We start from the raw sequence: 237,573 nt of genomic DNA, 5'->3' as shown, positions 1-237,573 counted from the left end.
TGCTGTCTTCTCTCTTACCACAGCTCTTAACGTAGCCTGACAAGACCTCCACCCACAGCATTTACTCTGCTGTGGACTCACTCTGGAAGCACATGAAAGTTTAAAATAGAGTGCTGTTAGTTATGGAGAAAGAGCAAGGAACTGCTGCAGCTTAGTTTTTCCAAGAGCATAAAATTATGTAAAGCTGTATTTTTGTGTGCTAAGTGCTTTCTACCTAAGGGTCTGACATCTACTTTCCATTTTTCCATTTAAGGAGAATGGGGTGAAACAGCTTTTTTTTTGTTGTTGTTTTACATTTCCCCTTTTCTTTGCTCATGTGACACAAACCTGAGCTCAAACGCTCCTTTAATGTGTCAAATAACACTACAAATCTTTCTGAACCCTCTTGATCGTGTCCTCTAGCAGAGTGATTGATCCTTTTATCAACAAAGGCTTAAGCTTTTGTCTCTAGTGACCTAGCTTTACATCCTTTGTACATGCAGCATGTAAGCCTTGCAGGCAAGTTCATGGTTTGAATACAAATTACCTGTTCAATAATGCAGCCTGCTTCAAGTGCATTAAGTAGACATCTATCAAATTTTGTTTCTCAACAGATGCAAAGACGGACTCAATTAGTTTTAGGCTGAATTGGAGAGTTTAGAGTCTGCCATCATTCCCACAATATCTCATGAGAATACCGAAGAGAGCAATGAACTTCAGACTGGAAGGACACAAATAAGACAAAGTACAAAAAAAGAAGAAGGAAATGAAAAGTGAGAGTGAGTGAGAGAAATGACAAGACCAACTAAAGGATGTCATGAGGTTCCAGCAATCTCAGAGGTAGATAGCTAATTAATCTCTCAGCAGGAGAGAAACGTCAAAATAACAAACAGACCCAAGACACATGGAGCAGGAAGAGGAGGAGGTGGGATGAAGCATTAACAGGAAAGGAGGGAAACTACAGAATATAATGACAGGAAGAAAACAAGTTCATGACAACAATGATAGAGATCACAGTGTTTAGGATGTAGGAGTATTGCTGCTGGGGCTGAGATGATGGGATGCAGGCAAAACCTGCATGTAACATGTCAAGTCAGCAAATAGTTTATGATGGAGAGAAGGATCACTGGATGTTTTAGGGATCAATCCAAAAACTGCCTGAAGTGATCTGCACCTGAAACAGTCCTCAAGTTGTGGTTTGAAGCATCAGATAAATAGTAAATTGTATTTATCAAATCAATCAGCTCAGCGGAGGACTCAGATTTAACAACAACAACAACAACTGTGTAATGAAAATACACGGGGAACTTTTAATTATTTGCCATCATATTTTCTTGAGAGGCACTCTAGAGGACACTTTATCACACTGTCCTGTCGATTGGGCCACCGTAGAGGCCACTTTATCACGTCTTATCTGACAGAAGGGCATCCAAGAGGTCATTTTGCTGCATTTCTTTGCAGCCGGTCCTCACCAGAAAAACGACCCATATTTATGTTTATTGCAGCACTCCAACCTCTAGTGGCTGTACTAATTATGATGGGATGGAAAGATGCAAAGGAGGAAGGTGATGAATAAAAAGCAAGAAAGTCAGCGTTGACTTATTTTATTGTACCTCAGTTACAGAAATCACAATCTCCTCCTGGAGTATTTCTGATGTCTGAATCTAACCAAAATTCCAAGCAAAGATAGGCACTCGAGAGAGGCGATGGCTCCCCCTGCCCACACTTTGGAGCACCGTGTTTTTCAAAGCTCCTTACTCCAAACATGTTGATAAGCTTAAACTGTTGATGTAAATTAAAGTTTAATGTATTCTGACTGCTTAAATGTTCTCAGTGTGATTAGTTAAACTGTTTGACTAGACATGACCCTCACTCTGTCGGGCTTGCTGAACTACAGAGCCCACATTAACTCGCCATATTCTATTACCTTTGGGCAAGTAACTTTAAGGGTCACTTTAACATGAACAGCTGAGGTTGGGAAACCGTTGGATGATGTCCTCCGAGTTTCTGGAGCTTTACATCTGAAAAATATAACCCCAGATACTACGTCACTTTTATCTAAGTGCAATATGAGATTGCTGGAGTGCTCTTAACGATCGTCATTTCAGATGGTCAAATAGTTGATCAGTATTGGCCAGGTACTTAAATGCTTGGCTCATTGCTCTCTTGGTAATCCTAACCTTAGCGAAACAATGGAGAAGAATATTAATAAATCATAGCATCAGACCTTAGTGATGTTTTACAGAGGTAAGGTTCATTACTGGGCTGATATGTTGAAAGGCTTTTATATGCTGTTGGTCTGAACTACTATAACAATCCAATACAGAGCAGGAAGCCTAAAAATAGAATCAGACTGAGCGAGACAGGAGGAAACACAGACAGTGTGAAAATCTTCTATCTCTCAGCACTAATCTTGCCGTCCATTGCATGTAATGATTTCAGGTGCTTTTCCACCCCGACTTGTCCTCTGTCCCTCATGCACTTGTGCTCTGTCCTCCTTCCTCACACACATCTATACAGTACACACACTCCCTGCCGCACACAAGCAGTGATGGGAGTATGAAGAGCCATCCATCTTGAGGGAGAGGGTGTAAACACAGGTAAGCAACAGTGAATGTGAAATCTATTTCTTTTTGAGGACGACAGCATGAGACACACACGGCGATGCGCACACAGTTGTGACAGAGCAGACAAATACATCAAGCCGTCTCGCTGTGACTGGGAGAAAAACACCCAGGTGCATCTTTCACTGGGCTGTTGACTGGTCCCCAGATAGTCTTTGTTGACACTGCACTCGGAGGAGGAAACAGTTGATACACTTGATGAATATCACACACTCAAACAGACACGTCTGCACAAACGCACACACGAGTCCCATTGAGATTGTGCAACCAAAGATTAAAGAGGGGGCCCTTGGTAGTAGATAATAATAGAACAGACACTGAGTCGTGTACACACAAACAAGTATTGTTTATTGTTACAGAGGAAGACAGAAAACAGTCAGGGCTATTAATGTTAATGCCGTGCATTTACATGCAAAGAGGTTTGCACTTTGATCACAGGAGAAACATTGACAAATTGATCTTGTAGGCAAATAGTGTGAAAGCATTTTTCTAATTACCCAAGGCCATCGCTGTAGATTGTGATCCATGCATAATGCACAAACACACAGACACACACACTCGTCAGCCGCTAAACCTGTGAGCAGGCTATCACTCTGGCCCATCAGCTGTAATTGGTTTTCACAAACATCATGAAACGAACACACACGCACACACACAAACGTACCTGAGGGGCTTCATTCTGCTTTTGCAAATTTTGTCCATGAATGAATCCCATCTTTCATAACTTGCATTATTCAGACAAAATCTTCTGATTGAGAGAGTGCCAATGAATGCTACTGGGTACCAGGATGTGCAAACGTTCTCTCTTCATCGTAGTCCACACACACACGCACATACACACACACACACACACACACACACACACAGAGCCATAGTCGAAGCTGTCCTCATGACAAATGAGGCTCTGAACCCAGAGCTATTCAAAAAGGTCTGCAGCCAGACTACAGAGAGGGAAACCCCATCGCTCCCCTTCACTCCTGCACCTGCTTCCCCACCTACCCACATACACACACACACACGCACGCACACACACTTACAATGATCAATTATACAGTTGTCATCCAGGTAGTATAATATGAAATCCATTTATCCTGATGCTTTTGCAACACTGAACTGTCATACACCACATAACACTGACAGAGAGAAAGAAAAGAAAAAGGAGAGGTAGAGAAAGTTTGTGTTTTTGTTTCTTATTGGGGACCTTTGCCAGTATAGACACAGACCTTGTCAGGACCATTAGTCCTCATAGGCACCAAAGGCAAAATGTAATTTCTAAGGTCCTGGTTGAGGTTAGGGGTGAAGTGTGAATTGAGGTTATGTTAAGGTTTGGCATGAACTGGTTACATTTAAGGTTTTGGGGTTGGAGTTTGGGTTTGGGTTTGGGTTGGGCTGTCCACACTGAATGAAAGTCAATGCAATGGCCTAACAAGGACTGCTGCACAAACTTATCAGTTAGGGGTCTCCAGGAAATAAATGTAAATATATATAATGTCCCCAAAAATGATGGAAACACGACCCTGTAAAGTCCGAGTTTGGCTGCTGAACTGCTGGCACTTTACCATAATGCAACCATTACTGCTGTAGATGTCACAGGAGAGGAGGACAAGTCGTGTTACTTCTCTTCATAAGAAACAATTCTTTCATGTAAAATCTGTATTTTTTCTGCTGTTTTTTTCTACCTTTTTTCAGTCGTCCATCTCATGAGAATGTGACAGAGCAGAGACGCTTCAGTTTTCATATTTCACAACCGTCAGACACGATGGACAGTGGACACTCACACAGATCTGACACACACAGTTTAATACACTCAGTGTCCAGACGTGTTCACACATGTTTATTGATGTGTTCGGGCTGTACACTCATACATGGGTGCATTGATTATGTAAAACATCATGAACTGCGTTGACTATGTATTGTGCTGTGAGTAACTGTTACTCTGCTTCCTTACGCTTTCGATGTCTAGTTTTGTCACTTGTTCTATTGTCAGAAAAGATAAACAAAGGTCTTACTTAGAAAATGTAAAACATGGGTCCGTGTCGGCTGTCTCTGTCTCCATCCTCATCATCATCACAGTCAGTCTGGGACACATACTGTTAGACCTAAAAGAACATTCACACAAATTCATCAGTATTTTACCTAAATGACTTTTGCTCTCAGACATGTCTAATCTAATGTAAACATGCTGAATTGACAGCATATCAGATTATGTCAAAGATAAACACTGTCCCATCTTTGGCTGCACTTCAGCATGACCTTTTTTCTTCTCTGGTAGAAGACAATATACATTCTCGAAAGATATTCTCCAACAAAATGTATTTCTCAGACTGCAAATGAAATGTGACATATCTAATTGAGCTTCTCATTGACAGGGTCTTACATAACGCATGTAGTTGCTCTCATTGCAGTAATGAGGCATTGGCTGTTGGCTCCTAAACTGACTCCAACATGTAAAGGATTTAGAAATGAAGCCTTTACATTGTTAAGAATGAACGGACCCGACACGTCCATGAGCAGCTCTCCCTCCGTGTTGCTTAACAAAAACTTAACATTATCAGACTCTGCTTCATGTTCCATTGTTTCTTACATAAGCCTATTTCACTGAGGACAGAGCTCCAGGGGCTTGCATTAAACGGAAGGCTTAAATGTCAGGTTACTAGATTGACTTCAGTAAAATTCATCAGTGGATGTCTTGAATGGGAATGGCAATGGGTGTTAATGGCCTAGAAATGTCACTCATACACAATCTATCCACGCACAGTGCCTTCCAGAGGGGCCATGGCGGTACGGCTGGGCGGAGATGAGGACTGCTGCTTTGAATGGAACCCATAGACACAAAGATCACATCTCAGCTGCTTCTGCGGCACTTATCTGCCTGAAGTGTCTTGGGGGGGATGGAATGGAAAAATGCCTACTTTATATTTATGTGCATTTGTTTGTTTGCAGAATGATGTTTCTGTGTGTGTATGTGTGTGTGTGTGTGTGTGTGTGTGTGTAGTGGTAACTGCTTCAGGGTAATTTACAGTGATTGCACTCCTTACTGTACTGCGTTTGCTCTTAATGAGCTTTCTAATTGTGTGTATGGCTGAAATTACATTCAGTTCATATTGTCCCCTTTTTATTCTGCTTTCATCCTATACACAGCAGAGCTGCAGTTATAGATTATGTTAATCGTTGATCAATGTGCAGATTATGTTGTGAATAATGCACATCACAGTTTCCCAGGGAACAAGGTCACATCTTCAAATTGCTTGTTTTGTCTGACCAACAGTCCAAAGATAATTGTTTATTATCACATAGGACTGAACAAACCACCAAATATTAACATTTTAGAGGCTTGTACCACTTAATTTTTTGCCATTCTTATTAAAATGTATTTATGCATTTATCAAAATTGTTGCCAATTAATTTCCTGTCGAAATATAAAATGTATTTACATATTACTGTTTGGAAATTGTGAGCAAATCTATTTGTTTTAACCATGACATGCAGAGATAGTAGTGTATGTTGCATCTGGTGTTGCAGCTGCTGTCACCAGAGCTGTCTCATTTCTTTCCGGATAGTTCAGCATTTGCTTGTTATCCATTATGTCTAATGGTGCAGCAGATCCAAAAGAAGCTGTCTGCACTGTGTACTTCTCTCACCCAATGCAACAAACGCCCATATCAGCACATTTCATATAGGACATATTATGAATGCTATTCTTGGCAAAACATTGTCTGAGGGAGCAGATTTTTGTTATAATTACGTTAAAATGAGCACAAATGAGAAAGTCCTGGCCTCCTATACGCACAAAACAAACACCTATGGGGGTTCACATCATGAGTTATATTCATACGTTTTGACCATTTAGACTATTTTAAAACATTTTCATTTAACCAAAGCCACCATCTACTTCAGTATCCTCCAAAACTGGTTTATAACTCATGCATGCACTCCGATCTCGATCCTTCCCGCAACTCACACACACATGCACACACACACACATGCACACACGCACACACACACACGCGCACACACACACACACACACACACACACTGCACCTTTCCTTTTCCCTTATGAAATATCCATGAAGGGAAAAAAAATGCCTTCAAATCAAGACTCGAAATAGGTCATGTTTTCTTTCTTCATCTTTTCTGATTGCTCATGACAGCAATTTCTGAAACAAGGCGAAGGGCTCCTTGCACGGCTCAGATTATTTGTGTGTAAGAGAGTGAGGGAATGCAGGAGACTGAGAAAGGTGCTGTGTGCAAGGGAGACAAAATAGAATAAAAAGAGTGGAATAGAACAAATCATAATGCACATTTTTCCAGCATCATCATTTGTTGCTTTAATGACTACATGACAGTAATACCATAAATTGTTTGGCAAGCTGTCCTGTCAGTTTCTGTGTTTACTCACATGTGCAATGTGCATGATCCTATGAGATCCTATGACAACGACGCATAGCGAATAAGAGATACACATCAGTGCTACTGTGTTATTGAAGGAAGGGTGAAACAAAAGATGAAAGAACCAAAAGAAAGAATGGGGAATCAGTGCACCAGGAGTGAGAAAGAGAAGCGCTGAAAATCTAGATGACAATAGACTTTCAGAGCAGACCGCCAACTGTGACTCAGCCATTTTCTGGCAGAACTCAAATCAAAGCGAGGAGGAAGAGGAGAGAGAGAGAGAATGGGGAGTCGTGCTCATGCTTAGGGCAGCAAAAGGGGTCAGGAGTTAAGGACAAGAAGGATGGAGAATACAAGTCACAGCAGGACAGGATGTGTCACAGAAGTGCTGGTGCCAGTTTGTAAAGATGTATCATTTGACTTTTCAGGCCTGCAGTTAACATAACCATCCATCTTTCAACAGGAAGTGAGTCAGAACTGAAGCTGAGCACAGGAACCTACTGTAAAAAAAAAAAAAAAAAAAAAACTTGATTTGATGTTAAACAGCATTAATTAAGAGATTTTTCTTTCTTGTCAACATTCGTTTGTTTAGCATCTCAGGGGAAAGTATTTTTTGGGCCACAGCAGATCTTTGTTCTTTTACTTGCAGTACCACAGTCGGCCACTAGAGCAAACTGGCTCTCTTGACTTTGCCACATCACATCAATCTCTCTAAAAAACCTGGCACAGGTATTATAGTCAAGAACACTTATGTCCTGATTTACTTCCACTTTTATCGTGTACAAATCCAGTTTTGCCACCCACTTTTGTCAGCTGTCTCTTGGCTGATTATGTTGCTTCTGCTGTCATTTCCCTGTCTTGTTTGCTTGCAGTTTTCAGTGCACCACCACGTCCCTGAACTATAGCACCAAGCCCCCGTGTCACCATCATTATCATCAAATCCTCACAATGGGATACAGTCCAGTCAGTCCATCGAACCTGTCAGTCAGCTGAAAAACAGCTCCAGATCAATGCATCCGCAGCCACTAGAAGCTAGAAGTAAAATTCACAAAGCGCTCTATCAGAAAATCTGCATTTGTCTGGATTCATTTCTAACACAAAATCAATAAACATAACAGTATTAATATTCTCATCATTCTTCTTTCAATTAGCTGCTCCGCTCTGATTGAAATTCCGTCCTCGTCCTCTATAGGATTTTGATTCAGAAAGATTACACCAAGCAAAGGCCACATCAGCATAATGGATTACATATAAACAGCACTGCACTCACTCACACACACACACACACACACACACACACACACACACACACACACACACACACACACACACACACGCACACATCGGTTTGCTCATGTCACTTCTGGGGACGTTACATTGTCTTACATTCATTTCCTGCAACTTGCACTGAATGTCTGTCCCCATGCAGACATATAACATATAACACACAAATATTTTCGATGTGAGTGGTGGAAATATTCCTCTCTCTATTTGTATTTATGAGTGAGAGAACAGAGCCTGTAAATTCACTGAGGCTGGAAGCAAAGTGAAATAAAAAGAGGCACATTTCGCTCGTCAGCCGTAATGCACCAGCCAGCTATCTTTGATCACACATCTCCCATTAAGACTCATTAATCTGCCATCCCATAAAATACACCTTGTCTTTTTTGCATAAAACACCTCCTACAGACGCCCCTCCAGCTCCATGCACTTTTAATGCCACACGCTGTGAACACACACGCATGCACACACCCCCCCACACACACACTGCTTTAACTTTATCTCATGAGTTGGGGACATTGTGTGTGTGTGTGGGTGTGTGTGGTCTTATGGGCACCTGAGGACCTCTTTCTGCCCATTACACCAGATTTACACCTCCTCCTCCACCCTCTGTCCTCAGGACATCCTGCTGTCCATTTTTTCCTTCTCATCTCATCCATGTCTTTCCTCATTGATGCTTTACTCCTCCCATCTGCCCTCCTAATCTGTTCTCTCATTTCTGCTCTCTACTCAAACTCTTTAAGGGCTGTTTTGCCTCCATTGTTGTTCTTCTGTTGGTGTTTTTGACGGTTCAGTTCAGCTTTCATTTCATATTTCAGTTTCAAAGCTGATCACAGAGCAACAAATCACTGTACAGCATTCACACAGTCTGCACAGGGGAAGAAAAGGAGGGAGGAAAGAAAAGAAAGAATCACCTCTGTCCAAGCAGATATGCTGGATCATGTATGTTAATGGACCACATGCTGATCCTCTAACAGCTCTCCCTTTCATTTCTATTCCCTCTCTCCATCTCTGTCGCTCGCTTACTGACTTTTCATGCATTAAACACAGAATTTAACCTCCACCTACAGACAGCAATCTCTTTCTCTACCTGGCAAGCTCTCACCCACATGCAGGTCCACCCATGCACTCTCTGACAAGAATCCAGCTCTATCAGCCACTTGAAAGAGTCCAGGAGCTAGAAGGTGGAGAGCTTACTTCACTGTGTTAAACTTGAAAAATATGCATGACATAAAGCACAGGCGAGGCAGAAGCTGTTGTCTGCCCTCTCAAGATTAGCTTTGGTGGCGTTGGTTTCATTTGCAAATGAAATTACTTTCATAAATAAGAGCTGTAGGTGTGTAGTCATAGCAACGTAACACTTTGCTGGGAGAGGATACTTTTTGTTTATCTGGCACCGGTATTTCTCTCCTTATTTTGTTCTGAAAGTGTTATTGCATATGACTCAAAAATTTTTATAGGTATATTTAGATTCAATCTGTCTCTTTTGTTTTAATCTCTACTGTAACTCAGCACGGCCGGCATGTACAGAATGCATGATCATGTATCGAGTAACCTCTGTCAAACTATGTGATGTTACAGATCTGCAGTTGTTGGTTTCATTGCTTGACCTTGTTTTCTTTAACCTTATGCCCCTTAGAGGGTGTCTTCAAGTGCAGCAGCTTGTGTGAGAGCGTAGCTGTGTGTAGGTGCGTTCATTAATTGCCACATTCAGAGCAATAAAAAGAGCGGCTGCAGTTGATACCCCGTTTAATATCACCTGGAATGGGGGGCTATGTTGACACACAAATTGATGAAGGCTTTAATTGAACCAAACCCTCCATCTGCCTGTGACACTGAAGACTTAATTTGCTTTTTAATTGCAATCAATAAAGCGTCATACAAGCCTATCTTCAAGCTGAAGTGTCCACAATTGTTCTGCAGCTGTACAGTTAATGGAAGCCATCGCCCACAAAAGGTTATAGTCATAAAGTCAACATAAATGATCTACGTTCATACTCATGGTGCTGTTCACGGTGGCATTCTGTGTGTGCTTCCCTTGGATGGCTGCATAAAAGAGCGGAATCTAGGTGGTTTAAGCACTTTTGCATATTTATATTTCATGCACAATATATTCAAAGCCAGGCATTGTTCAAAGGGAGGAGGAGGATGTCTCATATAAAGCATATTGCCTCTAAATCATTTACATAAAATCATGAGATTTTGTGCTCTTATCAGCAGACAGAGGAGGCAAATCATATAACTACCCTGCTAACTGAACAAATACAATGCTGATTGACCACATGGTCCTTCAGTGTGTATTGGGAAGATGTTGTAAACACACAACAATGGTGTATTTTCGGACAGTTGGCTGTTTATACATTCAGCAGACAAAGCATTGGCATTCATTTTGCATCATATTTCTTTGCATCTGACAAATGACCAAGTCAATGACAGTCTCCTTTAGCACCACCTCTTGAAGGAAATATCTGGTTCTTTAGCTGATTAATGCTCCACAATGTTCACCAGCTCATTGCTGGGCAGGTAGCGTACATTTGGTTTATCACAGCCTTTTCCCCAAAAACAGCTGCCTGCTGCAGCTGGAAACAAGATTAATGAGCGCAGCGGGAGTGAACCAAGTCAGTAAAGTTCGGCCATAAAACAAAACATTGAGCTGAAGGATGCAGAATGTTCTGGTGTTGGGTAATAATTCTCTGTGGGTTCATCACTATGAAATACTGCATTACATGTACTAATCTGATCCATTGTTGATAAAATATTGATCATTGCTGCCTTAAAAGTGCCTTGATTAGCACATGTTGTATATATATATATTCCATTTCTTTAGGGCAAGCTGATAATAAGCACATAATGAATTATTAACCTTTGAAGAAAATCTGATATGTGTTTATCTTCAGAGCCACATCGTGATGGTAAAGGGATGCACTCTGAATGTTAGCACACACACACACCCGCTCAATGCATGTGACAAAGAGGGAGGACAAGTCAGGTTAAAGTGCCAATTGAGCATTTTATTATAAAAGAGCATAACTATTTACAAAGGAAGGCGTAGCGGGTGGAGATGAATCACATCAATAGTGAGTGGAATGCATGGATGTGTAAAGGATGTGTGTGTTAGTGTTGGAGGCAGTGAAAATGTCAAGGCAAACCCAAAACATGGAGTTGTGGAGCGTAGGAGAGAGAGAGAGAGAGAGAGAGAGAGAGAGAGAGAGAGATGTAACAGTCTGGTAGTTACACTTCCTGGAGGAAGTGCCACCACATTAGCGATCCTCCCTGACTGCAGGCAGAAAGGTAAGAGTTTGAACTTTACTGTAAAATCCATGTGAAATAAAAATTATAATAATTGAGTCGGATGAAATGAGCGGCTCAAAGGCCACTCACGGATTAGATGAATAGACATAAAATGCTTGTTATTCAAAAGGGCACCATAAAGGATTTGATGTCAGACCATGAGATGAACAGATGATATATCTCTTTTTGTTTTGTTTGTTGGTCTTCTAGATGCTTTCGTTGGCACAGAAGAAGTCGAAGTCAGTCATTGGTGAATCACGTTGTGTGACTCAGTGGTTTTTGCGAACAGAGGCACACGAGGCATTTTGTTCTGTTGGCCATCTGCACCTCCATCAAGCTGGATAAACCCCACTGATACCCCCTGGCAGAGAGGAGCCGGGCAGCAGGTGCTGCGTGACGTCCAGCTCTGGTAATCACTCCATGTAGACCAGCACGATGGCCTACAGGGGTGAGAGAGACCCAGCATCAAGCCCCAAGCCAGCACACTAACCCTGCTGAAGCACCCTTGAGCAAGGCATTTAATCGAGATGCTGATGCAGTTTTCTCTCCAAATAATGAGGAATGGCACAATTAACTTGTCTCAGAGTTCCACAATATGCATCCCTCTATCTGACTGTAGGACCAAACTTACTTAACTTTGTTGTGCAGTACAATGAAATTAGCATCATAATTCACAGTCTGGGTGAAAATAAAAACATGGAAGTGTTGTGTAACATCAAAGAGGAGGGCTCAATCAGCACTGGACCATGCTAAGTGGAAACATATGCTCCACTGGAAATAGAGCTCGCTGTGGCTGACAGGGACAGATGCCACTGTACCTCTGATCAAAGTGTGTGTGTGTGTGTGTGTGTGTGTGTGTGTGTATGTGTGTGGGTGGGTGGGTGGGTGGGTGGGTGTGGGTGTGTGTGTGTGTGTGTGTGTGTGTGTGTGTGTGTGTGTGTGTGAGTACCCGTGAGTAAATGAGTTCATCTCCTTTGCTTTATTGAAAGGGGGATCCCAAGAGCACCTGTGTAGACATGTTGGATAGGTAATTAGGTATGACACACACACCCACACACACACACACACACACTCACACTCGTACCCATGCCTCTTTCAGTGGCAACAGTTTCATGTCAGACCTGATCACATCTTAAAAACTGTAAGCTCCCAATAACAAACCAGTGATCAAAAAGTCTGTGTATAAACAATGAATGACTCTCACTGAAGCATCTTCAACTTTCCAGTCCTTCAATTTATTATGATTTATAAAAATGAATAGGAAATCTCAAGGCACTCATTGGCTTTTTAAAAATATTGTTCCATTGACACACACTCTTGACCATCAGCTGAATTTTGAAACTTTACTTTTTTGTGTATCTGCCTCAAAGAAGGTCGACGGATGCTGAGGGTGTTGACCTGGACTCTCCTGACTGAGCTGATATTGACCTTGAGGTGACGTTAGTCTCTGGGGACAGTGAAAAGACACTTCCTTGAATAACTAATGCGTTAACTGTATTAAATTCAAAGAAACTTTCATCTACAAATGCAAACTGCAGAACTTAGTGTGCCAGGTGTTCACCCACAGAAAGTGTGTGCTTGCTAAGTTGTGAACATTTCTGTGCCAAACTACCTCACTAGCTCGGCACTTACATGTGTTGGCAGCCTGAACATTTGGCTAACGTGTGGCTGCGTGTCAAAGATGGTGGAGGTGCACCGTCACGCTTTCTAAGTAGCCGACTGGCTATAAGTCAGGATATCTTGTCCTCTGCTGCCGAATTTTACATTTTGGCCATTCTTGTTTTAATCCGTCTCTTGTGAGCCTCCTAACCTCATGGAAGTGCTACACTAAATCATGGTGTACCCCTGTGAGTACACTCCTACGTAATAAACAGCCACAGGCCATTGTTTCCTCAAGCCACCCTGGCCAGGCGCTATCATATCTTAAACTTTAATGTTTTCCCCTATTGTATTATTTTTTTCTGTATTGTATATGATGTTGTCTGGAGTGGTCTGTATTCTAAGTGTTGATATATCTTCAGTATAAACTCAACACTGTTTGTCTCTACATCTTCATCCTGGTCAATTTCCAGTGCCTCTGTTGTCGGCGGATCCCTTTATTAAAAAAAACAAAATTCAGCTATAAGTTAACTGGTTGGACAGAGGCTTCAGGCAATGGGCACACAATCCATAATCCACAATCCAGCATACATCACAGGTTCTGGTCATCATTGTTCACAGTACAGCGTTCATACAGCCCAGCATGGTGAAAGTTTTGTATTACAGCTTTCTGGGACATCTGTTTCTAAGCACTCAAAACCTGTTTATCTTCAATCAAGGTCTAAGATCTTGTTTGTTATATTGGACGATGTGTTCACCCAGACTTTGCATCTCACATTTCTTTGTCTCTTTAATCAGTTTTCTCTTCTCACCATATGTCCTGCTATGCAAAATATCCTCAGTCGTATGTATTGTGATGTCTTTGTGGCTAAAATACTGCGTGTACCATATGCTTCTGACACTATATAATGAAACCTCCAGGAGTTTAGTGACTCAAGAAGAAGAAGATAAGAAACAAGGAACTGCTAGTTCTTGTTCCTTTCCTCTTTATCCTGCTGTATATCTGCGCTCTTGGTGTAACCGGTGATAATCCAGCGATCGTGAGATAAAACACTACCTCTTTCATCTGTTTAGTTACCTTCCAAATGACCAGGGACTTTTAACTGGGCTATTTACTGTTAATTGACTGTTAATTGTCATTAAAAGCGCTGCCAAAATGACTGATGACTTGATGGTCCATGACTACAGCTCAATAAGTCCTCCTGTACGCCCTTTCACTTTGCTGAGTCAATCTTTGTGTGGGATGCGACATGGAATTTGTGTGTGGGATGTGCTGACCTCAGTCCACTAACTTTTATTTTTGTAGTCAATACATTCCTGATATTATATGGTGCTAGAGATCTATATATGGATCGCAGTCCCTGGAGAGGGGCAAATGAGAGGACACGCTGTCAGCAGCGAACGCATGCCAGGCTTTCTGTGGCCATTTCTAGGAGATTTGTGGTTTTCCACCTTGCCCGGCCAACACCTCACACCTTCCACCACCCTGTTTTCACCTTCCACGAGGATTGGAGGAGATTAAGTGTCTCAGCGGAACACTGTGCCAAATTAAACATCTTCTCTCTATCTGTATCACTTCCCTCTGCCGTTCTCCCAGACCCCTTTAAGTCTTTTTCCCCCTCCCTCCTCCCGCTCTCTCTGCCCACCCCCCTCCCCGACGTCTGGTGCTGATTGCTTTTTCTCTTCTCCCCAAATCCCCTCCTTCAGCACTAAACTGAGCTTGTTTTTGCGGGCTGCTACAGGTAAAGCGATGCAGGTCCACAACAGCCTGGGTTTAATAGCTACGAACAAAGATGTGGGATTTCACCACTTAGACACAAAACTTAACCCTGGGAATGCAGCAAAATTATTTAGTTTATGTTTGTTCTATCTGTCACTCTGTGATGAAACACAGAGGCGATGAGATAAAATATATTAAAATGCTGTTTGGAACAAGGCCAATTAAACAACCAAGGCAATAAAAAAGCTACTGTCTCGACTCTCTGTCAATGTAGACTCACAGACAGTTTGAGCAATATAAGAATCTGTGGGAGAGAATAAGGAAGGAATAACTGACCGCCTCCTACTGTGAGATATCATCACATTCATCCACAGACAGATCAATGCAAACCCATTAATCAAACTGATCACGTGAGTACGAGTGTGTGAATGCATTTAATTGTGAAAACTTGCCCAGTAACATAAACCCTAAATCCCCATCTGTCCTCCCACAGCGCTCCTGCACTCTTGTGTGAGATGATCGATGACTGGAGGAGCTCCTGGTAGGATTTTAATTTCGAAGGAGATCTGAACGGTCGATAAGCTTCCGGTTGAAGGGGGGAGGAAGATGAAGATGATCTCTACAAAGTGTCATAAAACCATCAACGCCTGTGAGGCTGTGCTGCGGGTAACAAGTACTCAGAGAATTTTCCTGTTGCAACAAGTAATGTTTTTCGAATCAAGTACATTTTCAAATAAACAGTCTGTTATTCTTAAAATTTGACTGTATTTCCTTCGTTCCGTTCCTTGACTCATTCACACTGTTTCTGTTTCTTTCCTGCTTCTTCTGGGCATAGCTGCGTACCAGTGGGAGGTATCCAATCCAACGGTGGTGCCAGCTCAGCTAGTGAGATGGCGGGGAGGACATACTTTACGTTGTTTTTGCATTATATCAATCTGTGGGTGAAAGGGACACATCACAGTGAAATGCAAATTGTGCCTGGATGATTCATGTTGAGGAGCTACACTTCAAATATGAAGAAGCACCTGCAAGCTAAGCACAACCACAACACTCAGGTAGCCTCTAGTCATTTTCAGGTACTTCAAATAATATTTTTTTTCATTGCAGTTGAACAGCAAAAAAAAAAAAACTTAAATGTTGTTAGGCTATATGCACTGAGCCTCTGCACCCTCTTGATTGCATGTTTACTTGTACTCTAACAAAATAAATTAATAAAGAGCTGTAATGGGAATATTGTTATTCCTGTTTTAGCCTGCTTCCTGTTTTAGAGCTACAATCCTACAATCTTAACATTATACTCTAACACTCATGTGTCCATTTACAGATAAACGCTTAACACTTTAGGATTACATAATTTTACTGAAAGTGATTGGAGCTAAATTAAACAAAGCTAGTTGTCCGCTGAGGGAAACTAGTGTAGTTGAATTACTTTTAATTTGAAGTTTAATAGATGAATGATTAAATATCTGATCTGTTATCATCAGTTCAATATTCACACTGTAGAAGCACAACAGGCCCATTGCCCTCGCTGTAAATTAGGCCATTATTATTCTCTTCACTAGCGAGCAGATTATCATGGAAAAACATGGATGAAGGCAAGGTTGTTTCCTGACATGGACTGAGGCAGCACAGGGACCGAGAACCAGTAGGATCAGTTAATAATGATAATAAAACTTAGCTTTTTTTAGTTATGTAGGTTGCATTCAAATTCATTCAAACAAGATACATGTTGATTGTATTGAAAAAGAGGCAGCACTGATGGCCATGTTGGCTTGGAAATCAGGACATTTATACATATATATATACATGGGTCAGTTTGTTTGGTCAGCTTTGCAGCTCAAAAATAAAAGCAATACAAAAAATATTAAAGCAAACAAACAAACAAAAATACTCCCACTGTCACTAAAGTACAGCATGAAGAATGTTGGGTTACAGGCTTCATGATGAAAAGCACCAGGATTAGTGGAGTTGATCAAAGAGTAACTCCCTCTCCTCGTTTGGGTGATGTGGGCACTGGGCAGATTAATTTTCTTACAGCAGCATTTAATTACTAAGGTGCATCCCACAGCACCAAACAGTAGCGCTCGCTCCCTCTACTTCCTCCTCCTCTGTATCTTGATATTAAGGTTGGTTCCATGGTGTTGCTCACTGTCCCAGAAGGAGGCGAGGAGACAAGAGAGGCTGCCATGCATGTCTTTCATCAGCGGACGCAGAGGAGCACAATCTCCAGGACGTCCACTCTGTTTTAGTGAGAGGGATCTCTGTACGGTCACCTCCATTGGCTGACATCTTTGATCGAACTTATCATGAATACAAAACATGAGTTTCTTTTACGGTGTGGTCACACAGATCTGGTCACTGGAGGTTTCTGGTTTGGAGGGTAAACAGAGAAGGATACGATATGGGACATTTGTACGACTCTTCTCTCATTCCCTGTCACAGCAGCTGCAGCTTACTGTCTACATAATGTTGCCATCATCAAAACTTGAATGGGTTTCAGCATTGAAGGGAAAAATGGTCAAACCGGAGCAGTTTTACTTTAATATAATAGAGTTTCATTTTACTTTGGGGCCACTGAAAGTTACTGGGCCCATAAGGAGCATTTAAACCTTCAATTCAAGCTAAATTATGAAATCACCAAAACATAGTCACCTGAAATTCATACAACAGCAGCAGTAAACAAGATGGAGTGCTCTGACTGCTGTTGTTCTGTGCTGGAATAGTGTGAACCTGAGTGTGCCCGGACGGACAGCGCGGAGGAATGAATACATCCATGCTCCTTGTGGCCTTGGGTCTGCCAAGAAGACTGAATGCAACGCAACACAAGCAAATAAACTGCCCTGGCAGGGCCCTAAATGGATGTGCATGCCGTGATACGCTTTGCTACCCGCAGGACACGTGGGTATTAACATGGATGTCACGTAGGATTCAACGCTGCCTCTCAAACACACACAAGCACATGCAGGAAAAAGTAGATATTCCTGGAGAGTGATGAGTCAATACAAGCCTACAGGTTTTCCTCCCACAACTCTTACATGTGTTCAGCGATAGACGGTCATATAGACAGACAAATGGATGGATGAATGGATGGATGGATGGATGGATGGATGGATGGATGGATTGAAGGGGTTCTAAAAGTTCTGAATTCAAAATTTTACTGAACGTACAAAAGCTGTGCCGAACAGTGTCTTTCACAGTGTAGTGTTATTCTAAAATACTGGAATATTCTGTTTTTATCACTAACGAATGCATATAAGAGCATTTTAATGTTGCAGCTTATCAGTGTGGAGCTAATTTCAGCTACTTTATATACAACTGGGCAGATTTGGGGAGACTCAGTGAGTGAAAAGAGTTTGTTTACAGAATGTCAAGCTACCCCTTTAAAAGATGTTTTTCGGAAAGGATGAGAAAAGGCGGAAACGAGGGTAAGGAAGGAAACATAATTTGAGCATTTTGGCGAGCTCATGAATTAATAATTGTTTAACTTTGTTAAAATCACCAAGGGTGGAGATTCTAATAGCATTTGCTGCTGTAAATTCTCATTTAGAAATAAACCCCAGGAGCAATGTTTAATTTTTTTCAGAACAGCGAGAGACAGAAATATTGCATTGAATTAGAGATGTTTGTGGAAAGAAATCAGTGATACTTGTCAATAGGCCTTGATTTTTGCCGTTGTATCAATTCCTGTAAAACTAATAGTAGTTTGATGAGATTTATCATATGATAAATTTATGGGAGTGGGTTTTTTTGCATTTTGTATCTGGTTTAACTCACCCTCCCTTCCATCAGTGGTACGGCTGATTAAAAGTTCTACAAGCAATGAAAGCCATTCTAGATATTAAATATGCATTGGTGAAGTGAGATAGGTGTGAGCGCACGCGCGTGTGTGTGTGTGTGTGTGTGTGTGTGTAACTCTGTCTCCCTTCATGCATGTGCACCACAGGACACTGTGTGGGTTCGTGACTGCACTCTCTGGAACGTCGCCTAATCTCTGAAACACAAAAGAGGAAAGAGGGTCGAGCTGCTACATTATTGAACACACACGTCTGTAGCCTCCGCTGACACGTGCACAGCTTTTTGTGCACTTGTTTGTGTTTGCGACTTAGAAACTTACCCAGGAGGCTTAGGGCTCCGCGGTTTAAACACTGGCTTCCCTCCTTCTTGTCTTAAATTCATAAGAATATTACTTTCAAATCTGTCCCTTGGCTTATCTCCTTCACTCCTTTCATACATACACACCACGCCACATAAACTCACATGAACCCACTTACTCCCTCACACACGCACACTCAGAGGTCGCTCACGGTGCCAAACTCTCAGACTTATGACATCTCTTGCATAATTCATGAGTCCAAATAAGAGTACATGAAATAATCATGAACAGGGGCCATATTCACAAAGGCATCTGAAGCTAAAAGGTGGCCCTAATTGGCCAATTTAGGAACAAATTCTAAAAGTAATGTGCTTTTCAGTCATGATTTTAAAAGCCTCTCTAAGCACTGAAGCAGCAAAAAAGATTTCCCAGAAGAGGCGAAGGGGGGTTTGGCGAGGATGAAACAATGCTTTATCGTGACATATAAAATGTTACCCGCACTTGCTGAGCAATAAATGTCTTAATCCATCACGAAGCCTGTAACTCTTCAGCAATTATGAAATCGCTTTTTAAAATCATTACATCAATCTGACAAACTGATGGTAAAAATGACCATTCTTCCCCATGTGTTGTCTGCATGTTGCATCTCATGTGAAGCTTGACTGGCAGCAGTAATTACTGCAACAAAAGCTTCTTCAGCAGCCGCTTAAAATCACCTACCAATCATCATTTTTAAAGAGGGTCTGCTTCCCCTAAAAATACCTGCGTGTAAAAGCTTTCCTGTGAGTAGTTTCTTCGAGGAAACTCCTGCTGACTCCTTGGAACTTTTCTGCAGCTGTTTTGAGAAAGCAGGGAGGAAGTATTTTTAGGGGAAAGATAAAACGCCATGCGAATAGGGACCTCAAGTACATTAGACGGTTGTTGTTTCGCTGTGGATTCTGCAAATAGGCTTAATGTCACAGGGAGGTGCTTTACAAGCTGGCGTCCGGATCAAATTCCATGTTACAGAAACACTAAGTCGGTGGTTCAGTCACTGGGAAATGTTCTGCTTTGTAATGTTTCGGGGGCTGGCGTGGAGAAATTCCTTGAAAAGGCAATGGCTCTGTGTGTGTTTATATACAGTATGTGAATTTAAATCTATGTACATGTGCAAATTAATATGCACATGCTTTTTACTTGAAATTTGTGTGCATATATTATATATATGTATGTATTTACAGTCTGTATAATTGTTATTATGTATGTGCATTTAGGTATATCTCTTTTTCTTCTCTTGTCTTTCTAATATATATTTTGCTTTCACTATGCAAAGAAAAAATCAGGAAATTATTCACAAAATAAGACGCTGGGTCTGGTTCAGGTGCAGATTGAGGGAAATTCATAGAAAAGAGTTAACAATCAAAACCATTTTTAAAATTAGGGCGGTCAAAAACATTTTTAGAATCTGATTAAAATCTCCATTGAGGAACAAATCTTTCCTCACTGACAATCCAGACTTTCCTTTAGGTTGGCCAAACGATGGCCATCAGCACAGACGAGAGCAGCTGTTTCTACCAAATCCACTGTCTATAATTTCCTCCCATGGAAACACTGGGACTTGTGTGCTGAATTCTAAAAGTGTTTATTTGCATATCATTTTGCACTAATTGAAGTTTATTGCCTCATCAAACCCATTAACACTGTGCCGCATTCTGTCGCTCCGTACCAAGGTTCTCCAACTGTTCTATTATTCTTTATACATCGGACTCCTTCTGTCTGTGTGTCTTTGTGTCTGTGCGTTCCTCCTGTCTGAATCTCTGAATCTCCTGGTTTTATTATTCTCTGTGAATAAAAGTACAAAATACCACAGTTTCCTCCCAATAGTGTTTATCGTGGAACATGAAACATCCACAGGGATTTGATTACAGCGAATTACATTCATAATAACCCCAGACATTTTAATAATGGAACTGATTAGCGAATATTAGAGAGCGCTGGGGAATGTTGCTGATGACACACTGAGAGGAGGGTGGTATGAAGCAGGATGCAGAGGATGGACATGACAACCAGCCATGCAGATGTATGCTAATATATTCTTCAAAGGGTGCAATACCGACTGAGGTACAACTGTTTCCAGGGGCAATTTGTTGCATAAAATTGTCCCTTAGACAAAAAATGAAAGAAAGAAATCAAGAACATACATTGGTCAAACTGGAATAAAATATGAATGAACTGGATTTTAAACAGTCTTTCAGTTTGACCCCAAATCTTCTAGATTATGAGCAGTGCAATCTCCCTGAAATTGAAAAAAGACAGACCACCTACTCCCCTTTTAAAAATAAAAGTCTTTGCCATTTCAGATCTAGTCCGTGCATTTATTATGCCCACCCAAACCTTCGCACACATTCCCAAATGCTCTCACTCTGCCACATTCTGCAGCACTTTAACCTGCGGCTGAGAAGCCCTTCATACATTATTCTGTGTCCATTCTCTATGCCTGCTTGCTGGAACACTGAACTCTAATAGCAGCCAGGAGCTCGCGCAGCTCCCCATGGTGGCAGCTCCACCCCACCCCGTCCACTGCAGCCAACTGAAGGGCACAGGCTGCACCCAGAGAGACAAACACAACATGGTTTTTAGAGCAGTGGGCAAGCTTGGGGCCGCATGCTAAACAAGCTCCGGGACATGCCCGAAGCCAGCTGAAGAAGCAGTTTGATTTTGTCACCTCGCTGCAGCTGAATGGATGGATTCAATTGAAGAATATTCTGCCTTTATGGAGATATAAATTGTTTCAGTCCTTAGGATACTGTTAGAAAGCCCATTATTTCTCTCTTTGCTAATATTTCTGCTGAAAGATGTCTCCTTTCCCCTGCGCACATTTCAGTGTGTATCAGTGTCAGTGCGAGTGTGCGCATCGGTGTCTGTGCATGAGTGTATGTTGTATTTTGATTAATCTGTGAAGTGCGTGAAAATAATGGGGGGAAATTGTGAGTTGAAGTAGATTATTACAATTCACTTTCTTTGGCACACACTGAAAAATAACCCAATTATTTTCCAAGGTTAGAACTGGTGTTGGCTCTCTTTTTAATCACAGCCCGGGAGTGAAGGCAGCCCAGCCCCAGAGTAGCAATATAAACCCAAAGCAGCGCAGAGATAAGCTATCAGGAGGAGAGAGGCAGGAGTTAAATAATTCAAAGTCCTCTAATGAAAGGCAAATCTTGATTTACAGTTGTCTTGAATATTCATGCATTGCATAAACCTCCCTGACATTTGGTAGTGTTTATCATGTAGTCTTTCTCTCGTTTGCTCCAGAATGCAGGCATTTTAATAGCCCAAATAGTCCTGTAGAATAGCAAAAAGTATATCAATTTTATTGATTTTTCATAACTGTATGTAGTCAGTAAAACCTGACATAGAGGTAATGCCAATTCAGCAGTGGCCTTGCAGGACTGATCACTCCCTATAGATCTGAACAGCACTGTGATGTCAATTTGGAGCTTGCCTTTTCACTCATTTGCAACTAATAATCATTCTGTTAAATGGCTGAATTGCCACCGAATGAGCGACATTTTGAGGCCTTTTTCAGAGGAGACATGTTGGCATATATCTTAAAAGGCGATCAATTATGGCTGAATTCCATTTAGCTGATTTGGTTTCAGGGTCCTGGTATTGTGCATGCTGTAATCACACTGCCGTGGCTTACTGGGACACATGAACAGATCGGAGCCGTTGTTATTAGTGACACCTGTGTTTTTATTGCTATGACAAGTCAAGAGGTCTGTGGTTAAAAAGGCTCTTTGACCCCACGCCAAGGAGTCAATCAACATTTTCACAGGTCAGTCCACTGACCTGTAAAAAATATTTCAGCTGTGGACGAAGGCCTGAAGACACTCATCTGAGTGTACCAACCAGTCGATACAACCCACACAGGCCTCTGTGAATACCCAAAAAAATACTATTTTTTATACCCATTTCACAGCAAAAACACATCTACCATGTGTGCAGTTCTTTTTGGGTTAGGGAGATGGCCTTTTCCCAAAGAAAACTACCTTTTGTGCATAACAGGACAGCCTGACTTCAGCACCATGGACAGAGGTCAACAGAGTCCGGGTGGTACAACTAACCTGTCAAACTATGAGGCTCATTAGTGCCCTACAACAAAGGACAAAAACCTAATGTACTTTGTTGGGTTTGGAAGAGAAGTGGATGCTTCTTGGCAGTAAATGCTTCCAGGAAGGAAGAGAAGTGAGACAAATGTCTGACATGAATGTGTTTCAATATAAATAAAACAAAATGTTGGACTGTAAAGAGACATTTTAATTTGGCTGTTATTCCATTAAGTATGCAAGCAATAGAACATATAGAAAATGTATTAAGCTTGCACGGCTGTGTGCATAACACAAGAGTTTTTGTGTTTGTGTGTTTGTGCTCTTGTTTTGGGAGACAAGCCAAGCCTGAGAACCTCCTACGTTAACTCAGAGTGACACTAATTAATGGCTGCTCTAATAGCTCCTTCTGCAAAAACACTTGGACAGTAAACAAGCTTTCAAGGTGAAACGATGACACTAATGTAATTTTTACCAAGCAGGGTGCAGGAAGACAGCCCCATGATGTCCCAACATTAAGAAACACTGTAACTGTCAGTCTAAATACTGTCCCCATCTGTTAAGTATGTTCTCCATTTGCATGAAACACCCTTTGCCCCCTGAGCATCATGAAATGAGCCTGAACCACAGCGCAGCTCATGTCATGTGGGAACAGGTGCGACAAAAAGCCAAGCCCTGCTTCCTTATTAAACTGAGAAAGGTTCCGTGGCACTTTGGGTCTGACCCAAGTCAGTGGGAAGAAAAATAAACCCCAATAAAGCTTAAGTGAACCTCAGAGAGTCTTCATGTTGGTGTATTTGCGGTCACAAGCATGGGGACATTATCTGTGTACAGCAGGACATAAGGCTGCACTATCGCTGAAACAATCATGACCATTACTTTATCTCCACCACTGTGGCTCAAACAGCTCCTCTGAGGCCGGTGAGAGTGGGTCTAAATGCAAAGCAAACAAGGCGTCATGGAGGTATGGAGAGAGCTCTAGAGCAGAGACGACCAGCACTACTTTTGCCCCGTGCCTCTCAGCAGTGGAGGTGCGTCGTGTCCCTCAAACAAGACATACGTATGAATCCATCATCAGTCCACTTATTTTCGGCTTTTAGAGAGTCATTTGCCACCCACACATGCACATAAATGCACGTTTCACATAATCCCACGTTGAAACGTTAAAACTAAAGCACATTTGTACACTCAAGCTTGCAGCCACACGCACCTGTCAGCCTGTGATTGAAATCACAGATGCCTTAACTGCCAGATTTAAGACCTTCAACTGCAACAGAGTACTTGACAAAATCTGTTTCTTTCAAGGCACAGTGTAACTAAGGGTTGTTAAATTATAAATCATCTTCATTAAATGGAGAATATTACTGCTTTAATATAATTATACTGCAATTAAAAAATATTCTGGTTTACTGCAACTGTGTGTGCACAGCCGCAGCAAACTGTAAAGGCTGTTATGGGCAGTTTAAGTAATAATCTTAACGTTTGCTTTTGTCTTCTATTCCAGACATGGCTGGAAAACCTGACTGCTCTGACTCCTGGTCTGTTTTTAGTGCCACTCACAGCTCAGCAATTAATTTGATATTATTATTTAGGCGAGAATGATGGCCAAAACTACAAAAATGTAGAAGCAGGATGTAACTGGAAACTGACAATATCTAGGTGCACCTGCTGCTCCTCAGCTGACAGTTTTGTGAGTCTGGGTGTTTGTCAAGTGGACGTGATCGAGCACTGCAAGGTTCCCAGGGCTCTGTATATGATAGTAGCAGCCAAACCTGGAGCAGAGGACAAAGCGGCTGACATGAAAAACAGCTCTGTGAGACATAAATGGGATCCGGGATTCATTCATTTTAACAATAAACTATGGGAGAATGAGTTGTGACAGAAAGTGGAGGTTCAGTAGCATAACCGGAGAGGAGCGCGAGGACTTAAAAAACATGAATTATTCCTTAAATTCATGAAGGATCGGCTTTTTGTGTCCATGTTTTACGTTTGGCCTAACGCAGCAAGGATGTGGATGCAGGTGTGTGCCTGTGTAGTTTTATATACAGAGGATGGTAGATATCATCTGTGAAACTGTTCCTTTTGGCAGCATCTGCCTCCATCTCACATACAAACACAACAGAGAAGCCCTCCCTCACTGCACTGCTAATCAGAGGCAGTATTAATGGAGCATCTCCCTGGGCTTTTTCCTAGCATCAGCTTCTTATCACAGCACAGTGACAGGCAGATACGCACACGCACTGCTCCACTCAGTGGCAGGATTTCGCTCCAGCTGTGTGGTGGAAGGCTGAAGATTGAGAGATATGATACGATGCCTGGGTTTATTTTTCTTGTAAAACTGGACAAACTGGAGCAGGATGATACATGAGAGCCATTGTTGATCTCACGACTAGATAGCATGTTGGTACCAAGACCTCCCCCCGACTTGTGACAACTCCAAAGCTGGCTTACTGTCTTCCACCGAATCCAAGTCAGACAAAACTTCATTTCTCTCCGTGGAGAAGAAAAGCTCATTCCCTCTTCCTTTACCTCTCGCCTCTCTCTCCATCTCTCCGCGGGGATCTGTTACAGCTGACTGGTTCTCTAATGATCTCGGAGTGAGAGGCAGAAAGTCATCCATAAGCATGCACATGGTCACAGTCACACACACACAAACACACACACACACACTTATCTCGGTATCCTCAGGGATAATTGGGGCAGAGTTCCCCTAGCACACTGACTTCCAGCATCCTGCCACCATTAAAGCATGGAGCTGTGTCTGCGCAGCTACATTCCGTGAACTGGTACGCTTGCTGCACGTGTGTGTGTATGTGTGTCTCAGAGAGAGAGAGATAGAGGGAGAGAGGGTAAGTTTGGGTGTTTTTTAAGGATGAAGTGCGGCAGACAGCTTGTCAGTTGGATGGAAAGCCTTTTGTGTGTGCGCGTGTGTGTTTGTTGGGCGGGTGGGTGTGTGTGTGTGTGTGTGTGTGTGTGACATGTAAAGTGAAGTGTTCCTGCTTGGTTGAGCATGTCGAGGGCCTGTACATGAAACTCTCCACAGCCTGCAGAAGGGGAGACAGACAGACGGGAAGCTGCGGACAGGAAATCTGAGTGAAAGAGGAACAGGGTAAATTTTATTCTCCGTATGTCATTGTTAATCAGTTTCCAGCTACCTGAAAAATGAACTGCACAAGGGAACTAGACTTTTGGGGTTTTAAATAAAAATTGCTCCAGGATAGCAAAAGTTATGAGCAACCATGAAGCAAAGTTCATTAATTGGCTAAAGCACTCAAAACATTTCCTAAAACTCTCCTAATTGGCTCATACCCTCATTCCTTAGAAATAATAACATTGGTGCACTGTGAAATTTACAGTAAAGTGTAAGAGGCCTTACATGAGGACCAATGTGGAATATATACTGTGAGTTTAGCCACACAGCCAACGCTGCCACAGCTACAAATCAGGAGGTAACTCAGCATAGTTAATCCATAGCTGTATTGACCAAGTGGCAATTCTTTGATCATATATTCCGTTTTAAATTGAATCAGTGAAATACAGTATATCTTAACCATTGACTTACTGACAGAACTTCAGTGGCTTATTAGCCATTAAACACAGCTCCACACCAGCTCTCATTTTCCTTTGTAAAAGTGGAGCTTTGATTAAAGCAATTTCACTTCATCTAGTCAGTAAGACAAAGGATTCTGCCTCCTCCTCATCTCCCTATAATCTTTATCTTATTATTTCGAACACTATTCAGATTTTTATTCATATAATGTATATGCATTCAATAACTGCCACTGTTACTGGCGGAGTCTGCCTGTCCCGTGCTTGTTTCAGATTGCACACGCACAGGAAACAATGAATACACGAACTGGACACAATGCAAAAGGTCATATCGCCTGTCTTCTGTCATCTTCATTAAAACTTAACACAATGAATCCTGTCAGCCTGTGGTTTATTAGGGAGTGCTGCAAACAGATAAAGGAACGGTCAATAAACATGATATTTTGAATTTAAGTCAGGGATTTTTATAAAAGCACACTTGCCCAAACATCAGTCACAATAGCTGTCTCTACATATCGACCAGTACTGAAATGTTAATGTAACTTTAAGGCATTCAGACTTCCTCTTATTCTTATTTTCTGCCTTTGTTCAGTGGACATAAAGCTTTCCTCCCCATCTATAAAAGAAAAGTTTGCCCAGGCCAAATCTTTATTACCACAGTATAAAAAAAAAAAAAAGACATGCGATCAACGTCAAAGAATCAGACACTGACTTGGGTCTGCTGCTGCTCTGAGACACACCTGAAAACGCACATGTACACACACGCATATGTATCTACACAGCGTATACACACAGAAACACACACACTTTGATCACCTTGCCTCATGTCTTAAATTGGGCTGTGTTTGATCTCTGTAAAGCACTCTGTGTGAACCTGCTTTATGAATGAATAAATGAATGAGACTTAATTTCCTTAAAAATTTTCTTCTACTCCAAAACACCCCCCCGCCCAACACCACCACCACCACCACCACCAAGCATACACATGCCAACTAACCCTAATGACGTCCCACCAGATGTTTTTGCACTCAGACAGTCAGCATGGCTGACTGAGACTGAGACCACTGAATATAATCCTAGAAAAACACAGCTTGTCAACATACGTATAGTATATGATGTATGGTGTATGATATATATGGAGGAAACATCGGAGCGGCTATTATCAGTGTCAGCTAATTGAGATTGTTTACATGTAGTGACTCATAGTTGCATAACACTGTGATGGATGTGACGGACAGCTGTGCTTTCACTGTCTCTACTTTTTTAATTATGTAATTGTGTGGATGTTATCAAGTCATCGGCTCAATGGAAAGGGATCCATAAATACTTCCAGAGCAAGGGTAGGCTTGTACAAATATTCAGCACTTTTAATTGCAGTTGCATCAGGATTGTCATTGCTGTTTTAAAAACGAGCCTCATTTCCACTAAAATACAATTAACATGGAAAGAACTGCTGCTGTTGTTATGAAGTTATAATAAGTTATAATTATAATGGGAATTTGCAGATAATAACATCAATTTGAGTCTATAATGTCTCTAATGTCATGTTTATGTCAAACAGGGACAGTGGTGGAATGAACTAAAAGGGAATATTTTTATAGATATTTGCTTCTCACAGGACAGTAATGCAATCATACGGCAAGTAGTTGAGTATTTTCACAGTGTGGTATTAGTACTTTGAGGTATAGTAGTCTAACTTTGTACTGGTTGGACACCACTGACACTTGAAGCTAATGAAACCTGATAATCTGCATAGAATGCGTGTTTCGAAGAAATAAAATCCGACAAAATCAACATTTTCTCTTTATTTTAAACTGAAGGAATAAGATCCAGCTGGCGGGTGATGACGGGGGACCAAACATGGACTGAATGAGCTCTGGAAAACCCCTCTTCAATTAGTCACACAGCATTTGAAATCAGTCTAGCCAATAACTTGTTATCTCCCCAGATATTAGCTTAGTGGTTTATCAAATCCTTCAGCCCCAGTTTCAGCAGCTAATGCCAAGGTATTAGACTGCAGCCCATGTTTACCCCACTCTGCCAATGGCGTCATTGGCAGCTCACAGTCAAACACTTCCCAGCACACACCAGTGAAAACCCTGCTACAGCATCAGGGGAAACAGCAACACCTACTTGTGTAAATCCCTTCAAAGCCACCACATTATCTCTGCTGCACAGCTATAGATTGCTGAATCATGAAATGCTTTAAAAGAATTACGGGCAGGACACCGTGATCGAGCGTCTGCCTCTTAGTCATATCAGTGTACCGTGATGCAACACAAGCCATGTGCTGAACCAAGAAGGACCGTCATTCACGGTGAAACCTCTCATCTTAATAAGCTCAAGTGTTTGAATATTTAGTGGGTACGCACGTGCAAAATATAATCACATTACTGTCTGTACTGTGACTGTGAGGATGATTTAATTAGCTCATTTAAAATTTAATGAAAAAAGAAAGTTCTACTTCATCTGAAAGTTTGATTAGTCTTCCTGTTTTGTGTACTCATGCGATCTTACACACTTCAGTTATTCACCGGGTTGCTACTTATTACATTAATCATTTAGATCAAGAAAAAAGTATTTTTGTCACCCCAGAGCAATTTCCCAGCACGATATCCAATTCTAACACAGACGCCTGAGTAATAAAACAAAGGATTTAAACTGTGAACATTAACAAATCCAAGATTTGAGTAATTGTTACAATTAAAACTTTACATTACTTGTAACAATTCAAAAAAGCCAATACTCACTATTATTTCTGTCTGTCTATCTGCCTGAGAGACTCCAAGTAACTCCTTGCATGGTTTCCAATTAAGTAAAGATAATAATTTTAACTTTATTAGACAAACTGAGTATATGATGATACTAACACTGCTGTGAAACAAATGTTGCACACTTTATACATCAGTTCTGATTATTTTTTTCTTTTTTATCATACACACAGTATCACTTTATAGACTGAGCATCTGTCAAACACTTGGGGAAAAAAAAACACATCATTGTTGAAAGTTTTTAATCTGTGTAAACATATGTTCGGTATAACCGTGTGTGTGTGTTAGTCCCATTGTGGGGATATTAATCTGCTTATATAGATCCACTGTGGAGGCTCACCTTCCTCAAAGAGACAAAACCCAAGTCCCTGTAAAGTAAATCATTAAATTTTAGGGTTAAGATTTGGGTTAGGGTTAGTCTGCAGGAATGAATGGAAGTCCATGTAAAGTCCTCTGAAGTGATGGAAACACGACTGTGTTTGTTTGTTTGCGTGTGTCTGTGTTTGCGCGTGTGTGTGACAATGTCTGCTTAATCACAGCATCTGTTGCTGTCATCGCTCTTGGATATAAACATCATCAATCACCAGAGGAAGTGGCATTATTTATTACGGCCCCGTTCGTTAGATTATTGAAAAGACTATCGCGCAACCAAACCAAGTGCAACGTGTCATGAAAGGAGGCTTTCTGGTTAATGACTGCATTAAAAAAAAATAATAATACAACGAATTTCAATTAAGAGAAGACCTTTATCAGGAGAGGGCCCTATGATTTACGCCAATATGATGAATGGGTCCGTTTGATTAAAGCCTCAGATTGATGTAATAACGTGGCTGTTTTTAGAAGCCACGCACTGCTGCGTGTTGTCTCTTCATCTTTCAGTTATCTAAGACACTGGCTGAGTCATAGTTACAGCTCGATGGGGATTTAGAAAGTGATGGATATTAAGTGTAGAGGAGGTAAAAACAGCAATCTCAAATCTGTCCAACACCCCCTCTCATCCTTTCTCTCACACCCTTTGTCACCGTAACTCCTGACTGTTTTGTGTCGTCTGAGAGTTCAGAGCAACGTGGCGTCTGAGACCTCTACATTTCCTGTACAGAGAAAATATTGGCGAATATATTAATGGCAATCAATGTGACAATGTCTCGTTCTAATAATTTTAATGATTTGTCAATAATAGTGCTGACTATGTTAAATATCCCCTGCAAAGGTTCAGTGCTTCTTTCCAATGATGAGACATGACCACAAATGCAGCCTGGATCATGGATTGTGTTATTCATACTCACTGAGGTTTTCCTGACGATAGGTTTTTTCCATCTTGACATTGAAAACAATGTGAGGTTTCAACAGAATATGCAGACCATAAAAAGCTCCCGCTGTTCTGACTTGGGAAAGTTCAAATACTTTCTATGACGCCCACTGGTAGGCATGTGGTCTCACCAGGTAGCCTAGCCCAAATTAGTTTCTTGTGTTACAAGTAGGAGCAACAAGTGAAACCAGACAGAGCGTAGGTCTACACCTCCTGATTCTGTTAGGTCCACAATTGGATTTTATGTAAATGTACCTGCCAGCAATGGTGGCTTTGCAGCTGTGTTGATACTACAAATGGGAAATATCATAACTGTCAGAAATCATGGAGGGTCAACGCTTTTTCCCTTTCGGTTGCTCGTTTCAGACGAATGATATGACGTGAGCATGGCATTACACCAGGAAGTGCAGCATGTGAGGACAAACATGGCTGTGATGGGTAACTTGGAACATGTTCCTCTAATTACCAACAGCAATGTCAAGATATTGGACAATGAACACCGCTGAATGGTCTTGACAGCTAACACTGGCTAACATTAGCTTGTTAGCAACTTGCATCTGTCTGGCTATATTCAAACTATTATTATAAAGATGATATTTTCACAACTATGGCATTGGCGAGTGGAAAGTAGCTGGCTGAGCATCTTGATTGCCTTTTAGCCCTGCAGGGTTATGTAATGTTTTTAACTATGATTGAGACGTCAAAGCAAAGTGAATTGTTGAATCTTTGTTTGCTTTTGGAATTAAGTAGTGGTATATATTTTTTCTGTAATGGGACAGAACTTGATTAAAGGTTTAATTTGCCTCCACAAAAACATCCTTTAATGAAAGCTCTATATTAAGGCTTTAATTGGATTATTTAAGTAAAACTGTAACTTTCCAGATGCCACCTTTTGTATTCACTTTGAGTTTCTCCTGTCTGTAGCTGCTTGGCGTCGAACAGCATTCGTGTGCATGTTTGTCTGCATATGCGTGTGCATGTGCACGCACCTGTCTGTCTTCTGGCCCTCCGTGTGTGCATGCTGGTTTATTTGCCATATGCCAAGGGCTCTTTGGAACAGAGGCACAATTATCCATTCATCAGGCCTGCAGCATCAGTGTTTGTCGGTTTCCCTGATCTACAGTCTAATTTACACCTCGGATACCGGCTCTCCTCCCTCTCAAGACCCTTGTTGACATAAAACAGGAACCACAGCTATAAATCAAACACTGCACTGTTGCAGAGTCCCACTGGTCAATACATTCCTGTTTCTAAAAGGCAAAACTTTTGCTATGATGCACTAAAAGACAGACAGATGGGAGGGAGGTGGAAAACGAAGTGAACCTGTAATCACACAGTTGACAGTATAAAAATTAAGCGTTTAGCTCACGTTCTTATCTTGAGGCTTAAAATCTGATCAATAACAGTAGTGACAGTGATAGACAATTAAGAGTAAAAGCTTCATAAATAACAGCTACGCTGACAGACACCACCACAAGTCTTGTCCATGTCCATGTCACCTTGTCATTTTTGCCCACACTTCCTTGTTTCCTTCCTTCCTTCTTTAAGGTGGCAGAGCTGTATGCCCCAAGCAGAGCCTATCGATTGTATGCCGAGGACTGATGGGCATGTCAGAGGCAGAGTTGGGAGACAAGGAGGAGAAGGAGGAGAAAATAAGAGGGAGAGGAGATTAAAGAAGAGGTAAATGAGAAAGACTTACATAAGAGTGGCAAGTCTGTTGCACCAGAGGGAGGAATTTTGTTTTTTTTATCAACATTTTATAACATGTAATGAGGGGAGAGAGGAAGGACAACTCAAATCAGACATGCTGTAACCACATGGCCAGTACCCCACACCCCCAGGCCCCTCATTTGAAATGTATTGATGCTTTTTGCAATAAGATAAAATATGAGTTTCAGTGCAGTTTTTTTGTTTTGTTTTTTGTTTAAATAGAAGAAGCCAAACATCTCAAATGTTAAATGTTTTAACACAAAAAGCCATTTTTAATTTAAAAATCAGGGACAATTACATTAACGTAGTGTTATTGTTAAACATAGCTAGTAATTCCCCTATGTGATTAAAATGCGAATGAACTCTCTTAAATAAGTCTCAGCCTGGCTGATATGAAACATTATGGACCCAGAAAGTTAACTCTAGCAGACATTTCATTACAAATTTCTTTAATGACAGCTCAGTTCTATCAAGTGTAATCGGCCATGACAGTGAGCCAGCATGCACAATAACAGGACCCAGGAACTGGCTCACCTAAATGGAATGCTGTCATTTCTAATGTTATTAATTACAGCTCTGCTTTTCCTGCAATTAGAAGTCAAAATGTCTGTTGTGGGAAAGCTTGTTAGACTATATGTAGTATTAAAGTCTCAGATTTCACTTGGTCAATGTGTAGCCTGTGAAAATCAGAACTAAAACAATGTTAAGGTTCATACCCAGGCCTAGGGAGGAAGGGTTTGAATTGCATACTCTAGAAATGAGGAAGAATAAAATCACAAAGCAAAGCATCAAGAATGCAAGAAAGACTCCTGGAAAGACAGAGGAACAGATGTCCTGTCCTCGCCTAAAGCTCCTCAGGCTAAAAGTTTATAAGAATAACTAAAGAGGCATGCAAACACGCTGACAGAGCGGGGCAGGAGGGGCAAGAAATCAGACATTGATCCACGTCCGTGGCGTCTCTTTCTCTCAAAACAGAGCTGCTACACAAATGAGTCTCAAGATAGCTGCCTTTCTCATCCTCTGATCCCTTTTACCTCCCCCTTCGACCCCTACCTGATCAGACCTGCTCCTGGCTCCTCTCAGGAAATCATTACAGCCATTGTGAAACTCTCCACCAATCTCCTCTGTCCCCTGAGCTCCACCTTCTTCCAATTAGGAGGCGTACTGGCTGACTGTTCGCCAGTGCATCTCTCAAGCCTTTCCTCTTTAGTCCCAAGGTCTTTAGATTTTGCGGTGTTTAATGACGGAAGCCGATTAAGACTACACAGCCTGTGTACCTAAAGCCTGTACAGTACATCAAGCATATGAATATCAACTCTGATGATAAATACTGAAATGATAGTGTTGGGTGCTGGTGACAGGTGTAACACTTTTTTAATGCTGGAGGGAAGCTTGTGACTCACAATGTTTCTGATAATGCCCAGCTAATGTGTGGTGATACAGAACTTTCCCTGCCATATGGCCTGTGGTTAGCTCATAATGAATGTGCAGTGTAATGTTGGATGCCTACCCAGGGACCTAATTTATCAAGCAAAGGCCAAAAGTGTCAAAGCCATTTCCTCGTGAGATGCAGCCACACAGCGAATGAATCAATGAAGCTGTAATGTGCAAGGTGTAGCCATACGTATTCATATTCCCTCCACCATCCACGCGTGGGAGAGCTAAGGTCAAATAAATGTGTACGGGCCTGCCGGGAAGATAATGCAAGATGGCAGGTCTGCTATGACTGGAAAATGCTGATTTATCTCAATCTCAATGCTGATGCTGAAGGTGTATGTTGGTGTGTCCAAATGAAGTGTGAAATGGGCTTTTCTTCAGGGCTACAGTATGACAGCAATTTCCCATTTTAGTATTTCCACTTCTCTTCTGCTTGTTGACGGTGATGGTGATCATAAATGTGAAGCTGCTGCTTCATTTTTAAATCTAGAAACCTTAAATGGCAGAAGAGCATTGCATTGGAAACATAATATGAATGATTAAAGGGTCTGAGAAGGGTCAACTTGGAAGCACGCATGCATCCAATGTGCAACCAAGTAGCACAACCAGTAAATGTATTTCACCAGCATTCCACTCTTGTTAATTCTGAGATCATTCCCTGAGTGTGCTAACAGAAGTGTTATAATGTCAAGCTTATATCACTCCTCAATACAGCACACACACTCCCACAGAAAAGCTCCTTTTTACAGCTTCGCATAGAAAAAAAAGGTTGGGGGGGGGTTGGCAACATTTTTTTCTCTATTTGTATCCTCCTAGGAGGTCCAAGGGATGAATATGAGCTAAACAAAAATGGACAGCACTAGCTCCACTGCAGCTATTCCCTGATGCCCACGTTGGCCAAGCAAATGCCACGGTCCGAGCCAAAATTCTAAGACGAAGCAGACACCAGATGTTCTGCGCGGTCGGACGAGGTGGCCAGAATGACAACAACAATCCCTCCAGCGAGACGATAAGCAACTGGACTGGAAGCAAACCCCCTGCCTCTTCACCACTTTTCCACGTCCCTGCCGGTCAAAGGGAAAACTGGGGGGCTGTCGCTCACAGACTGCGGTTTGGATGAAGTGTGATTATCTTTTTAGGATGCTTTCATGCACAGTCAGAGGGGCGAATGGGGAGCGCTGTGATAAATAGAATGAATGAGAACTCTCCGCAGGAAGCCACAGGACAGCACACTGGAAGCTGGTAATGGCACATGGACACTTCTGCAGGGCCAGATTATTACAACACGAGTCTGATTGTTGAAGTTTGACCAACTATTTCTATCCGCTATGGTAACATGCACTCATGAAGGTAACTGCTGAGATCTGAAAACATGGAAACACCACTATGACAAAGTCAGGCCATTAAATTTAACCAGGTCAAGTAGTGTAATGGATGTTTACATTCACTTTTCTTTTCTCTGTCTGTTGCGGTTTCTGGTGTAGTTGTCACATCCCCAAATCTTAGCAATTCACTTGGTGAATGGTGATGGGTAGATGAATCCTCTACCTGATCTTTAGAAAGGTGTAACTAATTACAGAAAGCTTGCTGTAGTGTCTGCTTCATTTACATATCAAGACTGATCCAATGGCAGCTGACTGTTGGTGTTTATAATAAGCTGTCTCCAGTATAATATTTGCTTGACGGATCAGGCAAAATCCTGCACCATATGCAGGCATCCTACAGCAGAATATACCGTTCAATTAACATAAGCAGCAGCAAGGGGGGGCGGGGGGGGGGGGGGGGAGGAGGGGAAGAGAAAGGAGACAGTGCTTGTCTGTGTGTGCAAGAGGACGTGAGACAGATGTTGTTGTTAATGCATCTCTATCTGAGCCATCGTTACCACCTATAAAAGATTACAGGCACATAAAGCCAATAGCTGAAAGCACACACGGACCGTTTCAAATGGCACCGAGTTCTAATGATGTGGATAATTTCACAGCTCATCGTCATCTGAGGTCCCCATCACGCGCAGGTTCGTCGCAGGTTTCACCGCCTCTCTTGTCATGAAAGTGGGGCAAACAGGAGGAAACCACCAGAAATATGGCCTTGCACACACAAATAAACACACATGTGTACGCACATATGCCTCTTGCATTTAGAGGGTCTGATCATGCTGAGATGCTGTCAAATTCCACTCAGAATACAACTACGGTGGAGGACTTTTAAGTGACAGCATCAAGGTTTTGCGGCTACATAACCAGTTAAATTAGGCCATGGCTGGGGAGAGGATGCTCTGCATGATCAAAGTCTACACTGATACCGCTTTGACTGCTCCATGTTGTCGAGGCGAGGCGGATGTTTTCAGAGACAAAAAAGGAGAAATTGCATCGGAGGGTTTATCTCAACAGCAATTATACCTGATCCTGGGACAGAGAGATGGGAGCGTGAGGAGAGACAAGCAGAAGCTGAGCCTGAAAGAGGGAGGATGAATACCAAAGGTGGAGGGAAACCTTGATACAATTCCAGGCTGATTAATGAAGAGGCAGTGAGGTGAAATGAAGAGGAAATCGAGGAGGAAGCTGAGGCTGAATCCTGTTCTTTGATCTTTTGCACCATCGAGACTTTGTACGCTCAAAGCTGCAGCAGGCACAGTGACTCACACCTGTTTCCATAGCTATAAAACACAGAGGAGCTGGAGCTGTGTTATTGGCTGCTAAGCCCCCTTTGTCACAGTCACAGAGGACGGGAGGATTTGATGTCAGAGTATATATATAATACTGTAAACTATCTGGATTCGGTTAAACAGTCCAGCCAGCATGCTCTGTTTAAGAGCAGTGATGGCACAACCCTCTGTTATCCTCACACGACCAACCAAGTGTATCATCAAAACCAATGCACATGCTGCCAGCATGTGGACACAAACAGTACTGCACTTCAGTAGCCACGCGAGTGCCTTCCCGTGCCTTTTTTGAGGACAGGACAGAATAACAGATGCAGAGATAACAGCAGAGAGAGGCAAAGGCCTCCCAAAACATTAGCACGTCCCGCAATAAGCCAAGGGCCATGAATCTGATTAATAGTGTGATGTGAGAGCTAATGCTATTTATGCTCAGAGTTGGGGTATGGATCATTGAGATAAGAGCCTAGTGCTAAATGTGGAGGGACAGCCAGTTGCAAATGGCCTGTTATCTAATCAGCTCACGAGGCGAGGTAGCTGTTATGCATTACTTTGGGGTTCATCTAAGGAACAGTTTCATTTCAAGGATTTCGCTCATTCTGGGATGTTCTCTCTTCTCTCTCTTTGTCTGTCAGACGTTAACTTTCTTCATTATACCAAATTAATGGCTGATAGCACTTCCAAAATGGCTGTCTCTCCCAGCTTGTTATTGTTCAGTCATCTCAGCTGAAGATGTAGTCAGTCACAGCTCATTCCTCTACAAGTCTGTTTGTCTTCCTAATGAACCGCTAAGCTTCCTCCTCTTCTCTCTGCATCATGTCTCCTTTCTGCACCCCAGGACCGACAGTCTATCATGAATTGCCGCTCCATGTTCCCGAACGCATTCGTTATGCAGCCAATGTTGCAGAGATGCTGCTGAGATGGAGAATGTGCTTGGATGTTGAAAATTATTTACCTCTTAACGGACTCCATCAGTGTCGGATATGAAGCTCTGCAGAGAAATAAATGGAACTTTTAAGCCATTTGAGTACTCTCAACAATTAAGAAATCCAGATAAAAAACATTTCTCGTATAGATTTCTGCAGAGAAGCACGTAATGCAGTTTCCATATTGTTTTGCCATATTTCACTGGAGTTTCAGATTCCACTGGCAAACGCTCTGCGGTCTGTTGCTCTCTGTTTTCTGTCTTGCACAAACATATTGACAGTCTGACAATTTAACTGTGTCTAGTTTTAAAACAATGCCACTCAAAGAGATATTAATATTCAAACAGAATATTAGAAAAACATATTTCCACTCTTTTTTTGGAATGCGATTAAATTATTAAAATGAAATAAAAGCCTCTGTAATATTGAGTAATGTTCTTATTCATCTCCATCTTTCCTCCGTTCCTCCACTTCTAATCTGTTTATTCATGCTTTTCTCTGATAACAGAATAAAAGATGTGTGTCAGAAAATAAAAAAAAATGATGGATGACTTCACCTCCCACAATGCCTCACTGTATGTCAGCACAGAGGAGTGTCGATGAAAGACTCAAAATGCTCCAGTGAAGTGACTTCCCAGAGCAAAGGGAGATGTGCTGAGAGAGAAGCTGCACACATGACGGCTTTACAACAGCGAGAGCAAACTGACAGTAATATCTGCCTGTTCTCGCAGGAGACAGGAGGCTGACAGGCAGCTGCAACTTTCATTTGACACACAGATACAGAGAAGCAGCATCTCACTCAAACCCCAAAGAACTGAAAAATATCCTTCTTTTCTCACACATGCACACGCTTCTGCACACTGACATTTCTTCTAAATGTTGCTCAAATTAAAATTATTCTATCTCGGAGGGACGCAAAGCTGACAGCCTACCCATCTTCTTTACCCTGCACAGCAAAATCTTGCAGCCATTGGTTTTCTTTTCTACACCACATAACTCAAAAAGGAAATCTCCCCTGCCTCCAACCCCCTCTAGTCTCCAGACAAGCACTTTATCTTCCTGTCTGGCACAGCAGACTAAACACACTCTCTAATAGAGGGTCCAAGGCAAGGCTGTCTGGAGGTGGCGGAGCTTGAATATACTGTTTGAATAACATACCGCATCCATACTTTATCAGCAATGACACAGAGACATAATAGGTCATAAATACATAGACACACACAAGTGAATTGGTAACCTGCCTCTCTGAGAGTGCATTCTGGCGCAATAATAACAGACGGCCTACAAAAATATATGAGAGCTGAGAGCATGAAAAGCAGCTTTGAAAGTGAAACCTCATGGAAGCTTATTCAAGTTATTGCTCAGGTGGTTCAGAGAAAGTTTAAATGAAGTAAAAGCAAGGCAGTCTGAAGGCCTGCTTTCAGCCAACAAGCAGGTAGATGAAGAATATGTGAATCTGGGTAGAAAGGGTTAAGCATGCAGCTCTTACAAAACCTTTGGATCCTGGGAAACTGTACTTGGAAAAGTGATTGAAAAATCTCTCAGAATCTATTCAAGGCACTTCCGCTCTCAGCGGACACCCACAGCCAGCAACACAGGGCGACTGTGGGTGTTACTGAGCAGCTTGAGCTATCCAGGAGCAGTGAAGTAAAACGGAAACAGTAAAAGTCACAAGATTTAATAGACAAGTTTAGTTAACTGTGGGTGAGAGAAGACAGCAGCCTTGTGATGCTGGGTCTGTATGGCCATGTGATATTGATTGAAAAACCACAGTGAGTGTTGTCTGTAATGCGTCAAAGTATGATTCGATGCGTTTGTGCACTCAGAGCAACAGATGAAAGAAGAAACAATGAAGAACAATGTCATTCGTCCATTAAAATCTACCTGAGTGAGCACTTTCCAGATATTTTTACTCATTTTCATGCATTGAGCCCTAACGTCGCCCTCATAGAGGAAGTGAAGATCAACACTGCCCCCTTCTGGATGTGAAGTGAACTTACAAACATGGCGCAGCAGCCAAACGTTCAAGTGCTTCTTTTCACTGATCCAGTGACCTAAATATAGCCGAGAATTTTGAAGAAGGTATGAAAACATTAGAAATGTAAAAGAAAATCATGTGATAAACAAAAGGCTTGTGCTCTGGCAGTCAGACACAGACAGCGGGACTTTCACAGTGATTTGATTAGGTTATTGGTATCACAAGTTTGTCTGCTAATTCATTTAATATCATTAAACACAAACTCATCCTTAACTTTATCACTGTGGCCTCATTCAATTGTGGACATGTATAAAATAACCAGAAAGCAGTTTTCTTGGAGTAACTGTGCAGATAAGAAGACTCACAGCATTTTCCCATCAAAGTTTGTTAAAGTAATAAACAGGGACTTCACAGTGGACACACATTGACTTACACTGTGACTCACCGCCACTGAGGATTTCATTTCCGTTGTAATAAATGTTATTTTCCTTCAAAGGCAAAACAGTCTTTTACCTCTGCGTGCTGTGTTAGCCTACCAGCCTGTCCTCTGTCCAAGCCTGACCAGCATCACTTGTCAAATCCTCCTGCAACCACATCTGTGGTGTGAAGCAGGATGGATCTGATGTCCACAGCTGATTGAACTGAGTCAGTTTCTCAGGTTGGTATCAACACAGCTGACTTTGTTCCTGACCAGCCGCTCTTTTCATAGCTTCCCAAAGCAAACCAGGATGTGCTGACATGGTTGCTCAGTTTCTAAGTTGGATTCTTGCCTCCAGATCTGTGGAGGTAAAACTGGTTTCATTAGTTCCACTGTGTTTAAGTTAAAGAGCTTGTTTTAAAGTATACAGACAGCAGGCAAGGAAATTAGCACAGTGCTTATCTAGATATTGTTTTCATCTCATCTACTGCGACTTTGAGGCTGTTCTTTGGCAAACAGTAACAGCACTACTACATATATTCTTGCTCTGATACTGTTGAATCAACTGAAAACTAAAACAAACTGTAATGTCATTGAATCCCAAAGTGGCACGCTCTTTTTGTTTGCACTGTCTGTTCAAAGGTCAGAGGTCGATGGTCAGCTACTGAAGCTGGATCTGAGAGCAGTTCAGTATCTTTTGATCAAGATAGACACACCTGAATGGTGTATTGACTAATCATTTAGCAGTCAAAGCAAGGTACAAATTACTCAAGACTCACAACAGAAGCACACAACATAATGAACTGACTGAAAATCTAATTCATAAGCACACAGCTCAAGACCCCATTTTGACATGAAACATGTCATCAAAGCAGGCAGTTAGATAGTGGTGCAACAGCTGTGTTTCAGATTGACTAGAAGCTTTCAGGGCTGCAGGTGCTGCTAAACAGGCTGCGAAACATGCTGCTGAATCACAACAGCCAGAGAGACAATAACAATAAAGTGAAATGAAATGAAAAATGCTAACACGTAATAGAGAACAAACATGTAGAAATGTTGTTACTGGTGTCTTTTTCTTCTGCTTCTTCTAAAAATACTTTGTTTTCTTCTGCTTCTTCTGTGACAAAATTACTAGTCATGACAAATTGTCTATAAATAACTGTGGATTCACTTCCCTGTAACATTTCAGCAGCAGATAGCAAAACTGAGTGAGTCTGATATTTTGATTGTCGTTTTTCCAGGTCAAATTACACGGACACAATACTAATGAGAATTCAAACATGACAAAATTTCATCATGATTTCAGCAAGAGTTTGCGATTCATCGATGAGTACTTGAGTGGTTACGGTGGCCTCCTGCGGTCAAACAGATTTTTCACATAGCTGCTGTTTGCTCAAGATAAAATGTTATTTTTCTTTTCAACACAAAGATGTCAAGATGGTTAACTCTGCTTAGCCTCACACTACACTTAGCAGTTGGACTAAACGGCTGACTGAAGGCCGATGCACGGCGGTGGGTTACTCTTCTCTCCGCCTCTTCAAAATCTTTGTTAGCCTTCGTGTCATCGTGCGGCTCCTCCTCTTATGCAAAGCGTCCTCGGTATCCGGAAATGAACAATCCCGTGATGTAAGGGGAGTACTAGCATAGCATCGGGATGACTGAAGTGCCTTTCTGCTCTGGGCTTTAAAACTTTTTCAGTGGTTGCTGTCAGCTAACAGTTTAGCTCCGTTGTCGTCTACCGACATGGGGTTAGCGGGGTCGAAGGGTGTCGGACGATGTATCCTTCCGCACCAGCGTTAACAACGGCATGAAGCCTCCAGTCGGACCTGACGGGATGCAGTTAGTTTAGCCTCTCCGGCGAAGCCAGGTCAGATTTATGTGCCAGTTAAGCTAGCAGGCTAGTTCATACGTCTTGGCGAGTTAATTGTACAAGTTACATTCCGCTGCCTAGGCTGGGAACATGGCGCGGTTGGTGTTGGAGCAGCTGTCAGATTTCGGGGACTATACTGGCGGTAAAGAGCTGCCTGAGATCTTTAAACTGACCAATAACGAGCTCAAAAACAGTCTGTCAAATGTTCGCCTGAGCCCAGATGGACGTCACATCCATGTTATCCTCCGCAAGCCTAAGGTCGGTCTTGTGACTTTTGACAAGTATGAAAGAACCCAGCTGGCCCAGAACCAGAAGAAGCCGGATTTGTGGCTGACACGAACTGTGCCTATTGTGGATATCTTCTATTTGGACCATAATAACAGCAGCAGCAGCAGCAGCAGAGACGCAGTGGTGGCAGTGGTTTATGAGGATGGAAAAGCTGAGTTTTGGAAATTCCGGGAGTGCAAACCTGGCTGGCATCTCCTGCAAACATCAGACTTGTGCAACAGCCCCCGAGCAAGAGTGGTGTCTGTCTGTGCCTGCTCCAATCTTATCATCTGGTGTGAGGAGAGGCCGCCTTCAGAAAGCTCCCCTGCCCTGAGCTCCACCAGGAATAAGCTGAGATACTGTGTTTGCAGACGTGACTTCGAGGTGGAGGAGGGGGCTGTCAGCCTGGGGGGAGTGAAAATCACTCTCCACAACAATCCTAAATTCACTGTGGTCGGCTCGGCCGAGAATGTGCATCTTATCCCTGATCTGAAAGCAAAGCCGCTGTTGAGCATCTCCAGTTTTTTTCTCTCCTGGTCCCCTCGCCACGACTCCTTCACAGTTAGCACCACATGTAAAAACACTCCCCTAAAAAGGCTTTCGGCTAAAGAGTCTGACTTTAAGAGGCTGGTGACAGACTGTTTGGGATATTTATCAACTCTAGAACCACCTGAGATCTTTGACTTCTCCCTGACAGCCTGTGGAGGCCTGCTGCTGCTGCTCAGCTCGGGCTGGGTGTGTCTCCTGCAGAAAGATGGGGTGCTGCGGCAGGTGTTCAAACTGGCAGACAACTGCTTGGTAAAATGTGGCACTCACACTAGCCTCTGCTTGTACAAGGACACCCTCGCGCTGCTGATAGGGCAAAGCCTGCATCTGATCGACGTGAACTGTGGCAGAGAGCTGGACAAGATCATGCTGAAGAGAGAGGCAGTATTGTATGTGAACCGGGCGGAAAGATTCGCACCTCACCTGCTCTCAGAAACTGGACTTTTTGTGGTTGTGAACAAGGAGACTGACTCCAGAGAGTGCAACTCTAAGACAAAGCCTGGCTTCAGCACAGTGGAGAGCATTCATCCTGGAGCTCTCCTGGTGGAGGCTGTCTTTGAGGAGGCCTGTAAATACTACCAGCAGAGGAGCCTGAGCAGCACCCAGCTCACTGTGGACACGCTGAAGAAAGGAGGTAGGTTTCAGGCTCCCATCTCTTTAGCCTCCATCCTCAGGAACTACCTCAGCATCGGGTCAAGACAGAAAGGTGCAGAGCTGTCCAAGAATGGAGGTGTTGGATGCACAGCGGGGCAAGATAAACTAATGGGCTCTCTGGAGGCTGAGCTCAAAGCTCTGGTCTCTCTGGAGGAGGTGAAGGGCAGTTTAGTGAGAGGGAGTGTGAAAGAGGTGGAGGCAGTGTGTGAGAGTCTAGTTGAGAAAGAGGTAGGGAGGCTGCTGTCATCCTCAGAGCTGGATAGAGATGCTCTGCTTTACCTCAACTCCATCTTCAACATCTTCCCCCGCCAGGTGTGGAGGGCGGTGCAGGCCGCCCTTCAGCTGCACTACAACGGGGAGGGCTGTCTGTCCAGCAGGGCTCCTCCAGACGTGTGGAAAACTGTCCTGAGTCCCGCTGTGATGACCAGCAGCCCGGCCTCCCTCCCATTCACAAACGGCAGGCCAAAACACAATCATAGCATCAAAGGCGATCACGTTGCCAACTGCAAAGCCAAACCTACAAGCGCCACCCCCCATGCTGCCCTCCCCGTGTTTGAGCTCCTCTGCCGCTCAGTTTTCCACTTCCAGCCCAGCTGGTTGCCCAGATTCCTGGAGCTCGCCCAGCAGCAGCAGGGCTCAGCTGGCCTGGGCCTGAGCCTGGCCTCTTCCTCCTGGAGCTTCTCTGGTGTGCGGGGAGGGGAGGGCGGGGAGAACAACGTGCCACTCTACAAACGAGCCCTGTGCGTCTTGTCCAGCCTGAGCCCAGACAGAGACCAGCACCAGGACTTGGAGGTGGAGCTGCTGCTGGTCAGTGGGCGGCCCAACGCCATCCTCCAGGCTCTGAGGATCCTCATGGCCAAGCAGCAGTGGGAGAGGGTCATGCAGGTGGCCCAGAAGTTCTGCAAGCAGAGTCCACTGCTCAACAAGGAGATTTTTACTACTCTGCTATGTGAGGTGGCCCAGCACAGAGACCTGGACCCGTATCTGGACCTGCTGTGGGTGCTGTGCCCGGAGGACCTCACTGTCACCACTATCCTCAACTTGGTGCTGAAAAATCTCCCGCCTCCTCACACCACCACTTCATCCTCCTCCTTCTCCATGTCCAGCGCCAGCTCTTCATCCCCCGCCCCCTTTGTGGACCCCCAGAGCAGCCAGTTGACCATCGGGCTGCTGAAACCTCTGCTGAGAAAAGTCCTTCAGAGAGAGACAAAGCCTAGCCAGCGCTACGTAGACATCCTCCAATCGCCATCGTTCCCCCCTCCTGCACCTCCTCGCCAGCCTGCAGAGCAGCCCACGGCTGTCACAGAGTCCACAGACTCAGCTCTGGGCGGCGACATCGCCCCACCTCTGCTCACACAAACACCTGAACAGCAGTCGTCCACGCACACACCTGTCTCAACGGCTGGGGTGGCAGTACCTGCTAATCCAGTGTGATTGACACAAAAATGGACAAACACTCAATATAGAGAACAACTCGTAACACATTCCACACATAATCTGAATAAACCGTGAAGCTGTGTGTGTGTTGACAATCAGTATAAAGTAATACCAGTATCCTACAGGTACCATCAGTATAATGCAGTCAATTGTGATATTTGATGGTGTTTTTTTAAAACGATTGGTAATGTCAGATGAAGCATGACTACTAGAAACTATGAAATGACTACTGAAGGTCTTACCAGTGTAAATACTGCAGGTAATTTTAAGCCTTAATGTGTACATACTGTGTCTGCATTGTTATTTATCTCTTAAGCCTTAACTGCACGTGGATGAGAATGTTATTGCATAGACTTGCATTGAATAAGCCTTTATCAGAATGCCATCAACAGATGATAATATATTGTGCTCAGACAGTATAGCCTATGTTTATCTGCTCAGTGAAAAACAAAGCCACTAACTCCCATATTTGGGGTTTATCGTATCCGTAGAATGTTCTTTTACTTTGCCTGTAAAGTAGCTGATGTCCTCTAACTTGGCTACAAAGCCAAGCATTTCTGCCTTTAACTTGTTGATTTCAAAGTGTGCTCATGCGATGGGTAATCTACTGACTGTTATCCAAACAAGCTGGCCTTTGTGTTCAAATGTTTGTTTTAAGTGCGGTATGATTTAGAAGGGGGGGGGGGGTTGGCAGGGTCCAAGGTTCCTTAACTGACTTCTGGTTTTGTCCTTAACATATTAGATATGCTGTTGGTTCAGCACCGTTGACCACCTTTAAACCAAACCGAAGCAGTCTGCCTGTCTGGCTTTTGCTTCCTTTTTTCCATTTGTCCCTCCAGACTCCATCTTGTCCACTCTGCTCCCTCACAGGACATTCCAGAGCCAATAGCCAGTCAAAGTGACTCACAGTTGGAGTTTAAATTGAATTGCCGAGCTAATTCTGTTAGGATTTGAGTGTGGGGGGGGCACATTGTGACTAACACAGGCACCCTGCTGCTTGCATAAGGTCATGTACGTGTTCCTTCACAGACCCGGTGAGGTTAATGTTATTAGAGATGTTAGGCCCTCTGTCTCCGTGTGCATGTACTTTTCGCCATGCTCTGAAACCGATTGCACTTTTAAACAGTATGTAACCCCAGTCAGTATCGTTTGTACCGTGCTTTTTGTGCATCTGTCGAGGTGAATGTTTTCTGATTAAGTGCTGGGAACAAAAAGCATATTTAAGTGCCTGTTGTCTTTGATGCCTCTGTTAATGCTTTCTGCTGCAGCAGTTTGTGTCGTGTGTTACAGTCAAAGTGTTTCTCTGTAACTGTGAAGCTCTCTAAAACAAAATGTCATCCGTTTTTTGCAATCTTTGGAAGACGACTAAAAGTAAGTGACAATCAGACTCCAAAATGCTGCGGAACAATCAGAGTGCCTTTCACAGTGCTGCTCCTCATTTACAGGCTAGTGTCACATTCCTGCTGCGTCTCCTCAGCTTTGCTCTCATTCAGGAGAAAGAGCTGGGGGTCGATCAGAGGATCCGTTCTCTGTATCGTAGAGTGCAGTGTGTCTGGGTTTTTTGATGAGGTCAAAGGTTGTTTTTATGATGTTTTCATTTCAGTACGCTCATTTCTTGCTCTGGTCTGATTGGTGTGTTAATAGTGTCATTTCAAGCTGTACATTGGAACTAGCACAACAACATCTGTGCGAAAGGTTTCAGTTCGGTGCTAGGAGTTTCACTGTGTGCCAGACGTGTTTGAGCCCATCTGAGAGTCACCGGGAACTCCCTGACTTCCCCACACAGGCCGCTCCGCCTGATGTTATGGCTGTTCGGATGTTAAACATTAATTTGCCTTAAAGTTTGCTTCTGGTTTCTGTTAATAAATAGGAATTCCTCCTGGGTTTGCGTGGCAAAGTTTCACATGTCGCTTCCTTGTTAACTTTCGGTGAGAAAAAAGAAAACGTTTAAAAGTATTTAAGAATGGATGCTGTACGTTATTAAACTGAAGATAAAACTTCTGTTTGCTGTCCCGAGTTTTACATGTTAAGTTACTTCAACAACACTGGACATCAGAAGCTTTGCAACAAATGCAAAGCTCCCAGTGTTCAGTGTTGAACCTGAGGTTTTGATTGCACTCGTGGCGTTATGGTAGATTGTGTTATGTTCCTGTGACATCCCTGATGCATGAGGAACTGAACAGGCGGCCAGTGAACAAAACATTTTGTGTGTCAGCTAGCTTCTTTTTAATGGTACCTCTAAACATGTCATTGTCGCCTACCTGCTAAGTCCCTGTTCCCACAGATAGCTGTAGGTCTGGGTTTTTCAGCTCTGTCAGCATACTCCATTCACACCGCCGCACAACAACAGGTCTAGCTGACAAATCACGCACTAATCAATCTGAAGCAGCTAAAATGCCAAAGATGCTCTTTTAGGCTTACAGTTAACCTGAAAAGCAGTCTTCTGATGTAAAAGCTTATGCCAGCATTTGAGGTCTTGTACACACAGTTCATTCATCCACTGGCCCCATTTCTGAGTTTCACCATATCCCTTCCATGGGTAAATCCACTTACAGCTGCAGTCCTATGCGTGTGTGTGTGTGTGTGTGCGTGTGTGCGTGTGTGTGTGTGTGTGTGTGTGTGTGTGTGTGTGTAGTAGTCAGATTTGAGTGTGTAAATGCACTCAAATGTTTCCATGGTCAGGGCTCATAAGAGGAATGTTCAGCTGTTCCATTAAGCTTCTGGATCAGAGGCCGCCTCTTTTAACTAACTCTGATAACAACAAACACACAGGTCGGACACTGAGTGCACTGCTGGTCCTCGCAGCAAATAGGCAGGTTCCACATGGGGATGTGAGGGTGTGATCACAGGAGGGGAGTAAGTGCAGAGATAGAAAGTGGAGGACAATAAGTGCGTCTTCAGTGTAAGAGGCAGAGGTTAAAGAGATGTTGAGTCTTCCCAAAGGGCAACAAAACGGCAGAGAGCTGCAGAAATTCATAACCTGATAGCTCCATTCTCCATCCCTCCTCCCTTTCTGTTTCACCTCATGTCACGTTTTTTTTTTCCTCTGCTTCCAGCCTCTCGTGTTACAAGGTTCTGAGTCACGCTGGGGCTGTAATGCCATCGATTACCTTGTTCTAATTATAGATGGCATCCTGTAAACAATAATTTCAAGCCTGTTGTCCTCTGCTTGTCTCTGAACAGCTGACTACGCAGAGGGATAACGGCATTAAGGGATATTTTTATCACTTATATTAAGAGGTTTCTCAGGGTAAAGTTAATTTATATTTCACACAAGAGGGAATTTCCAACAGAAAAGCAACACTGAAGCTTGTAGGAGCTGAAAATACATTTTAGTATACTACTTAATGGAGTTTACAGATTTAACAACCACACTGCTGCTTGTTGTCTCGCATGATTGGACTATAAAATAGTGTATGGATCATCAGCCTCATCTTAAATAGATGCTTTCCCCCACAGGCTGTGATTTAATTTGTATGCTGAAGGGTCGGATGCATCATTGATGCAAACAGTATGCAAGCGCCACAGAGAAAAGCTGGATTTGAATTGTTGAGAACCTCTGTGCTGTCGATTTAGACGATGACTGCTCCACTGTCACACATTAACTATGGGACAGTACAGAGACTTAAATATGCAGTCGCAGTGTGATGAAGGTTCGTGTAGGATCCAGAGGGACATACTGGCCTGAAAATGTGCACTGTGAAAAGTCCTTTCATGGGCAGCATGGAAAATGGACAACGTCTGATCTGTGAGATTCCTCTCATGTTACGGCTAAATGGTTGAAAAATGCACAGCAGACTCAGTGACAGTTTTTACTTACAGTAGTTTTCACAACAGCGGGCAGAAATGTTCCCAACCTTTTGATCACATTGAGCAAACAGACAATATAAAGTGCTGTATAACAGAGAAGTAAAACATAATCTACTATTAAGTACAAAGTGGTACAAAGTACAAAAACCATCATTTTCAGATCACGAATCACATCAGGCAAAATCAATATTTACATCAACATATTTGAGAACGGTATCAAAACACTTTATAGTTGCATTGTGTGGTTTGCAAACGGCAGTGATGTGGTGGCATCAGTTACACCAGTCACATCTGGCACGTAAAAAAAAAAAAAAGTAATCATTTCATGATTTATGTAGGAAATTGTGCTTTGATTTCCAATACTAGTGCAAGTGTAAGTAAGAATTTCATTAAAAAGTGTTTCCCACTGGACTTATGTTGCCAAACCTCTGTAGTGTACAAGCAGAGGCTGGCATGTCGCAAATGCCAGTTTGCACTGTGACAACACTGCTGCCTTCTCTGAGAGCACTGCACACCAACATGACTACATACAACCAAGTAAATGTGATCAACTGTCACCAAAAATCAGCTTGACAATTCAGAATCCAGCAGCAGCTCACAGTTCATCACATCAAATGCATCCAAATCACTGATGTGATACAATAAATGAAACAAAAATGATGCAAATAAAATCCCTGCAGATTCCCTTACGCCCTGTGTCCTCCTGAGCTCAATTCAAAGATACTGCATGTAGTGTATAAAATGTATTTTATGACCTCTGCCGTCCCTTAATAAGTGGCTTTGCTTCTCCATCTTATGGTGAAACACGGAATTAAAACAGTAGGTAACCCAACCCTTTTTTCAGCTTCAGTCTTTCCACCAGAGCGAGAACGTGCCACATCTGTGCAGGAGTGCGCCATGTGTTGTGATTTTGTCAAGCGATGCCGCAGTTGTGCCTGCAGTCTTTTAAAGATGCACATATGCTGTCTTCTCAGGTGAATTTCATCTGGGCCCGCGGGATGTGGTTCATGATTATGCGGTCGCTGGATAAAGAGACACAAACGTTAGTCAAAGGCAGGCTGGTACAGTCAAACGAATCAGTCATGCAATTCATGAATACAGCAGTGTGTATCAGATCCAGCACACGCTTGCTTGCAGTTTTTTTGTTTGTGTTACTTACTCATAGACGTCAGAGTACTTCATTTTCCTGTAGTATTTGGCTAGTTTGATAGAAAAGATGATGCTGGGGATGAAGAAGATCATGCACCAGCCCAGACTGAACCAGAACGCGTTCTACAGAGAGACAGAGACAATGGGTGAATACTATGCAGAAAAAAGGAAAGCAATTTTCTCAAACTACTGTATTTCCATGAATTAGGCTGTAGGTGTGGGTCTAAATGCATCTGATCCTCACCAGAGACTCCACCATGTTTGAGCAAAGGATAATCTCAACAGAGTCCACAGCTCCTGCCACCGGCCCACAGCGGCCCACCTGCTGTGTGATCTGAGAGAGAACGCACACGTCACTAACTGTGCAAAAAGGTCATTCGTTTACAAAATCACTGGACACATACTTAATCCTCTTTAAGTGCGTGCAAAGTATGTTAAAAGCGTAAAAAAAAATCTGAACAGACTTTACCGTGAGGTTGGCCCAGTCAGCGTAAACAACAAAGTAATGCAGCTGACAGTCCAGAAACTTTCTGCTTTCCTGAGAACGACAGAGAGAGAGCAGAGTGAATTCCACACATTCTCCCTGCTTTACAGTGGAGAGTCATGAGGAATCAATGGAATGCCTAGCCATCTCAGCAAGTGGAATTCTGGGTAAAATCCTCTGAAGTGACCCGTAAATAACGGCAATGGCATTATGATTAGGCAAGGCAAGAAAATTAGGAAAGTATATTCATATAGCGTTCAAAGTACTTTGCATAAAGCATTAAAATTGAAAGGATTCGTCGACAAAGATAGTGGATTTAAAGGTCATTGAAGTCAGTTGTTTCTCCATGTTTAGTTTGGATCCAGACCACCAGATGAGGCTTCACATGGTAGAACACACTAGAGGTTAGTGCAGACACTGAAGAACTGGTGTGATACGTTCAGTTTTCAGTCCTACGAGCTGGACCTAACAAATAAAATAGTCCCTAAAGGTCATCCCGGACCCTTCAGTACATCTGCTTCACTTCAAAGCATGCATGACTACAACTGACGACTAATACAATTGCACCCTAAATGTAATCCATGCCCTGTGGATGTGGAGCCAACAAACACATTGTTTCAACTACAAGCAGCACACCCATACTCACTGGGCCACAGCACCTCCCCCTCGCCCCCCTCTGGCTAAATGACTGACCGACCACAGGCATTAACAGACCACATGGCGCACTTTTTCCTCTACCTCATGTGACTCGTGGCTCTACTCACGGTCTCCACGATCTGTGTCGTATTTGTGTTGAGGAAGTCTTGTGCCACTTCCACGTTGCTCAGCACCTCCCCCACTGTTCCCTGGAAGAGCCAGAGAGGAGAGGAATAAGCCGCAGAAGGAGGGAGAGGAGAATGATCTTTATTCTTGGCAGTTCCAGGTGTTAGACGGTGTACTCACATTGATTTTCTCGGCGGTGGATCGAAGGCTCTTGATGGTCGAGTTGAGGTTTTCCTGAGGGCAAAAGCAGTAGATGTCTATGTTTAAATTCAGATGGATGACCAACATGGGGAAAAAGGAGAACCAGAATGAGGAGAGATTCCAGTCGAGATAGAGCGAGCTACTCACCAGCTGTGGGGTGATGGTTGTTTCTATGTCAGACTGGATCAGCCTCAGGTCCCTGGCCTCCTTCCGGAGCTCTTCTTTAATATTACTGTCCGTCTAGCAATAAGAAAATGGCTGGTTACGTAGATAGAATGTGGGCATCAAAAAACACTTACTGAGTTAGGAGTCATGTGATGTGTTTAGAGTGCAGAAAAGCAGAGTCAAATGTAAAATATTAACAGAGGATTGTGTTTTATGTTATTGTCTTGTGACTCACTTGATTACTGGCGAGCTTATCAAGTTCATCTGCTGTTGTATTCAGATTGATGCTGGAAATGTTGTTCATCTGAGAGAGACAAGCAACAACAAAGGATCACAATTACACAGTTCCACATGGAAACATGTAACAGTACGTCCACACAGAGATACATGGAAACCGATCAATAATGCATACCTGCTGTGTGATGGCCGTGGAGTCAAAATCTTGAGCCGTGGTGGAGAAGTTGATGAGCTGTTTTTTCACTTCAGGGCTCAGGAGAGTGATGGTGGACAAAGTGATGTCTGAATCCTCAAAGTACTGCTGGATCTGCTCTGTGTACTGTGTGACCGACAGAGAGGGGAATGAGAGAAGGAAACGAACAATGCAAGTGATGATACAGGTTAGATCAGACAAAGATGAAGAATTTCAACATATGTTTAAAGTTATTCCCGGTTTGACTTTCAGGAGACTCACTTTGGACACATTGAGCAGGTCTTCAAGGTTTACGATCTCGTACAAGTGGAGTGTTGTCCACAGAGGCTGGTTTTTCTCACAGTCTCTGTAAACATTAACATCAAGCCAGAATCAGGTTTACAAAGGCAAGCACCTGATTACAATTATGGATTTAATGTGCTTTTTGAATCCTGCTGACTTTAGACCAGCAGAGGAAAAAAAAGAAGAAGAAATGATGCATTTTTTTTATCTTCTGGGATGGACGGGTGTAGAACGGATGTGTGTATGCATTTGTTCCAGTGGGAGAGGCGAAGTGGCATCACATACCTATAGACATCAGGGAGACTGATGTTTGTTTTCAATCCCAAAGCTGGACCGATCTCCAAGCCTGGAATTAAATCTGGAGTTTCAATTAACTGTGGAGAGAAGAGGCAGTAATATTAACACTGAGACAGTGAGCACACATCTGCAGCGTTTTTGTATTTCTGATGCGTCCAAATATAGGTACGTGCATATGTTTTAGTACTGATACCTCTAGCAGCTGTCCGTTGTTCCAGGGCTGACAGAGCAGAGTGTAGATGTTCCCACCCAGCAGGAACAGCACCAGCACCACTATCATGAGCAGCCAGCAGAAGAGGAAACTAAAACCTGCACCCCTGCAATCACATCCAGGTCAGAGATCAAACCAGAGCTCAGGGGGCAAAGCAGTTCAAACAGATGGGCTATGTGTCGGAAAACAATGTGACAACCCAGCGCTCACATCATGAAGAAGGTGCCTCCACAATCCGCCGTGCAGGAGCGCTTTGTAGGGTCTGTTTTGGATGTCAGACCCAGAGGGCCCAGGACAAGACCCAGGAGGTTACACACCACCACCAGGAGGACCACGCAGCACAGGAGCACACCCACTCCCCATCTGGAGAAGCACACACACACAATGACTGATTTTTGGCTTTTTCTTGTATTGATCACAGGCATAAGACTTGAACATCCAGGCTTTTTACCTAATTTGCTCGACTTTCTCGATCTCTGGCGTGACCTTGACGATTTCTCTCTGCACCTGGTCCAGAGTATCGGACACGTTGGTCAGAGCAGATAAAGGGATGTCATTGGTAACCTGCGATATCTGTTTTTCAATGTCACCCAGCAGCTGCTTGCTGTCTGCAAAACACACAAATACACACAAAAACACATGTTTTCAAAGTGATCTTATATGTTTGTTAAGAAAGTATTGTGAGAGTAACTGTGCCCACTCACTTTGAACTGCATCCTTGGTTTCATTGGTCACCCTCTGGGGGATGCTGTTGAAATAGTCCTCCACCTGAAATGAAGATAAGCAGAACATTCATTTTCATCACGTGAATACTTTTGAAATGTCGCATTTGTGTGTCCACATTATAGATTTGTTAAAAAGACAGGCATTACATTGTGAAGACTGATAATATGAGCATGTTTCTGATTGTCAGAAGTCACTGACCTCCTTGATTTTGGACTTGAGGTTTGTTTTATTGACTTCATCCACTGCAGACTTGAGCTCGTTCAAGCTGGGACTCTGTGGAGAGCAAAAAGAGTCACACACGTGCGACCATTGTGACCAACAGTCACATGTAAGCACGTGTTATGCTTTAAACTAACAGCAGGGGGCAGCAGACTTCAGCAAAAACAAGCACAGAAGTTTTCATTTAGGTTATCAAAGAGCTACAATTCAATAAGCTGGTACAAACGAATTTGGTCAATGTCTTATTGCTGTTGTCATAATGAAGATCATATTTTAAACAGCTCATTCTCTTAACTACTGATGAGGAGAGGAGAGGAAAGGGGGAGTCTGCATGTGTCACAGGAGCGTAGGAGGAATACAGCAGAACAGATGGGAGGAGAACAAATCAGCTGTTCTGACAAAGCCAAAAATGAAGCGCTATTATCATGTGTGTCATGTCAGCCTGCGTCAGAGGGGGTTTGATTGCATAAATGATACTTCCTGTTGCCTCAGGATGATGCCTAACAGGGCTGATTCTTAGTCTGCGCGTCAGCACATTCGTAATCTCAGCAGTGGAACCTAACTCCTCCTTTGCATAAAACCAGTGAGCTGACAGGAGTGGATGTGCAAACCAACCTCATTTTAATTTGCCTTTGGTCCTTTAATTCATCCATCCAAGAAAAAAAAACACAGGAATATCACATTGTGTTATGCAAAACCAGTATACTTACAGAGATGGAGGTACCCAGTGTTAGCTTCTGTAGCTCTGGATGCAGGGCGTTACAGCCTGTACAGTTTGTATTGGATAAAGTCTGATTGATCTGATTTTTAACAGCAGTGACATTGGCCTGGAGGCGGTCCATGCTGGACTGCAGCTGGGCCAAAGATGAGTTCAGCTTGTCCAGGTTAACACTGATGTTGACAGCCTCTGCTCACACAAATAGAAAACAGACAACTGTTACTCAGCATATGCACAGGTTCAAAAAATAAAAATCACTTTAAGACATTCATCTGTGGCCTTTTTGGAAGATGGCTGCTTTGAATTCACAAGCAAGTTAAAAAGCTGAAATGAAAGGAAGTTCTGAAACAAAACATGAACACTATGAGAAAACAGCAGGAACTTGATTATTAAGATAAATATCATCCAGCTGCTTTGAGTGAAGCATTAAAAATATTTTCCGTACTGCTCCACCGAGCCTGCTCTGTGTTAGAGCAGACGTGCAGTGTTAAGAAACGCGTCAAGTACATTATGAATCAGCACTTAATTTGTCGAGGTGGAAAATGAGGAATTACAGCAGCTTAAATAAAAACTTGAAATGAAACTACTTGAATTGAAGAGAAATGTGTGTTGTTATTATTTGATTACATTTTTATCTGATGTGGCCTCAGTTTGTAGTTGGATTCTGAGAGAAGGGTCCTTGGGCACAGAAAAAAAGACCCCTTTCATATAACTGCATTTCATTTCAGCTTTAGAATTTCTGTACTTGTATGTTTCTGTTTATGTCTTTTCTATTCTTTCCTTTTCTATTAAAGCATTCATTAACTGAAGACATAAGCAGTGAAATGCAGTGAAACTGCACAGTGCACTGATGAGCAGATTACTGATCTCCAGTCAAATTTGTACACAAACATTTACATGCTCGGACTGAAGCAGCACAGAGCGTGCAGGTACACTATACCTTGATCCAGAAGTCTAACTGAGCGCAGCGCTGGGTCCAGGGTTCCTCTCAACCGCTCCTGGATCTCTGTTCCCAACTGAGATCCGATGCCTTAATTATTCAGACAAACAGGAGTGAGATGGTTAATCGTGCGATGAGAGCAGAAGCTGTATCACAGCGGTTAGAAAGAGGAAAATTGATTCCTCCATTTTTACATTACTAGTTCCCTGTTCTCACCATCTAAGTTTCTGGTAACCTCTTGTACGGTTTTGGAGCTCTCATTCACAACGTAGTCCACTTGCTGGAGATAGGCAGAGGAAAAACAAACTATTTCAAACTGTGCACACAAGATATGGCTTGAATTACAAACTAGAATATGTCAAGGACTGATTCCATGAGCTAATCATGCAAAACAGCTTTTGCAAATGGGCAAGAACAAACAGAACATGACCCTGTCTTTCCCTCCAACCTTTTCCCAGTCTCTTGTATCTTGAGATAAGCCTATTGACACTGCAGAGCGCAGCGCTGGCCATTAATCAGTGGACTGACTGGAGACATGGGGGTCTGTTCTCACAGCACATTGATGGCAGAGGGGCAGGACATCATGAGACAACAAAGTCATTCATGGTTTTAACATCATCACTGATAAAGAATAAGACCTTCCCAGACCTTTAACCTTTGTATATTTCCACACTCATACATGCACTTCAATCCGCAAGAGGGTTTCTCTCACCTGAGGCACCACAATGAGGAAGTTGTTGATGTTGTCTATAGTTTTATTGAGCTCCACTGGACTCTGGTCCACGCTCACATTGAGGGCTTCATTACTTTTGAACATGCATATGTTCCCGGCACTACAAACACACACACACACACATATTCACAGACACAATTAAACTGTGTCTTGAACACAAAGTCAATCCAAGGGAGATTCACACAGGCAGTGAGGCATGCATATTCAAGCTGTCTTTTTTCGATGCTAATTTCAGATAACTCATCATTATGCTGTTCAAAAACACACATGAGAGCACACACACGCGCACACTCACAGGATAATGACTGTGGTGATGAATGCGCTCCAGTAGAGGGTTCTTCTGCGACAGTGAATAGAGGACGTCTGCTTCTGGTACATCTTCCCACCACAGTTGCCACAGCAGCGACAGCATGCCAAGAAGAAACCAACTATGGGCATCAGAACGATGTACAGGACGCCAATGGCTGCGCACACCAGGAAACCCACTTCGTACACCAGGGTCTGTACACAAAAAACAGATGATATTAGAGCTAATATGGCACAAATATCAATTTCAAGGCCTTGATGGCAGAACAGAGGCAGGTCATTGTGGTGTGTCGTGACGTCAAACGCAGTGACACATCACCAAACGATAGTTTTACTTTACTGTGGTGACAGTCCACAATCAGAGTGGATGAAAGAGTCTCAGTAACTTCAGTCATATGCACAAAGCTGCTTTAACATTAAATCTTCTCAGATTACCAGCTCCGGGGATTTCTAAGGAGGGTGTGTCAGAAGTTTATTCCAACATCCTGGAATATGTGAAAAACATGCACAGCCACTCACTTCTTTGATGAGCTCTTGATTTGAATGCACCTGGTCAATGTCCTTGACTATTTTCAGGATCAGATCTAGAAAGAAAACAGAGAGAAAAGGTTTTTTTGTGCATCTGTTTTTGAGTAACTTTGAGTGTAGCCTAATTCTATCCTGCGCTGCCGGTCCCTGTCCCAGTTATCCACGTACAAAAGACAGGCTGGTGGGGATAATGTGTCCTGTGTTCCATACAAACATTTTAATCTCTCTCATTGTAAAAGTGGAAATCTGACACCCCCAACTTGTGGTTACTTGGAAACCAGGACAGCTTTTGGGAGAGATTGTGTTTTTACACACCAAAAAAGTAATAATACAAAACCTGCTGTTTATGGTCCCACAGACCCCTGATCACAAAACACAGGTAAGGTAACTGAGAAGGAAGGAAAAAGTTCAGGTGTCCTTTACACAAACTATTTGTGCAGTTCTCACTGTTTGCCTGTCACATCAGACTGCAGTCTGCCATGTCCTGGAAATTTGCATTGTACCTCACTGCTTTGCATTGCCCTTTCTTTACCCTCCCGTGTATTATGTTGAAGTGCTTTACATTTAATATCAATCTCTGCTGGAGTCTCTGAATTACAGTGAGGTGTGAACAAATACTACATATGTAACATTACTGTGAGCTGCTTGAGGGTTTCAAAAGCTTTGCATTTCTCTACATGTTGATGCAGTCTCCATGAAGCTCTGAGATAAGATTCAGTATGTCAAGAATTTGGAGGGTGGTGTGTTTTTTGGTTTTTTTTTTCCGCGCCTTTCAAAAACCTAAAACACAAGAGCAAAGATCTGAGGAAAAGATCAAACTCTGTCAGCTCTATCATGAGCTGTAACTGTTAGCATGTCTGCCAGTTTACTGCCAGTAATCAAGTGTTATGTCCAAAGGCAATGGGCTTGTTATGGGCTTTCTGCACTTTCCAGTTTTATCCCAGTCTATATTCTCAAGGGTTTTACAGAATTCATACATCATTCACAGCCCGATTTCTATCACATTTTCCTCCCTTTTTTATGTCTGTTGACAGTAATTTCTGATTTATGAAGTGATAAAAAGAGACATCCCAAATTCCCTCTGTAGAAACCTTCAACCAACTCCAACATGTCAAAGAAATGACTTTTGACCCTAGTTTTATCCAATGTTCAGATTTCTGTTCTGGAAATGTATGCAAACTAGCTCGTATTTAATTAAATGCAAAAATTTTAGAAAACTTGCAATTTCAACTCTATCTATTAGTTACATTTTTATCCTTTTCACCTGTCGTGTCTCCTCTTAATTCATCAAGAATGAGTCCCAATGATTGACCTTTAGCCATCTGGAAGAACTCCACAGAGTTAGAATTTAGCTTAGTGGCTTATTGTGAAGCAAAAATCCACCGTTTATAAGGAGCCATCAAACCATTTGCCTCATTATAGAGCAATTGCAGACAGTGTCCAAGTAACTGTCAGCACTTACTGCTGACATGGACGGAAATAAAGGTCTTTTTATGAGCCATTAAGCAGCTGCTGGTTGAAATCCATTCACAATATCAACATAAAAACCACCATATCCAACGTGATGAGCACAATGACTACAGACAAAGCTTGTTTGACGTGTTCTTGTGTCCATCTGTTTTACATTTTGAAATCAATACCGAGCAGGAAGTAATACACGAACAGAGAAGGGTTTATGGAGCAATTACAACACATCACGGGGACAGACAAAAGACCACAGGTGTGACACAAGTCTGAGTCGCAAAGAAACATCATGCTGAAAGAACAGGGCATAAAGGTTAAAGATTGACTGGCCAAATACAAGAATTTCCATTAGCTTACTGGTTAACTAATCCTGTCGCCTTTTTTGTATGAGCATTGTTAGCTCGGGGGCAGATGTGAAGGTTAAGTGTGATGTGTCGCATTTGTCCAGTGTGATTGAAGTAGCACCTGGTTGCCCTGTGAGCTACATGACCTCAAACAGAGTCTATGAGTAAGCAGACGGAGTTCTGTGCATCAAAGGTTCAGGATGTTTACTTAGTGAGTAATAGTGATGACACTGACCTTTAGGGAAGGGGTTAGGCTGAACTGTGTGCAGGAAGGACTGGACCAGAGCTGCCATGAAACCCACAATGGTGCCCTCCCCTTCTGTGTCCTGGTAGTGGGGCTGGGTGAGGCTCTGTGGGGCAGCAGCCGCTGGGCAAGTTGCGTGCGGAGGGACAGACTGGGCCAGGCTGAGCCCCAGCAGCAGCACTCCTACTCCGGCCCTGAACACTGCGGCACTACCCTGCCACCGCCAACCCCTCATACTCTCACATAGCCCCATGTCTACAGGTGAGACGGGAGGGGAAAGACTTGGTCGGACAAAACAGGTTTTGTAGAGTGATCACCTCATGGCACAGGCTTCATCCGCGTCTGAAGGGAAGAAAAGAAAATACAGAATACAATGACACACTCATACGAGGCGGGAGAGTTACAGATTGGAGAAGAAACCCACAGACTGAGTCACAGAGACAGAGGTCGCCGCGCAATTCGTTACAAAATGGCAACAACAGAAAAAAACTGTTTTGCAGAAGAGACGGAACAATGATATTTTGTATTTCATGTCTGAGAACAACAGCGTCCTTTAAGCTTCTCTTTTATGCTTCTGTGTTTTCTGTCATGGAGCACAGGGGGTGCTGACTTTTAAAAGTTACAGGAAAAGTCTTGGGAAAAATTGACAGATGAAGCATGTCTGGCTGGGGTGTCACCTCTGTGTGCACAGTGTAAACACAGAAAAGCTGCCTCAGATACCTCCATCACCTCTGTTTATCCAAACCCATGCTTGTTTCTCAGAGTTGTAAAACACTTATTAGAACATTAGAACAAGAGGGGAAACATCTTCTGCCTGCACGAAACTCCAGCACGATATATGAATATCACGTATTTATAAAAACATGCTTATCAACTGGGTATCTTTTGTAGGTGTATCACTCGTAAGCAAATAACTTAACAAGGGTAAGGCCCTAAAGCAAATGAGCACATCTACTTCCTCTTATGGTTAAAGCAAGCTGTTGAAATCACAGAAATGCGTCTCTGTATGGACATGATCCTTAACCGAACACACAGCAGCCTGAGGATATTTACTGTACATACTGGGGCTCTGGAAACAAACTGTCTGAGTAGTTCATCCACATCTGATCTATTTAGCCAAGGTAAGAGCATGTGAGCAGCAGTGAGAGGGTAAAAAAGTGAAAAGAGGTCAAATAGGAAAGGAATAGATATGCAGAAGAAAACCAAATGTAGACGCAGGAGAGCCGAGGGAGCATTTAGCTGTTTTCTTTTCAGTCAACTCACCTTCTTTGGCCAGACAGTGAGGGGCAGTTCTGCTGCTCTGATCTCCTCTAATTCAGGCAGGGGTGTGTGAGTCCCACAGTCCTGTAGAAATCTGATATGCTCTGCTCCAGCTGACAAGTTGTCGCTGACTGCGTGCTCGCCTGGAGAACACTGGCACTAAGAAGAGAGGGAGGGAGAGGAGGGAGAGAGGGAGGGTCTTACAGGGAGACACGGAGAGAGGGAGGCAGTAACGTGGGGAAGGGTGAGAGTGGCGAGAAGGAAGCAAATAAATGTTTCTTTCCAGGATTCTGAATTGTGTAGGCTTGTTAAATCCCCCCCCCCCCCCATGGTAGGAACAATTAGGCCAATAGCAGCTATATTGCAGCATGGGTTTAGTTCATGGAGTGGGGGAAACAAGGAAGAGCAAAATGAATTTCCAGAACAATCTGGTCTATTCCCTGTGATAAAAGGTTTTTATGCTGGATATGAAAGGTAATTTTCGGTCATGCACTCGACAAGGAAATCAGTCCACATCTGGTGTGGTGTCAAAACAAGCAACAACACAGCCCAAATATGCAGGCCAAGATAGCTGGGAAAGACACACTTGGGAGAGGGAGTTGTGGGAGCACATAACATCTAAAGGTTGCCAAGAAATCCTCAGAAATATTTCAGTCACCATTATTTGCAACAGCTCAGAGACTCTATTTTCCCCATGTTATCGCCAGTGTCAGAAAGGAGGATACACAGTGTGACTGTGTGAGCAAACAAGCCGAGACAAGAGTCAAACCATTGTTCTCTCGAGACGGAGGCAGTGCTATTACTTACCTGTAACCTGCAGAGACACCACTTGGAAGCAGGAGAGAAGAAACTGTGATGACTATTCTTATGCTTTTCATCGCCGTTCAGTGTGTGAACTTCCACACCTCTGTTACAGGGATGAGAGAACATACATCTGCGTGAAAAAGAACAGGATTGTACAACCGGCAGAAATCTGATTTCCCTTTCTGAACTCGACTGATGCAAACCAAGAGGAAGGAGTTGCATAGTCTTCCTCTACTGTTGTTTCCCTCATCAGGTGACTTGGCGATCACTCATCCCCAGTTCACCTCCATCCAAACTCATTAATTACAGGATGATCCTTTAATCTGCCACTAAGAGAGCTCTTACCAAGTGGCTTTGGCATGTGAAGACTTATGGAGGCCTTGCAATGCTCTCACGCAGTGATTGTCCTCAATGATTCTGTGCTCCTGAAACAAAGGCACCTCCAGGTCATGTGAGATCACTGTGTTCACAAAGAGGAAGCCAGTGAGGGATCGTGCCCTAATCGCCACACGAACAACTCCTACTGGTTGGTCTGTTAGTGATTTGCAGGAAGTAAGTGGCTCCCCCAAGGCGCCCTGGTAGGTCTCCTAGTCGAGTGCGTGCCATGTATCACGTCTGAGTCAAGTTAGCGAGTGCACCATAAACTGGGGTCATTTTGTCTCATATATTGATGGTCAAGGATGAGCTCCTGTGCTCAAACACCAGGAACTACTTTATACCTTTTGTTGGATCAAAAGCCTGTTGTGTTGCTGTTCTTGTAATAAAGAGTTTGGCATTATGGCCGTCGCTATCTTATTTATTTGGAGCCAGAAGTGACCATATTTGGACGAGAAGGTGGAGCTGGGGAGGATATGCATTGCTATGCCTCTGTCCTGATTGGATCTCACTGAGAACCTGAAAACATGCTGTGGTAGCAACTTTGGTCGCCGCACCCTTAATCATACCCTGCTTTTTGGTCTGTTTTAATCAAAATGAGACCATAATCATGCCGTATTGAAGAAGACTTGAAACTAGTAACTGAGAACAAAGACCCTTTAGAGAACTGCTTACTGAGGTAATAAATCAAATGAAAAGTAGGGTCATTTTCTCATAGGCTCCACCAGGCACCACCAGTGGCCCCCTGCTGGCCAAAAGAAAGAAGGCAGGTCTACAGCACCTCCACATTGGCTTCACTTTTCAGACCTGGAAGATCCATCCACTTATTATACAGTCAATAGCCTGTTCTGGAACAGCTTTAAAGATTTACTTTTTAGTAAAAAAAACAAAACAAAACAAAACAAAACAAAACAAAAAAAACGCAGTTATCGCTCATCTGTCACCATTTTGCCGTTTTGTTGTGCAGTATGTCTAAGACGTGTCAGATTCACCAGCTTGGCAGAGAAAACAGACACCTCTATCTAACTATGGCTATCTATTACACACATGGCGGCTGTCACAATTAGTCAATAGCTATCATTCCTCTTTTCCTGACAACCAACATGGCTGCCGTGTTCTACATTACCTCTTCCCTGCCAAGAAAGAATGGATAACTTGAAACAAGTAAGACTGGCAGATAGAGATGGGTCACACTGTGAATTGCATCCTTGTTGTTTAATAGCTCAGAAACAATGGCTGCAGTGTCCTGCTCACATGTTCACTTCAGAGTTTGTTTGAATAAAGTTCTGGGCACAGCTCTTTGTCTTCTTGGGCCATGGTTCCTTTGCTTTGCTTTGCTTTGCTTTTGGTGACTAATTGTTTTCCCACAGTTACAGGAGAAAATGCCAGGGGATCTGTTGTATATTTTTTCTGTGTTTTGTGTGTTTCTGACAGTTCTGTGTGTTTAAAAGCATCATCACAGCTGAGTCCAATGAAAACAAAAAAAACATTTCAGTGAAAATTCATCTTTATTGATACCATACATGAATCATCAGACAGAAACCTGGCAAAAAATATAGATATAAAATCACCCCTATGGTGAGGTGCTACAGGAGCCAGCTATGGGTGCATTACCATTTCAGCTCTGTCTCACATATCACAAACCCTTACTCCCTAAATTATGTCAACTTAGGAAACACAGGGTGTTGAAAAGTTGCCCCTAAATTCAATTCTGTTGGCCTTCTGAGTCGATACACCACAAAAGTAGACTAGGGGTGCTAGAGACAATGAATAAGTACTTAAACACAACAGCCTGCAGCTCAGCGTGGATTAACACACAGCGGTTTTGCCAGATATAAAGATGGAGGAATTTCTGATGTCTGCCCAGTCTGTCCTGGTGCTGTGAGAGACCCCTGCTGGGAGAGTCTGCATATTACTATCCAATAAGTGTCAGCTAGGATTCAGGGTGGTGCTCGAGTCCAAGAGTTAGGCAACATTTTCCATTATATGTATGTAAACATGAAAGCCTGACACAGCAGCTTAAGGTCAAGCCCAGTGAGTCTTTTTTACCCCCGGATGTGACGTCAATGGTCAGATATATTTTGCCATTAATGAAATATCAACTATTTCAGTTATAGATTTGAAATGTATATGAAAACCATCCATCAAATACATTACAAAACCATAAAGATCATGATTGAGGGTTTAAGTAGATTTTATTTTATTTAAATTTCACTCAAGGTTGCGCCATTGTGGCACACTTCCAGCATTTGAGGAACTCGAGGCTCTTCATCAGATCAGAGAATGACAACTTCACAGAAAAAGGGATAACTAACGTTTTCTCTAAATGTGGTTATTTATTGGTTTTCAGCAGATCTGATGAGCAGGAACCTACAACAGAAGAAACTGGCTATTAAATATCTCTTTAATGCGAACACGTCGAACCATTGTAATAAACAGGCCAGAATAGCCTCGGAGCCGCATGTCAAAAAACACAAGTAATTAGCATTAACTGACTCAGCAGCCCCACAAACTCCTCCATATATTATCATGAGTATTGTACAGGTGGGCTGGACCTAAACAGGATGTCAGTACATAGAAAAATAAATACAGTTTGCTAAAATGAGGGCAAAATTCTTTTATCAGTGATTGTACCATTAAAAATCACGTTTAAAAAAACTTTTAAGAGGTTTTCATCTCTTTACATTAGATTGAGTTTCTCATAGTTCTAGGGAGGAATACATAGAATAACTTTTACAGAAATTACTACCTAAAAATATACAAGCACAGACACAAACATGAGGAGTAAAGCCAACAAAATGATTCTTCATAAAACATAAAACAGCACAGTGTAATCAATATCTAAAGAATCTTTACATGTAGCTCCTTGGTCTGCAGCTTTCTTAACTGTGATTAAAAACATTTCTGGGAAACTTAAGTTAATACAAAAGTCTTTTTTTTTTTTCTTATTTTACAATCCTGTCAAAACTTGTTTTTAAAATATTTTTGAGTAGCAAATTTGAGAAGTTTTCCGTAACTACGTTCTCTGAAGAGAGGACCCCCAGATAGAGATTTCAAGACGAAGCAAAACAGTTCTGCAATGACAAGTCAACAGATCCAAACCAGGCGCTTGATGGAAATTTAGTGGGGAAAGCAGTTTCCAGTGTGCTGCTTTGGACTCACATCAGACAAGATGTAGTACAGTATTTAAACACTAGCCTTGTTCTCCCCAACCCGTTTTCTAGCACTGAAGCCAACGGCCATGGTAACAGTGTGATGTCTGACACAGATGGATGACATTATATCAAGCACAGACTTACATGAAAGTTAATACCATCACAATAAGAATGATCTAACAGCAATACTTATACATTAATATACTGCAGGTTTCAGATGTTTTACAGTTCTTACATTAGCAATAATAGAAAAGAAAAAAAATACACCATCAATTCATAAGAAAAATAGATTGGAGTTAATAGTGGAAAACAGTGCAAAGAATATTCTGGGGTGTTTTTGTTTGCTTGCTTGTCTGTTTTATTTTTTAGAAATTGTTTACAAAAATAAAAAAAATTCAAAACAAGTCTAAAACATAGAAAACAAAAACACACTTCTGTAGCGTCTGGTGCTCTGGTCCAGACATGCTGTGTACCACCTCTCTCCAGTACCTCAATGTTTTATGCTGTAGGTGTAGGTGAGCGTGTGAGTGTTGGTGTGTGTGCACTGGTCTGTGTGTGTGTGTGTGAGTGTGTGTGATTGTGTATGTGTGATCGTGTTTGCATGTGGTGTGTGTGTGTGTGTGTGTGTGTGTGAGTGTGTGTGAGATTGTAAGATTTAGCGTAGTGGTTCTCAACTCCGGTCCTCAAGCTCCGGCACTGTACAGGTTTTTGTTCCAACCAGGTCCTACAAAAACAAATGATTGAGTTTTTAAAAACCGGACGTTGAATTTTGATACTAAGAGTGCACACAGTTTTCTGCAGCCTGCAAAAAAATAAGTTAAATAAAAGCTAAGCATTTCTTCCCTGTGACATGAGCACAACAGAAACAACGAGGTGCGTCGTCAAGGAACACGCACGCCCGAGAGACCCGAGGTTGGAACAAGAACCCACTGACATGGTCGCCATGGCGAGCACTCGGACAACAGGACACACCAACTTTGGCTCAAACGCTGTGGTGAGCGATGATGGGGGGTAAACACACATGCACACACACCGCCACCCCGCCAGTCTCACCACACCTCTAAGAGGACAGACTGGAGCCGAGCAGACAAGGGCCAAGGCTGAGCACCACTGATCATGTGCAACAATGTGAGGGAGCGAGTGGGACTCTGCTGACACTGTCCTTCATGTGACAGCACAGAGCTTTACCAGTCCATCAGCTATCATCCCTTTTCCCTAACCACCTTCCTTTCGTCTTAAAAGTATAAAAACGGAACAAAACAAAAATTAACACAAGTGCTCGAGGCCACCCTCCCTGACTCCTCTCGCTAGTATGTTGGCTCAGGTGGATCCCAGTAGCTTTTAAGCATCGAAAAAGTGGCTGGCTGATACCACAGCACTCTACTGGGACGACTGAGAGTTGTCATTCTTGCTCTCCTGACTGGAGGGAGCCTTGTTGTTCCAGGGCGAGTGTGCCCCCAGTGCAGGCGAGCTGTTGAAACTGTCCTCATCCTCCAGGCCATTCGCCCCATCGAACTGCGTGTTCTCCAGCCGCGTGATCAGACGCTCGTCCTCGTCACCAAACTCCCCTCCCATCAGAGTGGGCTCTCCCACCATCATCACGTCCTAAAGGGGACAGCAAGGGCCGGTACATATTATCCCCATAATACAGGGGGTGCGCGGAATGACTGGCTGCACGGACGAGTTGTAACTGTAGCGTTTTTTTGCCTACGGTCTAGGTGCGATCTAACTTAGTTGACTTCCAGCGTTACAAATGAATTCTAACCAGTGAAGTGCATTATAATTGATACTTCAAGCTAGGTTACAGGGGGACCCCCAGTGTTACAATCCTGAGGTATTAGTGTCGTCTCATTCTGAACCCAATCACATCAGGACAATGTGTCGTCAGGGCATCTACCCTGACGCTTCAGCAGTCCAAGTGGCACTGACTCCCTGCCCCTGTTCGGAGAACCAGGGTCGAGGGGCCCTCCCTACTGGCCAGCAGTGGGCATCCCTGATCCTTGAGTGCTGCACCGGGGGAGGGGGCGCGGGGGTTTTCATTCCACCTCGGGTCTCGTTCGCTCAATCAAGCAACCAAGTAAGCAAAGACAGCAGTGCTTGCGTGAATCATGTGCTCTGATAGGCTGAGTGGTAACTCTAACACCAAGTCGATACAGCGGATTTAGAGAGAAAACCTAACTGTCCACCTGGAGATCAGAGCAAGGTAACCCTAACCCATGGCCCCAAAGTATTTTACTTACAGTAGAGATGGAGGTCACTTGTACCTCCTCTTTATAAACCCATAAACCTGTGGCCCCAGAGGACCAGGGACTGCCCATCACTGGTTCACATCAGGGGGTCTACTAACTACATCTACTCATCCCCAGTAGAATTACAGAACTGAACCCCCCTCCCACCTGAATCCAAACCCCACCTCCAGATCTATATCCTGACCTGCTGCTAGACCTACTCCTAAACACACTAACAACCCCAGCTACCACCCCTACACCCACACATAACTTTCTGACCTCCTCGCTTTTCCTTCCAGCCCCTCCACCCTGCCCTATCCTCCCATGCCTTTGCTCAGCTGAACTTGGAAGGTGAAGATAGAGGTCAAGTAGATGTAATGCTTACAGGTACCTGGCTGGAGAGTGAAAAGCTGTTGGCTGGACTCTTCTTTTTGCTGTTGCTGTTGTTATTGCTGCCTCCGCCGGAGCTCACGGTGCTTCCACCGGACACCTTCCTTTTCCGCCGCTTGTTTGGAGCTTGTCTGGCTGGCTCAGCTACGAGCAGACGAAGGGAGAAGATATGTTTCATAATCAAGTACTTAAATCTCTATAAATGAATCGTCTCCATGTCCTGATGCTGATTCAGTCTTGTTCATGAGTACTCGCCAGCTTAAAAAAGTTGGGAAACACTGCCATAAATGCCGCTGGCAATTTCAAATGTTTGAGTGTTACCTGGAGGTGCTACCATTCTTTGCCACTTTTGGAAGAGGCAGGTCTTCAGGCAGTCTCTGGGGCTCAAGCTGTAGGTCTTATGCCTGGACATCAACTCTTGCATGGGCTCCAGTATCACACATAGCTTTTGAGAGGAAAGAGACACGAAGCAGTATTAGCTGGTTGTTGCGTGCGTAGACAAGGTTATTTCAGTGACTGATCACAAAAGAATAGACTGATCAAATGGAAATTTGCTTACACGGAGGTAGTTGAGCGTGGAGTTGGACAGCCCACATCTGGTGATATTTTTAGCCAGCTGATCAAGCATCTGGGGATCCTGCATGATTGGGTTAAAAAGGGTGAGATGAATAAGAGCATGTGTGGATTTGAGAGCGAAAGTGCGTCTTTTCTGAGTGTGGAACTCACATGCATAGCCAAAATGCTCCTCGGTAGGACCTCTCTGTGTTGTCTGATGCTGAAGTGCCACGTCTTGATCCTCATCATGTCATCAAACATAAACTCTAGGTACAGGCGGCCCTCCACACAAACCTTACCAACAGGAGAGAAATAAAAGTTAGACATCGCAGCACCAGGGGCTGAGAGCAGGTGGATGGCTGTACATTATTCATCCAGTGTGACATTAGCTGTACCTGAGTGAACATAGGCTTGCCGTTCTGGGTCACCATGGTGCACTGATCACAGTCGAGAGACACAAAGTTACTGTGGAAGGACTCCTTTGGATGCTTCAAAACATAGAACAGCTCAGTGGCACCCCCCTCGAAAATACTTCGAAAGTATCGTGGAATCAACGTCCTGCCGATGGCTGCAGACAAAAATGATCATTTAGGAAGAAATTACATGCTTTGGGATATACATCACATCCATTACTGAAATGAAACACTGTCACTGCAAATTAAATCTTGAAAACACAAATAAACACCAGCATTTTCTTAAAAAAACATTCTTACTGTATCGTTTGGGTCCATCTTCCAGACAGAAAGTGATGGTGAGCATGGCGTCATCCTCAAAAAACTCTGTGGTGAAGGCATCCCACCAGAGATTGTCACAGTCCTGAAAGAAAGGAGATAAAGTCATTACTGTTTGTCATTCCTTAAAGTCTGTTTGTTAAAATGATACATGATTTATGTTCTTACAATCACAATATAAAACACTGCATTCAAGTCTTATACAAGAGGAGAGAAGATATATGATATCTGTTAACTACAATTACCACATCGGGGATGCATGTTGCATTTACATCCATGTCCAGACTCATATAACACATGCAGTGAAGATTTGGGAGGAAATTAATAAAAAGATATTAAGTGCATTTGTCGGTGAAATGGAAGATGTCACTATGTTGACATGTTCCCAGTGAATAATTTCCATTCAGAAACATGCTGTTTCACTTAGAGACCATTTTTACAGAGGAGTACAGAAAACAATAGAGGCTGTGTCTGCTCAAACAAAAGGTGAAGAAGTTATATCAGATAATATGAATAAACAATGGCTGTACTAAAACCACTCCAAAAGAAGCAGGACACCTGGCTTCCACAAATTCCCACTTCAACAGTGTAACCCTTGAACCCTTCCCCCCTACAGTCTGGACAATTGTCATATGAATGCAGAATCTGCAGGCAAGGGACAAGATTTTGATATCCGGAGTGTCCCGTTTCAATATGTAGTCCAAACAGCATTGACACATCACGTTTGAGTGGGATTTGGGTGCATGCAGAGACAGGACAAGTCCTTGAGGAGAGCAAAAGAGGCGGAATGGATTGGCCGAAATGCAATGCAAGACCGAAACTTTTCATTTGCCTTTTATTATTTATTTGCATTTACACGCAGATATCTGTTTACAGAGCTTACTAATCGGACTGTAAGCAATGATCAGTGCAGAGAAGAGGGAGTCTTGGCCCGGAAATCGATTTTACATAAACCCACTGGCTATACCAGAAGCCCTGAAACCCTGGCCATAAATCGTCACCAGACAATCAACTGATGGGTTCTGACAGAGGTTAGTGTGCATGTATTTGTTGTAATGTTCAGAATGACAGTCCCATAAAAAGCGTGGCTCATAACATCCACTCAGCCGCGCGCTCGGGCATACAAACAGCTGGCACTCCAATTACGTTTTAGCCAGGTTGATCAGATAATCCTGTTAGAGCCTCAATGTAAATGAAGTCTGTGAGTTCTCTGGCTTAATTTCCCACAAAATCCCTAGCATGGTTAGCTACACATAAACAGGAGCAGGGAGGGAAAATGTGAAAACATGGCAACTGTAAGCAGTTCATGGGAGGAGCAGAATATGGACTGAAGTGAAACACTAGTGTTTAACAGTTTGTTGTTGAGTTCTTACAACCCTGTGTGAAAAATGAAGTCACTCTCACCTCTGTCCAATTCTGTAGCCTTTTGTTCAGCTCATATATCCGGTAATCTGTCTGGTTCCCGTACGGTGTGGGTCTCCTACAACAGAAAACAAGGAGAATTCAACACTCTGCTGTCTGAGCTGCATCAGCGGCTTTTCCACACCTGTAGTGTACACACAGCATAAGTCAAGAGCAGTCTCAAACATAAGTGACTGACCGGCACGTTTAAATGTTTGAAAAATTGCTTGTAAGATAGCTCTAAGTTCACTTTTCAAGTGTCAGTGGACTCACCCCATTCCAGTCTCCATGTATGATGGGGGGTACATGGGTGTAGGCCTATGAGGAATGAAAAAACACAAACATCAGCAACTGCAAAAGCAAGCATTAGGGCTGTGAATCTTTGGGAATCTCACAATTCTTGGGTGTCCGATTCCCTATTCAAAATGGAACAAAAGGGGGCGCTATTTTCAATCTCTTGCTCCAGTAAACTGTGTGCCAAACCATTCAGTGGCGCCCTGAGTCCACTGAAATACAATATGAGACATAACAGGCAATTAAGATAAATGATCAGCCGCCTTTTCATTTTAAAAAGTAGCAGCACTAATTAACGAATTAATTTGAAAGCATCTTACAGTCTGCTGCCTGTATGCAAATAAGAAAATGAGGAGGAGCGTCCTTCTGTGTTATTAAGGTTATATCTCCAGCAGCGGAGAGCAGCCTCTCTGCTGCGCCGCGAGCTCTAGGAAACGTGAGCAGACACAGGGTTTTTGAGGTGAAGCCCACTGAGCGCCGAGTTATTTTCTTCACTTCAGCTGGTTGAAGTTGTTCAATGCTGCAGTGTGTGTTGCTCAGCCAGTCTCATTTGTGACTGCTGATCGCTGCTCCGCTCTGCTAACGTTAGTCTCTGAGTGACGGTGTAGAAAGTTCACAATATACTTCACCTTCAGTTCATTATTTAGCCATTACATAAAAAAGTGTTTAAGTAACATTTAGAAAATTGTCATTTGTCATTTGTAAATCAGTTCCAACTTGTAGGAGATAAGAATTGAGATACTTTTGTGAATTGAATTTTTAACCCACTCCTGCCATCATATATGCTTCCACTATTAAATGGCAAATGTACTATATGTCATGACCTCTAAAACTTGATCTTAGAGCTAAGAAAAAAAAACCCTCATTATTTATTTAAAGGCCCTGTTTATCTATCTTAACCAACATGGAGATTTCCGATACAAATCCAGATAAAAATAGAACAGGGATGTATAGAAGCAATGTTAAAACACCCAGCACTTGCAACAAGCAAATATATTTAATCAATACTTTAAATAGAAACTGCGCATTTAAAGTGACATCTGACTTTTAATTAAGCTGAAAGGATGTTGCTCCGTCTCTATTTTTGTCTTTTTAGGCCACATTACACTTCTGTGTAGTCAACTCATTTGATTTTATTCCACAATCACCATCAAAGATGGAGTTAGATCAAACAGTGCAATATGAGGAAAGTGCCATGAAAAACACAAAGATAAAAGCCATAGAACATCAATACAGATAATTATTTATCATCTAAGAACATGTCATATTCTTCAGTTAACATGTTTATGTCAAGAAAACAAACTCTTATCTAATAATAATAATAATACAACTTACAGCTTGTAACATCAGACATCAGGAAAGCAAAAAAATTCCTTGATTTAATGCAAAAGGTGCTTTTAGACAAGTTTTCCTTTTGACGGGAAAAACTGTGTCGTGATGGTCTAACCCAGACCTACCCCACATCTCTGTCCAGCATAGCGCCCGGGTGGAAGGGGGGAAAGCTGCCGCCGTTGGGGGGCTCCTTAGGAGAGTACAGCTTGAATGACTTTGACGAACAGCCTGCACACAAGCGCACAGCAGAAGAGGAAAAAAGAGCAGAGATTTAGAGGAGATTTAGATTACTTTAGATTTAGCTCATTCAAATCACAGCATTATCTAAGTAATCTAATGTTGGATGATTTTGTTGAGATTTACTCAAATAAAGACATGCTGCCAAAACAATTTCCTGCTGCTTTCATTATCTAATGCATCTTCAATCTGGTAAATGGACAAGAAAACAAATCATCAGAAGGGGAAAAAACAACAATATTTATTAGCCTGCAGAAATCTGAGAAAACACTCAGGAGAACAAGCAGAAGAGCCGGTCTGGCATGTTCTTTGTGTTCTTGTGCCATCCGTACCATTACAGGGAACCCTCTTCTCTGCTTACAACCCCATGAGATCCAAACCATGTTGCACAGTGAGTGTGTGTCTCCCCCTTTAGTTGCCTCTTCTACCCATCCCCCCACTCGTTACCGTGGCTGTTGTTAACCCTTGTCTGCCCAGATAAGCCATTCATGCTCAAATAATTCCAGTCCCTGAGAAAACATCTATTCTGTGTCTCAACTCAAGGAGACTTCACACTGACAGCGGCTGCATGTAATTAGGTCTGACCAAAGATATTTTATACTCAAACAGGCAGTGGCGGACTGGGATGTTTGACAAAAACAACCCCTGGAAATTTGACCCAACACAACCACCCGACAGTTACTCTACTTTTTAGCACGGGTACAGAAAAACGTGAAGTGAATTCAAGGAAATGAATATATGCGGTGGTGACACATTCATATAGGTTTGAGAGAATAGAAAATCCCCACTGCTCTTGTATTTGCCCCTCCGTAATGTTGATTATGTGTGCCCTGCTTGGAAATCTAGCATTCCCAACACGCACCTGAAGGCAGCACACTGTTCATTTCTGACTTTTTAGTCACTATTTATGCACATCAGTCAGTCGCCGTCAGCTTGGCATATAAAATGGCGATTGTACCAAATCAAAACCAGTAGGGGGAGAAACATGGACATGGGCCACTCTAATGCAGGATCAGACCTAACTAAGCTGTGTTTTTTAATCTTTTTGCATCACTCGGTGAACTGATGGACACCCTATAGGCAGACTGCTCCACAAATGGTGGTGGTTAACATCAAGACAAATACAAACTGAGTAAAAAAAAAAAAAAGGCACGCATTGGGGTTAAGTGTGCCTGTGTGAACTCTGATCTGTCTGTCCTCCACCACAGCACAGTCAAGACTCCTTGAACAACTCCAACTCCTCCTTCATTCACTCTCACCCTTTTCTTCCTCGCTCCAGTATACACAAGTAAGTCATGGCAGGTCAGCTTCTCCTCCCCATTGCAATGGGGGCGAACCTGCTCAGGAGCATCCAACAATGGTTCTCTAAGCATTACCTCTGACCTACACGACTCCCCCCAAACAACACCAACCATTATGCCCAGACAGCATTCAATCCCATATGTTCAGTCTCACTGAGCAAAACACACAGTGCAACATATATGAGTAGACATCTTATTTTCTCTTATATATATTTATATGTGTGTTCTCAAACATATGCTCTGCAAAAAATGCTGACACACATCACTCTCACCTCAAATAAACACACACCCTTAAAGAGTCCATGTCAGGAGGACCCACACAGCAGCATGAATATAATTACAATTTCACAGGCAAGACTAGACTCAGTGAAAGACGTAGAAGCCTTCAGAGTTGGGGTACGCATGACAAATAGAGATGAATGAGTCCAGCATCTTTAAACAGAAGAACCTGATCAAAAGCAGATGGCAGCTCGTGATGCATAACCAGTTTAACAAAGACCAACTTTAAGTAGTGAGACTTTGGTGCAGTTCAGTCCGCCCAAACTGTTCAGTGCAAACAATGGAGCTGCATCCAGAGGCTGGCCGCCAGCCAATAAAACATCCAAAGCAATGTGCGAAGACACATACTTGCATGCTGGGGTCAACTTATTACTCGGTCAGTGGACATGCACGGTGGACATTTCAGAATAAGCCAGTATTGACTTTTACACGTAGAAACAAGCGTGAACTGAACCGCAGGGCCGCATTCAGTAACCGTTTGCAGAGGACGGTTGCCATTGCTAAACTACTCACCTAGCTAGTTGCTAAACTCCCATTATCGCCGCCATCCACTTGCATATCCCTGTGCCTGTTTACGACCAGTTTCAGCGGTTTACCATGACCGCGTGGTGCTACTAAAGTAGTGCGGCTGTAAGTCTGAGTTACCTGCAGAGAAAGGTCCACCGAAACGCGGTGCTGCTGAACACCTCCGCTCGGTGTTTCTAGCCACCTAGCCTCGCTGCTAGCCGGAGCGGCTGGATGGTGAAAGCTCCGGCTCCGACCGCTGTCAATGCAGTCCTACGGTCCCAAACAAGGCGGCAAGCGACGGGAAGTAAACACTCCGGCTGGTTCCCCTAGTTCCTGTCAATTCGCAGTTCTCAACTATATGTTTTAAATGTCATTTGTGTGGGGGACGGGGCTACCTATCTACTACTACAGGACCCTTTGTTCCTGCCAGCCGAGACACGAACAAACAAAGGCCCCGCCTTCTCCAGGCTCCTCCGCCCATCCCAGCTCACAGACCGGGACAAACACGGGCCTCGCTCCCCCTCAGCGGCCCCCAATTTTCCAGGACCCCATCCGTGCACCAGTGGCCCCCAGAGAGGCACAAGGTGAGTCACCTTTGAGAGGAACAGTTATCAGCCCAATTCCGCCCTCAACACAAAATTATTACAGATGGATTAAATGATATTATTCAGCATCAGTTTGTTCAAACTCCCCACCACTACCCTCACAGCAGAAACCAGCTGGCTTTAAATATACTTAAAACACAAGAAGTAGTCATTATACAGAATAATGTATAGTATATTAATCATAATTACTGATGAATTAATATGCACATCAGCTGGTAAAGGCAGTGCTTGTGAGTCTGATCTTTATCCATAATAATATTTCATATTTTAAGTGTTGATGAGATTTTGTTAATCTGAATCTACAAAATAACTAGCGACTAAAGTAATAAACGTATGGAGTAAGAGGTACCTCAAAATTGTACTTAAGTACAGTGCTTGCATAAAATATACTTAGCTTCTTTCCATCACTGCAGACATGATGATAACATATTACTCTGCTCCCAGATTTATGACTTGTCATAAATACAGTCTTTAAAATGTCATAGTGTGCAATAAAGTTGAACATGGCCATGTCTGTTAGGAGGGATTAATTAGACCGCCATAAATCTAAACATGAAGATTACATTAAATATCTACTTGACAAAAACCCAGAGACCTACAACAGCCGCCCGCCGGCCTGGCTTGTTCTCCAGGTTCCACAAGTTGGTTTACATTTAGGAAAGTCTGTATTAGAGGTGGTGGGGAAAGAACCTCCGTCTCACCCTCTCAGTCATCAGTGAAATTAATAATGACTCTGGGACAGTTTACAGCTCTATGCACATTCAAAACACCCTTCAGGATGAATAACATCTCATCTTGCTCATAGTTACTGTAGGTGCTTCACCAACTGTCATTTAATATTTTGTTATTTTATTTGCATCTATAGTCTGCGAGACCACAGACCCTATCACATCACGCTCCACGAGGAATAAATACAGGCTGAATTTCTAATATAAACAATAGATGTCAGTGCAGTGAAGTGAAAACTGCCTTTCATTTTTTGAGTTTGGAAGCTCCTGTGTTCAAACACAGACCCAAAAACTGGTTGCAGGATCATATCCTCTGTTTTCTAACCTGCTGCATTTATAAAAGCTCTGTATGTTTGTAAATTCAGTCATAATAATCATTCATGAGGAATAAAGTGATGGTGAAGTCATTTTTGCTGGTGAAGTACCACTTTTCATCCAGTGCTGTTCAGTTTGTCCTCACTTTAACAATCCAAAATTAGAAAATGAAAAAGGTCTCGATCTACATGTCCCTTATGGAGTGGGATTCAAACAGTCAGATCACACTGTAACTAGTTACCCAAATCGTCTGTTTAATTCAAGCCAACCTCGTAAAGGCTTGTGAAAAATGATTGACTTTGCTTATGACTCAAATCCTTCAGACCGCAGTCGTGAGCCTGTCATAGCCTCAGATTATGTAAGGGTATAATCTGCTGCCTCACTTTTAATCAATAACCACTCTAATGTTTACAAGCAATATATCTGAAGGCTGGAGAACCTTTTGCGGTCTCAAAGTGCCTTTAAAGCTCAATTTGTTGAGGCTTTCACTCGAGCTGCCAGTCTGTTAGTAGACTTAAATAAACCAGGAGCGCAGATGAGAGAAGTGGAAAAAATGCATTTCATTGAGAGAGTTAAACACATCTGACAAACACCAGTCACTCTTATTGCATAAAGGGCAGGATTAGAGCCGAGATATCTGCTGCAGCTTGAGATCAAAAATATCTGGTGTGAACTCTGAGCTAAAGTTAACAAAATCTAACAATCCACATCACATCTTAGACCTGGACGTTCATGTCGTAACAACTGCTGGAGCATATTTCTTTGAATTTTTCATCTTATCAGCTTGTTCCTTCCTCTGCTGTAACCTTTTCTTAGCACCAGGATGTTTTTCAGCTACACTGGATATCCTGTACCACACAGTTCAATTCTGGAAAAAGATGCAACCCAAAATCCCTTTCTAGTAAAGTAACTGTTAAAATCTAGTGAGTTGCCTTTGTATTTACAACAGAGCATGAATTATGAAACAGCTACAGGAGGAATAACAGAAAGACTGAAGCCTATTGTTATAGCATAGACCCAGACCTCAGATCTCATGCTGAAAACGATAATTCCCCACTCGGCTGTCAGCGTTCAGTGTTGATGGACTGACACGAGGAGAGATGTGATAGAACAGCACCTCCCTCTGCTGGCAAATGCGTCAAAAACATCTTCCTCATGCTTCACAATAGAGCAGAGTAGAATATAACAGAATGAATTTAACCCAGGGGGTTTCACGGTACCCCATTCAAGTGAATAGTTTTAAAGAGAAACTGCAGGATGTCTCATTTATATCATATAGTTAGATCTTTATCTTTATTTGCCGATTTCATGGGTATAACAATCAGTTACTTTTACATGCACCATTATTACATTGGAAGTGTGGACTAAATGGGACAAAATATAGGGTATCAAATGCATTTCAGTGGGTGTTTCGGTTCTGAGAATTGAATCCTATTTCATCTGTATTCAGCAAGCGTCACATGTAGTACACACACACACACACACACACACACACACACACACACAGAGTACCTGGCAAGTAGGGCTGGCAGGCAGCGATAACATTAAAGGCTTAATCAGAATATGGCAGTCAGAAACACGAGGTCTAAGTCCTATTTTAGTCACCGAAAAACGTCTTGTACTACACAAGATCTGATGTAACTGCTTGTATTTATAGCTAGATCCCTCGCTCCTAAGACCATTCTACATGTGCTCTTCTATGCAGAGGTGGACCGCAACGCTGAAATGTCCTCCATGCAGAGTCTCTAATAGAGGAAAATATCAAATAGATCTGATTTGTAATCATTTGGTTGGTCACTCGAATGTTGGTACAGTTTCACACGCGACGAAGCCGACATTGGGAAAGAAACTAACTGAATTAACTTCACATGCGTCACACGCTGGCCACATGTAAACATGCCTTGAAAACATTTCCCAAAACCTTCAGACGCACCGTGTCTGCACGCAAACGTCCGACAGCGAGAGGGAAGCGGTGGTGAGAGATGCAAAGAGAGCGCAGGTGAACAGCATGTTCAGATCCCTGTTGCTTGCTGCTGCTTTTCTAAACGCCACCGTAGAAGCACTAAACTGTCAAGGAAACTGTTGTGACACCTGACTGGTAGTGATAGCAACAAGGCAGCAGACAGAACTCACACCACTGCAGCCGGAGGATGCTACTGTGGCTTGACAGGAGGAAGTTAAACGGCATGTGTTCAAGATAAGTTGCAGGATAATAAAAGAAAGCTAAGTCGCAGGTGCTTGCAGTGATAGAGGTCACTGATCTGAATCCAGGAAGGAGTAACCGGTCCCCAAGGTACGTCAGAGAGGACTGGTCTGGTGCAGGTTTGGTCATTTTCACAGCTTCTCTTGTTCTTAAGGGAATGAAATGTCCCGAGAAATAATAAGAATAATAATAATAATAAAACAGTATTAACACTAGTATTCTTATAATTCTGCACAATTCAGTATCAACGTTCTTAAACCAAACAACAGAGAGACAGACTGCAGCGATGATGGTATTTACAGGCCGATCTCTGAGCCGCTCCACAGATTGTGAATAATGAAACAACTATGACACAGCACACGATTTTACTGGAATGAGGACTCTGTCTAATTCACTACACAAAGCCCTACATTCAAACAACACTCGTTTTAGTGTTGCATCTCAAACACAATCTCTATCAGCCCCGATGAGTCAGTCGCTAATTCCAAGTAAATGGACCGACTCCACCCCCACCTGCTGACATCAGCAATTCAAGCCCTCATGCTCTGATTCTCAGTTGAGTGGAGACATGCTGTATTATGGCAGAAATGCCTTTAACAGCCTCAAAATGTCAACATTTGCCTTGATTTTCATAACCTTTATCAAATCTGCACAGTGCCATTTATAGTCTGTCTGCACAATTCATTTTTGACGACAGTCAGTCGTGCAAACAAGCTGGTTGACTCAAGGCACATTTCTAAAGTCTTATGAAAAAGCGATTCATCTGGTTGATGGTTTGTATGCTAACAGTCTTGAACCCACACACTTGCACGCACGCAGGTGGCACAGAGATACAGCGAAAGCTCTCAAACAACCTTTTCCCTTTTGTTTTCAGCACAGCTCTGTTTCAATCTGAGCACTGTTGCCGTCACCTTCTACCTCAGCAGCAAACCCGCTTTCATGTTTTAAAGACTCTGCAGCCGACGCATCGCTCACAAATAAAGGTGTGCTTTGATAGAGAAATCATTTTTTCCTTCCCACACATTTAGTTTTCTCCCCATCCTCCCCCTCCTCTCGGCCGTGTAGCACATGGCAGCTTTCCTCTGCCGTCCTGTCGGCCTGCAGCAGATGTGACATCACTACAGCTCGTCTCCGCTCTGCACCCCCCCCCCCCCCCCCCCCATCTCTCTGACTCCCCAGCATCTCTGTCTCCCACGCATTCCTTCTTTTTCTCTGCCTCTGCACACACAGCCATTTTGATCTAGCAAACAAGATCTGAGAGCCTCACTAGAGAGGAGGGGGACGAGGAGAAGGGAAGGAGTGAAGACCTGAGGAGGAAGAGAAAGAGAGGCACGGGCTCTCAGTGCAGTGAGATAAAGCTGAGCCAGTCGTGTTGTTGTGTAACGGTAATCAAAAAAGCCCTGGCTGTTTGGCTGCCATCTTGGCTCTGCTTTAAGTCACTTTTCTCCAATCAGGAGCCATGTGACTTTCTGCATGAGGTAACACCGCTGTTACTGCGAAAGGCAGTGAGCGAGGGATGGGGGAGTGACAGAGAGGGAGAGAGGGTGAAAGAGGAAGAGGGGGAGAGAGTGAGATGAGGAAGGCAGAAATGAGAGGGAGGGGTTAGAGTGAGAGACGGAGAGAGTGGTGAGCAGAGGGGAGCGCATGCTTGAGTGGGTGCATGTGAGAGTGTTGGGGGGGGGGGTATCTTCAGCTCACAGGCAATCTATTTTTACCATTTAGTCTGAACAAAGGATGTGATTGGCTCCACTGTGTTAGGACGGATCTCCTTCATGCCGGGAACAAAGCCTTAAAAAGGCTGATTCACAGCAAAGTCACAACAACAGCAGGATGTCACAGTGTTGTCAATGAACTAGACAGCCTAGAGAAGTCTGTCCTTTATTATGGCTCACATTCTGTCACATGCAAATATGCTCAGTTCAGATTTCCTCTGTTCTATAATGCTCTGGCCCAATAACAAAACAAGGACCAGATGAAAAGAGTCAGTGCTGTTAGAATAAGAGAGGATTTGTTTTTCCAGTGCAGAGTCACACACAAAAGGATGGGGAGGATCTTCCATCCACCATCATGCAAGAATGTAAACAAACCATTCATCCCTCAAATATAATGATTTACAGCACACGCAGGGAGGGGGAGAGGGAAACTGCAAACGGGTGTTGATCAATGTTGCTCTGTGGTTATCTGAGAGATCCACCAGTCTAAACTTGTCCGAGCAGGCTCCTCGCGAAGGTGTGCAAGCGTGAGCGCGCGCTGTGCGTCCGCACGCATGCCTGCATGTGTAAACCTGCGAGCGTTTCGACGTTCCAGATCGCTCCGTACATCCTTCAGAAACATGTGGATGCCATTAAAAGTTTCTGCTCCGCACTGAAGTCGGTCAACAGAGGGAGCGAAGATATACTGGAAAACTACAGGAGAGAGTGAGGAGGCAAGATAGTGGAGAGGAGAAAAGATCAGAGAGGAGAACATCAAGCAGAGGCCTCTGTAATTGTATTCCATCTGATAGCCGACTACCAATGAATCAGAGCAGCCCCATTAAAATGATACTGGCACCCTAATTCAATCTGTCCTCTCTGAGATCCCCCTGAGCACATGCTGCGATTCAATTTCTATCTGTTACTTGCTCCCTTGTGCTGCACAGAGCCCGTCCCCTGGCACTGTGAGGCTTTCACTGTGCACAAGGCAACCGTCTCTGTAGCCCGCCCGCTCTCACTGGGATACCGTTAAAGAGAAATTGCTCCAAAGTCAAAAAAGGGATCAAACACTCTATGGGAGAGAACAGATTATAAGATCTACTTGATAAAAACTGCCATAACATTTCGCCTGCCAGAGACATGTGCGGACAGATTCAGAGAGTACGAGATTTCCTTCCTCTTGCTCTGACACAGTAGCACAAGAGCGGAGTGTAGAAACGGAGAACCAATAAGACAGCACGATAATGGCACTAAGGCATATTTTACATAACCTTTATTTAAAGCCGAAGACCTCAAGAATTCTGGCTTCAAGAAAAGCCAAGTGTGACAACCACATGAAAAATGAAAATGTGCAAGAACACAAAATGCAGTCACAATGACAAAGAGCTGTCTAATAATCCAAACAGCAGCTTAACGCCAAGCAATTTCAACTCTTAGTTAAATCTTCTAAAGTGGCCTCATTAAGGGTGTATACTCATCAAGAGAGACCAGCTTTAAACCATTTTGCAGCGAGTAAATGAAAGTCTCATTCAGTTCTGACCCATGGGATGAATATAAAAACCCTGTGACAGTAAGCAGTGATTCCCACCAACTCCTCTAGACATATAAGACCGCAAATAACCAAGAGGCAGACTTACAGTGGTCAGACATAGCTGAGAAAAAGAGCAAAAAGAACTACTTATTGATATCTCAGTTTGTGTATGTGGCAAAACTCAAAGAGCCATTGATCTGCTGCACAGCAAGCTAGCGTGACTGAGAGGGTCTGCTGAACAACTCAATCCTAAAGTGTGCTAGCCTCAGTCTATAACCTTGTTTTAGGACATGTGTTGAGAGTGTAGCGTGGCTTCACCAACACACACACACACACACACACACACACACACTTGTGCGTGCACACACAAGCTCACACTCACACAGCTGGCCCTGGGCGGCTTTGCAGCACTTTTACATAAGTCATCTCTCTGACAGCACCACTGAGCACAGAGAGCGGGAGAAGAGAGGCACAGAGAGAGAAAGAGCGAGAGCGGGCACTCACCGGGACAAGCACAACCTCCAACAGACATCTTCTCACATGTTGGGCTCTGCTCGGAACGAAACAGCTGCACTCAGTCCACACGCCGCTCGCATGGGCTAACTCTGAGGAAAACAACACGGACAGAGGGGTGGAGAGATTAGAGGGAGTGGTACAAAGCAGGGCATGTACACCACAACTACGCTCCTCTCTCTCTGTCAGAGGCAGGAAGTTGGCAGTGGAGCTCTAGCTGCATCATTAATAGGCATATTGCAACACAAGTGGGAGGGAAAATGAGAGGGGAGTGAAATAGAAAGAAAGAGCCTTTACGGTATGTGAGACTGGAGTAAGTAATATGGAATGAAGCGAGGGACTGTGTGTGCATGAAAGGGAGAATGCAGGAGGGAGGCAATTAGAGCAAAGGAGAGGAAAAGGAGAAAATGCACATGGTGTGTGTGTGTGTGTGTGTGTGTGTGTGTGTGTGTGTGTGTGGCAGTGATGCATCGTCCATTTTTACCCTGTGCTGCTGTGGGAGATAAACATGCTCAGTAGGAGCCCAGAGGCAGAGGGTCATTACTGCCAAACAAACACATATGCACGCACACACTAACACACACATGCACACACGCACCCTGCCTCGTGTATGACAGATTTCCATCTCTCTTTCTGTCTCCCTCTCTCACTACTTCCTTCTGTTTTTCTGCTGCTGAGAGAAGACTGGTGTTAATCACTACAGACAGTATCGATTAAAAATGCAAAGCCCACCTGGAGCGCAGGGACACTGGAGACCCATGGGAGGCAGGAAGAGTGTGCATGTGCAAATGTGCACACGCTCACACCCAACAGGAGCTGCATGTAAACAGTCTGACTCAACTGCAGACTGTTTGCCCAGCAGCCTCGGCCCCTTCTCCCTCTTCTCCGCTCTTTTCTCGCTTTTTAATCTTACTTCACTCTGTCAATTTAATCTCCTCACCCTGTTGATATCACCTTGACCTTTCTGCAGCTTGATGTGGTTTGATGTGATTTTGTTTCATTTCCTTTGCCTCCTCCACATCTCCAGTTTCCCTTCCTGTTCATCCCATAACTTCTCTTGGCTCGAGCGAGCCCGCTCTGCGAGCCAATAATCTCATAATCTCACACTTCGCTACACAAACACACGAGCACATAACTGACTCCCATGACTGGATGTCTTTGTTGCTCGTGTACCTGATCCTGTCAGATGGATAACAGACTGGGCCGTATCATTGAGTCACTGCGACTGAGTGCAAGAGAAAGAAGAAAATGTTTAAAGAAAACGCAACTTCATTCGTAGCTGACGACAAAAAGTATAGACATAGAGTGCAGTCTAGTACAGTGATTCCCCAAAAATGGTACATGTTCCTCGGGAGGTACAGTTGTCAGGTGGTACTTTGAAAGATTGTCGAGTAGCTAAAGGTGAAAATACAGCTAAAAAGTCATGGATGAATGGTTGAAATAGACAGCTAAAAACAATGAATAAACAGTTGAAATAAATGCTGAAATGTGATGGAAAATTGGAGAAAAGTAATAAATAGACAGTTGAAGCTAATTGTGATACATACTAAAGGTAATGGACATATGAGTAAAATTATGTCAATCCATCCAAAAGCACCCAAGTCCACCTATGCAGTGTTAATAGACTGAATAATTTATTGAGGCTGCGTGTCTCTCTGTCGTGCGTATGACTGACATGCAGTCACATGATCACGTGGTGTGAGTGAGGGAAAAAGAACAACAAAACATTTTAGAGGCTGCAGAGGGGGAGGGAGGGAGGGAGGTGCGCAGGGAGAAGAAGAAACAACAATGTTTACCTGAAATTACTGAAAACTAAATGACAGCAGAATCAAAGGGATGGTAAATAAACGTTTAATGCGGCTTGTACTTGGGATAAAAGCTGCCATTTGCATTTTTAAAAGTACATATTTTTGCTTTGCACGATATGCAAATTAACTGTAACTTTCCTAATTTCTTTTTTTTTCTTTTTCAGACAACATTAACTACATAACTCATAAAGTTTTGATGAGAAATAAGTAAACATCTTGCTATGATGGTTGTTTGCTACAGCACTTTATTCCTGTGGTCCCCATGCGTTCCAAATATGTGATGGATTGTGTTCATGAAGGGGTGCTTTGGTTCATAGGCCTGTGGGGGTTCATCAAACCAGTGGTACAGTACATCCATGTATCTCCTACCCCGACCCTCCCAAGTGAGTTGAAGCCTAGTTTAACAAACCTCAGATCTCTGTTGTCTGTCACTCACAACCAATATACTAACAAAAGACAAACAACTGTCTCCACTGAAACGAAAGCTGACAGGCACATTCCCCACACACCAGCGCACTGGCAGAGGCATCACAGTTAAATGTCATACACGGTGTCAGACACCGCTCTCAGGACCGAGACACAATGAATAACCCTGCGGGCCTCCTCTTCTTTTCTCCTTACCCGTCTTCTCCCCCGTCTTTTCATTTCCCCTTCACACACTTTTTGTCTCTCTCTGTTTCAACAAGGTCTGTCTCTCTCTTGGAGTCCTCTCATCTCTCGCTGCTATTCTGACATCATTCGCTCCTTTGTGTGCCTTGTAGGTCGCGATCTGCGGGTTTGACATTTACAGAAGATCCTGCTACTGTAAAATGGTGAACTCTGAACAAAGGCAGATATGAGAGATAGAGAACGGCATCCCCAACGCTGCATGAGAGAGACACAGAGGAGACAACAGCAAGAGAGGAGAGATAGAGGAGGGGTGCGTGAATGTGATTTGGGAAATGGCTTCTGTTTCCAGAAGCGATTAGGCTTTGAAGCTGAGCACTTCGCCACTGACTGCACTGCTCTCTCTCTCTCTCTCTCTCTCTCTCTCTCTCTCTCTCTCTCTCTCTCACTCTCCTACTCTTGCAGATACAGAGATTCCCGCTCTGTCAACACATCCGCACATCGCTCAAAAAGCTCTCTGTGAATAATGAAGTTCCCCCTCTGTTCGCCTCCTTCTCTCCACCGTGGGAACATGCAGCAGCAGCAGTTTCATGACATTATGTGACAGACAGCAAAGTGCCTGCACACAGACAGACTTACAGCCTGGCTTAGTAAAGCACACATCCACACGCACACTAATACACTCTTCGCATGTTGTCCTCTGACAGCAGACGAACACTTGCTCACATGCAGCGACAACCTCATTCCAACCTCATTTCCCAACAAAATGTTTAAAAGGCTCCTGGTGGCATACTTGTTATCTCAGGTGAGTTCACGCCATCCATGCTTACCTCTCAGTCTTTTGTCTTGCAGCTGTTCTGCGCCACCCCCCCGACCCCCCCGCAACCACTTTTCTTTCCTCCACACTCTGTCTAACAGGCAAACACTCTTAAACATCCTCCATCTCCACGCTTACCTTTGTCTTTCTTCTGCACCCACGCTCGCTTGAAAAAGTCCGCCCGGGTCAGCCACGCAGAGGAAACCAAGCTGCGCCAGCAGAAAGAGAGAGAGAGGGGGAGAGAGAGAGAGACTGTGATGAGCAGATGCAGATAGGAGACACAAATGGAGGGGGGATCTAGCAGTGTGCAAATTGGATGATGAGAAGGAAGGAAGGAGGGAAGGAAGGAAGGAAGGAAGGAGGAGGAGGAGGAGGGGAAAAGGGGAGGGGGGGGCAGCTCTCAGCTGCACTGGTATGAATATGACGCAGAGGCAGCAGCCAGAGCCACTTCTCCTCTCCTCACTCCTCTCCAGCCCCATCCCTCCATACCCACCGAGAGAGAGGAGAGAGGGGGAGAGAGGGCACTGTATCCATGGCAACGGCAGAGCAGCGGTAGGTAGCGGTTAGGAAGTGCGTTGGGGCACGGCGGTGCGTTCCTCTCTTCCTCTGTCTTTCTCACACACAGACGGGCTCATAAGTCTTTCAGCTCCCACAGATGTACGGTGTACACCCCGTGATACACTGGAAGAAAAGCTGAGGAGGAGATACGAGCAGCACCACATTCATTAGGAAATGTCAGGTAATGTGAGGCAGACTGTTTGGGCCAGTCAAGCCTCAGACGACTCGGGGAACAGGCACCGAGGAAGCACACGAACAGCAGGGAACTACCAGCATCGAGTCGAGGGATAAGTTATGTAGGATATTCTCACGTTAAATATCGATCCTAATGGTGCAGATTAGTTTTGGTCCTCTCACCACATAAAGTACAGGACAGGGACGCTGTGAAACACTGCAAACACAATCATCTGAGAGCAAACATAAACGGTGATTCACAACCTTCCCAAAACTGCAGTCAGAGAAAACCGAAACCAAAAAAATGCAAATGCAAAGAGGTCTCACTGTGGCACTCAATGCTTTTAAACTCAAGAATAGGAACAAATATGCAAAGCTTTCTTCCAGACATCTACTTGGTGTTTCCTGTTTGACCTGAAACACTGCGACAGCCATTCAGCACATGTCTAAAGTGCTTTTTTACCATTTCTGGTGAGCGCAACTAATTAACACTGCATATATTTTTATATAAATGTTATATGGCGCGTAGCTAATATGGCCTTGTTCTTCATAGTAAATTCATGTTCAGATGAATGCAGCAAGGGGCGAAATTGATCAGTGAGACACATAATTGTTGCCTGAGGGATTCCTGGATTGACGCCAGAAAATCTACAGCACACAGACACAAAACTACACTGCAGTGGGTCTGCAACCCGGTGTGTCGGTGTGTTGTTTTGACACTGCTCGGCAACAAGGATGCGTTTTCAAATGTACCAGAACATGAGTTTACTGGAGAGCTCTGCCACAGCGAGGAAGCTGTTGGGGACTGCAGGCAGATTTTAAAACTTTACCAATGGCAGTGGTAGAATATTCATCACACAGCGGAGAATAAATGACATACGTAACATAGAGGCACAGACAAAGTGGTAACCCACAATGAAGACTACAGTGTGTGTGTGTGTGTGTGTGTGTGTGTGTGTGTGTGTGTGTGTGTGTCTCTGAGTGTGTGTGTGGTAATGGTTGGGCTCACCTCTAATCCATTTCTGCCTATGGGACACAGGGAATTGCCGATGGCTTTTCTGTGCCATGTAGTAGTGATCCTACAGAGGAACACATCACCCCCACTTTTGTCTTTGACCCACTTAGATGCCCAACTTTGTGCTTCACAGCCTGTCTTCTTGTTCACCCTTCCCTCACGTATCACAGCCACTAACAGAAAGACGTCTGTCCATGTCCTTTATTTACCTCCCCAGCTCTCAGGGAAAATATCTTCTTCTTCTCTGTGTGATGTTTGGTTATTCCTGTTTTCATAGCAGTATTCCCAGCTAATGCATTGTGCTCAGTTGTCAGTGCTAAGTATGGGACTTTGCTCACATGGTGGACATATGTGGAGGGTGATCGAAACCTCCGTCTCTGTTCAAAAATGCTCTTTTGTGATGGATGTGAATGGCCTCCTGCTGTCCACTGACTCCTGGAAAAACAGAGAATAGCATATGATTTTCAGGGTAAGATGTGTGCCAAGAATAGTGATTTTAAGTCAGCATTGTTCACAATTAGTTTGTTTCCATAGCTGAAATATTAAAAACAGCCTATATGACTCTTGCTGAACAGCGGCCCCTGGAGCCACAAGTTAAAATTACAGGGTGAAAAACAGTGAGCATTTGAGATTTCATAGAGTCTATATGCACTTTTAGTCCCATCAGACTTACCCATCATATGGTTTTAACATAATACACTGTAAAAATGCAGACAGACAGCAGAACCTGATTTGACACAGTGTGAACACGCTGTTCACAGAAATCCATGGCTGCCATTGTGTGACCCAACAGTGTGAGACAAAACGTTAACAAATTGCCTGAAATGTGTCCTTTAACTTTGGCAGTATACGCATCAGTCTGAATGGGAAACACTCTCCACACAAATGATGTTTTTCTCATCCAAAGAGCAACATAAGAGCCCTCCAGCCCTGCAGAGACCTCCTGACTTCCTTGTTTCCACGGTCATTGAGAGTACAAGCAATTAGACTCAAACTGTGGGAGCAGAAATGCCAGACAGATGGAGGAGAACCAAAGAAACTAGAGTATCGGCACAGCCAATTAACCTGTATTCCTGCCCTGTTTGAGTTTTCTTTGCTCCTAAACTGAAGCCAAATAAACAGTAAAGCTATATGTCTGAGCTATAAACTTCCACAACATTACTTTAAGACATATCAACATGTGCACCTCATGGCATGTCATTAGAGCAATTTCCCCTGTAAAACAGCTTATCTTTATATAGTTGACCTGCCAAGTTACTTCATAGAATGTGTACAAAAATCTTTCTAATAATAGACATAATTGGTATAATTAATGTAAATCATCTAACAACACACAATTGACACTCTAAATGAGAGAAATTGCCCATAACATTATGTGTGCCTGTGTTGTTGTCATAGTACCTGCATGTTTGCATACTGGGTTTTCCTTCTAATGTTCCGTGAACTTGCTGATTAACTTCCTGATTATCTGATTGGTTGTTTCAGCTGTCACTCACAAGACTGGAAAAGTACGACGTTACAGTCGATACTGTCTTCATATTTTTGGATCCTCTTATCGTGTCTACAGTCTAAAGTGTGAAATGTCAAGGTGAACTCATCGTTTGTGTCCACGTGTCAGCCCTGTGATGGCATGTCGATGGCGGACCCCGCCTCTCGCCCACCGTCACTTGGGATCAGCTCCAGCCTCCAAAGCACAAGCGGTGACAGGTGAAGACAATGGATGGATGTGAATCACGTACTGAAACCAACCTACCTGTGCGCATTCACTGGGTAGTGTCTATCCTGATGTTTCTTCCATTGTCACCACTCAAAAATAAAATAAAATAAAAATAAAGCAAAACAACTGCATAAGATATAAAGATTTTGTGCCTGTTTTACATTTTTGTCCTCTTCACTTTCCAGCAGAAGTTAAACAACTAAGCACTAAAAAGCAGTAAATACTTACGCATTAAATAGAACTACAAAAAGAAACGTGGTCCGGTAAACCCTGACCCCCGACGTCATCAGCGTCATTTTACCGGGAATGTGGGACCACGTGGCTCCTGCCGGCGTGCTTGTTCCTCCTGCGCGATTCATTACTTTTCATTCCGAAACGAGTCCGGTCGGGGTGTACGCATGCAAGATGGCGGCGCGGTGGGGAGCAGGCGAGGAGACTTTAACTGCGTGCAATATGGAGTTTTTCCCCATGGATACACTAGACGAGGTAGAGAACCTGATCCATACTTTATTTCTTAACATGTGGGTCCACTGTTACTAATTTCGTGTGTGTTTCTGGAAGCGGGGCAGAGCGTGTTGTGTGTACGAGCTGTACGTTGCGCATGGAGAAGTGACACGTGGATGCAGCCGTAGCATCACTAGTACAACTTATTGGAAAAAGTATTGACATTTTAATGGCAAATACAGCCGGGTACCTCTTTGGTCGTGTATTTAATACCTAACTTCATTGTGAATTTCGTGGTATTTTCCAGCTGTGTGTTGAAGCTAGCCGGTGAGTCAGTGTAGCTTGGCCGGTCTGTTGGTGAACGACGCAGATTTCCTCCCTTTTAACATCACAGTCGTTTAAACAAGTCAAGTGACAGTTGTGTGTTTTTATTGGTAGACTACCTGGCATCTCCACCAGTTCTACCATTATTAGCAATAATACAAATTTAAGCTCCATCTGTGGGTTTTTGTGCAAAAGTACTCTGTGTACTATTCATTCACACGTGGTAAAGACCCTTCAAGATGCTAGGTAGCTAGTTTTATCATCATTACAGTGAGGGTGCATCATGCTTTTTTAAATTTTTTTTTTTTTTTTTTTTTTTTAACCTGACAGCGGATAAGGTTAATGCCAGGGTGGTGTAGTTTGCAGGCTCCATGCCAGCACATTGCAGTAATGTGTCATCGGTGATGATGCACACCACACTGAAGCTCTTTTATATTTAGACAGTGACTGCAATCAGTACACACACACATACACACACACACTGCAGCAGCAAGTTTTCATTCAAAGCCCATCCTGTCACATCCACATGTGGTTTCGTCGTGGTGATCACGTTTTGGATTCCTGCACACATGCGCACAGCAGGCACAACGCTACACACACACACAGACACACACAGACACACTATCATAACATTTAATGACTACCTGCCTGGAGATTTTGAATTTTGGTCCAAAACTGTGTTCAAACGTGCCCTATCAGTTGCTAATTCAAACATATCAGACAGCGGCGCAGATGAGGGCCCTGCGCCGGTTTGTTGTAGTGCAACACGTGGGCGAGGTGGCCTCCCTTTGGACGGGATGAGGCAAGGATCAAACATGTCTGCGCGCTGTGTGTGCATGTGTGTTCGGGAACACGTGGGTCACTCTAAGATGTGACTGCGTTTTTAGATGAAAGTGCATCATGTTATCAGCTGGCCGCTCTTGTAGGGGGACCTGTGTGCAGGACTGTGTGCAGTTATGCATGTAGTTTAAATCCAAAGAGTTGTTATGGGAGCAAGTGAGCCTCATCACATGGTGTCTGACACACTTAAACTATCTGAATTTTACATTAGTTTATCAAACTAGTATTCAAAATGTAATATTTCTGCCTTACCAGTCTTTCCTACTGAATTTTGTCTTTGTGGATTATTTAAGATGTTTAACTTATTTGTCAAGTTACATGTGAACTTAAATTGATCATTTAAGTGTTAATTGGAGTCTTGAATATCCATCATGTTCTTTCATATTTCAGATCTTCGAAAAATGCCTTTGTTATCTTGTTTTCGTCTCCCTCATGCCAAAGACTAAAGACATGTGCCCTGCCTTGCCCTCTAGGGTTTCCTTCGAATTCTTCACTTGTGCTTAGGCTTCCACTCAGCTCCGCTCACTGAGTAAATCAACCTGATTGACCTCTTTCACTGCTCGCTTTTACACAGGCTAGACTTTTTAAAAGATATTTTTTTTGTTTGAAACAGTCAACTCTGCTGAGACAGATGTACATGGTGCAACACTGGTTTTGTGATGGAGTGGGTAGAACGCCTCAGTGGTCCATATGTGATAATACAAGGGAACAGATCTTTTGATGGAAGCCCCTGAACCCAAATTATCCCTCCATCTGCAAACCTTTAAAATAGAGACATTGCAGTTGTTAATAAAACAAGGTTGGTGTCTCCATATAATACGTCAAGCTTCTAAATATTGCTTAAAATAGAGTTAAGTGAGCTGTTTAAAATATGCACAGAAGTGGTTTTTATTTTCCTTGGATTTGGGTGTGCTGGGGGTGTAAGCATTTGTTTTCAGTAACAACTGTTTGTCTTCATCTATTTTGTACTGTGGTAATTAAATGTTTGTAGCCTCAATTATGTACTTGTGCATGAATATGTGGTTTCTGTTTTGTCAGTTGTGTTTGAACTATACTGAAGTGTGTTTTTCCCTCTCCAGTCTGCTGTGCTGAGCTCTGGAGAAACTCTGGAGGCCCTTCAAAGCTGCTTAGACCCCTCCATCCTCTCTATCTTTGAGGACACGCCAACAATAGAGGCAAGACTGATTTCACATGGTTGACGTATTACAGAAATCTGAGAGATCCGTGACGTGTGAGCATTGAAAAGTTGTTTGTTTATACTCCCAGTTGTGCCTGCTTTGACCTCATTTCCATGTCTGTATTTAGACTAAAGGACTAGACGAGGAGAGCGAAGCCACGCTGCTAACTGCCCTGACGGAAATCCTTGACAATGTCGATGATGAGAACCTGTCTCCGTTTGACACACTGCCTGACTCGGACCTGCTGTCGGGTCAGAAGGGCAGGGAACACTCTCCGGTTAGTTCCCAGCTGTCATGCATAACTCTCAAAGTGTCTCACAGAATCAGCATCCCCCCATTTGGCCTTTTGAGCTCGGGCAGAGAGAGTGAAAGGGGGTGGAAGGACAACCTGCTGACCTCATGGTTCTAAACATACTTCTTGCCCATTCTCTTAAATTCCACAAATGTGAAAATCTATTAACAGCATTATGCTTTTGTTTGTCTTCACTCTCTAGCTGAGGAGATTGCTGTGTCTGTCCCGTTCCCCTCCAGAGAAAGATGCATTCTGTAGCGCAAGACCCTTATCGACTGGAAAGGTAGCTTTTCACACACATAAGCAATGCATATAAACCTGTATGTCAGATGGATTTCAGGATTTATCTGGATATGTGTGTCTGTGTCTTTACCCAGAGCCTTCCCAGGATACAGGCAGACTCTCTCCAGAGGAGTGACGGGGAGGAAGAGGAAGACAGCTCCCTCACCCTGAGCCCAGTGAGGCACGATTCATCTCATGACAATGACCTGCTGGCCTGGGAAGGTCTGACCCCCTCACTTCCTGTCACCTTTGAGCAGGAGGGGGACGATGGCGTTTCAGTTAGCCTGGGAGACCTGGTCAGGCATATGCACCCGTACTGTATGGCCATTTGTGTGGAGAATGACGAGGGGGAGCAGATGTTGCCCGAAGGAGGCATCTTACTCGAGGTTGTGGACCAGGGGGAAAATGGAGAACCCATCCTGGCCATCCCAGACATGGATCTCCCAGTCTCTCTGCAACTTAAAGAGCAGTCTTCAGAGAATGAACAGAAAGTTTCAGATGAAGCATACGATGTGGCCTCTGACAGTTCGGAGCATATTGTCGTCGATGATGAGGATGTAACAGTTAGCGAGGCTCCAGTGAAAGTTGTAGCCCCTGTGACACCAGACCTATGTTTAGATATGAAAGATAAGATGATCAAGAGACAGAAGGAAGAGATTAAAGCAAAGAGTCCCTCCCGGAGAAAAAAGAAAAAGAAATGCAAGGAGCAGTTCCAGCCCAAACCTGTGGAGGGAAGGGTCCTTAGGAGTGGCACAGTAAGGAATACAGCACAGGAGTCACCCAAAAAGCCAGAAAAAAGTTTGATCAAAGAAGAGAAGAAACAGAAACTCCCAAAGGTTCCCCTTGTCTCAGCTCAGGCTTCTTCCTCTATAAAACCGAAGAAACTAAATCCATGCCAAACTGAAACACAAACTGAAATCACCACCACCACAACACTAATGCCGGAAACGAAAGTGGAAGTTGCCACATCTGTGTCATCTAGACAGAAAACGGCTCTGTTAAATGCTAACCCTGAGAAGACTCAGCCCACAGCTGTGAGCTGCCAGCAGCCCGATGAAACTCCTGAACAGCCCGCCCCCGACAAGCTGGAAGACTCATCAGCAGCTCCCTCTGCTGTTCTGCCCCCAGTGTCTTCAGAGAGCCCAGCAGCTGGCCCCGGTCCTGTAACACCTCAGATGACACCACCAGTTGGTGAGGCCCTCCCTCTTGTGACCCCTACAGTCTCAGAGCCGAAACCCAAATCCCTCAGTCTAGCTGAGTACCGGCGGCTCCGACAACAGAAAAAGCCAACTCCAGTGGAAAACAAAGACAACAGCAACAGCACCAAGTGGCCCAGCCTTCCTGAGCCTCCTAAAGAGCTTCTCCCTATTCCCTGCCTGCCTGACCCCACCCTCAAGGACCCCCGACGCCACAACCCCCAGGTGGTGAAGAAGGAAGTGGAGGAAGTCAGACCTGCCTGGCAACCAAGGGGACCATGTGCACCACCCACCCCTGAGGCGCTGTTGGTGCCACCCGCCTACATGGTTGCCTCATCCAGCAAGGTTTCAGCTGCTACTCCTGTTCCTAAACCTCAACAAACACCTGAACCTTCCAAACCTTCTCCACCCCAAACACCCTCAGCTCCGGCCCCAACTCCAGTGATGAATGTACCCACTCATCAGCACACCACTGCTGCACTTTGCGTGCCTCAGAGCTCTGGGTCTCCAGCTTCTTTAAAACCTGACACTCAGTTCATGTCGTTAGCAGATAGGAAATGTTCTCCTGCACTTTCAGGGGCAGAGGGTGGAGTTGACGAAAGGCTCCACTCTCAGACTCCTAAGTCTGTCGAGCTCACTAAAACCACTACAGAGGTGATGAAACCTACCGCTGCTTCCTTGTCTGCACCCAGTGCCTCCCAGAAGATCACTGTTGTTTTCAGGAAGGTGTCTGAGGTCACTGCTCCAACCCTTTTGGATAACCCCGTCACATCTGATAGCAAGTCCTCCAAAGCTGCAGCCAATGGTACTAAAGTAGGCAGTGCTACTCATCCCCGCCAGAGTCTAAAGACAGAACCTGTTGTGCTTGAAACTAAAGAGAAGTCCACTATAACAGTGAAGCCCCAAAAGGCAAAAAGCCCCACAGAGGAGCTGATTGAGGCCTTCACCAGTGAGATAGGTGAGTTTAAGGTTGTTTAAGAAAGGCTGACAGTAATGACAATTTTATTTCTTTGCCCTCTTTGTCTTGTTTGACTGTGTTCTTGGTTTATTCCAGTGTGACTGTAATCAGAGCGTTTGTGTATACGAACAAATATGCTCAGCCATCATGTCTTTTTATGTTCTATTATGTGTTATCATCCAATACATAATGAAATTATCTTTTTTTTGCTGTAGGAATTGAAGCAAGTGATCTGACCAGCTTGCTGGAGCAGTTTGAGGAAACCCAAGGTAATCAATAATGGGCAGATTTCTACTGTTTCCTGTCAGAAAGAAGTATTCTGTCCACTCTGTGTTTGAGAATGTCACACACTCCAAAGTGTTTTCTGTCTGAGTTGATGTCTGGCATAAGGGTGGGTATACTGGCCAGTAGCTAAATGGGTCACAAACTGTAGTACCAAGCTAAATGTAGTCAGAGTATCAGTTTTCCTTGTTTCGTAATGGCAAGAAGGTGCAGGTACAACATTGCAACATTATCTTGGTTAGCAGTAGTGGTTTAGTGGGTAGAAAGACTTTGATTAAAAGACTTACAGGACAGCAAGTGCCTCCATAAAGAGCTAAGTTGATCACAACAAACACACTGATGTTGTGTATATGTGTGTCATCAGCAGAGTGGATAAGAAGGCCACCTTTGAGGTCCAACATGAGTGACCTATGGGGCAAATCAGGCTGCCCGTATGATTTTAAAGCTTATCTGATCCTCCTAGATAAGTGTATTCAACACCCCCCGCCCCTGCTGAAACCTTCCCCTTTAAGAGATGGGTGCTGCGGGGGGCAGAGAAGCTGCTTTGTGCTCTTGTCTGCTCAGCTGCTGGAATTCTGCCCTGTCCGCAAATCCATTTAACTCTCACCCTACTGTCTTTGTTTGGGCGGATATACAAGCCCCTAACAAGTGGCTGGACTCTGTATGTGCCTTACTCATGTCAGTGGACTTGGTATTGAGCCATCACACTGTGTGTACTATGGCTAATGCAGCTGCTGACCATTTGGAGAATTCCCATTGACATTACACTGTGCGCTAATATTGTGTGCACAATACACCGCATTTACACCTGACACGCGGTGGCATGTAAAGTTCATTCTATGTCTGTCAAGCAGGATTTTCATCTAGACATTTCTTTTGGGGGGGTTGTTTCTCTGTCCGTTGTGTTCCTCCCTGTGCTGATGCACTCATTTCCTTGTTCCTTCTCTCTTCAGCCAAAGAGGAACAATGTGTGCCGGAGGTCTCTGGTAGAGCAGTAGCTGTAGGAAACTCTAGGTGAGTTACCCTACAGCCCTGAAGCTGCTCTGTGTGAGTGGTGGAGTTGTGCTTTCTCTGAATGTCCCCAGGAGAGTGATACCTGTTCAGTGTATGTATGTGTTTGTTTCAGTGTGTGTGGGGGTGACGCACAAACACCTTTTGCCAAGACCTACCGCAAACCCTGTTTTTGTCTGGCCTCAGTGGCCTCCTCAAGTCTGAATTTGCACAATTTTCCTTTTTTTTTAATTTTGATTTTTTAGCCCGGACTTGGCTGCACTCTAATCCAGTGATATTCTGTACTAACGGACTCCTGTGCTCCCTTCGCAGTGTTGAGTTGGCTCCAGAGAAAACAGTTGTGGAGCGTGTTAGAGCTAATGACCTCTCAAGTACTGCAGGTAAATCAGCAGTTTGACTTTGGCTTCAAGATAACTCCATTAAGTTACATCACTAAAATAACATGAAGAGAAGTGACTTAGATTTTTATCTTTATAATAAAATTGCAGATTAGAAGTGTTTCCATTTGATTCTCTTGTATGGCTTCTGTGCTCTGAATGAATCCAGTATTAAACTGCAGCTATTAGATGCAGTTGTAGCACATCATGGTCAGAGATTCACTACCTGACAACACAAATGGCCAACTCAGTATAATTGTGGTGCACTTTCTTTCTTTAGCTCTTACTCCTCCAGCAACTCCACCCCACCAGATGTGGAGACCTCTGGCCCCTATGGCCCTGCTGGGGAAGAGCAAGGTCGCTGAGGCCTCCAAGTCAAGCCCCTCCAAGGTTATCCAGATTGAGGCCCGGCCGCTGCCCTCCGTCAGGTCCCGCAGCAAGCCCACTCCTGCTGCTGCCGCCACAATCGCCCCTGAAGTGGCATGCATCGACCATGACTATTGCCTCCCCAACAAAGGCACCGAAGAGCCAGGCAGGCGCTGGAATGTCAAACAGCAATCTTTTATCACTATTAAACCGATCAAGCCCGCTGCAACCACTACACAAACACCCCCAGCTGCCCCAGCATGGTCTGGCCAGTCTACCACAAACACTGCCGTTACAGCCAAAGCACCAGTTTTCTCCCTGACAGAGCCCCTGGATCACAGGACTGATGGGATGGAGACAAGCTCTGTCCTGGAGACTCCTGATGCTTCACCTGCTCGGCAGGAGACTGAGACCGCTGTTAAGGCAGGAAGCCCCAGCAGAGGGCCTTTTAGGAGGTCCTACCGTCAACATGCTGCTCGTCGCACACCCAGCCCCAGATCTAGTCCCAAAGAGCGGACTGGGGGCAGGTCTAGAAAAAGAAGATCCCATCGTTCTCCCAGCCCCATGTCCAGCGGTTCAGAGTCAAACTCCCATTCCTCTAGATCTCGGTCTAGATCACACTCTCCATCTAAAAAAAGGTTAGACCCCTCAGCCGAAATACCTTCCATTCCTGTGGCATCCTGATAGCATTTCTAGGGCTTGTACTTTCCCTTGTTCATCACTGGCATTTCTTCCATTCTAGATATCGCCCCTGTCCCTCTGGGAGGAGTTCCAGCTCCTCGTCCCGTTCCTCCTCTCGATCCTCTCCCTCTGTGTCCCGCTCCCCTCCCAGGAGGAGGAGGAGGTACTCCTATTCCTCCTCTCACTCTGGCTCTTGGAGTCGCTCCAGGTCGCGGTCTCAGTCACCTCAGAGGCAAGCACAGTGGAGCAGAAGCAGAAGATATCACAGGTACAGTATGTGCATCATGCTCATCTGGGTGCTAGTCAATACTGTACCTTCATGGCTATACTTTGATAAATGAAGGAAAATGACTAAACACCCCGCCTTCCTCATGTAGGCCTGACTATGGTCACAGTGCAAATGTGGAGATGGACAAGAGATGCAAGGAGAAAGCCATCGTAAGTTCATTTTACTTGAGTACACAGGTCTCAAAGCAAAACAGTTCAAAGTTTGAATCCTCTGATCAGCTGCTTCCTTTTCTCAGGAGGAACGTCGGGTTGTTTACGTTGGTCGAATTCGAGCTACAATGACCCAAAAAGAACTTAAAGAGCGCTTCTCTTTATTTGGTGAGATTGAGGACTGCACCCTGCACTTTAGAGATCATGGGTAAGTACACAACAGCGACTGTTACACATGCATACGCTTGTCTTCATGGTTTTCTTTTTTATGAAAGGAATACTTCACTGTTAACTTTTAAGTTAGGCAGTAATACGATCAGATTGCACTGTCTTTGAACCTTGTTGGTCTTGTCTGTGACCTCTTAGGCCAAGCTACAGTGCTAAAGTGAATTCAGGCTTGTTCATAACTGGAGCCTCCTGGCAACAGTCCCAGGTCGCTCTTTTAAAAGCAAGTCACAGCTCAAAACTAACTAAGACCCGTTTGACCTTCACTGGACCTCTAAGAAACTGAAACTGACTACAAGCCGGTGGTTTCCTCATCTGTCACAGGGACAACTATGGTTTTGTGACTTATTACAACAACCAGGATGCTTTCACGGCCATCGAGAATGGAAGCAAGCTGCGCAAGCCCGACGAGCTGCCATTTGATCTCTGTTTTGGTGGAAGGAGACAGTTCTGCCAGACCAGCTATGCTGACCTGGGTACGTACAAATCAGCAGACACAACAAAAGTTCTGCAGCTCTTACCCAGAGTGCTGTTGATCTATTCAAATAGTATTGATGTGGTTTGCTGAAGGTTGGTGATATTGGCTGCAATTGATCTTGATGCAGTGTGCTCACTACAAGCCAAATGCAACAGAGAGCTGTTGTACTGTGTGAACTACAGCCAATAACTCAGAAACTTGGCAAATCACGCGGTAGCTATTTGGAGGGATCCTGTCCTTTTTCCATTTGTTGTTTGCATGATTTGAAAAAGAGAAAAAGGCAAATTTTTCAATTATCAAAAGTATACAGATGTAGAATGTTGAATTATTCTTGGGCTTTCACACAAGGTCACCAAGTTTCTTTCATGGCTTGCTAGCACGGCTGCAGTTACCACCGAAGAGCCGCTGGTCATGTCCACTGTATTGATTTTCTGAATGGAGGTTTTATTGATCTGGCCTGTTTTAATGATATGTTACATGACACATGATGGGTTTTAAATGTTGATTCTGATGTTATTTGACTCAGCATATTCAAATTTGATTTATTTGGCAAAAAAAATACTAAAATATACTTTGTGCCAAATACAGGAATTTAATGTTTCTCTACCAGACATGCATTCCTTCAAGTGGGGAGAACATTTTGAAACGATAAAGATAACTAAGAATAAACATAGAAATAGTGATGAAAAAGAGGAAAGGAGGGGTGGCAAGTCAAAAAATTGGGATGGGTTTTGCCGGGAGGATTTGGACTCATGACTTGACTCTTGGTTACAGCTGTGGTTTCAGGAGTCACATCAGTCTTTTGGAATAGTTTCAACCCAAACGCAGCGTGTTCTGCTGAATTTCACTGCAGTGCTGACCCTGTTTCCTTCTCTTTTCAGATTCGAGTAGAGAGTACGATCCATTGCCTGCGAAAGGCAAGTTTCATGCACTAGACTTTGACACTTTACTGAGGCAGGCCCAGCAGAATCAGAGGAGGTAACAGGAGGCCTGCAGCAGGAAGCAGCTGACACTTACCTCAGAGCCAACACTCGGCTCCTCACCTGCAACACTGTCTTTACATTTTAGTTGTTGCATTACCTTTGCATAATTTTGTTTTGTTTGTTTTATTTTGTTTCTGCAAGCTAACACCTTCTATTGAAGTGAAGATTTGTAATGAAAGTAGTAAAAGAAAAAAAATGGAATAAGTAAAATTAAATAATTTTTAAAAGTTTATTTAAATGTAAAATCAAATCTGAATTGTATGGAGAGAATCATTTTTAATATGGAAAGGTAAGTGGAGTGGAGCTCCCTAATTACTGGGACAGGTTGTAATACATGTGAATGTACTACGAACCTAAATAAAAATGAGAACTTGAAACGCTTGTTTTTCATTCCAGCTCACTCGTCTGTATTGCTTTTGTCATTAAGGTAGATGCACAAGTTTTGACACCCCTGGTCAAAATTTATTTCGTTATTGTGAATAGTTAAGAGAGTAGAAGATGCACTCATCTCCAAAAGTCATAAAGTTAAAGACACATCCTCTTCAGTATTTTAAGCAATGTTACTGCATCATTTTTGTGTTTTGTACAATTTTAGAATGGGGGAAAAAAGGAAAGCAAGCATCGTGCAAAAGTTTTGACACCCCATGAGATTTGAGCTCTCAGGTTTGTGACCATAATTAGCCTGATATGGCTTGTTCCCAATCATCGTTAGGAAGGGCTAGGTGATGCACATTTCAAACCACGTCCCAATAATCAGCAGCTATGGGCTCCTCTAAGCAGCTGCCGAGCACTCTGAAAATGAAAAGAATTGATGCCCACAAAGCAGGAGAAAGGCTATAAGAAAGCAGAAGTGTTGTCAGGTAGCAATTTCCTCAGTAACATAAATAAGAAATAATAAACTTTATTTACATTGCACCGTTCATACAGGAATTGCAGCTTAAAGTGCTTTACAAGAAAACTTACATGCACCAGGTGGATGCTTTACATAAAAAAAGACAGAATGGGCATTAAAACAAAAAAATTTATGTGAAATAAGAATAAGAAGGTCAATTAGGGTGAAGCTCTAAAAGCACTCTTCGTCTGGTATCTCTCTCTGCTTTATGTGGTTCTCAGTCACAACAGAATCTTTTTCCTTCTCTACAGATACTGATTCAGTACAGGTCTTGATCACACTGAAGCAGGCATTTCACAGCCGCCTCAGAACGTCTTCTCATGGATGTAATCTCACTGTGGGTCCTATCTGCCTTCAGGACACAACCTAATATTGCTCAGAGACCAGCGTGTAACAGGATGGACATAAAAACAGATAAAAAGTGAATGTAAAATAAAGTGGAATAAAGACAATGCATAAAACCACACAAAGGTAAAATAAGGCAAATCACAACATAAAATGATGGTATAGGTAGGTTAAAATAGATTACATAGCATACATAAAATCAAGTAAGACAACATTTTAGAAGAAATGCAGCAGTGAGTAAGCATGAGGCCAAGCACAGAAGTTTCAGACCTGCATCAGGAGTTCATAGCTAGCGAAAGGCTAAAGTGAAGAGATAGGTTTTTAGCTTTCTTTTGAAAATATTCAGTGAGCTGCTTCCCTGATATCTGTCAGCAGTTTGTTTCAGAGCTTTGGGGCATAATGGACAAAGGCTGCATTGCTGATTTTCTTTTGACTGTTGCTGGAAATCACCAATAAACCAGCAGCAGCAAATGACAGTTAACAGGAACAGTGGAGGTCAAGTTGAGGTCTGGAAAACTTTCTGACACAACTACTTGTTCAATTGCTCGAAAGGCAAATCAATTGCACCTCAAAACCCACAATGGACTACCTCAAGAGGCACAAGCTGAAGGTTTCGCCATGGCCCTCACAGTCCCATGATTTAACACTGAAAATCTGTGGCTTGACCTCAAGAGAGCATGCAAGACAACCCAAGAATCTCACAGAACTAGAAGCCTTTTGCAGGGAAGAATGGGCGAAAATCCCCCAAACAAAAACTGAAAAACTCTTAGCTGGAAACAAAAAGTCTTTACAAGTTGCATCACTTGACAAAGGGGGTGTTATTCAGTACTGACCATGCAGGGTGCCCAAACCTCTGCTACAGGCCCTTTTCCCCTCCTTTATTTTGATATTGGAAAAAGACAGAAATAAAGTAATTCTGCTTGACATATTAAAGCTCATGGCAGGAAAAGCACAGGTGAAACTAATTTAATTTACTCAGTTCCACTAAGTGTCCCAGTGAGCCGGCATGCAAAATATGAGGGCCCTGGAAATAGCTCATCTAGAAGGAAAGCACTTGTTATATTTTCAAATTATGTCTGTGCTTTACCTGCTATGAAATGCCAAAATGTCTGCTGTAAAGAGTCTAACCAGCTCACAGTCAAAGTCATGGCTTATTGGGACACTATCTTTAGTTATTATTAACACCTGTGCTTTTCCAACTGTGAAGAGGCCTATCACATAAAGCAGACAGGATCACTCATACAGCATGCACCACCTTTCATTAATGTGATTTCTTCGGAAAGTTTACTTTCTGTATTAGTTCTGGGTAATTACTCAAACACATAATTGGATATATCCTGGTGATTTAGAACAAAGCGTGTGTATTTTGCTGACAGGATACACAGGCTTGGATCACGACAGACGAGCAGCACATCCCCGTTGAATGTAGTGTTAACGCTCAGCTGCATTCCTAATATGGACTGGAATCTCAAGATGTTAGAAAGATGTTGAGATCTTTAACACGGACTGGAAAAACGAGTCAGCGTTATCTCTACTTGTGCTGCGCGTTTACGAATCCTCTTAACAATTATGAACGTAGCTCATTAATAACTCAGCGAAATTATCATTATCGTCAAGAACCTCAAATAAATTGGGCTGAGAGTTTTTCAGCCATTGTTTTTACAACCAAAATCGCGATTCAGGCTTTTTCTGCCAATGCAAACGAAGGCATTTGACTTCATAAATCAATTTCACCTTGGTGGCTATTATAAGGTTATAAATACAGATCAGTTTACCTTAATTAATGTTAGCTACGGGTTGATCTTTAGCGTTGCTGTAAAAATGTAGCCTATCTCTTTTACATAGTGACATCTTTGTGGTGTTTTGTCACGCAGATCTAGTTTTGACTGGTTTAATCTAGTCTCCTGAGCATGCGCACTCGGTGTAAACAGGAAGAACCAACGAAAACCAGGGCAAATCCACCATAAAGAGAAGAAAATGATCGAACAGAAGCGGACTGACGTCTTGTTTTTTCTTATATAATAACTAACATAAATGTTGTCCTGTACCACCTGATAGTATTTTCGATACATCTTGTAGAAGCCGTTGCTAATTTTTCGACAACTTTGATAGACTCGTTAATACCGTAGATTAAGCTAGCTAACGTGAGACAGACAGTGACGATATATTTCCTCCAGGTTTGCTTAGCGGATTTGTCTCGTTGCCTACAAAAAAGAAAAAAGTGGTACTCTTTGAATCGACTTTACGTCAGACTGGGAGAAATCTCTTGCAATGGTTCAAAAAGATAAGACGCTAGAGACTCCTCCGGTGGACGGTGAGCAGAGCCCCAGCCCAGTCTCCGGAGAGGCTTGTGCAGAGGCCCCTGGCCCGGTGGAAGAGTCCGGCATTGCAGTCGAACCGACGGGGCACCGAAAATTCATAAGCGGAGTCGTGGAAGGTTAGTTAACGTTAATTAGAATATAGAGCAAAAACAATTAAATCTGTCATTTGATCCCGTTGTGATCCGCATGCAGTCACATGTAAGGCATCTAAATGCCGCAGCAATCCTGCTTGCTGGAGGAGATGATTGTTATCAGTTGCAAACACAAGTCAGTGAGCTCGTTCGCAAATGGATAACATTCGGAAATCAATAGTCAAAAATCAATTGTGAGTTTAAAAAGCACAAGGGGCGGTTAAACACATGAGTTAAAAGCTAATCAAATTAATAATGTATGCGGATGTTAAATCAGCACACACGTCGTTCACGGCTTGATTGTTGAATTTATACTTAAGATACACCTTTATTGACAGGTGATCAACAGCAGTGACAGTATTGATGCAAGATTAATTTTGGTATTTTATTCTGATGTATCATTTGTCAAGTGTATATACCAAACACTTTTACACCTTCATTAAGATGAAGAATTATTTGCTTCAGCGTGTTTCATGTTGTAAGTTGATTGATTTTGTGTGGTTTGGCCTCTGGTTAGACTCAATAAGAAGATATGAGACAAGGTATTGGCTTTTCACAAACAACTTCAAGTTGCTCATTTCTCATACTTTCTGATGATTCATAGACAAAATCCAGAAATGCGGTATGACCTAAATATGCAACAATTGCATGTTTAATGTCACTCCCAGTCTGTGCCTTCACCTGGGGGCAAATTGTTAATTGTTAGTAGTGAAGCAGCTCAACTTGCACAAGAAATCTAGTTGATTATCAGCACTGCAGACTTCATGGAAACTGAGTATATTTTTTGCTGATGCAGGCTTCTATGGTCGACCATGGACAATGGAGCAGAGGAAAGAGTTGTTCAGAAGGTATGATGACCTGTGTGAATTATTTAACGTGTTAATCAAATAACATTAATGACATAGCTAGATGATTTGAGTTGTTATACTGATTTTGCATAATATTGTGTTTGACAGGCAGCAGAAATGGGGACTGAATACATACCTTTATGCACCCAAAGATGACTACAAGCACAGAATGTTCTGGAGGGAGCTGTACTCAGTGGAAGAAGCAGGTGACCATACAGAACAGATCATTGGATCACTTGGCTTGGGGCAAGGAAAGCAAATAATGCCTATTTATCTGAGGACAGTCTGCATAATGCAATTTTGAACATGGGTGAAGTGGAAAAGTGTTTTCAGATAAGTTCTTATAAAAATCTCAACAATGCACCAAGTGAGTGACTTTCCCCAACTATCCTCTCCTAGAACAACTCATGACTTTGATTGCTGCTGCTAAGGAGCATGGGATAGAGTTCATCTATGCCATTTCCCCTGGACTGGACATCACCTTCTCCAATCAGAAAGAGGTTTCTGCACTCAAGAGAAAACTCGATCAGGTATTGCAACATCTTCTGTGACAGCAGTGTGAACGATGTGTTGAAAGTCTCCATAGATATTTTCAAGAGTTCCTTGTCTCTTCCCCTCAGGTTACTCACTTTGGCTGCAAGTCATTTGCCTTACTTTTTGACGATATTGACCACAACATGTGCCCTGCTGACAAAGAGGTGTTCAGCTCATTTGCACACGCTCAGGTTTCCATTACCAACGAAATCTACCAGTACCTAGGAGAGCCTGAAACCTTCCTCTTCTGTCCAACTGGTACTGCAGTTCTGTCTAAATCCTTTGCACATTTCCCACAAGTGTTTCACCTACTTGTTTATTCATTATTCATTTGCTTTTTTGCCTTGAAATCCAGAGTATTGTGGAACATTCTGCTACCCAAATGTCCCTCAGTCCCCCTACCTCCACACAGTAGGAGAGAAGCTGCTGCCTGGCATTGATGTGCTGTGGACGGGTGAGTCTAACACAGTTTTCTGTCAGCTGACCAACACCATTGCTAATGTTAAGCATGCAGTCATACATGTCAGAGTAGTTGATTTATTGGGATATATTGTCTTTTCTGCAGGCCCCAAGGTGGTGTCCAAAGATATTACAGTAGAGTCTATTGAAGAGGTGTCAAAAATCCTAAGAAGAGCCCCTGTGATCTGGGACAACATTCACGCCAATGATTATGACCAGAAGAGGCTTTTCTTAGGGCCATACAAAGGCCGCTCCACAGAGCTTATTCCCAGGCTCAAGGGAGTCCTCACTAACCCGAACTGCGAGTTTGAGTCCAACTTCATAGCGATCCACACTCTTGCCACCTGGTACAAGTCTAACATGAATGGGGTGCGCAAGGATGTGGTCATGAGTAAGTATGATCCAAAGGTTTCCTGATTCGAAATGTTTAGATAGAGATACGCTGGGATTTTATGTGGTATCGTAGTGCAGGTCATTCATCCATGCTGTTTTTTTTTTCTGTGTTTGTTCCTCTATCTCTCCCTTAACCAGCGGACGGCGAGGACAGCACAGTGTCCATCCAGATAAAGTTAGAGAATGAGGGCAGTGATGAAGAACTGGAGACAGACATGCTCTACAGCCCACAGCTAGCTTTAAAACTGGCTCTCTCTGAATGGCTAGGGGAATTTTGTGTTCCTCATCAATATAACAGTAAGAGCAGTTCCATTATTGTATCATATCTCTATGCTAATGGCTCCTCTAGCAGTGATACTTGGATTACACTCATAGTGTTGGCACGAGCGGCCAAAAATGGTAATTTTATGGCTGAAGAATATGATGCAGTGAGGCTCATCTCTGTCTTTCAGGCCGACAGGTGCCTCAGAGTGGTGCCAAAAGCACAGCCATTGATGTGTCATCTATGGCTGCTCCCTCTCTCTGCTCTTCCACAACAGTCACAACTGTGTTCCAGCAGCCCATCATGTCTCCATCCATGCCGCCTCTCTGTCTGGATCCACTCTCACACCCCTTGGCAAAAATACCTCAGGAGGAAGAGGAGGTGAGTTTTCTTTGTTCCATGTGGTTTGGCACAATACAGTAACATCAAATTCTTTCTTTAACATTTGCTTAGTGGAGGAGAGAGCGTCTGTATATGGTTCTACAGGCTTTTTTTTACTGCACCTGTGCAGGTGGAGGTGGAGAAGAAAGATTCGGATGAGGAGCCCATGGAGATGGTGGTTGAGAAGATGGTGGATGAGCCAGAGGCAGAAGCAGAGGCTGACCCCGAGGAGAAGCACATTGGTCCCATCTTAGCTGACAAGCTGGCTGAGGACCTGAAGCCCATGGATACGGACAAGGAGAGTCTGGCAGAGTCCAAGTCCCCTGAAGAGTCTATCCAGGAGGACTCTGGGAGCGATATCGCCCCTATGCAGACAGACGATCAACTCAAACAGGTGCTGATGACATTTGAGAGCATCTTTGTACCCTTTATATCTGTAGTTGAAAGCAAAAACAAATTAGGATTCTCGACACAGTCTCATTATTGCTGGTTTGTGTCCGTAGGACGTGTTTGTGCCCGGGCCCAACGAGAAGCCCCTGTTCACAGCAGAGCCCCTCACACTCGAGGACCTGAGCTTGCTGGCAGAGCTCTTCTACCTGCCTTATGAACATGGAAACAAGGCCGTGCAGATGTTGAAGGAGTTCAACTGGCTAAGAGCAAACAGCAGTGTCGTCAGTGTAAACTGCAAGAGAAAGGAAACTGACAAGGTGGGTTGATTCAGTGAAATAAACACACAAGAGTTGAGAGAATGAGAAAACTGATTCATTATTAACTGAACTTGCTTGTGATGAGCGTTGGTTGCTGAAAACAAAATGGTGGATGTGTACTACCTATACTGTCCATTGGGTGGTGCAGTTATGATAGCAGATGGAGGGCACCATGGCACATTGGTTTCTGTGTATTTGTGTACTTCCCTTATTAAACCATCGGCCTTGTTGACAAGTCACCGAAGAGCACAGGTGTGAATAATGCAATTAATAATGTCATGGCAACATTGTCATGGCTTATTGGAACACAGATAAAACAGAGGGACTATCAGTGTTAGAAGTAACGTCTATGCTAAGACAAGTCAACATGTCTGCTGTGCAAATGGGCCTATTACAAACCATAATGTTTTGCTGCTGTGCTTTTTCAATGTTATTTACTCTCATTTCCAACCACTGTGTCGCCTGCAGGTCGCAGAATGGCAATCAAGGGCAGAGAAGTTTGAGGAAATGTGCACCTCAGTCATCCAGATGTTCACACGGCTGTCCAACTCAGCCAACCGCACCATCCTGTACGACCTGTACCCTTACATCTGGGACATCAAGAGCATCATTTCTATGGTCAAGTCTTTTGTCCAGTGGCTAGGTATGTATGAGTGGAACCATGAGGCGCTTACTCTGAGAGAGCAGTAGCATAACAATAGTCTGAGCAAGTCTGGTACTCCTGACCTTTGTTATTCTCAGAGACACATTTACACACAATTCAGCCAGTTGCCTTTTTTTAAAGACTCAGATTATATTAAGAAAAAAGCACATTAATGATGGATTATTTAGCTGCATGGATTATGTTGTAGTCCAGCACTCTGTAGTTTAATGAGGCAAATTTCTGATTATTTCACACATCTTGCACAGTCTGCTTAACAGATGGTGCTATTACTGATCACAGACTTAGGGGAATACAGATCCTAGAGAACTTGGTGACCACCTGTAAACAAGGTGAGAGTCTGTAGTGGCCCCATTTTTAATTGACCATTTTCTTATAGATCAGCTGAGCACACATCAGGCCAGATGCATCACCTCTCAGTAGTTATGATTCTATTAATTGCTCTTGTTCACACATGTTGATTGTTTTCCTCTTTTTTTTTTTTTTTGTCATCTGACTGAATGCCGCTTGCACTGCTAGCATCCTCCTTATTTACTCCATAACTAGCTACTCCATCTTGGTGATATCTAAACTGGGCCTCTGTGGCAAACGTCCCAGCAGGGTTACTGCTGCTTGCTGTGTATCCGGTAACATCACTGCTGCATTCCCACACAGACACACTTGCTTCCATCTCTCTGTCTGTGGGGATGGGAGCCAGGGGGAAGTCCCCATCCCCCCCTCCTCCATGCCCTAGCGCGCACGCGAGCTTGGAGAGCAAGTTGACTGACTGACTGTGGAAGGCCATTCTGGTGCATAAACAGTGTAAGAAATGTCTAAATTGGTGTCCATTTTTTCAGCTGATTTTGACGTGAACAGGATAAATACGTTACTGGAAGTTTTGTGCCGTTGCCTCACTGAGTAGTCTCTGACATGAGGCTGTATTTTAACCCTCTGAAACATTTACTCAAGCTGTATCAGGGTGCGATCCATCACCTTGTATAAGAGAGGATACTCTTTCTCTCCCACTTTCTCCCTCTTCCTCCACCTCCCACTTTCTTTCATTCTTTCAGATGGTGCACTGTGATGCAGTTTGAGTGACGTTCAACTTTGTAATAACACCTCCATTGTTTTTTTGGGGTGTTCTTTTGAATAGTCTAAAGCACCAGCATGGCCTGTAGACTACCCCCTGTAACCCAGTTTCATTCGCAGGTTTCTGTCCTGTCCGGCTATATGGTAAAGCTGAGGATTCTAGCCCACAGTACACAGCAGGCAGCATACCCACTCTGGCAAAGCCACATCAAAAGTCCACACCACTGGTTTAATGCACCAGGAAATGAGCACTTTCTCAACATTGAGGAAAATGAAAGCGCCATACTTATCTTCTTAGTTACTGCAGTGTCATTAAGTGCCTAACTGTTGACTTCTGCTGTTGCTGTTAGCAGGTTTTTACATCAGTCCCCATGTTTTCCCTTTAATAGAAGCTGTGCAGCCGGCACTTAGTCACAACCTCCCTGGTTATTGTACTGAGAACACTTACTAATAACTATTTTCTACTGTTTTCTCCCTTCATTGTGTACAGATGGAAGAATCCACAGTACAAGTTTCTACTGCTATTGGATCGACAGTGGCCGATGTATGCACAGTGCTGACGTTGTCTTTCCTTTGTTCATGTTTAAAACAGATCTATGTACTTTTTTTTTCATAAAATAGATTGATAAATGTTAAAGATTTGATTTGGAGGAAAGGAAGCAGCCCTCCGGATGAAGTCACATTTTGCGCAGCGATTTTAGCTTTGAATCCTAAGTGTTAACTCCCAAATTTCTCTTTGGCAGCATCTCTCTAACTTGTTTTTTTGTTTCTGTCAGTAGGCCTATAGAAATGGCTCAGACCAGCCTGATGCACCTACTCAAGGGAATTTACACTTGGCTTTGAAATTGAACCACGGCACATGAGCTTTATCCGACTCAGGGATATTTCTGACCGGGTAATTTTAAGAGAATTGTGCTCGCATACACACCTGGGCCATGCAAGGACAAGAGTTGCATGTTTTCTGTGTAACTGATTGCGTTAAGACAATGCAGTCTTAAGAGACCATTGTTTTGTCCATTTTGAGGTTTTTAATTTGGGTAAGCAAGTTCAGAGTTCCTCCCGTGGGTGCATCTGCGCGCTGTGTTTTGCCAGCTCGTCAGAGGAATTGTTTTAGGTATCAGGGTGAGGTTCATATGTAAAGCAGTGTTAGATATCCTTCCCGCGCGCTGCATTTGTCTGGTCACATGACAGGGCTTCTCGTCAACCAAGGTTAGGCTTTGCTAGCAGCAGTGCTACTGTATACCAACTGTAAGAACTCTGTGTGCTTCAGATACACATATACGCCTCCTGATACGCGTTGTCCCTGCAGCGTATTCCCCTGTAGTCTGTCTGATTGTGGCTTTTAAAAGTAAGCCGAGGGGCTTTTTAAGTCAGGGAATGTTCATACTGAATGTTCTGTCTTCCTGGTTTGATGACTCGTGCTCCCCGGTCATGTGACGAGGCAGATAAAGATGAGAATGTGACTTCACACGGGGTGCTAAGATGAGTGGGGTGACGGCAGCTGAAGCTTACCTTTGTAGTCGATGGGCAGTATGGGTTTCGGTTCTGATCGTCAGTTTAATAAGTCTGTCAGCTGAACTGCACTTAAGTCTGTTCTCACTTCAGTTTTCGGAGAGCGTGCGTTCTACTGCATGAAAGCACTTATTTCCTAAGACCTGCATACCATGTTCTGTGGCGCAATTGGATGTTGTTGTCTTAGCGCTGAGAATTAAAGGAATTTAAGGTTCAGAGGTCGTAAAAGGCTTTTTGAATAATTAGAATCTCGGACCTGATTTCTTCTTTCGAACGTGTAAGCTTTAGTTGCTCGAGCCCCATTTTATCATAAAATATTTCCTCTGAATATAATCTTATCTATCCCAAATTAGGTCCTTTTTATGTGTTAATGATTAAAACAAAATAAATTTATTTATATGGATTTTGCTATTAGATACATATGACCCCCTTCCTCCCCATCTCCCCACTCGCTTCATCTGTGTCAGAGAGCCCCATCCTGTGGTAACAATGTCCGCTTGGCTCTGCTCCTAACAGGGTGTCGTAGTCAGTCCTCAGCACAATTCCTTAGAGGAGACCAAGAGCCCTGGGCCTTTAGGGGAGGTCTAGCAGGAGAGTTCCAGGTATCTAATGCACTGAACTTACAGCCATCAAATGGAAAAAAAAAGAGTGTTGTTAGCAAAGAAGACAATGGTAAATGTGCGCAGGTATGAAGGGCTTTGGTCTGTCGAAGGTGAGCTGATTGTATTGGGTCAGGCTTCATAAAATCCAGGTTCCATCCCCATCACTTGTTCTCCAAAGACGCTCATGTCCTTGTATTATTTTGGGATATTGTCAGTCTGTGGGAGGGGAATGGGTGGCCTGAAACCCATCCTGACAAAAGAGCTTACAGCCCGTATTTGGCATGGCATTTCCTGATTGATTAATTTGAATTTCTTTCAGCAACTGCCCAAGGAGATGCTGCTTTTCCCTAGCGCACGCAGCGCAAGCGAGCATGGCTAGGTTTTATTTTCATGACATCTCATTTCTTTGCAGGAAAGCACAGCGCACAAATTACCACGCCAACCCTTTGCAAGCGCGCGCACAAGCATCGCAGCGCCCGCGAGAACGCTAGCATGTTTGCAATGGGAAAACTCCATGATCAAACGCACCAGTCCAGCCAAAAGTATTATCTCCATCCTTGGAGAGTAGCAAGACTCATGATAGCAACTGATATTGAATGACTCAGTTTGCTCACATTTAATTTGCCACTTTGGTTTTTTTCCTGGAGTTCTCTCTGTCTCTCTGCGCCAGCATCATTATTTTTCTCAACAGGAGGGTCCTGCGCAGCGAAATATTGCGATGTCTTACAAAAAGGGAAAGGAGCATCTCCTTCAGCCAGTAAAACCTTAGTCAGACCAAAATACCACCCTCGTTTTGTTATATTTCAAAAGCAAATGTGTGTGTGTGCTTGTCGTGCTATGTTCCTTTAGCAAAAATGAGAAAGATGTGACTTTTGCTCTTGTTGTCCGCTGTCAGATCAATAAGGAATATCAGTTTACGAGACCTTTTTTTTTAAACTGTCATTCCAAAGCACTTTGCTCTCGTCTATAGTTCCTTCTGGTTTGACAGTGGCTCAGCTGCAGCAAATGCACAGTGAGGCAGTCAGCCAGAGCAGCACACCACCTGGTCTCAGTGAAACTGAACCTGTTTTTTTTGATACCCACAGAGATTGTTGCCAATAGATGGGGCAAACGATCTTTTCTACCAGCCTCCACCTTCAATGCCAACCTCCAAACTTTATTCCATAAGGCCGTACTTTCCCAAAGATGAGGTAAGATGTTTCTTTGTGTGTGTTCTCATGCACCTTTTTTTTTACCAGAAATCAAGAATTTTGTCATCAGTTACTAGGCATTAATAGCACTGTCACCAAAATGCTCTAAATGTATAGTTGCAGAAGCGATGTTGGCCAGTTGCTTGTATTCCCAGCAGAACTGACCGAGTTTATGCTGTCAATGCTCTGTGCTTAATATGCCATAATGCTACGCTCAACTGCTCTTAGATCAGCAGGTATATGTACTGAATGTAAGGACAGCTTCAGACTGTGTATTTCCAAAACGTCTTTAAGCACATTGACATTCTTTATGGCGTTTTCCGGGGTTCGCTTTAATACTTGTAGGAGAGTTATTTTGGGTGCGGCTCATCTACTACATTAACAGCTCTATCTGTCTTTGTGTCTGCAGGCTGCAGTTTATAAAATCTGTAAAGAAATGTACTGTGAAGGACTGGAGGATGTCCCCTTTTCAGATGAGGATCCTGACCTAATAGGAGACAGGTAAAACGTGGAGATTTACTTGTGTACAGTCAGCCCAGCCTGAAGTCGGGGCTGCAGGTTTTTTCCCTGCAGAGAAAATGTTCATGGCTGACAAAACTCCTTCCTGCTTGCTCACAGATTAGTAGGAGGTCTCCTGACTCTGAGTTCAGAGTATGGGTTTGTGCTCGAGGATGATGAAGGGATCTGCGGTTATGCTCTTGGTACCGTGGACGTCAAGCCCTTCATCAAGAAATGCAAGTTGAACTGGATTCCCTTCATGCAAGAGAAATACAACAAACCTGACTGTGAGAAGGACCTCACAGAGGCTGAGGTAGGATCTTAACTATCATGACATGAGTGTCGGGTGGCTCCGGTGAATTTTGCTTCACCGTCTCTGTCTGTCATCCCTGTAGAAGATGATGCTGAGTTTCCACGAAGAGGAGGAGGGTCTTCCAGACTCTTTCCTCTCCAACTTCCCCTCCCTCATCAAGGTCGACATTCACGCCAAGGTCACTGATCCCAGTGTGGCCAAAAGCATGATGGGGTGTCTTCTATCTTCACTCAAGGCCAACGGTAAGTGGCTGCTGTCTTCAATCAGGACAACAATGTTCATTGCTGCTCATTGCACTAACTAGAGAAAGAGCATATTGTGTTAGTGTCACCTGTCATGTTGGTAAAAGGGTGTTAATCAGTGCTTGGCTGTGTTTCTAAAGCCGAAGACAAGCAGGCTCACAGGTCTGATCTACATGCAATGTGAAAATGAGAGCAAACCAATGCATCACTTTGGGATTAGGACCCGTTCTGTTTATATCATGAAGCTTTTGTTAAGCATCTATTTATGAATCAAGGCTCACAGATATAGCACCATGTTCTCCAAAGCAAACTACAAAATGAATCTGAGGGTGTTCAGCTTTAAGAAGTAGAAACTGAAATGATCTTCTCTTCCTGTGACGGAGGTCTTGAACCAGTTTTAGTACCGGTCAGGGACACAGAAGAAGATTGTGGTCAGCCTAACACCATATTTGGCGTCGTTGTCATCTGTTTTTGTCTTTCACTTCCAGGGTCCCTTGGTGCATTCTGTAAGGTTCGTCAGACTGATAAGAGAATGTTGGACTTCTATAGTAAGCTGGGATGCTTCGAAGTCGCCAAAATGGAGGGCTTTCCCAAAGATGTCATCATTATGGGACGCAGCCTATGAAGAAGTGTCCTGCTGCAATAACAGACGGAGGGAGAGCAATTCAGCGTGGCTTAAACATGTTTGCTACCTTCATGAGAAAAACTTCCATGATGATTTTATACTACATTTCCATCTGGGCTAGCCCCAGGAAACCTCTTTTTAGGATTTGTGTACAGAAGCACAGCAGTCGCGCACACACAGATTCCCTGTGCTGCCCTTAGATTTTATGGCTCTGTTGGATTCAGCAGATCTGAAGCTAAAGGGCAGAGAGAGATCTATAGTCAGATGGAAGAGTGGCACTCCAGCATCGATTCCTGGGGTCCCACTACTCATATACCTCCAGGAGGCAGGAAGTAATAACTCCATAAGCCTTTTTCTGATTTAATCCAGTAGCCATTACATGGATTTTGCCCGCATGCCCAAACGCATAGTGTCTGTATCTGAAATGGAGGCAGAGCTGTGAAATGAGGGCAGCCTGTATCTCAGGTAGTGTCTCGCTACCCCTACGTCCTGCTTTCCCAGCTCTAACACAGAGAAATAACACAGCTGTCGACATAAGTAGGACACCTTTGTACAGGATGTGAGGTGCTATGTGAGGGTTTGCCTTTCATCATCACATCATGGTATTTCCAGTTGCTCCACAATATACTCGGAGAAAGAGGCCTTTTAAGTGGCGTGTTTCGAAGAAAAGGTGATGTGAAAAGCGGCGTCTGTACACATGAACATGTGGGTGGACAATTGTAGCTTTTTGGGGTTTTGTGAAACCCTCAATAAAAGATCCTCACAGACCAGCAAAGAGAAGTATTTGTTGAGTCTGCTAAAGACTCGACCAGGGGGTCTTCTGAATTTCCGTTCAAGTAGTAGTCGAAGTTTGGAAAGCAATAGAAAAGCTTCCACAAGTTTACAAACATGGTTCTCAGCCTGTTCCTGTTCAGCGCTTCGCTCATGGCCAGTTATTTGTTTTTATAAATCAGGAGTGCTTTTTTTTTTTTTTTTTTGATTATTTCCAGTTTAAGCTATTGCCTTTTGGTTCATTGCCTTCAACTTTTAGATTTATATCGCAGACCCCAGTGTCTTCTGTGTAAAGGCTTTCTAACGTGTGTCAGCCAGATGCAGCTAAAGAAGGGTCATTTTGGACATCGGCCTTGCTGCTGCGCAAATTCGCCGAACCGGATCGCTCCAGCACGGAAATCCCTCAGTAAACCTAAGCTAACTGACAGAGAAAGCTCAGACTGTTGTTTTCAGCTGTGCAAACTGTTACATTTACTAGTGAGTAAATAATAAGTTAAAATGAATAAGAATCCTAAAGACGTGGAAGCTTCAACCCTCCCGCTGTCATGAAGCGCCTCAGTTTTGTCTTAGCCACTAATTCCAAACCTGACTCGTAGACAGCAGGTGATCTGGGCTATGTTCAAGAGATGTCCTGACGATTTACCCTTTGCTTATCGTTGTTAATAGAAATTGTTTTAGCGTTGCTAACTCTCAAATGAATGTCTTCTCAGCGGCGCCTCAGCGAGCTCTCCGTATCGCAGAGGTTGTTAAATCCTGTCACCAAAGTGACTCCCGCACTGTTCAACTGTTGTTGGGCTCGGAGCATAAATTCCTCGGCCTTTTTCCTATATGCCCATTGAATGTTTTATATTCCGACGCATTTCCCATTTGTTTGTTTTGTAAATGTATATAGTTACTTAAAAGAAAAAGCACTTGGACTGTAGATAGGAGTGCTCTGTTGGATACATGAGGATCATCAGTTGCTTTTCAGTAGCTGTCTGCCAATGTGATGTTTTGATACTGTGTACATTCATAATGTGCATGAGGTGTATTGGATTTGCTGTGGCGGTCGTTAGAGTAACCTCATCACGTGCTGCATAGAGGAAGAAGCATGCCACTCGCCTCTGTGAGCATAATACTGTAGTTGATGGACAGTCTGATTACACTGTCAGTCATAAAGTGTTATTATTTTGTATATCTTCATTGAAAGTTCGGCTAGTTTTCTGTTTTCCTTTCAAGAAAAAGAAAATGCTGGCCTTGTTAAAAACGCCCTGTCCTGTGCAGCCGTCCGAACTGGCTGTGGTACAACAAGGTGTGAAACTCACCATCAGATCTGCTGACAGCAGAATATTTCCAAGCTTCGTTTCAATGGTTCATTTTGCTGTTTGCCCAAGCTTTCTCCTCTGCCAATCACGTTTGATAGAAATGGGCTGTGACTGAGAGAAAGGGCTCCAATTGTACATTTTGATTATCTGGGTTGGGAGGGGAGGGGGGGTTACCATGTAAAATTTGTATGTAAGATACATAAGATTAAAAACTAATAAACCATAATAAGTCACTTTGTTGCTTCCTGTCTTTTGTGTCCTGACTGAAGGAGTGAAAATGTCTGTCCAGTGCACAGGATGTTTTTAATCTGGCTGCCCTGTAATAAGCTTTTCTGTTTGTTTTGACAAATAAAAGGAAGGTTATGCCTGTAAACACGGAAATATGAAACCGTCTCCATCACTAAATACACCTGGTTTGGCACAGGTAGGATAGGGGTAATCCCTGATTTAATGTCCCAGTTAGGTTTCAAGTTGTGGTGTAAACTGTCCTCACCAGCTGCAGTGTTCCTGAACGTATGAAAACATAATTTAAACACAAACTCTTATATCTTTGTACATCTGTGTACATCTGCTTGTCAGTGACAGCTTGTTTTTCTTGATTGTGTTATGTTGTTGAGCTGAGTTAAATTTTCAGAAATGCACGAGGCAATTATCCCTGAATTATATTGTGCTTTAAGTTGTTAATTTATAATTACGTGGAAATATCATAGGCTTAAGTTACTGTTTTAATTGGTTTCGTATTATTTGGTATCGTGACACGCAGGATTAGCGTGTTAGTCGAACACATCCATGATTGGCCTGGAGGAGGGAAAAAGCCAGTGTCGCACAGTGATGACGCGTCAGCACGCTCTTCGGGTGCGACGCGTTTGTTATTTTTCGTGGAGCTTTTCATTCGGCTACAAAGTGTGAACAGCAAAGCCCAGTTTAGTGCTTCGACAAAATGTCTTACTACGAGGACGAGTCGTCGGATGTCGGACTGGCTGGTCAATCGAAGTTGGAGAGCTTCCTGTTCAGTACGGACCATTTAAACACAGTTTAGCACTTCTGCTCTCATGGCGCACACGTGGGTCTCTTCTGTGATGACAGTGAAGAACCCGATACATCTAAAATCATCCTACATTTGTCTGTGCGATGACCCAGCGCGCCACCGTGCATCGTATCTAAAAAATGTTTTGTCTTCCAGGCTGCGAGCTGTCCTCCAAAGTGCCTTTCTACACTTTCCAAGGAGATGAAGAGGAGGACCTGGAGCACTTCCTTGAACTCAGAACAGTGTGTACAGTTGCAACAGTTTAATCAAATTCGAGTCATTGCCCAACCACTTTGATGCAGAGCTTACAGGAAAATGTGTATTCAAGTATCCAAGGCTGTTAAGACATAGTGTTGTTTTCATGTGTAAAATATAGAGACAAATCCATCACACTGTGGTCTGGGTGCCGACAGCGTGGACACATATGAGGTGATTTAACTGCTGTGACCCCTGTAGGTTTGTCTGGGAGACGGTGCCAAGGTGGAGAGTAATGTGGTGGAGGTAACAGCGATGAACCACCAAGGAAAGACTATCTCTGTGCCCATCGCCAACCTCCACATCAGCTGTCTGCCCATGGTACGATGGAGTGATTTCTGTCTACATTCAGGTCAATCCACCACACACACACCGCCGAGATGTGTCTCAGCTTTTCCCTTCCTGTCCTCAGGTGAGTCTGGGAGAGTTTGAGCTGAAAGCCCCAGTGACCATCCGGCTCAAGGCTGGGACAGGACCAGTTACTGTCAGCGGGTTACACCTCATAGGTAACACTTGATTTCTTCTTCACTTCTGTCTGTGTGCAAAGACTTTATCAAAATATTCAAGAGAAAAGGGGATTAAGGATCACAATGTTCCCTAAGATGTTAAACATTTGACTCCATTAGTTGGTCAACAGAAAAATAATTGGCAACAATTAATAACCAATTAATCGTTTCAGTCATTTTTTTTAAAGCAAAGCTATCAAAGATTCTCTGCTTCCAGTCGTTGGTTTTCCTCTGCGTTCGTTATCTGAATGTCTTTTTTTGGACAGGCTGTCTGAATATGCCAAAAAAGCAGAGAAATTGTCGTGTATGTTTTTCTCTAATTTCTGACATTTTAGCGAATCCTTTAGTTGAGAAAATAATTGGCCGATTGATGAATACATAATATTCATGCAGCTCGGTGACAAATGGAGAAAATTAGGGGTCTTGAGATTCTGAAATACTTTCTTTATTCAGTTTCAGGACATGAAAAGGTAAATGTATCTTTGGGTAATTGAATGTCAGGTTTCTTTCTGAATAAACCCCCCAGACCTTTGACATTTTTGATAATTCTAAGTTTTAAAATGAGATTGTAATTTATTTAAAAAAAAAAAAAAGAACATACATTTGTCAGTGCTGCAGAGAATAGACACCACTGGTTGTGACGAGCGTGCGCTGCTGCTTATTACGATCTGTGCATGAGGTCAGCTGAGGGGGCAGATTAAATAAAGGCACCTTTCTGGCCTCTCTAATTAAATATAATACCAGGATTCAATTGAAAACGGTGACTGAACATTGTCTTCTGTTCTTGTGCAGCCTCACAGGTTGAAGAGTCGGACCTGTCTGATGAGGAATACGAAGATGATGATGATGATGAGGAGGAGGAGGATGAGGAAGACATCACCCCCATTAAACCAGCAAAGAAGAAGCAGTAGGCGGAGGAGGCCGCTGATGGATTTTTGGAATGGCCTCTCTTGCTCGCTGAGATGTTTTATGAAATAACGCAGCTTTTTGTACCAGACGGACACGTTTTACAAATTTAGTACTTCCTCCACGCAGCCATGTGAGTGGTTAGAGGTGGCAGCTGAACATGCTGTGGGAGGAAGGGACATCATAACGGACTCTTCTCGCTGGTTTCTCTCTTGTAGAAGAACTGTTTTTGCTATTAAATGCCACCCAGTGTTTTATACTCTATATGACATGGCCACCACTGACGTGGATTTGTTGCACCAGTGGGGGGAAAACGTGTTTTACCACCAGTGGATTCAGGTATTGTTTGAAGATACTGTTTTTGTAAAAGTAAAAACATTGTGTGTGTGAAAAAAAAGGCTTTCCAGATTAATTCCAAATGAATGGTGCAATCAGATGATTTCCACACATAAAGTTTATTAAATGTTCTTGGTGCACAATAGCATCTCCATTTCCAGGTGTTTGTAGTTCCAAAATACTGTTTTTCTGTGATGTATCAATCATAAATGTGAAGATTTTGTGTTTGTAGTGAATGCATCAAGAAAACGTTTGTTCGTGTTTTCATTTATCTCCAACTTCATACAAAAAAAAAAAAATTCTAGCCCATTAGATGAAATGATAAACATTTTATGTAGCTACAATACACATTACGATCCCACCTGTGCGGTACTCTTTACCTTCACTCTGCAGTGGAGCTATGAAATCACACACACAGCCACCAGCATCACTGGCAGAGGTGCATGTTGGAATGTGATGCTCTGAAATTGGACGTGTGGAAAACCGGCTCCATGTTCATCCAATAAAATCATCTGCAGACGTAAACGCCATCAAAAAAAATCCTCCCTCACACACATTCAGCTGTCGGCACTCACCTGCATGAAGTCATGCCTCTGCGTGGTGACGGACAGCACGACTGTGGTACAGGAGAGGGAGAAGTCGAGGGAGAATACTAAACAAGCGACACCGCTGAGCACCAGATGTCAGGGGTAACGCCGCCACGATTGTCTGTCCTGACAACTAAGTCATGCCAGGTGCTGTCATGGTAACGTGACAAATGACCACCTGTGTGATGCCCATGATGGCAGCTGCCTGTTAACAAGGAGACAGGCTTGAGGGGGACAGGAGCACAAAGACGAGGAGGGTAGGGATGCTCACCCCTGCTTGACAACAATGCAACCTCATATAACCTGCTCTAGATTTTGGATGCGCTTTCACAGTTCATGAGGGTATGTCAGCTCAGGAGGTAGACTCATTGAATTATACACCAGCAGAGGGAGAAAACCCTCAAAGGGAACATGTGATAGAGAGCAAATCAATGTGTAACAATCCTCCAACTAGTTAATGTCACCTTGACTCAGAGCAGGTGCTGCTGCTTCTTATTTTCTGACTCATAAACCACATCCAGCTGGTGTGCGCTGAGCGCGAGTTTTGTGAACCTTTACACCACTTTTATTAGGTGTAAGGGTTTTATGGTCCAGTGCCTGTGTGGTGCATTGAGTCCTCACCTTTGTGTAGAGGTTACAGCTGTGTCCAGAGCAGTGCGTGTCTGCAGCATAACCAACAACAATCAGATCACACAGAGAAGTGTGTTATAGGTTGTTGTAGTTGTCTTATAGGAGGAGTTCAGCTACAGTCTTGCTGAGGTTACCTTCATGACAGACTCCCAGGGCATGCACAGGGTGTGGACTATGATGGGCTATCTGCCTGGTCAGAGGTCAGAGGTAGGACCCGAGCTCTAAGCACGAGTAAATCGGACTTTTTTTTTATAGCTGCAATTCAGTCTTAAATGTGAGAGGCAGCATTTTATGATTTTTTTATCTAAGAACAAATGGTGGATTGATGCTATCCGATCCGGTGTGTGTGTGCCATCCGTGCATAAGCCAGTGCCTAACTTGGGACACCCGAGTCAAAAAAGTCTGCAGACTCCACTGACACTGGTAGGACAGTGCGGCATCAGCTTTATTTCCACTGAAACTCTTTTGTATATTCTTTGAATTTCATGCCTTTCTGTCACACATCTTATATTATTTATCCATCAACTTTATGTTTAGAACGTTTACCTCATTAGTTTTTAGCCACAGCGCTTTTGGGGCAAATTCACATTTCTTCATCTGGTAAAAAGATGGCCTCGTTAATTTCAGTACATTAAGAGAGGGCTTAGAACTGCTGATCTGTGGAAGTATTAGGGACGAGCATACAGTACATGGATGGCTGATTTTTAATTTTGGGTAGGGCCTTAACACAAATTGCACAGTATAGTGAGAGTAATCAAGTAACTTCAAAAGGATCCATCTTATCAGGTTGGCTCATCATAAATACGGCTGATGCTGAGTCACTTGTCAATAGCTCATTAACAGCCACATCAACAGCCACTGTCCTTAAGAGCAGCACTGTTAAAACCATCAATATGTGTGGACTGTAATTCTGGACTCTGCTGAGCTTGGAGGTCCTGGGCTCACCTGAAATGACATGCATTCAATCGGGTTCATGGTTCACAAGTGTTCCACAGAGTCATAATGTTTGTAGTGTAGAACAGCTGCTCTTCAGTGGTGCCGGGTGGAACAATGCCCACTCTGACACACACACACACTCGTAAACAACATATCACAGTTCAAAACACTTCCTGTTCATACCAACTGAGTGAAGCCAGCCAGATATGTGCCACGGTTAAAAGGGACGTGTCGTCTGTCCACCTGCTGCTGTCCACCCGTTCACTGACCTGGTGTTCAGCAGTAAGACAGTGATGATTGATATTAAAAAAGAGTTTCAGTCAGCTCATTAAAACACTCTGATCCCACAGCGGAGCATCAACGCCAAAGCGGCTGAGGTTCATTGTTAAGACCACTGTGGGGACAAGTGGGTGAAAAAAATGGACAGATTTATGGCGTATCTCTAACTAAAGCAGCCTACTGTGGTATCTAATTCAGTATGCCAGTTTGATTATGTAAGTGACACGTCTGACTCTCTAAACCATTCAGCTCTGCCTGCCCACCACACCACATAGCATACACCTGGTAAAGACTATTCACTTTGCCCTTTCAACCACCAAAGGCAATAACACACTGATGACTATACGCATGCATATTGGGAAATATGTTTGTGTGTGTTCTCTGCAGCGACTCGCTCCCTCTCTGACTGCAGTGTTCAGTATATGCACTGTGTTCAGTTTCTGTCAGTTTTATCAGCACAAAGTGATGCAAAAGCTGGTCAGCTGGTCGCAAACAAAGGAAGCAGAAGTTCTGTAATCTGTCATGTGGACATATCTGTACTATTACTAAAAAAAAGTGCCTCTTCAAACAATGCATCCACTGGTGAAGCTTATCTGAAGTGTTTCTTTAGTAAATACCTCCCAGAAACAACTTCCTGTTTGCTAGCTTGTCACAGGGACATCATCGTGAGCAGCCAGTGAAATGACTCTTCTCTCTCTTCCTCTCTCTCCACACACACACACACACACACACACACACGCAGACTAATTAAGCTTCAGTAATGTTCAAGTAATGAACCAGAGTGAATACATTTAAGTATAATTTAGGCACAGTAACTGTTTTCCGTTTCTACTGCAGCCTTTAGAGAAAGGAAGTGAAATGAAGATGTTTTCCTCAAAAATAAAAGCGCCACAATAGAAATAGAAAAAATAAAATCCATAAAATGGAAATAATGAAGGGAAAAGCCATAAACTCAAATTTAGAAGTGCGGTACTACAGAAAAGATATTTTATTAGTTTCCACCTCTGACACTGAAATGTGTCACTCAGTCCAAAGTTACTATGGCAACAGCTGAAGCACGCCACTTTGTATTCTCACTCAGCCCGATACAGCTGTTCGCCACAGAGGGACTCTGAAATGCCCTTTAATTTCGATCTGAAATGCCTGCCATTTTCACACACAACACACATTTCCCCTGGTGCAGTTCACCTACACACACACTTCCTGTCTTTGCTTATTTCACTTACATATTTATCTATTTAACTGCCGGTTTCCCTTCTGTTGGATCTCACCAGAGGACTTGTATATGTTACAAAGATTTCTACAAGCAAAAATAGACATGGAGATCAATAAACATTGGCTACGGCTCTTTGTCTTTCATGTTTTCGCGTTGCGACTGTGTGTGTGTGTGTGCACTGCTATCCTGGATTGGAGTTTTGGCACAGATTTCAAAGGCCTAATCAGATGAAGGTTAGCATTCTGCATGGTTGATGAATAGCTGCTCTGTATGCATTACATTGTATATGTCAGAGTCACTGGGAGGTCTGCTAAGACTGCGAGTGTGTGTCCGGACTAATAGCGCTGATAACCACTCGTTTCATCCACAGACTATAATATTTAATGCTGCCATGTCAGCCACCTCTCACATCCACCGCTGAACTGATGCAAGAGGCAAGCTGTGCAAATGTATTGGGACTATGTCAATAATATTCGTCAAAGGCCTGAGTGAGAGAGGGAAACCCCACCCACAGATACTCTTCAGCTGCTATATATCACCCGTCTGTGAAGTTCAGTGCATTCCAGGAGTTATTCTGCGCTGAAGTGCTTCACCCCACCCTGTACGTACTGTATCGACTCTCTTTGATTATTTCATCTTGGCGCAACATGGTGAGTCTGCAAAGCCGTTTTCTTCATGGTTTTAGGGAGGATTTCTCTTTCAAGACATAACAGTTGTAAAATCTCCTCTTTGCTATCAAACATCCTCTTTAGGCCTGAGCAGCAGCGGGTCTGAGGCTGTGATGCAAATGTTGCAGAGACATCACGGACGTCTTATGATGCAAACATCTGTCACGCTATCAATATTTCATCAAATGTAAACATACTCTGAGATATATAAGACAAGTGTGTGAGTGAAACAGACAGTGCCCACTGTAACTCCAATCGTACCTCTAGCCACTGGCTAAAGCACACAAACAACAGCTGCACAACAGCTGACAGTTCCCCATGCATTGAAAACACACACACACACACACACATTCATACACTACAAACTCATGTCCTGTTGCAGTCAGGGGTGTGTTGTACTCATACATATACAGCTCCAACACACCTGCCACAACAGAGCACAGCTGTCAAGTGCATCGCCCTTTACCCTACATGTAACCTCACTGAGCGCACACACCCTCATACACGCAAAGCCTACTTTAGCACATATATGAGGAAACACGCAGTGACTGGCTGATTGTGCGCCGACACCTGAGCACACAGCAGCTCGTACAACAGGATTCGACATGCACCAAGCCTGCACAAACCAAACGCACACAAAGCTGCGCAGCTTATTTCAAGTTTAATGTTTGTGCTGATAGATAATAAGATCGATAAATGGCAACGCTGGTAGACTGTGAAATGATCTACAATAAAACGTCTTAACACTGAATTCAAATAGGTTTTATACCCTTTTCAAACTCAAATGAGACATTATTCAGTCTTCTTTATTATTGAAATTTTAACCAATTTAGATTCTGAAATGAAAAGGCCGATACAGACATGCAGTTATCAATGAAATTATTTATGTGGATCAAATTAATGGTATGGTCTCCTTCAGGATATCTACTGTATGTTTTATTAATAACACACACACACACACACACACACACACACAGAAAGAACAGTGCTCAAGGGGAATGCTAATAGGCTTACACACACACACACACACACTCACTCTCTCACACACACACACACACACACACACACACACACACAATAAATGTCAGATTCATGCCACACTGTAACTAAAGCTCAGCTCCTCCTCCTCCTCTGCCTCCTGCATTCACTGCTGAAGGAGGCCGAGTTCAGTGGAAAGGAGAAATTTCAGCATCCACTCTCCTGAATTTGAATGAAATGGAACGAAAACCAGATTGGACAAGAGAAAAGGGGAAAAAACGGGAGGGCAGAACATTTTATAACCCATAAATAAGTGATGTGCCTCACTTGCTCTGTATCCCCCCCCCCCCCACCTCTCTAAAACATTGCCCCCTTTTTCCTCTCCTCCCTCCACTCTGCCCCTCGGCTTGCTCGCTCTCTCTATCTTACCATCTTGCTGGGGGTGGGGCTGGGGGGACACGATGAAAGGACCATGAGTGACAGATAAGTAGATGACTATGCTGTCCCAGCCCTCATTAAAACTCTGCGCTTATATCATCCGCCACTCGCACCCTCCCCCTCCGCCTCCTCCTCCTCCTCCTCCACACCGAGCCCCGGCAAACGATACCCCTGGAGAGGAAGAGACAGAGGCGAAGGGAGGGAGGTTCTGCTCATCAGTTATTCCTGTTCTCTGACCTAACTTGACAACAAGCTCCAATAATGAGACAAAGAGGGATGAGACAGAGATTTTGCCCCAGACCAGGATGTTGACAAGGAAGTGAACTGTCCTAAATTGGCAGATAATGGGCCTGCTGTGGCCCAGTCTGCAACAAATCATTGTCCAAAACCTCCTCCGCCGTGTTCTGAGGTTCCTCTGACTACAGCAGATCTCAAACATGTGGTCAGGCAGTGTCTTGTTTTGACATTTAAGAGCCTTAACCTATGAACACATTGTGGGTGAGTTGCAGGGTGGGATGCAACGCAATAATGGCCTTTTCTGTTGTTCTTTTTTTTTTTTGTTCACAGGAAGCTTTGACATTTCAACTATAACCCAGTGAGTCAAACTGTAAAACATCTGAACCTAAACAAATCACGCAATGTGCGCCTCAGTCCAAGCAGACTTCAAACTATAATCAAACATGATGCTTAAAATAACAAATGTGTCACTGGGTTTAGAGCACAGACTACTGTATAATCACGGATAAAAGGCCACAAAATTGCATTAAAATCTGGAAACCAATGCTTAAGATACAACAAAACAGTAAATTAATATGCTTGTTTATTCAATATTTTCCACTGATTTTGGTTTATTCATAATCTTGTATAAAAATTCATGAAAAACCTGACAAGCATTTGTAGTCCAGTGTGTTTCTAAAGCCACATGGACTTTGGAGTGCATGGAGAGGCTCCCTGCATGCTTTTAGCCGCAAGCAGGAAATAATCAAGAGCTAGGACAATAAGTACAATAAGAGCGTGTTAACAGTCTTTTTAGGCACTGAAGTCTCTGGAGTCCCATGTCAGGACCAGTGATGAAGGATATGTCGTTTCTTTAGTTGACTGCTTGAATGGATTTAAGACTACGTTATTCACACCAGCACTTCCAGTCGAATTGAAACAGAAAATAAATAAAAATACAAACTTGTGCTGTCAAATTGGAGCAATACTACTGTCCACTGTGATTGAGGAAGTAAACAGGGCTACCAAAGTTAACAGGGCATGGTTTCCCAGAATGGGGTCAAGTAAATGTCAAAATAACATTATCGAGGAGACGTGTTGGAGACACAAACTGACAACACATCTCTGAACATAAACGGAAAGGAACGAAAAGCAAATATGGAAATTCTGATGCCAAATCTGATTTAATACGACGGAACAAACGCTGATTGCGGTTTATTACTTGGTCCCGTAATGCTTGGTTGAAGACTGGCCGTACAGCCCGTAAAAGTCAGGGTGCCTGGCTGTCTGTGAGGCTTCCATCAGCCCCCTCATGGGAAAATGCTGCAGCGGCTGGCTTGCAGGCAGCGGGGCATGTGGGGGAAACTCCTGAGAGGTCATGGAGGGGAAGGAGTCTGACGCTGGGTACGGAGGCCGGGCACGAGCAGCGGGGGCCCTGGAGCAGCAGCAGTTATTAAGAGTGCACATCAGTACTTTCCTCCCCTCATACATGGCTTGTTGCGAGGCCCCTCCGCCGGGGAAGTGGGAGGGGGGGAATATGGTCCCTGAGTGGTGGCTAGAGCTGGACCCTAGACCCACCATGTGATGGGCTGAAGTGTCAAGGAGTCGGCTATGGCCAGGGCCAGCCTGAGGATTCTGGGAGAGGCCTTCAGAGGAATACATGGATGAAGCATGATGGCTCTGGTCAGCGAGAAAGGGTTTTTTGCTGCTGTAGAGCAACGGTGGAGGATTCTGGGAGGCGGAGTTTGCTGTGCTACTCTCCAGGAAAGCCATGCCGTATTTCCTCTTCTGCAGTCCTGAACTAGTGCCCATGTGGGGGCCAGCAGAGCTGCTGTGAGACTGGACAATCTCAAGAATGGGTGCCTCATTGAATGGTTCTGAGAACGGCAAGAAGCGGTGAAGAAAGATAGAAGTTATTTCTGACAGAAGTTACAGAAATACATTTTTCACTGATCTTTATTTAGCAACGTTTTCTTACCCTCCAACATCTTCCGCAGGTTCTTTTCTCTTGTTGAGAGTTCGGATAGCAAATGATGAGAGTTGAGTTGACCGACTCTGAGCGGAGGGATGGCACCAGTCAGGTGTGAGTTTGACCTAAAAAAGAGACGCAAATGCAAAATACTGTGACTAGATTCAATAAACCGTTTACATCCCTGGTCAAGGACGCATTCTGAACTTTGAGTTTTATTTGACTGGAAGCACACTCGACTGATGTATACCTTACGTCCAACAATCTCATTTATACATGCACATTTTGATTAGGATTATGTGAATAATAGGAAGAGATATAACATGCAGTTGAATGCATATTTCTCTTGATTTGCTAGGGTTCTCCCAATTTGCAAAGGTTACGTTTGCATGGACAATTCCTTGGTTTTAAATATATGAAAACTAAATTGTGGTTGGAAAGAGAGTATTTGATTATTCAATCAGTGCGTATGAAAGCGTCACTGGTTAGTTCAAAGAAAGTTAGATCTTTGTGGAAAGAAAAGAGCACAGGAGCATCAAGTGACCACGATCTCTAACCCTTCAACATAATAACAAACAACAGATGCTAGTTGCTTGCTGATGAATACGAAATGCAATCACGTACCAGTGAAGTGAAATAGAAATGCTTACCTGTCCATTAGCAGCTGGTAAGGTTTCGTGTTCTGGGAAAGACAACAGGACACACAAGTCATTCAGCATTAATCTGCCTGTAAAGGTCTCACTAACAGCTGCTATGAGGAGGACGAAGACAATGAGCCTGCTGTGGTCTGCCTGTGTACAATGTGTATGTGCATCAATGTTTGTGTGTGACAGTCGAAATCCAACACTTGATTCTGTGGATACTGTAAACCATTCTCAGTTGGTGTGTGCATCACGTGTGTGACATGAACACATGTGGAAGAAATGAAAGAGAAGAGCAGATTTATACCTTCATGAAGTTAATGCTGTCTGATCTTTGGAAGAACGTCTGTACTGAGCTCAGGAGTTTTTCCGCCTCCTGGCGCTTCTCGTTGAGCTGCAGAACCTGTTGGGAGTTTTTCCTCACGTACATGGTGAAAGTGCTTTCCAGCATCTGCATGGTTTCAGCCTGGTTTGACTCGAGCAGCGCATGCATCCTCTGATACTGCGCTCTCACACGCTCCTTCAGTTCAGACACTGCGTCCTGTGGAGAGAGGACAGGTTGGACATGAGTTCATTTAATTTACAAGCAATGGAGAGTACAGCCCAGCCTGTGATAATGGTTGTGCCTTCAGTGGCTCTGGAGGAGCTTTTGTCAAGTCTGACAAACATTACTGAAGGGTCATCCCTTTTGGTTTCATCTAGTTTGACCGCTCTTTCTTTAATCCACCTCATGTGAGTGCCCTGAAAGCGAAATATTAAAATGCTGGAGTGCCATTTTAAAAAGACAACTTTGCCTTTTTTACCAACTGTTTCTGCAATTTATTAGCATAAGCATCTAATCTACATAAATTATCTTGAACACCATTCAGCAGAAAGCATTTGAAGACCCAGGATGAAGAAAACAAACAAATCATGCATCAATACACAGTAATGAATTGATGTGTTCAGTTAGTGCATATGAAAGTAGATCTTTTCTTACCTCATTTTGTGAAATCTCTGCTTTCCTTGTTCAGGACTGAGTCATTTCTAAAATGCATTTTCCACCATAATACACTGGCTATTCAAAGCTAGAGATAAATCACATTTTCTTTTCATTTTCCAACAGATAACAAAGGTACCGAGTCACGTCATTACAGCCCAGTGTAGACAAAATTAGAGCACAAGGACCTGTACAGTTCAGAATGGTGTCCCTGTAAGTTTTCACCACGTGTGTGTGTGTGTGTGTGTGTGTGTGTGTGTGTGTGTGTGTGTGTGTGTGGTGCTGCACCTTCATCAGCGTCTTGTCGGACTCCAGCTTGGTGAGCTGCTCATCGACGTTCTGAACACGACCCTCCAGTCTGTCTTGCTGCCTCATTAGCATGGCCTGTGGAGAGATGGCATGCAAGAGATGGATTGGACAGATGAACCACAACAAGACAGACTAAAATAAATAAGCAAATAAATAAATACACGCTATTTTCTGAAAAACTCAGGCCTCTGGTGTGACCTCAGCAAACCTGGGGGCTGTCCATTAGTCACTGAAACAACCTCCTCCACAATCCTGATGAGACTGAGGAAACAGCTGCCAGCGACAACCTCGTGCATTTACCCATTAGGAGAGCACCAGCAAAGGCAAACACAATTGCACAAATACATCTCTGATGTAGTTTAACAGGGGCCGTGCTGGTGAAGTCTATTGTCGGGACCGGCCTACTTCCTCTGCGGGCTGAATCAGAAGCCAGTAAAAAGAGTCGGTAAACATAATCCTTCTCCATTTACTGCAGGAGATGGAAATCAATCTGCAGTCACGGGCTGACAGCTAACTAGGAACAGGGGAGGGCAGGTACGCTTTTTAATGAACTGTGTCTGCATGGGAAACTCACCGCGCTCAAGTAAGAGCAAACCTGCTGTCATGGCAACAAACCCTTGTGTATGTATTTATATGTGGAAGCTAATGTGCATGTGAGGGAGCGGGGAGGAAGCAGAGAGCAGGGCTGCCTCTACCCCTCTCTGCTTTCTCAGTTTGCCACATGCATTGCTCCCATTGTTTGCACTGGCCTCCGTGTCAGTGACAGATTGTCATGTCTGTGTGCATAACGCTGGGGTCTGCCCCCCCCCCCCCCCCCGCATGAGCGTGCATGCGAGAAAAGGGAACGGCAGGAAAGGCAAAGTGCTGTGGGGCTCCGCTCGCACATGCCAAGAGCGGACAGAAAGAAAGTGAGACAGACGTACAAAAAGAGAGTGAAAGCAACCGAGAGAAAGTTTGAAGTGAAAGAGAGAGAGATGGGGAGAACGAGGACATTCCTGCGGTCTCCAGTGAGCGAGGTTCAGGGTAGCTACATTGTGGTATCACAGCAACAGGCCTCTTCAGCTGCTTACAACACTCATGGAGTCTTATGTACAACAACTGGCCATCACGCTACACCACAGTGAACACTTCCAACAGTCTGTCTAGTTTCAAAAACAAAACACCCAAAGGACAAAAAGATAATGCTGCATCCTCTTCTGACTTACTCGTTAAAAGCGTCCTCTTTAGTGGAGAAGTACTGATGGTTTGTCACCTGTGAAAAGGCAGAAATGCTTCTTCTCCAATTCACCTTTTACAATTTAAGATACCTTTGCTTTATGCGACAGATTTGGGACGACTGTCAATGGAATCACTATTAAGAGAAAACAACATAATAAATGAATCAAGTATTTAAACTGTTAAAGCCACATAAAATGTTTTTTCTGGGCCAAAGCTCAACATTTGACACATCATCACCATGTCACGGTGCTGGTGAATGTATTAGCTAACAGTTGGCTGATTTCACATCCAGCAGACTCAGACCAACATTAAAATTTAACAACAAAGAACAGGTCAAATGCAAATGCAGGTCTATTATTCACTCTCCTTGTAGCTCTGCTTTGGTCTCCGCCAACTCCCATCTGGCTTCTTAGTGACTAAATTCTCTGCAATGTCAGTTGCTAACGTTGTTGCTAACCCTCCTCTCAGAGGTTTTTCTCTATCTGCCTGCTGTGGCTGATGAGAGCAGCAAGTTTGACCAAATCAGCAAAGTTGCCACAAGGCCATAAAACCAAAACAATGAACTGAAAGATGCTAAAAAGCTGCAGAGCTGTGTGGGGACTAGGAGCTGGATGATAATTCTTTGTGAGTTTGTCACAAAGTCAAACCACTCTCACATTACACAGCCATTTGATCTGTTGCTCAGATAAAAATATTGATTAGTGCAGCTTTAAGTGCTTATAAGAAAACTGTATTTCTAGTAATATGATCGTGCATTAATTGCTGCTTCCACATTGCAGTGTTGATTGTCAGTGTTAATGGGAGTTCACCCTAGAGAAATCAGGACGAATCACATACTTCATGGTTTGTGATGCTGAGGTCTGAGCACAAGACATGGGGACGAACCTGAGCTGATGAAGCAAGTTCAGCATCGTAAAATGATAAAGCCTGCCTTAAGGTAATTGTATGATGTTAAATTTTCAGTTTGGAGGAATGTAATTGACAGCTACACTCTGATTCTTTCATATTCATGGTCAGAAACCGAGCGAAGGAAGGTTTGACCGGCGATTGCACTTTGAACCATGATGGCACAATGGAGCAACATTATGACGAGTAAGTTCCTTGTACTGTTTGTATCACATGTTGTAGCAGCATGCACAAGGCTTGCAGATTTATTAAGACAGCTGCGCTGGGTGAGCGAGTTATGTTTGATGAATGGTTGGCCACTTCATCATAGCACATCCAGTCCTACTTAATACATCACCGATGAGGACACACAACACAAGCACAGGGCTGAGGCGGCAAGTTGGTGGAGTTAATCTTTGGGAAAATGCAGCCATTTGTCAGCGAAAGAGGAGGAGAAGAAGACTGCGAAAACATTTAAACGATGCACTGAAGCCAAGCGTGTATTCATCATGTGTGTCAGGCCTTAAAGATACGCACAAGCAGGCACCCTTTGGCTAACTAGGAACTGTTAGCAGCTAATGTTCCATGTTATTAGGTTAGAAACACTTGAAGCACATGTCCTGTACAGTATATACTCAACACATATTTGTCTGTGCCTCCTTGTCACATGCTGAAAACACATCCCACACCTGTATTACATCTTGCTCATGCAGGCAGTTTAGCTACAGAGTCCTCTCCAAACAATCTGATATCACATGTAATGACTGACTCTGCCCTGCAAGCTCACTTGGTAACCAGTTAGCTGATGGTGTTTCTTGTTCCATGCACTGTGTGCTCAACACTTAAAAACTTTTCAGACGGCACTCTTGCATTAATCATCACTGTCTGTACTCAGTGCAGTTCAGCAGTACCTTCTGTGTGACTGCTGTATTGACAGAAAACAGAAAAGACCACTTTGTTGGGTTGTTGCTATCGTAAACGGTGCATGAGCTGCTTTATGTGACTTGGCTTCACATAACGGCAACAGCTCTTCTGTGCCTGCATGTTTCTGCTCAACAACTGTGTCTTCCTCATTTTGCCGTGTTTCCTCCAATTCCCTTCTTGTCTTGTTGTGTGCTTGAAATAGCATAAGGGGACAGGAGGGAACTGTCTGGTTGCTGATCTCTCTGTAGCAGTGTGAAAGCCTACCTTTATCAAGATTAAACCCGCCAATGATCACTTTCCCCACTGTCCTATTTAGGCATCCAGACACCCGCGGGTTGCCAGGAAGCTCATGTTTAAATGAGGAGCCTCAGGCTCAATGAACAGAGAGCCTCTTTCACAATCAACTGACAACTATTCCCCACGTCTGATGTCAATGGACTGCCCTCAGCATTCTGAGGGACTGACTCACTCCAGCCCAGATACAAGAAACTGCAAACGGCAGAGCTTCCATGAGCGACGGTTTCCTGCTGAGGTGCCTGAGAAAACCAAGGTGAGGTTGTGTGGGAGGGGTCCTCCTCCGCCGGTCCCATGGACGACATTACGATTATATTACTTTGCCTTTCTTGTCTTGAAATTACCAGCACGCCTGCAAAAGGTTACTGTAAAAGCCTCCTTTGAGAGCCAAAGATAACCAAAGATATGAATGTTGGTTTTTCCCTCTTTGTTTATCCCAAAAGCAACACGAGTGCTGCCAAGGGAATTTAAAGTCCTTTTACCAAAATAGACCACAGCTCTGTCAAGGAGAACAACCTTTCAGTAAGTAACGACGAGAAGCCACTCTGGCTTCATATTACTTCAAGAAGCCCAACTTTTGCCTATTGCCACATTTATCAATATTAGAGTGCACTCTGTGTCTGAAGGCCCAAGCATGGACGGTGTTAATGTGAGAAGTGCCAGGACCTCTGACTTCTGGATAACTCCATTTACCCTGCAAACATGCAGTGGGAAAAGAAAAGAAAGATGGGTGGGTGTGTGCATGTGTGTGTGTAGAGAGCAGCTGTGGAAAGGGCTGAACAGACATCTTTTGTCCCAATAATAGCTCCGAACCAGAGCAACAGTTTGCACCGAAGACTTCAACAGATTTAGAACTTTGTGATGCACACACTGGAAAGAAATGCGCCTGTAACTTTCCCAACTGGAATAATACGATCACCGAACGTATCAACAAGACCGCAACACGGCAGATGCTAAAACTAATCTGATTCTCACTCCCACCCCTTCACAGATAGGGAGGAACAGGGAAGAAATGTGTATGAGGCAGAGTGGGTGGTTGTTTTTTTACACCTTACCACTTACATTAGACGTGAGAGAAGAGAGCGAACTGAAAAACAGTATAGAAGTGAGGAAAATACAGAACAGCCATGACACTCTGGCCTCATGTGAGGCGAATTCCTCCATGCATCTTGAGGTCAACCCTGCCAAGACAGATCATTAGTCACTTGTTGTGAGTTAGATTAACACACATACTGTAGAATCCACTTTCCTCCCTTCATTCCTGCCCCTGCCTCCCTCAACATTTCACTTGATTCAGCTTCCAGCTCCTGGGAAAAGCTGAAATGCAAACTTGGCTCGTGAACATTGTCACAAATCACCACATCTCCTTCTCAAAAGCAGGATGTCAGTTCATTTAGCAGCCCCTAAAGCCCTGCTAGTGCGCATTACCTCATCAACAGATCCCGAAACAGATCATGGTAGCTAACACAAACAAACTACATGTGGATCCGCCCCCGCTTCACATGGGTCATCATTTCCGGTGGATGCAGATTGCATCACAGCACTTACCCGAGGGCACAGGGCGGCTAATGTGAAGGCGTGGCGGAGTGGAATGTGTGGTTTGATCAAGGTTAAAAGCAGTGTGTGACGTATGTCTGCATGTGTGTGCATGTGTGTGCACGCTCATCTACGCCGAGGGGTGGCTTTCACCTGTCCAGTCCTCTCACATCAGATAAGATTAAAGGCGGAGGCAAAGAGAGAAGGCCTTTATAGACTGATGAACTGAAAGAAATGGCTGCTTCCTTGAGATTCAAAGAAAAATCCGTGGCAGAAAGTGCATCTATCAAATCTTGTGACTGCTGTCAGCTGAGTGAACGGGTGAGCAGGGGGGTGTATGCGTGGGTGCAATTTACGTACCTGCATTTGTATGCGCTGGGTATCCACATCGCAGACCGTGTGTCTTTGGTTAGTGCAGTGAGAGATGCAGCAGAATGGACACAGAGCCACCTGCTCCTCCTCACAGTGGAGCAGCCTGTACTCCTCATGACTGGGACAGGTCCAAGCACTCAGCTCCTCGGCGTCAACTAACAGGTGTCCCGGGGCTGCACACGGCTGCTGTAGGTGCGTCTGGATATGAGTTTGGCAGCAGGGTTCCTTACAGCGCAGGCAGACCTTCCGCACGGGCAGCGGGGGGCCCCGTCTGCAGAGGATACAGTGCAGCACGGCAGGGACTTTCTCAGTGTTCAAGGCATTAAACCGCTTCACTATGTTGGCAAGCTTGAAGTTCTTCTCCAGTGTGGGTTTCTGGTCGTAGTCATGGTTGCATTCGGGACAGCGGACCGCAGCATTGTCTTTGGCCCAAGCCTCAGAGATGCAACCCTTGCAGAAGTTGTGCTTGCATGGCAGCTGGATGGGTTCCTCAAAGACATTCAGGCAAATGGGACACAGGAGCTCCTCTTCGAAGCAGTTTTTCCAACTTGCATCCATGACTTCAGCTGGATCCAAACCGACGTTTTGTGACTAAAAGGAGCAAAAACTGAGAATTATTTTGTAAATATGAAATACTCTTCTGAATATTACCACAGACTTACTTTTACTTTACTTACACAAAAAGATGTGGGAAAAGCGAACCCACAGGTGGAGGAAATCTTTGGGAGTAAATGAAGAGGAGTGCATTACAATAACACAATTCGCTAATGGAGCATTTGCTGACTTTAGAGGAACAGGTAAGATTAACTGAAACCAAGTGCGACCACAGTCAAACTCCGACAAGCCACACAAAACTACAGTCATGACAAAACAGTTCTCATTAAGTACAATGCTCATTTCAGATCCGACTCGTGGATTTTTGCGTTGGGGAATTCGCAACAGGACGATACAAGCTGTGGCGTTTGAGAGCAAGTGACAACTTGCTGCGGAGTGACGCTGGAAACGGGACCCCGTCTAATAAAATGTCACGCTGGGCTCTTATTTAACGTGAAGACACTCTTCACGCCTCATGTCAAGAAAGCACTACACTATTCAAATGAAACAGATGTATTCTTATGGAATAAAACCAACGTTACCAACTATTTATTCTCCATGTCGTCGGCAGACTCCGGTGCACCTATAACGCCGTAGAGCTTCGCATCCAGCCCGCGATGAGCCCCGGCTCCTCCGCTCAGGTTACAGCCGTCTGTCCGACGTTCCGCTCCACGCTGGGATTTTCTCAGATTCCCGGCTGTTATTCAGCGGCTTTCGCTTTCCCGTCAACTCTCTGAGTAATATTTAATGGTAAGTGCAGGCAGACTGTGACTCGTCGGCAGGGAGCTCAGTGCTTTCACACCGACGGCCCCCCTCCGATAACGTGACCCGTCACAGAGTTGATAAATAGACGGGGAGGAGCCGAGAGGAGGAAGGCAGCGGAACGGCCACAGCAAACTCTACCGGAGAGACGGCAAATGACCGGGAGACACTGCTGTGACCTGCACCCCCCCCCACCCCGCACCACCGCCTGCTGTAAAGAGGAGCCCTGGATGGGGAGGATGGAGGCCCCGAGGGGCCAGTGAGAGGGTGAGTGAGGAGGAGAAACACTGAATCGCTCATAGCTTTCCTTTTGTGTGGACAAAGTGTATTTAGTGCCATATATATATATATATTTATAGCAGTTTTTTTTTTTTATCCCTCTCTCTAACTGTGTGTTAATCGTACTGCAACAAAACAGTTTTCCTGTAGGGATCAATAAAGTCTCTCTGAATCTGATCTGAATGTGTGTGTCATTATCTTTGTCATTTTTTTTCTGTGGATAAAACAAAAAATATAATTCAAGTGCTCTTAATATTATTGTTCTGAAACAATGAAAAGAAATACAAAATGAGCCATGTACCCTGATGAGAACAACAAATCTGCAGACTCTAGCTTGCTGTAGGATACTGAAAACAGGAGCTGCTCACTGGCTCACAGTGTAACTGAGAGATGAGGGTGGTGGCCATTGCAGCTGTGTTAAATACAAAGGAAGTTCACGGCCCTCTGTGCAGCGTACGCAGAGTAAACAGTGCTCCAATGCTACAAAAATACTTCATTTGTGTTGGTTTGTGGTTAAAACAACATACAACGGAAGATGCACCACGTGAACATGAGGCTCCAGGGCCCCTCTGTGTTTGGGGCCCTGGGTTTGGTAATCCAGGTTTAGGAGGACCACTCCAATGGGCCATTAGGCCACTTGCCTTGTGGAAAAAGGTGTGTAGAGCAACCGGATGCAAAAACATTACCAACACCTCATTGACATTTGTAACCTCAGACTAAATATAGACTATATGGCTTATGAGAAAGTGAGAAAGCCACGACCCTTATTAATGTCTGTCATTTATAACTGCAAAGGTAATAGGAAAGTGAGAAAGCCATGACTATTTATTAAGAGATAACCAACATTTCTAAAGGTTTTATTACCATATAGAACAGGTTAACACCAGCAAAATGGGTTTTCTACTTCTAAACACTTAAAAAGGTGCCATTTTATTTCTATGTATTTTATAGGAAATAATTTTGTTAAATGCTCATCATAACATTATATGTATTTGTAGGGACATATAAAATGTCATAATCCTGTTTATCTCAATATACTGTACATACAAAAAGGGGCAACTGCAGCTCAGCAGGCAGAGCAGACGGTCTGGTTCGGATCCCAGCTCCTTCTGTCCAAGACCCTGAACCCAGAAATGTTCCCAGTGGTTAGACGGTTAAAGCCCACCGGGTGAAAGCCCTACATATATGCAGCTGTTCACCATTTAGACATAAAAAAAAAAAAATCTTGAAATGGAATAAGTTCCTTTGTAATTCTGCATTACTTTTGCAGCTTTATTTGTGTAAATATCTACACTCTTTAATGCACTTGGGATTACAATCAGCCAGTTCAGTCAATAAGATAGGAATTACAAAACAGCATATGAACAATGCCTAAACTTTACACTTGTCACTCTGAATAAAAAAGAAACAAAATAAGATGCCATCACATGTTGTATAAGAGTACATTTTTGTAAGAAGACACTGTAGTAAAAGTAGTTTTTTTCTGTTTTAGTGTTAAATTGGAATGCAATGACAGTAACAGGCAAAAAAAAAACAAAAAAAAAACGATGAGCACAGCAGCCAGCCTTGATCCGAAGTGATGTCTCATAATCAAGACGCTGTAGGCAACACTGAGAGTCAACAGAGACTGTGTGGTCCTTTTTAACTCAAGGCACTGAGGAATTTTTTTTCTGACTCACTTTCAAGCAGGTCCAACTGATTTAAAAAAAAAAAACAAAAAAAAAACACATTTATGTGGCCACTGGAGACGAGACTTGAGAGAGGACACTGAACACGGATTACCAGCCTTTGAACGTTTACAAAGGACTTGATGTATTACATTTCATAACTTTTAAGCACGCATCATTGTGCGTGAGAGAATACATGTTCAAAGAAATAATTACTCAATATGAGAGTCGCGTTCTTGGCACGGGGGAGAAAAGGTGGTTATACCTGCAGCATTTGCCAGATACCTCAGAAAACAGTTCAGGTGCTTTCGTGATAATCCCAGACGAATAGGCAGCAAGTAAGACTGAATCATAGTTCAGCCCGCCGATTATTACTGAATCATGACACATTTGAGAAACAGACAGTACTGGCAGTGGACTGCCAACAGTTAAAACTTTGGTATGACCACGAACACGTAAGAGAAAAATGTCCAGCATTTGTAAATACTATACATGAGCTCAATTGGGGAAAAAAAAAGAAAAAAACGTGACTTTTCCATCCTTTCTAAGGCCAGTGGAATAAATAGAACCGTTTTTGAGAACAGCAACCAGAAGCGTTTGGGACACTGTGTGTCGTGATCACAGGATGTGTGCTCAACTGTATTAGTGACGTATAATTTGGACCTCAGACCTTGGCAGGCCTGACTGGAGGAACATCCTGTTTTGCCCTACAGCTAGTGTGTCACCTATGATTGTTCTTACAGGTCGACCATCTGGACAGGCTGGTTTCAGGCTGATCTGACATTCTCAAAAGCACTCAGGCTTCAGAGAAATGTTGTAAACAGTGGGGCAAGTCTGAGAATGCAGTAACAGGCAAAAGTGTTTCGATCGTCCGTCGGATCATCTTCAACAGTCTCCGGCTGTCCGCTGTGGGAACAACCTATCTGTGCAGGGTCGCCGCATGTCCTGGGACTTCTCCTGTTCATGATGATCCACCACTCAGGAAGAGAGTGTGTGTGTGTGTGTGTGTGTGTGTGTGTGTGTGTGTGCGTGTATGCGTGTGTTTTTGCTGGTATTATTTAGCGATTAAGCGTCTCATTGTAGTGGATTATCAAAAACCGAGTCTGGTAGTACAGAGATCTTCAGCTTCTTTTCTGGCCAGCTGTACTCCTTTGGTAACTTTGTCTAAACAAAGAGAAAGGATATATAAGGTAAAACAAGCAGGCAAGCAAACAAAAACTGAAAATATACGGGTCGTTTCTTACCTCCTCGCGAGTGTTAAGTTCCTGTAAATCCCCGAGCATTTGCTCCACAAACTCTTCAGTCAACAATATCTGTACAGGGAGAAAAGAAGGTCAAATAAATGCCTTAATCACAAAAGCTCCACATGGAAACTATGACTTAGAGAGTGTGTGTGAGTGTGTGTGTGTGTGTGTGTGTGTACCTGAAGCCAAGGGCCGTGGGCTGCATACGGATGCTCTTCAGTAGCGAAAGCTCCTTCAACTCCCGTGGACACAAAGGTAATGGCTGTGTCTCCATTGATACTTTTGTAGGTGAAATGTCTCCCATGGAGCAACCGGCCCCTGAAAAAGATCAAACACAGGACAGTATGAAGCTTTACGGGATTCACCTGTTGATCAAAAACAATGCCAGGACAAAAATATGTGCAATTACTGTGAGAATGAAACTGAACATTGCATATACTTCAAGAAACTTGGTTTGTGGTGAAAATGGAGACTGGGGCTGGGTAATTATACTCTCATTTTGTCTTGTGTGATAAACCCAGCGCACCCCTTTCTTTTACAGCAATGCGCTTCAACCCCTCCCTAAAAGCCCAAACCCACACTCAGTCAGGCTGTGGCATGTTCAGTTCACTTTGGTTTGTTTTAAAGTTCAATAAACGCACCATGTTTCCAAAGTCAATAAGTAAATGTGTTAAATAATGGGATTCTGACTTTTGCCATAATGGAGCCCCAACACAGACGTCTTCCTTTGGGTCTGGAGGGGTCTGTTAGTGTAAAATGCTCACCTATTTTCACATATTAAAAGTCAGAGAGTTCGTAGGTAACTTGACGTAATGGTTCCCCATGCTGGCATCACATAATTGAGCCCTTTGTGCTGCACCTCTCTCCCTCTCTTATGCAAAAGGTCTCCCTTTCAGCTAACTCTGGTGTTGTGCTCTCCTACACGAGGCAGGTTTTTCCTCATGTCACATGTGCGCAGAAGAGCATTTAGAAAAAAGCCTCCAGTTCCTTCTGAATAGTAATTGCTCCGATGGTATTTTGTCTGTGAAAACTCATTCCAAAAAAAATGTCACATGTTCCGAATAAAGGTGAAACCAAGCCCACACAGTCATCAGCCATAGGTGCGTGACTTTGAGAAGACAGAACTAATCGGAGGATAAAACTTCAATGCAAGTTGGTTGACACTATGAGGACTATGAAATCACAGTTCTAATTCAGCGGATCATGACCTTTGTCCTTTTAAAACCACTTCCTGCCCACTGACACACTTCTGGTGGAGTGGGCGAGCAGTTAAGAGAGCCAGTTATTGTACATGACCTGCGTTGACTTCAGTCAATCGATTATGGCGTCAATGTACAGAAATAACCTTTACCTGACTTCTTCAGTTAGCGAAGGGCCAGGAAAGAGGTAAAAACAGCAAAGCTATTTACACAGCACATGCCAGACAAATACAGAGGACCAGAGTCCAGACCCTTCAAGTTCCAAGTGACCGGCAGCAAAAGCATGACAGTCCCTTCATTCATGTCACAGGATACATCTACGCCTACTTACAACGGTTTCACTTCGGCTAACTGAAAGCACTGGACACATGAAAAAAACTACCTTTTTATTTTTTCCACACTTTGAACAGACATCAAAGTGAAAGTAGGTGGAGGAAAATATGAGTTTGGGTCTGACTAGCAGAAAGCCCCTTTTTAACCTCTAACAAACTGGTGTCATCTGTGCTTTTATTCGACATTCTCCCACACTCACCCAACGCAAACGTTTGGACTATTTTTAATCGGTCTGTCTTAGGGACATTCCAAAAGAGTAAATATCGTGTGTGAGAGTAGGAGAGGGACTGGTGCAGTACCGCAGGCAGAGGGGCAGCAGTGTGCCTGACTCTTGGTTGAATTTAAGATGGACGCTCTCCAGCTGCCGTGTTCGGACCAACTCATGAGGAACAATGGCCGCTGAACTCTCACTCTCCAAACTGTCCTTCCGGCTCCTGAGAAGCAGACAAAGAAGAGAAGAGAAAGAGTGGACGTATAAGTGAGGAAGTCTGATATGGTACAATCAGCAGCGAGAGAATGACAAACAGCTACTTGGCCTTTGTCTGCTTATGGGAGTGTGCGGGCACAGATTTCACAACCCTGCTCACACAGCTGTTACCTGATTCTGTGGAAGAAGCAACGACTTCCAGGGAGAAACAGCAACAGATTAGTGACAAACCACCATAATATGTTAGTAGCTAAGAAACAATGGCGATAACGGTTCAAATGTCAGTTGTGCTGTGAGTCACGGCACACGGTGCAGGGAGTTATCCTGGTACAACCCTTGCGCTGAGCTGAACCCATGCTAGTGTGCTTGTGTTGGTGTGTGGGCGGAACACTCACTGAGGTCTTTCATGGTTCGGTCTTTGGCTGTTGATTGGCGGTAGCGCTGCCTTGCTGTTAAACTCCAGTCCTTTTCTCAGGGTCTCCCTGATCTGCTCTGTGTCTGTCAACACACAGACAAAGATCAGCGTGGAATTATCCCATCATGAACCGCTGACATCATGAAACCAGAACTCCTGTGTACAGATCGGTTAAGCATTCTTGGTCTTAATTAGAGGATCAACTCTTTTCACTCCTTTGGGACTTTGCATACCTTTGTCTGAGAGCCTCCGTGGCTGTGAGCCTATGCAGATGGATCGGCTGTCCTCCTCGTCCTCTGGCGGTCGACTCAGGTCGTCCCACACGCACTTGGCGCTGACCCCACTCAGGTTAGAGCCCTCTGTCTCGATACCCTGGTCAACTCTCTCCTGCTTAGATGAGCAAAAACATAAACGCAATCATTAACACTAGCTCACATAGGGTTAAAATCTTCAGCAATGACAAGACGCCACATAAAGATTTACTGTATAGTCAACAGGGGTTGCAAAATACTGTCAGAGAGCAAAACGGTGTTCACGTTGTGGTAAAGTTACTCTACGTTATCTATAAACAGGGTTCTTACACATTTTCCCATTTCAAAACTCCACACTCTTCCAGACTTGTCGGTACATTTTTCAGACCATATTTGCCATCTGAGGACACACATTATTGAAATAAATGTTTTTAAAATCCAGCTGTTAACATGAATGTTATTTATACAGTCTACATGCAATTCAAAGACACTGCCACATATTTTTCAAACTAATTTGGTCACAGCTGTCTGGATTTTGTAGTTATAAGGCACTTGGGGCAGGGCTATTCAGCAGTCTGTGGCTTACAAGCGTAGAGGCAGCTCTGCATATGAGTGTGCATTCAGTTGCACACCAAACTTCCTGCCTTGCTTTCGCTGACGTCAAGCTTGCTCTGGTCAGCGCTCACTGAAGCAAACATTTTGGCTGCGCTGGCCACATCCTCCAAACACCATGAAAAACACTCTGCTTGTGTGATCAATTTATTTGAAGAAATTCAGAGTTTAACGTTTTTGAAAGCAGAACAGGGGCAATAGCCTGGAGACACAAATATTTACCAACAACAGTTTTACAAAGTGTTCCTGAGCTCGTGTAGTAATATCCTTTATGCAATCATGTGTTTACAAAGAGGTGAACTTCACACTTCTTGCTTGTGAATGGCTGAACCTTTCCAGGATGCCCCTTTTATCCCCAATCATGATACTACCACCTGTCACCAATGAGCCTGTTTACCTGTAGAATGATCCAAATTGAGGATTATAGTACAAAAACCAATGATGCTGATGAGGTCAAACATTAAATATATTGTCTTTCTATTGTTTTCAATTGAGTAAATGTCAAAAAGGATTAGCTAATTATCACATTCTGTTTATCTGTGTTTTACACAGCATCCCAATTCTTTTGGAATTAAGTTTGTACTAAAATCAAATTCCATACTTTTCCATAGTGCAGAAGGAGCCCCTGCAAAGGGTTCCCTTTAAAATGCTTTATAGATGTAAAGGTCGCTTTGCCGCTGATATCCAGGACAAATCCTTGACCTGTTCCAGGCACGTTCCAGATGGCACAGCAAGTTATAAAAAGCTTCCTTTCATCTATTTATATCTTAATATATGAACAATCGGGTTCCTTTGGGTCACTTTAAACTTAACTCCTTACAATTTTGCTCCACTTTTTCACCCAATTCCTTTTGCTGACCATCTCTCCATCGACAGCGCTTCACAATGAACCCTTTGCACAGCACAACAGTAGACTGTGATGGTGTGACACAATCAATAGCATCATAATACATTTGGAGCTGTATCAATGCTGCTGAAAACAGAACACCAAAAAATGTTATGCGTGTTCAAAATCTATAATACACAAGCAGCTGTGGAACACAAGAATATTGTATTTTTAATAGAATATGTTGCACTGAGCAATGTATGCAGAACTTAATTAAGCCTTACTTGTAGGTGTGGATCAATGTCAAAAATGGTCTCCCCTCTCCTCATGTCTGTGATTAGCCAGGGGCCACCAGCTCTGTACATAGGACAATCATCAACATGAGTCCCAGGCAACATTAACCTCAAGTTAAACACACAGAGTTAATAAATGAACAAGTAGCTACACTCCATTTGTCAAACTGGACTCCATACACATTACATTAGAGTGGTGTTGAGTGACAGTGTTTTCAGTTCAGTGACTGACCATTTGGAGGTAGGTGTAAATATTGTGTTAAACTAGATGGTGAAGCCATCTAGATTTGATTTGCTGACATATAACGAAAACAGATCTGGTCTTATTATGTCAACAGCAAATTTTTCACGGACAAATGCGCTAAAAAGATACCGACATAAAGCATGTGTTAAGTTACATTTCCTGAAAATATAAATGAGGAGCATCCAAACACATACTAGAATTGCTTGACTGACATCTATATTGATACAGCAGCTGTACACTTCGAAACAGAACTAACTAACTCCGCCTGGTTTGCAAAACGATGCTGAGAAACAAAATAAAATCAGAGAATAATAACACAGCCCAACGTGTAAAGTATCATTTTAAAATCTCCCCGATCCATTTCCTGCTGCACACACTCACACTCTGACTCCACGCATCAGCTCCAGGATGCCTTGGCCGTTCCACTGCTGGGCCGCCTGTAGCTCCTCTGTACATACACCCACAATCTATAGGAGACAGTGCAGAGCATGAAAGGTGTGGCCTGCTGCTGCTGTTCATTTAACTTAGTTAAAGAAGAGATGAGTACACACACATTCATGAGCGCCAAAGATCTAAGAAACTGATTTTTTACTCGATAATGCCAAAGTTTTTCTTGCATCTTTCATGATTTTAGTTCAGTATTTTGTTGCCGAATTCTACAAACTAACTATGTCCTGCATATTAAATTGCAGGGCTACTGTCATGCTCATCTCTTCTAATGCTGGTCCTTGTTTTGTGCAGTTCCTCAGTCCAAGTTTCCTGTTATCTGCTTTACTTTAGGATGCAAAAAGATCCCAGAAGTGCTCGATATGAAATTACTTACACTATCTTACTATCACATGCGTGAACTCACCTGGAGAAAGCTCACTGTGCCGAATGGTGTTTGAACTGGTTGCATCTGTGGGTCCTCTGTGAGCAACATATGCTGGATACGAGATTCACTGTTGTCTAGTGGACTGTGCCACGATACATGGTCGCCACTACAAAATGTGTTTTCTATAGAAAAGAAGAACAAAAGAGGCATTAATCTTTACAGTATTACAAAATATGCTGTTTTAGGTTAAGAATATGCGCTCATGTCACAAGTGTTTGTCTGCAGAGTGCATTTGGCCCTGTGCCTTCAGTCACCAATGGGGAGTAGTCCTACTTTTCTACTTTGCATTATCCAACAGACCAGAAAATCTGAAGGAAAGTCACAGTAACTGGAAAAGAGGGGACACAGATGAGCAGGAGAATAAGTGAGAGACACAGAGACAAAAATCCAGATCCAGTTGTGGCGAGAAAAGCATAAGAACTACATTTCTATCTGAGGAATGTGTCTGCTTGGGAGGTAACAAGCACCCAGTCCAGATTTGCTGCAGGAGAAAAGCAAGGGGGAAGACGGCCAGGAATCAGCATTCATTTAGCTCAGGAGCCCAGCCCACCCAAGCGCAAATTGACCCCAGCTGGATAGCAGAGAAGGGCTGGGTGGTGAGGAGAGGGGAGTCTGGAGAGAATAGCCTTCTTCTCTTTCTGTGTGGCTTTTAAATGCCCACTCCCCCCTCCATCACATTTTCTTGTACACATTACATATGCAACTGAAGGATTTAAAGAACTTAGCAGCACAGTATATACCCATTACACACAGAGTATACGTTCACACACATCAACGATGGTCTTGCTTACCATTTTAACAGGGTTGTTTTCATAAATGGCAAAGGCAAAGAAAGGGGAAATTAGACTTCCTGTCAATACCCGGAGCTCCAACAAACAACATGATATGCACTAAACCTGGGACTGCTGCCTGCAGCAGACTCCCCTATTCTATTCTCTTTACACATATTACTGGAATTACAAGCTACCTTCACAAAGAACACATTCTTCACATTCACAAAGACGTGACGAGGAGGCATGGCAACTGCAGCCGAAGGGAGTTGTTCTATCAAAACCTTTGCAGATAAATCATTTACTAGTCTATTAACAAACTGACTAAATAGAAACACAAACCACTACTCTTTAATACAAGTTTTCCAGGTGGAGGATGAAGACTGTAGGGCTGTTTTCATTACTTCTTAGTCCGTTGGTTATTTCATTGATTAATCAATTAACCAGTTCCTCCGTAAAATGTGTAAATAACAAAAAATGGCTTTTCCAGAGTCTGAAACAACATCTCAAATCTTTAGTCTGATTAATAACCAAAAGTTGAACTAAAACAAGAAAAATGCATGCAACTCTTAACAATGCTTGCTATCATATATCAATACCCAATGTTTGGTAGTTTTAATACTTTTTATAGTTCTCTTATCACTGGAACATTCATTAAGAGTATGTACTCTCCAAATCCTTCGTCATTATTGTTGCAAAATGGTCAACAATGAAGTTGTTGGTTCAAACTAATCTTAAGTTTAACAAGAGTATGGCACTAATGGCACTAAATTACTTTGGCCTTGTCCTTGAGGTGTTTTAATATGTTGCTTACTCAATGCAAAACATAAGTACTACTTTGTTTCATTATACTCTTACCTGACTGGAACACATAGCGAGCCAAGCCTTGCATGAGTTCAGCTGGCCAGGTTGGTGGTGCTGTCTCTCCCACCTCTCTTTTGAGTCTAAAGGTGAGCTCGAAGCCAAACCCACTGGGTCCATCTGCTCCTGTGAATCTGATGTTCACACGCATGCACACATGCAGTGAGAAACCAGGTAAACAAACCCTTCAGAAGCTGTATTTCACTCCTTTGTTATATGCATTAAGGTTGTGATGATTACAAAGCTTGTCAAGACCAACAGCAGGCAGTAGAATAATAGAGGCTCATTAGGTGCCATGTAATTCAGTAGGTGGTCTATTCTTAAAGGGCTCCTAGCATAAGCAAATACTTAGTTTGCAAGACTTGATGTTAAGTACAGTTTTCCCTGGTTTTTAACAATCTAAAATGAAAAAATGAATTCAGATCGAGCAAGTTGGCTGCAAGCAAGCTGTTACATTAGTTTACTTACTCATGAACCCTGTTATCCCCGTACAGGTCACTCAGCCCGAAGCTGACATAGTGCCAATGCTCCTGGATGTCCTGAGCTGGACAGCCCATACTCCTATACATACTGATGTAGTCTAACGGGTCTGGTCCCCCTAACCTGTGAGAAGCATAAAACGAAAACCATCAGACAACCACCAAAAGCTGTTTTTAATCACTGAACTGTGTTTACTATTCAGAACACATATGTAAAGACAGTTAGCTTAGCCGAGAGGCCATAACTTGCACAAATGTAGTTAGATATATTTACATAAATGTGTTTTATTAGACTGTAATAGTTTGGCAACGTTATTGAATACCCAAACTCCCCAAAACATGGCAGGAAATACCTCCAGTATGGTCTCAAGATGTAGTTAGCTGAAAGGTTAGCTTAGCAGCTAAGCTAACTGTTGGCTAGCCATCACTAGCTACATAAACTTCTTCCACAAACTCAGTGTCTAACTTACACACGTGTCAGACCCGCAACAACAAAACGGAACACCTACCAATATTTTACAATGGCTGTAACTTGAAGCGGATTAGCCTGTTCGGGGTAAAGTCGCCTGCATTCCCCGTAGATAGCCTGCAGTCCAGGAGGAAACAGCGGCACCAGCCCGTGGGCTTGAGCACCACTGGTAGGCCGTGCCTCATCCATGCCAGGCCGCGAACAAATCTGGCTACTCTGTAAAAAACACCGTATATGCAGTTATCTTCTGCTATCTACCCCCAGTTACACAAAATGAGACAAACCTAAACCATAAAGGCCTCCCAATTGTAATGCTAACCAGCAAAATACACGTTTAACCCTGATCGTTATGGTACACTCAGCAGGGGCACAGCCTGTTGCTCATCACCTACAAAAAAACACCTAACCATTGGTTGGCTGAGTATCGTGACGTCTTGATTGACGGCTTCCATTAGCCAATGGGAAATGAGATTTTAGGTTTGTGTGGATTTGTAGATGCTTATAATTGGCTAATCCACTGTAAATGAAACAGTAGGAAGTTGTGATTTCTGGGACGGGACTTCAAAGTTTTTTTGGGGTTTTTTTGGGTGGGGGGGAGTGATGGACGTATGTGCCAAATGTTTTTAAAGAAAAGTTTAACTAATGAGTGATTGATGAAATACTCTGATTCTTTACTTGAGTGAAAGTAGCAATACGAAAATGTCAAAATAGTCCATTTTAGTCCTGCATTAAAATTTCTATTTGAATGAAAATATAGAAGTAGACCATCAAAATGTACTTAATGTATCTAAACAATTCATCAAGAATAAACATGGCCCCTGCTGGAGTATAGTATCACATATAATATCCTTGGACTGAAAATACAGATGCATTAACCTGTTAGCAAGTGGAGCTAATTTTAACCTTATTTGGTTGTTTAATCTGTAAAAATGCGTCATGTTTTATGATCGGATCCAATATAAATCAGAATCAGAGAAGAAAAGTTCAGACATTTCCTTCTGAAATAGGTCGAACCACAAAGTAGCCTAACATGGAAATACTTCAGTAAAGCAAAAGCCCTTCAAAACGGTGCTCCAGTAAGTGCCTGAATAATGTATTTAATCAGGCCCTACTTTCCACCACTGCAACTAATCATATTTTATTAGTCTCTGTTTTATGTATGTCAATATGGTTTCAGAAAAACATGAAAATTGTATTCCTACCGTTGGTTGCTTGTAAACATTTTATAAAGGAGAGTACGTCAAGGAGCACTTTAGTCAGAGCCTCTTCATGAAATGCATCATTAACATTTCTTGTAGAGTCAAAGAGCTCAGTCAAAATAGATCTTCACTCTGAAAATGTTAAAGCAAAGCATGCTTACTTCCCCGATAAGAGACAATCATGCCAGTGTCATCTCTTTCATAATACTGAATGCGTGTAATGAGTAGAGCAACAGTAAGGGTGCTGCTTTATCAGATGACAGGTTACACAGATAACCAAGGGCGTCAGCCATTCTTCACCCACCTCTTCTTTGCACTTCGATTACCTCATACATATTGCATTGTTAAGTGCTGCAAGACAGTGACATTTCCATTATACGTGACTCTATACATGCAGCGGTACAATAGCAGCCACTCTTTTCTGCCTATTACCACCACACAGTCATACCTGGAGCCAGATATTTTAGATACCCAAGACTCAACCAGAATGACGGAGAATACAACCCCTACTACAGACCCTCTTCTGCAATGCTGTGAAATGAAGGCAGAAGATGTGCGTGCAAATTCAGCAGCCATGTGACCACAGCTACTGTAAAAGAGGTTGTCAGTAGGGTCCTGTGTATGGTACATGGCATATCCCAAAATAACTCTGAGACAGTAAAAAAAAGTGTACTACAGCTATCTATGAATGGGTCTTCCTCTCCTCACACAACAACATGCTGTTTTGTATTTCATACTTCAGCTGAAAATTATGTTCGATGTTGATATTATAATTGAAAAAAAAAAAAATGACTGTCATATCTAATTGGATTGTTTATCCCTAATCTAACTAAGTGCCGTCACCATGGCCGCAGATTTTATGGAACTATAACTGAGTTAAGATCGGGGGAAAAACAATCTGGTAAGGATGTGTGGGTTAAGTAGCATGGTAGCCATTGTGTTTCTGAAAATCACAGTCCTTGAATGCTCTCACTCTTTATTGTGAAATGTAGCTTATCAATTAAATACTGCAATATTTTAAAACTCAAGCAAAATGTTACGAGAGTTAATAAATTCCAGAGGAAAACAATCGACTTTGATTTACTTTATTAACAATATTATTAACATCAACTTTAACAGACTGAAATGTTTGTTTCACTCACATATAAATGAACTCCTTATTCATCATTTGGACAAAGGTAAAAACACACAAACATACAAACAAAAGTAATATCTAATAAACCTAATACATGCTGGAATGAATCTAAACCACACTGGTAATGCATTCTGATGGTCATGATTTCCGCTCTTTGGTGGAACGCAGCGAGGCCGACAAACTAGTGCCATACCAAAAGAACTGAGCCCATAGATGACACCTGAAGATGCCACCATCTATGGAATTCAGTTCTCATAGTAGAGCACTCCTCAAAATTTGGTCCTCAGGAGCCTATTGATCCTCGATCCTTTTTTTTTTTTTTTTTATTTTAATAATGCTCTTTTCAACTAAATAAATAAAACCAAAGTAAAGCCATTTATAAGCAATAAAACAACATGAACACTTAACAATAAAAGTAGGTTTAGGATATATGATATGTAACATGTTGAGCAGCACAATGACATGTCGTCACTCATGACTGTTCCTATTTCTCAAGAAAAGCAGGGTGATGATGAGATGATAGCGTCAGCCCTGCTTGTTTCATTGGAAGATTGAGCAATAGGTCATTACAGTGGCAACTACAGTTGATCTTAAACAGTGATGATTCATATTTGGCATTTGTGCTAAATGTCAATATCTAATTTAAAAGATCTACTTTATCATAAATTGGCAATATATTGTGAGCTATTTTTATGAAAGTGGAAAACAAAACTCCAAAGTGAAGTCACGATTGAATGGACACAATTCTGTGGCTTCAGGGTCATTTTAGGAAACTGTCTTCTCAACTTGAGTATTCCTGGAAATGCTTTCCAACCACTGAAATGAAAGTCTGTCTGCTGGCATGATGCAAGCTCTGAATCAGATCACAGTGATAGTGCGCTGGTCAGGGAATGAAATGACTCATCATTTATGGCCGTACACTCCCAGGAAAAGAACTTTGGGACAATGTGATTACTCACATACAGTTGGTAGATGTATCTTTGAACCCTCTGAAGCAGATTTGCCATTAACCGACCTGCATTATGTTACAGAATCTCTTTCTTTATCTGAAAAAAAAAACCTTATTCAAGGCCCAGAGTTAATATTGACAGTGACAGTACAGTGAGATAGTTCCTCAATGCTATCTCAGTCACTGTGGTTCATTCAGAGTCTACATTCTTTTAGGATAGATGTAACACAGCACAATGAACTTTCTGAGGAAGGCCACACCTGAACACGTTCAGGAAACTCCTATCTTTCCGGCAGTTGGACTGGGAAACAACCGGTTCTACAGCCTATTACTCGACCAGAAATCCCTTTTTAGGGCATTAACCCATTCTTAAAGCCTGCATTAATTAACCAGCTCTCATATGAAGATCAGATTGATCAACATACAGACATCCTTCATGTGCCGCTGCTCAGAAAATGTGGAAGTTTGTAGATGAACTTCAGTAAAAACTGTACCTATTTCAAAATGTTGACATGTTGAAAGTTTGTAGCTTGTAGTTTTACACAGGCGTATCTGACAATTTCTTTAATTTAATCATAATTTGACGAGTTTTCTTCCTATATACTTACCCCAGACATTCACTGAAAATGTTACATGTTCCAGGTCTTGGGTACCATCAGAAATACATCTCCTCATGAAGACCTCCCCGTGCTCCCGCAGAGTCAAGCTTTAAACACACTTCGGTGGTCCCATCTCAACAAAAAGATGTTTTAGAATCAGCAGCAGGTCTTTCCAAACCGAATGAACATAACAGTGCAGCCATCTCCCCCCGGTTCACCTGCACGTTCTGCTCACTCTCCCATGTCCTCCAAGTTCCAAGGAAGGATACAGCATACTGTCTGACATTCAGAGCAAAGAACCTTAAATACCACCACCTTTCACATCACCCATCAGCCTCCCTCCCTCCTCTCTATCTGTTTCTCATACACTCCCTCTGTTCGGTAAGCCTGACAGTCACTTCCCAGTAAGAAGGAAACAGTGGGAGTGAAGAGCACGCCCCCTCACAGTGAATCAACACATAATAGTTTCTGAGGAAAACCATCTGACTGGCCCTGCCCCCTGTTCCCATAAAGTAAGCAGGGGAAAGGCTGTGTCTACTTGAGGAACCAGGAATTCCCCCACAGGCTGTGAACAGCTGTCAAGATGAGAGACGATGACGAAGCTGACACACTGGAAGTTTGCTGGCCGTGCGTATGCAAACAGAAACCGTGTTTGGTGTTGTGTATGGGCGCAAGAGTGAAATAGTGTTTAACACTACAGTATGTTTACATAATACGTGAATGGAAATTATGTCCACACACTGTGGGCGTAGAAATGCAGAGTCATGTTTGAGCTGGTGACACCACGGTTCCTAGAAAAGCGGTTTTATCTTTGCTAAATATTATTTATCAGCAGGGCAGTGTATACTATTTGCGTCACGGGTGTGTTTAGGATGAGATCGATTCATATGAGTATTTGTGTAGCTGGAGTCTTTTATTCGGGTGAGGTCTGATACGGGTGTATTCAGTAGGGCAGATGTCATAAAATAACTTTGTTTGCTCTCTGGTTATAGTCAAACATGACGGGGACCTGATACTGTGTTCAGATGAGCATGACAGTAGGTCAGCTGGGTAAAAACCACGCGCCAGGGGACTGTAGTATTTACCCAGTTTCATTGTTCAATGACCCTGTAAAAACCCGCTGATTTCCTCATCTTCTTTACCAAGTCACCCCATGTATGAGAAACCAGACTCGACTTCATGCCTACTTCCCCATAAAAAGCCCTGTCAGATTAACACAATTGACTTCCTTGATCTAGACAAAAGGGGGAATCCACACGCCGTCGGAAAGAAAATCCCGGCAGTTCTCTTCTTGTACTTGGATGTGTTTCTGCACATATTTCCTGGATGTATGTACTCATTATAATGTGTCCTGACTTTTGCAATGGAGCACACCCAGATTATGTAGTGAAGGTAAAAACCCACAGAATCACGAGGAGCCATTACGAGAATCAGAGGTACAGAGACCCCATAGAATCCCACCATTGATGTGCAGTGACTCTAGACTCCACTTTCAAACTACATCCTTGGGCTGGCGGGATAAGTTGCAATTGACATTTTGCGCCGGACTTCAGAAACAAGCCTGGCTTTCATGCTGCTGTTTGAACACTGGGGAAATCACTCGCAAAGGTCACTGAGCCCATTTCCTTTCTTTCCTCACCATGCATCTAAAGACCTGTAACAGCCCCTTTCAACTGCACTTCACTTACTGGCAGACATATTCAAATTTCTATATAGCAACTGAAAGAAGGTGGAGGTAACCAAGGAGCAAACAGGAGATGAAACAGCATCTTTTATTACAGCTCTTCCTTGTTTTTACCACTGTTGCTATAACATACAACTTACAATCTTCATACTTGCAGTACACTGTGTAGTAATCACTGTTCTCTTTTAATGGAGTAAAAGAGTCCCTGACGGTTCACTTATTCAAGTGTCCTTTGCCGTTTTAAAACGCAGGACTACGACATGTCTCTGAAGTCCTTCCTCACCATCCCACAGGTGATCCAAAGAGAATATACCCTTCTGCTCCACGAACGTCTCAAACAGGTGCAGCCCACCACCTACACCAAAGTAGTGGGATTTGGTGGCGAGGTAGACCACTCCTCTCTGTGCCAGCAGCATGTGGAGGGTCTCATGCAGCGCGGGGTAGTATGCAGTGTTGTAGATCGTCTCCGAGGTGAATATAATGTCATATTTGGGCTGTGGGTCCTCCTTTTTAACCAAAGCAAGAAATGTGCTCCAGTCACCAGAGAAAAAACGACATTTGGACAGCAATGGCTGCTGGGATAGGTCTATGGCTCTTTTCTTAGGTAGTGGGCTGCCATCTTTTACCTCTTGTGTCCCTTTGGCCTTCATTTTACAACCATCCTCCTGTATTCTCCCCTTGCTCCTCCCTTCTTTGTCATCTTCACTGTCTACTTCATCATCATCATCATCATTATCTTGGCAGTTTAGCATTACATTTGGCACTGTGAGCTGTTCGATAACTGTACTGTTATAATCTTGGAAGTGGACCTGCCTGGCTCCTCTCTTCAGAGCCAATATCCCCAACAGTCCCGCACCACAGCCCAAATCCAAAACTGCCTTCCCCCCAAAGGTCTCTCCGTCTCTCTCAATCAGCTCCAGAAGGTCGTAAGTACACTCCCACACCTTCAGCCCCCCCTCATACACTCCAGAAATGAGATCAGACTTCTGCTCCACAGTGCGAGAGATAATTTTCTCCCCATCCTCTCTCTCCGAGGTCGTCCTTTCGAAAACTGTCTCGTTGAGAAAGTGAAGAGGAGGAAGAGTTCCTATGGTAACTGTTTCAGTGACAGCATCCATGAGGAGGAACTCTGGGTCTGATAGTGGAAAGTGCTCTTTGGCCGCTTTGACTGGCTCAGCTGGTTTGATTTTATCCTCAGTCTGAAAAATAAAAAGCAGAGTGCATGGTTAGGGAACAAATGAATTCCCTCAGCTTCATACTATGTGTCTGATATTAAACCAAGGGAGCAACATGAGTCTTTTAAAGTGGCAATCTCAAAGATTTCAGTCCTGGTTGATTTGGTGGCCCCTGTAGTTACTAGTGGATGCAGTTCAACACCACAGGTAACATAATTCTGAGTGCAGAAAAACAAACTATCTCTGTTTTAATAGTCAGCCAATAAATTAGCCTTTTTCAATATTCTGTCAGCAACAGTGATGCTGCACACTGCATGAGTCTGCTGAGAGCAGTGCACAATAAAGAAGCTTATTGCGAGAAGTTGGAAGTGTGCAGCCTGCAGCTCTTCATCTAACAGCTGTGGCTGCTCCTTCTTTTACCACCTGCAATATTTCATCTGATCCACTGTCAAAAAAATGCCAAAAATGATTGTCTTCTTTTGTAGACACTTTTTTGATGAACAATAGCGGTATGTACAATGCTCCCTGACAAACATAATGCACTTCCTGTGACTGTTTCATAATAGAAGTTGACTCGTCTTTTTTTTTGTTGTTTTTTCAGGAATATCGAGACCGACACCCACTTTATAATACTGTAAATATATAAATGTTGCAATACTTTCATCAGTGGGCCATAGACTCAATCACCAGTGTGTTACCCCATTCAGTGATACAAAGCGATTTAACAAATGTGTTTAAATTGGCAATATCATGGCTTGAGGCACATTCAGCAGTACAGATATGAATCAGGAATAGACTGAGGCACGTGCACCTTGAGGCAATCACTCATAGCATGAAATCTTTGTATTTAAATGACCGTGGTGGTTGGATTTGGTTCTTCAGAGGAACTTCCCACAAATTGGGTGTCATGAATATGCTGTGTTGTGAACAAAATGTACAATGTTCACGTATTACCAAAACAATCAAAATTAAATACCAAAGCTGTCACCAAACTTACTGTCTTACTTTACATTCTTAGCTTACTTTGAATTTTTGCTAACCAATGGGCTTTGATAACTACACAGAAAATGGGTTATAATTGGTTCACAACATGACATCTGCTGAGGAAATTAATGTGAAGTCAAATGAAGCAAGACGCTGATATCATAGGATCCATGTGGATTTGGAACTTGGATTCAATCAAAGCTGGATTGAATGTTAATTTGTTTACAACGGTGCCAGAGACCATCTACATTTTAAAAATGTAATGCTCTGCAAGCAAAGACTGAAAGACTGTTTGGCGAGCTGATGACCTCGGACATGAGACTATTACAAATCAGCCATGTGATTCACTGTGTGACAGACACACGGCTTGCAAATATCATGTGGACTGCTTGGTCAAACAGCAGTCACACCCACCGGAGCACAATAGCGTAGATAAAAGTGCCTGGTGATGCCAATTTTGGTGTCTGACAGTAACCACTCATTCGGTCCACTATCAGTATGAACTTGTATGATTTCCATTATGAATTTCGCTTGGCCTGCCTCTGCCCTGTGACGTCAAGGTTTGTGGGCAAGGAGACTATCAACCCACGCTCTCTAGCCGATGCACACCTAACAGAAGAATGTATACTGTAAATCAGGATGGAATTGCTCAGCCAGTGGAAATTACTCATTTAAATATGCTGCGTATTTATGTGGTACATGAGTATTGGTGAGGGGGTGCTTCCCTGCCCTTTTCCTCTGTGTGCCATTCAAAGAGCAACTTTCGCTCTTACATACTGTAGCAGAAGACAGGTCTGCTTTCATTATTCATAAAATCCATACTATTCCACCATTCAATGTATTCTAAACTCTTGCCGGTAAAATTAAATATCTAAAAAGATTAATTATTTGCTCTTATGATGGGCAAACACCACATTAATACATATGAACTGAAAATATGGGACGCTCACCTACTTAAAAGAAACGTTTTTCTCGCTTAGGGGCCAGTCCAGAAAGTGTACTGAGTCATGTACCAGTTTCTCTTTTTTAATGACTTTAGCAGACAATTTTTTTGGTCATATCAGTTTCTTTGTTGTTACATTTCTTCTTCAGTTTATCAAACAGAGTTCTTAAGTAATCTGTTTAACAAACTGGGCAACCACATTGAATCAAACCCTATTTATGTATAAACAGATAAGTGATGAAGACCATGAAGTGCTGTGGTAAGTACACCTAAAGTGAAGATTCATTTTATTGTTTTTAAGAATTAACTTCCACCTGCACTTATTTCTGTACAGTTTTACTGTTTTGCTCTCTTTGCTTTGATGCTGTCATGGCCTTAATTGTTCTGTTAGGATCTTTGCATTGCTCTATGACTGTAATGTTGATGTTGTACATTAAAAAAGTTGCTATTTATAAAATGATAGGGCTATGCCGACCAAGCCTAGTGCTTTATCTAGCGTCCACTTCCAAGTCCAAATCAATGTTTTTGAGTACTTTGAGTACATTAACTTAACCTAGAGCACATTATTAGTTAGCTAATGTTACTCACAGAGTTAGCAGCATTGTCTTTCTTTCTGTTTTGCAATTCATTTCCATCCGCGCAATCCGGGTTTGTTGTTTGTGCTGGAACGTCAAAGTTAAAACAGAATGACATGATGACAGACAACACCGCACGCAGCTATCTTGAGGTTGGAAAGTTAGTATCCCCCCTTTACTACAGGTGACACATGGCGAGCAAGGGTAGCTTAGCAGAGCCGCTGCGTGGAAGAACTGCAAGTCCCAGAATTCTTAGGACCACCTTTCTCCCTTTCTATCGATTAAGTAACGTAACAGTTACAACTCTGTACAAGTAAGAATAGGTTAAGAGGAATATAACATTGGGAATTTATGCACTTAAATGTAACTTTAGGCAGAAACCTTACCAACTGAAATGTTGTAATTAGTTCCTGACTCAGAGAACCATGATGCCTTTCGCCAACGTTAAGGCGCATGCGCACTCAGTCCAGCTCAGGAATCAGATCTGTTAACTGTCAGAGAATTCCTGATCCTGCTTTTTCCTGCTGATATGTGGCAATAATTCTGTTTTGCCCTCCTTTTGACAATGCCGACGGGAGGGGTGATTTCGGCAGGTTTCTTGCCCTCATAGAGCAGTGAGTATTCCCTAAATTAGATGTGACATGTGATTAAATATCAGAACGCAGCGCACAGCGTCGGGTTTTTGAATAGGAAAACACTGAATGACATCCAAACAAAAGGGATTTGGAAGCGCTAGGATTCTGTGGGTCTGTGTGTTGTGGATAAATGAAATGCTCGGGCATTCACGAAGCGACAGTTTAGCTAACTTGCCTCGTAATGGTCTTTGAATAGCCTGACATTATCTGATGGGGTGAATCTGAATGCTGCTGCTCACTGAAGCCGGCTCCACTCCAGACCAGTGCCCCTCTCACTTCAGGTAAAAACCTCCACCCAGACTCCACCCTGTCTGGAATGCAGCATAGCAAGGGTTGACGTTATGCATATGTTTTAAGCAGCCAGCTCTTTGTGATAGTCGTTCATATTCTACTTTTTTCACCAACGGATGCTGTGGCTTGCAAGTCTACACCTTTAAGTTGAAGCCGTACCGCGTTAAGTTAAAGTGCCAGTTGCCACAGACTGATGTGGAGAGTTATAGAAGCAAATGCCAAAAAATCCAAACTGACTGGCTCGCAAATTCAGCGTTGGGTAAGTTTGATTTAATGTACAGGACTAGAACTGAAATGATTTGTCGATCCACAGAATATTAACAGGCAGCTATTCTGATAATTGATTGATTCATTGTTTTATAGTCACTTTTCAATACCAAACCTTCTCTGCTTGCAGCTTCCAGTTTGTAAGGAAGTGCTGCTTTTCTGCATCTTAAGTGATTGTAAATTGAATATGAATGGACACTTTGGACTCTTTTTACAGTAACATATTTTTACATTTTAGAGACCAAACAATTAATTGAGAAAATATGTAGCACATTCTGCTAAATTATGCTAATTATTTAGATGATGCAATATTGAAAATAACTGTTCATTGCAGCCCTACACTTGATTGTCAGTTGAAATTACTTATTTCTATGTCCTTTTTGTTGTGGATAGATGTTTTATACATGCAGTTGGTGTTACAACTTGTTACAGCTATGTTATTTCAACTTGGCATAAAACTGTGAGGGTCTTTTGTTCATTGTGTCTTTATTTTCTTCTAAGGTGCGTGCATATTACAGATGCAGGATGCGGTGGTGTCCCAACTCAGTGCTCCAGCTGCTGCGCTGTGTGCGGTTACGGACGTGCACCAGGAGAGGAAAGAGCAGACTGCCTTTGTGGATTAGGGAGACGTGGGCTTATATGAACGTGCTGGTGCAGTCTCTTTACTTTAACTCTCTCACGGACTCGGATGTGGTTTTCGACTCAATCTTTGAGCCAGTGTTCTGGACTGTGGATTATGTCACCCGCTGGTTTGGCACGGTGAGTTTGTTTGTTTTCTGTGCTGGTCACACAGAGTTTGAGTTCTTCTCTGAAGAAAGCTCTCTATTTCTGGCAGGTGTTCGTTTTTCTGGTGGTGACGCTGACCAGCTCCATTGTAGTGATAGCCTATCTGGTCCTCCTGCCTCTGATCCTCAACACATACTCCCCTCCGTGGATTGCTTGGCACGTATGTTATGGACATTGGAACCTCATCATGATTGCTTTCCATTACTACAAGGCCACCAAGACCTCCCCTGGGTACCCCCCTACAGTAAGATATCTGCTACACTTTTCTGCAGTACAACAAATACCTTTACCAATCTAGACTTTTGTAGTGCAACAAAAATGTCTTCTTTTAATCAGCAAAAAAATGACAGTCCATTTGTGGCAGTCTGCAAAAAATGCATCATGCCCAAACCAGCAAGAACGCACCACTGTGGTATCTGTAACAGGTGAGTCAATGTTATTTTTCTCTGTATTTCTGTAATGAGCGCATATTTGTGTGTGGAGTATCAGATGTTTTGCCAGCTGTGTACTTTGACTACCAAAGCTAAGTTGTTGGGGTAATAAAACCTCTTAGTGCTGTTAGATTAAACTGAATATTTTGTTTTTCCTTTGCAGTTGCATTCTGAAGATGGACCATCACTGTCGTATCCTTTATTCTCACATTAAATAGAATTAGACATGACATAATGTGACCATGAAGAAATGGTACTTTTCCTTAATGTCAGCATCTCAGCCTGGTTGAATAACTGCGTGGGTTACTTTAACCACCGTTACTTCTTCTCCTTCTGCCTCTTCATGACCTTGGGCTGTGTCTACTGTAGCATCAGTGGCAGAAACCTGTTCCTCGATGCATACAGTGCTCTTGAGGTGAGATTCTCAGCCTACTGCACTGTACTACTGCTGGCCTGCATGGTGTTTCATCCTTTTAAGGCTCGTTAGGTTTTGTCTTACGCTTCCTCAATGCCTGATGTCTCTTTGCGGGGCTTAACTGTTCCTGACTGACACTGCCTTGTTTCTGTCTTTAACACTTGGGTTTGTGTATGCGGGCTGTTCCATTAGCGCTTCAAGCATTTGGACATGGACAAGCCAGGGGTACCAGTAACAGGGATGGGACCACTTATAGGGCTTCTCCCCCCGGGTCAGGTATAGATTCAAAAGTATGCATGTGATAACACAATTAAGCTTATGTGTATTTATTATCTGTTAGTTATGTAATTTGTGCTCTTTTTAGACCAGCTATCAGACACCTGCACCACCGTACACCTTTAAGGATAAGATGATTCATAAGAGCATCATCTACATGTGGGTGCTGACCAGGTAAGAAATACGTTTCATGTTGCCACTTGTCATACGTACAAGCATGCCAACTAATTCAAAGCACGAGTATACTCAAGGTTAAGAGTATGCATACACTGCCATTGATGGACACCATTGTCCCACAATGCAATACACAAAGGGAACTGAAGAGCTGCTTACAGCTGCTGAAAAAACAAATTGTGGATGGTAGTGAAACCGCTCCAAGAGGAGGAATTAAAGTATTAAATGTTTGGCAAACCACTTCCTTTCTTTGTTAACCTCTGTGGGATTGTTATCAAGGTCATTGATACCACCTGGTTCATTAGTGGTCCTGGCAGTCATTAGAATTGTTAGAGTCACCTGCGGCCAAGTGTAAACGACAGGTGTTGAAGCTGGCACGAGGCCAAATGTGAATAGTTGTTTAATCTCCTTGGAAGGAGTTCAGGGATCTGTCCTCTACTTCTTCCATTTGCCACAATGGCAGATACTGGTGAGCCAATGGCAGAGCCATTACTCTGTCTGTAAACCCCCTTGTACTAGAAATAGGTGGTGTTCAGACAGAGAACCAGCAGTTTGCAAATCTGATCTGGCTGAGGTTGGTTATATTGTTACGGTTGTCGTCTTGTAACGTTTGTTTTCTTACGGTTTCCTCCACCTTCATAGTTAGGATGTGTGTAAACAATGAGGTCACATAAGACACTGTGGTGTCTGGTGCATTTTCAATCTTTGAACCTTGTTCACAAAGTCCATGGAGTTTTGAATGGTGAGGCGTGTTGCTGACTGAAGGGCTAATGTGGTAGATATGTTTGGCAATGTTGTAAGTAACTGAATTGATGCGGCTGAGGGGGTTCCTTCTTTGTGAATCTTGGGGTCTTGGGATGGCATCTTCAGGTTACAGGCAATGATATTGTTCATGGTGATGGTATTCTTCCTCTGTAGCTGTTGTAGACATTTTATTGTTTTTTTCTTGTATCCTCTGGTGGGATCTCACCTCAGTATTAAAAATGTATAACTGTCACTGAGTGGTGCAGTGACCCTGGCATGGTAGTCCACTGTGTTTTGCCGTGCGTCTTCCTGTATCAGCTGTTAGGGTGGTGACCTTTAGGTCCTTGCTCAGTGATGTCACAGCCTTCCTGTCCTGGATGGTGAGGTTGGAAGGGGGTTCTTTGTACTTGAAAGAGACGCTGATACCTTCAACCTGAGGTGTTCTGCCTCGGTTTGTGTCAAGATGTTTTTCCTTTTGGCCGATTCTGTTGCTGTGATGAGCTCACCTAATTGCTGTGGTGTGATGGCAAAGTTGAATCTTTTTGTGAGGACCTCTTGCTCTGGTTGAGTAAGTTCCCTGTCTGACAGGTTCGTCATCCAACTGTTATGAGTTTCATCCAGTCTGGAAATGTCATCTTTTTGGCTTAAGGTAAGTCGTTCTGCCTTTCTAGTGTTGCTGGTTCATGACTAGAAGTTTTGAAATGTCCGTGTCTGTCTTTGCTTGCTTACGCCGTGTTGAGATAGTTGTGTCTTTCCACCGAAATCAGCGACCTTCTCCAAGACGGCATCAGGCAGATGTGATTTCAATACCTGGAGTAAATTGTCAGCCTCTTTGTTCAAAGCTTCAATCACGAAATGAGCCTGTCTCACTCTTTTATTCAGTATCTGGTTCTGTGCCTTGTCTAAGATCACTCTAGCTATGTGGCCTTTCATTGCAGAACCTAGACGAAGGCTGTTTGGTGTATATCTGTGTTGTCGGCATCTCAGGTTAAACAGGAAGTGGTTTCTGTAGTCTGCAATTTTCCTGGCTGTCCTTTAATACTACTGTGTACTATAATCTATATGCCGTTAACTGTCGGTATAATATTGGGACATGGTGGCTGTCTTCTGTTAGTCTTGGCAGTGGATCAAATAAAGTGTTTTGTGTTTTTTAGCACAGTGGGAGTGGCTCTGGGAGCTCTGACTCTTTGGCATGCCGTTCTCATATCCAGAGGAGAGACCAGCATAGAGAGACACATTAACAGCAAAGAAACAAAGCGAATGGCAAAACGAGGAAAGGTGAGCATGTAAAATTTTAAATATGGAAATAATTAAAGTTGTGATCAATTAAGGGAGATTATGATGAATCAGATGTCTCAATTAAAGATACATTTTAATTACTCCCTTTTTCTTCTTTAATGGCCCTGCTAGGTGTACAGGAACCCATATAACTATGGCAAGCTGAATAACTGGAAAGTCTTCTTTGGTGTGGAGAAGAGAAGGTGTGTCTCTGATGTTCGTAATGATTTTCTGTTAAGACACCCCTGTATCATATATGATCAAAGCTGCCTTGCACTTCAGGTAATCCCTGTTTTTCTTTGTGTTCTGTCGCTAGTCACTGGGTGACACGCGTTCTCCTTCCCTCTGGACACACCCCACATGGCGATGGTTTGACGTGGGACATCTTCCCAGCTAAAAAGGACTTAATACCTGTATGACAGACTCTACTTAGTCAACTTGTAGCCTAATTTCAGCAGCATTTGCTGTGTCCAACCCACTCTGGTTATTTGACCTGGTTGGCTTAAAGGATCATGCATTGTGGCTCCATACAGCTGAAGAAATGGGGTCATATCAACCTCCAATACCTCAAAAACGTGGTATGGCATTGCTCATGCTTCAACAGTCGACATTTTTGGATGATTTGTTCTCTGCTGGGTTTTATGTAGTATTACAAACAGGTCTTACTTGACTCTAAGCTAATCATGGGTTTGATATTTTTATAAGCCACATGTACTGACTGACATATTATTGGACTGAAGTTCCTTTTTAGAATTACGTTTTTTTTGTAGTTTTATCTCTGCTTGTTCTGAAAAAAACACTAAAGTTTGGGACATAATTGTTCCAACACCTCAACCTCCCCATTCCACCTGCACACTCCAGTCCAATATTATCATTTGAAACGGAAAACAGCAGTACAGTGGTAATGTTATTATTTATCTGTATTTTGTACCTGTTAAGTTAATAAATCTTTATAAATTGTTTTATTTATACAATTGGTCACAGTGAGTATTCAGTTATTACTAAAGATGCACATCAGATACACGCACAGGTTGCATTTTAGTACTTTCACTGATTTCACCTATGCCTAAATAACTGTCAGTTGTGGTATTCAGTTTTTTGACCCAGGATCACTTTACAATACTGAGCAGCTCCAGTGTTACGTCACTGTGTTGTTTATGCAGACAGACCCAGAGACATGCTGCTTGTAGGGGAGGATTAACTGAAATGCCTGCCAGATTTGATCTGCACATTCATATGATGATGTTACATCAGACCTAACCTAACCTTATCTAACCCGTAACCCTATCCTCAGGCTTCACCCTAAAATTTAATGATTTATATCAAGGGGACCTGCATTTTGTCCCCATAAGGCAGGTGCGTCCACACAATATGACTGTGTAAACAGATTTGTTTCCCCACAGTGTGATAAATACCTGGTCTCTCTCTCTCACACACACACACACACACACACACACACACACACACCTGCCAATATTTGGTCTTCCAGCAGATGTCAGTGCTCAACATGTCAGGTTTTGGTTAGAAGCTGTGCATTATGATAGGAGGATAAGAGTTATTGATCATAATAATTGAAAAAATGCAAAACACACCTCCAGTTTGTGGTTTAAATTTGAGGTCATCATCAATTCTGTTAAACAGGAAAGATAATTTCAATAGTATTTGAATTTCATGCCACTCATTTATTTTGACCATTTCCTGTTGGCAATTTCATATGTTGGTGTTTTCCACTATAATACTAGATTTCTGTTGCTAATGTGGTTGTAGTTGCTTGGGCTACCATTCAGTGACACGCTGTGGTGAATGCATGGCATAGATTTATAATGACCAAACGATAGGCTACACATAATCTGTGTGGTGCAAGCATGTCCATACTTTATATCCTCTTATTGCAATGACAATAACCTTATACACGCACTCTTGAAAAGATTCAGTAGCCAGGAAGTTTTTCAAAATGCTAATGACAATCCCCCTACTATGAGGTTCCCTATTTATATTGTGAGGTGTTTTTATTTTTACTCCTACCTGTATGTGCTATAAATGCACATAGAGAATGGGTAGGCTTTATACATAGAGATAATTATAGTTTACCAAAATTAAACAGATTAGATTTACTTCCTGTCAGACTGGGAAACAAAATATAGTTTTAAACCTAAACTACTTAATTTTATTTAGGCGACATACAAAATAATCTTGAGCAGACGTTTCATTTTTTTGCAGTGTATTAGGCTGTTAAAATAGCGAAATAACAACTTTGCAAAAGTGAGACTTGTCACTCAACATTTGGATTTTGTAGGAGGAGAAGCAAACAACAGATGATTTCTTCATTTTTAAGAAACATAGGTCAAACTCCAGGTTTCACTGAAAAGAAAAAAAAAAAGGTAAACGTCACATGACACATAGGATAACGAAACAACAGCAACTTCCTTTGGCATTTCACATTAAAACTCCAGTTAACACACAACAATAACAATAATATAATAAACTTTATTTGTATCGCACCTTTCATACAAGAATTACAGTTCAAAGTACACATGTGCTGGACAGTACTCCAATTATTTTAACACAGAACAATTTTGTTTGTCGTCTTAACGTTATGTATTAAAACTGAATTGTTAATTATTTTAAATTTACACTATTATTCTGGAGGGGTCATTTCTCAATTTCCGCTCTTATTCTGAGCTTGACGCAAGACACACAATTGATCTAAGATGCGCATGCGTGCAGGCTGAAAAGGATTTAATTCTAGATCAGCGCAAACGCCTTGTGCAGCTGAGCTCCATCCATTATGATTCGGGGGGACTTCGGGTATTGACTGCACGTTTTTGGGGAGAAGCTGTTGAGATTTCCCGGAGGCTCTGCAGGGCCACAGTGGTCACCAGCCCGCCAGCCCTGCACGGACACACTGCTCCCAGCTTGTGTCCGTCAACCTGCTGACTCGCATCTTCTGCTGATCATCGCGACAGGATCCAGTGATAACTTCACTTGGGAGCAAGTTCGGATGTGGCAAGCAAACTGCAGACGAATGCATAATTTAGCAGACTGGATTTCCGGTAGGCAAAATGAATCACAGCGTTAAAAAAAAAAAAAAAAAAAGTGATATAGCAAAAAGCCTGCTACTAAAAAGACTGCAAATGAATCAAATCCCGTCGGAGGTATAAATTACAAACAATTAATAAATTGTAATAGTGCATTAACGTGTATTTTTTGATATGTGAATGGAAAATCAGAGTGGCATGAGGTTCAGACGCGTGTCCCCGTCAGCTGGCAGTACACGTGACGTAAACATCGCAGCTTGTCTGACCTCAGAGGAACAAGGAGTGCTGAGCTGTCATTATTCCCTGATCATGCTTTTCGTATAAAGCAAACAATTTGACATCATCGTTAACTGTTAGTTTATCCGACACGATCATTTGCAGTTTAAAGCGTTCATAGTTGAATATGTGGCAAATGTGTAGATAGACTGATGATTTTTCTCCTTGGTGTGGAATGTATAGGGACAGTGATGGGAGGCTGTGTAGGGAGGAGTAGGATGGATGGACAAGGGAGTGCCCGCAGCTCAACAAGGAGCAAAAAACGTGGAGGTAAGAAGCTGGAACACATTGGACTGTATGTTGGACTGGTGTGCATGAGAGACTGCACAAGCACAAGCGCTTTAAGCATCACAGATGATGTTCTTGAACCAGAAACTGGGCATAAAGCAGTTTCTATACATTCATTTTTGCATGCTGAGCGAGTGTGAGCTAAGTGTGCGTGTGTGTGTGTTGTTACAAATGAGATGAAAGGTGGTAACAGACACATAATCATATCAGGAAATACTGTAAGATCAGTACAACAGTGATTTTCACAATATTACACCTTGCAGGGGAGAGTGCAAGGTGATATACATACACATGTAGCACCAGCCAGATGAAGCCTTAACAATTCATGTATTTATGATAACATGCAGGTTGGTGGGCAGGACTCCTCGCGACATCCCTGCTGCATGGACGTCATTCTCAGTCTGGGAGCTTACTGTCTCAGGCGTCAAGGCTTAGTCATGTGTCATGTGTCTAATCTGTGCTGGGGACCTGCCCTGACAGGACAGTGTTTTATATAAACACCGGTCAATCCATTGCTTGCGGAAAAAAGGCAGCTGTGCACTCAGCTGGATTGTCATGCATTATGTATTGAGCAGCAGCTGGGGCCTACACAGAGAGTTTTCATATCACTTTGACCTACTTGGTGCATGATTTGCCTTATGTTTACCTGCTGCGAAATATATTTACATAGAGAGAGAGAGAGAGAGAGAGAGAGAGAGAATTTACCTACAAGCCAGGTTTCTCAGATCATGCCTGTACACTCAGATATTTCACTACTGTAAGATGGGAACACAAAAGGCTTCTGTGATTAAGTGCCTGCGTATTAGTTGTGGAAAATGCAGCATCCAAGAGACAGATTTGTATTTATTCATATAAATAGCAGTCTCTGTCAAGAAAAGCAATGACCTGTTGGAGGCGGTTCACAGAAGTACAGTAGCTTCTCCTTCAGACTGTAATAGCCTGACCAGGGTTTATTGTCTGTTAATAGGTTTAGCATGTTGCCTTTGGGTATTCCTGTCCTGTCTCTAAATAGAGCTGATAGGATTAGGCCACTTGTCTAAAGAAGCTACCTCCTACCTTGGACACTCAACTTACTCTCCCTTTAAACTCAACCTCTTTCCATGAATTGATGCTGTGGTATTTTGGGGTTGCGTAGAGTTTGTTATTAGAAGGGATATAAGTGAAGGGATTGTGGTCACTTTCAAGCAACTGGGAAAGTGTCACGACTGTTAACTGAGCTCTGAATCAGAGTCTGCACATCGTGGCAAACTAGATCAGGTGGTTGTCAGTTATTGCAAGAAGCTGTGTGGACACAGCAGGGCGGTCGTCTTCCTCGGGGTCGGTTTCTGGAGCTCATTAATGCGGACTTTAAACTGACTTTTCAAACCTCAGGGAACAATCAGCTATGGGAGTACCAAACTCCAGAGAATACAACTACCATCACACTCCAAACACACCCTTTAGGATTTTGCTGAAGAGTAAGTACAGATTTTTGTGACGGGTTTGGAAGAAATGTGTTCATGCTTTCTGTTTTCGTGTTTTTACCGCTCACTGAGTTGTGCCATAATTTGTCTCCAAGGGTTTTGTGTATGTTGTGCTGTTCTTATCGTGTTAAGGTTTTTAGTCTTTCATGCGCATTTGTGTAACAATGCATACTGAAAATGAAACGGAACAAATGCAAAATGGCTGAAAAATGCATGAAAAACAAGTAGAAAGAGGTCATAACGTCAACGTCCATGTTTCAACCTCTAACTGAGATCCTTGTATTCATGGAGAGGTTCACTGATGATGGAGATGTGAGACTGATTTAATTCACTTGGGGTTGCAATGCTCCTATTTAGGAAATGGTTGCTCCTGAACTTACATGCTGATGTTTCTGAGTTAATGTGTTTTCCAGCAGTAAATGCCTCCTTGTCCTGTTTTATATGCACCATGCTAAACACAGAAATACTATGACTATCACTGCTAATAGGACCTCTTGAGTTATTATTATGTATAGGAATGGTGCAGCAATAATAATGGCCCAAAAATACCGTTTTCAGTGACATAACAAACTAAATCAGCAGCTAGTTTTGCCATCCACCGGGAATATTTAATCTCAAAGAAAAAAACAACTTGATCCACTGACTTCATTTGAAATTCTAAGCTTAGGTTCCAGGTAGCTGCTTACGGCTGACGACGCGCTGTCAAAGCTGATCTCTGTGGACACGCATTCTCCACACCACCTCTTACACCATCACTCAGGCTCACTGACTTGCTACAGCAGTGAAGTGGGAAAAAACATTTGTCATGTCATGCAGGTTGTCCTCACTGATTACATCCGCCTCATTCTAGTCAGCGCCAAACCAAACCTACCTACTGTCATGTTGTGTTCTCGTATGTACAGCCAGGAGAAGCTCAGTCATAAAGAAAAAACTGCAGAATGAGTTTTGGGTTTTGGTCTCGGAATGTGTTTCAGGTTACTCAGGCTTGACAGTTGTGTTTCTCTAGCTGTTGTGTGCGTACTTCTTAAATTAATTTGTCATGACATCAGATCAGAGAAACATTGCAATTATCTCAGTGTACCTTCCTGTCAGCCAGTTTGCTTGTTCGGATTCCAGACAACCACATTATTTGCATTTGTTTGGCTGGCAGGCTAATAGCAACTTTGCAGCCGCCTGTCCATGCTAGCAAAAGTGGATATGAACGTTAAAACCCATGTTTGTGCAAGAAAAGCAAAAAGAGTAGAATATTCTTTAGCATAATGTCACAGACACTGGAGCAGGGCAACATTGAGTATATTTTATTATTATTATTATTATTATTATTATTATTATTATTATTATTATTATTATTATTATTATTATTGTTGTTGTTGTTAATTTTTTCTAAATGTCTGATATATTATAATTATGGCTTTGGAAATGTGAAAAAGTTGATTGGTTTCTTATGCATAAAATGTAAATTATAAAAGTGTACTTCTGAATGAATGTGTATGTAGGCGTACATGCAAAAAATAAACCTTACATTAATCCAAAGTGGCATCCTGAAACTCTTATCTCCCAAGGTCACGGTGTCACAGTCATCATTATATTGTGGCCTGCGTTGTTTATGGCGTAGAAAATCATTTCAATCTGTGCGTGTTGTATGATGCGATGGCACCCTGTGCCCAACTTAATAAACAGATGCAGACATCTGTTCTTGGTATGAGACATTTTGCATCATATACAAGACAGAAAAATATAAGTTTTACATTTCAGGAATACGATCGTATCGTAATTAATGTGTAGAAGCTTTGCGTTTGTTTTTCCATGTGCTCGTAGTTTAGACTTCACCACAGAAGTCTGTCTTCCACTGGCCAAAGAGTGCTCATCTCTCAACCCAATGCCTTATGGGATAGGGACAGATAAATCCTGTTATGTGGAACCTGATTACTGCCTATAATCCACTGGTGTGTGTATGTGTGTGTGCGCGCGCATGTCAGTTCACATGTATGTGTTACTAGCCACTGCAGTAATCCACAACACTATAAATAATCACTTTGATTTCCCTCCCTCTGTGAATCAAAGAGACTTTCTTGGTATGCTGGTAAAGCGGATATATACCTTATATGGCAGTATGGAAAGTATAAATTTACACAGGTTATGTGCTGTTGGAGTACATGCATAATAATAACTGGCTTTTCTTTACTTTTATATGGCAAATGAAACTGTGCTATCATAGTTGCAAGAGGGTGCACACATTGTGCGTTTTCAACAGCTGTTTTCATCAAATACTGACAATCCTTCAGTGTCGGAGTCTTACGATGAGCCCTTTTGTCCTTGTCTGACCTCTCTGGTGTTTACATGATCAAGTGAACATGAAACAGTAAAGTTAGAGAACATTTGAAGCACTTGGCTTCTCTAATGCGTCTTCCATAAATTCAAATCGAGAAATGTTTTCTCTGCTTATAATAAGTTAGTATTAATAATAGTATTAATAGTATTAATAAGTTAGTTTTTGTTTTTTTCAGTGACGAGTAAAACTCTGACAAATAGCTTTATTATTTTTTTTTATTATATTTCTTATTTAGTGTGCCTTATTTCTTGGTAAAGGTAAAGAGCTCAGCCTTTTTTATAGCAGTTGTGACCTGGGCTGACCATTCTACACACTAAGTAGGTTTATCAGATCTTCACTACCAGATACTGGATTTTACTGCCCTGTAATCCATTGTAGCTGCAGCCATTATATCACTGGGATAAATTAGCTGCAAAAAGTTACGGCAGATGTAGTTCCTGGCACCTTTTGAAATATAGAAGTTGTTTACATGACTGTGGAACAGAGCACTGAACACGGCCTTCTCTTTTCTGTCAGGACGCAATGAACCCCTCAAGAAGGAGCGTCCAAAGTGGAAGAGTGAGTACCCGATGACGGAGGGCCAGCTGAGGAGTAAGAGAGATGAGTTTTGGGATACGGCTCCGGCCTTTGACGGACGGAAAGAGATCTGGGATGCACTCAGAGCAGCAGCCCTGGCTGCAGAGTGCAATGACCTGGAGCTAGCACAGGCTATAGTGGATGGAGCCTGCATTACTCTGCCGCACGGTACGAAAACACCCGCATGCACATAAACACACACACACACACACATGCCCTCTCTCAGATATGGAAATGTACTTCATCCAGCTATCAATTGTAAGCTGTAAATGTCCCGGAAGTTCCAGCACAAATATATAACTCACTGTAATAATGCTCAGAATGTCAAAGGACAGTTTGCAGAATCCCATTCATCAGTTGTTCAGAGATTACTGCTGTAATAGTTACATAATAGTCGCAGTGCTGCGTGACCACTGTGAACGGATTGGTGCACAGAAAGCCCTGACAGAGTTAGATGAAAAAAAAAAAAAAACTCTCTGTTTGCACAGATTTACTGCATCTACTGTTGTTTTAACCACTTTACCAGTATAAGGACACTAGTTGTTGTTCATGTAATTGTGATGCAAGTATTATGAAAACGTGAATACCTCTGGTTTATTCACAATGGCTCTGAGTAGATAAGAGGTTTTTGTATCAGGGTTGTAGTTTTTGCTGTTCTTGTTAGAAAGGTTTTTGGAAAACTGTGGTTTATGTAGGTCATGTCTCCCTCCGCAGGCTCTCTCACAGAGAGTTACGATGAACTGGGCAACCGCTACCAGCTCCCAGCCTACACTTTAGCCCCGCCTGTCAATCTCATCAGTGAAACGTGCAGTGAGAGCAAGGTTTCTGAATCCACACAAAAACAAGCTCAACCCCCTCCGTGCAGACAAGAGTTCCAGCTGCGGGTGCGAATGTCGACAGGTGAGAATCACTCAGGATGACCTATAATGTATGTATAACATGACATTTAAATCTAAAGAACTACGTGCAGCTCGCCCCATGCATGTGACATTTCATGGCATCTTGTCTCATCTAGGCTGGAGACTGATGTATAATTCATCGCTTTTTAGTGTGTCTCACAGCTCGTTCTGAAATCTGTGTCAACTCTGGTTATGCCTTGTGGTTTTCTCAGGAAAGGATGTGCGTCTGACAGCCAGCATGGCGGACTCCATCGCTGAGCTCAAGAAGCAGTTGGAAGAGCAGGAAGAAATAGACGTGACCCGCCAGAGGTGGTTCTTTTCCGGGAAGCTCCTGACCGACAAGACTCGTCTGCAAGACGCCAAGATCCAGAAGGACTTTGTCGTCCAAGTGATCGTCAATATGAACCCTCCAGTCATAGCTAACTGAGGAGCGAGACTGAGGGCTGTGGAGTGAAGAAAATATAAAGGACGTGTCAGAGAGGGGTGCAAGAGTGGGAGTAGGGCCTGAAATCATTTTCCTGTTGGTATTGCAGTGGAATTTTGTGTACATTTTTATATAAGATATTGCTTTTATATTGCTCCTTTTTGTATTTTTTCCTTTTTCCAAACAAAGTAAGAATATTGAAAAGCACTGAAACACTTTAGATGAAGAGTAGAGTCCTAAGACGCCCCTCCCAGTGTCTGTCTGTCTGTCTGTCTGTCTGTGTGGACATCAACTCACAGCTCTATTGTTTACACGGCTCCCCTCCTTGTCATGTGTGTTACTTTTGCTTATCGATAAACTGAATATGGGGATCCGGGTAAGGAAAAAACATTCTCTCTTTGTCTCTCTTTTTTTTAAAAAGATTTCTGTCATGCGGTATGAGAGGTAGAGTAAGGATGGCAGAAAACTGTAGGGAAAAAGGAAAATGTAAATATCAGTTTCCGTGTGTTGTTTGGTCATGTAACTATATGCACACTACATTTTCAATTCACAGCTGTATATTCATAATAAAGACATGGAATGTAACGAAGGCGCCTTTCTAAAAGGCAATAGATGATCAGACCTGTTTTTTATTTCATCACTCTAAACATGATACTGCAGTCTTCTGTACAATATGATGCTCACTGTACTTGAATAACTTATCAATAAATATTGTAAATTTAAAGTCATTCTCCGCTCTCCTGGTTCTTAGGTGTCACAAGTCTCTATAGAAATGTTTCAAGGTAGAACTTATCCTAAAGCTGTGGTTCCCAACCAATCAAAGGTTCCCAAGGTAAATCTGCAGGATCATAAGATGGTTTAAGGGATAAGATGGTAAGTACAAAGTGAAAGAATGTATATGTTGGACTAAATAATACCCAAATCAAGGTGCACTTAGTAACATTTTCTGGAGCTTTCAACTATCTCACCCACAGCGTTCATCAGTTTGCTCACTTGACATGGAAATGGATCTCTTCTCATTATCTTTGCACTTCTCCCTTTCCTGGAAACAGCTGTAGACAATCAAAACTCAAGGTTCACTAGCTTTTTCTCATGCTTTTAACGACATCACGCGGTCTTCATCAGTAATGGCTGCTCAATCGTGATGGATACGCTCATGTGAGCTCAGCAGCTGTTATCTGTTTGTTTGTTTGTTTGTTTAATGTTGTGCATGTTGTTTAGTGTTGAATGGCGCCATCTACTGGCAAAACAACATCCAGTCTAGGCCAGACACGTGAGCGCAGCCGTGACGTCACTGTCGAGCGACAGCGTCATCTGTGGCTGCACAGACAGTTTGGAGGAGCGTGATTATTTTCAGCCCCGAAAATGGTCAAGTCGGGGAAACTTCGATCTGGGACAGGGTCGAAACTCAAACGGTGGAAGAAAGGACACAGTAGCGACTCGAACCCGCAGACGAGTCGTTTCCGGCAGGCTGCTAAAAGCCGCTTCTTCAGCCGACCCACCGGTGAGCTTCCCATCACACGTGGGTCTGTGGCTAGTGCTAATGTTAGCTAGCGTCAGCCATTTAACTCCTCAACAGCCCAAGCTAACTTCATATTCTGCGACATTAAATGTTGTCAGCAGGAAATATCTCTACTTGTCTCGTCCGTTCACTGCCTGTTTGGCAGCTGAAATTACTGGTCAGCCAGATTAATTTTCGATTTGAAACGCGAACAACTGCGGTGTGTTTGTGGCTGTGTGAGCCATAGACACACATTTTTAACTGTGTCTGTAGGTTAAAATAACTGTTCATTACGGCTGATGGCATACAGACCACACCCTGAAATGGATAGCCTTGACAGTAACAGTGCAAACAGCTGATATTTATCAGGTCAGAGATACGCATTTAGTGGTGTCAGCTGCAATGTTAAGATTCTTACATGCACACATAGCCCTATATAAAACTCATCAATTTCAGAGTGGCAAAAGCATTTGAACAGTTATGTCATCATATGTGATATTTGGTTGCAACTGTAGGTAAATGATCCATAGACATCATCAGAAACTTCCTGGTGAGGCTTGTGCTGCACTAAGTTTCAGCTTGTGGTTATGCCCTGTCAGATTCAGTGTGCTGGATTATAGAGCTAAAACAACAAAGACAGTACTGTAGTTGTCTTGCCTGTGACAGTGTTGTTTATGCCGTTGACTTGTATCTGACCCCATCCTGCTCGAGGATGGCTTTCATTTGCCTCATGGGGAGGTCAGCTTAATGCAGTGGTATTTTTATCCCCACAGCAAAGAGTGATCTAACAGTTGATGCTCTTAAGCTGCACAATGAGCTGCAGGCAGGACCGCTGGAGCTCAGCGCAGGCGGCCGGAAAGATGCCTGTATGGAAGAGGAGCCCGATGAGGCGTTTTCAGAAAGGACCTCTGGTACCTTCCTCAGCGGCCTGTCGGACTGCTCCAACCTGACCTTCAGAAAGGTGCAGCGGTACTGGGAGTCAAACTCTGCTGCTCACAAAGAGGTAGATGTCACACTGATGGTAGATCATGTATTCACACTCATTAAATGACTGATTTGTGATGTTTACATCAGGAGCAAAAGCTAAATAACTGAGGGCAGCACTGAAAAATTGTTGATGACATTTCGCCTGATGTGTGTCACAGATCTGTGCAGTGTTGGCAGCTGTTACTGAGGTGATCCGTGGTCAAGGGGGGAAGGAGACTGAGACAGAGTACTTTGCTGCTTTGGTGAGTGCTGCCTTTTTTCAGTATCTTCACTACAAAATATCTTAATGGTGTGATGAAAAGTGATAGTGAACACAGGTGTTGTCCTTTTTGTAGATGACCACCCTGGAGGTTGTGGATTCAGTAGAGTCACAGGCTGCAGTGGCGTACCTCCTCAACCTCGTCATGAAACGGTTGGGCTTTAAAAACTCTTGTCCTCCAGAACAAAACCACTACACATGCTGAGGGTAATTGGAAATGAGTGGAAATGTTTCTGATCTGATTGGTGTGTTGTGTTTTCCTAGGGTTCCTGCTCCAGTGCTTATGTCCAAGTTCTCGGACACCACCAAGGCTCTGATGGACATCATGTCTAAAGAGGCCACGTCCGAGACCGCCTCAGCTCTGAGATGGGTGAGCACAGCCATCTCTGAGCCTGTTTGTCTGTTTATTGTTCATTGTTAAACTGCGGCAAAGGCTGATTTAGTCATTTTTGCACCTATAGATCCTGTCATGCCTGGCCACTTTGTTGAGGAAGCAGGATGCATCTGTGTGGACTTACCCGTCTACTCTTCAGGCTTACCACGGCCTTCTTAGCTTCACAGTGCACAGCAAGCCTAAGGTCTGTCTCACCAGCCTGCGAGTGACTGCCACAGCAGCATGACATGTTGATTTAATATTCAATGAGATGCTAAAATTGTACTTTTCAGGTCCGTAAAGCAGCACAGCAAGGCGTTTGCTCCATTCTCAGAGGTAGTGACTTCCTGTTTAAAGACAACGCACCAGCCCATCACCCTGCTGCAGTGACCACAGCCAAGTTCTGCATCAAAGAAATGGAGCAGGCAGGAGGTAAGATTGATGCTTGTTGTGATGAAGATAAAAGGTTATGTGATTCTGTGTTTGTCCAGCAAGTTGTGGTTTATGTCTGGTTTTTCCCCTCCTCAGGCAGCAAAGAGGACACAACCACGCTTCATGTGCTGGGTCTCCTAAAGGAGTTGATGGGGACGTTTCCTCTGGGGGCCGTCAAGTCCTGCTGTGAGACTCTGCTGCGAGTGATGACACTCAGCCATGTGGTGAGAGCACAGAGACTTTCATAGGTGCTGCCAGATACCTTTTGTTCATCTCCATGGGCGCTCACTCATATGGAGCTTTTTCTGTTTGCAGCTGGTGACGGCGAGCGCCATGCAGGCCTTTCACAAGCTGTTCAGCGGGAAGCCGAATGCGTCTACCGTCTCACCAGAACTCAATGCACAGATCATCACGGTGAGGGAACACAAACAACACAAAGGGGCTGAAGTCATAATGTGGTGTGAAAGCTAATAGCTGCTTGTCATCCTCAGGCGCTGTATGACTACCTGCCCAGTGAGAACGACCTGCAGCCTCTGCTGGCCTGGCTCGCTGTCATGGAGAAAGCACACATTCACCTGGCAAGGTAACAAAGCCTTTCATGTAATCGTGTTAATTGTGTGGCTTTTAGTCAGATTCGTCAACAGTCTGTGTGTCTTTGTCTAGTTTGCAGAGTTCTCTGAGTTTGGGTCACCTGCCTCGCCTCTTCTCTGCCACCATGTCCTGCCTGTTGTCACCTCACACTCAGGTGGTTTCTGCAGCCACCAATACACTAAAGGTAAAGACATTATCTTCAAGTGGATGAACTCAAATTGAGAAAGATGTTTTGGTTTGTGGAGGCTTGCTAGGCTCAGGGTATGTCTTGTAATGTAATTGAATCTTTAAGGAAGCATTCCAGACGGGGAAGTCTGCAAAATTAGTTAATCTTCCTAACAGGATAAGGACATTTTACAGAAGAGTCAGCTGATTTTCATGTTTCACAGTATGTGCAGGGCGCTGATTGATGATTAACTTTTTCAGACTTTGTTGACTGAATGTGTGGCCCCTTGCATGGAGGAAATGGGCAGAATCACTGCCACAGCCTCGGCAGGGAACCCCTCATATATCTGCAAAATGTTTCGGTAAGTTCTCTAACCAAGCTAGCCCCCCCAGCTTTTTTGTAGAGAGTCATTATGATAATGGTGGCTGTGTGTGTGTGTTTTGTTCCAGCGTTGTGGAAGAAGGACTGTCCTATCGCTTCCACGCCTCCTGGCCATTTGTGCTGCAGATCCTGGGCTGCTTCTATCGAGTTGCAGGGAAACAAGCTCACCCCATCATGACCAAGGTACAGTCACGAATATCTGTAGACCACCATGTGAGTAAAGAGGGGGAGACGTTTGCCTGAGCCTGCTGTGTTGTGTCCCGGACAGTCCCTGCAGTCTCTGGCGGACCTGCGCTCCACTCCTCACTTCCCCTACAGCGGTGAGTTGGACCTGGCTGTAGGAGGCGCTGTAGAGAGCATGGGGCCTGAAGTTGTGCTGGGCGCTGTGCCTCTCAGCATCACCGGCTATGAGTAAGTGGGCGCACAGTCCCAGTGGAAAGGTCTTCTTGTCATTACAGTGGTTTAAATGAATGTTGTTTTTTCCCCTCAGGGATGACTTGGAGTTCCCACGCAGCTGGCTGGTCCCGGTCATACGGGATCATGTTAAGAACACACACCTCGGTTTCTTCACGTCTTATTTCCTCCCTCTGGCCTCTACACTTAAGCAGAGAGGTTTGTGTGTGATGCTACACTTAAACAAGTGATCATGTTTTTTTTGTGTGTATTAACTGATGACTCTGTTCTTGTTCTGTAGCTGAAGACTTAGAGAACGCAGGACAGAAGCTTGAGGCCAAAGTCTACCAAACATTACAGCTGCAGGTAATCCTACGCTGACTTTGGTGTTTTCAGACTAGAGAGTTCCAGTGAATGAACTGTTCAGAAGTGCATGTCTGTGTGTTTCCTTCAGATTTGGACCATGCTCCCTGGCTTTTGTACATGTCCCGTGGACCTGCTGGCGTCCTTCAAAGGCATCGCCCGCCTGCTCGGTATGGCTATTAACGAACGGCCAGACCTGAGACTGACAGTGTGCCAGGCTTTACGCACCATCATCAACAAGAGCTGCTCCACTGGTAGGAAGATGCACGTGTTCACAGAGAGAGAGACGCACAAAAACAACTGCAACGTCTTATCGTCGAATAAAACCCTGCTGTGTCTGCTTTTGTGTTTGTAGAGGAGGAAAAGACAGAATTGGGCCGTTTCTCCAAGAACTTCCTGCCCATCTTCTTCAACGTATACAGCCAGCAGCCTGCAGCCGGAGAGTCCGGCACATATCGGATGGCCGTGCTAGACACCATCAAGGTCTATTTAACTGTCACAGAAACAGAGGTGAGTTAAGTTTAGTCTTATTTCACACAGAACCAATCAGTTTTGACAGGCTGACTGTCCTGTCATTGGCTGTATTTCTTGCACTGCTGTCTCACTCATCAAAGTCATCATCCTCAGATGGTCTGTACATTCCTGCAAAAAGCTACAGACAGACTCATCAGCACAGACACCACTGAGTTCACACGGTAGGACATGGATACGGATGTACTGCTATAGAGTCATGTCAGCCTTAAAATAGATATCAGTGCACTCACTCCTCCGTTTGCTTTAATCTCTCAGCCTGTCGATGATGGACCTGGTGGTTGCCATGGCTCCCTCTGTAGACGAGGCCACCATGACTAAAACCTTTGCACTGATTAGACCATATTTGGAGGTAAGCGTACACACAGTGTGCTTCATGGCATTGTCCGGTTGTTAAAGCTATTGAGGCAAAGTATTTTTTCTTGTTAACTTCTGTGTCGCGTTGTTTGCAGACCAAAGAGCCAGGCATGCAGAAGAAAGCGTACCGCGTGCTGGAGGAGATGTGCGGAGGACAGAGCGATGAGTGCAGCTCGTTTGTGGTGGCGAATCTGGAGACGCTCAAAGCCGTCCTGCTGGAGACTCTGAAAAATGCCTCATCGCCAGCGAAGAGGGTGAGACTGCTGCATGGAGAGAAATAAAATGAAGCAGACGCTAGATGGGACTGTGCACCTTGATTTACAGCGCTCTCTCATCCCGTCTTCCTCTCTGTGTTGCTTTTTTCTCAGCCGAGACTGAAGTGTCTGATCCACATTGTGAAGAGGCTCAACGAAGAGCACAAAGACTTTATCACCACTCTGCTGCCGGAGGTACAAACACAAAGAAGTGCTGGCAAACACACACACACACAGAGGGTACTGATAACTATCATCTTCATGAGCTTGCTGTCTCTTCCAGGTGATTGTATGTACCAAAGAGGTGTCTGTTGGAGCTCGTAAGAACGCCTACACTTTGCTGGTGGAGATGGGAAACGCGTTTATCCGCTTCTGTGGGGACACAAAAGGTGACACACGTCTTCCTTCTGTGAAGCGTTGAAAGTTTGGAAAATGCTTAATTTTAATTATGTTTTCAAGGTTAGAAATGTTCTTGAATTTTAATGTACTCCTCGCAACGTTGCCTGGTGTTTCATTTACACAATCAGCCATAAAAACCACAAGTCTTTTGTTATTTGAGATGTCATATTTGTTTGTTGTCTCCTGGCATTGAATGATCATGATCCAAGGCTGATGATAAAAGTCTCGAGAGTCTGGAGTTTGGTTTAGGTACCTTGAAAGCGCTTGAGTTCTACTCTTTAAAAACCATGTGAGCCCTGTATATGTGTGGACAGAAGTTTCTGATTTCAAGTGAAGTTTTAAAATCCTGCGTATCCATCTGTGATCCAGCTGCCATGGAGGAGTATCTGGTGTTGGTGTACGCAGGACTCACCGGCTCTGTCACCATGATGACCTGTACAGTGTTGGCGCTTACTCGACTCATTTTTGAGTATAAAGGTATGTCTGCGGACTTTCAGCTACGCCCCACTGGTGTTTTTGAACGCTTGTATTCGTGGACCACTGACTCATTCCAGTACCTTTTCTTTCCCAGATGCCATAGAGGCGAACACCAGGGAGCAGCTGCTGCACAACGTTTGTCTGTTGCTGTCGTCTCGGACCAGAGAGGTCGTCAAAGCTGCTTTGGGCTTCATCAAGGTCATCCTCTTCATCATGGACCCCAAAACGCTGGCGTCGCATGTCGCCGTCATGGTAGGTATCTGCATGATAGATACATGAGTCCTGTAAAGAGAGAGTTGTGCCCTCGTTTAATGCAGGCTTCACTCTTCTTGTGTTCAGATGGATGGCATTGGGAGCATCAAAGACGACGTGAGAAGGCACTTCAGGACCAAACTGAAGAACATCTTCACCAAGTTCATCAGGAAGTTTGGGTAAGTGCAGCAGCTAACTTGTGGCTGTGAGGGCGACATGGTGGTGTGTCATGATGCACGTCTGAAAATCACTGTATTCTTAAAAGAACTGTCCAGAGTCGATTGGTGTCTGTGCTGCTTTTCATTAGGAACTAATATTTGATAATCAGGGATGATTCTGATTGCTGATTCCCTTTTTGTCTGCTACCAGTCAACCGAAACAGTCCTGTTGTAAACACAATTGATTAAAGCACTGTCTGGTGAAATCAGTGGAAGATGCTTGCAATAATACCAATCATACCAACACTAATCATATGCTTACATTAACAAAGGAGAGCTTTGTTTAATGATTGCACAGGTGACTCCTCGTAAACTCTGATTGTTGGGGAGTAGAGTTTACAGCTGAAGAGGAAACAGTTCCACATGTCCTCCTTGTTTCTGTTAGAAAAATTTGGTGCCGGTCCACGTATCCTGGAAGATTTCAATGTCCCAGATAAATGGAAGAAATTCCGGTCAATGTTATCTGTGTTTATGGACACTGTTTTCCCATGTTTTTGTATCCAAGTGACTAATGGAAACAACATTTTTTGAAAGTGGTTCAGTATTGAGCGAGAGCACTGCAGCCAGCAGCTGTGAAACAGGCTGCAGTGTGATCCCTCCAGGGGTTTGTCCTCCGTCAATGATAGAGATAGACGTTTTGTTAAAGAGTAAGATCCTTTCTGGTTAACCAGAACCAGCAGCTATATCGCCAAAGCCACCAGACTCCTTTTACAGAAACAGTAATTTTATCATTGTAGAACAAACAAGCAACCATAATGTTCATGGTTTGTCTGATCCAGCAATCACCACCAACTCTGGTTTGGTTGAAGTAAACCTTAAACTCACTGATTTAGATGTAATCTGTTGTGTTTCCAGTTTTGAGCTGGTGAAGAGCATGCTGCCTGCAGAACACCACAAGGTGCTCGCCAACATCCGCAAGGCTGAGGCTCGCACCAAGAGGAGGAAACAGGCCACAGAGCAGCAGGACGACTCCGAGAGCGAAGAGGAGGCCCCGAGAATGAAGAGCGCAAGGTAGACCGCTGGGCCCGAACACAAAACCCTGCCTTCCCTCATACATTTACATCACCTCCTCCTTAAAAACCTTCCATCTTCTCCTCTCTAGTATTGAGGACATCTTGGCAGAGTCAGACAGTGATTTGTCAGAGGATGAAGGGAAGGCCAGTAAGGCTCAGAAGAAGGCAGGCAAACCGCAGAAAGGACGGGCCTGGCTCAAAGAAGGAGAGGAAGATGACCCACTTAACTTCCTGGATCCCAAGGTTTCCCAGAGAGTGCTAGGTAACAGATGGTTACTGTGAGCCTGCATGTGTTTATCAAGAAAAAAGCTCAGGATATTGTGTCATGGTGTTTGTTAACATGCTTTTTGTTGTTTCTTAGCCACCAACCCGGCACTGAAAAAGAGTGCACGGGTTGAGCACGGCTTCAAGGTGACGTCAGACGGACGGCTGATCATCAGAGAGGATGAAGAGGAGAACGTAAAAGACAAAGGTGAGAGGAAATCCTGCACTTAGTCCACCTGTCTTACTCTTTTTTTGCCCATTTTTTCTTGTTTGCAACATTTCAAAATTCCCTCGAGAGTTACATTTAAAGATGCCTGATAACCCGTTAACTGTCCCCACAGATGAGGGAGAGATGAAAGATATACTAGAAGAGGCCGGAGTCAAGAGTGTGAGTGCTGCTGTGTGGCACACAGTATTTCTGGAGCTTTGCCGTCGCTGTCGAGACATTTTTATTGCTGTTTTTTGTTCATCATCTATTTGTTTTTAATCACCTTCAGAAAAAGACACAGAAAAGGAAGTTCCAAGATGACAACTTTGATGAGGACATGGACATTGAACCCCAGCTAAAATATAAAGGTAGAGTTGTTCATAAATGAGCCTGTGCGTACAGGGTATAGGCAGGAGTTTGGGATTATGTTATCTCTTTAGGTTAATATTTGGGCAGGTTCTGGTGTTCATGACGAATTTAGACCAAGAAGCACTTTTTTTTTCTTCTTCTCAGCCGGCGGTTCTGGTATCCACAGACCCCTCGGAGGAAAGGACGACATCGGGGCAGACTACAAGTCAAAGGTGAGTCTGAGTGCATGCGGAAACACACTGCAGGAATCGCTGCTTAGAAACTATAATCCTGAGTGTCTTATTCTGTCACCCCACATCTCTCAGAAAGGAAAAGGAGATGTGAAGAAAACAGGAAAGCTCGATCCTTACGCTTACATCCCTCTGAAGAAGGCCCAGCTCAATCGCAGGTACTGGCGACATTTTTGCTATGATAGATTTTCATGAACGTCTCTGCCTTGATTTAAATGAGAATACCAGGCGCCAACATGTTTTTATACTTTGCGTGTTCACAGGAAGCGTGCCAAACTGCAGGGCCAGTTCAAGGGCATGGTGAGAGGAGCCCAGAAGGGGGCGCTGTCTGGAAAGAAAATGCAGAAGAGAAAGAGGAAAGCCTGAAGAACATGATGCTATGACACAATGGACCTTGAATGTGTGGTGGTGTGTTCATAAACATGCTGAAATGTAGACATACACCTTGGATGTGTGTGTATTACAGACAGACCGACATTGAAGGTGAAACCAGTTTGTTTTTAAACTGTTTCATCTTTGTAAGCTCTATAAATGCTCTGACGGCGTTAGACAGCTCTAACAACAGTCAGTAGTCAAGTGTGTGTGTGTCTGTGTGTGTGTTGGGTGTGCCGTACCTGCGTCGGTGGATATTGACAGACCAAATGGAAAATCCTTTGGCTTTCAAAAAAAACCTGTTATCTGTTGTGTGTGCATCAGATGAAACTCTCCTTTTTGATAAATATGCATGTGAACATTGTCTAGATCTATAGACAGACATTATGAGCGCTTTGGGAAGTGTAATGTCATTTTTGGTCACTTGGGGGCGCTGTAGACATCTGACTTATTGATAGTGCATTAGAGCTTTCATGAATGCATTTAAAGATGATTTAAACCCAAATGTAAAGCTGCCCTGAAATGTATAAAACAAAACTTTCTTGTTGATAGTTTTCCTTATCAGAAGCCCACAGTCATCTCCAGCCTGGGGTTAGGTTTTCATGTGACTGTGCCTTCAATGCAGCTCCTTTTAAAGGCATGGAGAGAGAGGCTGTAGGTTCTTGTTGTGCAGGGTGAGTTAACACACCATGAGCCTCATGTGATTCATTTGCTTCGATGGATTGCAGAGACATGAGTCATGTAGTGAGAGACTGACCTCCTAATCGCACACTTTTGTGACTGAGCTTGGTGTGTCTGAGGAGGGGCGCGGATGTCCTGCCAGGCGTCATCAGCACTGAGGTTAGATGTGTATAAAGTGGTTTCAGGAGGTATTCAGAGCGTTTTACTTTCTACTCACCTTATTGTGTTACAGACTTAAATTCAGAATGATAAAGTAAAAAGTCATGTTTAGAAATTTGGTTTGAACTCGTTCATTAAGCTGCTGGAAGTACACTGCAGGACTTGTGTGCCAGATGTTTAAATTACGGAAGAACAGACAAAGATTTATTTTAGAGCGGCCATGTATCCAAAAATGTGACTTTGAATAAATCCAAAGGCAATGAAAAAATCTTTGAAATTAGTATTAATTATCCCGGCTTCCTATATAAATGTCATGGATAGATTATTAGTGTCCTGACAGCAGCGCAAGTGTAATTAGTTTAATTAATGTTGCTTAAGGAGAACCATACAACACCACCAAATGCTGCATCTTGCAATATCCAATTAACTAATAAATATGCCATTAGGTCTGTGTTGCACTGACCCGCGTGTGTTTGTAAGCTGATTCACAATGTGACTGTGCAAAAAAAAGTCTTAGTGAAATATAATGCCTTATTTTTTTTAACACTTTTAATAACCATAAAAAAAAATCACTGTCAGGCAGCACATAAAAAAACCCATTTTGTTTATTGAAGACAGACACAAAAGGTTGTTAATAAAGAAATAATGCAAATGATCATTTCAGTCAGTAAATGCTGTGTACAGGAGAACCCTGAAGATACTCATTTTCAATGCAATCTTTCATTTGAAGGTGCTAATAAGACCACAAATACATCAGGGTGCTTCCCTTATTTCCACGTGGATCTTCCCCTCCCTCAAAATCCAAAAACCTCACCTGATACTAAATAGAAAACAGATGCAGACAGGGCTTGTATTAAAATAAATAAAATATGCAGAAACTGCCCTGCAGTTGCAATAATATCACTGAGCTCTTACACTAGATTTTAAGTAGGATGTAAAAAAGGTTTCTTTGGTTGAAAAAGGTAAAATGATGAAACAGTCTGATTTGCAGCAACCTAAGATATACATTTAAAAACCAAAGCCAACATAACCGACATCGTTACCACCTTTCACTACATGCTGTGTTTTCACCACATCCTCACCCAATATTAGTCTCTACAACCCAAAGTAAACAGGTCTATTCGCCATCACTCACATGAACTCACAATCCAATGTTCAACACATAAATCCTTTTTGATAAATTTCCACTTCCTCTCACCGCTTCAGCCCACATGACGTCTAATACTCTACATACAAGTAACTACATGCTTGTCTTTCCTATAATGTTTGTGTGTTTTCAGAAAAATGTTACCTTTGATGAAAGTCAGTAGCTGATTTTGATACCAGATAAATATTTTTTGCTGTCCAGCAACAAAGCACAGAGCGTCGAGTCAGAGCTCCGGCCTCATAAGATTTTACGCCTCTGCTGTCTCAGTCTTTGGGGTGAAAGGAGGACATGTTTTTTTTATACAATGACTTTATGTATAAGTTGTTTATTGAAAGCCGTCTCGTCATCATCAGAGCCTGGGTGGGGGTCGAGATGGCGGGGGTCCTGGGGGCCCAGGGGGTGTGCGAGATGGGGGGGGACCTGGAGGGGGTTGGAACACGGGAGGGGGTGCACGGGAGGGTGGCGTGGTGCGGGGCCCTCTCGACGGAGGCTTCGTACGGGGGACAGAGTTAGAGACCAGAGGTTGCTGTTCGGCGGGCGGAGGAGGAGGAGGAGGCGAGGGAGAGTGATGCGTGCGAGGAGGAGCCTGGTTGTTCGGGGTGGACTCTCCATCTTTAACCCGTTGGAAACTAATACAGCGACCCTGCAAGACACACAGACAGACAGCGACGAATCATCATCTCAGCGCAGAATACAGATTAAAATGCAGTGTGTCTGTGTGCAAAATCAATGAGCTTCTAAGATCCACCAGCCAGAGTGGTTTGTGGGAGTCTTTGTCCAGCTCTGCTGACAGAGGCATGTGTGTCTGAAGTGCCCGCAGGGCCCACAGAGCTGCTTCTGTCTTCTGTCCACACCTGCACTACAATCGCTGTGATGCTAGCAGAGACACGCGCTAACAAAGTAATCACACATACACACACACACTTTTGCAGGCTGCAGCTTTCCCCATTTCCCCTCCTCTTCTGTAAGAGCCTCTGCTGTGACTCGGCCCCTCTTGATGGAGAACAGAAAGTGGTTTATGTCTCTTATGTGCTTGACTTGTTGGAATGTAAAGGGGAGATTTCAATATCCCCACAATAGTTAAGAGAGGCCCCTTAGCGTTTAACATAATTTACAAGTCCGGGAGAATGGAACGCTTCTCTTATTGTTCTCATTGATGGTTTCCCCTCTCTGTTCACCGCATAGCGTCCTTCTGCATACACACACACATACACACACACAAACTCCTGTCTTCCTCAGTCAGTGCGTGAAGGATGGAGAGTAGGTCTCTGTGTCACAGACCCTTGGTGGTCTGATTATAACACCTTATTAAACAGAGAGGCCCTAAAGTCACACAGGGGCCAATAAGAGGACCCCAGCAGCAGTAGCTTTGTGACTGAGGGGGCCTTTGTGTGTTTGTGTATATGAGGGGTGTGTAATTGATGGAGGGGGGAACCCGGTTGGGGGGGTGACTGCTCCGGTCTTGTCGCCTGGGCCGTGGTGAAAGGGCCAGTTTGTGAGCAGCAGCACAACACCAGAGACAGCATATGGACACAATGAGAACACAAGCTCATGAATATGAGTGTGTTTGTGTGTGTGTGTGACTGTAAGCATGCCTCCAACAGAACATATGGCCTGAATGAAACCTCGGCCTCATGAATAACAGAGGGAGAGAAAGGTTAGGGGGCTGGCTGCAAGTCAGCACAAAGAAACATACCATTGGTTGCAAAAAGAGCAGCAGAAAAGTGGCAGAAAGGACTTTGAAGTAAATGATAAGTACGCAGATGAGCTGTGTGAGAGGTCAGCAATGTGTTGCTTGCGACGGTCAGTCTCCCTGTACACCCCCGTGGCTGTAAAGTCTGTCACTGCTTTACTTCCCCTCCTGGCGGTTTACTTCAAACCCCTCAGCTCCTTTTTAGGAGAAAAACAAAACCCTTAAACACCTCCAGCGTCCCTTTTCACACCACTCCTCTGTCTGGCCTCCGTTTCTCCCTCTGAGCCCCAAGACTTTGCCCTTCTCTCACAAACACACACACATAAAGGCAGACACTTTGTGGCCGTTCGCAGGGAACTGATGTGTGCGCACTTTTGTCACCATTACAGTAAAGAAACCAGGAGAAAGATGAGAGAGCGGAGACACACATCTGACCTGACAGCTTTGCCTGTCACCTCGCATGACATTACAGCGATCCACTCGCATAAGGAAGATGCTCCATGTGTCCCCATAAGAGTTAACGCGCGTCATAGACTGCATGTGCTGCTCTGAAAGGTCCAACACTTCATGCCGCAATAGCAGATCAGAAATGGAGAGACTGAGTATTAAAGGGTCTGTTTAGGTAAATTACACAAAAGGTTTATCACTTACGTCTTGTGGTAGCCATGCATATAGTAGTAGCTGCAAGTTTAGTGGTTATTGTGACAATAACTACACTAAAGATCAGCCTCAAGACAATTTCTAATCCCGTTTGTGTGCTTATGTTGATCCTCATGTATGTGCGTAATGTCACAATTTTCAAATTAGCGGCGCTACGCCACAATCCTTCCACTTGCTGCCAGGCAGCAGTTGCCCAGCTGACATTTACTGCTCTGGATAATGAGGATCACGACCTTCCTGTAAACACTTTTCACCGGATCTGCTTTCTATGGAAGAAATAGTCCCTGTGATAGCTGTTAACAGCAGTTACCAGTGAAACTGTTACTTGAAACAGATGCTGCTGATCTTTGTTCCATGGTAACTGAGCAAACTCGGTCTGCTAATGAAATCTGTCTGATTCAGGGAGTTAAACTGAAACTGTGTGAGGTGATGGAGGGGGGGTGAAGCAGGGGAGGTGCCGCTGTGCTCATTTGTGCCGCCTGTGTGTGCGGACAGAGGGATGGTGGCCGCCCTCTGGTCTGGTCTGGTCTGTGCGACGAGGCCATCAGTGCCATCAGCTCGGGGGACAAAAGAAGGGAATCTCTTCTGTCACAATATGGCTCGTGGCCTTTCAACTCCCCATCTGTTTGTGTGACGCTCACTCGGGAGAGCTGACACACACGTTACAGTGACACATGCGTGCACGCACGCACACACACTGCAGGGAGAGATCAAACGCGGAACAGGGAGTGTGGCAGAAACTGGCAGCCCGCTGATGGCCGTTTGCAGAGGCAGTGAAGCAGCAGTAATGTGGGGAGAAAGCAGGACGAGCTCCTCCCAAGCTCCTGGTTAACAATCTGCAATGGGGAGTCTGATCCGCGCTTGTTAACGCTGTGCTTTTCACCAGCCTCTTTGGGCTTTTTGTCATCCCTCTCTGCAGTTTGTCGTCCGGCTGCAGTTCCTTGCTTTTGCAGAGATGTTTGACATTACTACTGTGAGGAATTCACGCTGAGAATTTAGATCTACGCCTGGCTTTTGTCAGCATGAGAAATCATTGCTGTCTTTCATGTCTGATATGGCAACTGTCCCCCTCGCAACAAAAGTGGATTTCTTTCCACTCATTTCTTTCCATGTGAGAAGTAGCCTTTTATTTTCTGCAGTTAATGGCTCGTGAAGGGAGTTGTGGGGGCCATTGTTGAGCGGCTCTGTGAACCACAGCCCCACAGAAAGTGGCTGACAAAGGCTCAAGAAACTTCTGTCCTGATGACAGAGATGATTTGTTCCCCCTCTAAGAAGGAAAGAAGGATAAAATCATTGAAGACAACCACTTTTATGGACTCCAAATACAGCAACACACGCTTGTACTGTTCCATGAATCAAATGAGAAAGATGAATCAGGCCATTCAAAGAACAAATCAATAAATTTCATGGTGATACGGCCTCAGCTACGAGAGGCGACAATGACACCATTTACAACGGAGCAGATGTTTCACCATGACAACCGGTATGATGATGAAAACATGTCTGTGGGGTTATGGGATGCCATACACTGGGTCAAGGTTAGATAACAGGGCCGCTCTGCCCTCTCTTGCTCTGTCACACACACTTGGCCGGTGATGTCGTGATTTAGGACTTTTTTCAGGAGCACTGGTGGACGGTAATACAGCACATAACATTTTTTTCAGAATTTTACAATGAAACCAAGCAAATAAAACCCAGCTCGACACAGTGGCTGGTTTTACTATAATTATTACATTACAGCAAGTGTGTGTGTAACATGCTATTTGGAAACGTGATAGAAGCCCAGTCATTTTCTGGGACTCACAGGGAGCACAGAGGAGTACAGTCCTCCTGAACAAAGGCAGCTTTGATGAACACAGTGGTACCAGCGGCTCATTGAATCACCGTGTGTGTAGACAATCGGTACTGAGCTGCTCTGTTGAAGCTCTACATGCTGCTCACTGACACATGTTGTCTTTATGCAGTGTGACAGACAGACAAACAGAATGCAGATGCTCAATCGTCCACATGCAGAGACGGTAAACACATTGTACCATCCAAATTGCTCATAAAAACCTTTTAAGTGGTTGTTACCCACAGAGCAATCCCAAAAATGACACATAATTACTAAATTATACTTTTGTATCAGCCATCATGCCTGTTGGCGGCACATCTGATTTTCTAGTCATGTTTTAGGTGAAGATGAAATGTGACTGGCAGGCTCACCTCGTCTCCAGGAAGTGGCCTCATCAGAGATACCTGGTCGTAACCTCTCCTGAACAGGGCCCACAAAGCATCTAGCTTCCCCTGCAGGACCCAGAAAGAAAACACTGATGCAGGAAAAGACTTCAAATCAAATTAAAAATCAAATCAAATTAAAAACCTTAAAGAAACACTTAAATTCTAACTACATTTTACCATTAGACTAACCTTGATGGGTGTGTACCACCTCCTCTGCTGTGGGGCGCGGCGGGGTGGTTTTCGAGGCTTGGGCTCATATGGCTCAAATTCCTGCTCTGGCATCTTCACAACAGCATTTTTGGGTTTGTCCAGCTTAGCACCTTCCTCAGTAGACCCCTTCTCCCCCCATCGCACCTAAGAGAGCCACATTCAATTCTTTTAAGCATTGAAAATGTGTGTGTGTGTGTGTGTGTGTGGGTGGGTGGGTGGACAGACTTGAATTACTCATGTTGTTTGGACATAAATCTGTTTACACACTCACGCTGTGACTTATGGGGATAAAATGCAAGTCCCCATAATATAAATCATTACATTTTAGGGTGAAGACTTGGGTTAAGTTTAGGGTAAGAATTAGGGTTTGGTAAGTAGTGGTTATGGTTATGATTGGGGTAAGACACCAGGATATGAATATAAGTCTATGTAATGAAGGGTTGTGTGTGTGTGTGTGTGTGTGTGTGTGTGTGTGTGTGTGTGTGTGTGTGTGTGTGTGTGTGTGTGTTGTATGCCTACCTCCATGCGTTTGATGCCACCCACTCCTCTTCCTCCATAGTAGGATGCATCCACTGTGGGCCACCTCTTCTTGGGCATCCCGTCATCATCATCAGAATCCTTAGAATGAGATTCAGTTACATGACATTGCTCAACACCAATAATACTTCATCAATAAAAGCCTTTAGAATCACACCTAAATTATTACTATAAATGCAACTGCAAAAACAAATGTTTACAGCATTCCTTTATACCCACAGCGATCAATGTATATATGTCACTTTGTTTATGTTACCAGCTGTTCATATTAACTTTCATTGCATGTTTTGGTTATAATTATTTAACTCTTGCTAATTTCCAGACTGAGGGATCAACGGAGGACTTGTCAAGCTATGAAGGATGAGTGAACGCAAGACAAGAACTTTAAATCAATTAATAAACAGTTTACAGTTTTTTGGAGTTCTGATTCAGATGAATAGTTGCAATGAGAGAAAAGTCTTACTGGTTCTGGAGGAGGAGGTGGTGGAGGTTCTTTGATTACCTGAAGATTTAAAAATAAAATGTCACAAGGGAAATAAAAATATAATGAAGAAATGACCACAGTGTCCAAACACTGATGTCTGACGTTCAAACTTACCACAGTGCAGCAGAGAGGCCAGAACCACCACATCAGCAGCAGAGCCAACAGCAGGAAGACCACCAGCAACGATATGAGCACGATGGTGCCGTCGAACTACAAACAAACGCAGAACGGCAGCATTAAGATTAAACTGAACTGTAAAAGGAGAGGCAAGAAAAAGGTGAAAATGAAAAGCGAAAGTACTCACAGCCTCCTCTGATGAACAGACACAACAGAGGAGACCTCAGAGAGGAAGAAGAGAAGAAGAAGACGACTGGAGAGCCAAGTGGGAACAAAAAGGTTGAAAGGAAGATGATTCGAATAAGGCTGCATGCCAGAGGGAAACATCATCATGAGTTGTTGTGATAGTGCAGACTACATACAGACAGGAAGTACTCACACATTCAGTAGTAGTGATGTGAACAGAGCTGGTGATGTAGGAGAGGCCCTCGTTCATGCTGACCTGCAGGTAGATCACCCTGCAAAACACACACTCATGACTGATCTGATCATCGGACCAAGAAACACACAAACATCACGCACACACGTGTGCACCCTTGCTTGTGTGCACATTTTCCCAGCCTGGTTTCAAGCCACAGTTAGGAACTCGCCTGAGGTATCGAATACATTCCTTCATCCACTTTGTCCATACTTGCTGCTTTATAAGCACACCAACATGCTGACATAGACACAAAGCCAAAGCCTTTAAAGAGGTCAGGGAGTTCTCCACCCACAGAAAGAATCTCTTCTGTTTGGATCAGACCCAAACCTCTAATGTGGAAACCACAGACAGCTAAATGACTTCTTATTCTCCAGCACTCAGCGCTGATATCTGCAGCCATAACTGCACAAAGATAGGCCTGGTGCAGACAAGAGACGGGAGAAAACGTGTAGTTTTTGGTTGGGAAGATGATAGGATAGTGGTGTTGATGGGAGACTGTACAGGCCTGAGGTAGCGGAGAGGAGAATGGAATCTTTAGTTGACGGGTTATTCACAAGGCAGTTAAGAAATATGAACGAAAACAAGACGTGTTGGCCAAGACTGCTGGATGCTGGATTGTAGTTGAAGGCTTGGAAAAGAATGGAGAGACAAGGGGGGCATTGAGCTCTGGGTTTAGATTTGAGGAGGGGGCAGCAAGGAGGAGGAGGTCACTGCAGGGTGGGAGCGAGGAGAGGAAACAGAGAATGGGGGGATGGTCGGAGGCGGGCCTTTCCTGTTCTACATCCCTTCAGCGCTGTCCCTCCCCTCCGAGATCCCCGCTTCACTTCCTCAATCACTGACTCTGCTTTCACCTCCTCGCCCCTCCTGCATCCTCTCATAACTCATGCTGACACTGACTTCAGAGCAGGAAAGTGGCGGTGCAGGTGCCGCTCATCTTTTCTTCCACTTCTTGCCTCCCTTGTCTGCCCCTCGCCGTCCTTCCCGTTCATATGGTCAGCCCTCCTTTCAGGCATGCACGGTGCTATCAGCCCCTCTCTGACAGAGAGATCTCAGCCCCTATCAATCATCAATCTGCCCACTATATATGTCTTTGCCCTGTGTGTGTGTGTGTGTGTGTGTGTGTGTGTGTGTGTGTGTGTGTGTGTGTGTGTGCAGGAGGGGGAGCTGCATCCGGAAGGTCCCCAGTCAACACAGATTTGTGTGACGGCAGCGTCAATGACTTCATTACATGTGATAAGACTCGTGTGGAACCGGAGGTGAGTGAGGGTGTTTGGGGTTTGGCTGAAGAGGTGAAGCTGGGAGCTCGAGTCCCTGAGACCTCAAGACTTAACAACCTCAAAAAAGGAGGCAGTTCACCTATAATATGATCTGACATTAAGGGGTGATGTTTAGGGCTGCAGCTAAAGATTTTTTTTCATTATTGAATAAGTTTAGCCTATAAAATGGCAGAAAATAGTAAAAATGTGTTCTATTTTGAGGCGTTTTTTTTATAGATTATTGGTATATTTGTCCACTTCCTGATGCGTGGGCTGGTTCCTCCTGATGTGGGTGGCTCCATGTATGACAATGGCTAATATGTGAAAATCTAATAGTTAATTTTAACCTCTGTATTACTTAATATATGAGTCATGACTATTTTTACTGGTCACTCAATGACTTCAATGGCATATTCTTCTTTCTCTTTAGAGTAATGATCTTTCATATATAAAAAAAAAAATCATGATCATCATCAGTCATAATTTAACATCACTCAAGAAGACATCTTCTAATTCCATGTTTTGTCTGTCCACAGGTGCTCAATTTACAGTACCATATATTTTTCTTGATGAGTGGCTCAGACTGAAAATAAGTGTGTGTATATAGCTTTGAATCAGATGATCTCGGGTGTTGTGAGGGAGGATTCTGTCAAGACGGCTGAAAATAGAGCTAGTTTAGCACACCACAGTTTACAAAGGAAATCAATTTGTGTCACAAACACCTGTCCAGCCTGCACAGCGGCCCTCTCACTTCACTAAATCTTTCCACCTCCATCGGCACGTTATTGCACCGCAGCCCAGAACTCATCAGCCAGCTGTTTGCCCCCCTCTGGGCCCTTCAGCCATTCACAGCTGACTTCCTCTTTAGTAGCACTTAGGTTGTGAGGCAGCGTTGCCTCTGCTCTAATGGGCCTCTGTTACATGGAAGGACGCCTCCTTCAGGCACCACTGCAGTGTGTAATGATGCTCCGTGTTCTGCCCTGCTCTCAGGAGGAGCAGCCCAACCTGACTGGCAGACTTATTGGGATGGAATATTTGCTGGATTGTGAGTTAAACAAATTGTTCGTCAATCCCCCAAGACTTTTCTGTATGTTAAAATAAAAATCCCATATGGCACATCTGTAATAACACATGAGTGAAATATACTGTGTGTGACAGACTCTTAAATCTCCCTGCTGCCACAGTGTGAAAACAAAATGTATTTTTTCCCCCATCTCTGAGCAATACTTCCCCACCAAAGCAGTACTTCTCACTGGCGGACAAGACAACCTCAAATCACACTAGAAATCTGAGTGACAGCAACAAGACAGATGATGACTGGGAGGTGTCTGAGGCCGCAGGCTGGAGTGTATAATTATGCACAGGACTGCAGGCTGCTGGGCCTCGGTCCTCTCCGAGCTCAGCCAACAGCATCGCTCTGTTTGCCCTGCAAGAAACTTCTGCTCTGAATCACCGCGAGCAAAGCCGGAAGCCCTCGGAGGAAACTTTACAATGCCCCGCCGACTCCACTCACACTTTCGCTCTCCCAGAGTGTCAGACAGAGATTGGGATACATCACACACGCACACACAAATACACATACACGGTTGCGAAGGTCCTCTCCAGCAGGCTCTCATTAAGTCGTGTTCCTGGGCTCTACTCCTGTTGTCCCCTTGTGATTGGTGTCTGGCTTCGTTAGCTGTGACAAACACTGATTGATCACAGACACTCAGTGACTTTGGCCCTAATTTGTTCAAGGACGGCAGTCTTCTGTGTCCACAGCAAACTTGCGTGCAGCTGGCAAATATCTGGGCTCAGAGTGTCACAGCTGAACATGGAGAGTTTGGCAACTGGCTGACAAACGGTATGGAGGTGAAAAGGCAGTGAAAGCGCAAAGAGATGTGCATCTTACCTCCCAACCTCCTCTATGACAGGCGCAGGGCAGAGCAGGAAGGTATCTTCTATTCCAGCTGGTCTCTCATCTGCACAGGGAAAAACAAAATCATACTTTGTGAAGCAGACATTTTAACATTTGCTGCCTAAACATGGTCCCACATTTCTCTTACATGCACAAGCCAAACCAGAATCCCATGATGCATTTAAGTGTGAGCATTATGTATTACAGCAATTTGGTCTGATGAGAAGCATATGAAAAAAACTGATCCATCAGATTTCAGTGTTCTGATAATATATATTTTTGTTTGTTTGAATGTATTTTCCAGAGCATTATATGCTCAAGAGACTAAATACAAGCAGGAAGTCTTATGTACTCTTATGTAAAGGCCCTAAACTTGATTAATGACTGACACAACCTTTTGCCTGGTTGCTTCTGATATTTACTGTAACATGAATTATTAGTTTTATCCTGCCAACCTGTGCAAAATGCGTTCTGCTCTTTTGTGTGTGTCTGTGAGTGTGTGTCGCATGTATACATTTGCAGAACTTACCCACAGAGTGTGTATCATTCAGTTTGAAGCTGCAAAGGACCTGGTCAATGTTTCTGGCATGGAGAAACCCATTGCCTCTCACCACCACCTGGAAACTCTCTGAGACGAGAACAGAAAGAGAGCTGGCACCATCAGAAATGATCAGCAACATGCACACTCATGCATAACAATGGTAAGACACATATTTTCTGTTGCATGTGAAAATATGAGATGTAAGAGATCAAAATTGGCCTCCTATTTTAGTTTGAAGTGGAAGAAAATTTCTGGTGTACCATTATGGTGAGTGCTGACAGCAATTTCCTTCCTCTGATGTGCTCAACTTAAGTGCACGCCTCATTACTGCTTGTTTAGATCTGTGTGCTTGTGTATGTATGTGTGGAAAGGCCACAACAAGCTCCAGTGGTGCTAATGCTAAAAGTGCTGCTATTCACAAATATGTGCTGTACAGTAGCCAGAAGCTGTGTGCATGTGTGTGTGTCTTTGACCTTTAGCTTCCCCCAGGCGCTGTTAAAGCGCACTGACAGAGGCTTGCCAGCATATGCTGGAGTGTCTATGTGGCTGCTACCCAGCATATGTTAGAGAGCGGGGAAAAAACACTTGCTTAAAAACATGCCTGCAGGGCTGACAACAGCACAGCACTGTCAAAGTAGGTCTGACCTTACCTATGGCGCCATTAGCACGTGTGTGTGAAGATATGTGGATACTGGTGTATGCACTGTGTGTGTGTGTGAAGTGCCTTTGTGTTTTTCTGAGGAATGTTCACGCGTCTTGATGTCAGTATGTGCATGCATGAATGTGTGCAGACATGTGTTTGAATGTGTGTGCGTGTGTACATGCGCGTGTGTGGTCTCTGGCTGTGCACCAAGGTTTCCTCTAGCATTATCCTGGCTGATAGAAGTGAGCATTTGCCACACCTTTAACATTTAAAGCTCCAGCGTGAAGATCACTGGATAAAAACATCACAGGGTGTGGGTGTATATGTGACAGTGTTTCCCTTAAAGGTCAGCCATGCTGCTATGAAAAGCATTAAATGCAGATACACAAAGAGAGGCAGAGCTGAGTGGAGGAAAACAAACATCACTTTACATCTGTTTGCGCATCTCTGCATGTTTACAGATGCTGTAAACATGATGAAGAGTGCAGATTTGCTGCTGGAGCAGATGCAGGAGGAAAAGTGGAGATGTACAAACAGAACAGGCACAAGTTGTATATATTATATATATGTAGAATATACATACTATGAAATGCATTACACATTAGTTTGTACAGACAGCGCAGTTATCCAGCCTCAGAAAAGTTAAATTTCTAATGTCTCGTAACAGTGCACACAGCTGACCTCATACAACTGCCTATCTGCATGTGTGTGCAAGTTTATTTACAGATCCTCACTTCAACTCATTGTGCTGATGTCATGTCTTCAGCTTGAGTCAGTTCCTTCATATATATAAACACACATACACACAGTCACACACACACACCACTCCATTAACCGCACACCTCATTACAGACAGCCTAATCATTTACTGTTAACCACAACCCATGTCTTCCCCCTCCTCCTGCCCTAACTTTAATGAAAAACACATCACAACAATCAGAAGAATGAATTACAACTATACAACAGATCATCAGATAACTTGGATTGTATTAATTGTCACATAAACTGATGGTTTGTGTGGTTTGTAGTGGTTTGCAACCTCAACAATGTGCAACTTAATTAGAGGTCTTAGCAATAATTACTCGCAATGCTTTGTTCCTTGGCTGCTATGGCAGTCAGCCGCCTTCATACAATGCTACCGTAAAATAGCATGAGCTGCAACTGGGACGGGGTGCGTGTGGACACGAAAATAAACACAAATCAACATGGAAGTGGTGAATAGCAGATATTAACCCAACTGCAACCATCTGTCTAATTTTGAGACTGCTGATTGTTCTTTTTTGTGATTATTTATAATGTCCTTGAATATTTCCACACTAAAAAGTTTGCTAAAGATAAACATGGTCAAATACTCTGTATAACAGTATCTTGTTGGTTTGCATGGTTTATGTTTTATTGATCTGGACATCTTCACAAACACACACACACACACACACACACACACACACACACACACACACACACACACACACACACACACACACAAGCAGGCTTGATGGGCTGAAAGGTCAGTGCTGTCAGACACATGGTGGGCAGGGACTGGTGGTGTCCTGCTGACATGTACAACACATATGTTGCTGCCCTCTCCTCTCTGCTTTCTGCCTGCTTCTGTGTCCATTTACATCTACACCTGAACGTTTGACAAGGATTGCATGACTGTGTGTCTCTGTGTGAATATAACACATGTACACCTATGTGCACATGTGTCTTGCTGGCGTGGAGAAAATGGGGTACGGCTTGTCCGAATGGCGGCTCTTCAATCACGTTAGTGCGACAGGACAGTGAAGGGCAGGGGGGGTAAAGGAGGACGGGACAACAAGGAGGAAAGGGTCAGGCGTTAATGAAAGCAGCAATCTCTGCTGTCATGTTAGATCTAAGGCCCGGTGTGTGTGTGTGTGTGTGTGTGTGTGTGTGTGTGTGTGTGTGTGTGTGTGTGTGCTTGCATGCATGTGTGTGAGGGGAATCAGTGCTGTCATGTCAGATAGTGTGGCCCAACGTTCACTGTCCAGTCTGATGGCCTGTTTGCAGGCAGCTCGGTCTGGTCACTTCACATCAATGTGAGGGACATGTGTGTACATGTGCTCGCAGATGTGTGTGTGTGTGTGTGTGTGTGTGTGTGTGTGTGCAGACTAAAGAACATCCTAACATGTGTGTGTTGGTGTAAAGCATGTATGGTATGTGACTACATACAGGCAGGCAGAGAGAAAGACAGAGAGAGACTGTCACAGTACCTATGAAATATGTAAGCATGTACTTATATTCAAATGCTTCAGGATGGATGGATCTGGGTAGATGGTTAAATTTAACACTTGTCCACAGTCTTGCAGTTCAAAATAAAAGCAAACTCTTGCTAATTATACTGCAGGAATAAGCTCTGAGTAATGGACAGAAGTGAGTTACTTCTCCAGATTGCAATTTAAAGCCATTCATAAGCATAAGATTAAAGCACTGGGATCTAAAATAAAAGCTGTGTATTATTCATGGTGCAACAAAGGTGAACGCAGTGCACAACAAGCATGTGTTCAGCACAATACAATCTTTGCCTCTCATTAATTAGGCCAGAATCAAGTCTTGGTTAAAGTGGGTCCTTGGTTTCTTAGTTCACTGACCATTATTCTGCTCATCAATCGAATAATAAATGAGGCTGTTGGAGGATATTTGGGCACATGTCAACTGACACACTCAGGCAACAGACCAGAGTCTGGAGTTATCACATGGAGACAACTGTGATTCTTTATTATCCCCGCCTCATTTTTGTCCTTTCAAGGCAACAGTCTCATTCCTCTCCTTCTGTCCTCTCCTCTCCACATCCTCTCCCCTCCTTCATATCCCATAATGGATGCTAATCTCCATTGGTCGTCCTGGTAGCGCGGCTGCAAATGCACTCTCTTAAGTGAGTCCTAATAAGGTCATGTCAAAGCTCATCCATTCTGCTGGCTGCACAGAATGGCTCTCTCTCATCGCTCTTATCCTGTCTCTTACGTCCTGAAACTGTGCAGATGCACAAGAGCTGGACATGGAAAAGGAGGTGAGGAGGAAGACAGGGTTGAAACAGCCATTTTAACATATACGATGTGGCAAACTAGGCCAGAGAAGCAGCCATGCTTAAAAATTCAGGGCTAATTCCTCTGACCAACACCCGCCACCCCCCCTCCCACTTTTTTGCGCGCACGCTGTGCTGAAGCGGCTATGCTAATTTCCCCCGGCCGTGAATGACAATACGCTCTCTGTCACTCTGCGGTCATAAGCGTCCGTGCGATTACTCAACCCCATGTTCTACTCCAGAGGCTTCAGATGACTGTCATCTGACACAATCGCACAACGTGACTGCCCAGTGTCTTAACAAGCAGTGGACAGATTTGCTCCTCACACCTCTTACCTCCTGCACACACGCTGGACGGCTCTGCCGCTAGAATCTCAATGCAGGACTTCTTGATGATCTGAGAGATCAGACAACAGCAGAAGGAAAAACACAGTCACAAACAATTAAATGACATAACAGTTTTTGGTTTCGTGTTCCTCGCTGCGTATGGAGAAGTGTTTGTCTGAGTGTACATGTGGTATGTATGTGTCATACCGAGTCAATGATTCCCCTGAGGGCTTGGAAGCCTCCCCATACAGGAAACACATGTTCCACAGTGTCTGCAATAGTTGCAAGCTAGAAAAACACACAGACATAGAAAGAAAAAAATAATTTGCTTTTTTATGCATTTGCTACATCTTCAATATCCTTTTGCTGGATCCTACCTGGGTCTGGTTGAATTCTTTGACCCCTACACAGTAAACAATGGCTCCCATAGATCTGGCCCTCTCTGCCTGCAAAAGAAAAAAAAATGCAGTGAGCTTAAAGGATCTGATAGGCTTAAGAAGCCAAATGCATCTCCAAAAAATACATCAGCATCAGGCATCTGTGTGTCCGCACAGTAGAAAGTTTCAGACAGGGGACAGACGATGATGAAGCTCTGAGTAATTCAGACACTGCCACAATACCAATGAGCAGCATTTGTCTGCTTTGAAAGGAGCCGACCAAGGGGCACTTTTAAAATAGCCCCAGAAACTAAACACATCCACAGGAATTACTGAACTTCTGTTCAGTGTGGATATCCAGTTGATGGAGCACCAAAGCTATTTATGTCCAAACTGCCGGTGCATCATAAAACAGAATTAACAACTTGAACAGGAATAGAATAGACACCTACAGTACCGGGACCCTCATGGTAATGCTTGCAAGACTTCAATCTAAAATCCTTTTTCATCAAGTGTTCACAATATTTTGTCTACCCCTCTCACACCCCTCTGCTGATAACACATCTTACCTCTCGCTGAGCTGTGCCGAACTGCCACTCATTCAGTTCTCCATCAGTCAGAGCGATGATAACGCTGGCTGTCCCTGCAAAACACACAACTTTCATGTCCTCTGAAACAATTCAGCAGATGCAGGCTGACATCATGAGGATCTTAGACCGAGCTTACCGTACTTCTCGTTATGTATCTGTGTATTAGCCTGCAATTGCAAAGAAGTCATTAGTCAAGATTCTGAACTGGTTCAGTAAACTGCAAAGAAAGAACAGTTTCAGATGTTATAATAGCTTGCAATGGGTTTCTGAATATGTTGATGTTGTTACAAAGCCAGCCCACAAACCTCACTTTACTGAGTGTGGTCTGGCCAGGCTCACAATGCATTAGCTTGGGACAGGTGTCACTTCAAGTACTCTATGAATGACCAGTGACAGAAAGTCATTCATGCTCTGACCTACTCCTCATACTAATCTAACTGGTCTTGGTTCCAGCTGCCAGGCTCAATTAATCGTCAGTTAATTTTTTCCAGAATAAAATCTTGTAACAAAGACTATGGAAGTTTGATTTAGGCTGGTTTTACCAACGTCTTGGGTCCTCAGCCTTATCCTTACCATCTCCAGGCCTAAGTTCATAAATGTGTCTCCTCCAGGGATGACCCTTCTCAGAGCTGTTAAACCTCTATTGATGGCCTCTCTGTGGGTTAAACAGACAAATAACCATATAAAATGCACTGGAAGAAAGCCACTCTTAGGGAAAGACATTCTCAATACAGCAGAGGGAAAGAGGAAGGTAGAGAGTGGTTTGAGTTGGCAAGTAATTGTGTGGCTCAGTAGTGTCCAAGATCAGCTCTCAGCCAAAGTCGGTCAGCAGACTGAATGCAATGCTTTGTATTAGTAGGTTCCCTGAAGCTGGATGAACTTTGTATATTTTAGATTTTCAGTTGCAATCTGTTGAGAAAATCTCAGTTTTCAGTGGTTTCCAGACAAACACAACAAGAGGGGACATGTCCACCAGTGTAATGTGGGACCACAGGGAGGCAAAGATCCAGACAGAAATAACAGTTCAGGTGTTATTCAGCTGCAGGTCTCACCTGTTCTCAGTCAGTTTCATGATGATGTTTCCTCGTGTGGAGAAGACAATGAAGGACATTCGCAGCATGGGGCTGAAAACACACAGTTGTTCTACGTTAATGTGGACAAACAAAGAAAACATCCAGTTAATTTAATGACTAATCCTGCTTTACCTGATAAATTTCTCTGCCAGCTGCTCCACGAAGGAGTAAATCTCTATCCAGTGATTCTTCACACTTCCAGATCTAAAAAAAAAACACAACAAAAAAACCCACAACTTTATAAGGAAACAATGTGATGTTGCCACAGATGACTAATTGTCATCAGACACAGATGGGATTACTTCAGATTACAACAGGATTACTGAGAAATGTAGCCAGCTCTCCTAGGAAGTTTGGACTTATTCATACAGAAAAAAATCAACAGATTAGTTTTTGTCTGACAAGATAAAATTAAAGATTACTGTGTTTATTATGCACACCAGTGATCTAGGGATGGCAATGCTAACCTGTCCTCTTTATGCTAAAGTAAGTAAAACCATGAATAAATCTTCATCTGTACCTTAATAAAACTGTTTTACCCTCCTTTAACTTCAGAAAGCAAAAACCTCAAAAAAAAAAAAATCAAGAGCTCCAAGTTCCCTGATAATTAATGAAAATCTGAGCAACAGGGTGATCACCTTTTGTAGGATGTGATTCAGATTGGCAGGACATTTGATACAGTCATGTTTGCCACAGGATGAACTGTGAGAACTCTGAGGATCTCTAAATCATCATCAGCCTGCAAGTACAAATCCATATCTGAACAATAAGGCCATCACATCAGGATGTGACTCAAAGGCAGTGGACACACATGAATACGTACGAACTGGATTTAATGGCTATGAGATATAGATACAGATGACATAGATACTCAGGAACAACAGTAACAGTTAATCTCGTCCACGTTTGAGGACATTCCTCTGGCCACTCAGTCACATTCCATTACTGCGGACAGTAACCTGTCAGCGGTGAGAGCTGCTGGTTAGCCTGCTACATGCTGCTGTGTCCATGACAGTCTCCTTAATGAAGCCCAGTCCCAGGGGGCTGCTAATGGGGGCTAATTGCTGCTGGGCCAGAGGGTTGAGGTTAGACAGGGACAGATGTAGCAGTCTGCCTCTAGCAGGGACCATGTCGCAGGCAGCTGGCCTGTGTGTCTGTGTTTGTGTGTGTGTAGGATCTGTGTTTATATGAGCGTGCATGTGTGTGTGTGTGTGTGTGAGACTGTGAGGGGGAACAGATGGTCCCAGTGAGCACAGCAAGTCTAACAACAGGTTGGGGTCTGCAGAGTGAAAAGGCTGCAATGTGAACAACAGCGGGACACAGTAGTAACACTCAGCAGGGGGTAAATATGAGTGTGAGTGTCTATTGAAGGACGCAACATCAAACAGCTTCTACCCCAAACTCAGCCAGGCTGTGTGTGTGTGTGTGTGTGTGTGTGTGTAACAGGGTCATAAACACAGTGAAAGTCTGAGCTGAAGACACACGATGACTCCTCTGTGCTTCTGCTTAAACCAGTCGCTTCCTCCTCCACTTCCCTTCTTCCCAGGAAGTGAGGGTGCGATTAAATTGTTTTGTGCTTTCATGTAACAGTCGTTTTGGCTTAATCTTAAGATCCATAGAGTTTACTGATACACGTGCACAACAAAGCTCAGTTTCAATCCAGTGTGCAGGGCGGAAATGCTACTTGACCGAATTAGCATTATCAGTCCTATTCTACATGCAGGAATGATTGGTTAATAAATTAATGAGATCTGATTATTGATTAACTATCTAAGTGAATCAACCAGCTTCACACAAGATTTGCTGTTCTTCTCAGTTGTGTATCAGTACATATCTTTGGGTTTTGGACTGTTGTTCATATAAAACAAGCTATTTGGAGACATTACCTTGGGCTCTGGGCATTTTTCATTATTTTCTGGCAGCGTTTGGACTAAAATATTGATCATCATTAATGAAATAAGAGCTTGATCACTCATTAAATAATCCATCTAGTCACTGCATGAGTACGTTGAATTGCTTTTAAATACTGCATGCATTAGGACAGTTCTCATGCTCAGCAAATGTTAAGTCAGTTCATGTACTGTAAACACACCACGTCTTTACTGCTTTCATTAGACAGCCACACATCTAAATCACTGCTTCATCCAACCAAGTCAGGAATTACCCTTCACCTTTCTGCCTCCTGAGTTTGTAGAATATCAGGGTATGATCTCTTTTTGACTGCAAGCACTTGGGTCAGTGAAAACAAACCTCTGTTCAGAACCCAGCCATATAACACAACACCTATTATTCCTTTTGCGGGTAACCAGATAGAGAGGAAAAATGCGGCCTGGTATTTGGTGTGGGTCAGACGTGGAGTGTAGGAATGCAGGAAGCTGATAACGTTTTCGTTTTTCTAACGTTCATTCTGCACACACGCATTCTCAACACAGTATGCATCACAATCTTCTGGATCGCAAAGCCAAAGCCAAAATGAAAAGGTGAAGACCAGTGTGGACATGTCAAAACATCCCTTATGCATGACTTTAACTCTGCTATCTAACGCTGAAGCATCAGATTAGGTCACTGTGTGGCATTTAAGATCAGAAAAACAGCCAACAAGTCAGTGCCATCTCGGGAAAAAGAGCAGAGGCTTCCTGAAGGCTTGCTGAAGCATGCAGGTCCTGACAGTCAAACAAACAGAGGCGTGCCAGAGACTAGGCCATGCGTGACGTGCCACGCTCCCCAGGCTCCTCCTAAACTTTTGGAAGCAAAGGGTAAAGACTGAAGAGCGGCTGACAGATGTTGCTGTGGACTCGGAAAGATCATGAAACATGTCGAAAGCAAAGTAAAATGTCACTCAATGCGTCCACTTTCACTGCTCATAGGTGGTGTACGTGGGGCAACTGAGGACATACAGTGAGGTTTTTGAAAAGCATTACCTCACCGTATTCCCAAATGTTATACACAGATACCGCAGTGTTTAACTCCTTCACTGCAAAATCATTGCACCCAGTCCCTCTATGTCTTTTTTTTGCTGTCATTCGATCTCTCTCTCTCTCTCCCCTCATTCAGCATGTTTTGACATGTCTGATTGCTCTGTGTCCACACGCTTAATTTCACCTTGCAACTGCGGCCAAGATACAACAAAAATGCCAATTATAATGTCTGAGCTGCGATGAACAGCAGCGCAGTCTGAGACCGCAGAGAGATCTCACACAGATAATTACTGTGTAGTCAGGCTTACACAAGCCAAAAAGGTGGCAAAAACATCCTCACTGAGATTATCGACTGAAAAATCTTACTATTATGAGATTTAATATGTTTTTTGGGGGCTGTGGGGTGGCTGATTGTGCATTCCTCTAGGCTTAGAAATGGTGCCACCCAAACGTGCAGAGAGTTCAGTCCATATAAGTGTTAAAAATGGCATAAAGCTGTTCAAAGACTGGTTAGTCTGAGAGTTGTTCCTAATGTTAGAATTGGGGTTAAGGGCGTCTTTGTGGTCTAGAGGTCTAAGAGGCACAAGTAATAGCAAGGTCTCTGATTCTAATCAGGCTGGAGACCTTTGTTTATCGTCCTCGCTCTCTCATGCCTCATTTCCTGTCAACCCTCTGCTGACTCTCATCAAATGAACACAAACATGCCCAAGAAATACTTGAGGAAATAAATTGTGTTATTTTTGGTATAAGTCTAAGATCAAAGTTTGGATCACTTCTCTAAAGATGCAGTACTACCACTCCATCTTTAGAAAAGTGACACATACTTATGACAAATACTTCAAAGGGGAATGTGTCATATACTTATGACACATACTTCAAAAGAGGGTTTTAAATAGCAACTGTAAAATAAATATATTCGCTCTCAGAGGCCTTTTTCTGGAAGGCGAGTGGGTGACATACTGGTGAATTGAAGAGCAGGTAAAAGGCAACACAAGTTAAGACGAATTAAAGGGATTTTTCATGACTTGGCAACCCAAATACTGTTCTTCCTAATGGCTTATTACTGATGTATAAAGCATTAATAAACGTATTGACCAATGATAGTTTCAACTTCAAAAACATGGCACCAGTAACGATGTCATGTTCTTTTCTGGCTTCTTTGTTCCATAAAAACATCAACCCAATCACTAGTGTGTTAAGAAACAAACAACCCCCTAGAACATCAGTAAGGAGTGGACCCTGCTTCTCTCCACTACATGGCCGGTTCAGGATACAATAGGCCTACAGTAGATGAAGAGAGGAGCAGTTTCAAGGATCACCAGGCCACATACTGCAGCACCGCTGTGGGGCAGCTGCTGCAGCTGTGTCCGCAGGCGTCATCAGCCTGAAACTCTATCCATCCTGCTCGCCCTGCCCACATCCCGTGGGTAAAGCTCATTCTGTTTGCCTCTCCACTTTGAACCGGACGGAAAGAGAAGAAAAGCATGCCACAATGCCCCAAATATTCGTCCTGCTTCCCTACTAAAATACTGTATACCTGCGCGAAAAGGCACACAAATAATGACGGTTAAAGTCAATTTGGACGTGCTCTCCGCTTATCAATGCCACTGATCAAGAAACCTTACTTGGGAATGATTTGTACTACAAAAAGCAAACCTAAAAAAAGTGTCTGACTTTACAAGATCAAACTTATATGATACTTTTTTTTTCCGGCGTCACTACAATAGAAACGAGGGGACTGAATCTGACTGATGCGCGCCGCGTTTCCAAACAACTGGGCGGTTGCATGGCAATGCGCAGCGATGAGAAAGTAACAAAGCCATAAATAATCTCGGACACTCACTTGTCCAGGACAAAATAGAGGTCGAATGCGCCCTGACAGGACCTCTCCTCCTCCTCCTGTTGCTCTTCCCGCAGCTCTCCTTTCACCGACACATCGAGGAAGAAAATTCCCAGCAAAGCCAAGGCGAGGAACATGCGAGTCTGTGTCCTCGCCATCTTTCCCGGTTACAGTTGACTACCAACACAACACCGTGACAAGTGAAGAGCTTCACATTTTCTCTCTAGCGCCTGTTTCTGAATCGACTTTTCTCCTCGGTGTTGTGTCCTGTGAGGTGGAGCGCATTCAGCCCACAGGAGTGTCGATAAAGCCGGGCTCTCCAAGTCTTTCTCTTTCAGATGAGAAAAAAAAATGCAGTGCAGCAGGGCAGGATGGAGGAGAGGAGCGACACCCGAGGAGAGACACAAAACTCCACTTTTACACAGAAAAAAAAAGCCCCATGAAAAGCAGCGAGCAGTTATGGGGTGGGATTACCAAAAATAACAACAGACTATGTGAGGCTGGAGGAGAAAAAAAAAATCGGCCTTGTTTTTTGTTTGTTCATGTTTGAAACATCAGAGGAGCAGAAATCATGGATAATTGCCTCCATGTGATTTATTAAAATTAAATTCACGTCCTTTGATGCAACGTTTCAACTCAATATTTCCCTCTTAGAAATAAATAGGCAGGCCAGCTTTCACGTGGTCAGTGATTTAATATAATCTTTAGTAAACTGTCATTTTGTACCTTCTTTTGAATAATCAATAGTTTGGTCATTTTTGTGCCTCAATTTTTTTTTTTTTAAAGTTTCTCCCATTCACTACCTCTGACGTTCAACCCTCAACTGGAAAACAAGCGAAATACAGAAACAAGCGCAACTCAATTAAGTGCATGAATGCAAATCGACCCATGGAAGGATGTGAAAGGCTTGCAGTGTGTTCCTGGGAGTGTCATCAAATTTACGAACATAATGCAATAAGATATTAAAATTGGAGGAAATGTAACCTAATATAAAATTAAACATTTTTCAGCCTGCAGTGCATTTGCCCTTTAAGCAGGCAGATGGAGTGCGCCCGAGGACTCCCCGGCGAAGGCTTTCATGTGTTTCCTCTTTCTCATTATAGAAAGTTGGCTCGATAACCACGAGGACATTTACCCAAACCAAAGCTTTGATGCAGAATAATCCATTAAATGCTCATTAGACAGAAACATTTAGTTGATGAATAATGTATTTGCCCGGTGGCAAAGCCAGACCACCCTGCATCATATCATGTAATATTGGCCAACTTTACATTTTCCCATTGCCCACATGAGCCAGGACGATTTCCACCACTCGTGTAACTCTCGCGTAGCTAGACTCATTGTTTCCAGAAATGTGACCAAAAACTGTCTCTGACGCCCACATAGCGTGTGGATTCTGTGTAATCTGAATGAGTGGAGTGACTTTCATCTAAAACCATGACAGAAAATAAGATGTCCCAATAGCTCCACAGACACACACACACACACACACACGCACACACAATGATTTTATCTGACCAACTGCAGGCTAGGGGAGTGTGTGAGGTCCTGCTCTAAGCTCACAGTTAAAGGAAATTTGGGCGCACTGCCTCAAACTGTCCAATTTCTAAGCAACAATGACTCAAAACATTATATTTCATCATTTCACACTGTCTACAAGATGGAAATATTACTATTTTGCTCACAGATGCATGCATGCACTGGATGAACCACCAGATAAAGACCCCATAATGTGCCTTATCGGTCAGATCCTGTCCCGACTGGCGCCCATATCTCTCTTCTTCATAGGTTCTGACTGTAAATCAGATAAGGGACAATTAACCGAAGACTAAATTCAAAGCATGTGAGGGCGCGCGCGTGTGTGTACGTGAGCGCGGACGTGTTTACATCAATGCGCCACGCTTCAGTGCGCTCTCTGAAGGGGATAAGTGGGAGTGGGAGAGGAGAGGGACGACAGTAGGGAGGAAGATTCAGTCGGATAAGTAACTCGTCACCAAGAAGCGAGAGGGCATCGTTGCCGAGGTCCACTGCACCTGCTGCAACTTGCTGCCACACGGCACAGACGTCCTGCTCAATGTCCGGCGGGTGAGTCCTCATGCAACGCTCTAAATGCACTTGTGTGTTCTTCACAGGGATTCACGATTTTTCTCTCATATACCGTTATTTTCACGGGGACTGGCATTTTCAGACTGGCACCAGGGCATTCTGTTGTGATGCTGCGCGGTCAGCAGTCAACATTTTTGAAGATAACTCCTTAATCATCGGATACTTTTTATTAACCAGAGAAGGGCAAATCAACAGTCACGTTAATATTTGTGCGTAATACTGTTCATAAATTAGAAAATAAACATATTGAACTTATCGTGCGCACAGAGGAGGCAGTTGGGCTCTACGGCAGATGGGGAGACAAAAGGAGAAACCGACTGAAAAACTGAGACAAAGGACGTTAGAAATCATTTTGCCTCGATACCGGCTGCGTCTGCTACTCATTTGGGACGCGTAATTTTAGCGGAAAACCATGAAGCGCTCATATAGATTTTTTTTTTTTTTTTTTTTTTTTTTCAACATTGCGTGGAAGACGGTTCAGCATCTTTAGAGCATCTGAATCCAAATCGGCTGATGGCATGCTAGACTACTAAAATATATATTTTATTTCATTTAGCCCAGTGGTTCGCTCTATTTTGGCTGATTAAAACAAGGAAATAAAAATGTGTATTGGTTCTTACAGGTCTCATGACTTTAGTTCAATTCTATTAGAGCTTACGTCAGGCCTCGCGATTCTACCTTTATCTTGTCACAATAACAACTGTGCACTGTAAAACCTACAGCCTATTGTTTACCTGCTCTCTAACTTAAAATGCTCGTTGTATTTTATCACAGTTTAACGATGGATCACACTTTCCTGCCTCGCTCCATCTGGACCGGTGACAGTAAATTCCTTCAGCATCCAGCGGATCTCTACGCCAGTGTGGTCGTTACGCGCAGCATCCCTGCAGGCACGTGCTTTGGCCCATGTGTGCTCCAAAACACTTTCTACGACACTATCGCCTTCATAGCGCAGAAATCCTGCGACAAAAGAGCTAAATCCTATGTGTTCAGGGTGAGTTGTTCAATTTTGTGCTCAGCTGTCATGAAACACCGACATGTGAACTTCAACGATATGACATCTGAAGCAGCTTTGCCTTAGATAGAACTCGATGTAGGTGATGTGCCTTGCGATTTCATGAACAGCGTGTTTTGGACACTAGATTCAATATTTTGTTTATTTTGACTGAATTTCTTCATTTGATTTACCCCTTTCTTTATTTTATCTGACTTTATTTTCATGTTGTCCATCTGCATTTGTTTATTTGTCATGAGGCTGCTGTCTTGGGTATTATATCTTTATATATTTTTACGAATACCAAGCTTGTAGGAAATGGTAATAATATGAGATCTGGAATATAATGTCAACAATTCATGTCAACAGGTGGACCCCGAAGCCATGCGTAATTCTGCACTCGTGCTGTCCTGGCTGCGGCTCGTGCAGGCTGCGCGCAATGGAGAGGAGCAGAACACGGAGGCCTTTCTGAAAGCGGGTCAGCTGTATGTGCGGACCATCCGGGACATCCAGCAGGAGGAAGAGCTGCTGGTGTGGTACGATCAGGAGCTGTCTCATCTACTGGGCTTCACAGACATGACCAGGGGATCGAGTGAAGGTGAGGCGCAGCTCAGTAAAGCGAGTGCAAGGCCAGATACACAAATAAACATAGAATTAAACTAGAACTGTATTTCACACCGAAATACACGTTTAAGGATTTATCTGCGCACAGTCACATAGTGTGATTTTTGTCTCTTTCAGAGTTCAAATGTGGAAGATGTCACCAGGTCTTCAAGAATGAATATCCTTTCCTGGCTCACTGTCGATTCCTGTGCACTCAAGTCAAGAGTGACGCCTGGAGCCGCGAGGTTCACGAGCACAAGCAGGTGGAAATTAAGAGGCAACATCGAGTGACAGATTTCCACAACATCGCCAGAGATTTGGAACACAAAAAATCTGGCAGCAATGAGGACGCAGAGGTTTCCCCCAAGAGAAGGAAATACGAGGAAAGTCTTTACCCCAAAGGGCGGAAAACGGTTCTGCTGGAAAAAACGAACATTTCCAATGATGACAATATTACACAGCTGTATAAGGGCTACGACCAGGCAGCAGGGGATGCATCTTCCTCTGTGGGGAAACTGAAAGCTGATAAAGTCAAACCGGATCATTTGGGATGTAAGAATGATGCTTTTGCTGATGCGAGGGAAGTCAAGGGGGGGTTTACGCACGGTAGAGAGATGGAGGCACGGTCGGAGACAGGCGAGAGCTCTGGTGTGCACTCAAGCAGCAGCAGCGCATTTTCTCTGGTCCTGTCCAACAGTCAGGGCGAGCAGAAAAGCGCTTTCTGTAAACCGAGTAAAAGAACTTCTCCTATCGACCCTCAGGCGCATCTCGGTAACGCTTCAACAGCCCCCTCTAGCCGCCTAGAGGAGATGACTGACGCCTTTACCTCCAGGACTGTTATGGGATACAACAATTTGATGGCATCCAACATCCTGAGCGGGGACTTACAGACCGTACCCTCCCCGGTTGCCTTAAACAATGCTTTTCATTACGCACCGGAGCACTGGTCCAGGAACATTGGCGTTCAGCTGCAGACCACATCTTCCCTCACGATCCTTCCGCCGACTTTCACCTCATTCGGCGTGTCGGTGCAGAACTGGTGCGCCAAGTGCAACCTGTCCTTCCGCATGACCTCCGACCTCGTTTTTCACATGCGCTCTCATCACAAGAAGGAGTTCGCAGCGGAGTCCCAGGTGAGGAGGAGGAGGGAGGAGAAACTCACCTGCCCGATCTGCCACGAATACTTCCGAGAGCGGCACCACCTGTCGAGACACATGACCTCGCATAACTGAGACGAGAAGGGACAAAAAAGAGGAACTTTATTTATTTGCTAAACGATGCTCGTATTTAACAGGTTTAGATTCACAGCGAGACTTGGTGTATCACAGTGAATGTAGGTAGAAAATAGCAAAACGGACACACGTGGCCATCACAGCCTGTCCACTAGATGACGATAGAGGTGCGTGTAAGCTGATCTCACTGCAGTTTGTTGTCTGTCCTTTAGCCCTGTGTGTTAGGTTGATGATTATTTGGTGCCTTATGGAACTCAGGAGGGAAGAAAGACGGAGAGATCTCGAGGACAGCTCATGATTGTCACACGTCTCGACGCAATCCTCTTTATTTATCGGCTTCTCTCTGCTCTGATTTGTACAAGAGATGTGACTTGAGTGTGTTTGCACATTCGCTTTGAAATCTAAAGTTATGAGAATGAAACAGATGTGTCGAGTTGTTTCTTCCTCCATCATTGGTTCAAGCCAGAGAGGCTTGTTTTTGTCTGCTCCAACAGGCGGCGACGGAGACCAGCTGCTCTCCTTTTTCATCTGTAGGTAATTCAGTACAACAATGATCATCATATATGTTTGCTTTGTGGTTAGTCTGTCCTGAATGAAACCAGGACTGTGTCATTTATACAAAGAAAGCACAGTGCATGAGTCTATGGAAGAAAATGAACATCTTTTTATTCTCACTCTGCTCTCACATGATATGAGACAAACATTTTGATGCATCCACTCAATATCTGTTTGTCATTTCATCCAACATTTCAGCATGCTTAAACAATAAGTGATTGATTCCAGCCTGCCACTCAAAAAAATGAAAGTTTCATGGTTATCATTCATCTTCTTCTTCTTCTTCTGGATGGAGACCACAGAAGCCCACTGCTTTGAATTTGTGATTTTATGCTCCTCCACCACTACTACGTCCCATTCAAGTCAGGCCGCCGACAGATGGACATAAATAGCCGTCTCTGTTGCAGGTAAATGAGGCGGGAAGAAGGCATGAAGTTCATGGGAAAGTCAAGCCTCGACCCTGTTCAGTCACTCTGTAACGTAAGCAGGGATGGAAACCCGCCCACTCTGCTGTTATGTACTTTGATTTGAGCAACAGAGTTTATCCGCCCAGTATCTTCATACCATACACTATCAGAGGGTGCCTGCAGGGAGTTCATCAAAACAAAAAAATAAGAACTTTCTTTCATGGATGCTTTGCTGTGTTTTACTGCAGGGTCTGAAATCTACACATGGCATGAAAACTGCGCCCTGCAAACATTTGACGATGAGAACAAACACCCTGCAACATGTTTGTAATCTTTCACTGAGTTTTAAACCCTCATTTATCTTTAGATTGTCCAAATAATATTTGTTTCCAGACTGAAATGAACTTCTTGGCCGAATAAAAATTGTAAAAGTTATTTGGAAACTGGTAAAGTAGATTTTTTTCCCACTCTCTAAAGGAAAAATAAGGTTTTTAAGCAAAATACCCAGTGGCCCACATGATTAAATGGGTGATTAAGAGACACACTCTGTTAAAGCTACGTCCCTATGTATGAACAGTTCTCTGAGCTCAGGAACCATGTGAGGAAAGAGCCATTTCAGCCCAGACACAGAAAATCCTCTGTTGTCTAATAATGGCTGTATTGCTCTCCTTTAATTGAACAGTCATCATGTGGAAAAACAAATATTGTTCTTGGTTCCCCACTTGGTCTCGTTTCGTTTTGGCTTTTAGTCACTGGGCTCTGAACACGAGCCTAGACTAGTGCGGTTTTCTCGGCTGGAATTGACCATTGTAAGTGCTCTCCCGTGACTGTGATTGCGGTTGACATGGGGTTCACTTTGTAATAGCAGACTGTGGGTCCGGGCTGTAAAAGGGATCAGTCAGGAAATGAGGGAAAAAATGAACCTGCATGTGTTCGTTACAATTGGACCAACCTACTTTGAAGCTAAAACATCTATTAATGTAAACATGATTTATAAACCCCCAATTACAGTCATCATCGTAATATAAATGGAGGTTAGACCCCGTAAAGGCTGCATTCATAAAAAAAAAGACTTGTTGTTGCTGAACATTTCCACTTGTTCAAAATGGAGAAAATTGAATCATGTATTTGGTATTTCAGACATATCTCTCTGCTCTCATCTGTCTCTCTCCGGCATCCTCAAATATGGATTAAAGATAATCTTTTTAGGGTTGTGATACTGCTTATCATCTCACATCATCACGTCACAGCAGCATATAATGTGAATTCTCCACAGTGTTTCTTGTAATTCTTTTTCACGAAAAAACAAGCACAAAAAAACAGTTTAATTCCTGTAATGATAAATGGCAAAATAAGGTTTAACACAATGTATATTACCAAGGTAAAATGATTAGATTTCCCTTTTTATATCACAATTACTGGTTTAATACACAGTATTCTCCCTCCTTGGAATGGTTCATGTTTTATTGTCTTACAACATTAAATCAGATTAGATTTAATGAGGCTATTTGGCACTGATCAACAGAAAAAAGACCCTTTTATAGCCAACTGGAAACAGGTCTCTACAAATTGATCTAAATCAATTCCAAATATGAAATCCAAAATACATGTTTGTAAAACCATTCACTCCCTTTAATTAAAGAAACCCCTAAATCATCAGTGTGTTGTGCACAGAGCTGGTTTAACATTATTAGTTAAATGGAGTCGTGTGTGTGTTGTCAGTGGGTTTAAACTGACTGCAGTGTAAATACACCTGTATCCTGAAGGTCCAGATTTTGTTGAGCCAATGTCACATATGCAGGAACATTAAATCCCCTTTGATTCAATGCTGTAAGACAATAAAACACGACAACTTCCAAAGAGGATGAACGCTTTTTTTATAGTGTTTTATAGTCTATGTATATCTGATGGACAAAGCAATGCAGACAGCAGGGGGTGGCACAGTTTGCTTTCAGAGACGATGACAGGCGACTGACGGTTCTTTTTTTAGCTCCCTGTACACATTTGCAAGCCAAAAGACTTATAGCATTATTCTCTGCAATAAACAGCATAAGGACTCAGTCATTTGTTCTTTTCCCCCCGCAAGCGGTTCCTAAACGTCTCTGTCTTTGAGACAAAATTGCTGTCCAGTCTTGGCAAACTTCAGAGCGCTCTGCTGTTGCAAACAGATGTGGCGCCCTGTGCCAACTTTTTCAGGCTCAAGGCAAAAACAACCACAGTCATGGGTTGATAATCAAAAGTTCCCTCTGTCATTTCATTGTCAGCTTGACACACTGTTTAGGCACCACATGGCTCACCGTCTTCCTCTTGTGAATAAAGGCGACAAGAGGTTGAGTTAAAGTGGTTGAGGGGAACATCCTGCACTTGGGGGGGTAGGGGGGTGGGGTGGGGTGCACCACGTTTTGAAGTTCCAGTGGCTGACGTCCTAATAGGCGCTTGCCTGCTTCCTCCATCAACCATTAACCCACAACAACTGCATCAGTCACAGTATATGCTGGACAACACACGTCTGAGCCTTTGGTGTGGGGTAATAATGGGTTCAAGGGGCTTTAGGGGAATGTTGGTTATCTTTGAGTGGAACCTTCCTGCTTTTGTATGAAGTTATTTTGGAGCAGTGGTGCCCTTTTAGGTTTGTTTTAACAGAAAAAATCCCCCTCCAAGAATCAAACGTTATACGCAGCAATGACCAAGAATAACACAAAGTGTATGAAACAATAATATTCCAGCAAGAGCCTTGGATTAAATTACTTTTTTTATTCTAATTTATAGATGGCTACCTTTTCATAATTTAAACAATACACATGTACAAGACATCATCTCATCTAAAATATAGTAATACATAACCTGTTAACCATGACAAATTATTTTTAACCAAGTTTCACATTCAAAATAGAAAAATATTTCTGGTTTCAATATAACATTCTTGAAGAGTTATGAGGGGGTTGGTGGGTGTAAATGAATTCCAGATGCTCTCTACAATCCATTGGATATTTCCTTTTTAAGATATACAGAGCAAGAATGTAAAATAATCTTCCTGTCTTGCAAAGAAATTAACTTTGCATGTATGTACAATGTGGCATACGATTAGCTTAAAAGTAAGAGCAGCTGTACACAGCATGTAAAAATGTAGAAATATGTTTCATAATCTCTGTCATCCATATGTGGCTGTGAGAGCTGCCTGATGACACAATGATAAAGTCTTTTATTTAGAGCCTTTGTGTCCAAAGAAAACATGAACACAAACTCACTGGGAGCTGTGCGGAGTTCTGCGATAAAAGGAAAACATCCCTTAAATGCTCCTGCCCATGAAATCCTCAATATTATCTCAAAGACAGAATTAAAACAACCGGGCGTCTTGGACATGAGGAGCCCTGACTTTACATGTGTGAGTCTGATCCTCTTGCTAAGGCAGCTGCCAGACAATGTGTCTCTTCAAGTCTGCTGCCGCAGGGCAGAAGAGATGGAAGTGATTTCTCTACAGCCTATGTTCCTCAAGGAATAACGAAGGCCAAAGTGACTTTGTTTCTCAGCATCAAGAAACCGCTTGACAAACAGAGGTATGGTTCTGTCTCCATTAGTCCTGTTTTCTGTGTCTCTCCACATCGAGCCTGTTTTGTCCTCTGGCCCCATTGTCCTCCCCTTCCTATCTGCAGGAGCAGGACTGGACGGACATATTGGGGTAAACCTTGAGCACTGGGTTCCTGGATTCATCCTGGTAGAGAACAGCCAGAGGACTCATCTTTTCTGGGACGCAGCAGGGCTCAGGAACTCCGGGGATGATCCCGACGGCTCGGACTATGCTCTGGATGGTGGCGTGGTTAGACGGCCTCGCCACCTGGGAGAGGTTTGAGTAGAGGAGAGGTGTGCAAAGGAGAAAATCAATAAAAGGACATCATAAAAAGAACATCACACTACAGTTACTCAATATAACGGGTGAGATGGTGTAGAGTGTTAATACTCGTACCTTGGGCATGGGAAATCCACATGTGCCAGCGCAGTAGTAGGCATCAAAGGCCTTGGGTGCTATGATCCACTCACTCCAGCCAATGTCTGCAAAATCCACTCTGAGGTTCCTCCTGGAGCAGCCCCTGTGCTGGTTGTCACCCCACTGCCTCCTCCTGGCTTTACGCATGGTTTGTTCATCAAAACTCAGCACAGGTGACTCAGAGTTCACGCTCCCCTTGTGCTTTTTTCCATCCTTTCCCTCATTCCTCCGCTCATGCTTTCGTCCGTCACTGATAGTCAGCACGCGACTGTCTTTTAGTTTTTTCACAGCTGAGTCGTCAGGTTTGTGCCCCTGCGATATTCTTTCTCCCCCCTCGAGAACCAGAGGTTCCTCTTCATCTCGTGCTCCTCTGCCTTGCTCCACTCCTTCTACCCCCTGGCTCTTTCTCTTCTTTTCCTTCTTCCCTGATTTAGGCTTGGGTTTGAGTGCCAGGTACCAAGTGCTCTCCCAAAGGTCATCCTTCCTGTATCCATCAGGCCTGTAGTCAACCTCGGGCAGCTCGTTGTTCTGAATGGGGTCTGAGAGCAGGGTTGCTTCCCTTCTCACGCGTCCTTTCGACTCTGGTGAGGAGTTAGGTCTGTGCAGGAGCTGTGAGGAATGTGAGGGCTCTCCTCCTTCGTTGAACGGGTCATATCTCTGAAGGCTTGCAGCCACGCTGTTGGGCTCTGCCAAGGCTTGGTCATTAGCATACAGTAACAGGTAGGGCAGGCTGCCAGCAGACAGCGCCTCCTCTGATTTCCTCTGGTACTGCTGCCCAAAATCCAACTCCACGGACACCAGGAGATGACCCTTGTCCCGTGCCTCCTTTATGACCTGGGTCACATCTTTCATCTGCCACACCCCTCTCCTGTGGGGGTGGAAGGTCACGTTGCCTAGAAATGACCCCATTGACCCAGATCTGACCTCTGACCCAGAGGAGACAGAGCGAAGGAGGAGGCTGATGGACGGAGAAGGGTGGACTGCTGAGGAACGACAGGATGGGCTTTTGAAGCGTCTACAGAACCAGGGTTTTTGATGAGGGCGCCGATCGAGCAGGAAGTGGAATGTGGCAGAGAGGATGACCTCTGAGTCGTGGAGGGTTGTAAGGTTTAGTTGGTACACCGTCCTGTGGTCAGAGGAGTCTGCAAAGACAATCAATCAGTGTCAGACAGTCAGGTGAACAACCCGATAATAAAGACTTTTTTTTTTTTCAAATCCACAGAATGATGTTTGTAAAATTCCGTTTTTTTTTTTTTTCCTAAAAGATTTGCCACTGATCCTCAACAAAAAAGATGAATGCACACAGAGACATAGTGGCAGGTTTGTAGGTCACAGGTGGTTCGATGTTCTTGTTTGAAGAGGATACATTTATGTGTTCCATTGTTCTTTTTAGTTATATGAGGTGTTGATGGGCTGAAATGTTTGCCATGATACGATGATGGAAGTGTTTGCCAATGCAGGAAACTGGTAACCAGGAACTGAACCTTATTTTAATTTACACTTTTGAGCTTTTGCTATTATTTATCAGTTATTTCAGAAGAAGGACTGGAAAATTAACGATTTGATAATAAAGTCCTATGTGAAAGGGAGGAAGGAAAAGGAAGGAAAAAAAAGGCATCAAATTGCAACAAAAGCACTCCTGCTGCAGTTACAATCTTAAGAAGTGGGACTGTTAAACACCTCTTGTTCTGTGTTACATGACTGAGCTGTGTGGCTGGTAAGCAGGATTGCAGAAGGTGCCCTTAAGAGGAACCAGACCCGGGGGATCTGGAGGTGGGGTGGGCAGAGAGCTACATATTCATGATGAACATTAACTTCAACAGCAGAGTTATTGTTCATTGTATAAGAGTTCAGCGGAAGTATGGACTGACTCAAGAGATATACATTACCTCGGATTCAGTCTGCATATGGAAATGCTTACCTCAGTTTCTTTTAAAGCTTCCCCTTAAGCCTAATACAGCCTGCACTGTCTGCCCAGACACCAAGACATAATCAACTGTTTTAACAGATCTTATATTGTTGTGAAAACGCTCTTACATCTCTCCTTGGATTACACTCAGCCCCTGCAGTAAAAATACACAAGTGTTATGATATGCCATCTGAGAACTACGTGGGATATAAATGTCTATGAGTTGCGTTTGTAAAAACAGCATCAGACAGAGAGGAGCGACTGCGCTGTAAGCCTCCCTGACTCCAGGACGCGGAGTCACACATGTCATGTAGCCACAACAGGAACACAGAAGCCACTACAGTGACCCTTTGCAACGCGTAATCTGAGGTTTTACTGTATTAAAGCTGTGCATTGCTTGCAGGGAATCGCAAGCATTCTTGCGCATATTGCGCATCCGTCTGCGGTAATTGATCAGACACCGCGCAGAAGGGGCACAGCTGCTGCCGCAAACACAATGTGCCCACAGCGTCCCAAAACCATTTAAATGCATTCTCAGACTGTTCCAAAACAATCCTACCTATTTAGAGCGTCTGTTCGAGCCACGCAGCCACATGAGCGCTTGGACTTTTAATAGCCAGACATACAGAGGATCAGCGGAGCTTTGTGACTACTCCTGACATTTATTTTTTGTTTTATTTTGTTTTTTGCGTCGGATAACTGCTGCACTTGAGTCACACAACGCTATACTTTTCTTTTTGATTCGATTATAAAATCTAAATTGTTGCATTTGAGCGCTTTTACAGGAGACGACACCTATCGATTGCGCATTGCAGGCAGGTTATCAATGCGTTCACACACCTTGGCTGGCTCTGAAACTCCTGACAGTGTTTCCCTCAGTGAGACGGTTTTCCCTGTTATATTTCTCGTACAGTCTGGACATGTGCTGAGAGACCATGTCCTGATCCAGGTCATCTAAAAAAGGGTCCGACGGGGACTGGAGGAAGCTACTGTCCTGTGCGCTCCCAGAGCCCCCCTTCATGGTCCTAACTGATGCAGCACCCAGGAAACAGTTGAACATCAGCAGGAACAGGTGCGACGAAATCATCGTTAGAGCTGCCATTTACGTGCTGAAACGAGTTCACAGAATCAAAATCCAAGAGGCAAACAGTGCAGAAAAATGTTGTCCAAAACTATCCACGGTGGGCTTTCAAGACGCGCCAAATCAATCCAGGCTGAAAAAGCTGTGCGTAAATGTTCCAACTCTCCTCTCACTTTCCGCTTCGAGCGCGGCGAGCCGTCTCCCTCCTCTGTGTCAGACTGTGTGGGACGTGGATGCTGAGTGGGTTAGTCTGGGCAACAGTTGGAGTTGCTACTTTTACCCTTACGTCTGTGTGACCGCCAGAGGCTTGAGGGGGTTATACTGGAGCGGCGCTGACGTATACTCCTGTCAGCCAACGAGGTCTCTGCAGAGCACACAGCCAGAAGTGGAGGTCACGATGCTGACCCCCCCCCACCTTTGATGATGATGATGTTGATGATGATGATGTCTTCCTTATGTTGTTTTCCATTGGTGGAGTAATAACATTAATCCAGTGGCTTTGGCACAGTGTTTCAGAGCAGCACTCATTTGTTTAGCACTGGTCAGACAAAGCCACTGTTGAAACTCAACAAACTGTGCTTTTTTTTTCTTAGCAAGTAATTCTACCTCACAGTTTCCAGCTCACCACATTATTTCCAGTAACTGCTTCTGACATGCTCTCTGTCACACCTAATTAGCATAGAAACACCTACAATAATAGTCTGACAAACCACCCAAGGGCTATTGTTAGTGACAGCGATCCACATTTTGTACTGTGTGTGTGTGTGTGTGTGTGTGTGTGTGTGTGAGAGAGAGAGAGAGAGAGAGAGAGAGAGACAGAAGGAGAGTTTTGTATGAAAGGTTGTGTTGTAGGTGTGAGGTGAGATTCTTTCAAGGGAGTCACTGTGATTTGATGGTTTCGAACTCAGGTCAGTTTTGTCTCTGGTGTGTATGTATTTTTGCATGTGTGTGTACATCAGAGTTGTTTCCAGTGTGCGTCTCTGGTGTCTGGAGCTCTGTACCAACAATGCTTGTTTTGTGGAAGTGGTGGTCTCCAGCAGAGAAGCTGTAACTAGCTGGGCCCCTCGGGTCACTCTCTGCTACTACACACACACACACGCAGACATGCATGCGCAAGCACACATACAGAGCTACATAGTACCTTTCTGGCCCCCAAGGGCCCCACAGGATACTCCTTTTCACTCCTTTCCACAGCAGCGACAGGTCTTAAATCTGGACTATTCTGGAGATGTGTTTGTAAGTATGTGTGTGTGTGTGTGTGTGTGTGTGTGTGTGTGTGTGTGTGTGTGTGTGAGATAGCGGAGGAGCATTATGAGGGAGTTGGCTGAAGTGGCATGCTCTATGGTTTTGTCATGGCAAACAAACACATTCGTGCGTCGCCTTTTTCCCATACCACGTCTCTGTTGAAAAACAAAATATGATTAATTGTTGTGGTTATCTGTTTGAGCACATGCAATACTGTTTCCACTGTTGGATTACTGTTGGCTAAGTGTCATCTCTGAAAAACACTGTGAGAAATCTAGCGAGAATTTAGAGTGGCATTTGAGACTGACCACTCTCTAAAACAAAACCCCTCAATACACAAACAGATATTGAAAGATATACAGTTGTTTCTTTGTAAGTAATGACATTCGGAAACCAAATAATAATTGCCCAACAGAAAAATGCCTTTCTCTGTTATTAACAAGGCATTAAAAACCCCTTGTCATTATAACAACATGAGATTATCTCGTTGCTATTTTATGAAGTTGCACATGGAAATAAACAAGAAGACATTTGCATTTTACACAGATCGAGTAGCTTGTGTCATCTTTTCAACAACATACAGGAGTTTGCACTGAAATACATCAAAACTTTGAAAAGACAACATATGTGTAAGCAGGGAGAGAGTGAGAGTTAAAGTGATATCTGAAACCAGGCCATTAGGGTCATAATAAATAGTCCTGGGGAGAAGACAGACCAATACAAGTTCAACCATGAGGACGACAACATGAAATGGCTTTGACCTCTAACCCTGACTATGTAGGGCAGTGTGAGATTAATGTTGGGCATTATCTACAATAATGCTCCTCTCTCCATCATGACTGGGAGGACAGCAGCATCACTATGACTAGATCAAATAAGATTAAAAAAAACCAGCAGGACAGAGAAACTGCTGGTAAATGCTTCTCAGGCAATCTCAACCAGGCTCATAATCGTAAGCTACGGTTACACGTGTCACTTCAGTATGACTTTAATGTTTCAGTCTGAAGCACGGCCGTATTGAGTGACAGGCCATAGTGAGAAAAAAGCTGGATTTTGCTTATGTGCTATTGGATCTTCAAAGGCACATATGGAAGCAGTCAGGCTCACGCTGAGATCAGAATCCCACACGTTTTGATTTTGATATATACAGCCACATCAGATGCATAACAGACACTTTCAGGCCAAGTGTGGACATGCAGCAATGGGATCTTTAGAATCTGAAATCACCCTAAAAGGACAACTGAAACTGCAGCCACCGTGATACACAGCATCCAACAGTGCACCATAGAGCTGAAAGAGAACACGAAACATAAATGACCAGATGGATGCAATGTGCGTTGTTGCACAACTGATATATTAGTACATGAACTGACTCAAGGCTTGTGGAAAAGAACGTGATTTGCTGTTGCACCGTTTGAATGATTGCGCTGCAGTCCAGGTCTTGTGAGTTGCTACTGCCCACTGATCTCTGCAGTAGCTCTGCGCTGTGAAGCCAGCTGTATCTGACTAGTCGGGCTGTGTTACAGGGAAGCGGTCTGTTACATTTTGTTCAACATGGAGGTCCCCTCGTAGGGCCATCCAAACCAAACAGGAGTTGTGCTCTGCTCTCTGTGGGGGTACGGAGGAGCGTGAGGAATTAACATGCCCACTTGTGTGTGTGTCTGTGTGTGGTGCAAGGACTGATGGTTGGCTCTGGAAATGCTCCTAGTTTAACACCTTTGCATGGTATTGGGTAAGACTTTCTGTTTCCAGAGCTCAGCAGTTGGGGGTCTGATAGATATTTGTGTGTTGGCACAGGGGATTTGGTATAGATCAACTGTTGGCCAGTCATCCTCTAGTGGCTAATGTTGCCATGGTTTATCCAAAAAGATCAGGGCTGTGCGGACTAACTGGCAACGTCTTGTGCTCGTAAAAATAAAGAGGGGGTTGTTTGAGCCAAATGTTCTCCTGTTGTGTATCCTCCAGGATGTTTACAGCTGCTATAGGTGACGTTCCTGTGTACCTCAAGAATATTTTATGGGTAGACAAAATAACAGGTCACACTCAAACATACAAGAACTCACTCAAGTGGAAAATGCCAAAGTCAGTTAGCTGTTTTAAGACTTTTGGGATCCTGTTCAGCAGACACAAACATCCAGGTGAAAACTACTGCCACATCTACATCACTGCATGGTTTTAGGAGTCATCTGTTGATCTCACTTTCTTGGCTACATTTCATTAAAGGGTCACGTCACCATAATTATAAAAAAGAAAAACCATTATGGGAAATACTCACTTTCTTGGTGAGAGTTAGATAAGGAGATGCCGTTTTCATGGTAAATATAAAGCAAAATAATTAATATAGCACATCTCATCTGTTTAATGCAAACAAAAATCAAATGTGAGAAGTTGTGGTTTTTGTTGTGTGCTGTAACTATTTCTGTGTGCAGTGGCTTCCCGGTGTCTTGTCGTCACCGTGAGGTTTCACAACCAGAGGAGAATCCAAGAGTCACTGACCAGATCAAGAAGTAGTCCAGCACATAACCCCCTCCCATTCAGTGTGGCTTTCAGGGGAGCCCTTTTTTTTCTGGGTTTGGGAGGCTACTGTATACATACACGCGCACACATGAATGTGTTGTTTTCACACTTTATTCTATATGTAAAGCTAACCGCTTGCTTGCCCTTGCTTCATATTTAGCATGCAGACTTAAGAACATAAAATGTGCATACTTTTATTTGTCTTTGCTTTGAGACCGGGAAATCTCAAACTTTCACAACTTTGACATTCTGTGTCATGCTCGATACAACTGAGGTCAAAGGAATTTTGTTTGTGGTGCTTCACAGCACCATCTCTTTCCAGAAATAGTATTCAGATGTCTCAAGGTACTGACCATGACATGCTGTCACGACTTTGCTTCAGTGTTGAATTTTTGAAATGTAATGCTATAATCACCACAAACAAAATTCCATTGCACTGGGTTGGAAACAGAAATCTCAGAGACAACAAACAAAACCAGAACGATTTGCATGGCTAAATACCACTGGTGGTAAGTGAGAAAATGTGTTTTTGGGAGGAATTGGATAAAATAATCCTTTAATGCTCTGTTGTGGTAAAGAATGTCCTGCTTCAGCTGAAGTCTGACACCAGGATACATGATACAAGTGTCCAGTAAATCACAGACTGCCTGCAACTGGAGATTCATGATTTTTTGGCTAGATTCAGACAGTGTGACCTAACAAGGAGACACAGGTTGGAGGGTTATGAAAGACCAGGAATCCCACCATGTGAATGTCATCCACTCCGCCTGGTAGGTAGGTGTGTGAGTGTGAGAAAGAACAGGGGTGTGTTTTTGTGTGTGTGACTATGGAGACTATAGTTATGCTAGGGGGTGTAACTCTGTGACCCATTCACATGGTTAATAAAACATTCATAGAAGCAGAGGAATGTTATGGTTTTTGTGTGAGTGTGCATGCATGTGCAGGCAAACGCATGTGTGTGTGTGTGTGCATGCATGCATGTGTGTGAGAGAGGGAGAATGTGTGTGTGCTTGTGTCTGTGATGTTGGGCCTCCTGCAGTGACCCCACGGAGTGCACCATTCTGTCCGCAAACAAAGGGCCGGCTGTTCCCCCCCACTTCAACCATGGACTGCTCCAACACCGCCGACCGTTCGCCGCCGAGCTAACCAAATATTTCCCTTCCTGCTCTGAATTTGTCTCAATAAATAGTTTTGTGTTTGGGGTTTTCTTTCTCCTCTGGCTCTGTGCCTTTGATAGAAGACTCCTGAACACACAGGTGGCCATGCAATCTCAGAAGGCAACGGTGGACGTCTTCTTTTAAACCAAGATTGGAAACTGAAGGACAGGACCTGATGGATGTCTCACATTTTTCCTCATGTGACGTCCTGACATTTGAATGGAAAACTCATCCCACAGTACATTATTAGTATTATTTCATGTGGAATTGACATCTGACTGGTTCAGATTAATTGTTTGGTTCATTTCTGTCTTCACAGCTCATGGTGAGGTATAGAGAGACACATTGTGCTTAAGATCTCACTGACTGACTGAGTATTTTTTCTGAGCGAGCCTCAAACCACTTGACAGGCAGGCTGATTGGTGATTAAGGAAAATAAATGGAATATGTGTGTGTGTGTGTGTATGTGTGCGCGTGTGTTTTTGAAACACTTGCAGGATTGATGTCCTTTCCCAGGTCTGACATACAGCCTTTGTTCCGTGTCCCTCCATCTCTCAATGAGCACGTTATTCATAGAAACATCAATGTCATACTATGTGCCTCCACTAACAGCTAATAGCTCATTATTTATTGTGGTTCACATTCATGTTGTTATGTTTCTGTGCAAAAACCAATTGCCACGCCAACTTTAACTGCCTCCACCAAAGCCTTTTTCTAATACCATAAAAATGTTGGTCAGTTATTGCATACAACACCGTCTCCAGTGAGACTTATTTTACAGACAGTGGTAAGTGAGCAGCTCTGTACTCAGACACTGAAGTAACTGAGTGTGCAGTGTTAGCTGGGAATGCAGAATATTCTAGAGAGAGTGTGATTTGAGCTGTGACTGCTGGTGTTGTGTTTACTCTGACGCCCATGATATTCATTACAGGCTGCGCTGTGTGCTGCTACTTCCTGAACACGTCCCATAGGCCCGTGACCTTCACCTCCACAGGCTGCCCTTAAACCCCATTGGGCTGGAGCCAGGATGGAGGAAATTGCACTGGGAGATTGATTGGCTAAATCCCTTAATTATTCGGATTTCACAATGGGGCCTGACTGACTGCGCCTTTGGTAGATGACTGTGTCAAACAAAGATGGGAATGTTCGGCCTTCTTGACAGACTGCTCTGTGTTTTTTCTATTTTACCCTAAAATTCAAGTGAAATTTGAGGTTTTATTTGCGGAATGAGACTCGCAGCAGATTTCATAATATTGACAGAAAACAGAGACGAAACACTTGGGAATGAGCCGGAGTATTTTAACTGTAAAACAAATCAAAGGGCACTTATTTGTCACTTCCTCCTCACTTCACGTTTCTTGTGTTTTTAACTTGAGTCCTGAGATGGGAAGAATAGACGGAGTGTATTTCTTCAGTGGGATGTGATAATTTCACGCATGCATGCATGAGTGTTTAACCAAAATGTGATATGCCCACACACATTCAGTACAATATCCTGCTGAGATTTACATGGGGTTTGTTTCTGTTGGGCTGACTTTTACCCAATGGCCTCAAGGTTCCTTAAAAGAAAATCCTGTTTTCCCAGCGCGCCGGCTCTCTAAAGAAAGCAGATATGTAATACGTGTTGGGAATATAATGGCAGGGTCTTTTCATAGCTTGATGCATGTGTCAGATTGACCCTTGCTCTAATTTGCCTCTGTCTCCATCATTTAGCAAGGTGGTGTGTGATATTTCCCAATAAATTTACCCTCCATGCCGAGTAATAACTGTGATATCTATTTCCCATTAGCGGGGGTTCAGGCCTCCTGTCGCTGTCCAGGCTCTAATTAGACGTGACCATTACACCGGTGATGTCATGTTCGTGGATTTCAGGAAGAGAAAAGCCCGGTAGTGGTAAATGACTGATTAATGAAAGTCGAGGAAGTAGAGATTGAAAAGAAACATGCTGTTATATTTCCAAGTCATGTTGAATCAGCTTGATTTTACATGATTCTGGCAATCGCTGACACAAGAGCAAACATTTCACCCGTTGGGTCTAATGGGATCTATTGTGTCTGGTGGAGTTACAGGCAGGTCAGGCCACAGTATAAATATACACTATGAGAGAGAGATCCATGTATGTTGTCAGCCCTAGAAAGCCTGCTGTAAGGTCAAGGCCAGAGCAGCGGTGGCCAATCTCTCAGGAACGCAGGTTCAGTTAATATGAAGGCCCTTTGTTGATAACTTCCTGGTTTTAAACAAAGTGAACGTTCAGGTTTCACTGCGTTATTGCTTCCATTCTGGCATCAGACGAGAAGACGGGGGGGGGGGGGGACGGGGGGGGGAGCATTGTGTTTTAATTAACACAAGGGACGAGCAGCACAATGTAATAGAAGAAGGCATTTCAGAAGAAGTGTGTACAATAAGTTATGATGCTGCACTGATGCTGTGTGAAAAAATGCAAATCAGAATTGCACAAAGTAATAACATGGGAAAGTAGAGACAGCACACATGAGTTCCTTGTCTCGGTTTGATCCAGCAGGTAATTAAATAAAATAAAAAATAAAGAAATAAAACAAGAGTTCTGTGTGCGCATGTGAGTGTGTATCCATAAAAAAACATAAATGTCAATGATAGATTACCTCTGGACGAGGCTCAACTTTTGGTGTGTGAACAGGAAATGCTAAAAGGGTTGTGATAACTGATATGTCTGCTAGTCGTGAGACGGCTACTGAGTGGTAGGGAGCCACCAGATGGAATGCAGCAGATTGTGAGGAATAAGTCATTAGCTGCTAAAGTTTCAGACGTTTGACGACTGCGTGGTTAAAATGAACAATGTCAAATTTCACATTACCTTACATTTACGGTTCAATGGAGCCTACGTCGCTTCATGATCGATGGTCCCAGTCCACCTTATCATAGCCTTTTGGATATAAAATATAAATATTATTTATGAATGGTTTCGGATGTTGCGGACACAAGCTGTTAACATTCAGTCTCTGTGTAAACTGAAACCTCGGTCTTTCTGATTCACAAGGCATTTTTCTGAAATGAATGGACTTCCCCTCCTGACACGGTGGGAGCAGCAGGGAAGCGGTGTCAGATGTTGCAGCGTGTGTGTACACCGAGCGTGTGCATGTGCGTTTGTGTCTGTGCGTGCTTGTGTTGCACTCGTGACTGCTCCCAAGGCCGCGGCCATGGACCATGAGGTCTTCACATTATGTCCGTTGTTTAACCTCTCATACCATCACAGACTGACTCCACAATCCTCCCATTCAACTTAAAAGCATCCAAACCATGGGAGTCAAAGGAAAAGTTCCAGTGACCTTGAGGCTCGGCTAGGAAAACGTGTACGTCTGAACACTCCTCCTGCTGTACTCCCCTCTACGTGATCTACCTCAGACATGAGGTAGAGGCAGATGATAGATTTGAATGGGAGACATCTGATGTCATGCTTGGCAACTAAATAAGCCTGGAGCAAGGACAATATTCTGTCCAACAAGTCGTTAGTACAGTTATTCTAATGGAATGGGAAATAAGCTAATTTGCTGGAATAGAAACACTGAATCTGTATGTCCTCTGGATGCAATGAGTATAACTTGATGCCCTCACTATTTTTAGGAGTTCTTCCCTGGAAAACTCATTAAATATCAATTAAATCATCGTTAAATGAGTATGTGTAAGTGTCAGCAGTAGCTATGATCTCACCAACACATCCTTTTTAATAGAGTTGTGGGGCCATGTTAGGGAGATAAAGCTGTAAGGGGAGCGCAGATTGGGTCATGACAGTGTCAGGGGTGAGACATGTGGCACACACCAGAGTATGTCTGCTAACACCCAGACGTCTGCTGTGCCACACAGAGCTGATTGTTCCACAGCCATGGGCCCTACCATTCAGGATCCAGCCCTTCTCCGGTCCATCCCGGGCCCAGGGAGGACTCCCTGCTCCTGGGGTGACTAATGCTGAATGACAGGCAGACACTGATCAAAGCTGATCCTTGAAGCCCTCCTGTCACAGTTTGGAGGGGGCAGAGAGGAGACGATAAGTGGAGAGACAAGAGCAGTATGCCCGCTCTGGACCTGGGCCAAATATCAAGGATCAGACAGCATGGCTGGACTTTATTAGCTTCATCACAGACAATACACTCTCCGCAGAGGACCTCCACCATTGCCAGATTATCTCATCTCTCTTTAAAGCCCTGTGGCCCAGAGCCACACCACACTGGAGTTCTGGAGCCATGAGGTGAAGAGATGCCTGGTTAATAGATGCTGAATCTGGCATTTACACTTTTAGCTGCTATCATCTTTGTACTTTTTGCTTGTATAGAAAAAGACCAATGCCTCTCTGCAGCATTGGTTATAGCAGTCATGCCAAAAAGCCTTATCCAACCAACGATTTCAACTTTATGCTCTATAAAATATTCATTTTATAGGGCATAAAACCACAGATTCAACTTGAAATGCAGTTCTCAGATTCACATGGACATTGTTATGATAGTTTGATGTGCCTTGAAGGCAACAGGCATGAAAAAGCTTTCATGAAACATGAAACATGATTGAGTGAAAATCTTTGGCAGTCTGAGGAAAGAAACATGTGTGTGTGTGTGTGTGTGTCTGTGTGTGCACATGTATGCATCTAAGTCATTTAAATATCCCTCCTGCACGCCTTACAAGTGAAAGCCAACCTTTGAGCAACAGATGAAGTAAACTCCAGTTTGATTTCGCCTTTAAAACATGTTTATGTTTGCAATATAAAGGAAAGTAAAACATGTCAGGGCATATTGTGGGATAGCATACTCTGCCACAAGTTACCCATTCTGACCGGAGCCAAAGAAAACACTTTGCCTGGCCTGGATGTGGCTCTGAGCTACTCTCTACCTTTCCCTATCAGTGCGCTTGGTTTAAAGTGGAACGTTGCTGCAAGAAAAAAAGCATAGAGTCTACTACTCCACACATGAGACATACTGCCAACCTTTCATTGATTTGCGGGGCAAGCATTTCTGGTCAAATACCTTTGTAAGATTGTCTGTTTAAAAAGATAAAGTGGGATTTGCCATAAACTCTATAAATCTCTGGCTGAACTACTCCTCACCTCTGCTGAGGACACAGGAAATCTCTCAGCTGTGTGAATGAAATCAAACCTTTTGTGCAATCAGCGGCTGCCTGGGCCACACTACGAGGAGAAAATTACTCTTGTTGGTTTATGAATGTTCTATCATGATTTGACGCTGCTTCGATGCCTGCCTGTTGCTTCTAAGGGTGAGGTATAGGAAGTGCTTTGTGACCTCTGTGGTCTGCGCCTTAAGGCAGCCTGTACACTGAGCAGCACCCAGCGCTGGAGCTCAGTGGCATTAATTGCTTGTAGGAGCTCTGTGTTCAGAAAGCCCTTGATGTGATGGATGAATGAAGGGCACAGAGCTGCACTCTGGGCCCGATTGTGTTTCTCTTCAGTCACCACATTGCCAATACAAACCTGGACAAGCAAAGACAAACAGGAGAAGGCCAATAAGTCACTCTCCCTGTCTGTGGTCGCCAGCACTTACATATAGCGCATTAGCCTGTGGAGGGAATCGCTCAATTTAACAAACCAATAAATATTTTTTCCTTATGAGCCGAACACATCAATATTGTTAATGTACTACTCAGTGACTAATACCATTAGTAAATGTCAGTGGCAGTCGTAAATCTGGCCATTTAGCTTTTCTCAAAACAATCACGTTTGCAGCGTTGTGGGGTCATGGGGCCAAAGTGGATCCATTTAGTGTATAAACAGGAAATAAAACCATCCTTCATTCACTTCCATGTGTGAAGTTGTGGCTGTAAATGTCCTTGACCTTCTGCCTCTCCTCCTGGCTGGCTTCATGCACCAAAGGTAAAAACAGTCCAGCATTCTGCTTTGCGTCCCTCATCATATCTCCATATATCATGAGGATTGTTTATGTTTACGTAATTATTTCCTTTTTTTATGGAGCCAGAGAAATAGTTCAGCGTTCTAATATTGCATTTGATCTGGAGATCTTCAAACGTGTTCCCATAAATCCTGAAATGCAAATCATAGACCCGGAGGATTGCTGTGGTGCCTTGAGGTCTGAGTGCAGTTTTGATGGGGTGAAATTCAAAAGAATAATCATGGTTTTGGGGAATGAAAACTGAAACCGTAGCCAAGCAGGATCCTCTCTGAAGTGCTTCCGTATGCCTCCTGAGTCAAAAGGCCTATGATTTCATTGTTCATCCAGTACAGTATGTGTTCTGAATTCATATCGTTCCTATTATTATCCACCCAAATCCACCTCATTAAGTCAGCCTCTCCTTGTTTCGCTGAAATTGTTTCAGTGAAGCTCAAAAGTGGCTTGTTTAATTTCAAGCTCCATCCACGACAATAAAACACTGTTATTGTGGCCCCCAGGCCTGCTCCTAAAATAGCACTGTAAGTGTCTGCTTTAATAGCAGAGATCAGCGTGAGCGTCTTTGAAAACAGATCTCGTCCATTGCTCTGCAGTTTGGGCAACCACAACAACCAGCTTTGACAGAATGTGGGGGCTGATCCATGTGGTACCAAAATGGGTTCAGGACATTCATGCTGCTTGACTCCAAATGTTTGTCTGATAATGATATATTTGCAAAGATGAGGCAAAAAGAAAGAGGAATATTCTCAGCATATGTTCTCAGGTAGATTTGGTTTTATTTCCCCAGGTTTTGAGTTATCAGTCACTGCAGACTTGTCTGCTAAAAATTACCCTAACCCAATATAGTGGATTTTTTTTGCAGGGCTCAGAGGGAAAGGAAAGAACATGCTCTAAGACAAAACACATTGACAGCATGTTATTACCCAAACTAATGGGGAATCTGGATCTGAAAAGGCATTTTCCTATTGAATGTCCTAAATGTAGTTTTTAATGCTCTGAGTGCCACAAACAAAATTCCATTCACCCTCCTTGCACTGTTGTGGAGGCAGACACCTCACAGGTGCCTCAAAAGCAAAGCAAATAAACCCCAAGTGAACTATTTGCACTTGTCTATTTGTAATTTTGCCAAACCAAACTTTGAAAGTTGTTTAAAACAACCACAAGCTCAAGGCTATGAAAAAAATTCTGTTGTAAGAATACAGTTCATCACTCGCATTTATTCTGGATTTTGGACTGATGTTTGTGTAATTGGCGTAATTTTGAAAGTGACGATAGGTTATGAAATACCCAAGAGCTGTCTTGTCGTTAACCTGACAAATGGAAATCAAATATGCATATACCTGAAAATATAGAATACAAGGACTGATTTAAGTCCAAGAGAGCATTGGATCAGAATATCTTTTACCTTACTGACACTAATTTTCATTTTCCTTTTCTAACAACAACATGAAAATTTTAGTTTAAAAAAACCCAACTAATTATTTAGAGAAGCTCAGTCAGTTATGAATGTGTGTAAAAACGAGTTACAGAGAATGTGGAGGGGAAGAAATCAACAAACGAGGGGGGCCACACTGTATTGCAGCAGAATTTGGTGAAGAGCCAGGGGACTGGGATCGACTCCCTCTCATGTCCTTTACTGTATAAACCCACATGGCAAATGACCAGCTGTTTTGACAGCCTTGAAAGAAGTCTTCTGGTTGTTTTTGGACATTGTTGCATCAGTAAATGTGTCTTTCACAGTCAATCTGGCCGCAGCCATGTCTCAAGCAGCTCTCAGTTTCAGCAGCATTCCACTACTATTGTAAATAATCACAGGGGTGTGTGATGAGCACCAGCATGTCTTTCTTCTGAAACCTGGCTGCTGCACGATGCCTGTGAGGAAGGAAGTGGACTTTTTTTTTTTTTTTTTTTTTTGGCACTGTGAGACTTTAAGGAAGATGACAGCTGACAGATGCATCGCTCTTGGTGGCCACTGGTGCTGTTGGAGGACTTGGACTGGATCAGAGGCTGATGCTCATCAACCACTTGTCATTTGTCTCCTTCACAGAGCACAGCTGAGCCAGGTCCAGAGGGTTCGCGGTGTGTTATTTGGCGTCAAGAAAACAAGAAACAGTGTCCTTCACTTTCACACTCCCAAGTCTTTTATCTTATTTCTGCTCTTCTGCTTGAGAACTTGCGCCTTTTGATAAAGCCCTTCACGGTGGGCGGGTCATTGGGACCATGGGAATGGTTGATCTGCCCACTGCTCCCAAAAGGTGATGTAGTCCAGCCGTTTCATTTTCTCGGAAGGCTCTCACATGACATGACCCACAGTTAATTTGGATTCCTGAAACCCCAACGCCAGCACTTTCTTCTTTCTTTGTGTTTTATGTTCCTTTTTCTTCTCTGTAGCTGCTACTGAGTGGAGGAGCTTTATCAGCCTTGCTTGCCTGCTGGGGAGATAAAAAAACCTGCAGCGCTGGGTCTAATGAGTCCAGCTTGTTGATTTATTCCACCTCGAGATCCAAGTCCTGCATGTCTCTCTCCAAGTCTGTTTCTTTCATTCTCTTTCTCTGGTTAGGTCAGCGGCAGAGGGAGGAGTAGATAAAGTCGTTTTTTAGCACAGACATTTTCTGTTTCTCCAAACACACATACACACTTCCACTGGACACTCTCACCAGCTGGCAGCCTCGGACTGTGGAAGAAGAGGGCTTTGTGATTAAGGGCGGCCTGCTGGGCATGCTCTAAACACACCCACAGTGCTTCAGGGGAGAGGAGCTGGGAAAGGAGAGGCCTGAGAGAACACAGAGGCCTCAAAACAGCAGCCAGTGACCCTGCCCGCTGCTAACACTTTACATTATCGCTCTGACACCATTACAATACACAAGGGAGGGAAAGATCCCAGTCACAGGCTTGGACACCCCTAAGTAAGACCTACTGTAAGAAATAAGTGTTAGAAATGCTAAAGGCGGGGGCACGGAGCTGGAAGCACGAAGTCAACTGAGGAAAGTTCTGTAAATTGTGTGTGTCATTATTGAGAAGAGAGGGAGAAAAAGAAAAAAAAGCAGGGGCTTGAGGCTCGACAGACTTCGATAATGTGTGGGGCACTCCAACATTTAAAGTAAGGCCAAATAAAACCGAGTGTCGTTGCCAAATGTACAACTGCATTTCAAAAAGGCTTCATGCATTATTTGAAGATAAAAGAGCACATGACATGTCATAAGAGAAAGAATAATAAACTCCATGCTGGAGGAGGCCTGACTGCAGCAGAGAAAGGCTTGTCAGTTGCATTGAGTGTGTGCATGAGTCTATGTGTGCATGTGTGTTTGTTCAAAGACAGCAGAAGATTGATGATGCTGTCAACTTTGGTGGTATCGTGGTATCATGGTAACAGTGTAATAGTGCAATTGAGTGGTGATTTGAACTGGGAGGTAATGGCTGTCAGATGTGGACATTGCAACATCTAACAGGTGTGGCTTGCCTTTTGACATATTCTTTATTTCCAAATTTATTACTTCAACCTTTTGTTTATGCAGGGAGACTATGGACCATTTCATAAAAACTGGGCATTGAGAAAATGATTTTACTCAAGAGCTCCATGAATAGCAGTTTGTAAAAGCTGGAGTGACACCTGCCTTACAGTGAACCTTGGTTTAACCTGAGGCTTTGTAGCTTCTTAGGCATGTTATCAGTCAAATCAGCTGTCAGTTGCAGCCTCTCTGCTCTGTGACATGGAAACTAGGAATAGCATTTATCACTCCACTTTGACTTTCGTGTCATGGTTAAACAAGGCTAAAAACCAAGCTTGAGCATTGACAAAGCAAACTGTACCAGTTTCTAAAAAACAAGCCCTGTTTCATGTTTCCTACCAGGGAGCCTGGGAGAAACTTCTAAAGACAATCGGCAGTATTTGAGCTTCTTTCAGCCTGCTTTAACAGCGTTGACATATTGTAAGGTTAATATGGCTAATATATTAGCAAACACAGCAGCAACATTAACATTCACCTGAAGTCATGTTTCTGGCCAACTGGACAAAATAAGTCCAATATTCACTCTCTTTTCTCCTCTGGTTTGGTCACCACCAACTTCTGAGAAAAGTTTTTAGTTCTTTAGCTGCTAAACTATCTGCTCCCCTGTACTCACCACTTATTTTGTCAGTCTGCTGTTCGGTGCTGAACAGGTAGTGTACAGCAGGTTTATCAGAGCTTTTGTTTTCAAACAGCTGCCTTCTGCAGCCAAAAACAAGGCTGATGGAAATGGGGAGAGTGAACTAAAGGAGCACTGTTGCGGGCCGTCGAGCTGCAGTCAACACCTTTCACATTACACACATTTTGTATATATTCTTTAAATAAAACTGTTGAGTGAGTGCACCTTCAAGATTCAGCTAAAGTTCAGCATTGCTATAAGCAGCCTGCAACTACAGTGGCCAGTGAGAGGTTTTGTGTTCCATGGAAAGGAGCCCTTGTAATTTGGTGGAACTGCTGGCATAAAAATCAAATTTAAAGACAGTATATATGAGAGCAAAATACCAGTTACTGGCAGAGTCAGTCCAGAAGTGTCAGTTAAGTCCTTCTGAGGACTATAATCATCCAATCCTGGTTGATGAGACATAACCTCTTTCTTACATGCATCCAAATCACAGGTGAGAAAAATGTTGCTTTTGTCTTGTTTCCCACGACCTCAACTGGCGAATGATCCATGATATTCCATGACACAGTTCATCCTGCCAGTCGAGATCAGCGCTGTTGCTGTCTGGACGTGTGACTTTATGGAAACTATTAGTGCTGAGATGTTGCTCTTCAGCTTTAATATATTGCAGTCCAGAATTTGTCCGTTATGAGCAGTGGGTGCCAGTCTCTTTGTTGATCTAAAATCCCATGTTCGGAATGAAAATCACCCTCAACGTTGTCTGTTTCCCTGCAAGGTCAGAAGCAGTTGTGTTCCACTACCTCTGATGGTTTCCATAGACTCTTTAAGGCCAACTTGTTTTTTTTGCCATGATGTGAAATCAAATTGCAAAGGCTTTTTCACCCTCTCTCGTTAAACAGGCTTCCTCGTTTAAGTTTCCAGCCTGTGTTCTCTCTGGGGTCTCTACCTGGTAAACAGGAGAAACACCTAAATCAGTGGAAAATGTGCCTCACAGTGCTGGGGAGCACTGCTCCCCTTTGCCCAGCAATTCTGCAAACGTATAAAACATTACAACCACATCAGCTGGAGACCACGGAACAACAGTAATGAAATGAGGAGTAAAATATGGATCTAATGAGAGGGAGGATTAATAATGGTGAGTCAGGCAGGCTTTTATGAAGTATTTAAAGTACATACAGTGATTCACCACTGCACTTGGAAAAGCTTCAGTACGAGCTGACAGAATCATGTTCAGGTGTCTGCTGATGAAACAGAGTCGCAATGAAGCTTGGTGCAGCGACGCTCCTGCGCTCCAGCTATTTGATGTCTTAATAAGGCAGATGAATCAAAAACAACCTGCCAACTTCCTGCACGGTTTTATCTTTGTCCAAGAGAAGCAGAAATTAGCATGCCTCATTCTCTCTGCATGTATGCACGTCACCATCCATTAGTGTGTACGAGCGTGGGCGCCCGTGCAGGCGGAGGAAAAGGATGTCGAGGAAAGCCCTGGTGAGGTGTTTTCTCATGGAATCCCCCTCTGAATGCTGCTAGGTCGTTAGACTTTCCAGCCACTTAAGAGAAACGCTGTTATTTTAATACACACACACGTTCCTCCTCAGTCACAGCCGACAGGAATACAAATGTGCCAAACCATACACAACCTTTCTGATGAAAACAAGGTATTAATGTTGCCTAATGTTCTCAATTTTGCCTTGGCTTGTAATCGTTCAACATAGACCAGAGGAGTGTCTACATAGACCAGACTGTTAAATTGTTTGCTTTCTGAAGGCTGGCTAAAGCAATGTGATAGGAGAATGGTGTGAAACTGAGAAAAAAGTGAATAAAAGCCTCCTTATGTGTTTTACAGCCCCTCTTATAAGGTCACACGCACAGTGGTCACAGCTCAGTAATAGTTGCATGGCCACGGTTGATTTCAGGGGCCTGATTGATGCTCTCCAATAATGATCTCCATGTCCCATGCTGTGAGGTTCACTAATTGTTAAATAGACTGAAATATGGGTTTGTACTTTAGCAGAAGCATGACGGGCTTTTGACCAGGACCATCTGTTAGTTTCAGCCAAAAAATGTAAGACTTTCCTTGCTTTGCTGGCATCAAAGGATTTGTTCAATTTGTGTGTCTGCACATACATGAATGTGTAAGAATTTCATGTCTAATTTAAAGTTTTCCCGCCAAAATGGACTTTTCTGAAGGCCTATGCCAGCGCTTTAACAATCAGAAAGCCTCGAGTGGCTATAAAAAGAAATTTGATTGATCATGTGGAAAGAGGAAGATGATGAATTCATCAAAGTGTTTTGGGCTGTCAGCTCACAGCTTCCTTGATGTGTGTGGGAAAATGTCAGAAAGTTAAGGTAAGGTCACACTCATACACCCACTCACTCACTCACTCACACACACACACACACACACACACACACACACACACACACACACACACACACAACAAAAAACAAGCAGAAAAATGCACACATTTTTGGAGACAAGATTTTTACAGAAAGTACAATGATTAATGACCATTCATGCAGTCTTTATATAATTCTGATAAATGATGCTTTAAATAGGAATTAATGATCTCTGCTGTTCTTGCATACATGCACCTAAATGGCAATTTGCATCCGTAATGCCTCATGTGAGAATGAAGATATTTAGCTGTCAATGAATCCCCTGGGGATTGGAGAAGCTTTTGTCTTTCCCTGCTTGTGGTCTCGCTTCACACCAACAGAAATAATAAAAAAAAAAAATGCCACTCTCCTGCACATATCTGTATCCACACACAGCTAAAATAACATGCTTCTGAATTCTGTTCTACTCTATTTACACATCCCAGTGGACTTTTACTCAACAGAAAGGTTCACATGAACTCGCAGCCATAAAACAAACTGAGGAGCAACACTAACGTTACAATAGCAACCTGTGCTTCTAGATATACACATCTCTATCTTTACCAGTCTCTGGCACGGTCCTGCTGCCCTCTCTTTGTGCTCTAAACAACATCTTCCCGTCCTGAAAGAATGCCTCTGATGGCCCTCTTTGACATGCATTGTTTGTGCAGGAGAATTTAGACCCTCAGCCCCTGGCCTTGGCCCTCATCTGCAATCCAACCATAGGCAGGGCTGCCACTGTGACGAATGTCTTTTAGACCTGAGTGTGTGTGTGTGCGTGCGTGTGTGTCAGAGAAAGAGAGAAAGTGTGACTAATGCTTACAGAATGGTATTTATACATTAGGGGGCCATTAGTAGTTTAGGCTCCTGGGTGGAACAGCAGGATAGGAGACAGGCATTGTCGTGGCCCCCGTCACCCCTATCACAGCCAGCCACCACTGTTCCTACATCACACACAGTCATTTTGATGAGGGCAGAGAAACAAACAACAGCTGCCTGTGCACTGGAATATACTTAAAGAACGCGCTACTTAGCATTTAAATCAGTAGCTAGCTGATTTTAGGTCAGGTTGTTTAATTGTTCATGCTGCCACAAGGATTACTGTGATGGTATACCCTTAAAGTTTTATATTCATTTCATGCTCATATTTCCCTGAAACACAATGAGAAAAATTATTCTGCGAGGATGTAAATGTAACACAATTAAACCTATGATATAAACAATAAAATGTTTGTTTTTATCTCTACAAGAACAATTTTGTCCTGGACTTAATCTGCGTAGTTTAAAAGACATTGTGCATCTGTCCCTTAACAAGATGTGTTTACGTACACTGAACAAAAATATAAATGCAACACATTTGTTTTTGCTCCCATTTTCCATGAGCTGAACTCAAAGATCTAAAACATTTTCTATATACGCATCAAGACCATTTCTCTCAAATATTGTTCACAAATCTGTCTAAATCTGTGTTAGTGAGCACTTCTTTGCCGAGATAATCCATCTCACCTGTGAGGTGGGATGGATTATCACAGCATGATTATTGCACAGGTGTGCCTCAGGCAAAAGTGTTGCGTTTATATTTTTGTTCAGTGTAATTCCAGCCAATCCTCTCATGTCCACTCACACAACAAACATTTTATTGTAATATTTACTTTGGAAAGCGAGTGGAGTGACGTGATTCCCTTTCAACTGCCTGTCACTCCAATCAATGCTGTTACTGCCAAGTTCACCACTGTTGCAGTCAGGGGTTTACCGCCACCCTGCCGGGCATTTTAAGGTAAGAATAAAGTCACCAAGTAGTATATACGTGTGTAACAGTATTTCCACTTTTCTTATTGATGTAACGAAAAAATTACATTAACGTAACCGTAGGCTTTTTGACCATGTTAGCATGTGTCTTTATGGCTAACTGTTGAAGGTCTGTAGTGTGATGTTAATAAATTAACGTAACAGGGTTAATCGCTGGTTTTGGATTGTCAAATGTATTTTACAACCATAACGTCACGTTAAAAACATGCCGGTCAAGAAGTCCTGTCATAGTATCGTTGCCTGCAAGTTAACGTTAGCTTAGCCGCAAGCTAGCATGAGCGGTGTTGACCAGGTGAGGTAAAGTTCATGTGAACGACAAATCGAGTCTGCGGTTGTAGTTTCACAACCACAGTGTACAGTGAGGTTTTACGAACAAGCCAAAATCAAGACTTTTGTTTATCGTTGTGTGCTATGAATCTGAAGATTAACATTAGTGAAACTGTTGTAAACTCAGCTGCGGACAGCGGCCTCTCCTCCCTCTGCCTGTTGCAGGCAGTGACAGCCTCAGAGGACAGGACAACGGACTGTATGTCTCCGTTCTTGATTCTTTATGAATTTCACTTAGTATTATAATGTCAGGAATATTATTTATTTTATATCTCAGATAAGCTATCAGTGAGATATCATTGAGTAGTTAATTTGCTGTTGTAAACTTAATTTACTCTTCTTTTACTCTAATAATAATTATGATAATAAACATCCTAATAGAGTGCAATGTAAGAAAACTCAGGCGTAAACAACACTTCCGGTTGAATGAACGTTGTGTGCTGCTAGCTGCCACTGTTCTCTGGTTCCTTTCATTTATTGTGTGCTCAAACCATCTCTCACTGACACTGCAATGATTTCTAACGACGTCTGTAACGTTTTAATTCACCTTGACAATATTATCTACAGTCTGTTTGTCCGGTGTCGTGTGTGCTCGAACCATCATTACCTGGGCCACACCTTGCTGCTCTGGCCGCCAGTGCCGCCTTTTGGATTTCTAGTGGCAATCATCATGTGGATTAATAAGATGATCTGTGTTCGCCTGGACTGTGCTGTCCCTCATGCTCCATCCATCGGCTAAAGTGCTACGGTACTCCGTGGCAGAGCTCCTCCGGCTGTGCTTCCACCTGTCTGCGCTGCCACAGGTGCTGCTGCTCCACCCGGACATCTTTTATCAACCCCACCGGAGATACCGTTCTGCCCCCCGCCTCTGGAACTCCCTCCCACCGTTTTTGTGAACACATGATCTACAGACAATAAACCTTTCAATTTTGGTGACTTAATTTTCCATGAAAGAAATTTTTTTCTCATACACAAAAAGTTCAAAATCTGTGGGGCGGATATTGAGTCCTGTTAATTTTAATAATTTCATGACCAAAATGTTAGCTTTATACAAAAGGTATCATAAAATGTAATAATTGATTGCTGTTATATTTAACTGAGAAATATTGTGCTTGATTTACTTAAAATTAAGGCAACTTTTTGCATGAGATTACTATGTAGATCAAGCAAAACTGGTCTTTGTATGAACTGCTTAATTATTTGTATGTAAAAAGTACATTTTCAAGTAAAGTAAGCTTGATTTTGGCTGTAAAATAACTTATTTTTTCAAGTAAAATTTATGTGATTTTTCAAGTAAACATCACTAAATTATACAAGTGATTTTAAGTTGACTTTACATGGAAACACTGAGTTGATTTTACTTGGAAAAATTAAGCTGACTTTACTTGGAAAATGTATTTCTTACTGAGAAACATTCAGTAGTTCATACAAAGACCTGCATTGTGTGAACTACATAATAATCTCGTGCAAAAAGTTGCCTTGATTTTATTTAAGTAGATTAAGCAGGATATTTTTATCAGTCCGCTCAAGATGAAACACCCACTGCAGGTGAAGACTAAACTTCATGTCCAACTGCTGCATCATTTTGGCTAAACCTTCAGGCAAATTTTGCCATAATTTCCACCATGATCCTAGTTGTGGATTGATATTAATCCAGGATGCTCTTAGCTGATTTGCTTAAATTTACTATAGAATCAATCTTCTGTGATTGTACGAATATGTGTATGTAAGTGAAAATATGTATACTTACACATGCATGTAACACTCTTTACACAATGTGATGTGTGTCGTACTGTATTTAAGCAGGAAATGGATATGTACAGGTATATGGGTTATATTTTTTGTTTGGTTTCACTTTTATGTTTCTTTTTGTGTGTAGGTTTCTTTTGCTGCTGTACCTTGGTTTGCTACAACCCTGTTTCCAAACAAAGTTGGGAGGCTGTGTAAAATTTAAAATAGAAACCAAATGTGATGATTTGTAAAACATTGAAACCTCAAATGTAATTGAAAATATCACAAAGACAACATATCAAATGCTGAAGCTGAAAAATGTCATTGTTTTTGAAACTTATATCCTCTTTTAGAATTTGATGTCAGCAACACATTTCAAAAAAAAGTTTGGACAGTGGAAACAAAAGAGTGGCGAAACTGTGACATGCTAAAAGAAAACAGCTGGTGGATCATCTCCCCTCTTAGTTAGGTTAACTGACAACAGGTCAGTCACATGATTGGGTATAAAAAGAGCCTCCCAGAGAGGCTGAGGCTTTCTGAAGTAAAGATGGGGAGGGATTCACCGCTCTGTGACAGAGTGCAACAATTTGACGATAATGTTTTCAATGTAAAATCGCAAAGAATTTGAGGATTTCATTGTCTACAATACATAATGTCATTAAAACATTCAGACAGGCTGGCCCTGATCTTTGGGTCCTCACCTTACTGCGATGAAAACAGACTTGATTCTGTAGCATGGGTTCAGTTCAGCCACTGCATCCACAAATACAAGCTGAAACTCTACCATGCAAAGAGGAAACTGTATATAAACCAGAACCAGAAACGCTGCTGCTGTCACTGGTCCCACAGATCAGGCATCGTGAAGCTGTTCCACAGTGGGCCTATAGATCTACAGCAGGTGGTGGGAATAAAACAAATGAATCAATAAAAACAAGGCAGTTCTCAGCCTGTATACTCCTAATGCATCCTCAAGTATATTTCTGTTGTTGTTCAGCCTGGTAAAGACAATTTGTCTCATAGCTGTCCTCTGTGCTGCTGACAGGACAGAGATGCTGTAACAGAGGTTGGAGTCACTGTGGATTGAACAGATGGGCGCTTCAGTAGTGCTTAAGCACGACTGACATATTGCTTCTGGTGAGGATCTAAGTGTTTTTCTGCCTTTATAAATTTGATGAATGCAACTTGAAGTAAAGGTCTGCAATATGTGTTTGACCCCTGTAAATAATATCTAGGTAGGTGAGAAAAATGAGCTTCATCAATTCAGTGACGGTCAGCTCTAAACGTTCTTAATTGTCAAAAGTAGTAATAATAATACTTTGTAGTGATTCAAAGTGTATTTCTACATGTACTGAGTTAATTCAGATATGTATTTTTACGTAAGTGCCCAATGCAGCAGGTTGCAATTTGGGTTTCTGTAGATAAATCGACCTGTTTCACTTTTTTTTAATATGAATTTCACTTATTTGTAGTTTGGGTCTTTCAAGACCACCAATGTGTTTATAAAAGTTCAACATATGTAACTAATATATAAACAGATTTGAACATACACATGTTTACATCTAAATGATGCATCCATATATAGAAACAGATTTAGAATTAGAATTAGAAT

The 237,573-nt window shown here is 43.3% G+C and overlaps 15 protein-coding genes and 1 non-coding gene across 38 annotated transcripts; 9 read left to right on the top strand and 7 right to left on the bottom strand.

Annotated features, from left to right (window-relative positions):
- The first annotated feature begins 41,430 nt into the window (after positions 1-41,430).
- On the top strand, positions 41,431-46,519 carry hps6 (HPS6 biogenesis of lysosomal organelles complex 2 subunit 3). The gene has a single exon (XM_076743844.1). The coding sequence runs from the start codon at positions 41,780-41,782 to the stop codon at positions 44,588-44,590; it is 2,811 nt and encodes a 936-aa protein (XP_076599959.1). The 5' UTR covers positions 41,431-41,779; the 3' UTR covers positions 44,591-46,519.
- A 1,872-nt stretch (positions 46,520-48,391) lies between these two features.
- Positions 48,392-60,027, bottom strand: prom2 (prominin 2). The gene is made up of 24 exons (XM_076743874.1): positions 59,870-60,027; positions 58,598-58,948; positions 56,546-56,610; positions 56,016-56,221; positions 55,700-55,820; positions 55,204-55,267; positions 54,988-55,077; positions 54,040-54,236; positions 53,309-53,383; positions 53,089-53,152; positions 52,836-52,992; positions 52,595-52,747; positions 52,367-52,490; positions 52,162-52,250; positions 51,856-51,940; positions 51,577-51,720; positions 51,400-51,468; positions 51,147-51,239; positions 50,979-51,032; positions 50,801-50,881; positions 50,022-50,090; positions 49,797-49,886; positions 49,563-49,675; positions 48,392-49,425 (listed from the first exon to the last, which is right to left on the bottom strand). Exons 2-24 carry the CDS (start codon positions 58,857-58,859, stop codon positions 49,374-49,376), a joined length of 2,517 nt encoding a protein of 838 aa, XP_076599989.1. The 5' UTR covers positions 58,860-58,948; positions 59,870-60,027; the 3' UTR covers positions 48,392-49,373.
- Positions 60,028-62,534: 2,507 nt separating this feature from the next.
- Positions 62,535-84,772, bottom strand: ldb1a (LIM domain binding 1a). 13 transcript variants are annotated; one of them, XM_076742507.1, is made up of 12 exons: positions 84,411-84,772; positions 81,033-81,133; positions 71,257-71,359; positions 69,779-69,823; positions 69,509-69,584; positions 68,087-68,189; positions 67,769-67,941; positions 67,545-67,667; positions 67,378-67,455; positions 67,140-67,263; positions 66,814-66,962; positions 62,535-65,805 (listed from the first exon to the last, which is right to left on the bottom strand). In XM_076742507.1, the coding sequence occupies exons 2-12, from the start codon at positions 81,058-81,060 to the stop codon at positions 65,581-65,583; spliced, it is 1,227 nt and encodes a 408-aa protein (XP_076598622.1). In that variant the 5' UTR covers positions 81,061-81,133; positions 84,411-84,772; the 3' UTR covers positions 62,535-65,580. The 13 variants fall into 13 exon arrangements, with proteins under 13 accessions (XP_076598622.1, XP_076598629.1, XP_076598631.1 ...); XM_076742514.1 differs by having other exon boundaries at positions 62,535-64,924; positions 84,411-84,733; XM_076742516.1 differs by having other exon boundaries at positions 62,535-64,924; positions 66,820-66,962; positions 84,411-84,733.
- A 3,337-nt stretch (positions 84,773-88,109) lies between these two features.
- On the top strand, positions 88,110-98,465 carry pprc1 (PPARG related coactivator 1). Its single transcript, XM_076742263.1, has 14 exons — positions 88,110-88,222; positions 90,424-90,519; positions 90,650-90,799; positions 91,017-91,097; positions 91,192-93,250; positions 93,466-93,519; positions 94,486-94,546; positions 94,856-94,923; positions 95,201-95,924; positions 96,029-96,235; positions 96,345-96,405; positions 96,492-96,613; positions 96,955-97,106; positions 97,990-98,465. Exons 1-14 carry the CDS (start codon positions 88,142-88,144, stop codon positions 98,088-98,090), a joined length of 4,017 nt encoding a protein of 1,338 aa, XP_076598378.1. The 5' UTR covers positions 88,110-88,141; the 3' UTR covers positions 98,091-98,465.
- Positions 96,727-96,866, top strand: LOC143328709 (small nucleolar RNA SNORA50). The gene has a single exon (XR_013077843.1). It is a non-coding gene; the product is annotated as a small nucleolar RNA SNORA50 (small nucleolar RNA).
- Positions 98,466-101,253: 2,788 nt separating the features above from the next.
- Positions 101,254-114,383, top strand: oga (O-GlcNAcase). 3 transcript variants are annotated; one of them, XM_076742646.1, is made up of 19 exons: positions 101,271-101,765; positions 102,577-102,628; positions 102,737-102,834; positions 103,028-103,158; positions 103,249-103,420; positions 103,518-103,616; positions 103,728-104,012; positions 104,153-104,311; positions 104,467-104,657; positions 104,788-105,051; positions 105,161-105,364; positions 105,833-106,007; positions 107,584-107,637; positions 109,122-109,207; positions 110,293-110,397; positions 110,807-110,898; positions 111,016-111,208; positions 111,291-111,450; positions 111,939-114,383. In XM_076742646.1, exons 1-19 carry the CDS (start codon positions 101,600-101,602, stop codon positions 112,073-112,075), a joined length of 2,823 nt encoding a protein of 940 aa, XP_076598761.1. In that variant the 5' UTR covers positions 101,271-101,599; the 3' UTR covers positions 112,076-114,383. The 3 variants fall into 3 exon arrangements, with proteins under 3 accessions (XP_076598763.1, XP_076598761.1, XP_076598764.1); XM_076742649.1 differs by having other exon boundaries at positions 101,450-101,765; positions 104,554-104,657; XM_076742648.1 differs by lacking the exon at positions 107,584-107,637 and having other exon boundaries at positions 101,254-101,765.
- Positions 114,384-114,983: 600 nt separating this feature from the next.
- On the top strand, positions 114,984-117,241 carry npm3 (nucleophosmin/nucleoplasmin, 3). The gene is made up of 5 exons (XM_076743326.1): positions 114,984-115,163; positions 115,334-115,419; positions 115,634-115,753; positions 115,845-115,938; positions 116,731-117,241. The coding sequence occupies exons 1-5, from the start codon at positions 115,091-115,093 to the stop codon at positions 116,847-116,849; spliced, it is 492 nt and encodes a 163-aa protein (XP_076599441.1). The 5' UTR covers positions 114,984-115,090; the 3' UTR covers positions 116,850-117,241.
- Positions 117,242-123,715: 6,474 nt separating this feature from the next.
- On the bottom strand, positions 123,716-133,705 carry trim8a (tripartite motif containing 8a). 3 transcript variants are annotated; one of them, XM_076743872.1, is made up of 8 exons: positions 133,392-133,705; positions 132,933-132,974; positions 132,244-132,846; positions 127,006-127,101; positions 126,046-126,279; positions 125,748-125,779; positions 125,107-125,222; positions 123,716-125,005 (listed from the first exon to the last, which is right to left on the bottom strand). In XM_076743872.1, the coding sequence occupies exons 3-8, from the start codon at positions 132,811-132,813 to the stop codon at positions 124,347-124,349; spliced, it is 1,707 nt and encodes a 568-aa protein (XP_076599987.1). In that variant the 5' UTR covers positions 132,814-132,846; positions 132,933-132,974; positions 133,392-133,705; the 3' UTR covers positions 123,716-124,346. The 3 variants fall into 3 exon arrangements, with proteins under 3 accessions (XP_076599987.1, XP_076599986.1, XP_076599988.1); XM_076743871.1 differs by lacking the exon at positions 132,933-132,974 and having other exon boundaries at positions 133,392-133,669; XM_076743873.1 differs by lacking the exon at positions 132,933-132,974 and having other exon boundaries at positions 133,396-133,436.
- Positions 133,706-134,714: 1,009 nt separating this feature from the next.
- sufu (suppressor of fused homolog (Drosophila)) lies at positions 134,715-145,265 on the bottom strand. 3 transcript variants are annotated; one of them, XM_076743708.1, is made up of 13 exons: positions 145,174-145,222; positions 144,895-145,070; positions 144,375-144,509; positions 143,904-144,040; positions 142,255-142,397; positions 141,783-141,868; positions 141,149-141,221; positions 139,409-139,565; positions 139,156-139,258; positions 138,633-138,767; positions 136,981-137,119; positions 136,802-136,870; positions 135,128-136,721 (listed from the first exon to the last, which is right to left on the bottom strand). In XM_076743708.1, exons 2-13 carry the CDS (start codon positions 145,041-145,043, stop codon positions 136,632-136,634), a joined length of 1,416 nt encoding a protein of 471 aa, XP_076599823.1. In that variant the 5' UTR covers positions 145,044-145,070; positions 145,174-145,222; the 3' UTR covers positions 135,128-136,631. The 3 variants fall into 3 exon arrangements, with proteins under 3 accessions (XP_076599822.1, XP_076599824.1, XP_076599823.1); XM_076743707.1 differs by having other exon boundaries at positions 134,715-136,721; positions 144,895-145,265; XM_076743709.1 differs by having other exon boundaries at positions 134,715-136,721; positions 139,409-139,562; positions 144,895-145,258.
- Positions 145,266-150,495: 5,230 nt separating this feature from the next.
- Positions 150,496-154,329, bottom strand: mettl18 (methyltransferase 18, RPL3 N3-histidine). Its single transcript, XM_076743482.1, has 2 exons — positions 154,111-154,329; positions 150,496-151,619 (listed from the first exon to the last, which is right to left on the bottom strand). The coding sequence occupies exons 1-2, from the start codon at positions 154,213-154,215 to the stop codon at positions 150,642-150,644; spliced, it is 1,083 nt and encodes a 360-aa protein (XP_076599597.1). The 5' UTR covers positions 154,216-154,329; the 3' UTR covers positions 150,496-150,641.
- Positions 154,330-154,554: 225 nt separating this feature from the next.
- zdhhc16a (zDHHC palmitoyltransferase 16a) lies at positions 154,555-160,368 on the top strand. 2 transcript variants are annotated; one of them, XM_076742208.1, is made up of 11 exons: positions 154,555-154,711; positions 155,792-156,049; positions 156,126-156,320; positions 156,413-156,501; positions 156,671-156,699; positions 156,789-156,922; positions 157,115-157,198; positions 157,287-157,372; positions 159,271-159,394; positions 159,527-159,597; positions 159,711-160,368. In XM_076742208.1, exons 2-11 carry the CDS (start codon positions 155,816-155,818, stop codon positions 159,811-159,813), a joined length of 1,149 nt encoding a protein of 382 aa, XP_076598323.1. In that variant the 5' UTR covers positions 154,555-154,711; positions 155,792-155,815; the 3' UTR covers positions 159,814-160,368. The 2 variants fall into 2 exon arrangements, with proteins under 2 accessions (XP_076598323.1, XP_076598322.1); XM_076742207.1 differs by having other exon boundaries at positions 154,561-155,282.
- Positions 160,369-162,093: 1,725 nt separating this feature from the next.
- ubtd1a (ubiquitin domain containing 1a) lies at positions 162,094-169,418 on the top strand. Of its 3 annotated transcripts, none has more exons than XM_076743659.1 (5): positions 162,094-162,447; positions 162,892-162,978; positions 167,308-167,535; positions 168,082-168,267; positions 168,479-169,418. In XM_076743659.1, exons 1-5 carry the CDS (start codon positions 162,396-162,398, stop codon positions 168,691-168,693), a joined length of 768 nt encoding a protein of 255 aa, XP_076599774.1. In that variant the 5' UTR covers positions 162,094-162,395; the 3' UTR covers positions 168,694-169,418. The 3 variants fall into 3 exon arrangements, with proteins under 3 accessions (XP_076599774.1, XP_076599777.1, XP_076599776.1); XM_076743662.1 differs by lacking the exon at positions 162,094-162,447 and adding an exon at positions 162,687-162,784; XM_076743661.1 differs by lacking the exons at positions 162,094-162,447; positions 162,892-162,978 and adding an exon at positions 164,259-164,453.
- Positions 169,419-169,983: 565 nt separating this feature from the next.
- On the top strand, positions 169,984-180,189 carry rrp12 (ribosomal RNA processing 12 homolog). Its single transcript, XM_076742890.1, has 34 exons — positions 169,984-170,194; positions 170,965-171,194; positions 171,337-171,420; positions 171,514-171,590; positions 171,702-171,807; positions 171,899-172,015; positions 172,104-172,242; positions 172,339-172,466; positions 172,558-172,656; positions 172,734-172,825; positions 172,906-173,017; positions 173,260-173,360; positions 173,449-173,563; positions 173,649-173,791; positions 173,871-173,992; positions 174,075-174,139; positions 174,228-174,390; positions 174,492-174,646; positions 174,764-174,831; positions 174,926-175,019; positions 175,120-175,278; positions 175,393-175,473; positions 175,562-175,667; positions 176,047-176,154; positions 176,249-176,406; positions 176,494-176,585; positions 177,480-177,635; positions 177,727-177,899; positions 177,999-178,109; positions 178,243-178,289; positions 178,399-178,477; positions 178,623-178,690; positions 178,784-178,866; positions 178,972-180,189. The coding sequence occupies exons 1-34, from the start codon at positions 170,056-170,058 to the stop codon at positions 179,072-179,074; spliced, it is 3,873 nt and encodes a 1,290-aa protein (XP_076599005.1). The 5' UTR covers positions 169,984-170,055; the 3' UTR covers positions 179,075-180,189.
- A 319-nt stretch (positions 180,190-180,508) lies between these two features.
- antxr1d (ANTXR cell adhesion molecule 1d) lies at positions 180,509-202,300 on the bottom strand. Its single transcript, XM_076742891.1, has 18 exons — positions 201,918-202,300; positions 197,289-197,360; positions 197,136-197,207; positions 196,657-196,738; positions 196,220-196,250; positions 196,063-196,136; positions 195,494-195,562; positions 195,324-195,404; positions 195,126-195,186; positions 191,092-191,190; positions 190,557-190,626; positions 187,368-187,446; positions 186,986-187,081; positions 186,851-186,889; positions 186,370-186,468; positions 185,830-185,994; positions 185,626-185,706; positions 180,509-181,710 (listed from the first exon to the last, which is right to left on the bottom strand). Exons 1-18 carry the CDS (start codon positions 202,070-202,072, stop codon positions 181,417-181,419), a joined length of 1,719 nt encoding a protein of 572 aa, XP_076599006.1. The 5' UTR covers positions 202,073-202,300; the 3' UTR covers positions 180,509-181,416.
- A 1,566-nt stretch (positions 202,301-203,866) lies between these two features.
- Positions 203,867-208,004, top strand: znf488 (zinc finger protein 488). 2 transcript variants are annotated; one of them, XM_076742289.1, is made up of 4 exons: positions 203,867-203,999; positions 204,795-205,014; positions 205,384-205,612; positions 205,756-208,004. In XM_076742289.1, the coding sequence occupies exons 1-4, from the start codon at positions 203,989-203,991 to the stop codon at positions 206,847-206,849; spliced, it is 1,554 nt and encodes a 517-aa protein (XP_076598404.1). In that variant the 5' UTR covers positions 203,867-203,988; the 3' UTR covers positions 206,850-208,004. The 2 variants fall into 2 exon arrangements, with proteins under 2 accessions (XP_076598404.1, XP_076598403.1); XM_076742288.1 differs by lacking the exon at positions 203,867-203,999 and having other exon boundaries at positions 204,680-205,014; positions 205,756-207,267.
- A 2,543-nt stretch (positions 208,005-210,547) lies between these two features.
- On the bottom strand, positions 210,548-215,076 carry gdf10a (growth differentiation factor 10a). Its single transcript, XM_076743163.1, has 3 exons — positions 214,546-215,076; positions 211,776-212,938; positions 210,548-211,646 (listed from the first exon to the last, which is right to left on the bottom strand). Exons 1-3 carry the CDS (start codon positions 214,805-214,807, stop codon positions 211,455-211,457), a joined length of 1,617 nt encoding a protein of 538 aa, XP_076599278.1. The 5' UTR covers positions 214,808-215,076; the 3' UTR covers positions 210,548-211,454.
- Positions 215,077-237,573: the final 22,497 nt, after the last annotated feature.

Source organism: Chaetodon auriga, chromosome 11 (genome assembly GCF_051107435.1).
Source record: "Chaetodon auriga isolate fChaAug3 chromosome 11, fChaAug3.hap1, whole genome shotgun sequence".
NCBI lineage: Eukaryota > Metazoa > Chordata > Actinopteri > Chaetodontiformes > Chaetodontidae > Chaetodon > Chaetodon auriga.
Note: the sequence above shows the minus strand (reverse complement) of the source record. Positions and strands in the feature narration are given on the sequence as shown.

Bases quoted from the DNA above. Each gene is read 5' to 3' on its own strand.
- npm3 (XM_076743326.1), top strand. From the start codon at position 115,091: ATGTCTTACTACGAGGACGAGTCGTCGGATGTCGGACTGGCTGGTCAA. The intron at 115,754-115,844 runs GTACGATGGAGT...TCCTGTCCTCAG, and splicing joins ACATCAGCTGTCTGCCCATG to GTGAGTCTGGGAGAGTTTGA. The intron at 115,939-116,730 runs GTAACACTTGAT...GTTCTTGTGCAG, and splicing joins CAGCGGGTTACACCTCATAG to CCTCACAGGTTGAAGAGTCG.
- sufu (XM_076743707.1), bottom strand. From the start codon at position 145,043: ATGGATGAGGCACGGCCTACCAGTGGTGCTCAAGCCCACGGGCTGGTG. The intron at 144,510-144,894 runs GTAGGTGTTCCG...TGCTTCTCACAG, and splicing joins ACAGCCATTGTAAAATATTG to GTTAGGGGGACCAGACCCGT. The intron at 139,259-139,408 runs GTATGCAAAGTC...GTGTGTTGACAG, and splicing joins ACGGAGGCTCTCAGACAAAG to ACACAGAGCAGATCAGGGAG.
- znf488 (XM_076742288.1), top strand. From the start codon at position 204,772: ATGCTCGTTGTATTTTATCACAGTTTAACGATGGATCACACTTTCCTG. The intron at 205,015-205,383 runs GTGAGTTGTTCA...TCATGTCAACAG, and splicing joins CTAAATCCTATGTGTTCAGG to GTGGACCCCGAAGCCATGCG. The intron at 205,613-205,755 runs GTGAGGCGCAGC...TGTCTCTTTCAG, and splicing joins GACCAGGGGATCGAGTGAAG to AGTTCAAATGTGGAAGATGT.
- antxr1d (XM_076742891.1), bottom strand. From the start codon at position 202,072: ATGGCGAGGACACAGACTCGCATGTTCCTCGCCTTGGCTTTGCTGGGA. The intron at 197,361-201,917 runs GTGAGTGTCCGA...TTTTTTTTTTAG, and splicing joins CTCTATTTTGTCCTGGACAA to ATCTGGAAGTGTGAAGAATC. The intron at 186,890-186,985 runs GTAAGTTTGAAC...TTAAATCTTCAG, and splicing joins GGCCTCTCTGCTGCACTGTG to GTAATCAAAGAACCTCCACC.
- rrp12 (XM_076742890.1), top strand. From the start codon at position 170,056: ATGGTCAAGTCGGGGAAACTTCGATCTGGGACAGGGTCGAAACTCAAA. The intron at 172,657-172,733 runs GTGAGGGAACAC...TGTCATCCTCAG, and splicing joins TCAATGCACAGATCATCACG to GCGCTGTATGACTACCTGCC. The intron at 175,474-175,561 runs GTACAAACACAA...TGTCTCTTCCAG, and splicing joins TCACCACTCTGCTGCCGGAG to GTGATTGTATGTACCAAAGA.
- gdf10a (XM_076743163.1), bottom strand. From the start codon at position 214,807: ATGGCAGCTCTAACGATGATTTCGTCGCACCTGTTCCTGCTGATGTTC. The intron at 212,939-214,545 runs GTGTGTGAACGC...TTGTCTTTGCAG, and splicing joins GAGTTTCAGAGCCAGCCAAG to ACTCCTCTGACCACAGGACG. The intron at 211,647-211,775 runs GTACGAGTATTA...AACCTCTCCCAG, and splicing joins GTGGATTTCCCATGCCCAAG to GTGGCGAGGCCGTCTAACCA.
- ldb1a (XM_076742507.1), bottom strand. From the start codon at position 81,060: ATGTCTGTTGGAGGTTGTGCTTGTCCCG. The intron at 69,824-71,256 runs GTAGGTCTGGGT...CATTCCTCATAG, and splicing joins ATGCTGGACAGAGATGTGGG to GCCTACACCCATGTACCCCC. The intron at 67,264-67,377 runs GTAAGCAAATTT...TCCTCTCAAAAG, and splicing joins CCACGCTCAACTACCTCCGT to CTATGTGTGATACTGGAGCC.
- hps6 (XM_076743844.1), top strand. From the start codon at position 41,780: ATGGCGCGGTTGGTGTTGGAGCAGCTGTCAGATTTCGGGGACTATACT.
- ubtd1a (XM_076743659.1), top strand. From the start codon at position 162,396: ATGTGGCAAGCAAACTGCAGACGAATGCATAATTTAGCAGACTGGATT. The intron at 167,536-168,081 runs GTACGAAAACAC...CTCCCTCCGCAG, and splicing joins CTGCATTACTCTGCCGCACG to GCTCTCTCACAGAGAGTTAC. The intron at 168,268-168,478 runs GTGAGAATCACT...TGGTTTTCTCAG, and splicing joins GCGGGTGCGAATGTCGACAG to GAAAGGATGTGCGTCTGACA.
- pprc1 (XM_076742263.1), top strand. From the start codon at position 88,142: ATGGCGGCGCGGTGGGGAGCAGGCGAGGAGACTTTAACTGCGTGCAAT. The intron at 90,800-91,016 runs GTTAGTTCCCAG...TTCACTCTCTAG, and splicing joins AGGGCAGGGAACACTCTCCG to CTGAGGAGATTGCTGTGTCT. The intron at 97,107-97,989 runs GTACGTACAAAT...TTCTCTTTTCAG, and splicing joins GACCAGCTATGCTGACCTGG to ATTCGAGTAGAGAGTACGAT.
- zdhhc16a (XM_076742207.1), top strand. From the start codon at position 155,217: ATGTGGAGAGTTATAGAAGCAAATGCCAAAAAATCCAAACTGACTGGC. The intron at 156,923-157,114 runs GTGAGATTCTCA...CTGTTCCATTAG, and splicing joins ATGCATACAGTGCTCTTGAG to CGCTTCAAGCATTTGGACAT. The intron at 157,199-157,286 runs GTATAGATTCAA...TGCTCTTTTTAG, and splicing joins GGCTTCTCCCCCCGGGTCAG to ACCAGCTATCAGACACCTGC.
- prom2 (XM_076743874.1), bottom strand. From the start codon at position 58,859: ATGGGGCTATGTGAGAGTATGAGGGGTTGGCGGTGGCAGGGTAGTGCC. The intron at 51,240-51,399 runs GTGAGTCACAAG...TCTTATTGCTAG, and splicing joins ATAAGCTCGCCAGTAATCAA to ACGGACAGTAATATTAAAGA. The intron at 50,882-50,978 runs GTGAGTACACCG...TGGCTCTTCCAG, and splicing joins CCACCGCCGAGAAAATCAAT to GGAACAGTGGGGGAGGTGCT.
- mettl18 (XM_076743482.1), bottom strand. From the start codon at position 154,215: ATGTCATTCTGTTTTAACTTTGACGTTCCAGCACAAACAACAAACCCG. The intron at 151,620-154,110 runs GTGAGTAACATT...TTTATTTTTCAG, and splicing joins AAGACAATGCTGCTAACTCT to ACTGAGGATAAAATCAAACC.
- trim8a (XM_076743872.1), bottom strand. From the start codon at position 132,813: ATGGATGCAAGTTGGAAAAACTGCTTCGAAGAGGAGCTCCTGTGTCCC. The intron at 127,102-132,243 runs GTACGTAAATTG...ATCTCTCCACAG, and splicing joins CCCAGCGCATACAAATGCAG to GCCATGCTAATGAGGCAGCA. The intron at 125,223-125,747 runs GTAAGCATTTCT...TCTCTTTTTTAG, and splicing joins TACCAGCTGCTAATGGACAG to GTCAAACTCACACCTGACTG.
- oga (XM_076742646.1), top strand. From the start codon at position 101,600: ATGGTTCAAAAAGATAAGACGCTAGAGACTCCTCCGGTGGACGGTGAG. The intron at 105,365-105,832 runs GTGGGTTGATTC...TGTCGCCTGCAG, and splicing joins AGAGAAAGGAAACTGACAAG to GTCGCAGAATGGCAATCAAG. The intron at 111,451-111,938 runs GTAAGTGGCTGC...TTTCACTTCCAG, and splicing joins ATCTTCACTCAAGGCCAACG to GGTCCCTTGGTGCATTCTGT.